This window comes from Felis catus, chromosome D1 (assembly GCF_018350175.1).
Source record: "Felis catus isolate Fca126 chromosome D1, F.catus_Fca126_mat1.0, whole genome shotgun sequence".
NCBI classification, from domain to species: domain Eukaryota; kingdom Metazoa; phylum Chordata; class Mammalia; order Carnivora; family Felidae; genus Felis; species Felis catus.
This window is the reverse complement of record NC_058377.1, coordinates 77,932,318-78,220,675: the sequence shown is the minus strand read 5'-3', so window position 1 is coordinate 78,220,675 and position 288,358 is coordinate 77,932,318. Positions and strand designations below refer to the sequence as shown.

At 37.5% G+C, this 288,358-nt stretch overlaps 4 protein-coding genes and 1 long non-coding RNA gene across 12 annotated transcripts; 4 read left to right on the top strand and 1 right to left on the bottom strand.

Annotated features, from left to right (window-relative positions):
* The first annotated feature begins 46,678 nt into the window (after positions 1–46,678).
* Positions 46,679–62,653, top strand: CCDC179 (coiled-coil domain containing 179). Its single transcript, XM_045038096.1, has 4 exons — positions 46,679–46,713; positions 52,657–52,864; positions 53,632–53,676; positions 62,231–62,653. The coding sequence occupies exons 1-4, from the start codon at positions 46,679–46,681 to the stop codon at positions 62,237–62,239; spliced, it is 297 nt and encodes a 98-aa protein (XP_044894031.1). The 3' UTR covers positions 62,240–62,653.
* A 6,314-nt stretch (positions 62,654–68,967) lies between these two features.
* LOC105260979 (small VCP interacting protein) lies at positions 68,968–77,371 on the top strand. Its single transcript, XM_011286748.4, has 4 exons — positions 68,968–69,128; positions 71,185–71,235; positions 71,948–72,061; positions 76,674–77,371. Exons 1-4 carry the CDS (start codon positions 69,075–69,077, stop codon positions 76,686–76,688), a joined length of 234 nt encoding a protein of 77 aa, XP_011285050.1. The 5' UTR covers positions 68,968–69,074; the 3' UTR covers positions 76,689–77,371.
* Positions 77,372–82,424: 5,053 nt separating this feature from the next.
* On the bottom strand, positions 82,425–213,822 carry GAS2 (growth arrest specific 2). Of its 5 annotated transcripts, none has more exons than XM_019812192.3 (8): positions 213,695–213,822; positions 205,129–205,293; positions 192,473–192,594; positions 162,445–162,586; positions 149,842–149,905; positions 139,827–139,968; positions 132,673–132,780; positions 82,425–83,635 (listed from the first exon to the last, which is right to left on the bottom strand). In XM_019812192.3, exons 2-8 carry the CDS (start codon positions 205,274–205,276, stop codon positions 83,417–83,419), a joined length of 945 nt encoding a protein of 314 aa, XP_019667751.1. In that variant the 5' UTR covers positions 205,277–205,293; positions 213,695–213,822; the 3' UTR covers positions 82,425–83,416. The 5 variants fall into 5 exon arrangements, with proteins under 5 accessions (XP_019667751.1, XP_023095420.1, XP_019667753.1 ...); XM_023239652.2 differs by lacking the exon at positions 213,695–213,822 and adding an exon at positions 213,406–213,540; XM_019812194.3 differs by lacking the exon at positions 213,695–213,822 and adding an exon at positions 211,858–212,333.
* Positions 213,823–237,942: 24,120 nt separating this feature from the next.
* Positions 237,943–239,292, top strand: FANCF (FA complementation group F). Its single transcript, XM_004001521.6, has one exon. The coding sequence runs from the start codon at positions 238,002–238,004 to the stop codon at positions 239,079–239,081; it is 1,080 nt and encodes a 359-aa protein (XP_004001570.4). The 5' UTR covers positions 237,943–238,001; the 3' UTR covers positions 239,082–239,292.
* A 4,396-nt stretch (positions 239,293–243,688) lies between these two features.
* Positions 243,689–287,522, top strand: LOC123380544. Of its 4 annotated transcripts, none has more exons than XR_006586452.1 (7): positions 243,689–243,736; positions 251,708–251,750; positions 269,714–269,813; positions 270,482–270,579; positions 270,810–270,895; positions 277,786–277,836; positions 286,785–287,522. It is a non-coding gene; the product is annotated as an uncharacterized LOC123380544 (long non-coding RNA). The 4 variants fall into 4 exon arrangements; XR_006586450.1 differs by having other exon boundaries at positions 285,968–287,522; XR_006586453.1 differs by lacking the exon at positions 270,810–270,895.
* The last annotated feature ends 836 nt before the right edge of the window (positions 287,523–288,358 follow it).

Sequence of the window (288,358 nt, the reverse complement as noted above, 5' to 3'; positions counted from 1 at the left end):
ACATTAAATCCAAACTATGAATTTAAACATTTATTTTAGAAATTTCTGACATTGTTAAATTATTCAAACAATACTAAAGTTAAAATAAAAAATTTTCAAGATACCTTTTAAATATCAGCACTGGGCTCTAGACCCCTCCCCCCTATATTTTTATACCCAGTAGCATAAAAAAATCCAAGTAATTGTTTGAAATCAATTGGATAAAAAACTTAAAGCAAAAGCATGTTTATAGGAGAATCATAGGTCAGGAAGAGACCCAGGAAATCATCTTTTCTTAGTATAGTTTTGCTCAGATTGTCTTATAATAGTTTCTAGTGAAGGCTGGTCCATGTTATTTAAAGTCATCATAAGTCACCTAACAGTGACACTGAAATAGTTGAGCACTAACACTCATATATAGCCATTAAGGTACTTAATCATTCTATGGTTCCTCAACAGGAGGTATAATCTGATTTGAAAAACAGAGGTTCTTTCTTTGATGGATTCATAATCCCCTATCTGACATTCTCGAGGGCACATTGTTCTGGAGTCCGGAACTTTATGATTTTGGAAAAGCAGTAAAGTGCATAATCTGGGTATTACATTCTACCCCAGACGGGTCTAAGGCAGGATCGTCCACCAAACACATTAATATTACTGCAGTGAGATGTGTGACCATTCATACAAGTGGGAAAAGTAAAGACCATTAATAGATTCAGACCAAATCATTTCATGTTTTGCCACGAAATCTTACAATTTTCTGATACTTTTCAAAATGGTAGAGATGGGGCTGTGAAGGCATACCACCTTGCAACAGAATACTTAATCAGCTGACCACAAAACACAGAACACTTAGTTAAACAGACATAGGAAATTTCGGGGTCCTATAAAAAGAAAATGAAGTCGCTCTCCCATAATAAGTAATGATTTGCTCATTGAAAGTAACTTAAACCTCTTGTGAATAAAACTATAAAAGATAATTTCTCTTCCTAAAGAGAATCCTAAGCAAATTGCACAGAATGCCCTAGGACTAACATAGCAAGGGACACACACAAGACAATAAGCAAAATCGAGAAAACTGACGGAAAAAATAATTTTCTTAACCACTTTAGTGAATGAATGGATTCCATCAATTTTTCAGGGCAGAAGAATGAATCGGAATTAAAATTATTACCCTATTGTATATGTTATAGTTCTGAATGCCTGAATATTTATAAGTTAACTCTCTAGGAACCAACGTAGTGTCTTCAGTCTAGAGTGGGAGTTAAGCCAATCATTAGGAAAGCCTGAACTGAAGAATCTTTACATTTACGTGGATCATGCAGAATCCCTCTCAATTCTGCAGCTAAACGTTTAATGCCAAAAAAGGCAGATCTGGGGGGTATAATTCTGAAATGGGTGCTGCCTACCGTCCTGCCAGATTTCCTGTGTGCATGTGTCTCTTATTTCATGAGCATGAAGGTGTAAAACAACACGCAGAATTAGATAATTCATTAGCAATAAAGTGATTTTTATCCTTTCCAATTCCAAGAGATTGATGTTCAAGATAAAAGCACAGTTATGGCAGACCTAAGCAATGGATATAAAAAAATAAGGAATATAAAACTGGGGGTGGAAAGATGTGGAGAAAAACAATATTAATTTCTTTTTTTTCTAGGATAAAGTAATTGTGTGCAAAATTTTAACCATAAGCTTCCAAAAATGATGAATATAATCATGTGCTTTCAGGGAAGTGAGGCCAGATGCATCGACAGAGTTTAGAAATTCCCCTTATTTTATAATGAATATTGTGATTTGTTTATATAATACTATTTTGGCATAAGAGTTTTAACTCTATCCTTTAAAATATCTGTGAGTACTACATAGAGGTGTAATAAATTTGGGGAGGTCCATGTAGATTTTAATGATTTCTATTCTGTCTTTATTTTGCCAAAAAATTTCAGAGGTAAGTTTCTTTGTTTTACAATTTTTTTTTAAGTTTAGTTATTTGTTTTTGAGAGAGACAGAGAGAGTGTGAGTTGGGAGGGGCAGAGAGAGAGGGAGAGAGAGAATCCCAAGCAGGTTCCACACTGCTAGCACAGGGCCCAACACAGAGATCAAACTCACGAAACTATGAGATCATGACCTGAGCTGATACCACGAGTCAGACACTTACCCAACTCAGCCACCCTGGGGCCCCAAGTTTCTTTTTTTTAAATAAATCTTGAGATGCAGAATTTGAGATCACTAGTCTAAGTAGAAAGTGAGGCCAATTAGTTAAAATTTTACTGAAATGGAGAACATTCATAAGGCAAGACCATTTCCATGCTCCTTTGAAAAAAGTGTTTCATTTAGTGGTTGCCAAAATTTTGTACGATATGAAAAATGAAAAGCACTGCAACACATACTTTCTGTGATTCTTTTACATCAAGGTAATTTTAACAAAAGTACTTTTCTCAATATGATGAATTAATGAAGGAAAGACCACTTCAAATTGACTTATATCATTGAATAGCCTTCATATTTCCATGTTCCCACTGCCTGAGTTTCTCAAGCTAGTGTCCAAACACCCCACAAGACACAGGATACACGAAGCAAAAACAAAACCATGAAATATACCTGAAGAATACATTCTTCTGGAAAATTTCAGGACAGTTAATTTTATATTAAAACAAGATATATTTTAAAGGAAAATGAAAAATCTACATAATCTTCTAAAATAGAATTCTAGACTTCAAAGGACAACTGCGGCGTGGATGGGGCAACTCAAATCACATCCCAGAGAATGGTAGCCTAGAGCAATGACACAGGAGGACTTGAGATCTTTCCACAATGGCATAATGTCTCTTTCTGCCACTGCCAAACAGAGAAAATAAAAACAATGTTCCTATTTAGGAAAGATTATATATTAAAGATGAAAGGAAAACTGCTGTTTTCAGTGTCTTTAACATGCAGTTGAAGTAAAAACGAGAAGTATCTTCTAAACTTGTTCCAACTAAGAGTGTTTCTCTAAGCCCCCCATTTATAGACATTATGGAGAAGTCCCTGCTCCCAGGAGTCCTGAGATTACACATATACTTTTCTCTACAAAAAAAAAAAATTTTTTTTTGGACAGAACATTTAAGATACATGACCTTAGATTACATGATCTTCAAGGATAAGGAATCTGATTTCTCTGTATGTTCCCAGAGCCCACATGGTGTCTGAGCTCAACAAATGTTTAATTACAGTGAATTTTCTTCACTTCTCTCTATTTAAATATCGCAAAACCCAAAAATACATAAATCCATTTGCAAACTTTTCACAAAAGCTCACACAGAGATCTGGTATTCAAATGATTTTCTTTCTTACTGGCTTTTTCTAAATGTTTTATTTATTTTTGAGGGAGAGTAAGAGAGCAAGCAAGGGGCAGAGAGAGAGTGGGAAGGGTTGGGGGCAGAAGATCTGAAGTGGGCTCTATACTGACAACAGAGAGCCTGATATGGGGCTCGAACTCATGAATGGTGAGATCATGCATGACCTGAGCCGAAGTCCAATGCTCAACTGACTGAGCCACCCAGGCACCCCTCTTATTGGCTTATTGGCTTTTTCAAAACTGAATGTTCTTCAAAACTTTGCCCCTTTGCGAAGCAGCTACAGTGGCCTGAAGTAGTTGAGGGTTTCTTGATGGCCCCAGAATTTCCTTGTCAGAGAGGCTCTGGGGTGGCAATCAGGTGACACAGGAAATGCAAAACTTAGAAGAGCAAGCCCTTCATTCTATTCTGTTTCTTTGGACGATTCCACTATAAATGTAAATTTTTAGTACTTTAGTATGTAGCAATACTGAAGACTTTTTCTAATAATTAACTACAAAAGCTGGGAATTTAGAAGAAAATCACTATGAAGAAGGAAGCCTTAGAATAAAAACTTATTTTTTCTGAAATATTCAAACTATTAAAATCAAAATAACACACTAATTATAATTAGTAACATTAACACTTCAAATAAAAACTAAGTAAGGTAAAATATTTTTCTTTTAATTTAAAGTAAACCTTACTAAATAGTTTTTAAAAATAAAACTATTCACAATTATAGCATTCATTTTCTTGTTGCCAATGTAACGAATACACATATGTGATTGCATGTGCATTGTTTCTATATATATATATATATATATATATATGCAAATTTAAGAGTGATGCGAACTCCTTAGTACTGTAAAATGATCCTTAGTTTCCATGTACAATGGTTTTCAATACTGTGCTAGGTTGTAAGTAATCATAAATTGGAATACAAACAGAAGCAAAAGAAAAATGGACATTCAGCACTACCATGAAACTGTACTTATGCATGCAAGAATTGTCTACATTCATCCTATCTTAGAAAAGTAATATGACATATTAATTAATTTGTCTTTTCTCTTAAACAAGCATTTCTGCACCTCAAATCATCCTTGCCCTCCAAAACAATGTGTTCTTAATGGAAGCAGTGGCATGAGGTATGTATCTACACAGTAGGAATGCTATTATCTTATTCCAAGGACATAAGGCAACTGATTTTTTAAAAATTCCATAGGATCTGGATAAGGTTATTCACAAGTGTCTGGCATATGAACACCTCTTGCAATACTCTAAGGGTGTCTGTAAATTTTCTTTCACTGGATATTGGAGTCCTGCTGAACAGAATGATATTCTTTTTTAACCAGGTCTTCCTTCACATTGAAGACTTTCTAGAATTCCTAAAACCTACCAACTCAATGACAGAGGCATCTCCAATCATTTGTGCAACCATATAGACTCCCACAGATTTCCTAAAGACTCCCACACTTGGTTTTACAGTCTGCATTGAGAAACACTATCTCCTACAGTGAGTCAAGTTAGAGCTAAGAACTATCAAAATTTAGACACTACCATCGAGTGACTTAACTGAAACTGAAGCCAGTAGACAAAGTATTTAAGTTATAACTCAATGAATGTCAGAAATAGGTAATGCTTTTGCACAGTAAAGGAGATACCAGCGATCAGTGGTGGACATGATTCCCTCTGACCAAGCAGAACTTCATTTTCAGGGGGATTACAAAGCACCAACGGTTCATTAATCATTATTAGTATTGTTGCTTTCACTCATTAATAGATGTTGACTACCGTGAAGTCATGTAGATCCAGGAAGGCAAGCACATGGAATCTATATACCACAACTCTCCCATGGGACATGTGACAAACTATTTAGTCCACATGTTAAGTCTTCAACGCCTTTACAAGAAACACTACCTCAGGTCTAGGCATTCTGGAATCACTACAATGTGAATGAAGAGCAACAGCACCACGGGCTTTATTCCCTGGCAGAAAGAGACTGACTGCAACGTATCTGACAGGTATGAATTTAATTACCCAGTCTACTCTAAGGACCTATTTCGGAAAGGTTATTTACATCAAAATTACTGAGGTAACATGTGCTCCTACTCCAAGTAAAGTGGAGTAAGCACGCCCCATCGTATCACTCACACTGACTGTAATTATAAAGTGTGTACAGAATGGATGGAGCAGCTCTTTGAGGACTCTGAAAAGGAAATGGTAGCAGGAGGACCGAGAAAGGTCAGCATTTAAAGGGCGATTGAACCATGAGGCGGTTTACCATTTTTTTCCCTCTTTGGTATATCCTCAACCTAGACTCAACAGAGCCTTAAACATGGACATGGGCAACGATATGGGTAGTGAGAGCTCCATAAGGAACCCTCTGTGAGCTGGAACAGGGTTTCTTCATGCTGGTGGGAAAGGGGGTATACAGGTGGAGGTGGGGTGGGGGTGAGGATCCCATATTTGTTTGTTTATTTTCTCATCTTCTAGGGTCTCCCAACTCCCAAGCAATCCTGAAGTAATCTTGGTGGCAACAGGGCCCACAAGACTAAATCTTTAAGGAAAGGGGAATTTTCTCTCTGACTGGAGGTCCTAAGGGGATGGGACAAGCCCCCATTCCTATCTTCCTGCTGTTTGGTCCTGAACGAGGGCATAGCCATGGAAAGTGTATAGCGTGAGTAAGGTAAATAAAGCCCAGATTTCTAGCCAGAGGACAGAGAAAGGAAGCCCAGAGAAACAGAAAGGACTGGAGAGATCACTGAGAGGGAGGAGTTCAGGAAAGCACCTCATAGAGCTGTGAGATGTGCATGCATGAATTGGATACTAAATAGCATGCCAAAGATGTTAAGAGTTGAATTACAGGATAGATCACTACCAAGATCCCAACTAGTTGCTGGATGGTGCATACATGAGACAGATCACAATAATATTGTTGCAGGATTTTTTTTTTTTTACATCAGTACCTGGGGTTGGTTGTCTCACCACTTTGAAGAATGAAGAGGGGGACACAAAATAAAATGAGCAGCAGGCAAAAGCTTATTAGAGTATAAGATCAGAAAGTAAGAGTAGTATGAAAGCTCTCTTTACAGAGAGGGGGTATTCGAAAGTGAATACCCCCAACAATAGGCAAAGGACTTTGTTTTATAGGGTTTTGGTCGCCTGCTCCCTTCCCCCTTGTTCCTTCTCAGGTTCTATTCTTACTGGCTTGATAGCTCTAGGTGCTGGGTTGTCCTGATTGGCTCGATTCCATTGTGTGAGGGATCACACTAAGGTCATACTGTCCTTCGTATAACATAAGTTTTATGCTTTCTCTATTTTAGTTAGGTATTGTGATGGTCAACCTCCGGAGGGAAACCTGAGGGGGAGTGGGTGGTGACTGTTACATTCCTAAGAGGAACCTTATGCCGGAGGAAGTTTGCTCAAATGCTCCCGACATTGTTTTAAAATATGTGGTTTTCAGGGCTCCTGGAGAGGATCAGTTGGTTGAGCTTCCAAGTTTGGCTCAGGTCATAATGTCACAGTTCATGGGTTGGAGCCCCTCGACGGGCTCTGCCCTGACAGCTCAGAGCCTGGAGCCTGCTTCAGATTCTGTATCTACCTCTCTCTCTTTCTCTCTCTCTCTCTCTTTCTCTGCCTGCACCCAGCTTGTGCTCTCTCTCTCTCTCTCTCTCTCTCTCAAAAATAAATAAACACTTAAAAAAATATGTGTTTTTCCCCATTCAGGGACCTCAGGTCCTAACCTTTTCCCCTCTGCCTATTTTATCCTACCTTTCCCTATCATAGTATTACTAAAGCTTTGAAAATATAAACGACATTGACTCACAGAAAGCTGATTAGAACTTGTAGCCTTAATCCAACTGGGTCAATTACCTGCTAAAACAAAAATATCCACATTGCTCATAGGATATAAACATAAACCTGAGTTCCATATACATATATTTAAAATGTCCAAGATACAACTCAAAATCACTTGCCATACCAAGAGCAATGGAAATGACATTTCACATGGAAAAGACAATAGACACCAATGTCTTGATGACAGCAATATTGAAATTACTACAGAGACTTTAAAGTCGCTTTTATTAAAAAATTCTCTAAGAAGTAAAGGTAAAGGTCTTGAAATAGAAAAGAAAGAGAAAATAGAAAATACCAGCAATAAAAATTGGGTGTAAAAAGCCAAATGAAGGGCACCCAGGTGGTTCAGTTGGTTGGTCGACTGACTTCAGCTCAGGTCATGATCCCACGGTCCCTGAGTTCCAGCCCCACATCTGGCTTACTGCTTCAGATCCTCTGTCCCTCTCCCCCTTCTCTCTCTGCCCCACCCCCACTCTGGCGTGCTCTCTGTATCTCTTTTTCAAAAATAAATATTTTTTAATAACACCAAATAAAAATTTTAGAATACTAAATACAATAACTGAAATTAAAAAAAAAAACTCATTCAGTAGTCTCAGTAGCAGAATGGAGATTACAGAGGAAACAGTGAGCTTGAAGATAGATAAATGGAAATTGTGCAATCTGAACACCAAGGCGAAAAAAAAACAGTGAAAAAAATTTTAAAAGACTCAGGAACCTGTGAGAAAGTAACAGAAGATTTAACATCCATGTTATTGGAGTCCCAGGAGACTACAGAGTGTAGAAAAACAGACTTTAGATTTTAAGGAATAATTTGTGAAAACTGCCCAAATTTGGCCATAGACAAGAAAAAAAAAAAAAAAGCTCAGCAAATCCAAACAGGGAAGGCAAAAACAAAACTCCATGTCCAGACACACAGCAATCAAACTGCTAAAAACCAAAGACAGAGAAAAAAAAGTGTTTTAAAGTCACCAGATGAGGGGCGCCTGGGTGGCGCAGTCGGTTAAGCGTCCGACTTCAGCCAGGTCATGATCTCGAGGTCCGGGAGTTCGAGCCCCGCGTCGGGCTCTGGGCTGATGGCTCAGAGCCTGGAGCCTGTTTCCCATTCTGTGTCTCCCTCTCTCTCTCTGCCCCTCCCCCGTTCATGCTCTGTCTCTCTCTGTCCCAAAAATAAATAAACGTTGAAAAAAAAATATTTAAAGTCACCAGATGAATGACATACTATGTAAAGAGCAGTGGTGATTTTTTCCCCACAGGGTACATTTGGCAAAGTCTAGAGCCAGGTTTAGTCACGACAGTGGGAGAGGTGCTACTGACATCTAGTGGGTAAAGGCAAGGTATGCTACTAAACTCCTTGCAATACACAGGACTGTCTCCCAAAACAAAGAAGAGTTGGGCCCCAAATATCAATAATACTAAAGTTGAGAAACGCTGCTTACCGGGGAAAACCTATTCAAATGACTCAGAATTTCTTATCAGAGTCCATGGAGGCCAGAAGGGAGTAGAACAATTTTAAATGCAAAGAACTGTCAACCTAGAATCTATATACAGTGAAACATCCACCATAAGTGAAGATGAAATAAAGATATTCCCAAATGAAAAAATAATAAGACTTGTTCCCAGCAGACCTGCTCTTAAAAAGCTGTGTTGAAATATGTATCAAATATACTAATGACAAATTTAAATGTGATATTCAAGATGTTCAAATTGGAAGACAGAAGGAAAGGAAGGAAGGAAGGAAGGAAGGAAGGAAGGAAGGAAGGAAGGAAAAAGGAAGGAAGGAAGGAAGGAAGGAAGGAAGGAAGGAAGGAAGGAAGGAAAAGAGATATGGAGGAAAGAAGGAAGGAAGGAAGGAAGGAAGGAAGGAAGGAAGGAAGGAAGGGGATATAGACAAATGAAATAGGGAAAAAACAGGAAATCTAATGCTGACTAAAAGAAGTCAGTCTCAAAGGTTACATATCATATAATTACATTTTTATTATATTCTTGAGCTAACAAAACTCTGCCAGAGAGCACCTCGGTCATGGTCTAGAGTTAAAGTTTGCAGGCAAGTGCATAGCACAAGGACATTTGGAAAGGAGATGGCATTTTCCTGTATCCTGATAGTGGTTGTAGTTATACAAATCTATATATGTAGTGAAATTTCGAGAACTATACACCCCAAAAGATCACTTTTACTGTATATAAATTTCTAAAAATATAAAATTTAAAACTCTTGAAAAAGAAGATAATATAATCTATAGTAATGTATTGAAAGCACATCTTTTTAGTCAGGAGAAATTTTTGTTCCAAATTTGTGAATCAGTCCACAGAGATATTGCCTAACTACTGCAAATGCCTCCAGGGCTTAAATCTTTTTTTTTAAACTGTTACAATTAACAATAAAATAACATTAATATTAACAACATGAATATGGAAACAAATGAAAATGAAAACAGGACAGTCCAAACCTTCTGAGATATAGCAAAGGCAGTCCTAAGAAGAAAATACATTGCAATCCAGGCCGATCTTAAGAAACAAGAAAAAGCCCAAATACAAAATCTAATAGCACACCTACAGGAACTAGAAGCAGAACAGCAAAGACACCCCAAGGCCAGCAAAAGAAGAGAAATAATAAAGATTAGAGCATAAATAAACAATATAGAATAAAAAAAAAACAGTAGAACAGATAAATGAAACTAAGAGATGGTTTTTGAAAAACTAAACACAATTGATAAATCCCTGGCCAGACTTCTCAAAAAGAAAAGAGAGAGGACCCAAATAGATTAAATCACAAATGAAATTGGACTTATCACAACCAATCCCTCAGAAATACAAACAACTATCAGAAAATACTATGAAAAATTATATGCCAACAAACTGGACAACCTGGAAGAAATGGACAAATTCCTAGACACCCACACATTACCAAAACTCAAACAGGAAAAAATAGAAAATTTTAACAGACCCATAACTAGTGAAGAAATTGAATCAGTTATCAAAAATCTCCCAACAAATGAGAGTCCTGGGCCAGATGACTTCCCAGGAGAATTCTACTAGACATTTAAAGCAGAGTTAATACCTATCCTTCTCAAGCTGTTCCAAAAAATAGAAATGGAAGGAAAGCTTCCAGACTCATTCTATGAAGCCAGCATTACCTTGATTCCCAAACCAGACAGAGACCTCATTAAAAAGGAGAATTACAGGCCAATATCCCTGATGAACATGGGTGCAAAAATTCTCAACAAGATACTAGCAAATCAAATTCAACAGCATATAAAAATAATTATTCACCATGATCAAGTGGGATTCATCCCTGAGCTGAAGGGCTGCTTCAATATTTGAAAATCAATCAATGTGATATATCACATTAATAAAAGAAAGGATAAGAACCATATGATCCTGTCAATACATACAGAAGAAGCATTTGACAAAATACAGCATCCTTTCTTAATAAAAGCCCTTAAGAAAGCTGGGAGAGAAGGAACATTACTAAACATCATAAAAGTCATACATGAAAAGCCCACAGCTAATATCATCCTCAATGCGGAAAAGCTGAGAGCTTTCCCCCTGAGCTCAGGAACACAACAGGGATGTCCACTCTCACCACTGTTGTTTAACATAGTGTTGGAAGTCCTTGCAACAGCAATCAGACAACAAAATGAAATAAAAGGCATCAAAATTGGCAAAGAAGAAGTCAAATTTTCACTTTTCGCAGACAACGTGATCATCTACATGGAAAACCTGAAAGACTCCACCAAAAGGCTGCTAGAACTGATACATGAATTAAGCGAAGTTGCAGCATACAAAATCAATGTACAGAAATCCGTTGCATTTCTATACAGCAATAATGAAGCAACAGAAAGAGAAATCAATAAATTGATCCCATTTATAATTGCACCAAGAACCATAAAATACATAAGAATAAACCTAACCAAAGATATAAAAGATCTGTATGTTGAAAACTATAGAAAACGTATGAAGTAAATTGAAGAAGACACAAAGAAATGGAAAAACCTTCCATGCTCATGGGTTGGAAGAATAAATATTGTTAAAATGTTAATACTACCCGAAGCAATCTACACATTCAATGCAATCCCAATCAAAACTGCACCGGCATCCTCAAAGCTAGAACAAGCAATCCTAAATTTGTATGGAACCACAAAAGACCCTGAATAGCCAAAGTAATATTGAAAAAGAGGGGTGCCTGAGTGGCTCAGTTGATTAAGTGTCCGACTTCGGCTCAGGTCATGATCTCATGGTTCGTAAGTTCAAGCTCTGAATCAGGCTCTGGGCTGAGAGCTCAGAGCCTGGAGCCTACTTCAGATTCTGTGTCTCCCTCTGTCTGCCCCTCCACTGCTTGCACTTTGTCTCTTGCATTGTCTCAAAAATAAATAAATATTTTTTAAAAATTTTTTTTAAAGAAAAAGAAAACCAAAGTGGGATGCATCACAATCCCAGACTTTAGCTTCTACTACAAAGTTGTAATCATCAAGACAGTATGGTATTGGCACAAAAACAGACACACAGACCAATGATATAGAATAGAGAACCCAGAATTGGACCCACAAATGTAAGTCCAACTAATCTTTGACAAAGCAGGAAAGAATATCCAATGGAAAAAAGACAGTCTTGTTAACAAATGGTGCTGGGACAGAAACATTCAGAAGAATGAAACTAGACCACTTTCTTACACCATTCACAAAAATAGACTCAAAATGGATGAAGGACCTGAATGTGAGAAAGGAAACCATCACAACCCTAGAGGAGAAAGCAGGAAAAAAACCTCTCTGACCTCAGCTGCAGTAATTTCTTGCTCAACACATCTCCAAAGGCAAAGGAATTAAAAGCCAAAATGAACTGTTGGAATCTCATCAAGATAAAAAGCTTCTGCACTGCAAAGGAAACAATCAACAAAACTAAAAAGCAACCAACAGAATGGGAAAAGATATTTGCAAATGACATATCAGATAAAGGGTTAGTATCCAAAATCTATAAAGAACTTACCAAACTCAACACCTGATAAACAACTAATCCAGTGAAGAAATGGGCAGAAAACAAGAATAGACACTTTTCCAAAGAAGACACCCAGATGGCCAACAGACACATGAGAGAATGCTCAATGTCACTCCTTATCAGGGAAATACAAATCAAAGCCACACTGAGATACCACCTCATATCAGTCAGAGTGGCTAAAATGAACAAATCAGGAGACTACAGATGCTGGAGAGGATGTGGAGAAACGGGAACCCTCTTGCACTGTTGGTGGGAATGCAAATTGGTACAGCCTCTCTAGACAACAGTGTGGAGGTTCCTCAAAAAATTAAAAATAGAACTACCCTATGGCCCAGCAATAGCACTACTAGGAATATATCTAAGGGATACAGGAGTGCTGATGCATAGGAGCAAGTGTACCCAATGTTTATAGCAGTGCTTTCAACAATAGCCAAATTATGGAAAGAGCCTAAATGCCTATCAATTGATAAATGGATAAAGAGGTTTTCATATGTTTTCACTCATACATGGAACTTGAGAAACTTAACAGAAGACCATGGGGGAAGAGAAGGAAAAAAAATAGTTACAAACAGAGAGGGAGGGAGGCAAACAAGAAGAGACTCTTGAATACAGAGAACAAACTGAGGGTTGATGAGGAGGGGGGAGAGGGAAAAATGGGTAATGGGCATTGATCAGGGCACTTGTTGGGATGAGCACTGGGCGTTATATGTAAAGCAATAAACCACTGGAATCTACCCCCAAAACAAAGAGTACACTATACACACTGTAAGTTAGCCAATTTGACAATAAATTATATTTTAAAAAAGAATAAAAATTGTTGTAGCATTGACGTGGATGACCAGCACTTTGTGAGTTTCTTATTTGCTGACATGTGAGCCAAACTAGCACATTAGACATGAAAACTATGACTATTTTTGTATATTCACTGGACTCTCCAAACTTAAAAGTTTTTCAAAAGCACTATTCCTAGTTTAGAAAAAAAATATTGCAAAACACAGAAAGAACCATGTAGGCATTCAAACTCTTTGATGCTATAAATCTACTCATAAGATTTCTTCATAAGGTGCCATATATAGACTAAATGTGTTCCCTCCCCAAATTCATATATTGAAATTGAATCCCCAAGTGATGGTATTTGGAGGTGGGGCCTTTCAGGGGGTTATTAGGTCATGAGGGTGGAGCCCTCAAGAATGGGATCATGGCCCTATAACAAAAGCCCCAGAGAGCTCTCTCAATCCCTTCTGCCATGTGAGGACACAGCAACAAGGCAGCTGCCTATGAACCAAGAAGCAGGTTCTCAAAAGACACTGAATCTGCCAATGCCTTGATCTTGGACTTCCCAGCCTCCATAACTGTGAGAAAGAAATTTCTGTTGTTTATAACCCTCCCAGTCTATGGTATTTTTTGAAAGCACTGTATGTATTAATTGATTAACTGACAGAAGGAAGGGGAGAGGGAGGGAGGAAAGAAAACAAAAAGACACATAAATATCCCATAAAAAAGTAAAAGTTGATATGCTAAGTCAACAGAGTGTAATATAACATAATCTTTCATAATTATCAAGTCTCTTAAGACACAGGAGAAAGTTTATTAAAATTTCAAAATCAGAAATGCTGTCAACATAATGACTACAACTATTTAAAATATGCACATGTATGTTGAATACAAATCAAATTTCTTCTGTGAAAGTGAGACTGTCATCAGGAGAGCAAAATTATGGAAGCTTTTTTCTTCTTTTTGAAAATATTATTCAATTTTCTATACTTCTAACTGCAATGATAAAGGAAAGCACTTCAGTTTAGAGTATATATGGCTAACTAATTTATAAACTTGCATACACAAAGATATTTTCTTTGCTGATTAAAATAGTTTACTTTAAAATAAATCTTTGGGGTGCCTGGGTGGATCAGCTGGGTAAGCACCGACTTCGGTTCAGGTCATGATCTCTCAGTTCTGGGTTTGAGCCCCATGTCAGGCTCTGTACTGACAGTTCAGAGCCTGGAGCCTGCCTAGGATTCTGTGTCTCCCTCTCTCTCTGGCCCTCCCTGCTCATGCTCGGTCTCTCTCTCAAAAATAAATAAACGTAAGTTTTTAAAAATAAATCCTTAAAAACAAGTGCCTTAGTAGTATACAAATAGGCAGAAGAGTCGTTTTTAGTAAAAAGAAAATAAATTTAAATAGTATAAGTTATATATAATTGACTTAGTTTAAAAAACATTTGCCCATGATAGGTTACAGTCAACAGCATGTTTGACAGCAAGATAAAGTAGGCAGTAAAAAGCTAGCTAGCCTTAATAAATGAATAACATTCAAGTTTAGCTACTTTTACTCAAGATCTATCTCAATAGACTATAAATGTATAGAAAAATCAAAGAATATGCATTTCTAAGGTTTTGGGAAGTGACTTTTATACATGTGAAAGTAGAAAGTGATATATACAGATTAGCCAAACTTTGTGATATAAAAAGATTAAAATATACAGCAGACAAGACTGCAATTAAATATATGTGTATTCATGAAGAAGGAACATGAGAACTCAATGGAAACTCAGAATCCTCTCTATATATCCAGTTATACTCAATCTCTCTACTTCTCTCCCTCCCCCCCATGCTCTCTCTCTCTCTCTCTCTCTCTCTCTCTCTCTCTCTCTTGTTATTATGTGTTAATCATGTGTATTGCCAGAAGCTGTATTAGTCATGCAAACCAAAAAGTGGTAAAGCTTTAAGGCCTAAAATAGAAACAGCCTCACAGTCTGAACCTGATTATACACAGCCCAGTGACACAGCTGAACACTGGGGCACTTCAGGTCACCTAGAATACACCCCCTCCGTAGTTGAGGAAGCTGAAACCAAAGGAGGGGTTTAAAAAATCATTTTTTTATTTAAAAAATATCAATTTTATAACAAACACTCTGAGATATTATATTCTCCATTTCTCAAATGAGGATAGTGAGGCTCAATTTATCACGATTCCCAAGATCACTTGCTCATAAGAGAATGAAACTGGCTCTCTTCCTCCTAATTATTTCATTGTTCTTTCCCTCTTTCTCTTTCTTTGTCTCAGTCTCCTTCTCCCCCTTTTGGTTCTCCTGCTTTACATAAAAATGACGAAGATATGAAAAACCAAATCCATTTAAAGGAATAAAATAATATTGCCATTCAAGCTTCAATTTCCATCAGGTATTTGTTACCAGAATCCCCCAAAATACCAGAATGTGATGCCTGGGTTTCTACTGGACAAAACCAAAAAGGCAGCCGTATATTACAACTATGGTAAACAATGGAGCAGTGAAAATGGCAAGGAGCCATAGGATGTAGGCCACAACATAGTCATTCTGTAGAAAAAACCTACCCAACTGTGCAACATACTCATATTTGGAGATAGGAGGCAAAATGAAAGGTATAAACTATACTTAAAGTCAAAGAGAATCATTTCTATTCCCATATTCCCTTCTATCTTGGCAGCTGCGTGAAGCTGCTGAATGTGCAACATATCCTGGCTGTACACGATTGAGACCTCTATAGCAGGTGCAGCACGGATCTGCTATTCATTATCTGTTCATTATTTTGTTTAATGCTCATTTATTTATTTTGAGAGAGAGAGAAAGCACACGAGCTGGGGAGGGGCAAAAAGATAAGGAGAAAGAGAATCTCAATTAGGCTCCATGCTGAGGCTCAATCCCACAACCGAGAGATCATGACCTGTGCTGAAATCAAGAGTCAGATGCATAACCGACTGAGCCACCCAGATGCTGCCTTATCTGTTCATTATTGAACAAAATGTAAATAAAAGATGGAGAAATAATTTTAAATACACTAATGATCAAAATATTCTAATCATTTATTTTATCCTTAACATACTGTTTGGGAAATGGTGCCTTTGTTGTTGGCACAGGTCAATAAAATGTCATAATTAAATTATGTACTCCAATATCTGATTAATTAAAACCAAAGCACTCAAATGACCAGAGAGTCCAACCAGTTGTAGTCCGTCATTTTATTATGTACCACAATGGCCAGATGCATAATGCATTGATACCCAAAATAGCAACCTTCAAATCAATGATGAATATTAGACTTTTTTCCTTTTTAGATTTTTGTCTCTCAATCCCCATATGCCTAGGGATTATGTCTCTATTCACTTCCTTATCAAGGATGTGTTTCTTGGGTGCTTCTAACTTTGTTTTGGTAAACTTTACAGTTAAATTTATTATCATTTTATTCATTCATAAGGGGGTACATATCAATGAAATTTCCAAAATATGCCTTTGTAAAGATTTTTAGTGTGGTCTTTTATCAGTTGAGAGAGTTTGAGATATCTTTAATACCAAAAAACCCCCCAAAACTTCGATAAGAATTGTCAATTACATTGATACTTATCAATGAAATATTTTTTTTTAGTTAGTAGAAGTGACCATTTTGGGTGCACAATCATCTTTATGTGACTTTTTAAGGTAAAGAACAAGAGATCTTCAGAGTCTCATGGAAAATTAAGAATTTATTTACCTATAGAAAACTGAAAATTTAACAAATAATGACTTAACATAACAGGTGTTTGATCTCAAACTTCCAGCCTCAAAAACTGTGAGAAAGGCATTTTTGTCATAGTTAACTTCTCACTATTGTTTCTGAGCTACCCAGTCTAGGGTATTTTGTTATATCAGCCAAAATAGACTAAGAATGCTGGTCCTGAGAAGTTGGGGTGGTTTTGTAAGGTTCTTCCTCTCTGAACTTCCCTGATAGATCACCTCCTCTGGGTTAAATGGTTCCTTTCCTGTTTCTGACCAGATATAGTGCTACTGGTTTTAATGAGCAGAGTTATGTCCTTGAGGGACTGGAGCCAGGCGAGATGTCCATAATACCTAAGAGCTGGGAGTCTGAGATGGAAGGCAGAGCAGAGAATTCTTCTTGGTTCAGTATCCCTCCAAGAGTTAACTACAGAGGGCCTGGTTTCAGGGGAATGGATACCTTAACCTTTACAGCCACCTCAAAAAACAAATTCCCTGACACCCTAAATTCAGTGGCAAAGTTCTCTCATAATTTATTTAACAAGTTAACATGCACATCCATTAATGACCATTTTGAAAACTCAAAAATGTTGAAAGCTTCAGGGACAGTAAAGTTGAATTCACTGAAATGATGTAACTTCTGAAACTTAGACCCCTTTAGCAGGAACCTTGAAAATCTCCTTTAATGCAAACCCGCAGCTATATATACATGATATCCAGAAAGAAACACATTTTTTTCTCAGCCTTAGGGACCATGTGCTTGAATTCCCTTGGAAGTGCACTTAAATTAGCTGGACTACTCATGATAAGAATATATCATGGTTCACTATACAGCTAGACCTACTGTAGATCACTAAAGTTAATATGTAGAATAAACATGTATCCAATCTATGCAACAGGTATGGGTTGGTCTGAAAAGCATCCATGCTGAAGGACTAAAGGGATAATATATTTCTGATCATTTGCTCCAGTACCTATGACTGACAACTTTAATTATACTATTACAAAAATTGTCTCTTGGGGGACTAATGAGATTTTTGTTCTGCAGTTTCATCTGATACAAGTATTTGCAAATTTTGAGAAGTAAATTAGCTTACTTTTCAATTTTTCTAGCTGGCTGATTTAGAGTTATAACAAAGTGCAATGAAATACAAGAAACTTTTTGCCAAGGCCAGCTCCACTGATAATAAAAAATTCCGTCATTATAGCCAAGGAGTGAATTTTGCACCCTAACTGGCATGAAGTGGATTTTCATTAAGTGTGTATTTCTGTGTGTGTATGTGCACGTGCACACATTTCTTCATTCATTCTACTTTTTACCCATCTTCTTCTTGATTGCTGCCTTCAGAGGCTGACTTGCATGAGCTACATCAACAGCTTTTAGTACCTTCTGGCTTCCACTTGGATTTACCCAAAGGGTACTCCTGAGCAGTTTTCAAAGAGTAAGATGATGGTACTGCTTCCACTAGCTAGCTCCTTTCAAGTAATTTGTGTATCTTAATGAAAGATCTTTTCTCCAATCACAATGAACATCTTATTTGACTCTGTCCATGGTCCTGCAACAATTTCTTCCAATTGTCCCTTTAGGCCTGGGTCAGGGAGATAGTAAACAGTCATACACTTTGTGATCTTTATGATGCAGTAAATCTGGACATTTCTTTCCTGCCACCTAAGTAGCAGCAGGAAGGAGGAACAAAGGAAAAACAGTGCCTTCTCCTGACAAGTTTCCAGATATCAGTGGGAAATAGAACACAAGATGGCAGCACCTAAGAATAAAAAAGTTGCTTCCTGCTGAAGGATTCATTATAGAAAGGCGATAAATGATTATCAAGAGGACTACCAGGAAAACATCTACTCTGAGCAGGAGATTGCCCATCACTAGATATCATAAAGGTTCTGGCTGTCAGACAAGTAGAAATTTCTCCACATAGGAGTTTCCAGTAGCTTTTTATGAATTTTATGATTCTGAACATTGACCCAAAGAAATAAGCATCAATATTTTGCCCTTCTAAACTAATCTGAGCGTTTTATTGCTTCTTTGTTAATCAGCTATCTTTTTATAATTATGCATAGTATTTGTTTCACTTCCATACCTAATAGTTATACTCATCCCAGTGAATTCAGCTTCTTTGGATTCATATCTCACATAATTTAATACAGTAGAGATTCCCAAATTCATATAAAAAAGTGTTCTCCTAATTGATTCCTGGGTAATACCCAGGAGTCCAACCAATATTTCATCACTGCAAGAAGCAAGAATGGCCCAATTCATCTATAATTGTGTTAAAACCAGGCACCTGATCCACAAGGGTAGGCAGCACAATGAGTTGGTTAAGAATATTTGATTCATAGCCATCAGGCAGATTTGGCTCCAGTCTTGACTTTGACAGTTGCTGGATATGTGACTCCTTGCAAGTTATTAACATTCAAAAAGCCTCAGTCTCATCACCTATAAATAAGTAAATCTGTATATGGAGACAATACCTACTTCACAGGGTCATTGTACTTATCACATGAAAAAAATGCAAGCCAACTGAGCACAGAACCTGGTACAGGGTAAAAGTTTGACAAATCTGAACTATTGTCATCTACCAGCGATGCCTTAAAGGAAACCTGAGACTGAGTGAAATGAGGACTCCCATCTTACTTACCAAAGCAGCTCTGGTATTATTCAGTTTCCATTCATTTCTGGCTTTCCGTTAAGATTCCATCTGAAGTGAGATTTTCACTATGAAAAAAAAAATGAAAATCAGTACTTCAAGAAAGTAATAATAATCAACACTCTTTGAGTTTTTATCACATTCTAGGCACTATTCTGAGTGCTTCCTGTGCATTAATTAATTTAATTTTCACAGCAAAACTCTGTGAGAAGTACATTTATCTATACTTTATAGATGCGCAAAATGAGACACAAAGATGGGCAATTTGATCAAATCTACCCCCTTAATCACCTGAAGAGCCAGGATTAGAAACCAAGAATACTAACACCAGAGCCTGCACAATTACCAGGCTCTATTCTTTCTTTCTGAGTATAAGCCATTCTCTAGCAGCCCCACATGCTTCTTTTTTCCCAGTGTTTTAAAGGGAACAATTACATCATTCACTTTATTACCTAGAACAGGATATGGACTGGCAATTAAAGATTTGAAAATTCAGCAATCCAGGAATAAACTACGGCGGCCAAAATATTTCCAGCAGCCTATATACATGTAAAATACTATGAACTATTCCAGTGAGTAGTCATAAACTTTAAAGTCAGGCAGACTTGGTTCAAATCCAAGGTGTGGCCACAGTAGCTGCATATCCTCTAATAGAACTCTTAAAGTGACCAGCACTCAGCTATTTACTGGCATAAGAATTTAGAGATTGACTGGAAAAAATACCAGAGGCTTTAGAAGCCAAAGCATAAACAATAAAAAGTGTCTACAGACATGGCTAAATGCCTCCCCAAATCACTGGTTTAGCAAACCCCTACCTAATGAGACAAATCCCATTTTCTATTATAAAAGAAGAATATTCCAAATGCTTGTTTTCCTGGTCTTTCTTCCAACTGAAGCTCAGGGATATAGTCCAGTCTCTGGTCTCCTCTAATCACATATACATCCTAGCTTTTGAATCTTATGTTTATAGTGCAAAAACCAGTAACTACATAGAGTCTATTCTGCAAAGGGTGCCATCAGTAGAAGGGTTCCATCCCTGGTAAGCCACACTGCATATCTAAAGATAGTGCCATGGATCAGTTTTGATGGTGTCTGAAGAGTAAACTGTGGTAACTATGACCAAGTCACTGCTGTGGCATCTAGACCAGTTCTTCAGTGTCATTTGGGGAATTGTTATTGGCTACATAGTTTTTAACCTTGGTTTTGTACCATTTAGAGATTCTGACAGCTGGCAATAAGCTTTTGATATGTCTTCTGCTTGGAGTAATTATTACCGTTGCTTGTACTTAATAATGCTGACTGATATAGCACTTAATGCTGAATTCAGATGTTTCAGGAAGATTTGACAAATGATTATGAAATACATATAATTTGTTTCCAGGTGGGTGTTCTTGCTCTGTTCTCTACAGAGGCTGGCCAACCCCTTATTGATGTCTACTTATTGGAAGAGAAACATCATAGATAGGTATTTCATGTTGTATTAGAGAAACAGATTCTACTGATTCTGATAGATAAAGATTGTCTTTAAAGAGAAAAACTAACTTGATAGAAAAAGAAATTGTGCTCTTTGCTATATTTTGTTGTGAATTTTATAAGGTTCCTGTACAATATGGCACTGTTATTCCTGAAAGATGGTAACTAGTCCAGTGCCAAACTCATAAAAGGCTCTGGGGAAAGGCTTCTTAATTTGACTATATGAAGCACAGTATATGAACATTCCCTAAGCATATTTTTACCACTTTCTGAGCAGAATGTTGCTTTGGCTGGTGATTTTAGAATAGGAGCTATTCTGTAGAAAATCACAGAGCATAACTTTTCATTCAGAAACCTACAAATCCGCTTCTTACCACAAGATGCCTTCTGTGGTTCAGAGCTTAGGGAAAGGGGAATGTAAAAGATACTAGGATGTTAGAAAGAAGACTCATTTATCTCTCTGAAGTTGTGCTTTTAAGCCAGGATCACACACTCCTTAGGGGGCAAGAGAGCATCCAATAACTATCAGCCTTGGGCATCCTATCTTTTTCATGGAAATAACACTTAATTATCTCACTTGACCCATACTCTTACTTCTGCTGTCCCACCCAGGGAATTGTGATCTTTTGTGTTTTATGTTTTATTATCAGCTTTGGGTATACTTGGACGTTAGGATTTTCCTTGGCTTTGAATCTCTAAGCTTCTTGGAAATTGATTTGCACTAGTGTGAAGACTTTTTCCTCATCTGGATGCTTCAGATGCCCATCCCTCCTGACTCCATTTTATTCCACTACATCCTGGCACAAATTCAGGGAAAGGATGACTCAGCCTGCTCCAAAAATCAAAAAGGACATCAAGTACCATGCTCATCAATGAGAAAGCCTGCCACTGAAAGAACAAAATCTCCAATTAAAACCAGTTAAAACAACACTGGCACTTTCTATCATACCAAATCAGAAGTTTAGAGGTAGGACATGCTAGTGTTGGAGAAGCCTTTCAACATTGTTATCGAAGATCCAAACTCTTTCTGAATTTTCCCTCTGCCATCCCTGTGCTGGCAATGAATCCCAACATGACAGGGAGATTGCTGCCACAGCTTGGGGCACAACAGCTTTTCAAGCAGAAAAAAAGGAAGCATGGGTGAATTGGTGGCAGGGAAGATGATGGAGTAGGAGGACCCTAAGCCCACACCATCCCAAGGATACAACTAGATAACACACACATCAGTGTAAATAACCCAGAAAACAACCCAAAGGATAGCAGAACAAACTCCACAACTAAATTTAGAGGCCACATGAAAGAGGATAGGAAGGGAAGAGACACAGTGGAGAGTTAAACAGACCATGGGACTGTCTGCTGGATGGAGGGACCCACAGGCACAGAGAAGGGAGAGAAAAAGAGGATCACACTGGGGAGCCCACACAAGGAAGATTAATCTCCATAGCATTTGGCTTTGAAAACTAGAGGGGCTGAATTTTGAATTCTGTGAGTTCTTTCAACATTCTTAAAGCTTAGAATGTTAAAAATCAGTGGACTCAGTTCTGGAAGAGCAGGAAGGGCATAGGAAGCTAAGTCCCCACCCTTAAAGAGACAACACAACAAATAGTCTGTGGCGATACAGCATAGAAGAAGCAGTTTGAAAATGTTTGGGGCATATAGGAGGGAGAGTTATTTACTAATCTCAGAGAATGTCCTAGAGGGACAGAGATCCCTGGGAGACTCTTCCAGGAAAAAAGGAGCTGGCTGGCACCATTTACCTCCCCCATCCTCCAACATAAACACCTGAAAACCCAGCCTGGTGCTGACACTCACTACCTAACTTGCTACGAGTACTGCACTCACCGCCCCTGCCTCAGTAAATTTTCCCTTTCCACTCATACTTGCCTCAGTCTCAGCTCTATGAGCCCCCTCCCTCTGAAGACCTGCATAACCATTGTGAACAACATAACTTCTGACCCACACACTTTTTGAAGCTTCATTCTGGCTGCTGTGGCAGTTGTTGCTGCTGCGGTGGATCCCCTCCCATGGAGGACAGGCATGCACCTTGTTAAAATTGCATGCCTTGCCCATGCACATTTTATGGATCCAGTCAGCTGGCCCTGGTCTCAGCAATGGTGGCACATCCCCTCTCAGTAGTGCACAAACTTTGCAGGCACTATGTGACCCATCCCCCCAGCACATTTGGATCTGTCCCCTCCAATATACCCTTGGCCAGAGTCCATTCAAACCAGGATCACAAGCCTGGCAGTATGCAAGTAGTGCCAACAGGGGCCAGCACCACCAGTCTAAAGTGACTCCTGTTATGGGGAGAAAAAAAGATAACCATTATACACCAGTTAGATTGTGGCCTCAGCAGTGGGGTGGGGCAGACAGTTTTTCTGATTATAGGCCCTGCCCACCAATAAAGGGGACAACACAAGGGAAGTGTCCTGCAGTTTGGTGCTACTGCATGTCTGGTAAATGACTCATCTGACTCAACTCAAGACCAAGGCAGCCCCAGATTGATCCACTAACAATTCAGGGACGAAACAGTTATCACAACAGGCACTGCAGATGACGGCAAAGACAGCTCAGCCTTTGTGCACACAACACTCATAGGAGACACCCATGAAGTGCTAAGTTTTGGTAAGAAAGAACAGGACAAAACCATAGCAAGAGACTTAAATCAAACAGAGATTAGTAATATGGCTGATAGAAAATTAAAAGTAATGATCATAAAGACATTCCTTGAACTTGAGAAAAGAGTGGAGAACATCAGTAAAGTCCTTAAAAAAGAAACAGAAAAAGAATCAATCAGAGATGAACAACACAATAAATGAAATTAAAAATACACTAGATGGAATAAAGAGCAGACCAGAGGAAGTAGAAGAACAAATCAGCAACCTGAGGACAGAGTAATGGAAAGTAATCAAGCTGAGCAGGTGAGAGAAAAAAATTATTCAAAATGAGAATAGACTTAGGGAACTCACCAAATCCATCAAGCATAATAATATTTGCATAATAGGGATCATAGAAGAAGAGAGAGAAAAGGGAACAGAAAATTTATTGAAAGAAATAAAAGCTGAAAACTTCCCAAATCTAGGAAAGGAAGCAGATATTCAGATTGTGTCAGGAGACACAAACGTCCCCAAACAAAATCAGGAGGTCCACACCAAGATACATAGTAATTAAAATGGCAAGAAGTAGTGATAATGAGGGAATTGTAAAAGAAGAAATAGAAAAGAAGACAGTTACATAAAAGGGAAAACTCATAAGGCTATAAGGAGACTTTTTAACAGAAACTTCAAGGCCAGAAGGGAGTGGCATGATATATTCAAAGTGCTGAAAGGGAAAAAAAAAAAAAGTGCAACCAAGAATACTGTATCCATCAAGGCTATCACTCAGAATAGAAGGAGCGATAGTTTCCCAGACAAACAAAGCTAAAGGAATTCATGACCATTAAACCAGCCCTACAAGAAATATTACAGGACTCTCTCAGTGGGGAGCAAAGACCATAAGTAAGAATAAGAAAAGAAACTAAAAGCAGTAAAAACAAGTATATCTTTAAAAATTAGTCAAGAATTAGGAAGAGAAAATGGCGGCTTAGGAGGACGCTGGGCTCACCACACGTCCTGCTGATCACTTAGATTCCACCTACACCTGCCTAAATAACCCAGAAAACTGCCAGAGGATTAGCAGAACGGAGTCGCCGGAGCCAAACGCAGACGAGAGGCCCACGGAACAGGGTAGGAAGGGCGGCGAGGCGGTGCGCACTCCACGGACTGGCGGGAGGGAGCCGGGGCGGAGGGGCGGCTCGCCGGCCAAGCAGAGCCCCCGAGTCTGGCTTGCAAAAGCAGAGGGGCCTGACGGACTGTGTTCCGACAACAAGCACGACTTAGCGTCTGGGAGGTCATAAGTTAACAGCTCTGCTCGGAAAGCGGGAAGGCTAGAGGACAAAGGGAGGGAGAGCTGCTGAGCCCCCTGACGACAGAGCTCAGTTTGGTGGGGAACAAAGGCGCTAGCCAGCGCCATCTCCCCCGCCCATCCCCCAGCCAAAATCCCAAAGAGAACCAGTTCCTGCCAGGGAACTTGATCGCTCCGCGCAAACACCCAACTCTGCGCTTCTGCGGAGCCAAACCTCTGGCAGCGGATCTGACTCCCTCCCGCTGCCACAGGGCCCCTCCTGAAGTGGATCACCTAAGGAGAAGCAATCTAAGCCTGCCCCTCCTGCCCCCGTGCACCTTGCCTACCCACCCCAGCTAATACGCCAGATCCCCAGCATCACAAACCTGGCACTGTGCAAGTAGCCCAGACGGGCCACACCACCCCACAGTGAATCCCGCCCCTAGGAGAGGGGAAGAGAAGGCACACACCAGTCTGACTGTGGCCCCAGTGCTGGGCTGGGGGCAGACATCAGGTCTGACTGCGGCCCCGCCCACCAACTCCAGTTATACACCACAGCACAGGGGAAGTGCCCTGCAGGTCCTCACCACGCCAGGGACTATCCAAAATGACCAAGCGGAAGAATTCCCCTCAGAAGAATCTCCAGGAAATAACAACAGCAAATGAGCTGATCAAAAAGGATTTAAATAATATAACAGAAAGTGAATTTAGAATAATAGTCATAAAATTAATCGCTGGGCTTGAAAACAGTATACAGGACAGCAGAGAATCTCTTGCTACAGAGATCAAGGCACTAAGGAACAGTCACGAGGAGCTGAAAAACGCTTTAAACGAAATGCATAACAAAATGGAAACCGCCACGGCTGGGCTTGAAGAGGCAGAGGAGAGAATAGATGAACTAGAAGATAAAGTTATGGAAAAAGAGGAAGCTGAGAAAAAGAGAGATAAAAAAATCCAGGAGTATGAGGGGAAAATTAGAGAACTAAGTGATACACTAAAAAGAAATAATATACGCATAATTGGTATCCCAGAGGAGGAAGAGAGAGGGAAAGGTGCTGAAGGGGTACTTGAAGAAATAATAGCTGAGAACTTCCCTGAACTGGGGAAGGAAAAAGGCATTGAAATCCAAGAGGCACAGAGAACTCCCTTCAGACGTAACTTGAATCGATCTTCTGCACGACATATCATAGTGAAACTGGCAAAATACAAGGATAAAGAGAAAATTCTGAAAGCAGCAAGGGGTAAAGGTGCCCTCACATATAAAGGGAGACCTATAAGACTCGTGACTGATCTCTCTTTTGAAACTTGGCAGGCCAGAAAGAATTGGCACGAGATTTTCAGGGTGCTAGACAGAAAAAAATATGCAGCCGAGAATCCTTTACCCAGCAAGTCTGTCATTTAGAGTAGAAGGAGAGATAAAGGTCTTCACAAACAAACAAAAACTGAAGGAATTTGTCACCACTAAACCAGCCCTACAAGAGATCCTAAGGGGGACCCTATGAGACAAAGTACCAGAGGCATCACTACAAGCATAAAACATACAGACATCACAATGACTCTAAACCCGTATCTTTCTATAATAACACTGAATGTAAATGGATTAAATGCACCAACCAAAAGACATAGGGTATCAGAATGGATAAAAAAACAAGACCCATCTATTTCCTGTCTACAAGAGACTCATTTTAGACCTGAGGACACCTTTAGATTGAGAGTGCAGGGATGGAGAACTATTTATCATGCGACTGGAAGCCAAAAGAAAGCTGGAGTAGCCATACTTATATCAGACAAACTAGACTTTAAAGTAAAGGCTGTAACAAGAGATGAAGAAGGACATTATATAATAGTTACAGGGTCTATCCATCAGGAAGAGCTAACAATTATAAATGTCTATGCGCCGAATACCGGAGCCCCCAAATATATAAAACAATTACTCATAAACATAAGCAACCTTATTGATAAGAATGTGGTAATTGCAGGGGACTTTAACACCCCACTTACAGAAATGGACAGATCATCTAGACACACGGTCAATAAAGAAACAAGGGCCCTGAATGAGACATTGGATCAGATGGACTTGACAGATATATTTAGAACACTGCATCCCAAAGCAACAGAATATACTTTCTTCTCGAGTGCACATGGAACATTCTCCAAGATAGATCATATACTGGGTCACAAAACAGCCCTTCATAAGTTTACAAGAATTGAAATTATACCATGCATACTTTCAGACCACAATGCTATGAAGCTTGAAATCAACCACAGAAAAAAGTCTGGAAAACCTCCAAAGGCATGGAGGTTAAAGAACACCCTACTAACGAATGAGTGGGTCAACCAGGCAATTAGAGAAGAAATTAAAAAATATATGGAAACAAACGAAAATGAAAATACAACAATCCAAACGCTTTGGGATGCAGCGAAGGCAGTCCTGAGAGGAAAATACATTGCAATCCAGGCCTATCTCAAGAAACAAGAAAAATCCCAAATACAAAATCTAACAGCACACCTAAAGGAACTAGAAGCAGAACAGCAAAGGCAGCCTAAACCCAGCAGAAGAAGAGAAATCATAAAGATCAGAGCAGAAATAAACAATATAGAATCTAAAAAAACTGTAGAGCAGATCAACAAAACCAAGAGTTGGTTTTTTGAAAAAATAAACAAAATTGAAAACCTCTAGCCAGGCTTCTCAAAAAGAAAAGGGAAATGACCCAAATAGATAAAATCATGAATGAAAATGGAATTATTACAACCAATCCCTCAGAGATACAAACAATTATCAGGGAATACTATGAAAAATTATATGCCAACAAATTGGACAACCTGGAAGAAATGGACAAATTCCTGAACACCCACACTCTTCCAAAACTCAATCAGGAGGAAATAGAAAGCTTGAACAGACCCATAACCAGCGAAGAAATTGAATCGGTTATCAAAAATCTCCCAACAAATAAGAGGCCAGGACCAGATGGCTTCCCAGGGGAGTTCTACCAGACGTTTAAAGCAGAGATAATACCTATCCTTCTCAAGCTATTCCAAGAAATAGAAAGGGAAGGAAAACTTCCAGACTCATTCTATGAAGCCAGTATTACTTTGATTCCTAAACCAGACAGAGACCCAGTAAAAAAAGAGAACTACAGGCCAATATCCCTGATGAATATGGATGCAAAAATTCTCAATAAGATACTAGCAAATCGAATTCAATGGCATATAAAAAGAATTCTTCACCATGATCAAGTGGGATTCATTCCTGGGATGCAGGGCTGGTTCAACATTTGCAAATCAATCAACGTGATACATCACATTAACAAAAAAAAAGAGAAGAACCATATGATCCTGTCAATCAATGCAGAAAAGGCCTTTGACAAAATCCAGCACCCTTTCTTAATAAAAACCCTTGAGAAAGTCGGGATAGAAGGAACATACTTAAAGATCATAAAAGCCATTTATGAAAAGCCCACAGCTAACATCATCCTCAACGGGGAAAAACTGAGAGCTTTTTCCCTGAGATCAGGAACACGACAGGGATGCCCACTCTCACCGCTGCTGTTTAACATAGTGCTGGAAGTTCTAGCATCAGCGATCAGACAACAAAAGGAAATCAAAGGCATCAAAATTGGCAAAGATGAAGTCAAGCTTTCGCTTTTTGCAGATGACATGATATTATACATGGAAAATCCGATAGACTCCACCAAAAGTCTGCTAGAACTGATACAGGAATTCAGCAAAGTTGCAGGATACAAAATCAATGTACAGAAATCAGTTGCATTCTTATACACTAACAATGAAGCAACAGAAAGACAAATAAAGAAACTGATCCCATTCACAATTGCACCAAGAAGCATAAAATACCTAGGAATAAATCTAACCAAAGATGTAAAGGATCTGTATGCTGAAAACTATAGAAAGCTTATGAAGGAAATTGAAGAAGATTTAAAGAAATGGAAAGACATTCCCTGCTCATGGATTGGAAAAATAAATATTTTCAAAATGTCAATACTACCCAAAGCTATCTACACATTCAATGCAATCCCAATCAAAATTGCACCAGCATTCTTCTCAAAACTAGAACAAGCAATCCTAAAATTCATTTGGAACCACAAAAGGCCCCGAATAGCCAAAGGAATTTTGAAGAAGAAGACCAAAGCGGGAGGCATCACAATCCCAGACTTTAGCCTCTACTACAAAGCTGTCATCATCAAGACAGCATGGTATTGGCACAAAAACAGACACATAGACCAATGGAATAGAATAGAAACCCCAGAACTAGACCCACAAACGTATGGCCAACTCATCTTTGACAAAGCAGGAAAGAACATCCAATGGAAAAAAGACAGCCTCGTTAACAAATGGTGCTGGGAGAACTGGACAGCAACATGCAGAAGGTTGAAACTAGACCACTTTCTCACACCATTCACAAAAATAAACTCAAAATGGATAAAGGACCTGAATGTGAGACAGGAAACCATCAAAACCTTAGAGGAGAAAGCAGGAAAAGACCTCTCTGACCTCAGCCGTAGCAATCTCTTACTCGACACATCCCCAAAGGCAAGGGAATTAAAAGCAAAAGTGAATTACTGGGACCTTATGAAGATAAAAAGCTTCTGCACAGCAAAGGAAACAACCAACAAAACTAAAAGGCAACCAACGGAATGGGAAAAGATATTCGCAAATGACATATCGGACAAAGGGCTAGTATCCAAAATCTATAAAGAGCTCACCAAACTCCACACCCGAAAAACAAATAACCCAGTGAAGAAATGGGCAGAAAACATGAATAGACACTTCTCTAAAGAAGACATCCGGATGGCCAACAGGCACATGAAAAGATGTTCAGCGTCGCTCCTTATCAGGGAAATACAAATCAAAACCACACTCAGGTATCACCTCACGCCAGTCAGAGTGGCCAAAATGAACAAATCAGGAGACTATAGATGCTGGAGAGGATGTGGAGAAACGGGAACCCTCTTGCACTGTTGGTGGGAATGCAAATTGGTGCAGCCGCTCTGGAAAGCAGTGTGGAGGTTCCTCAGAAAATTAAAAATAGACCTACCCTATGACCCAGCAATAGCACTGCTAGGAATTTATCCAAGGGATACAGGATTACTGATGCATAGGGCCACTTGTACCCCAATGTTCATAGCAGCACTCTCAACAATAGCCAAATTATGGAAGGAGCCTAAATGTCCATCAACTGATGAATGGATAAAGAAATTGTGGTTTATATACACAATGGAATACTATGTGGCAATGAGAAAAAATGAAATAGGGCCTTTTGTAGCAACGTGGATGGAACTGGAGAGTGTGATGCTAAGTGAAATAAGCCATACAGAGAAAGACAGATACCATATGGTTTCACTCTTAAGTGGATCCTAAGAAACTTAACAGGAACCCATGGGGGAGGGGAAGGAAAAAAAAAAAGAGGTTAGAGTGGGAGAGAGCCAAAGCATAAGAGACTGTTAAAAACTGAGAACAAACTGAGGGTTGATGGGGGGTGGGAGGGAGGAGAGGGTGGGTGATGGGTATTGAGGAGGGCACCTTTTGGGATGAGCACTGGGTGTTGTATGGAAACCAATTTGTCAATAAATTTCATATATAAAAAAAAATTAGTCAAGGGACTCACAAAATAAAATGATATAAAGTATGACACCATATACCTAAAATGTGGCAAGGAGAGGAGTAAGCAACCATCAACTCCAGGTAGACTGCTATATAGAGAAGATGTTACATACAAACTTAATGTTAACCACAAATCAAAATCCAGTAATAGATATGCAAAAAAATAAAGAGAAAAAAAAATGCAACTATATCACTAAAGGAAGCCAATGTATCATGGGAGAAGAGAGCAAGGGAAGAAAGTAACAGAACTACAAACACAACACAAAACGGGTAACAAAATGGCAATAAATACATACCTGTCAATGGTTACTTTGAATATCAATGGACTAAATGCTCCAATTAAAAGACAAAGGGTGATGGAATGGATTAAAAAAAACAAGAACCATCTAAATGCTGCCTATAAGAGACTCACACCTAAAGACCCATGTAGATTGAAAGTGATGAGATGGAAAAACATTTATTTTGCAGACAGATATCAAAAGAAAGCCAGAATAGCAATACTTATATCACACAAAATAGACTTTAATACAAAGACTGGGATCAGAGATAAAGGACACTATATAATAATAAAGGGGACAATCCAACAAGAAGATATAAAAATTATGAATATTTATGCACCCAATGTGAGACCACCCAAATACATAAAACAGAATAAAAAACATAAAGGAACTAACCAATAGTAATACAATAACTGTAGGGGACTTTAACACCCCACTTACATCAATGGACAGATCATTCAAATAGAAAATCAACAAGGAAACAGTGGCTTTGAATGACACACTGGACCAGATGGATTTCACAGATATGTTCAGAACATTCCATCCTAATGCAGAAGAATACAATTTCTTTTCAAGTGTACATGAAACAGTCTCCAGAATATACCACATATTATACCACAAAACAAGTCTCAACAAATTCAAAAAGACTGAAAACATATCATAATTTTTTTTCTGACAACAGTGCTGTGAAACTAGAAATCAACCACAAGAAAAAAAATATGGAAAAGGCACAAATACATGGAGATTAAATAACATGCTACTAAACAATGAATTGGTCATTCAACAACTCAAAGAACAAGTTAAAAAATATATGGAAACAAATGCAAATGAAAACACAACAGTCCAAGAACTTCAGGATATGGCAACAATAATTCTAAGAGAGAAATTTATAGCAACACAGTCCTACCTCAAGAAGCAAGAAAAATCTCAAATAAACAACCTAACCTTACCTAAAGCAGCTAGGAAAAGAGGACAAACAAAACCCCAAAACAGTAGAAATAAATGATATAGGAACTAAAAACATAGCTACAACAACAACAACAACAACAACAACAATAGCAACAACAAACCAGTACAACACATCAATGAAACCAGGAACTGGTTCTTTAAAAAGATCAACAATATTGATAAACCTGTAGCCAGACTCATAAAAGAGGCAGAGGACTCAAATAAACAAAATTAGAAATGAAAGAGGAGAAATAACAACCAACACCACAGAAATGCAAACAATTGTTAAAGAATATTATGAAAGATTATTTGCCAAAAATTTGAACAACCTAGAAGAAATGGAAAATACCTAGAAACATATATCCTACCAAAACTGAAGCAGGAATAGAAAATTTGAACAGACTGAAATCAGCAATGAAATTGAATCAGAAATCAACAAACTCACAACAAACAAAAGTCTAGCACAAGATGGCTTCATAGGCGAATTCTACCAAATATTTAAAGAAGAGTTAATAACTATTCTTCTCAAACTTTTTTGAAAAATAAAAGAGGAAACAAAACTTCCAAAGTTATTTTATGAGACCAGCACTAACTTGATACCAAGACCAGATAAAGACACCACATACAAAGAGAACTACAGGGGCACCTGGGTGGCCCAGTACGTTAAGCTCCCAACTCTTGATCTCAGTTCAGGTCCTGATCTCACAGTTTGTGAGAATGAGCCCCGAATCAGGCTCTGCACTGACAGCAGGGACCCTGCTTGGGATTCTCCCTCTCCCTCTCTCTGCCCTTTCCTTGCTCACACACGCTCTCTCTCTCACTCAAAATAAATATATAAACTTAAAAATATAAAAAATAAAAAACAGAGAACTACAGGGCCACATCTCTGATAAACATAGATGCAAAAATTCCCAACAAAGTATTAGCAAACCAAATCCAACAATACATTAAAAAAAATCATTCACAGTGATCAAGTGGGATTTATTCTTGAGAAGCAAGAGTAATTCAATATTTGCAAAGCAATCAACATGAGACATCACATCAATAAGAGAAAGGATAAAAGCCATATCATCATTTCAAAAGATAACAGAAAAAGCATTTGACAGAGTATAAATCTATTCATGATAAAAATCCTCAATAAAGTATGTTTAGAAGAAACAGCTGTGTGTAATGCCTTCATGAAAAACTCACAACTAACATCAGACACCATGAGAAAAATGACAGCTTTTCCTGCAAAGTCAGGAACAAGGCACGGATGTCCACTCTCACCACTTTTATTCAACATAGCACTGGAAATCTTAGCCATGGCAATCAGACAAGACAAAGGAACAAAAGTCATCCAAATTGGTAAACAAGTAAAACTTTTACTATTTGTAGATGACATAACACTATATGTAGAAAACCCTCAAGACTCCACCAAAAAACTACTAGAACTGATAAATGAATTCAGTAAGGTCACAGGATACAGAATCAATGTACAGAAATCTGTTGTATTTCTATACACTAAAAATGAAGCAACAAAAAGTGAAATTAAGAAAACAATCCCATTTAGGGGCACCTGGGTGGCTCAGTTGGTTACGCATCCAAGTTTAGCTCAGGTCATGAGCTCACATTCCGTGAGTTTGAGCCCCATGTTGGGCTCTGTGCTGACAGCTCAGTGCCTGGAGCCTGCTTCAGATTCTGTGTCTCCCTCTTTCTGCCCCTCCCCTGTTTGCACTCTGTCTCTCTTTCTCTCAAAAATAATAAATAAAGATTTTTTTAATTAAAAAAAGAAAACAATCCCATTTACAAAAATCCCATTGCACCAAAAAGAATAAAACACAGACATAAACTTAATCAAGGAGGTGAACTTGTACTTTGAAAACTATAAAACACTGATGAAAGAAATTGAAGACAACACAAAGAAATGGAAAGATTTACCATGCTAATGGATTAGAAGAACAAATATTGGTAAAATGTCTATACTATCCAAAGCAATCTACATATTTAATGCAATCCCTATCAAAATACCAACAACATTTTCACAGAACAGGAATAAACAATCCTAAAATTTGTATGGAACCAATAAAGACCCAGAATAACGAACATAATCTTGAAAAACAAAAACAAAACTGGAGGTATCACAATTCCAGACTTCAAGTTATATTACAAATCTGTAGTAATCAAAACCATATAGTACTGACACAAAAAGAGACACATATATCAGTGGAACAGAGTAGAAAGCCCAGAAATAAACCCACAATATATGGCCAACTAATCTTCAACAAAGGAGAAAAGAAAATTCAATGAGAAAAAGACAGTCTCTTCAACAAATGGGTTGGGATAACTGGACAACTACACGCAAAAGAGTGAAATACCACTTTTTTACACTATACACAAAAATAAACTGAAAATGGATTGAGGACCTAAATGTGAGACCCAAAACCATAAAAATCCTAGAAGAGAGCACAGGCAGGCATTTCTCTGACATTGGTCATAACAACATCTTTCTAGATAATGTTTCCTGAGGCAAGAGAAACAAAAGGAAAAAAATAAACTATTGGGACTACATCAAAATAAAAAGCTTCTGCACAGCAAAGGAAAAACCAACACAACTAAAAGGAAACCTAAGAAATGGGAGAAGATATTTGCAAATGACATATCAGATAAAGGGTTAGTATCCAAAATATATAAAGAACTTATAAAACGCAATACCCAAAACCTCAAATAATCCCATTTAAAAAATAGGGAAATGAACAAACATTTCTCCAAAGAAGACATACAGATGGCCAAAAGACACATGAAACATCACTCAACATCATTCATCGTCAGGGAAGTGCAAATCAAAACCACTATGATATACCACCTCACACCTGTCAGAATAGCTAAAATCAAAAACCTATGAAATGAAGTGTTGGTGAGGATGTGGAGAAAAAAGAACCCCCGTTCACTGTTTGGGAATGTAAACTGGTAAAGTCACTTGGAAAACAGGGTGGAGTTTCCTCAAAAAGTTAAAAATAGAACTACCCTAAGATCCAGTAATTGCACTACTGAGTATTTACCCAAAGAATACAAAAACACAAATTCGAAGGGATATGTGTAACCCTATGTTTATTGGAGCTTTATTTGCTATAGCCAAATTATGGAAACAGCCCAAGTACCCATCGATAGATGAATGGATAAAGAAGAGGTGATATATGTGGTACATGGGTACACACACACACACACACACACACACACACACACACACACACACTGGAATATTATTCAACCATAAAAAGCAATAAAATCTTGCCATGTTTGCAATTGCATGGATTGACTTACAGTATATAATTCTAAGTGAAATAAGCAGTCAAAGAAAGATAAACACTACATGATTTCACTCTTCTGTGGAATTTAAGACACAAAACAAATGAACAATGGAAAAAAAGAGAGACAAACCAAAAAATAAACTCTTAGCTATAGCAAACAGGTTACCAGGGGGCAGGTGGCTATGGGAAATGGTTGAAATAGGTGAAGGAGATGAAGAGTACACTTAGCTTGATGAGCACTAAGTAACATACAGAATTGTTGAAATACTGTATTGTACTAATATATCAATGCTAGTTATCTACATTGTTAATTAAAATTAATTAAAAAAAACATATTTCGACACTGACATAAAAAGAAGAAAGAAGCATGGACAAAACAGGTTTCCGCTTACATGCTTTTCCCAGGAAGGCAAATTATTTCTAGGATATCCCCCACTGGGATTGCCTTACATCTCATTGGCCTCCAACTCCCAGACAAAAAAATATCACGATACTGGGCACCCTACAGACCCATTTGGAATCCCTTTAGCAAGAAAGGAAGAGACACATTTGGATGTGCAACCACCCTAGCCCTGAGCAGGAGTAGAGAAAAACATGGTGGTGTATGCGCTATCCTTGTTCTTTCCACCCTTTTCTCAAAAAGTAACCAGGAAAAAAAGTCAGAAGTTTGGAAACAGAATTCAAGTTTTATTCAAAAGGGTTAGTTAGTATTCATTCCTTTGCAAAGTGCAGTATGCAGTCTAAAATTGCAATCTGCTGCTTACAGGAGGAGCCCTTTGGTTACTCTCCCCTGAGAAATCATCTTCAGGTACTATAAGCAACATCTCTGCTCTTGTTTCCTCTCATCATTCTTGGGCTGCAATGTAAGGCAGGGGTGACAAAGCAGCTGAGACATCCACAGGAAGGAGATGAATCACACCAGCGCTTTTTCTGCAGGATGCTGGAGCACAGCGCAGCCCATTATGGGGTGAATGCTGCATGTGGAGAGAAATGAGCCAAAGGCGGATGTAAACCTTGTTTCGTATGGGCTGCACAACCCCGAGGAACCCACAGTGATAAATGTTAAAGAAGAAAGAGGGACTCAGCTGAAAACTATTCTGACTGCACCACAAGAAAAAAAAAAATGCTGCTGACTTGCTGGGATCTCTGCTAAAATAGAAGGCTTTAGGATAGACATCTAAAACAGAATTTATCGCAGCACACACAGTCCTCAGTCAATAGCCGTGCCCACATAACACACTTTGCCATTGTCTCTGTGAATAGAATAGGTCGGGCTGAAATCATCACCACACAATAGAAACTTCTCTGTGAAGCTTTACTTTTCTTGGTATCATCTACTCCAGAAAACAATCCTCAACCTGAATCACCAGCCTTATTTCATCTCAAATAACTACGTTTTATAAATCTTTATTTAAAAAAACAGCTCAGCATTGTGACAGCAATTGCTTAAGATGGAAAATAGTAATAGTATAACAATGTACAGGAAAAGCTTTCATTATTGTTTTATTCATCAGACTGCAGAAAATGGGTACTAATCATATTGACAATTTGTCTTCGTAATGTTAATTTCCTATGTGCTAAACACCTTGCTTTTATATATTATCTCTGTAAAAATCCTTACAAATAACAAAATAAAGTTCAAAGAGATTTTCCCAGGATTAGGCAACTAATAACAGATGGAGCTGGACTTCAAACCCAAGTTTGTCTGATGCTAAAGCTTTTTTAATTGCTATCTTCTAATATACTGTTTCATATGTGCTAGTAATTCCCATAAAACCAATGATACTTCAGGCCATCAAAAATGCCAAACAGGAGGAAGACAGAAAGAGGACAAAGCCACAAAAAAGAGGACAAAAATCTTGTCCTGTGAGGAGCACGGAAAGGGGCAGGAGTAAAAGACTGTTAAAAAGTCCCTATAACATGAGGACTGACTGTTGAGAAATGCTTCTTTAAATAGTGGGGGAAAGTACATAAGAAAATGAAAACAACATGTGATCTTAATAGTGGCAATATTCATCAAGCAATTCATATCATTACCTTGAAGTTCTAGATTTTCGTCAGTCCAATAACTAATAGGAATATCTCAACAATATTTCCAGATGTGTCTATGAGGGTGTTTTCAGATGAAGGCAGCACTTGAATAAGGGGACTCAGTCAAGTAGATCAGGCTCTTCAGTGAGGATGGGCATCATCCAATCTATTGAAGGACTGGATAGAACAAAAAGTGAAGGAAGAAGGAATTGACCCCTTTTTGTTTCCTGCTGCCTGCTTGAGTTTGGGATATCTCATTTCATCTTTGCTGGTCCTCAGACTGGGATTTAAACCATTGGCCCCTAGTTCTTAGGCCTTCAGACTAGGACTGAATTATACCACCAACTCTTCTGAGTCTATAGCTTACAGATCACAGATCTAGGAAATTCTCAGTTTCCATAATCACATGAGCCAATTCTTCGTAGTATACCCTTCTCTCTCTCCCCACTCCTTTCTCTCTCTTTCTTCTCTCTCTCTCTCTCTCTCTCTCTCTCTCTCTCTCTCTCTCTTGCTCCATATTTATACATGAAAAACACAGGTTGCAAAGTATGTCCTATTCTATGATACACAAACACACATCACATTATCAGGAGTTGTCACATATCAGATACCACTGACAAAAACTGAGGTGAATAATGATTAGGGAAAAAAGGAACTTTTTGGTTCCTATAACCTATAAGTTAGACTTCAGGGTACTAGGGTTGGAGGTGATAAGGTTTGTTGGCCAGAAAAACGTGAATGGATTGAGGTACCGAAGAAGGGTAGGAAGGTCTGCTCAACAAGCTTCCAATTGGAAATACTTCCAATTGGAAATAACTACTTCCAATTGAATAGATGAAATAGATATTTGGTTAGAGAGATAAGTAGATGGACTAACACAGATGGAAAAAATAATAGATATGTAACTGAATATTAGCAGCTATTTTATCTGGATGGTGATACTATCAGTGAGAGTCTTCTACCTGGAAGTTCTCTATGTATGGAGGATACTTTGCCTGTCAACCCCCATTCTACTCTTCTTTGATTCGTAGGGTCTGGAAAGCTATCATCTAGATCTCCCAATATTCTTGCAGCTAGCATTCTGGATGCAGATTATGTGCCACCAGTACTTGAGAGAGATTTGGAAGGCAGAATGCAGAGGTGACCGTTTCCCTACCTCTCTTGGCTGTTGTTGCTGGTGATATAGAAATGTGAGACTTTCCTGCAGCTGCGCTCATGCCCTTGCTCCACTACTGTGGGCATGAAAACACCAAGTGACTTCCTAGTCTAACTTCCTAACATCTGGATCACAGCTTCAGCTGCTCTTTCTCCAGGGTGGGAGGCAGTTGTGACAGCATGTAGCAGTGTGGCTGCTTCAGAGATAAGAGCTTCCCTTGTGGATCAGCTCTGAATTATTCCAGAAACCAGTCCAGAAAGTCTGGCCCAGAAACTGTTCTTTCAGCCCTTCCAACAACTGTGAAAGTACTTAATATCTTGTATTAAATTCCTTTCCACTGAATATACTTAATTTCTGTTTGCTGCACACAACCCTACCGAGTCACCTATATTTCACTTGATTGTGACTGTAAGCATAGCTACCTTGTATAACAGAACTATTTCTTTTACATCTCATTCCATTCCTTTCCAACACAAATTTCTCACTTAAGTTGGCCTTTTTACCACTCCTAGAAATGCCCTTTGTTCGTTCTTCTGTGTATGCATTTGTACTGTCTGTGTCTCCCTTTTGCCTGCTCAAGCCTGAGAGAAACCAGGACACATAGTAAAGAGTTCTCACATTCCTGCCACAGCCCCCCACGCCCGGCAAAGCAACAGCAATCTGTGTAGAGAAAATGCAGTGGGCTAAATGACAGGACAAAAACATGGTGAGATGGTGTGCTAGGAAATCCCCGAGCCCATAAAAATGTTAGGTGGATGGGGCTCCTGGATGGCTCGGTCAGTTCAGTGTCTGACTCCTGATTTTGGCTCAGGTCATGATCTCCCAGTTCGTGGGATCAAGCCCCACGCTGGGCTCTGCGCTTACAGCACAGAGCCTTCTTGGGATTCTCTCCCTCTCTCTCTCTGCCCCTCACCTGCTCATTCTCTCTCTCTCTCTCTCTCTCTCTCTCTCTCTCTCTCTCTCCGAATAAATAAATAAACTTAAAAAAAATAAACTTTAGTTTAATATTTATTTAAATAACTTTAAATATTATTTAAATAAACTTTAGTTTATTTATTTAATAAGTAAATAAACTTTAAAAAAAGATTTTCAAAAAGTTTAGGTGGAAAGAGACTTTTCAGAAGTCTAGAACTTCTTCTTGAGCTGGCAGACACAAGAGCAAGGATGATTCAGAAGTGTATGTTTGTATAGTCTGATCTCTATGTATGATTTCATTATTATTCTTCTCCCAACACAACTCTGAATTTGAACAGTGCACACTGGAAATGAAAATCTTCTATGTCTCTTTGGCTATGATTCATTTCCTCCTCTTTGTTCTTATAGAAGAAAGCTAACATTAGATTGTATTATTTTGCATCCTTCTTAGTTTTTTTTTTTTTTAAGGTAAATGCATGTGGGAAAAATACGATCCACCTTACAAAGTATATCAAACATGTAAAAACAAAGGAGCGTCTGAATGGCTCAGTTGGTTAAGCTTCTGACTCTTGATTTCAGCTCAGGTCATGATCTCATGGTTTATGGGATTGAGCCCTACATCAGGTTCCATGCTGATAGCTGGAGCCTACTTGTGATTCTCTCTATCACCCTCTCTCTCTGCCACTCCCCTGCTTATTCTCTCTCTCTCTCTCTCTCTCTCTCTCTCTCTCTCTCTCTCTCTCTCTCTCTCAAAATAAATAAAAGGTACTTTTAAAAAAAAAAATATATATATATAAAGGGAGTTTCTGACCTCTTATCTTTTTGGCCATCCCAGTATGCAATCCCTCTGCCCAGGGATAACCACTGTTGCCAATTGGGACAAAACCTTTGTGACCTCTTTTGATGCATTTACATACATTACTTTTTTTTTTTTAGTATGCCCACACTGTACATACTCTCTGCTACTTGATATTTTCTCCTCACAATATATCATGGACATATTTCCATATCAGTACTTATTACACTACCTCATTCTTTTAAAAGGCCTCATGTGGCCCACTTTATGTAGTTTATTTAACCTTTATCCTATTAATCAACTTTGAGATTGCTTCCTCATTTTGATTAAACAATGAGGTAATGTGTGTCTTAGTACAGCTGGAGTTCACTTGACTGAAAAAACTATATAAATGCAGGTTTCATGTGCCATCTACCAAAAAAAAATGTTAAGAACTACTTAATTTATGTATTATGAGGCTTGAGGATGAATTAATATTTTTGTTTGTAGTTTGATCTAAAATCTGGGTAGGCAGCAAAGTGATGATTTAGTATATTAAGTGTAAAGATCTTGAACCTTTTTCCTCCAGTAGACTAAAAATAGATTCATGGTACAAAGAGCTCATTAACTACTTATGTTCACAGATGAAATTAAGAAGATTAATGTACTTGAAGTACAGAATGTGTCCCACCCCCTGAAAGCAAATATTATCAGTGATTCAGTAAAAAGATCAAAAATGTAGTTTGAAATAGATGATTTCAGTTATCAGAGAAAGTAGTACATCGGAAACAAGTTCTAGGTATATCCTGTTTCAAGTGTATCCCAAGAAGGGGTTGGAAATAAGAGTTTAAGCTGAAATTAATGGTACAGATCATGCTAGGCAATCACCATTCTTTAAAGTCCTAAACATAATGAAACTTAATCCCCAAAACTCTAAGGAGAACTCTAATCCCCACCTCATTCATCATTGGCCTCAGAATGCAACCAGCATGGGAAAGAAAGACAGATCTTTTTTTTTTTTTATAACAAATCATACTTCCATAGAATCCCAAAGCTCAAAGAGACTTCAAAAGCCACCTAACTGCCCTGTTGGTCTTGTAATTCCCTTTTCTTCTCCCCACCAAGAAACTACGAACTTAGGATGCAGGCAGTTCCTTACCTACTACAGAAATTTACTCTATTTTCAGATACTGTGTTTTTAAAATCTTGGATTTAATTTCTCCTGTAAGCTGTTGGTTTTAGATCAGCTCTTTGGAGCCCCTCCTCCACATGACAGCCTTGTAGATATCTGATGACAGCTATCACCAGCATCCTGACATTCTCTTAAGGGTAAACATCTCACCAATGGAAAATACTCTGGACTTTTCAGAAGCCTCTGATTTTTATCGTTGATCATTCACTCTATCAATCTACTAAAATTGATAGAGAGCTTCCCACATGTCAAGCGTGACACTCTTACTCTGGAAATACAATAGTGAGAAAAGCAAACACTCCTCTGTCTTCATGAGGCTTATGTGAGTTAGGGCAAAAAAAGACATTGATTGATATGTCCGCCATAAATCATGTCCAGTTACAGAGGGGAGTGCCATTAAGGAGAGGCACTCAGTGCTGTGTGAGCACATAGTATAGAGCCTTGATCTAAACCTCGGTGATAGATCGGGCTTCCTGGAAAAGGTGATGTTTGAGTTCGATCCGAAGAACACGTATGAGACACAGAGGTGGAGACATGGGAGAACAGCTTTCCTGACTGAAAGAAGACTTGTACCAGACTTCTAGGAGGAGGGAGCAGAGAGTCTGAGGAAGGTGGTGTAGCAAGTGTGTAGAAAATGATTAGAAAGAATGGTATGAGTACACCTGGAGAAGTGCTTTTTGGGTGTGGTTAAGGTTTGTTTGGGTATTTAGAAGCCATGGGAGGTTATTGAGGGGTTTTAAGAACAGGAATGAAATAACCAAATTTGCACTTATAAAATATGGCTCTGATCCTGCGAGAGAAAACACATGGAGGGAAAGCAAGAAGGAAGGAAAGTCAACTATTGGCAGGCTACCGTGATGGTCCAGTAGCGAAGACTAGATGATGAAGGAGATGGGGTGGCTGGTGAGAAAGAAATAGATGCTTTAGGAGATATTTAACTGGGAAGTGTTTGGAATGCCAAATCAACCTGCAACAATTTTTAGAAAATAATTTTTGCTAATACAATTTTGCTTGGTTTTATAAAACAAAGTTACAAAGCAGTTTAATTTTAATTTCCTATTATTTTGCAAGATGAAAGGCTTGAATACTGAATGTACAAAGATACTAAAACTAAACAGTAGTTTTTGAAAGTCCACAAAGCACAATAAATAAATAAATAAATAAATAAATAAATAAATAAATATTTTTAAGTCCACAAAGTACAGCAAAAGAAGCGTTTCAACACATTTCTTTTTTCTTTTTTTCAAAAGTTTTTTGATGTTTAGTTTTGAGAGAGAGAGCGCGGGGAGAGTGGGGGAGGGGCGAAGAGAGAGGGAGAGAGGGAGACACAGAATCTGAAGCGGGCTCCAGGCTCTGAGCTATCAACACAGAGCCCAACAAGGGGCTCAAACTCAGGAACCAGGAGATCATGACCTGAGCTGAAGTCAGACGCCCAACCGACTGAGCCACCAAAGCGCCCCTACACATTTCTTTTTTCTTATTTGGATACATCAGAAACTGTATCTGTGGGTTTCTAGATGTTAATTTAATATCTCATCTTCTTGAAAGAATCTTAGAGAAAGAATAAAAGGAAAGGAGCAAGGAATTTGAGGTGAGTAGTGCTTATATATTTTTTAGAAGTATAATCATGAAACATATGAGGATAGAGGGACAGCAAAATAAAACATTTTAAATATAATCTTTCTTTGTAAAGGCTGTGAGTGATAAAAAGTACAGGCAGAAAGCATTTCTTTCTTTCATGTGCTGGTCAGATTCTTTTACTGTACAAGCAATACACTGGAAGTTTAAATTTAAAGCTCCTGAAGTTACTGAAGAATCCCAAACAATGGTGTCAACAATACCCTTATTATAAATTCTGAGGTTCGGTAAAATTGAAGTTGCCTATTTGAAATGCAGACGTTGTTTTTTAAAGACTGGTCATCTAGCACCATCTTCTGGCTATGTGATAATTTTCTGTTTTCTTTCTCACTTCAAATCGTTACTGTGTAAATATTATGATGGAGGCGCCACCTGCTGGATTTTTTTGTCTAAAAACAAACACCCTGAAGAGCTGCTGAGACATTAGATGATTATCTGCAAGGGCAAGACTTCTACTTGCCCTAGAAAAAAAAAATGGTATTTGCAAAACAGCTAGACCTCCTGATTCTAAGAATTATTCCAAAGTACCCACACATAATATTCTAATAATCCAAAGAGTTATTATGTATTTTACTTATTCTTATGGAGAAAGAAGCTATATATTCCTTTGGCAACCCATTCTCAGCTCTTTTGTTATCCACATGAAACCTTTAGACACATGAGAAATTACCCACCCATTAAAGAGGAAAATAAAATAATACTGGAGCATACTTGAATACATTATTCCTTAAATTTTACAACTCTAAGAAATAGTATTATCCCTATTAGCCCCACTGGAAAACTGAAATGTAGTTTGGCTGCATAAAATACCTTATATCAAAATGGAACACAGAATTTTGAACCAAGGTATTTTTAGAAGAAGCCTCTTCTTCTACCCTGTTTTCATTGCTAATTAATAAGATTTAGGTAAATGTAGACTCTCTATAAATATGATTATTTAAAGCCTATTAAAGGATTTTCTTAATGTTTATTTATTTTTGAGAGAGATACAGACAGAGTGCAAGCGAGGGAGGGGCAGAGAGAGAGGGAGACACAGAATCCAAAGCAGGCTCCAAGCTGTCAGCACAGAGCCCGACACAGGGCTCAAACTCACGAACTGTGAGATCATGACCTGAGCTGAAATCGGACGCTCAACCAACTGAGCCACCCAGGCGCCCCTAAAGCCTATTAAAGGATTTTCTAATCTCAATGGATATGTTTCCTTGTCAGAACTTTCTAGCTTTCGGTCAACATCATTTTATACCCTTTATTAACTTTTTTACAGGTTGAATTCCACACTTTGTATTTGTCATCCTGGGCTTCTTTCTGCTTTGATATCTTTAAAAACAACGATGAATTTACATCTTCCATATTGGTATCTGGACAAAAAAGACCAAAGAAGGAAAAAATAATTTGTCACTTTTTCTAAAGTGTTGATTAGATTCAACTTAAAATAAGAATGCTAAAATTTCTGAGTTAAAAAAAAAAGAGATGCTCCGTTAATTTGCAACACTAGTCATATTTAATGTGATTCCACTTGAGTTTTTTAATTATGCATTTTATATGTCCGCTTAACTGGTAATATGTGCCAATCAGAGTCCTCCCCAAAAGCTGTGAGTGAGGACTTTCTCCCAGGTTGTGGGTCAAACTGTAAAGGATGATAGTTTATTAGCAGGATAGAGGAGGTGCTAGAGTTCCCCATTAGCTACAGAAAAATCTATTTTCAGCAAGACAAAGGCCAACCTGAAGAGTGAAGCATAGCTCACAGAAATGAGTAATTATTATTTGACTGAATGAAATTTCCTCCTGTATTTCCTACTCATGCAAACCGAAAAAGAATCCCTTTCAGTTTGTCACTTCCTCAATGTTTCTGTTCTCGCCACTGAAAGAATACTACCTAATACAAAACTCCAGAAATATTGATTGACTTAAGAAATGTTGAATGGGATGACCTTCATTAGTTCTCCTAAGTTCTCCGAGCTTCCTCTTTTTAAATTCCATTATAAAATCCATGGATTCATACTTTACTACCCTCCCAAGGTTTACGGAGTTCAGATGAAATGAACACCACATGAAATGAAAGATTTCTCATTATAAAATTTGGAAACTTATTATAAATGTGCCATATAAATATAAACCTATCATACTGTTGAAGAAATCAATCCATGCGCCCAGCAGAGCGCTTTTTAAATATGGTATATGTTCAATAAAGTTTAATCTGTACGCTGTCAGGTCTAACACATGAAGATAGGAATGGGGAGCTTTCCAAAGGACTTATTATTTAATACAGCACTGTCACTCAATGTTATGACAAAGAAAGTTGATTAAGTTAGTGTATCAGTATAATGATCACTGACATCTGTATTTGACATACAGTAGGCACTTGAAAGAAAATGCTTCCTAAGAAACAACATTGCATTTACATTTTTTTTCTCTTTTGTAGCAAAGTCAAGTCATTGTGTCTGGCACTGCAAAGTGAGGATCATTTCCCACACTGATTTTTCAGTTCCTGCTAACTGGACAACATCTTCTATGAAATATTGATTCAACCTTTAATGTTCTTGTGATTGTATGAAAAGAATTACCAAAACAATTCATATTTATTTCTATGTTGTTAAGTACCCAAGGCAGTCTTGGTAGACTAATTAAAGATCGAAGATAAGATGGAATCAGATATCTTAAAAGAATTACTTCTTCAAGTAAAGATGAGCATAACTTAAATAAGGTTATATATTTCTTGCTTAACAAATAGGTCTGTGTTCTATGTGAATCTCCAATTCTGTACTATGTATATTCATGTGTTCTCAAAATAGCAGCTTAGGGCAGAAAATTGCATGATAGCCAAAACTAGAGAATGTATGAAGAAGAGATTTGTGATCCCTGTGAACCTGAATATATCTTACAGAGGACAACAGTTTTAGCATATTTACCTCTCTCATCCAACTTTCTCCATCAAATGAAATTTTAAGACTTTTATATACTGTTAGAGGAGCTCTCTCCATCACTACAGCTTAACTCTTAAATCTTTTCTCTGAAAATAGTTTGTGGTTTTTTATTCAACAAGTATAAACTAAATAATCCAAAGTCTCAAAAAAACAAATTGAATAAGAAAAGTTTTCAAATGAGTCTTTTATTTTTTGTCCCCATAAATTCAAATAGAACAGTGTGAACATAGAGGAAAATGGAGAGTAAAGGGAAGCTAGGACTTACTATAACTGACCATGAGTCTTGAACATTACTGACTCTAATATCAAGTTACTTTTAATAGACAATTCCTAGAAATGCATTCTGTCTAATAAAGATACATCCAGTATAGCCATTTAAGGCATGCCCTACCCAGATTTAAAGCTAAATAGGGGCGCCTGGGTAGCTCAGTCGGTTAAGCGTCCAACTTCAGCTCAGGTGTCAGGTTCTCCCAGTTTGTGGGTTTGAGCTCCTTGTCAGGCTCTGTGCTGACTGCTCAGAGCCTAGAGTCTGCTTCAGATTCTGTGTCTCCCTCTCTCTCTGTCCCTACCTCTCTCGTGCTCTGTCTCTTAAAAATGAATAAACATTAAAAACATATAAAGTTAAATACTCAACAATTATGAAGTGTGACTATAAATCATTCATTTCATCTTTGCTTTGATTACCTAAAAATTAATGTAAGATTCTTAAATTTGGGGTTGTTTTTCCCAACAGAGAATTAATTGCCAATGCAGATGAGTAACTTATTAATACGTCATCTTTAGATTCATAACATTTCCAAGAGGAATCATGAAGCTATCAGCACTTTTGGAAGATTTCTCCAGATAGAAATTAGGCCACAAGGGGTTTTTCTTCCCCTTTCTTAAGTTCACCCCTTGTGGGGAAAAGATCATTTAAATTTGGCTGTGAAAGCTGATCATCATTAGCAGAACAAGTCTTTTTTGTGTTGTTGATACCCCGTTCAGAAAACACTGAAGATCCAGCCTACCCTTCAGTGTAAAGATCTGCCTTTCAGGGTAATGGAGGCAAGGACTAAGGATCATATAACCTAGACTTCCCCAAACCAGAGCACAGATGACAAACCAAGAAGAGGGGGCTCCTACATTTTTCTCCAGGCTGACTGTATGTCACGAAAGGTAAGTCTGCTCATACACTTGAGGGATGCGAAAACGTTACGCTCTGTTAAATTAATTAAACAAGGAAGCCATGAGCCTGATGTGGCTCTCATGCCATGGCGGTCTATATAAGCAAACCAAAATCTAAACCGTAAATGCCTCAAGGTTACAAAGTTAAGACTCTTAAAGACAACCAATCACAAACCGCCAACTAAGCTCTAAGCTATAACCAAACAAATGATTTCCTTTCTTTGCTTCTGCATTTTCTCTAGAAAAGTCTTTCCTCTTTGCTCCTGTGAGCTGGCAATCCTACTAACCACTTCCTAACCACTGTCCCATTTGAATTGATTCTTGCTCAAATGAAGTTTAAACAATTTTAATATGCCTCAGTTTCTTTTAACAACAGCATTATTTGGAGAGAGAGAGAGAGAGAGAGACAGAAAGAGAGAGGGAGAGGGAGAGAGAGAATGTGTGTGTGTGCGTGTGTGTGTGTGTGTGTGTGTGTGTGTGTGTCTGATGATCAATAGTTAAGACTGGGTTCTTTCTGATAAGAAATTGTGCTTACAGTCTTTTTCAAACATTTTGAATTATAATATAGGATTGATAAAAAATTAAACTATTTCAATTAAGAGAAAGAGACATTTTAGAAGGGCAAATAAACCCAAGTTGTTTGTTTTGGTCAACTTGACCATTTAAACTTTTAGAGATGTAGCTATAATAGCCAAATGTCTACTTGTAATATTTAATTTAATTTTTTTACACATCCACGTTTGAAACCACATTACATAAACAATATATTAGTTTTAAAATATTGTTTATTTCTGTCCCCACATTTCATTAGACAGTTTTATTCAACCTCTTTGCATGCGTTTTTAACGTCACTGTCTTAATTGTTGCCAAAGCCACTTTTTGAGCAGTTTTTAAAGATATTAACTTTTCATTCCCATCTCAGTGCCTTGAAATACAGCCCTTTCTAAATTCTAGTTTTGTCCTATTACATATTACTGGAAATTTATCCAAAGCCTAAGTACTCTTTCACGTAACATTAGAAGTTGTTTGTTCTGTTCATTTGTGCTGTAAGTGTATATTAAAGATCTCCAAAATACAGCCACTTATTTATTCAATTGATCTTTAAAGTGATCTTTAAAAGACTTGCTTACAATGACTTTTAAAAGAGAAAATTACTAAATTACTTTGTTTTGCCAATTCATATAGGGGACCTTGATAAGTATCCAAAGCTGGCATTCAAGTCCATTCCCAACCAGTACATTTTTCTGAAGAACTCTGTTTTTTCAAACTAAAGGGGTCTGAAATACAGAGACTTCATAAAGATTCTGGCATAAAGCAACTTACTCTTTTCTGAGGAATATTTTTTTTAATTCTTTTATCTTGGACTCAATTTGGGGATATATATATATATATATATTTTTTTTTAAGCTTATTCATTTTTCAGAGAGAGAAAAAGAGAGTGTGAGCGGGGGAGGGGCAGAGAGAGAGGGAGACACAGAATCTGAAGCAGGCTCCAGGCTCCAAGCTATCAGCACAGTGCCCGACGCAGGGCTCAAACTCAGGAGCCCAGCCGTGAGATCATGACCTGAGCCTAAGCTGGATTCTTAACCAACTGAGCCACCGGGGCACCCCTGTGAGGAATAATTTCCAGGACAGATCTGGCTTTATATTGGGGCAGTCATGATAGGTGCAGAGTCAGCAAAGGTAAGGAGGCTGAAATGCAGACCAAATGTAAAACTACTTAGGAGAAAGTTTAATTGAATGGCAGCAAGGTTCATGGCATAAGACATGAAGGTGTGCTATAGAAAAGAAAAAAAAAACTGTTCTTGACAGGTTGGAAAAAGTTGAATCTAAAAAGATGTAACTTACTATATGGACAAACTTAAAGTCTATAACCTAGATTTCACAATATAATTGCCTAGGTACAGAAAAAAAAGAAAATCTGTTATAAACTCAGTACAGACAGGCAGAAAGATAGACAATTTCTCACAAACTTCGGAGGCTAGGTTTAAGACCATTTAGCGCAATTTGCAGGTCGTAGTGCCAAAGAAAAATGCAGGGCTGCTTAAAAATTAAGCATTTTAAGACAGCAAGAACAGAGCATTAATCTTTTAAGCATGACTCCCTGGGTGACTGCATAGACCCTGCAACCGTGAAGTTGGCCCTGCACTGGCTATTATTTTAAAGAGGACTTATTCAGAGAGGACTCCTATCTACCTGCTCAGCACAAAAACTTCAGCACAAGCACAGAGCCTGGAACAAAAGAGCACTCAGTGGGTACAGATATCTGTTGAATGAAAGAACAGTCCAGAAGAAAGAGTGGTGAGCCTGTACACATCTCCTTACTAAATAAAAAATAGCACTCTGTCATCAAAAGAGAACAGACTTTAATCGTAAGACATATTTTCAGTATTTAAAGAATATTATGACTTGAAGAGGATCTACTCCCTCAAACTTTATTTTAAAAAATAAAGTCATTAGAAAACCCTAAATACCCAAATTAGGCAAAGTTCTTCCATTTACTTTGTAAAATGGTTTCACATCAAAAGGTAAACAGTTGCATTGAAATCAAAGTAAATAATTAAAGTTTCTTAATGCCCCAAAATAGATTCCATGACCCACTGTAAACCCAGAAAACGAACAAAACTGAAAATCTGTGAATAATGGTACAAATTAGATCAATGTTGATATTCTATCTATATTTCTGCACAAGTTGTTTCATTTATGTGGAAAAGCCTACAAGTTAATTCTTTAAGAACTTGCTCTGGTTTTGTACAAATTTACAAAAAATAAAACCTAACTATGGAAACATCAAATAAACAGGATGAGCTGTTTTTTAAGACGTGAATGAAATATTTACATCTTTCCATAAATTCTGTTTTATGGAAACACTATAACAGTGAATCTTACTTGCATTAAGAAACTGCATTTAAAATCTAAAACAAAAATCAGCAAATGTTCCTTAGGAAGAAAATGAGGAAAATAATTGGAACGTGAAAAAATTGTGATTTAAATATGGATACCCAGGGTTGTCAGTTTGTGACATAATTAATATGTCATGCTTGAAGTAATATAAAATAATACTTAGTTATTCAGAAATAACTACTATCTTTAATATAGAATCTTCAATTATGAATGGCACACTAAAAAAGAGGGTCTGGTCCCACAAGTAAATAAGTTGGAGAAACATTGTATACTATACCTTTGTATAGTATATTCATAATTACTTCAGCATATTACCAGTTCTGAGTGGCCCTGCAGTAAAGTTAGGTGTTTACCTTTGTTTAACCTTTGTTAGAATGTCCCAAACTTATTTGAACTTGGTACCTATTTTTATGTAAGGGGAAAGGGTGGCTTATTTACTTGTTTTATTTTTCACATAAAATTATAAACACTTTGAAACGGTAGTTTCTGGAGTTTACTTTGAGAATTGTAGCTCTATACCGATCAAACATGAACAAACAGGAATATTGACTGTGCTTGCATTTAGTATTCAGGAGTTTTCATAATTTATTTTACAGTTAAATTGTATCCATTTCTGCAAAGGTAATGTTTATGCAAATGTACTGCCTGAACTTGGGAAGTTAATGCTCTTGCCCTTCTGGCTCTGCCTTATACCACACTTTGAGTTTTGTGTCTGGTGCAGGACATTGGCTGACTGTAGTGTAATACAAGTTATCAACCTGGATAATGGGGAGGCTTGAAACTGTTCTCGAAGGTGTATAATCCAAGGACTGCAGGTGATGTGGGGCACGATGGTCGCTGTGCCACATTAACCTGTTGTCTTTCGGTTCCAAACCTGCCCTTCCATATCCTACCTTGTAAATAAAGCCTGGGCTGGGACTCTGCATATTTTATTTCTCTTTAGAAATAAAAAGTTGGAGATCTGGCCAGCTGGAGTCCTGGTAGGTTTAGCCAATCAGGGGGTGAGGATGCTGGAGGGAGATAGGAAGGTGAGTGGAGTGGAGAAGGATCTCACTTGTGCCTGTTTTCTTGCCCTCAGTTGTCACCCCAGCAGTGACACTTCACCTGGCAGTAGCCTTTGTCTCCAGCAACAGTTGTTTCCAGTTTCTATCTTTTCTATACAATCAGAGTTGGTCTTACAGCACCTGCCAGATAGTGCCTCCTAAGAGATCTCTGATCCCCAGCTCTGAAGGATCCCCCCGCCAAACCAACATCCAGGGGTACCAGTTCAGCCTGTCGATATTCCCCTCCTCAGAGGTCTGATTCCCAATTTGTGGGCTCCCTCCTCAAAGCCTTAGAGTCTGACAACCTCAGCCTCTTCGCCAACCTTATCATCATGTAGAGGAGAATGAGTTTATTTTATGAGGCCCATGAGGACAGACCTAGAAATAGTGGATTGAAGTAAGAGGTTACAATAATTAGAGGCGCCAAAAACCTGAAGGGACTGCACTGAATTCCCTATCCATTAATCACAAGGATTTGCCACAAAATTAACATATTAACGGAACATGTGTTCTTATTACTACTCCCAACACACTGTTTTACTTTTTTATTGTTGCTAGTTTGTCGACTTTCCTTGAGGGCAGCGAATGACTTTATCTTTGTATTCCCAGGACCTAGTGAGATCTGTAATAGTAAGTACCCAAAACATATGTTCTTGAGGCAACATGGCATATTAGAAAAATCACAGGATTTCCAATCAGTTTCTGGAGCGTGATCATGAGCAAGATCACACAATTTTTCTAAGTTGTATTCTTCCCAGAGAGGAGAGTTGCAGGAAGGAAGTGGCCAATGGTTTTCAGCACCCTGGGTGAGTAAGATTATTTAATTTTCCCAAGCCTAACTCTTCCAAGAGAAATCTCTGCAGCTTCTAACACGAAGCAAATGTCATGTAATAGAAAATGCCCACTGGATTCCGTAGGAAGATCACCAGAGACCTACTTTGAAACAAGTACCAATGGGGGTTGGAGGTTGCAGTAAGCCAAATATTGCATTAGGCATAAAGAGGAACGGGAATCCGATCTCATCCAGCAGCTTTTAGGATTATTTATTGTAAATAGAGGGGATGGGCAATAGTTACAATTAGCTGTTGTTCAAAGGGCTTTGGTTTATTACCTTAAATAGGGGATGAGTTGAGCATCTTGCATTTAATTGTTTAAAGAAAACAGGCAAGATACAGATGTTAGCAAGGGGAGGGAATAATCTAGGGCAAGGTCTCTGAGGAGGCTTCTAAGAGGAAAATGGCATGGGAACAAAAATGAACAGACTTGTTCGAGACAAAAACAGAAGGGCAACAACTTTTTCAATTTAATGGGGTTACAGGGAAAAAAGAATAATGTGGATACAGACAATGTTACAGACTTACAGGTGGGAAGGGACTGAGGTAGCCCCAGTCTGGGCTTTTAAAAGCGATTGGCGGCTCAGCACCATGATCAAACAGCACAGGTCCCGTTAGCAGACTCTGTGTATTTAAGTCCCAGTGCCTAACCTCGGGCAAGTTGTTTAACCTACTAATGCCTTCTTTTCCCAGATGACAATAACCATGCTCTTGTTCTCTCGGGTTGTTGCAAGAAGTTGATGATTTAAATATATATGCACTCATCTTACAGTGCTGAGCATAAGCTCTACTGAAGCTTTAGCCACTCTCGGTGTGTGAAGCAAGAGTTGTCCTACCTCTGCTGAAAGTGTCTGGAGGACAGTGGGCTCAGAGATTTCAACAGAGGAGAGACAGTTTGAAGGAACACTGCCGAGTGAAAAAAAGAAAAAGCAAGGCAAACATAAAAGAGGTGGGAAGCAGTGGTGAAGACCCAGTTTAAGTTGGAGATGATGTCTAGGCAATTGTGACAATTCTCAAATTTCCCCCTCTTTAGCCCGGTGATTGACAGGGATGAGGCAGATAGCTGGATAGACCCAACTGGAAGTCATGACGGAAGAACAAGCAGGAGATGGAACTGAGAACCCGATGACAGGCTGAAGTGAAGGACCATGGAACTAAGTTAGAGGTCCACAGAAAGAGGGCAGAGTTGAGGACTAAACTCTGTTTATTGTATCATGTGCTTGTCTGATCAAGAGTACTGGCAGAACAGGCAATTGTGGTAACCCAGCAGCCCTGATCCCACAGTGGCACTGGGGGGTGGGGGGAGGGGGCCGCAGGGGAGGACAAAGAGAATTGTGACGCGGCCGGGCGGGGCTCCGGGGTGTCGCGTGGTGTACCCCTCAGTGACTTGGTCCTGGTCAGGACCAGGGGCGCTTGCCGAGCGGGGGATGCTCCAAGGCTCAGCAGCATGTGTCTGTGCTGTAGGGGGGACGAAGCCATCCAAGTGAACCCCGTGAGTTCTCCAAGACCCCAAACCCAACTTGTCTGCCCCTTTCCCGGGCCATGTGCCTGGGACACTTGCGATTACTGATCACTGGCGATTACGGCCAGTGTGGGCGCTTTGGTGCTGGGGGCTGGGAATCCCAGGTGAGGTAGACAGGCTAGATCCTGAGCCGGTTCCTGAAGGAGGAAAAGGCTCCCTCTGTGCCCACTAGAAACCAGGCACCCTCAGTCGTTTGTCCCGGAGGTGGGATGGGGCTTACAGAAGTGGGGGTGGGGCAGAATAAGTTTCTCAATATTCAGATGGGGAGGAGATTGCTTTTGGGTCTTTGGGCTAAACAACTGGAGCAAAATGAGGAGAGCGGAAGGTATTTAAAGCACAATTTAGAAATTAGTGGAAGGTGTGGGAACCCCAGAAAGTAAAGCCAAGCTCCCTGTGTCTCAGAAAACCATACTACTTGCTGGGGTTCCTTAATCATCCTGAGGAACATAATTTTCTGATTGCTCATACCTGTCTTTCCTTCCATGATAAATCGCAGTATGCTACGTGGTCTTTGTAATATGATTCAGAGCTGACTCTTTTTTCTCATGATATTATTGCCATCTTCCCCTCTGATTTTCATCTTCATGTTCTTATTCTGATCTTGCCTTTTGCAAATTGAGATAATAAGCATATATTACATAAATAAAAAACAGTAGCATAGGCTTCCCATTATAATAACTGAATAGTTGTTTGCTCATGATTTTTATGGTTTTGTTTTAATTTTACATATTATGTAGGAAGGGCCAAGACAGCAACACCCTTCAGATGTCACCGCACGGCAGGTAATGTTTAAATAAATAACTCTGGGGACATTGGGTGGCTCGGTTTGTTGAGTGTCCAGCTTCAGCTCAGGTCATGGTCTCACAGTTCCTGAGATCGAGCCCCACAGCAGGCTCACTGCTGTCAGTGCAGAGCCCGCTTCAGATCCTCTGTCTCCCTCTCTCTCTGTGCCTTCCCCACTCATGCTGTCACTCTGAAAAATAAAAAATAAATAATTCTGGGTACTTCAAGATTGTGACTTTATCTTGTTCCTTTATGTGCAGGGGTCTTGCACATGATATGTGCTTGTACTAGCTAGATACTTCTGTTATCTTTCACAGGACTGTGACTACTATTAGAATGAGTCTTCATGAGAATAACCTAAATGCTTTGTATTCTTGGTTTTTTTAACATAATAGGAATAGAATGGCTGGATAATAGGACAAGACAATGTTTCATTGTTATAAAGTAATACCATGTAGGTTTCAAAGCAATTATACCAATTGCACTCCCACTGGAAGTGGATAAAATTTTTAGTACGCATATACTCTGCATCCTAATACTCTTCCTCATCTTCAAAGTGTTCTAGTTTGATCCCTTAACATCTCTGTTACTTAAACATGGCATAAAATGGGAACATAAAAATTTCTGCTTGGCATATGCAGTGTTTAAGGTAACTAAAGAATGTGCATAAATTTTGTTTTCTTATTTCTATAAAGGAAATTCCTTTGGGGGTTTTAATGACATTATTTTCATTTTATTGTTTTTAAGTTTTTTTGTTTGTTTTGAGAGAAAGAGAGAGACAGAAGCAGAGAGAGAGGGTGAGAGAGAATCCTAAGAGTTGGGCACTTAACCCAACTGACTGAACCAACCTGACTGAACCAGCCCCATGCCCCAAATGAACATCACTTCAAAATAAAACACACACACACACACATATGTGTATATATATATATATATATATATATATATATATACATATATATGTGTGTGTATATATATATATATATATATATATATATATATATATATATGAGTCTGGGGTCCCATAGTTGGTGGAATGGGAATCGAGAGTAAATAGTCTCGGGCCCCTGGGGGACTCAGTCAGTGAGCACTCGACTCTTGATTTCAGTTCAGGTCATGATCTCACAGTTTGTGAGAGAGAGCTCCACGTGAGGCTCCATGCTGACAGAGCAAGGCCTGCTTGGGATTCTCTCTCTCTCTCTCTCTCTCTCTCTCTCTCTCTCTCTCTTTCTCTCTCTGCCCCTCCTCCATTCTTCCTCTCAAAATAAATAAACTTTAAAAAAGAGAGAGAAAGAGAGCGAGAGAGACGAAACAGGCTCATTTGGAAACTCTAGGGATGCTCTAGGGTGTTTTCTTCATCTAGGAACCACACATTTGAAAAAGGATTTTTTTCCTACTTTTACATAGCTATGTACTGGTTGTATTTATATTTTTTACTGACATTAAAAATATACAATCAGCATGTTAACTTTTTGTTATAAAAAGTATTATTTCTTTTCCTTCCTTTTAATTTTCCAAAAGTTCAGAGATAAACGTATTGAGAATATGCAAAACCTAAGGAAACAGAAGAGGAAACTTAGTAAATGGTTTACAAGACCTGCTCCTATTCCAGAACCAGGACTCCTAGTAAGTACAACATAGAGACTTCACTGAAATCAACAGCTCCTTAAATGCAAAACACATCCTTATTTTTAATTTATGCAGTACTCTAAATTTTGTGTTTCCCCTTTCCTTTGAGAAATGTGTAATAGTAGTCTGGGAAGTCACCTTAAAACTCCTCTAATCAAATTCTCATCTATTATTTAAATCTCTCTCTCTCTCTCTCTCTCTCTCTCTCTCTCTCTCTGGCTGGGTAAAGTGTATTTTATTGATGGTACATGACAAGGTAGGGCTCTTTAAGCCCCTCTCCTTCTTCAGGGGCTCTACGATGCATTTCAGCCCAGGAGATTTTCAGTGTGTTGGCGGATGAGTTGGGGCAAGGACTCCCCGGCAGCTGAGGGCTTCTCTCTTCCTCTTGTCCTCTCCCTGGGTCTGGGGGTTCTCATTCTTTGGAGGACATGTGGACCATAAGGTCTACCACCCAGATGCTGTAGCTGAGTTCTTTGTTGTACCAGGAAATGAGCTTGACAAAGTGGTCCCTGAGAGCAATGCCAGCCCCAGCATCAAAGGTGGAAGAGTGGCTGTCACTATTAAAGTTGCAGGAGACAACCAGGTCACTGTAGCCCACCTTCTTGATGTCATCATATTTGACAGCTTTCCCCAGGCAGATCAGATTCATGACTGACACACTGGGGGTGTGGACATGGATCATGCCAGTGAGCTTCCCATTCAGCTCAAGGATGACCTTGCACATAGTCTTGGTGATGCCAATAGAAGCTCCTCAGCCATCATGCCACAGCTTCCCAGAGGTCCAAAGTCTTTTGGATGGCAGTTATGGCATGGACTGTGGTCATAAGTCCTCCATGACATGAAACTTGTCATGGATGACATTGGCCCAAGGGGCCCAGCAGCTGGTGATGCAGGAGGCATTGCCAATAACCTTGAAGGAGTTGTCATACTTCTCATGGTTCACACCCATCATAAACATGGAGGCATTAGCAGAAGAGACAGATATGATGACCTTCTTGGCTCCACCCTTCAAGCACGCCCCAGCCTTCTCCATGGTAGTGAAGACACCAGTGAACTCCACAACATATTCAGCAAGAGCGTCACCCCATTTGATGTTGGTGGGATCTTGCTCCTGCAAGATGGAGATGGGCTTTCCATCAATAACACATTTCAGTTCTCAGCCTTGACTGTGCCATTGCATTTGCCAGGGTAGAATCATCATACTGGAACATGTAGAACATGTAGTTGAGATCAATGAAGCAGTAATAGATGGTGATGATATCTGGTTTTTCAGAGTTAAAAGCAGCACTGATGACCAGGACCCCATTATGTCCAAATACATTTATTTTAACCTTCACCATTATATCTTAGGGACCTAGCTGGCACTTCACAAAAAGAAGTAGCTCTCTGTCCAATGGAGAGAAGTAGAGAGCCTATTTAAATCTCCTTTGCAGATTGTTTCCTGGAGATGATGGGGTTTACTGAAAAGACTAAAATCTTATATACCACATCACTCTGGTTTTCAGTTTTTGCTTTACCATATATGACCTTGACTTCCCCAAATCATTACTTAAATCTTCTGGATTGTATTATTTAGAAAATAAATTACAGAATCTTCTGCCAAATAGTTATTCAGCCTAGGCTCGATCACTTGCAACATCAGAACAATCTACACCATTAACAGCTTATTCCATTTTTGCATATATTTGACATGATTTATTTATTTATTTATTTATTTATTTATTTATTTACTTACATATTTATATATATTTTTTAGTTTTTTTTAAGTTTACTTTACTTATTTTGAGAGAGAGAGCATGGGAGGGGCAGAGAGAGAGGGAGAGAGAATTCCAAGTAGGCTCCACACTGTCAGCGTGGAGCCTGGTGTGGAGCACAAACTCACAAGATCATGACCTGAGCTGAAATCAAGAGTTGGATGCTTAACTGACTGAGCCCCTATTCTTGACAAGAATTCAAAAGTGCTTCCACATAACATGTCATAATGCCTCCATGAGCCTTTTACATGTAGTATTAATTATATTTCTTGTACCCAGACATGAATCCAATTGCCCTCCATTTTAAAGCCCTTCAGATACTTGAGGACAACTGTTACCTTCCTTCATATTTAGGCTTTTTTTCAGGGTGAAAATCCCCATTTTCCTCATACATTCGTCTTTCAACTTAGTAGTGAGCCCTGGCCTTATTCAGGCAATCTCCAGGATTAGGAATATATTATATTTTATTATAGAAAAATTTGGGAAAAATGTTATTTCCAATAATTATGATTTTTTTCCTGTTGGTTTTCTTTTTGAAAGAAAATATTTTACAAGCACAACTAATGAATAATTATGTAAAATAGGAATTGCTAACTTTAGCTCTTTATAACAGAAACTCAACTTCAGTGGTTTAATCATATTAGAGTATATGTTGTCTCCAAAGAAGAACTCCTGACCTAGGCAGTCTACAACTGACATGTTGGCTCCAAAAATCACCAAAGAAGTCCCAGGTTCCCTCTGTCTTTAAGATCCTTCAAACTTCTCATATGATTCTTATTCTCATGGTCTCAAAAAGGCTTCCACAATGGTAGACACAGTGTCTACATTCCAAGAGAAAAAATTATAGGACAGAGGACAAAAAGCTCATACCAGCAGTTGAGTCAACTATAATACATTTTATCAATAAAATGAAATTACTAAATTCTAAAATAGAAAGCACCAGGCTCAGATAGGTTCCCTGGTGAACTCTACCAGACATTTAAAAGGGAAATTACACGAGTTCTCTACAATCTCTTGTAGAAATAGAAGCACAGAGAAAACTTCCTCACTTATTATGTGAGGCCAGCATTACTTACTCTAATACCTAAACCAAAGACATTACAAGAAAAGAAATGACAGACTACTGTCTCTCAAAGCACAGATACAAAAATCTTCAATAAAATATTAATAACTTATATATATTGTTGGATTTAATTTGTTTTTATAGTTTTTAATTGTCCCACAGTTCTTAGGTATTCTATTCCCTTTTTTTTCCTCTCATCCTTTTTTCTTTTTTCTTTTTAGTTTGGATAGGTTTTTTTAACATAGTGTCAAGCTCCAGTTCTTTTCTCTACTGTGTCAGTCTACTGATGAGAGCCCATCAATGGCATTCTTAATGTATGCCAGTGTTTTAGATTTATAGCATTTGCTTTTAATTCTCTCTTAACATTTTCTTTTTTTTTTTCCTTACATTACTCATCTGTTTTTGCATCTTGTCCATTTTGCCAGTAGAGTCCTTAGTGTATTGATCATTTTTATTTCATTTTTAAATTCTTTTTAATGTTTATTTTTGAGAGACAGCAAGTGGAGGAGGGTAAGAGAGAGGGGGAGGGACAGAGAATCCCAAGCAGGCTACGCTGTTACAGAGCCCGATGTGGGCTCACATGAACTGTGAGATCATGGCTTAAGCTGAAATCAAGAGTTGGATGCTTAACTGAGCCACTCAGGCAACCCTGGTCATAATCAAACCTGATCATTCCAAAATCTCTACCATATCTGAGTCTGGATCTGATGCTTGCTTTATCTCTTCAGGCTGTTTTTTGTTTGTTTTTGTTTTTACTTTTTGGCATGTCTTCTATTTTGTTGTTGTTGTTAAGGGCCAGACACGATACATTGAGTAAGTTAGAAACTGAGATAGACAAACCTTTAGTGTGAGATTTTGTGTTTATCTGGCTAGGATTTAGGCTATGTTTTCTGTGTGCTGTACCTGTAGTGTCAGAGGTGAAAATTTACTCTGGTGTCCTTATTTTTGTGTCTCCTCTTGTATTTGAGTTCCCCTGGAGACTCTTTCTAAGCAGGAACTGAGGCTTGCAGCACTTTACGTTGGACTTTTCTGATACTGTATAGGAGCCTTACTAATGTGGTGGTAAACTGTGGGGGAAAGAGAAGCCTATTACGGCCTATGATTAGGTCTCAGGCTTTTAGTGAGTCTGTGTCCTTAGAACTATTGAGGTACATTTACCCTTAAGTGAAACAGGGAGTCTATAGGGAACTGGAGTTGGGTATTTCTCTCTGCCATGTAGAAGAGTCTGGATTCAGCTATTCCCCTTCCCCAGGTCAGTGAGGGTTTAGTAAAGCCAAAATTGTTTAGGTTCTGATAAAATAGTCTCCCTTGAGGGCCCTATTAAGGAGAAGAAAGAGCCCTGGAGAATTTCAAAATAGTTGCTTTTCCCCTCCTACTGCTGGATGCGAAAGGAGGTTTTCCCCTGATTATCACAGTAAGACCTGGTGGGGCACCTGGAGGTAAAACTCAAGGAAATATGGGGGCCTCCCTAAGACTGGCCCCCCACCTTGAGTTTTTAACTTTGAAGCTTATCCATACTGAGGTGCAGCAATTCATCCATTAAAGTTTGAGTGTTCCTATTGGGACAGTGTTGGCTCCAGGAGCATCATTGGTCTCTCCAGGTTCCAGGACAGCAGTGTGTCCCATGACCTCAATTCTCTGATGGATGTAGAAGAGTTGTTGATTTTCAGTTGGTTCAACTTTTTTCTAATGAGGATGGGACTGATGATTTCCAAGTTCTTTTACATGTCAGTCTGGAAACCCCCACTTATATTTCTTTTGTCCAAATGGAGTCACTGGCCACCCCTAGCTGCAAGTATGTTTAGAGTGGTGAAAAATTCAACTGGCTTCTTTGCTGCTCTGAAGAGAATCAAGACTCCATTAGCGTGGAGGAAAGTGCCTTCCTTTTTCAGGCTGTGATGGTCTTCGTTCTAAAATTCACCCTCCTCTTTAGTTTTGGACTAACTACAAATTATTAGTAACAGTTTAACCCTTCAGCATCCCCCGCCCCTTCATTTGTCTTTGCATAGTCAAAGGAGCTTTCGGTTTGCCACCTACAAATCCAGGATCCTCAACCTTACAGAGTCACTGCACTGTCTTAAATATCCACACAGCTCTTTCCTTGCTGATAGGCTAGTGTTTGTAATACCGCCACATAATCATGGCCTCTTAGATATGCATTGAAATACGCTCGCACAACATATTTTACATCGGAACAGTTATGCCTTGGGAAAGTATAATAATAAGGGATGTGAGGGAGAAGGCAGCAGTGATTCTTGCAACCACCTTTCTAGAGGGTATGGCAATTGCCACTATTTCTGAGCCTTTTAACTTTTAATTTATGTACACACATTAGTTTGGTTAATTTTTCCAACCTCATTGCCAGTTCAGATATCTCCTGCCAGGAATCTTCTCTCCTTGTGACTTGCCCCTCAACAACACACCGTTTAGGATTTCTCCATTAAAAAACTCCTTTTTTTTTCCTTGAGCTGCCAGATTTTTTTTATAGAAGCATCTACAAAATTGTTCTATATCAATTATCCAACCGACTTACTTGAGCTTTCAGAGACAACTAAAATGTCTCCAAGTAAATAAAAATATAGAATATAAAATGTATGACATATGAGAAGCCTGAGTTCAATCTAGTACTTAATTCTCCTTACTACAAGGATTCTGGAATTGTCTTCAAAGAATCTAGATATTTTCCTTCGGCAGTATTAGGTAGTCATGAGAGCTCTTATATCCTGTAAGAGAGAAAATGCACCCTTCTACCAAGAAAGAACATCAGGGGCCTCAAAGCCCCAAAGTACACCCTAGGCTAAAGGGCCTCTCCCCACTCCCCACAGGGTAATAATAGCAGGGAGGTACTGTGAAAACCTTGTTCTAGTGTTTCTTCTATATGTTGACCAAGAGGTTTACTGTATCATATTAAGGCTTGAACTCTCAGTGCTTCTCAAATGTGGTCAGGCCCAATTTTGTCTGATTTGGTTTGGTTTCGTCTAATTTTCAAATCATTGTGGACACGTGATCATTTTGTAACACACGGTCAAAATGTCACAGCATTTTCAAATTGTTTCAAGTGAACGTAAATGTTTACTCTCAATTTGTCTAACTGATCTTGTTGCAAAGCTGTAATGAAGATAAGCAAACCAGACCACACAGGGTAACACGGCACTCAACTGTACTGATCCTTGCACCTTTTCTTCTCTTACATCTTCTGCAAATTGTCGGGTTGTCAACAGCATCCCTACTAATACCCTCTCCTCTTTTTTCTTTATTCTTAAATTGGCCTTTGGCTTCAGGAAAATATATAACAACAGTATTTGTACAACTTAAATGGTTTGGGATGAAAATAAAAACCTGAGTCCATACAGGTAAGTATTTTCAACATATGGGGTGTGCCCAGGTGAAGAGAGGATATGCCTGATAAGGCTAGAGCACCAAGATGTAAAAAGTTTGAAAGGTGTTTTTGTTTTGGTTTTTGTCTGTCTAAAGTCTCTATAACAAAATTATCTCTTAATTATATCATTACTAATCATAATCATGGATATTAAAATAATCCTGAAATAGTATTTGATGGTTAAATTCCTGCCAATACTGGTGTATGAACTCTTTCTATTTTCACTTATTTGTCCCTGTTGTTCACTGTAAGTCATTTCAAGACTTAAAACACTCTCAACAGATACCTATAATATGCTTTCACAACCACAAGCCATAAGACTGGAAAAGAAAAAAGAAAACCCCTATGCTTAACATCTCTATCATATCCATTATGTTTAGAAATGACTTTAACCCTTCCTCCAAACTGTTATTTTTCATTTCTACAAATTCTTCCTGTTTATAGTTAGTGTTTGTTACCTGACTCATAGGGGAAAAAAATCTTTATATCATATTCATTCCCTGTAATGAGTTATTTGATAACAGTGCCTTTCATATTTGGTTATTATCTGAATGTGACATTGCTATAATTTAGAATAGCATTTCCAGTTCTTTATAAAATTCTTTTTGTATAAGAAAGTATACTCCCTCTGGAGGCCTTTCCCAAATAATTTATAGCTTTATATAAAATTTTCTTTGTATACATTTTAATTGAATCTATTTTTCTTTATGTATTTTAATTTCTTCTAGTGGTCATAAAGCTGGAATCTGTACAGAAGAAATCATGCCAGACCATAACATGCAGATTTATAACATCAAGTGGCATCTCATAATTTGACTTCATTTGAAACATAAAGGCAATACTCTGTCATTTCAGCAAAATAAATGCAGTGCAACCATGTAACATCCAAACCACAGGGTCTAGAATTTTATTAAATACATAATTCATTATCACCATTTTTTTCCTGTGGTAAATTTGGGATTTTCTGCTTTTTCAACGAATAATAAAATATACAGGTCCTTAAAAATTATATACTCCTGTTTAAATTTCTGCATGGAAATATATCACCTATCTAAAGATTTAGAATTATGCTTTAACAAAAGGGGAAAAGATATTTTCTCTGCTGTATATTTATAACGACTTGTGTTTAAATAAAACGTTTAAAATCTTTACACAGTCCCTAAGTTTATTTATTTTGAGAAAGAGAGAGTAGAGGAGGGGTAGAGAGAGGAGAGAGAGGCTCCCAACCAGACTCCACACTGCGAGGGCAGATCCCGATGTGGGGCCTGAACCCATGAACTGTGAGATCATGACCTGAGCTGAAACCACGAGTTGGATGCTTAACTGACTGAGCCACTCAGACTCCCCAGAAAGAGTTTTAATATAACTAAAGCCTATACTATATCTCCATACTGCAAATGAGCTATCATGTGATTAAAATTTTCATTTAAGGTAAAATTTAAATACTGAATTAAATTTTACTTTTATGTATAAATAATAATCACATCTATCTTTGTAAAATGCTGTCTTAATTTCATAAGTAATTTCTAACATGCAAATAGAATTATCACAATTATTTTATAAACAAAGTACTTACTGCTGAATTAATAAAAACATTATATTTGATAACTGATTTGCAGTTTCCAAAATAAAATTTAAAGTAAAGTACAGGGATGGGTCCCCTGGGTGGCTCAGTCAGTTGAGTGTCTGACCTCAGCTCAGGTCATGATCTCGCAGTTCAAAGGTTCCAGCCCCACATCAGGGCTGATGTGTGTGTGTGTGTGTGTGTGTGTGTGTGTCTCAGATTCCATGTGTGTGTGTGTGTGTGTGTGTGTGTGTGTGTGTCTCAAAAATAAATAAACATTTAAAAAAATAAATACATAAAGTACAGGGAATTCTTATTCTGGGTTAAAGGAAGTTATTGGAATTATGCTTTCACACTAACAACTAGAAAACAGGACAAAATACTAAAAACAAAATTTCAGAAATTAGGCAAAAGTCAAAAAGGGCTGTGATCTCTAAGAGAGCAGAAACAAAATGAATCCCATTTACTGCCTAGAGAAGTGTTCCAGATCTTGATGCAGAGAAGAGGACCATAAGCAGAGCACAGTAGTTTTCCTGAGGTAAAGATGAACTCTGAGGAACAAAGATAAGAATTCAGGAATCTTGGGGTAACTGGAAGTTGTAGGGCCAAATTCCAGAAAGTAAGGAACTACTCAAAGTACTTTGTAGATCTGCAATGGCTTGTATTGAGTCTTTGTTGAATGCTAAACTGCATATGCATACGGTGAAACTCAAAAAGATCATACCTGTTTACTCTCTGTCTACTATCAGTGTCCAATGTCTATTATCCAATCAAAATTTCTAGGCATGCCAAGAAGCAGGAAATTGTAACACATAATCAAAAGGAAATCAGGCCATTGGAAACAGACACAAAATGAAAAGAGATGACAAAATTAGAAGAATTAAACATCTATTATAAATATGTTGGCTGTGCTCAGCAATTTAAAGAAAAACATGAATATAACAAGAATGAAATGAAAGATATTATATTATATTATATTATATTTTACTATTTTATTTTATTTTATTTTATTTTATTTTATTTTATTGAGAGAAAGACATAGCACAAGCAGGGGAAGAGCAGAGACAGAGGGAGGCACAGAATCTGAAGCAGACTCCAGGCTCCAAGCTCTCAGCATGGAGCCCAACATGGGGCTTGAACTCACAAATGGTGAGATCATGACCCAAGCCAAAGTCAGATGCCCAAATGACTGACCTACCCAGGCGCTCCAAATGAAAGATATTATAAAGAACTAAATAAAACTTTCATAACTGAGAAATATCTGAAATTTTAAAATTCACTGAGTGATATTAACAGTATATTAGATGTAAAAAAGAAGTCACTGAAATTGAAGATATAGCAGATATAGCAATAGCTATAGGGAAAAAAAAAACTAGGAAAATGATTAGCTCCTTGTTGAACTTTGAGACAATTTCAAGTGGTCTAACATATGAATAACTGGGAAGGTCTGAATGCGGGATGATGGGAGTGAAAAAATTCCCAAAAAGTTTCCAAATTTGATGAAAATGAATTTCATGGATCCAAAAAGTTTAATAAAAACCAAGATAAAAACCAAGAATTACCAAATTACCTGATATAATCAAACTGCTGAAAAGCATTGAAAAGAGAAAGGAAAGCATCAGGGGGGACTGGGGCACATTAAATATGGAGAAACAAGTTTAAGAAAACCACAAACCTAATTAGAAACCAGGTAAATCAAAAGGATATCTTTAAAGGGAAAAAAAAAGTCAACTTCAAGTTTTATATGGAACAAAAATATCCTTTAAAACTGAAAGCAAAAGTACAGAATATTTTCTCCAGAAAAGAAGAGGCAAAAAAAAAAATTATTACCCACAGATGCAGGAGACAGTTCTTCAGGTAGAAGAAAAATTATATCAGATAAATTTTTGGATCTTCACAAAACAATGAAGAGCTCTGGGAATGATACATACATGAGTAAGTATAAGAGAAATTTATTCTAATTTTTAATTAAAAAATAATTGTTTTAAGCAAAATTAATGTATTGTGATATTAATAACATGCAGGGATAAGATGTATGACAATAACAAAGGGTGGGAGAGGATTGATGGAAAAACAATTCAATGAAAGCTTCTTATATTTTACACAAATAAGTACATTGTTTGAAGGGAGACTCCGATGTGTTAAGGAAATGTATTGTAAATACTAGAGAAACTACACACACACAAAGACATATAGCCATTAGTGAAGATAAAAATGGAATGCTGAAAATCCATCCAAAGAAGATAGAAAAATAAGCAAAAAAGAAAAAAGAACAGATTTGAAAATAAACAAATGGCAAGATTATCAATCCCAAATTGATTATTAGCTACATTAAATGTAAATGGTCTAAGGATTCCAACTAAAAGAAAGTAGCAAGAACTGTGAAGGATTTGAGACTTTATTTTCATAAGATAAGAGGTCAGACTGTCATACCTTCAAAGATGTTGCAGGAAACAAAGGACTTTGTTACCTCAAGTACATGCTTACATTGGTTTCCCTTGGTAAGAGGTATGCCCAGGTGAATGCTGTGCACACAGTGGGTTTGTGTCACAGCTAAAGTAACCCCAATCTTATATAAAGAGTTACTAGCAAATCTATCCAACTTTTGTTCTGGAGGGAGACATCATCTCTATTATATCGGAAAGTAAACAAATCTGCTCTAGAGGAGACTATATCTTCCAAGTTGGCTTACTATACAAACATCCTTGAAAAGATAGTCTAGGACAAATTATATTAAAATCTTTGCTTAGAAAACAGATACATGAAAGACCCATGGAGAATTTTCTTCCAATAGACAGAGATTATCAAACTGAGTTTTTAAAATGCAAGAACAACTACAAACTATTAGAAACACACTATGTATATAAATATTAAAAGGTTTAAAAATTAAATATATACAATGAAAACAAAAATCTTAAGAAAACTCGAATGACTATATTAACATAAATTGGTTGTCAGAACAAATAATATTATCAGTCCATAGATGAACATTTTATAATGATAAAACGTTCACACAAAGACATAATCATCATAAACATATGCACCCAATATCAGAGTATCAAAATATGTTAAGCAAAAACTGGAAGAATTCAAAGAATAGACAAATCCACAATTATAACTGAAATAGAAACATTCGTCGCTTAGGCAAATGATGTGACAAATAGAAAATCAGCAAAGACATAGAAGACTTAAATCACACTACCAGCCAATAATCTTACTGATATTCATAGAATATTCCACAAACATAAACAGAACACATATTCTTTCAAGTACACCATAGAACACTAAAATAGACCATCTGCTGGGCCATAAAGTAACTCTTAGTGGATTTCATAGGATTGAAGTGATAAAGAATATGTTCTTTGACCAGAAAATTAAAAAAACAAAAAAACCTTTACAATTAAATTATAGAATATAAACATACCATAATACGGACAAAAGATTTGAACTATTTCTAAAAAGATACACAAATAGCCAAGTTGTACATGAAAAGGTGAGAAATGCAAACTAATACCACTCTACACACCCGTTTGAATTGGTAAAATTTTAAAAGCTGACTGTACCAACTTTGGCTAGGATAAGAAACAACTGGTATTTTCTTATACCATTGCTATGAACGTAAATGGAACAAGCACTGTAAAATTCCTAACAGTTTTCCATACATGTGAAATATGACCCAGTTATCCCACCCACATGTTCACTAAAGAGAAATAAACATGTTCACACAAGGAATTGCACAGGAATATTTATAGAGCTTTGTTCATGACAGCCTCAAAATGTACATAGCCCATTAAGTCCATGGATAGGAAAACTGATTGCTAAAATGTGGTATATCTACTTATCTTGATGAGCACTGAGTAATGTACAGAATTGTTGAATCACTTCATGGTACACTTGAAACTATTACACTATGTTAACTAAACTGGATATAAATGGAATGAAATGGAATGAAATGAAATGAAATGAAATGAAATGAAATGAAATGAAATGAAATGAAAAAGATATGTCTACAACACTGGAATATTATTGAAAGAACTTACACACACATAACATTGATGAGCTTTAAAAACTTTATCTGAATGGAAAGAAGTTAAAGCACATATGATATTCCATTTATCTGGAACTCTAGAAAATATAGTTAACCTATAGGGAGAGAAAGCAGTGTTTACCGCAGACATAAATGGGAGAATATCCCATGTTCATAGATCAGAATTAATACTGTTAACATGTCCATACTACCAAAAGCAATCTACAGATCCAATGCAATCCCTATCAAAATTCCAATGTCATTTTTCACAGAAATAGAAAAAAAAATCTTAAAAATTTGAATGAAACCACAAAGAACCTGAATTGTCAAAGCAATCTTGAGAAAGAACAAGGCTAGAGTCATCATATTTCCTGATTTCAAACTATATTACAAAGCTATTGCAATCAAAACAGCATGGTTTGTCATAAAAATAGATGTAAAGATCAAGGGAGCAGAATAGAAAGCCCCAAAATAAACCCACATACATACTATCAGTTAATTTTTGACAAATGACCCAATAACATATAAAGGATAGTCTCTTTAAGCTTTTTTTTTCTTCTTTCAGAGAGAACGAGAGCATGGCAGGGCGGGGGAGAGGAGCTCAAGGCAAGAGAGAGAATGAATCCCAAGCAGGCTCCACACACAGCTCGGAGCCCCATGGGGGACTCAGTCCAAGAAACCTGGGATCATGACCCGAGCAGAAATCAAGAGTTGGCCATTCAACTGAGCCAACTAGGCACCCCAAGGATAGTCTTTAATAAATGGTGTTTGGAAAACTGCACAGCTACATGCAAAAGAACAAAAATGGGCTTTTTAACACCACACACAAATATGAAGTCAAAATGGATTAAAGACTTGAACATAAGACCTGAAACCATAAAACTCCTTAAAATAAAAAACATAAGCAGTAAGCTCCCTGACTTTGGTCTTGGTGATATTTTAGATTTGACACCAAAAGCAAGGGCAACAAAAGCAAAAATAAATGTAACTACATCAAACTAAAAAGCCACCTGCACAGCAAAGGAAACTACAAACAAAATGAAAAGGCAAGCTATGGAATGGGGGAAATATTTGCAAATTACATATCTGATAATGAGTTAGTATCTAAAATACACAAGTTAAGTCCAACTCAACAGCAAAAAGCAAATGACCCAATTAAAAAAAGGTCAAAGAACCTAAAAGGACATTTTCCCCACAACATACAAATGGCCAACAGGTCCATGAAATGGTGCTCAACTCACTAATTATCAGGGAAATGCAAATTAAAACCACAATGAGGTATGAACTCACACCTGCTACTATATCTATTTCCAAAAAGACAAGTTATAATTGCTGGCAAGGATGTGGAGAAAAGGGAACCCTTGTATGCTGTTGCTGGGATTGTCAACCGGTAGAGTAACCAAGGAAAACATGATGGAAATTCTTTGGAAATTAAAATTAAAATTACCATATATATGATACAGGAATCCCACTTTTGGATCTATAGACTACAGAAACCAAAGCATCGTCTGGAAGAGGAATCTGTAACCCCATGTTCATTGCAGTAGTACTCACAATAGCAACGTATGGAAACAACTTAACCTGTCCATTGACAAGTGAGTAAAGAAAAGGTAGTTTTTCTATTTTTCTCTCTCCCTCTAGCTGCCCAAACTCAGCAAGCTTTTCCTGGCGTGGAGGCCTTGCCTGCTTGCCTGCCACCCCTGGCACTCGCCAGGAGGAGCTGTGCTGAGCGCGGTGGGGAATTGCCTCTAGAGGGCGGTAGGGAGAGGCGGGGTGGTGGAGTGACAGGCGGGGGGGGGGGGCGTTGTAGCGGAGGAGGGGTGGGGCGGGGCGTTGCCGCAGAGGGGCGGGGCGGAGCCGAGGCGCCGGGCAGGGGTGGGGGCGGGGCGAGCGCCGCGAACCTGGGAAGCGGATCTGACCGCGCAGTTCGCACTGTCAGGTCTGGGCGGGCCCAGAGAGGGACCCCCTAGCCGCTCTCCCCATGGGGATGTGTTTTCCCTGTCCGGGGGAGTCCGCGCCTCCCTCGCCGGACCTGGTGAGTAAGGCCGCGTCCCCGCGTCCCCGGGTTCCCGTGTCCGCCGACCCGCGCCGCGCGCACCTGTTCTCCGGAGGTGCGCGTCGGAGGCCGCGAGCTGGGGGCTCCCGGGCTGGCCGTTGGGCGCGGAGGCGCGGACCGGACAGCTCGCCGGTGGGTCTCTGCTGGCGAAGACGTGTGGACACGCTCCGAGGGACCTTGGGTCTGGCCGCGGGACCACAGCCGCCGCCTCCGTGTCGGTCTCTCCACTTCCGTTACAAAAAATTGCCCAAAGGCGGCTCCGGAGTCTGTTTACCTTTCGCAGACTTGGGGGAAATTGGGAGTTCTTAAGGACGCAGGCGTACGCAGACGGTGCGGTGTGTGGGCCATTCTTGGCGATGCGGTGGATGAAGTCAGGGTGCAACTGAAGTTCTTAATCTAGGCGATGTGCGTTTTCTTGTGTCTGTACCAACTGTATAAAGAAGGTGCTTAATAAAATCTCTTACGCTCCTGTGCCCTGTTGGATATTATAATAATCAGCTATTTCCCATTACCATTTTATCTTTTTATTAATTTCTTCTTTTTAAACAATAAGGATTTTACGTAGTACGGAATGTAGAGTTTGTAACTTTGCCACATCTAGTAAATAGAAATACAGAAGGCCCAGTTAAATTTGAATTTGTAGATCAAAAAAATATATATTTTAAGAATAGGTGTATCTCATGCAATATTTGGGACATATACGAGAAATTATTCATTGTTTAGCTGAAATTCGTATTTAAGTGGTTTGTGGTACAAGTCATTTATACCTTTCGTAGCTTTCTATTTATAACAGTATCTTTACATTAATAGTCCTTACAGGTTGTTGATAATAGAAAACCTAAATTACTCTCTTCTTCTACCTAAAAATTCGTTGAAGGAAGTAAGGTGTTTGGGGAAGTACATTAACTCTTCAGCCATTTGATTATAGGTACTAAAAATGATCTGGAAGTTGATATGGGAAAATTTACCTTGTCTTTCTTGCTAATGTTGCTTTTAAATGTTGTTAATTTTGTTTATTTGGCTGTTGGTAAAATACCAATATGCCAGCATTTGTTAAGCCCTCCCCACTATCCCCACAGATAAACACATGGTTCACTACTGGAATGTCACTTTATCTTTGGGGTTTATCCAGGACCTCCCAAAGTAAAATAGATCTCCCACTACACCGCCCACCCACCCTTCCAATTCTTAATCACCATACTCTTCTTTGTATTTTCTCAAAGCACAACTATTTAACAGACATGTTAAACAGACTTGATTATATTTAACTGTGTGCCTTCACTGGAATGTAAGTTCCATGTGGTTGGAAACATTTGTCAGGTTTTTTTACCACTGCATCCTCAGCACCTAGAAAAGTTCCTGGGGGATGATGGTTGCTCAATAAATATTTGTCCAGTGAATGAATGAATATATGTATTGTGGTAGGGTAAACAAAGAAATTATTAACACAGCTGCCAAGGGAATGCTGCTTACTGTCTTATATATTTAATGAATTTATAATTTATAATTAATAATAGTAATACATGATATAAAAAGTAATGTTCAGTGTGTCCCAACATGGAGCAGTACCTCTTAAAATTTCCTTCAGGGCTTCATGTCCTACACAATAAGATTAGCCCACTTCATTCATGACTGTTTCCTGAAAATATCACCTACTTTGAACCACATGTTTCCTTTCTTGTCTTATTAAATGCCATTTGTTTTATTATTATACTGACTAGCTTGTAAGCCTTAAAAAAAATAAGCAAATATATTATTTTATAGCACAACCTGAATATATATAATATATATGCGTTTATAATACATGTTACGTATATGTGTCTTATGTGCTTATTTGAGGGTATATCGGTTTGGAGAATGAATTTCAGGAAGTTAAGTATTTCATAAATATTGTAAATAGTGGCAGTCTTGGACATTTTGAATGAGTACTAAATATTTTTGTAAATTGGTTTTATATATATTGGTTTATAATATATAAATTATCCATGATGCTTGGTTTTATTTTACAACATATTTTTACACACAATTTCTTTAGGAAGAGAAAAGAGCAAAGCTTGCAGAGGCTGCAGAGAGAAGACAGAAGGAGGTAAGAGTAGAAATAAAATTCTGCCCACATAGGGGTGCTGGGGTGGCTCAGTCATTTAAGCATATGAGTTCGGTTCAGGTCTTGATCTAACGGTTTGTGAGTTCAAGCCCTGCATTGGATTCTGTGCTAACACCTGAGAGCTTGGAGCCTGCTCTGGATTCTGTGTCTCCCTCTCTCCCTGCCCCTCCCCTGCTTATGCTCTGTCTCTCAAAAAATAAATAGTAAAAAAAATTTTTTAATAAAATTCTGCCCACATAGATAATTGTGTTCTTTATTCTCAATAGATGTTTATTACTAGTATTCTGTAATGAAAATTGTGTCTGATATCCTATAAATTTATATATAATCATTTTTTAAATGATTTCTGTATTTCTATAACATACATTAATGCATTTATATCATTTAATGCATGAAAATTACTGTACAGATGTCTTCTGTAATGTGAGATGCCCCTTTAATAAAACCTTCTTCTTTGGGATAAAGTGACCATACTTTATAAAGCACTGACAGATGTCAAGTTAAGTTTAGGGGAAAAATACCCAGTGAAGAAATGATGCTTTATGCAAAGCTTCTATAGAAGTAGTCTAATTCTTTGTTACCACAAATAAAACTCTCTTCCAAAGAAAAACCTAAAAAGCAACAAACAAATACCTTTTGACACTGGATGCTAATTTTTGTTGTTCTTCTAAACCATTTACTACATTTTCTAAAGGCTGCATCTCGGGGCATTTTGGATGTTCGGTCTGTGGAAGAAAAGAGAAAGAAAAAGGAAAAAATAGAAAAACAAATTGCTACATCTGGGCCCCCACCAGAAGGTGGACTTAGGGTAAGTATTAAAATTTACTTACAGTTTAATTTATTTGGAATGTTAAAAAATGTCAGTAGCAATCTATTCAATAGTTTCTTCTTGAAATGGATTATCAGCAAATTTTAAATTAATTTAAAAGCATAAATAAATAGATTGGAAGAAGTGCCAATTTATGTGGACATTCCGGCATTTCCAAAAATGAAAATAGATTGTTTTTCCTGATTACCTTAGCACTATATTTTAATATTTTGTATTTATATGATTAATAACAATATATAGGAAACTTAATATGGAAGAGTATAAAGAAGAACATAAAATTCACCCCAATTCAGTGTCATTTTGACAGACCTCATTTCTAATCTCCATTTGTACATCAATCTTAATTGAATTGGATTACACTATAGATTCCTTTTTTTTTTTTTAAATAACCTACATTTTTTTCACTGAGTGATTTGAGGATTTTGAGCTTTTCATGGTCACTCATTATCATAGTTCAGTAAATGTCAGTTTGGACAATAGACTATACGGGGTGAGTGTGACATACACACCTCCCACATCCCAACCTAGCAATTGCAGCTCTTGACATGGAAATACAATGATGGACAAGTTAAACAGGACCCTGAACTTGAGGATCTTTACAGTTTTCTAGAAAGGTTTTCTAGAAAGGTTTTATTTTACATGTTAAAGCACAAGAAAATATTGTTCAGATACTAAGATTTTATTCTTGGGGCACCTTGGTGGCTCAGTCGGTTGAGCATCCGACTTCAGCTCAGGTCATGATCTCACAGTGTGTGGGTTCGAGCCCCGTGTCAGGCTCTGTGCTGACAGCTCAGAGCCTGGAGCCTGTTTCCAAACCTGTGTCTCCCTCTCTCTCTGCCCCTCCCCCAAGTCTCACTTTGTCTCACTCTGTCTCTCAAAAATAAATAAATATTTTAAAAAATTAAAAAAAAAAAGATTTTATTCTTTGGTCCATTTTTAAAGGAAATAAATTTTTCAAGTAAGTGTTTTTGTCACAAGGACAATGTCCTGAATTTCAGTCATTTATATCTAACTTGTCAATGATTTATTAGCACTTATTTAGCTGATTTACTGTCTTTGCAATTCAGTTTTTTTGATTTTTAATTTTTTTTAAGTCTAGTTAATATAGTGTTAATTAGTTTCAGGTGTACAACATAGCGATTCAACATCTCTATACATTTTGCTGTGCTCATCACAAGTGTAGATACCATCTGTCACCATACAATGTTATTACAATAGCACTGACTTTTTTGGGGGAGCTCTTAAAACTATATATAAATACATACATGTATATATCCTCCTATCCCGTGGGGCCGGCAGTTTAGAAGCATCCTGAGAAGAGGTGCTTCTGGCTCAGGAATATCATGCAGAAGTAAGATTTATCTGTGTGTATTTTACCATTGTATATTAATTCATCTAGTTTTGTTTAGTCAATGAAAGTAAAAGAAAATATGATTTTATCAACTTTTAACAGTGTATAGAATAATTGGTTTCAATCTTAAGGTAAATAGCTGTGACTGTTGTGCTTATGTTTTTTATATACCTGCACAATAGAAGAGAATAAATTTTCTGGTAAGTGAAACAGTTGGTTGATACAAAGTCAGGATATTTATCAGAAGTATAGATGTTTGCATTCATTACTGAGATATAGGTGTATGCCACCAGGTTTATTTCATAGAAGTTTCTCAAAAACAATAACAAAAATTGTGAAAATTAAAGTGTGTGGCCAGAAATTATGCTGAATTTCAGTGTTTCATAATAGAAGAAATGAGGGTATTGAGTGACAATCAAAATCACATATAATGTTATAAGAAAAAGATACTTTATATATAGTCAGAGTTAAGAAGGTATTTATTTGACATATTCTAATCTAATAAATTTAGCATCAGATTTTAAACTCTAAGAAAGAAAGTAGCTTTCTTAATTAAATCTGAAGCCTAGCCTGAAGCCTATACTTTAGAAATAAATTAGGCCATGTACTGCTTTTGGTCCCTTCAGCAGTGTTCAGAATTAAAATCATCCCAATTTTAAGTTTTTTGCCTGTTTTTCTTTGTGTACTGTTCTTACAAGAAAGCTCTCTGGTTCCATTAATAAAAATCACCCTCAAGGCCATCAAGATGGACAGTGGCTCATTGTGATAAGCCACTCCTGCTGTACTCTGGGTCATTTTCCCTTGGAATATTCCTAATCACTTCTACCATTGACACACTAGCTTTAAGAGACATGCTCCTTTCCCCTCCACCACCTGTGTAGATCATTGAGAGCATACAGTGAAGTTCAAAATAAGTTTTTAGAGATTCAGTGCTAATAGAAGGGGAAACAGAAGGCAGAGAGTAACTTTAATCTTCAAACCCGTTGGCCTAAGGTCCTTTAAGGGCTGCTGCCAGGCCTGTTCTGCAGGCTGGCCTGGTGTGGCCTCTACCGTGTAGCTAGGTTTTTCCTCACCAGACTTCACAGTATGAGGAAAACATGGCCTCTCTCTGTCTTCATGTACCCCACATATTCATCTCCTGACCAGCTCTGCCTCTTCCCGGGATGATTGGCATTGGCAATGCTCATTATCTTCTGGGAAGGCAACCTCATTTTTTTTTCTTTTTAATTTCTTTTCATTGTCACATAATTTTACGTTAGTTTAGTTTCAAGTGTAGAGCATAGCGATTCCACAAGTCTATACATTATGCTATGCTCACTAGAACCACCATCTGTCACCGTACAACCCTATTGCAATACCCTTGACTGTATTTTCTATGCTGTACCTTTTTTCCCTCTGACTTACTCATTCCATAACTGGAAGCCTGTATCTCCCACTCTCCTTAACCCATTTTGACCATCCTCCCGCCCGTCTCCCCACTAGCAACCATCAGTTTGTTCTCTGTATTTATGACCCTGTTTCTGTTTTTTAAAATTTGTTTTGTTTTGTCTGTTTTTACATATAAGTGAAATCATATGGTATTTGTCTTTCTCTGTCTGACTTATTTCACTCAGCATAAAACCCTCTAGGTCCATCCATGTTGTTGCAAATGGCAAGATCTCATCTTTTTTATGGCTAAGTGATATTTGTGTGTGCGTGTGTGTGTGTGTGTGTGTGTGTGTGTGTGTGTGTGTATACATCACATATTCTTTATCTATTTATCTATCAATGGATACTTGGACTGCTTCCCTAACTTGGTTATTGTAAATAATGTTGCAATAAACATACTGGTGCATGTATCTTTTCAAATTAGTGTTTTCATTTTCTTTGGGTAAATACCCAATAGTGGAATTACTGGATCATGTAAATGATTTAATTTTTTGAGGACCCCCCCCCCACTCTCTTCTAGAGTGGCAAGGGAGCTTTATTTTAAGAGCTCAGTGTGATGATGACATGGTACAAACTAATATCAGTACAGGATATGACAGTACAGGAGTAGTGGCAGACCTCTAATGCAGTGGCTCGGAACCCTGGCTACATGTTAGAATCTCATGAGGAGCTTTCAAAAAAGGCTGACCCCGGGGGCGCCTGGGTGGCTCAGTCGGTTAAGCTGCCGACTTCAGCTCAGGTCATGATCTCACGGTCCGTGAGTTCGGGCCCCGCGTCGGGCTCTGTGCTGACAGCTCAGAGCCTGGAGCCTGTTTCAGATTCTGTGTCTCCCTCTCTCTGAACCTCCCCCGTTCATGCTCTGTCTCTCTCTGTCTCAAAAATAAATAAACGTTAAAAAAAAAAATTAAAAAAAAAAAAAGGCTGACCCTTGGCTCCCACCTCATGCTAATCAGAATCTCTGAGAGTGGAGTTTAGTCATCAGGACTTTCTTAAGCTCCTCGAGATAGCCTAATGCGCCAAACCAGATTGAGAATCACTGCTCTGGTCTTTTTAACACTAATCTTCAAAGATATATTGTGGGAAATAGAGTCCCGTGGTAAAAAATAAAATATTTTAAATTCCTGGACATGATATTGTATACTGAATCCCTTTCTTAGAGATTCAAAAGTGCACAGTGTTCCAAGTCTCTACGAAGTCCTAAAATGAAAGCAAATTTACTTGGATTAACCCTTAATTTTCAAAACTGAAATACAGATTTAAAAAATATATATAACACCCAATAATATTGCTTGGATGTACATGAAAACCACTACTCAAGAGACTGGTAAGTACCTGGTACTATCCCAGTGACTTTTTCAGAATTTACTCCTGCAGATGTAGTAGACTTGATTGAACAGAACAACAAAGTTTCTCAAGTCAAGCAAGAAAAAGACTTTGCCAAACCATTACTTAACAATTTCTGCCATTCTGTGGCTCCCTGCCTCAAACAAGAATTCCTGTATTTTTATTTTACAGTTTCATTGTTTTTATTTTGTGGTACTTTCTTTTGGTTTTCCTGAGCTAATTATTGGTTATTTGGGATTTAGCTACCCATTAATCTGCCCAGGTATTTTGTTTTACTTCTTTATGTCTTTAACAATCGTTTGTCTTATTTCAGAAGTTGACCATCATGTAAAATTATACTAATCACTGCTATGCACAGAAATCACTTCACATTTGTATAGCCCATACTTCTATTTTTGTTCACTAGGATATTTTTACATTGACTTTAAATAAAATTTACTTGTCTCCATGTGTTTTTATCTTTTCTAGTGGACAGTTTCATAAGCGTAACGTGAGTAGAAAAGTCTACTGCCAGTAACTAATATCTGCAATCAAGTGGACGTCCGCAGCCTAATGTCTTCTCTTTGAATAAATAAAATAATTTATTGTAATTGTAGTGCCATTAAATGCAGTCAGTGCTTTTCCAGTATTGATAGACCGAAACTGTTTTTGATGTTCAAACTTAGAAAATGGCCAGACCCTTCAGCAAATACTTATTTTCTTACATTTGCTCTTGTGCAGGTAGTGGGTGATTTGCCATTTTTTAGTAATTAAAACATGGACCTAAATAGTGAATATATATATATATATATATATGTCGCATGCAAAAAGTCTGCATACACCTCAGACGTTAAAGTTTGCCATTGTATTTTCTCTCCTTTATACGATGACCTAGCAATCTATATTTTTCTGCTTAGCCTTGTATCTGTTTTTATTTATTATCTATGAAGGCTTTTGCTTAAAATTATGGACTTTGTGCCTTTAAACTGATCATCAGGGAAAATGTTGAAAATCATTTGAAGGGCTTATGTGAAGGGACACTAAATTTTTGTATCTTACCAATGAATGAGTAATGAAAATTTGTAGAAACTGTTGAATTTCTCCTAATTTATTTTCTATTTCTGTGGCTTATAAAATTAACATGTAGGGTTTTACATTGCAATAAAAGTGTTTTTTTGCTTGCTGAATTTAAAATTATATATTAATAGTACCATCAGAGGGCAGTGATCTATTACACGATGTCAGACTCAGCTCTAAAGATATTTGTAGTAACTGAATGAGTTAAACTAAGAATCTGATGGGCTATACTGAGTGATAATAGATTTGTCCAAATTTCATAGGTGTTTTTATTCTTTTGTATTTATTAAAGAATGATCTCAAGATTTATACACATGCGAAATTGCCAAGGCAAATGTGAATGTATGAAATAGAAACATGTAGGTACTGTATTTAAAAGGTCTACTTTAAACAAACATACTATGAGGTAACTCTATGTGATGCATAGTCATAAACTTTTCTAGTTTTTGTTCATTAGTAACATGAGCATTAGTAACATTATAGCATTTTTGTTTTTTGAATTTTCCTTTTTAGTATATAATAAGCTAAAATAGGAGAATTCCTATATCTTTTAATTTGGTTGCTAACTCTTTTGGATGACAAGGCCACAATCTGAGCCCTAAATTAGAATTTGTAAGACAGTTAAGTGCCAATGGAGACTATAAATTAGACCAGCTTATTTGATTTACAAAAAGAAAACTGAGCCATCATTGTGCTCATCCCTCCCACAAGACCTGTATTACATAGCAGTATATCATATATGATAATTTTAGAGTTTGAACTATATTATAGGTCTCTTGACTCTTCATTGGAAAAATTATTTTTTCTATTATGGCATAAAATAGTTTATGAATATCCAGGCAAGACACATATTTAGACAGGCTCAGTTTTTCTTCATCCTTTAGAAGGTCAGTGGTATTTTTGTTGATAAAGGATAGTGAAATCATTGAATTTTATTTTAGAAATAAAATTTTTGACTTTATGAACATGATTAATTTCTCCAAGGCAGAAAGGAAGAAAAACATCATCAGTAGGTGAATAGATATAAAGCCAGAATGTACTAACCTTGAACTGTGTAAATCCTTCCTTCTGCTTTAATATAAAAAGAACAATTTTATCTGTACTACGTCTTAAGAATTACAACTTGAGTTGGTGTAAACAAAGGTTTACATCCAGGGGATAATGCCCTGTTTCTAATAGAGTTTATATCCAGAGACCATGTGTATTTACCGTTGAACCATGAATGATATGCTGGTGTATTGCTTTCTGGGAACAATGGGATATCCTGCTCCAGCCAATCATGCATGGCCTGCTTCCATAGGTATAATCAGCTTTCTGCAAAAAGATATGGGTTGCATGGGCTAAGGGGTGATACTCAAATGTTAAGAATAGTTTTAGGAAGGGGAAGGGAAAAGAGGAGACTAGATGCCTGATAGGAAACCATTAAGTGACTACTAAAAAAAAGCACATATATATCCAACCTCTCTCTCATCAAGTTATGAATCAGTTCCTGATGAAAACTTAACTTGGAGCCAATTTCCCATAAATCATAATTCAAGTAGGAAAACATGGTAATGCTTAATATGTCACCCAAACCCTCCAACAAATGACTAAAATATAACTGAAACAGTGAAATACTTTTATATAACTATCATATTAAGATGTAAAATGCTAAAACCACTGCTTCTTAATTTTAATCATCAGACAATATGACTGGTAACAAGAAGTTGTATATTATCATATAGCCCCTTTGTTAACATGCTGCATGTTTTTTAAAACATCTATATGTGATACTATGGTTCACCAATTGTATTTGGAATGTAATTAATAGTTTTCACATACATAGTTTGTTATAAATTCTGTATTGCCTTATGGGGACATAATATACATTTTTCTTATATAAAAATTGAGTTTGGCCATCTCTTTAACAAAATTGTATCTTCACGGCGTATTGAATAATTAGAACTTGGGTGAATGGTTAGGGAAACCATGACGCTCTTATCTCTGGCATGAATGAGAACAACAGAGCTAAAGGCTATTTGGTACGTTCATACAATCCCTGAATTTACAGATAGGCATGTTTCTTTTTCTATACTCTAAAGGAGAAATGGTAATAGTCTCCTGTTGCCTTAGAGAAATACAATAATGTAAAAGTTCTAGCTATCATCCTTTGTACCCCAGGAGAACTGACATAAGCTTTGAGGTTTTTTTTCCAACAGTCCGATTTGTAAATCTTCACTAGGAATTATAGTACACCCTTAGAAGAAAAACTTGTCAGTTTTAGGTTTGAATAATATCTGCATAAATAGGTTAGTAAGAGAGAGGTAGGTAGGCACACCTATCTGCGTTGACATTTAAGGTGTGTGTGGTTATTTTGTTTTGTTTTTAACACTTTCAAACAAGCATCTCAAATTCCCCTACTACATGTGCTCTAAGCTGATTCAACTGTGACACCATAGCCATTTTCTTTGATTTTCTCAAAAGCCACTAGGAAGGCATCTGTGTATTTCATAGATTTTGAACAAGTTTTGGTTTGATTCAGAGAAGTTTGTTTTGAAAACTCAGTTAAAATTTCTCATATGACATGGCTTTTTGTTTTTCTATTCTTCCAGATATGTTTCATCTTGCAAATATTACCTCTAAATATGACTATTATGGTCTGACCTGAACATGATACTTTTATTATAGCCCAGATTGCATTGCCTATTTTTTTTTAAGTTTATTTATTTTGAGGTGGGGTCCAAGGGAGACATGCACGAGTTGGAGAGGTACAGAGAGAGATAGGGAGAGAGAGAATCCCAAGCAGGTTCCACACTGTCAGCACGGAACCTGCTGCAGGGCTCGAATTCATGAACCGTGAGATCATGACCTGAGCTGATGTCATGATTCACCCAGGCTCCATGCATTGCCTATTTTTATAGCACCATACTTGGTTTGGGTTTCAAATCAATGTCCTCTAGTCACAGGTTTGAGCCAACTTTTGCAAGTACTTCAAACTTAACCTCAAATGGAACTAAGTAGTTTTGCATACAAACCCTTTCTAGGCTATTTCTCTGAAATCTGTTTTTCTTACATCAGTCAGAAGTCAAGGAGTTATCCTAAACTTCCTATTCTACCTAATTCCTAGGGTGCCCTTTTCTCATCCTACATTTCTCAGGTAGGTTATTAGTAACAGACATACTTAAAGTAGGTTAAAAAAAATACCAAGTGTCTCGTGTAGATAATTCTTAAGTATCTACACACAAATTTGTAGAACTAATGAGTTTAGCAATGCTGCAGCATACCAAGTCCATATATGAAAATGTCAATGCTATTTCTACAGGCAAGTAATAAGTAATCTGAAAATTAAGAAAATTCAATTACAGCATCATCACATAGAATAAGATACTTAGGAAAAAATAAAAGAAGTAAAAGATCTGAACTAAAAGCTACAAGACATAGTTGAGAAGTTAAAAAAAAAAAAACAAACCCTAAATGTTTGGGACCATTGCATGTTCATGGTTTAGAAGACTCAGTATTGTCAAAATTGCATTCTGAAATTGATCAATAAATTCAGTGCAAAATCCAAGCAAACTTTTTCAGACAAAATGACCCTAAAATTTACATGGAAATGCAAGATTTATAATAGTGAAAACAATTTAGGAAAAAGAACATAGTAATTTTCACTAAGGAGTCAATGAGTAAGAGCAATCTACATTTGGTCATTTCCTTCTGAATGTAGTCTCGTTTTTCCATATCCTTGTTGAATTCCATTCGGCTAGCAGCTAGACCTCAAGGTCAATTGTGACCACGTTCTTAGCAACACCTAAGAGACCATCATAGATATTGTATAAGCAGAAAGAATGATGCCACCCTACCCCAAATATGTTCACATACTAATCACTGGACCCTGGAAATAAGTTGCGTTACATGGCAAAAGGTATTTTGCAGATGTGATTCATCTAATGACCTTAAAATGGAGAGATTGCATTATGTTATCTAGGTGGACCCATTCTGATCACATGGATTATTTTTTTAATTATGTTTTTTAATGTTTGTTTTTGAGAGAGAGCAAGCAAGGGAGGGGCAGGGAGAGGGAGACACAGAATCTGAAGCAGGCCCCAGGCTCTGAGCTGTCAGCACAGAGCCCAACGTGGGGCTTGAACTCATGAACCCTGAGATCATGACCTGAGCCAAACGACTTTGGCCAAACGCTTAACCAACTGAGCCACCCCAGCGCCCCTCGCATGGGTTCTCTGTGGTCAGAGAGAAGTAAAGAAAGAAGTCTCGTTGAGATACTCTATTGCTGGCTTTGAAGATAGAGGAAAGAGAACATGAGCAAAGGAAATCAGCCTCTAGAACGTGGAAAAAGCAGGGAAACGAATTCTCTCCTAGACTCCTCAGAAGAAGCACAGCCCTGCTGACATCTTTATGTTAGCCCAGTGAGACCATCTCAAATTTCTGGCCCATAGAACAATAACATAATAAATTTGTGTTGTTTAAGCCACTACGCTTCTGGTAATTTAGTACATTAGCACAGAACATCCAATAAAATAGATGAAGGGATTAATATGATTTTTGTTTACCTATACATATTTTAACTAAATGAAATTAATTTTTAAGGATATAGATACGTTTGTGGGAAGAAATTAAGCACAGGAGAAAGTTTTGAGGAAAATACTATTGCCAATTACTATATAGAGAAATTCAGTGCTAACGTTAGTTTAGTAACATAAAAGTCAAATCACTCAATGTCTGTATTTTAAAAGATAGTACAATTATTACTGTTCCAAGGTGATTTTATCTCTGATAAAACTTTAATTTTAATTGTTTTTTCCCAGCATAATTACAACCCCATTTCTAGTACCACTAAACTTCACAATGAACAGGTTGTGTGTACTTTGACTAAATCAGTCATGTGACAAATTGAGATATTTCCTGACTTTCTGGAGCAGGAGAGGTGGATTTTTTTTTATCGTAGAAGAATGAGGGAATGACAAATTAACTCTGCCTATACTTATTAAACTCAAGGTGGCAGTTAAGGGATTACCTATGATAATATTTTATTTTTCTGCTAAGGGGAGCAAACAATGCTAACACTCAAAAGTGAAGAAGCACTAGGGAACCCTAATGTGACTCTTTCTAGAACTCTGAGGGAAAGTTGCCATTTGAAGATTATTTTTATTTCAGAATGAAGCACTAATATAGAGACATAATTTTTTTTTAATTTATCTTTTTAATTCTTGAATCAGTGAGGACAATAGTTTGCTGTTTATGGGTACACAACAGCCCTGTCCTAGGTATACAAGGGTATACATACGTCTGTAACATCAGCTACAGTGAATTTACTTTACTAGACAGCATAGCAAAGTAGGATTAACTAAAGGTATATTTTCATAAGAAAATGCTTTAAAATAACATGAAGTCAATGAACATTGGACTGTACAATTTATTCTGTCAAAATATAAACGTATGTCAGCTTATGTGTGTGAAATACACTAAGTCGGTCTCAACACAGCCATGTGCTTAGGAATGTGTGAAACACTTCATAAGCAATTCTCTAAGGGGTGTACTGAAAACTTCCAAAAGTACCCCAGATATTTGGTCATAGATAAGGAATAAACTTTAAGGCAATCTTCCAAGTGAATGTAAACTTTTCTGAAGTGGCCTTTCTAGTAAAGTGTTACGGTTATGAACACTCTGTACTTATTTGTAGTGCTGTTGAATATTTTTAGTAGCACGTTATCACACTAATTGTCACTTTTTAAAAATTAGCTTAAAAATCCTGCAATTATAAAAATGTCTGGGGTGCTTTTACTTTGTAGACATAAAGCAGGCACTTTCTGTTGACTTATCTATAAATCCTAAGTATTTTCTTCTAATAGTTTTTATCTCTAGCTAGAATTGTACTTCTAGTACTGTGTACTAAATCCTGTGTTCACATATCAAGAAATAATAATTTGCCTACAATTTTTCTAGTTTAAATCTGAGCCTAGAATTTCTTTTAATTGGTCATGTTCTACAGAAGCATCAAAATAAATAGTGCTACTCTTTGAACATTTTTCAATAATAATGACATTTTTCTGGCTGTTACGCCTTTTTCCAAAGTAATTGTCAGAGCATGTGAACTAAACTAACTACACTGGAGAAATGGGTACAGGCCATTAGGAGAGTCCCCTTGTAGTGACCAACTAGTTTTACTTAATCTCCTTCTTAGCCTTATAATTGGCAGAGACGACCAGGTAATTATCTGGATTCATGTCCTTAAGAGTTGGAGATTTGCTCTGGATGGGGGATGTTTTGCCATCCACACGGGAGATCTGCAGCATCCGGCAGGGGTCGTGTTTCAACAAATACCCTGCAAAAGTTTCCCATCCTCCTCCCACACGGACCATGACATGTTTGTTGTGCAGCATCTGAAATGAAAGAAGAGCAAAAGGATTAAATTCTGAGAATTCTTACAGTATCTTAAACCAACTTTCATTTTTAGCACTGTTACTGTTTTCTGTCTTGTTTTTTTATGCCCCATTGTTTTCCTACTTGGTGCACAGTGCCTGAGTTAGCATACAGTATATGAAAGAAGCTTTGTTTTTCCCATGCAAGTGGATCATGGGTACACATCCCCAGGACCCAGCTTTGCCCTGCTATGGGAATCCGGGTTTATGTATAATCCCTTGTTTGGTTGGATGTGTATAGAGGCTTCTGTCTGACATCTGATGTTCCATTACAGCCTCATCACTTCCCCCGTTTTCTGCCCACTGTCTCAGATAAGTGCTTCATTCTTCCCACCAAGTTATTCCCCTCTGAACGAGGACTCAAAAGACCATGGAAATGTCTCTCTTGAAAATAATTGTTAATAATCACACAAATGCTCAATGCGAAATGGAAAGGAAATGCACTCAAAAACTGAAGTCTTCTCCAGTCACTGAGCCCTTCAAGGCAAGATGTTGTTGAATGGCCAAACATTTATATTTTCCTTTACTCTTATTCTTTCTAATTACTTTAGAATACATCTTAAAAAAAAAAACTTACCTTCAGGCCTATGTCACATCTAGATTTCCAGGTAACAGGCTACATATTGAAAAAGTGAAGAATGTATGGTTCTTTTTATCACTAAAAACATGTCAGAACTGTAGACGTCTGGCATGAAGAGCCAAAGACGTTTATCTTGGCTTTTTTCAAATATCAGAAAATGTAAGATAAAGGGGAGATGTTGCTCCATAATCAGAGATCCTGCTGACTCTGTTCCATGCCCGTGATGTTAAGAACACATACTGGCAGTGTAGTCTTGGGAAGGACAGATAGTTGGGTGAGGAGATTTGGGGAGTCACTTACATTGCAGAGCCTGTAAAATCTATTTGAATTCCTCTTGCTGTGTCAGTTTGAGATCTGGAGTTTTTTGACTCCCATCAAGTGGAAGATGACATATACTTACTGCTTTCATTCACCTGTTGAGAATCTGATGGAAATTCTGGACTCTCTTTTCAGATGTCTGTATCCACAAAATTTTGCATGTGTGTTTAGGGGGTTCACAGACTCCCAGAAATCCACCCGTGGACTCCAGCTAAGAAATCCTGATTCATGTGGTTGACATGAAGCAGTTTCAAATATTGTGGAAAGTAACAAAAATGTGCTGGATATCCATAGAAACCATAAGACTCATAAGAAAATGAAGTTAAATGTAACTCGACTGGTTATTCTCATTTAGAGAATTAGAATTATAATTAAGAATAGAATTAGAATAGAAAGGACCTTCAGAAACATCTAGCTAGAAGTTTTAAACCTATTTTAGCATCAGAATCTATTCATTAAAACCTCAATGGGAATCCCTGTAACCTAAAGCAGACAAAAGGAGTCAGGATTCAGCTGTAACCATTTTGCCTTCCCTGGTCCTGCCAGTGGTACCGTGTTCTTGTTTTTCTGATGAAGATCCTGAGGCCCAGATCTTTGGTGTGATTTGCTTAGACTAGAATCTGGATTTCCTGACTCCAGTCTAATACTTGTCCCACCAACAGTTCTTTGTAAAGCAAAATCCATCAAGGCTTTTATAATTTGACTGACCTAGTTCCATTCCCACAAACTCCTGTGTGTGCCTCTACTGCCTGCTTCCAAAACTTGGAGTTGCTGGGACAAAAATTACAAAGGCGGGCATCAAAACAGTACTCTGACCCTTTCTCCCACTGTTCTAGAGAACAGCTTGGCATATTGTTGAAGTTCTGGCATACTCCGCCCCCCAGCCCTACAAATTACATTTAAGAGTTTTCCTCTAAACATCCTTGGTATGAATGCCTGGCAGAATGCCCAAATTCACTTGACTGTGAGCTGACTATTTCAACCAGAAAGAGCTACCAGTCAGTATAGTTTTTAAACAATTAGCTAACACTGGAAAACAGTGAAAGAAATGTTTTTCCGCCTGGCATATAAGGTCATTTAGGTACAAACCCTTCTTGCAGATTCTTTAATAAATCCACGCATGCGTAGTGGATCCAACATGAAGCACAGTTATACTGAATGTGACTAACATAGGGATTAAATTTCTGCCCACCCCCTCCCTCATCTCATTTCAATAACTAATCAGCAAGCTGTAATTCTCCAAGGCCAGTGGTCAAACTGAACAACAGTTTCAGGCATGGGGTTAAGATTCCATGGCCATAAGTGTTTACATCCTTGATTATAGAGATTTAAATTCCATGCCTTACCTTAGTTTGTGCTAAGTCTCAAGAAAAAAAAAAAAAAAGGAAAGAAAACACCCATCCCCATCTCCATAAACCAAACCCCTACTGTTTAACCTAAAAGCAAATTAACCTGCTATAAACCAAACTACTCTCAGCTCCTCCCTCCCTCCCCACCCAGTGCTTGCCCTACAAAACCCCAGCCTTGGTTGAAGTGTATAATCTTCCTTCAGAATCAGGGCAGAGCCACTGAGCTCCTTCTGGAAGAACTCTTTTCATCTCAGGAATGGGTGACATTAGGTCAGTTGCAGTCAATTGATCCTTTTGCCTTTTGGTTTTGGTCAGCGGCATTTCCTGTTCCTCCTAATATTATCAAACGCGCCACTCATCTCTGTCCTCATCATTCTATGGATGGCATCTAGCATGTCATCAGACATGGTTTTCTCTCTCAGCACCTCCACCGGCTTATTTACTCCAGCCTATATTTACCCTTTTCTCCACTTTCCTCATCACAGAAAGAAGTCCCTCTGTCCAAAGTCAACTCCTCCCCATATATCCTAATTCCCGTTACCACTATGCAGAAGCTCCTATCAGACATCACATCACTCACCTCTCTCTCCAACTTATTGTATAATGGTCCTTATCCCCAAGCCTCTCCCACTCTCATACAAAGCAAAACTCTGCTCCTTCCATCCTAGGCTACTTTGTTCTCCTATCTTTGCCTTACCTCTGAGCTTTCTGGTAAGTTTACACGTGATGTCTTCATTTCCAACTTCCTAGTCACTGTCTGACCCACTACACGTTGCTTCTGCCCCCACCTCTTAACTGACTGCACAGTGAAGAGAATCATGGCTTCTGGGATTGTTGAATCCAATGGATGGTCCTTAATCCTTATCTGTCTTGATCTTATCAGATACTGAGGTATCTAATAGTATTGACCATTCCTTCCAGGAAACTCCCTACTCCTTTATTCTCTGTGACAAGACTCTTTACTGGACCTCCTGTTACCTCTCTCGTACTTTCTCTGCCTCTTTTCAGGGTTCTGTTTTCTTCTGCCTACTTTTAAGCTTTGCTGCGTGCAGAGGATCTCACTGCCTCTAGCCTTGGGGGAGTCTGATCCATTTAGTAAGTCCATTCCCACCAAAGGGACTTCCATAAATGCCTGTCTGATTGTCTTCTGCCTAAATGCCTTCACTAGCTCCCTCTCTCCTACAGGCTAATATTCAATTCCCTTTGTTTGCATACATTATTCACCAAGACCACTCCTGTCAGCCTCACCTGTCCTTCCCTGAGCTCTGGGACTCGTGAATTATTTTAGTTCTATGTTCCCAGACAACACAGCCTCTCTTCCATGCTTTTGCATATTTGCCCCTAAATATGGAGTGTCTTTTCTGTCTTGCCCTCCCTACTTACCTGGACTGCAAACATCAATTCAAACGTCACCTCCACCTGAAAAATTTCCAACAATCATCCACCTTACCAGATAAGTGAATGCTTCCTTGCTGTATGCTGTTTAGATGACACATGATTTCAATTGTTTTAGTCTACTTTAATTGCTAATTTACCTGTGTGCTTCTTTTAATAACATGCGAGCTCTCCAAAAAGAGTGATGATGTGCTTCTCATTTTTTTTAATCTCCCATATGTAAGCTCAGAACAGTATCAATATTGTGATATTAATACTCTTTTTCATATATACTTCCACAGGCTCTACTTAACTTTGCCTAACTGATGATGTCATTTTCAGCATTACTCCATTTTACAGATGGCAACACTGATGCTCTGAGAAGTGCTGCTCTTAAACCACCTGGGCAAGATCACAGCACAAATCTGGGACAAGACCCATTTTCCCATTCTGCCACACCCACTGACTCCGTTAAGCTCTTTAAAGTGGATTTTTATACCTGCTTAGTTACTTACAAGTGAAATTTAGCACAAACAAGGAATTATCAGTGTCAGAAATAGTAATAAGCAGCTTAAGCAAATCAAATGCTCGCATAAAATGATTTATGGGGCTATGTTCTAATAAACCCTATATAAACACAAATTTAATTTCAGAAGATTATACTGTAGTGGCCCTAATTACTTTAGAAATAAACATGTGTCCAGTGCAGGTAATAGGATAGAATACACTTATAGCCAGGCATCTGTCGGCATAAGTAGGACTAGACTTTGATTCTCTGTTCGGTTACAGCTCCTTTACTTATGATGCTTCACAATGTTGAACAATTTTGTGTTCTCCGTTCCAAAAGATAACTCCTCTTGACTGGTAGCATCACAAGTGAACTGAGTATTTAATAGTGGTTATCCATGCTGCTGTTTGTGGCCTTTCTTCTCAAGCAAAGAAAAAGAATTGCTACAAATCTCCAATACTATATGTTGCAAAGCCGTATGTTGCCCCATCAGGCCTATTCTGGCTCTTCCTAGTTTTTACAACCTGCCTCATTCCTCACGGTGCCTATGATCCTACCAAAAGTGAAGAAGGTGAAGAAGATTCATCACCAACGTAGCACAACTTAGCAACACCTCTCAATGCTGAAGGGGGCGGGGGGAAAGACCCCAAAACAGTAACAAAAATCTGTCTCAACATTTCTCCCAGTGGCCTTCATGAAGTTTAAGCAGATCTGGACTGTTGCAGATACTGTAAATATTTTTTTTATTTATTTATTTTTTAAATGTTTGTTTATTTTTGAGAGAGAGGGTGGGGGAGGGGCAGAGAAAGAGGGAGACACAGAATCCAAAGCAAGCTCCAGGCTTCGAGCTCTGACCTGTCAGCACAGAGCCCAATGCAGGGCTCAAACTCACAAAATGAGATCATGACCTGAGCCGAAGTCAGACCCTTAACTGACTGAGCCACCCAGGTGGCCTGAATATTTTCTTCTTTGATGTCTATGAGTGACATACATTCCTTGCCCAAGAAAAGAGCCAGAATGCCTCAAAGGTATGTTTTTGTTTTTGTTTTTAATAATTTGGTAATGGGAGAAAACATTTCCATTCGTGTCAAGGGCATTTTGCTTTATGCCTTTTCCCATCATAATGCTTAATTATGTGTTGTTTTCTAATGCCAGCAAAAGGGAACTTTTTCTCCTTAGATGACACAGTCATAATAGTAGAGCACCCACTGTGTGCCAGCTAATCTACAGATATGCCTTGTTAAAATAAGAAAGATAAAAAGAAACACTGAGGTCACTGGCAATGCTCTCATTTCACAGGCAGACAGAGGCTCGCCCAGGAGGCTCCCCAGGGCCACACTAGAAATCACTTCTTTATTCCCCATCTCGTACACAGCCTGACAGTTGGAGAGCTATACTCCTCCCCAAACTATTACTCTAAAGATGACTCCTATATTTAAAGGTGGGTGAACCACTTAACATATTGACCCAGCAGTGGTTCGTGACACGTCAGGTAAGTCCTCGCTTTGTTTTTTCGGATGCAATGCACGTTTTGTTAGATTACAATATGCAGCCTAAAGCCTGCTTTCTAGCACCACCTTTCAATCTTACTTTCCTAACACTGTAGGGAAAAAAAAAAATCATAACCAAAAAGTTCTGTGGTTCGTCCACATACTAATTCAAAGGAAAAAAATGGGTTGAAAGGAAACACATTAATTCTCCCATATTAAGTTAGATCACAATGGAAAATTTTAAAGTTGTAGAAATGATTAATCAACCGCTCCCTACAAACGCTGTGATCACTGCGGTATAAGGGGTCCAGTGCTTTGGCTCTTATGATGTAATAGGATTTCAGAAAGGAGATTTTCTTTTCCCTAATCTTATAGCTTGGAGAGACATTCTGGAATCACATCATGTATAGGTCTCAAGGAGCTTAAAGCAAGAAAAGTATGCTTTTCTTCCTGCGGACACTAGTCTTTCGAAACAGAAATATATCAACTCACGTTTTGCGGATAAGGCACAGCTGATATCTATGTAAATCACAGAAAATCATACGTTTGACTAAATGAAAAAGAAATGGCCATGTAACAGAGCCAGAAAATAAAATGGATTTATTGGTGATGCATTTGTTGTCAAGATGGCCAAGCTATCTATAGCTATATTATATAAATCATAAACAAAAATAAACAAGAGCAGGACATGTCTTTTAATAAACATAATTTAAAGTTAAATGCTTCTGGGGCGCCTGGGTGGCTCAGTCGGTTGAGCATCCGACTTCAGCTTAGGTCATGATCTCACCATCCATGAGTTCGAGCCCCGCATCAGGCTCTGTGCTGACAGCTCAGAGTCTGGAGCCTGCTTCGGATTCTGTGTCTCCCTGTCTCTCTGCCTTCCCCCTGCTCATGCTCTGTCTCTCTCTGTCCCAAAAATAAATTTAAAACACATTTAAAAATTTTAAATAAATAAATAAAGGTAAATGCTTCATATTCATATTTGGTAGCTGGATTTCATCAATTCCCCAGCACAGATCTGCGTGAATGTTCACATCTGCCCTAAATCATAATTCCTAGGAAAAGTTTCAGGCGTCTCCACCTTCTCAGCAAAACACTGACAAATCTCTTTCATTCAGATTTGAATCTTGTGTTTGTGACCTTGAAAACTGGGGGAGAGGAATATATGTCATATTCTCTGTATACCAAGGTCATCAGCCCCTGAGGATGTGAAAGCTTCCCAGCAGGATGCCCTCATCCTCTCTCACACTTCACCAATCTAGCCTTTACTTCAGGGCCAGAGTGGCCATTCCAAAGGGAAAATCTGATCATGCTACGGCCTTGCTTAAGAACCTGTGCATGGGTCTCCATTGTCTGGAGTGTTTCTCAGCCATTTTTAGCTCCAGCTCACCTGAAGAATATGACTCATTCTCATGAGCACAAGAAGTCTGTGGCAAAGATTCTGAAAGAGCAGTGGTGTGAATGCAGGTGTGTGTGTGTACAGGTGTGTGGGACCAGGGCAGAATCTGCATCTTGAGGGTGGGCAGAAGCATACATAATTTGAAGAAACCATTTGTCAGCAATTCTGATACCCCCTGTCCTACCTCTGCCCCTCCCCATCCCGCTATGAGAACAACTAGCCTGACACACAAAGCACTTCATGGTTCAGCTACTGTTCCTTCCCCACCTTCTTTCTCATTCCACCTTAAAGACCACATACCGTTGTGTAGGTTGTGCATTGCACAATGATGCAGCTACTGTGTGGCCCTACTTGTCTGTGCCCATACCTACACTCCAGATTGCATAACCCGCAAAATTTCTGGACTCCTTGGAAACCCCTAAAGATTTCATGCCTTTCTACATCCACATTCACCAGGTGAATTAAAGTGAGTCCCTTCCTATGGTCATTCAATAAATATGTGTTGAGTGCCCGGCAAGGTTATTCCTTACTAAATTCATGCCCTGAGGGCTGAGTACAGTGCCAACAACACAATGGGCACTCAATAAATGTTTGTTTAATGAATGCATAAGCAATGTTAATGCCTACTAATGCTCCACCCGGGCATCACTGCCTTTATGGAATATTTTTGTACTCTCTAACCTTTAGATTACTTCTTTTGGACCTTGAGATTTTCCTTCACAAACTTCAAGCATAGAACCTGTCATATTTTGTTGCCTATTTTCTTGTCCATATTTCTCTAATTCCCTGTGGCCTCTCTAAAAGGTCACATCCTATTCAGCTTTGTACACCGGACAACAATTGTAGTGTGTGATATGTAGAACACATTACTTATTTACAGAAAAGAAAAAAAGGAAAAGATGAAAATGATTGGTCTTTATGAGGGAGAGTCTGAAAAACACCAGGATGTGAATGATAATCCACCTTAACCACTGCTTAGAGAATTCCTTTGAGAGAAAGATACATTTTGGGTCAAAGACCCAAAGTAACAGGAATCATACAGGAGAGAGAGAGGGTGAAGTGAGAATCAGAGCAATGGAAGGAGAGAGAGAAAGGAGAAGGGGAATGGAGGAGAGAAGAAGAAAATCTCCCAAATGATTCCAAAATCAAGTATACCATTGTCTTCATTATCGCCCTTCACAAGTTCTCATTACATTTGGAATGCATATTTTAGAAATATCACTCACTATAGTAACAAATTACTCACTACAAATTGCAGCCCCTCCTTTTTCTCTATTCATGTTTGAGTGTTAAAATGCTTGGGTCTCTCTGCATAACTCCAGCTCTCATTAAGCCCTTCCCCACGTAACTGACCACAATGGCTCCTATCTCTACCCAATCTGTCAACTGCTCTTCTCCACCACAGCCATCCCTTTAAGAGACAACCATCTCTGACACTGACTGCCTAGAGGAGTAAGCCACCTAAATTCAAATCAGTTCAGCCTCCTGGGATATCATATGCTTCCTAATACCTCCTTGTCAACCCCGTTCACTGTGTGTTTTTACAAGCCATCATAACTTGAGTGAAAATATTGTGTTTAGAACGCAGTCATCTGCTCTCCAGAGAAAGAGTGTTAAATTAATTTATAGGACAACAGACTCTGTCATCGACTGGTATTATCCTGAAATGGCATATGCTCAAAATTGGGCGACTGGGAATTCAGCTGGCTGCCTAAGGTACATGGACACATGGAGGAGAAAAGTGGCAGGTGTTCAGTCACTAGTCCGCCATGTTGAAAGCCTGCTACCTGCATCTTCAAGGTAAGTGATAAGGTCACGTCGTAATAGGGCGAGTGAGGCTCTGTTTACCACAGATGCCCTATGTAGACTTCTTTGTCAAAGGTTGGGGATTCATCTCAACCTCTCTAGCTATTTGAAATTATAAATGGTTAAATACTCCTCAAATAGACAAGCTTCTGGAATTACCACTTTGTTGTTCACAACACATTTTTCATAGGTGTTATCTCACTTCTATCTTCCTAATAATCTTTTATGCCTTTTTCTTAGATTAAGCTTCAGAGAGATGTGGTCACCACCAACTATATGTATAACTCTAAGATACTATTTAATCTCTCTGTGCTTCCCTTACTCATCTGTAGAATGTTTCTAATATAGAGTTTTTTGGATAAATACATGTTAGCATGTAGCAACATCGCCTGGCACATGATATTCAATAGTAGCCTGCCATTGCTTTTGTTATTAAAATTATTATTAAAATAATAATAATGTTATTGCAATGATGATGGTGAACTTCTTACAGGCTTCATTTCAGTTAATTCCTGCAACAGCTCTAAGTGGTTTGCATTACTATCCACACCTACAGATGAGAAAATGGCAGTTCCAGAAAGGTTAAGTAAATCTCCCAAAGTCACCTAGCTAGGAGTTGACAAAGTTTAGATTGGAACCTGAGTCTCTTTGACCTCAAAGATAATACACATTACCACTTAACTATATGCCCTAAAGGGGCTTTGCCAGGGGTCATGACTGTCTGGCTTCTTATCTAGACTATTTCCATGGACAACACTTCTTTTTTCTAAGAATATGTGTTATGGTGTCTCCATTGATGATCATATCGCTCAACTCTAAATGTACCTGGCACCAGAAAAGAGAAGGTGTTTTAATATGTGGTTAGGAGAATTTATTTGCATTTGAACCTGATGTTTCACCCATACAAAAATGTTGAAATTAGGTACACCAGAGTGCTTGGCTGTTGGTTCCACACTGTAAAAGGAAACTCTATGGGAGAGACCCCTGACAGTCTGCAAAGTACTTTCTCTTAAGTTATTTCATTTTATCACACCTGCCCAGTTGTTCTGCAGGCTAGTATTACTGTTCCCATTGCTAGTATTACTGTTCTGCAGGCTAGTATTACTGTTCCCATTGCACAAATGGAACCTCAGAGAGGTTAGGTAGGTGGCTCACAGACACACAGCAAGAACACAGCCCGAGTCTTTAGATTCCCAGTTTTGTGATCTGTTGTCTTCAGTAACAAAATCATACATTAAGGAGAATACAATCCTCAAACCCTCATTTGAAGGCTAAACCACTCAGTGACAATGGTGACAAACCATCCTCCAACATGAACGGGGCCTTGAGTCTGGCTATTGGGGCTGGCCAGAAAAAAATTCTTGGCTTGCTTTTGTTGTTTCCCTCTGGGAGAAGGAAAGTGAATAGTTCACTTCCCAGGCTCGTTGTAGACAAATGAGACTCAGTAGCTTCTTTCTGGAAGCAAACACGAGAAGAGCAGCTTGCAGATGAATGTAACGATCGACTGGCAGAATGTTCCATTTGCATCTGCTTGGAAATATGTGTAGGAGTACTTACTGCCAACTGCCTGTCAGTTCTTATCGACTTGTTATGTAAGGTCTCCATTTTCCCAGATCTGCACCAAATGAAATTAAGAAGGCTTAGCTGCAATCTAATTACCAGTCTACAGCACCATTTCAGACAGGAAAGGCAAAGTTATGATAAATATTTTATGGAACACTCAGCACAATGAAAGCAACGAGGCAAAAATGCTGGTGGTGGAAAGGAAAGAGCTGGCTAGAGGAAGGATTCATAGCTGGTATGTGCCCAACTGAAACTAGACTTCATCCACCCCAAAGACGCAACACCTTCGGCAAGGGGAGCTGGGCTCCAAGGGGCAATGAAAACCCATTCCTTCCACTGATCAAACGGGTTCAAGTCTGTCTGATTCAATCTGAGTTCTCATTCTTTCATCGAAACACTGATACCAAAACCCAACAGCACCAAGACAGCCAAAGACAGCACAGTCTTTCTTGTGACAATGATACACTTCAGTGGTTCCCAACCCGGTGTCCTCCTGGGTCCTGAAAGGCAACAACAGCGTCTGTAATGCAGACACTGGAAAAACTATTACTTTGCTACTGTTTTTAATGGATCTTTAGTATATTGGTAGAAAAATGGAAAACAAAGTATTAATAAATACAGTTAGATCTTTTATATCGACAAAATATTTGAAAACATGAGTCTCTTTCTTCTCAAAGCCCCATTCAAATGAAAGGCAAGGAATAAAAATGTGCTAAAGTCACAGGACAAAGGGAAATTGAGAGGATATTACAGTAGAGAAGAAAGGCCAACACATTTTTAGAGGATGGAAAACAGAGGGATGAATTGTAACCAACTAAGAGTGGAGAGAGTTGAAACTCAAAGCCTGAAATGACAGCTTGCCCAAAAGAAGCAAGTCAAACCATGCCTTGAAAGTATAGGAAATTCAGGTTTTAGAATCACCAGGTACTTCCATCAGGTCAGGAGAGATGTGCAGCTGAAAAAAGGAGAATTGGTTGAACGCCAGTCTAAGGACTGGTTAGATTTACTGCACCCCACCTCAGATTTGCTATGCCTGTGACAGTATCCCATAGTGTAAATGACTGTGTCATCTCAGCAGGACACTGAAGGTTTATCTTTGCGGAAATTGAATCAGAGATGCTCCAGGCTAGGGAATGTTACAGGAACCAAATGGAGAGATGGGTAAATACATGATAAAGCAAAGGCAGCAAAGTGCTCATTATAGAACCCAGATGGTCGTTCTGTGGGTATTCTATGTATGTTTGAAATTTCTCACAATATAATGTTAGAGGAAAACTTCATCCTGAACCCAACTGTTCTCCCCATCTCCATTCCTAAATCCAAATTTCCTCCATCTTACCTGGATTACTGTAATAACCCTCCAACTGCTCCTCCTGCTTCTGCCCTTACCCCTCAGTACGTTCTCAACAGAGAAATTAGAGGCATCTTGTTAAAACAGAAGTTACTGTATGTTACAACTCCACTCAAAACGCTGTGTGGCTCCCCATTTCACTGGGCGTAAACTCCAGAGTGCTTCCAATGCCGTCTACGTTCCCATGTGATTTGGACTCCTGTTATCTCTCTGACTTCATGTCCTCCCACAGGCCGCTCCCATGCTCTGTCACAGCCTATTGGCCTCCTTGCTATTTCTCAAACACTAGAAGGCCACTTCAGGCATGCTCTTGACTTGGTGTTCCTTCTGTTCAGAAGACATTTTGCCCAGATAACTGCAAAGCTAACCCCTCACCTCCTTCACGCCCTCGACACTGTCTCACCTCCTCAAAGAGGCTTACCCTAACCACCCTTTTAACATTGTAGTCTCTGCTCCTGGCATCCTCAATCTGCCTTATCCTGCCCTACTCTTCCTTCCCCACCGGAGCATGGCACTAATCACTTTCTAGCAAGCTCTATAACTTACATATTTATTATGTTTATTGTCTATAAATTATTATCTATACAATATAAAGATTCCCAATCAAAGTTGCCAGATTTGTGATATAAAAATACAACAAACCCAGTTAAATTTGAGAGTCAGATAAACAACAAACATTTTCTAGGTATAAATATGTCCCTTACAATATTTGGAAAATAATATATTAAAAAATATTTGTTGTTTGCCTGATATTAAGTAGATTATCTGTATTTAATCTGGCAACCCTAAACTTCCCCCAACCACACACACACAAGCACTCACAGAGTAACATAAAGGTCTTCGAGGGAGTCAGGGTTCATCTGTGTTTTTCTCTGATATATCTTTAGCTCTTTGAATAGTGCTTATTTCATAATATATGTTCAATAAATATATATGTTCAATCAATATGTGAATGACTATACATTTTCTCATGATGACCCCTAAGAAAATAAGGGAGTAATCCACAAAAGACATGTGATCCAGGAAACAGGGAATCCAACATAAGAGCAAATTAAAATCTCAGACGACACTGTGAGGTCAACGTGGGGCAGGAGCGAAACGTAACCCCTAGCTTAGCCAGTATATCTGCCTATGACACCATTGTGACAGGTTTTACAATTCTCTAAGGGGATCTGGTAAGGGCTCCTTAGTCCTACTTAGGAAAAGAGAAATGGTTAAGTAAAAAAGAAAAGGAAAAGTAATCACAGCACACTACAATATTTACATGATTATTGTTTCGTTTTATTTTGAGAGAGAGAGAGAGTGAGAGAGCACATGTGAGTGGGGGAGAGGGGCAGAGAGAGAGAGAGAGAGAGAGAGAGAGAGAGAGAGAGAGAATCTTAAGTAGGCTCAGGTGGAGCCTAACATGGGGCTCAATCTCATGACCTGGGATCATGACCTGAGCCGAAATCAAGAGTCAGATGTTCAATCAGCTGAGCCACCCAGACACCCCCATGATTGTTATAAAGTAAATACTGAATACTGATTTGACCAATATTGGTATCATTGATGATGCCTGGCAAACAAGAGGAAGGGGAGTCCATATGTGTGTCGTGGGGTGAGGGGAAGGCATGCGACTACTAAATCATCATCTTCCTACTCTTGCTTTGCTGGGTTTGTGAGTAGTCCATAGAAAAATGCTGACAGTGTAAAAACTAAGACAGACCAGCATAATTTTATAATTTAGAAACTTGGAGATAAATAAAAGAAGAAACAGCTAGAAAGGGTGAAACAAGTTGCCTCTGGGAGAACTCAGGAGAAAAAATGAGTGGAAAGAGGGGACACGGGAAGGGGCAGGCTTGCAATTTGGGATCATAAATCTTACAGCACCATTTTGTTGCCTATATACCTGTATTTCTTTATAAAAATGAAAATTCAACTTAAAATATTCAGTTCTGGTACTCAAGAAAACAAAAGCAAAAAGAAAAAAAATTCCAAAGCATAGGAAAAAATATATCCTTAAGCATCCAGAAAATTATTTTATTGCTATGAAAACCTTCTTCTTTGCAAAATAGCTGGCAGGCTCTCATATACGTCCTGATATAAGGATGTAATTTGAGCTGAAATCACTGCAAAATGAATGATTACATTTTTTTCTGAACATTCAGACCTTAGGCACAAACTGGCTACCTGATCTCAAATATGTTTTCTAACATTTTTTTTTCAACGTTTATTTATTTTTTTGGGGACAGAGAGAGACAGAGCATGAACGGGGGAGGGGCAGAGAGAGAGGGAGACACAGAATCGGAAACAGGCTCCAGGCTCTGAGCCATCAGCCCAGAGCCTGACGCAGGGCTCGAACTCACGGACCGCGAGATTGTGACCTGGCTGAAGTCGGACGCTTAACCTACTGCGCCACCCAGGCGCCCCATGTTTTCTAACATTTTAATAGTCCTTTGTAGTTTACAAAATCCTTTCCAACATCATTTCATTTTATCCTCTAAAGTCACTGTTCAAATTATTTTCATATCATGCATATCTGGATCTCTCCCAACATCACATAAAATCATCACAATATCCTCAGATAAGACCATGACATGATCTTAGGAGTGCAAAGCTCTGCTATTTGCTTTGTTTTCTTTTAGTTTGTTTTATCCTCTCCTTTCCCATATTTCTGAGTCTTGAACAATTATAAATCTCAGCATTTCTCTTCCAGAAACTTTCATTCCAAGATCATGACTGTTTGTTCTTCCTATTTCTCGCTACACTCTAATAAAATGCCAGACACTTTCTATAGCTTAATCGCTGAATTCTCTATAATCCTAATTGGCTCCCAAAATCTTCTCTAAGGCACAGAAATGTTCCTCTTCCTCTAAGTCAGTTTCTTATGCTATTTAAACAGTTCAAGAATACAGAAGAATAATATAAACCAATCCCACTTATCAATATATACATAAAAATTACTTTTGTAGGGGCGCCTGAGTGGCTCAGTTAAGTGTCCAACTTCAGCTCAGGTCACGATCTCATGGTTTGTGAGTTCAAGCCCCGCGTTGGGCCCTCTGCCTACAGCTTGGAGCCCAGAGCCTGCTTCAGATTCTGTCTCCCTTGCTCTCTGCTCCTCCCCCGCTCACGATCTGTCTCTCTCTGTCTCAAAAATAAATGAACATTAAAATAAAATTTAAAAAAAATTACTTTTGTATATGGCATTTATCTTTATTTTTTAAATACAATTTATTGTCAAGTTAGTTGACATACAGTATATACAGTGTGCTCTTGGCTTCGGGGCTAGATTCCCGTGATTCATCGCTTACATACAATACCCAGTGCTCATCCCAACAAGCGCCCTCCTCAATTCCCATCACCCATTTCCCCCTCTCCTCGACCCTCCTATCAACCCTCAGTTTGCTCTCTGTACTTAAAAGTCTCTTAAAGAGTCTCTCTGTTTGAAACTGGTTTTTCTCCTTCCCTCCCTCCATGGTCCTCTGTTAAGTTTCTCAAGTTCTACATATGAGTGAAAACATATGACATCTGTCTTTCGCTGACTGACTTATTTCACTCAAAATAATACCCTCCAGTTCCATCCACGTTGTTGCAAATGGCAGGATTTCATCTTTTCTCATTACCAAGTAGTATATGGCTTAAAAAACAAAACAAAACAACTTTGTCTTTATCTTTCACACAGCCATACTCTTTGCACATCTTTCAAATAGATGGTGCTTTTTCTGATCCAAAAATCTTTCTTTGCTGAATATTCTATTTCTTTCTTTCATTTTCCACAACGAGTAGGTGAAGTTTGGAGGTCACTTCCGATTATCCAGTCTCCTTAAATAAGTCCAGAAAAATGAAACAATTCATCACAGACTGTCTACCCATTCCTGCTTCAGGGACAGGTCACATGTTCCCTTGCAAATGAGTCTGTTGTTCCAAGGGGCGACCCAGAGGTCCCAGTAGGGAGGATGGCACAAAACTCTTTTGATAAAAGCCACACATAACTAATGCCTTAAAAATTATCACCAGAAACTGCTAGCTCAATTCACCATTTTCAAACATGAATTCCTCAAATTTCCACATTGACCTTCTTTGCTTTTAAATTTACTTTCATCTCCAAGAAAGTTGGTTCCCTTCATGTGAAAGTTTACACTAAAATTTTCACCAGTTCATCTTCTACTTTTATGTTTCTATAATTTTATATCCCTGTTTTCTCATTTCTGCAATTTTGCTTTTTAAAGTCTTTCATAAGTGCCCATTATGGGGAAGTGGGTGTGTTATGTACACATAAATAGAGAAATAATTTACATCAGTGTATTCCATCTCATATAAATATATACACATCTATTCCCATTTTCCCATGTATTTATTTCCCTCAACTCTTACTAGAGGGATATCATTTGCCTAATGAGGGCCTGGCTGCCACAATGGAGTAACTATCTTTTTGTATAGTCCTACTCTAAGAATGTGAATTTTCTCATGACAGAGTTCACAGAACACATCTTCAGCCATGTGGGTCCCTCGGCCACATCCTTTTCTCTCTTCAACCACCCAATGCACGTGATGTGATGATATGTTCCTGTTTGTACAAACATCTTCATATATTTCAGGAACTTTCCAGCATCTATATATCTCTGCATGTCAACAAGAAACCATGCTTTTTTGGATACGCACTTTCCTGTGTCCCTTATACTCTAACTTCAATGATAGAGGAGCAACAGTATCTATTCCTCACTGACAAGTAGAATCTACACTTCCTGATACTCTGATTCAAATTCAGCTAAATCTCCAGTGTGCTTGTTTACGTCAGGGCCTTGCATGCAGACTCCACTCCTACTTGCTAACAACAGATGTCACCGGGTTGACAGCCTGAAGCCATTCCCTTATCTGACGTATGGGTCCTCTGCAGGCAAGCTGACAGTAGTGTAACTGGCCCTGATTCTGCTCCTTCCTTCTTTTGTCTTCAGTGTCCTCTTTTGCTGCTTCCGATATCTTTTGAGGCCACCCAAAGCTCTTTCCTGTCCTTTCTGATTCGTGCTCCCTAGCGTCTAACAAACTTCTATGGCAAGATAAAAACGAAAATTTTGAAATTAATATTAAAGTGATATTAGCGGCCTCGAGATTTTAGATCTCCCCTCTCTCCTTTGGCACGTGATTAATACAAATCATTTAATGGAGGTGTATACTCATATTTTGCCCATTAGCTTCTAAAGTACTTATTAGAAGCATGACCATCTGACGTCTTGAAGCCTCAGCACGGGGTCTTCCAGCTGAGGTGTACTATCCATCAACACCAAACTGGCAGTGATCTTGGAAGAGCAACATCGCACCTAAAACCCTCGCCTCTTCCCTCCTTGCCTCGTTCATTTAGTGAATGCTCCTTCTCCATTTTTTCTAGCCCTTTGCACAGCTGCACAAAACTCCATTACCCAGCCTCTCTGACCTTCACCATCTCAAACCATTCTTCACCTTCCCCATTCTTAAATCTCAAACCTTCCCTTTTGCTTCTGTGTCTCTCCGAAATTGGTAAGAGGTCTTCAGGAAGGGGGTTTAATCTCACCTGATCTGTCTTTGCTTTTCATTCAGAGACTATGTGACCTCTGATGGAAGCTATTTCTGTTAGGATGTCGTCTCACCTTTGTTGCAGCCTTGTTGTTGTCTAGGTTCCCATGTTATTTTTACTCCTCCCTTGGGGTACATTTGTAGAGGCTGTTTTATTTCTGTGTTCTTTGACACTCTGGAGCAAAAACAAGTCTCCTCTGTGTGTACCATGTCTTATCTTAAATTTCTTTTATTCTAACACAATTTCAATCATCTCCCACATACCTTTCTCAAGCTTGCTCTGGTAAAGGTTTCTAAAGGATGCTATGAACACCTACTGGAAATACCTTCAGCCTAGTCTTTGAGGGGCAAGTGTTCTTGTGAATATTTCTTGGAGAAGTAATCTGAGTCTCAAAGAGCACTCTCTTGAGATTTTTCTAGATAAAGAAGGGATAGAAGGACCTCCCAGGTGTCAGGAAGAGCAATGCAAAGGGACAGAAACGTAAAGCAGCATGATCTGTATATAACACTGAGTAGTTCACAACTCCCATAGCTGAGTGTGAGAGAGATGAGAAAGAGACTGCTAGGAGATACAGCCAGTGAGGTAAGAAGTGACCAAGGGTAAGAGGAACCGGAATCCCTCTCTATGCACATGAGATAACAAAGGTCACTGACAGGTTCTAAGCAAGGGATTGGCATGACAAGATTTTTACTGCAAAACCATTCCTGGGGAAAACACACACACACACACACACACACACACACACACACACACACACACACATATTAATCATTTAATTACACACTCAACCTCAGCCATAATTTCTTGTTTCTCCTGACACTTAGGCTCTCTTTTTACTGCTGCTTTTACTCACATGAGATTAATATGCAAGGCACACAAAACAGTATTTACTGTAGGAATAATACAGGACATAATAGTGGTGGCAACATTAATTTTTCCTGCAGGGAAGCAACCCCTTGTTAAAATGCAGAATTGAGGCAACATAAACCCTTTCATATTGTAGAGGCACTCTGACACTTTAAAGACAGACAAATCACATGACCAGCAAGAAGTCTGTAACCCATTCCGCTTGGGCCAGCAGCTCTTCACAATTACATACTTAAAAAGGGAAGGGGAACAACTAAATCCCCACAGACACATCTCAACATTATTTAACATCTGTTTCAAAATGACTAGCAAGGAACCAAACTGTTTTCGAATCTCAAATACCAATGAAACAAGTAGCAAAAATTGCAGTTATGGAATCTGGACACTAGGTGGCAGCAGCATATAAGCACATGATCATCCCACATTAAAATTTTAGTGCTGCATTGCTTAAATCTATTGGAACAACAGGGTAAACATGTTTTCTCCCAATGTTTCTCACCATTGCCTTTTTTTTTCACTTATTGGGCTTAAAATTATGAAATTGCTTTTTTTCTAATAAATCTACTTTTCACTCTAGAATATTTGTTTCTCTATGTGATAGTAACAAATGTTAGGTGTACATGTGGACATTCCATATACATACACTATATACATATTGTTATATTGTATGTACATAAGTTGCATTTATTGCATATTATTGCATGAGTGATATACGTGCAGTTTATAATAGCGATAGTAGACATGCAAAAATGCCAGTCATTTTCTATTGAGCACTTTATCTCATTTAATACTTTTAACAACCTTGTGGGAAGGTATTAGCTTTCTCCCTTTGCAGTTTAACTGTCAAGGATCAGAGAGGTTGGACAACTTGGCCAGACTCACACAGTGTAATAAGCTATGGAAGTGGGATTCATGTTATATATTTCAGAGAGCTCAAAGTCTGTGAGTTTTTTGACATGAGGAATCTCATCTTAATTTCTATTCTCTCTCACCAAAGACAGATATGTGCTACAAATATATTCTATAAATTGTAAGAATAGCTTATGCTCATTTGATGGTGCTAAGTAAATATAATTCATGTGGGAAAATGAAAGCAATTACCTTGATGCATTAAAGTGCAGATTACTAAGCACGGTCCCTATTTAAACCAGAATTTCTTACAAGAGTAGTTTTCTTTCTTTCCTTAAAATTTAAACTTTAGTTAGTTAACATACAGTGTAATATTGGTTTCAGGGGTAAAATTCAGTGATTCATCACTTACATACAACACCCAGTACTCATCATAACAAGTGCCCTCCTTAGAACCCATTACCCATCTAGCCTACCTCCCAATCCACCTCCCTCCATCAATCCTTAATTTGTTCTCTGTTGTTAAGGGTCTCATGTGGTTTGTTTCCCTCTCTTCTCTTCCCCCACCTTCCTATATGTTCATCTGTTTTGTTTCTTAAATTCCACATATGAATGAAATCATATAGTATTTGTCTTCCTCTGACTGACCTATTTAGTTTAGCAAAATACATTCTAGCTCTATCCACATCATTGCAAATGGCAAGATTTCATTATTTTTGATGGCTGAGTAATATTCCATATATATATATACCACATCTTTTTTTTTTTTAACCTTTATCTATTTTTGGGACAGAGAGAGACAAAGCATGAACGGGGGAGGGGCAGAGAGAGAGGGAGACACAGAATCAGAAGCAGGCTCCAGGCTCCGAGCCATCAGCCCACAGCCCGATGCGGGGCTCGAACTCACGGACCACGAGATCGTGACCTGAGCTGAAGTCGGACGCTCAACCGACTGAGCCACCCAGGTGCCCCTATACCACATCTTTTTTATCTATTCACCAATCAATGGATATTTGGGCTCTCCCCACAGTTTGGCTATTAGTTGATAGTGCTGCTATAAACATCAGGATGCATGTATCCCTTCAAATCTGAATTTTTGTATCCTTTGGGCAAATACCTAATGTGCAATTGCTGGATCATAGGGTAGTTCTATTTTTAGTTTCTTGAGGAACCTCCATACTGTTCTCCATAGTGGCTGCACCAGTTTGCATCCACACCAACAGTGCAAGAGAGCTCCCCTTTCTCTACATCCTCAACAACTGTTGTTTCTTGTGTTGTTAGTAATTTTAGCCATTCTGACAGGCGTCAGGTGGTATCTCATTGTGGTTTTGATTTGTAATTCTCTGATGATGAGTGATGTTAAACATCTTTTCATGTGTCTATTAGCCATCTAGATGTCTTCTTTGGAAAAGTATCTGTTCACGTCTTCTGCCCATTTCTTAACTGGGTTCTTTTTTGGGGGGGTGTTGAGTTTGATAAGTTCTTTATAGATTTTGGATGTTAACCCTTTATCAGATATGACATTTGCAAATATCTTCCCCCATTCCTTAGCTGCCTTTTACTTTTGTTGATTGCTTCCTTTGCTGTGCAGATTTTTATCTTGATGAAGTCTCAATAGTTCATGTTTGCTTTTGTTTCCCTTTCCTTTGGTGACCTATCTAGTAAAAAGTCAAGTCTCTCTGGCCAAGGTCAAAGAGGTTGCTGCCTGTGTTCTCCTCTAGGATTTTTATGGCTTCCTGGGTCACATTTAGATCTTTCACCCACTTTGAATTTATTTTTGTGTATGGTGTGAGAAAGTGGTCCAGTTTCATTCTTCTGCATGTCACTGTCCAGTTTTCCCAACACCATTTGTTGAAGAGAGGGTCTTTTTTCCATCGGATATTCTTCCCTGCTTTGTTGAGGATTAGTTGACCATATAGTTGTCGGGCCATTTCTGAATTTTCTATTCTGTTCCATTGATCTAGAGACTAATTTCTTAAAGGTCCCCAGGTGATTCTAATATTCAGCTATAGTTGAGAATCTGTAGGGTCATGACTATGAGAATAAAGTTTTGAGTAGTTTTAGAAGACTTTTCTCACTTCTTTTCGATAAGCACTCAAAGATAGAATGGAAAATGCCAAAGAGCTATGGAGAAGGCTATTCAATGATGTCTGGCACTAAAGGCGATACAAGTTTGCAGCCTACCAACCCTGAGAACACATTTGTGTTCTATTATGTGATCAATTTTGTGACTTCAGTGAGAAAGGTGGGAATCTATTTTTGTCTATTTTCATGAACAATATTTCCATGCAAAGCCAATATTCATAGAAATTAGTGGTACATACAGTTAGAATCATCATTGTCCTATATTACTGATTATCTTCTAGCACCTCAGCAAGATGTTCAAGATATATCTAGAGATGTGATTATTATTAACACCAACTCTAAATTACTCTTATTGAACACAGATCCTTTCACATAATAGACAAGTGATAACCTACTGCTATATGAGTACACAGAGAAATGGACATACCGTGACTTATTAAGTGATGAGATCTATGGCCAGTCTTCTTGGTTAATCTTCAAAACCCAGTTCAAAACCCAGTAATCTTTACCAGTATTTCTATCCAGCAAATTATTTAAAAAATAATAAAGATTGATGGGGACACCTCAGATAAAATTCTCCTTTTCACATTTTTTTAAACCAACTGATTTAAACGCAATTGGTTTTCAGAAATGAGGTTCTGGCAAGACAATGTGATTGTCTTAACATAACTATGAGACATAATCAGGAATACTTTATGCTATTTTGAGATGGCCACAGCAACAGTGGGTTTGTTGTTTGGTTGGTTGTTGGTTTGCTTTGCTTTAGTTTTTAACCAACACTTTCATGGAAAATTAAGTCCTTTTGCAGGACTTACCTGAGAGGAGGTTTGCCTTGTTATGTATTGTACTTTTTATGTGCAGAATCAACTCAACATCACTTCATATAACTCATAGCATAACAGCAACCCCCAGATGTGCTAGCATGTTGACATCTTCCAGAACTATAATGCCAATTCTTCCTTAAAAGTAAAATCATCTATGTTGATAGCTTGTTTGTTTTTGTAGTTATGTTCCTATAGACTCCATCCTGAAGAGCAGCACTCGGCACTCGGGAGGCTAACAACCCTTCCAGTGAAAGTGACACATCATCCAGTACTTTGAATGGTGGAAAGCTCAGAGCTAAAACTCCCAAGTTCCGCAGGTATAGTAGCAAAAGTAAAGGTGGAGACACAGCAGCAAACAGTCCCCAGAGAAGCTGTAATCCATACAAATTGTCAAGGCACAGCTGTGGAGGTGACTGGGGCATTCCCTGATTCCCAAGACATTAGCAAAGTCCTTTAATCAGCACGTACATTGTTCTGCTCTGTATATAATATTGTTCTCGAATATTAAGCAGCTGGTGATTCAGTACCATCTGGCACTTTCTGGTGATGCACAGACCTGATACAGTGTGAATGTGTCGGGCGTACGGGAAAATAGTTTCCAATGAGGATAATGTGTCAGAATGAGTCAGGGAAGCTAGGTGAGAGTCTAAAAGAAGGTGGAAGATCCACCCACTCAGGATGAAGGGAAAGAGAGGAGATGGTAGAGTTCCAAATGCTTTGTGCCACTGACCTTCTTTGTTCATGCAGCCCATGAGGATGTACTTTCTGCATGCTGTGGGTTTTTTTTGTTTTGCTTTGTTTTTTCCCTCAGCAATGGTGTTGTGAATCACGAACCTATGATACATGGAGTAGGTTGGACTCAGATAACAATACAGCAGTGGCTCACACAGGTCAAACAAGCTGTCCTTGGCATTCAAAATTCATGGAGATGAAGCATTTGGAGTGTGGTAGAGAAACTTTGGAGTTTTCACTACTTTTCCCCCTTTTTGTTCTCTAAGAGTGAGGATGTCTTTGCAATGGAAGCGTGGGCTTTTGCCTGTTATGTCAGGTTTACAGAGCTTTCTGTGGCCGTGCCGGAAGACACAAACTGGTCTACAAATGAATCTAACCCATGACCTCAGACCTTACAGAGCCAACAACTAGGTGAGAAAACCAGGTAGAAAGACTATCAAGAGAGAGGTGTCAGAAATGAAGGTTAAAGGTCCTTCCATAAGAGTAGAGATCGAAGATAGGCAGAGAATCTAGGCCACTTATGAGAACATGTGTGCAGGACTGGTTTGCTTTCCAAGCCATAGAGGAAGGATATGGGACAATGTGCCATGTACCCAGAGAGTATGACCAGGATGGTGAAGAACCCAGAACACCTTGCGTGTAGTGTAGGAAGAGTTGAATGGACTGCTTTGAGCTGCCATTGAGTCTAAACAATTTTTCTTATATGCCAGGCACTTTCCGTATACTCCGGAAAGCAGGTATTTCTATATCCATTTTATAGACAAGGAAATAGACAAGACCGGTGTCATGACAGACGACACTATTTGTGTATACATGTATGTTCATGCATGTTCATATATGGCAGGGGAAGTCTCGACTGGGTGGTAAGCAATAGAAACTATCTAACCTAGAGAGTGTCTTAGAGATGAGCAATCCAGTGCTTTCCCCTTTGTTTCACAGACGAGTCAGGAGCTCTGAAATGATGTCATGGTTTGCCCAAGCTGGCTTGACCCAGATTGACCGAGTCTTGACTTTGTTGAGCTTTCAAACAGAGGCTACTGTATGCTAGTTACTGGGCCAGGTGCGCTCTTTAGTTCTCCCAACAAATCTGTCACAGATGTCACTGATCCCCTTTGTACAGACAAGAAAAGTCATTCTCACAGTACTTGCATGGCTTACTCAAAATGACATAACGGTACCAGGGCTACATTGCGTATATTATTCTAAAATCAACATCCTTTTACATCTCGTGCTGAGAAAGTCTGTCTTCAAACTTCACTCATTAAGAAATAACTTCATTCCATTCTAGTTAATCAAAAACAAAGCTGTTCTACTTAGGACATGAACTGGTTAGTATAAAGAAACAGGGGCACCTGGTTGGCTCAGTCGGTTGAGCGTCCGACTTCAGGTGGGGTCACCATCTTGCAGTCTGTGAGTTTGAGCCCTGTGTCGGGCTCTGTGCTGACAGCTCAGAGCCTGGAGCCTGGAGCCTGCTTCAGATTCGGTGTCTCCCTCTCTCTCTGCCCCTCCCCTGTTCACGCTGTGTGTGTGTGTGTGTGTGTGTGTGTGTGTGTGTGTCAAAATAATAAACGTTGAAAAAATAGTTTAAAAACAAAAAACAGAAACAATTATTATACTAATTTGACCTGAGGCCTGATAATTTGGTAAGCCCATGTGCCCCTGCTATTGGGGGAGATATATAACTGAAATTAGCCTATGAACCCCCATTTCTACAAGCAAAGACCTGGGGATCTAGACATCTCAAGGTAGTAACTACTTTGTTACATTATTTTATAAAATAATTCCCGACATTATATTTTATAATATATGACACTGAGTTAAATAGTAAACCTCAGGGACTTTACCCACACATCTTTAATTAAAAGCACAGACCAACAAGTATGATTTCCTTTCCATTAATGCTCCCAGTGAAAATCTATGAATTGTTAAAGGGGTTATGCATCTCTTCCTATAGAAACATGGGCAGTATAAACACACAAGAGGTAATGAGCACTACGCTTTTCTCTCTGAGAGAGAAAAATTACAAAAGAGAAATGATAGATGGTGCTCGCTAGAAATTTTAATTAAACCTGTGAGTGAAAAATTCTGAATCAGGCCAAGTGGCAGCTGCACTCATACGTGACCTGCTGCGACAGCAGAGGCGGGACACACGTCAGGAAATGGATATCCCGTGAGAACAGCCATAATATCCTCGAATTTCATTTAATCTAGCTCTCCATAAGGTCCAGCTCTGAAGGGCCTTCTGGGAGCACACCCCCCCCCCCAGCTCGGTGAATAACTCCGAATACAAAGAAATCTGCTCTCGTTGCTTAGTGACAGCAGAGTGTAGACCACAGCATCTTTCCTGTGCGTGTGCTGTCCCTTGTTTGTCGAGAGACCGTAGACCCTGGCAGTCTGCTGCCTCTGCTGGCTCTGCTGCAGTAATTAAGTAATGAAAAGCCCTCACCATGGAAGATTCCATAAAAGATTTCTCTAAGAACTATGATCAAAGAATAACAGCTATAAACATCGTAATGTATGCTCCCCTCCTATGGCCTGCTTTACCAAAAAGGCACTTAGGAGGTGTATCTTTTCTTACCCATACTCCAACGTGCTCCCTCACCCAGTATGACAAGTCTTTGGGGACAGGAGAAAGTACTTGGACTTGCTGTGACATGGGCATAGTCCAGTCTTAACTCCATCTCTTAAAAGTTGCCTGACACTGGCTTGGTTTGTTAATTTCTCAGGTTCTTATCCATAAATCTGTCTGGCTTTGGGGGCTGCTATGAGGTCAAATATCCCTAACTCAAAGTGTTTTGTCAATAGTCATGCATTAAATAAACACAAAGTAGTGAGAATATTTTTCTCCTTTATTTCCCAACTTATTCTCCTTTATCTTACTTTTTGAAAGTTAGAGACTCACATGGCTGACTGAATTTAACCTTGAACCCACGTTAGAATTAAACTGCTTGCCAGTCAACCGATTTCATGAGAAAAGCATGCTGTTTCTTCTTAAAAACGTTCCTTGATGGGGCGCCTGGGTGGCTCAGTCGGTTAAGCGTCCGACATCAGCTCAGGTCATGATCTCACAACTCGTGAGTTCGAGCCCTGCGTCAGGCTCTGTGCTGAGAGCTCAGAGCCTGGAACCTGCTTAGGATTCTGTGTCTCCCTCTCTCTATCCCTCCTCCACTCATGCTCTCTCTCTCAATTATAAATAAACATTAAAAAAAATTTTTTTAAAGCATTCCTTGATGTTCACATCTCCTGTACAGATGACAGTGAAACAAACACATAAGCGACTACTCAAAATACATCCTTTACTATCAGTAACTCTTGTCTTGTGCCTTTAATTTTTGTTATAAGTTATGGAATCAAAGTTTTAAATCCAAGGCCACAATTAATTCTTGACTATATGCCACATGGTCATTCAGCTTATACCTGTTCTCTGTGATGTTTATTCAGATCTCCTGGGGAAGATATAGTCCATCTGTAGTACCTTGTGTCTTCCTTCAGAGTAGTCGAAATGTAACTGGGCACACACATGTTTACCCATTATAAAGGCTGCCTACCTAGTCTCCGCTGCAGGGAGATGAGTCAAGTGCATCGGGAGCTTTCCTTAAATGGTACAGGCTCTTTGTCTTTTCTCTCCTCTATGTGTCTGCCTGAGGCACGGAGACATCTTAGACCATGTGTCCGAGACCCACCACTAGTAATGGCAGAGTGTCGAGCTAGAGAAACCCTGTGTCCCTGAGGACTCGGAGGAGCAGAGCCACCAAACCAGCCCCAGACATTTATGGTAGACAGACACACATCCATCTTCAAGTTACTGATGTTTTGTTTGTTCCTATTACTCACGGCCAACTAATGAAATTACTTTTCCACATCCTTGTTTTCAGAGTCCCTCAACTTTCCAGAATTCTGCATTATGTCTCAACAATATCTGTTTATTTCAGTGCAATACAGTTGAGAATATTATGCAACTCTCATATGCAAGGCGGAGTACTGGAGAGTATGTTGTACTGAGAGAAATCAATGAACAACTACAACACGAGTCATACCCCCAAGGTCCTTTGTAGTAAAGAGAGAGAGAAGGATAGGGTGCTTGGGATCCATGCACCTTAACCGAGAAACCTAATTTAACAGGGGCCCAACGTGGGGAGGAAGGAAGTTCTGCTGGACAACAGGCCGTTAGGAGTAATGACTAAACATGAGGCGTTAGGCAATGGACTGAGAGAGGAGGTGCATCCAGAACAAAGAACAGTATTTCCAAAGACCTTTAAGGAAACAACACAATGTGTCGTAAGAAGAGAAGTCCAATGTGGCTGGAGCAGAGCAAGAAAGACACCAGATGTAAGTGTAGAGGAAGTCAGGGTCCAAAACCTTTTACGTTATTCTCTATGGTCTCCCCATTACCTTCTAAACCAGGTGGCGCCGGGGGTGGGACCAAAAAAAAAAATGAGAAAGAGGACAAGAGTTCATGAAGAAGAAAAATTCTATGGCCCATTTTTCTGAATTTTCTTGTGGGTGAGGAGTTAGAATTTACACCCACACCACAGAATCAAAATATTCCCTGATTCTAGTTTTATCCCCCGCCCAAAAGGAAAAACATTGATGTGAGAAAAGACAGCGCTTAATGGGATCATTGTTTTGCCCTAGTTTATATAAGAATGAACAGACCAGACCAAAATATGCAAGTTGTCCCTCTCAACAGAACACTTCTTGTTCCCCTCTGTCTCCAACCCTTCTCATTTGCAAAAATAAATAAATAAATATAAATCTGCTCTTTGACAGAATCTGGCTTCTCAGAATTTTTTTTCCCTTTGTTTCCTGCATACATTAATGCATTTCACGGAACCATTGAACGCATACCCACTTGTAACAGCCTCCATAGTACTGACAAGAGGTGGGGAAAAACCTATTAATGGATTAAATAACCCAGGGAGGACACTAGAGGGCAGGTGTCTCCTTTAAATCTGCTGCAATTTCCACCCACTACACAACCACCACACCGCTAGGATTGTCGGTACGCACGCTTAAATTGGTCTCATTTTCCAGAATTGTTCAAATAGAAGGCAAAAAAAAAAAAAAATCTGCTACACTGCTCCTCAAATAAGCTGTGCTTTGTACTTGCTGTCTGTCATCTTTGCCTGCTGTTTTTGAGCCCGGCTCCTTCTCACCGTTTAGGTCTTACTTCAAAGATCACCTCCCTGGAGAGGCCATCCTTTAGAACTTTACCTAAGTAACCCCTTCTGACTTCCATTATTCTTTATTACATAAAATGTTTCCGTTTAACATTTGCCAGAACCCCAAATTACCTTGTATATTTGCCTACTTGAAAATAATCTATCTGTACTACAAAGCATACTCCTTAAAGGCAGTAAATGGCTTTGTCTTATTTGACTACCCTACTCTCAGGAGCTAGAAAATAATTTGTGTCACATCTGTTGAATGAATGAATGAATGAATGAATGCTCAGTTCTTTAAAATGAGTATTATTATAATTCACATTGCAGATGGATCACAGAGACGTTAAATAACTTGATCAAGGTTACACAGCAAGTTGATGATGGCAGAATCAATCACATTGACCTCAGAGATTCTTGTAAGCTATAATGTTTGTTCTTATGAATTTTTCGGGAAAAAGGTAATGTCTCGTATGAAAATCACCATTTTCAAATTCTAGTTTCTTCTTTGCCTCCTTCCTCTATTCTATTAATATCCAAACAAGCCTACCCTCAAAATACTATTCATATTTTTCTTTCCATTCTTTCTGCCACCATTTTAATTAATACTCCTATATTATGAATAACTGGAATAGCCTCTTACTTATAAGTCTCTCCCTGCTCCAATTGATAATTCTATATCTAAGCCTCTCCCAAATTTATTGCCTTACATTTCAATTTATCATGCTGTTGATCAACACCTTCAGTGGCTGTCTAACACCTTCAGGTCAAAATGGACATTTTTTGGCTTTATTTTCAGGGACCTCCACAGTTGTCCCTAGCATCCTTTATTACATTATTCCCTACTTAAACTCTCTACATGATCTCCAGGTAACCTGGCCCATTCACTTTAAACATCTCTTGAGTTCTTCCTCTTCTTCCACCATGCTGACCCATTATCCTCCCCAAATGCTCTCCCACATCCAAATCCTATTCATTTCTCAAAACCCTGGTGAATTTCCATCTTCTCTTTGAAAGCTTTCCAGATAAATCCAATGCACATGGATCCACCTGTTCCTAAACTCATCAGTGCCTAGAATAGTGTTTAGCTCACTGTTTGTGCTCAGCAAATTTTTGTCAAAGGAATTGCTGAATCTGTAATTGAAATCATGTCCTCTCTTTTGGCAACCTTTATCTTGTCTTTTTAAATTTTATTTGTGTTATTAATTCTTGGATCCCTTCCCAACTGGATCTTCGAGGTCTGAGGTCATAATTTTTATTCAGCTCCTTAGACACAGGATGTAATACCTGTTGTTTAAAAGATTACTCCACATGCTTTAACCACAAATAAAATTATTGGTAAGCTCGTGCTCTCTGATTTCTTGTATGGCTCAGAATTTAACAATAACTTCACCCAAAACAATAAGACCTGCAGACCTTATCAGAGAGACCACTTGAGATTCAAAAGTATATTCTTCCTTTTCCTTCAGTTAATGTTTTAACATCATTGATATGCTGTGAAAGCAAATTCAAGTGTAGCCATTTTTCGTTGGAATCCTAGCTGCACTCTTTTTTAACTTTTCTGATCTTCATGATATGATAACCCAATAGCTATCACGTGTCAACAACATAAGGACACCAAACTAGGCACTTTGGATAGAAACTAGTATAAAACAGGGCCCATACACTTCAGGGTAGCAAAAGGTAACTAACATACACAAAAGACATACTACTGACCAATGCCGTATTTTCTCAATGCTAAGTGAGTATCGTCATTTAATAAATGCCATGGAAATTCAGAGGAAATGTGAATCAGTGATGACCGAGACATTATGGGAAGATAATCTCAAACTCTCTTCAAGAAGAGTGCAACAATTATGAAGTCCTTATACATGTCAGGCTGTTCTATATGGTCCCTACCTTCTATAACTTTGTGATCTTTCACTTAGCTTTAATAGCTTTATGCATATTTTAAGTGAAAGACAGATGATATTAACAACTTTCTCTTTAATCCTTTGGACACTGATTTAGTCCAATCACAAAGAAGTCTTCTAACTGCTGATGCCAAAGCAGACACATCCATTACCTTGCTTCTATATGATTCTGTTCTGTCCTCTTTCATATCAGTACATGAGAACAGCCTGCTCAGTTCTTGATATATGTTGGGGTCAGCAAAATATGGCCCATAGGACAAATCTAGCACTCATTCTTTTTTTATAAATAAAGTTTTACTGGAACAAAGCCATGTGCTCATTCATCCTACATTGTCTAAGACTGCTTTTGTGCTAAAACAATAGAGTTGAGTAGCTGTGACAGAAACCATATGGCCCACAAAGCCTAAAATACTTATATCTGGCCTTTTACTATCTGACCCGTGCCCTGCTTATTGTCTGTCTCCTCACAATCAGAATATGAAGGGAGACAGTTCTGTTCACTGTTCTAACCATGAAACTTGTATTTGGGACATTGTAGGTGCTTAATATCTGCTGCTGACCACTCGTAGACTTAACAGGAGAGGATAAGTTGCATTAACAGGTACCTCTGAAGGCTCGGAACTTGGCCACACATCTGGAATCACTGCTTTCTGGGTATATATGTAATGAACTCATGTAAAGAAATTTGTAAGTGGCCAAAGAATACTCGGGGGAGGATTCTTGGCCCAAAGAACAGTTTTCATTGAAAATGCCTTGGTCTCGCCATGGAGCTTATTGGGGGCAGAGCACTGTATTTTTTATAGCCCTGCTATGCTAAATGAAATATGTACTAAATCACCAGGCAGATCTGGAACTGAGAAACTGGGTAACATCTGGAAAATAAGAGCTTAGGGTAACAAATTTCTAAAAACCTGTTGATAGGAGCACTAACCTGTGCCTTTTTATTAATTTATTTGACTCCTGTCAATTGACATTACCCAGAGGTTTAAAATAAAAAAAAAAAAAAACACCACTGTTGTAAAATATAAAAACACCATTTCCCACCATTCTTTTTTAGTTTCTATGAGTAACTTACAATTTTATCATATGTAAAATTCTCACCAAAGAAACTCCTTATTAACAAGCAGAAATTCTGACCTACTGAAACCCAGCCAATTCCTCTATGCCAGGCAGATGTGTCAGAACAAGCCAAAATCAACATGTTGGTTTTTACATATTCTGTTTAAGGGACAAACAGTGTTTCAATTCTGAATAAACTATATGCCAAGATAGCCTCACCCAGTAGATCATAATATGTGTTATATTTCAGATTTTTATCAGACAACGCTCCAGGCTGGGCTGCCACTGTCATGACCCACCTACTTCCCAAGCCAACACGGTTGAAAGGTATTCCTCCAGGGCTCTACCTTTTCTATTCATTCTCTGTACTACAGCCTGAGTGAGTTAAAATGCAATCTATTCATATGTCTCCGCTTCTGAAAATGCTTCAAATCTCTGTACTGCCTTCAGGAGAAAGCCAAAGCTCTTATAGCACAGGAAGATCTTCAGGAGTTGACTCATGTACCTGCCTACCTCACATCTCCCCTTGCCTCACACCTCTCTTCACCCTCTCCTCCCCTTGAGCCTTCTGGTCTGATGGCTGCACTTCTAGGAGTTTTGACAATGCCTTATTCTGTCTTTCCCCTTTATGCCCCTTTCTCTTTCTTCTTTTTTCTCCCCTCTGGTGCTCTGAGCCTTTGTGCACGTTGTTTCCTTCCTGATTCTGCTTGAAACACTCTTCCTTCTAATCTTGGCTGGCTAACCTCAGCTTATTCCCTGAGTCTCATCTCAGACTTCTCTTTCCCTTGATAGCCTTTCTTGACTCCTGAGACCCAGATTAACAGGAAAACCCTAGGATAGGTAACACTCTTTTGGGAACTCTAACCCCCAACTAACGCCAAGAAATGTATCACATGAAAGATTAGTGAAAGATAGAGCTCTAATTTGATTTTAATGTTTCCCCCAACATGGCCTAAATTCTTAAAGTCAATGTACAAGCTCTGCCTCAAGCACTTTCCCAAGGCAATTCAACTATGGGTCTCTTAGATAAATATTCCAATGTTTTGCTATCAAACAAACAAAAAGTCCAGGAATTGTTCTTCTAAAATATGGTAAAAATGTTCTGTTCAAAATGGCATACCAAATATACTTTAAGCAAAGACATAACTCTTGGTTTGAAACCCTTCACTTTAAAGAAATCAGAGAGAGAATGTGGATGAAGATGAGCCACTTACAGTAGCTCCAACACCTGGTAATACAAGAAAGCACTGGGTTATTCTGGGGAGATACTTGTTACACAGTAAATAGGTTTGAAGATCATTGACTATGAAATTGCACATAGGGGCACCTGGTTGGCTCAGTTGATTAAGCATCCAACTCTTGGTTTCAGCTCAGGTCTTGATCATGTGGTTTGTGCATTTGAGCCCCGCATCGGGCTCTGCAATGACAGCATGTAGCTTGCTTGGGATTCTCTCTCTCCCTCTCTCTCTGTCTCTCCTCCACTCACAATCCCTCTCTCTCTCTCTCAAAAATAAATTTATTTTTTTTCAATATATGAAGTTTATTGTCAAATTGGTTTCCATACAACACCCAGTGCTCATCCCAAAAGGTGCCCTCCTCAATACCCATCTCCCACCCCCCATCAACCTTCAGTTTGTTCTCAGTTTTTAAGAGTCTCTCATGCTTTGGCTCTCTTCCACTCTAACCTCTTTCAAAAATAAATTTAAAACATTGCATGTAAATGGAACTTTGATGTATTTAACTAGTAATGTCCAGGCAGCAAACACTGGGTGGAGGCATTTAAAGTACCTCAACACCTCCTGCACCAGCCACTGGTTATGTAGAAACTGCTGTAATCTAAATGGTTAAAATGGTGCGTGCCATCTTTTTTATAACCTGCTGTGGCAAGTGACATATTGGGGATAAAAAGAATTGATCTAACGGGTGTCAACAACAGCAGGCAGAAAAGGTAATCTTGCTTCAGAGAGAACAACGGTTCATACCAACAAATCCCAAGGCAACCAACAAATCCCAAGGCAGGTGGCCAATTCTAGGCCTATACAGGTCTGGCAAGATCTGAAGGTGGTCTAAACTGGGGAGACTAGGATTGTGGTGTGGCCTTGGATATAGAGTAAAGAGGGGTAGGGCATAAGTCCCACCTGTGGAAAGGTGTATGAAATGACGCAGGGAAAACTGAAAACTGGGTACAGACATGGATAATGAAACTCACGGATGAAGATAGCTTGACAGTCTCTCCAGCAGAAGTCAGAAAGGCCACAGGCCTGAGCTTCCTGTAGGGAAAGGTGTGAGAGCAGGGTGGAATCACAGGAGGCAGACTGCAGCCTCCAGGAGGAGAAAGAATGAGGGCACTGGCCTCTGCTGGCCCCCAGGTAGGTTGACTCACGGGTCCAAGCTGTGAGAAATCTTCCTAAATCATGTCTGCCACTGTCTAGGAAACTCTTGGTACTTTCCCAGAAGCTCCTGAGTTCAAGAGTAAAAGGAGAAATAACTCCTGAAAGGACCATACCTACCGAACAATAAAACTTAGCTCCAGGAACTCTTTCTCTAGGCATTAGGGGGTCTCCAAGCAATGCCCCCCAGGAAGCAAGCCTAGATGTTGATTTTGGTGCATTTGACTCCAGTTAGGACAATGCCAGTGTTGTCGTTCTATGTCCATACTTAGAGCACACATGCTTTGAAAGAAAGAACAACAACCAGGAAAGGGATGTCACCTTAAAAAACTTGGCGACGTATACTCCCTTCCTCTAAACTTCTCTGGGGAAAGAGGAGAAGGCAGAGAAAAAGGGAGAAGAGAACTCTGCACAGTTTTGGGCCTCCCCAAAGGGAGATGTGTACTACCCGCAAAGAACTGGCACACCAGCTTCGTTACAAAGCTCCCCTCTAAGATCCACAATACTTACAGGGATCACACTAACATCAAAGACTTTCTACAGAGACTCACCCTTACAATATGAAGAACAGTGATAAGGGTCATTAGGTAGCCACCTGCCTGACATTCTAGTGCAACAATGCATGCCCTCTTTAAAAATCTTTGACGTTAGTGTGATTGCAATAGGCATCATGGATTTTTAAACTTTAAGAACAAATAATTTTCAGGAAAGCAGGGAGAGGTGTGGTCATCTTGGTAGTGAAAAGAACATAGCCACTTATATACTTTAGACAAGGAAAACCTGTAGGGCAGCCTCTTCTTCTTTAACCAAGTGACACCTAAACAGTGACAAGGGAAACTGCACACCCAGACAGCAGGAGTGGTTCAGTCAGCTCTGGTGACACATGGGGGTCAAGGCGGTCACAGCCAGAGTAGACCAACTGATTGAGATTTCACCTTCATTTAATAATCACTTGCTTCCCAAGACCACACAATGTCTTTCAACAGGTCCAAGCAAAGTTACGCCCAGTGTTTCTGCCACCCGAGTCAGTCATGCACTCTGATAGTCTATGACATTCTCAGGTTCATTGAGAAGATTTTAGAAGTGAATTTAAGGGCACTCATCTCTCTTTCCTGCTTGCCAATTTTTCATATGGATAACCAATGACATCATATTTCATTGTCAGAATTATCAGCAGTGTATGACCCATTATCTACATTGCTAAGCACAATCTTTATAAAGAAACAGAGCTTACTGAGAAACTGTATCCTCAGGCTTTCTGGTAGCTCTCTGCACACAGTATACACTCATGTATTTGCCAAATGAATAACAGAGCAGATTATGGATAAAGAAATAAATGTAACAATACTTTAGAAATCTAAACGAATTCTCATAATTAGCTTCAAGATACAGTCATCCTGTTTAAAGGAGAATTTACACAATGGGGCTTTTCTAACAACCATTTTGTACTTATGTGGAATAGATAAGACTTACTCGAGTAGGCTACTTTTTTCTAAATCATAACTATTAATATTTAAAAACAAAAGAAAATGATCCAATGTTTCTACTTACACTGGCAACCTCAAGGCCTCAAATTCAGGTCCTATTCCATTCTCAACCTCTTTAACTTTTATTGTACTAAAGTGGTAAGTCACATGTGTTAGTTAAAGCACTGCTGATACATTGAGAGGTTAGGTGTGGTGTCAGAAGCAGAAATTTGGCAGGGGTTCATGAGGTTCCATGTGTTAAACCACAAAGGCAATTTGTGCAATGGGAACGATATGGAGATATTGTGAAATTATATCGTGTTTCATTTTTATTCCACAAGGGTATTGTTTTTAAATATTTTAAAGCAAAGACTAAGCTGATACTGCATACAGAAGCCAAAAGCAGGTTTATACTTCCAAATAATTCTAATAACAAGCTCAGGGAAGGAACACACGAGGAACATGGAAATTGTACTAAGAAAAGACAGAAATCACTAGGTTACTGCCTGCCACACACACACTGTAAGCCCCACCTTGCTGTTTTTACAAAGAATTATGGGAAAACCAAAGAAGAAACAGCATTTTAATACCTCGCTGAAATTTTTAAAACAGGTACAATATTCACGTTTAGGTGCCCAACTTTCCTCATTTGACTGGAGGCCAAGGTTCCACAGTGAAAGCAAAGTGGAGAGGTTTTCCCCTTAATTATCTAAGTAATTACCTTAAATGTCTGCTTTGCTTTGGCTGTGGAGACATAGTCACAACCATGAAGACCCTACTGAAACAAGAAGATAGGAAGTTCATAAAATGTTCTTCGTAGCCATTGCAGAGAGGTACACGAACATCACCTGAAAATGCAAATTGTGATCTCTTGCGATAAGATTAGAGAAAACTTTGTCAAGTTGCAGTAAGAACTGTTCCCATATTCCTTTTTATCCGATAGTGATAACTGTATCTTACAGTGATCCTAAGTGATAACTGAGGTGTACACAGACTGAGAATTGTAGACAGTGTTGGCCGTTGACATTTTAAAACACAAATGTTGGAACTACCTATTTTCCGGGGTCCTTTGGTCTTCTGCTCCTTGCTCAGAGCTTTTATCATAAACATGAGATATGGAAGAAAGTAATTTTACCAGGGAAAGAGACATCAGGTCTGTGTCTCGATTCCACAAGAAAAACAAACCACACTCTAGAGAATGTCTAATGAAATCCTGGAGAAAATTGTTAAGTTAAACAAAGTGTTTATTTTCTGTATGACATTTCCTGTTTTAGGGGAAAATCCTGCCATCTTGTTCTAACTTTGCTGATGCCTATTCTGCTCATTCATTTTGGCCCTTTGCTCTTTACTCAAGGTCCTACCATTATATTCACCCTCAGAAAGTTGTGTGACACACAAGATACTCCACCATTTCCTTCTGTTGTCAGTTAAAATGTATGCAGAATCCTAATCTCACAATTGTCACATACTCACAAGGAGACACCTAGATTATTGGAAAAGAGATTTATTGTAAATTCTTTAATCAGAACTGAGGGATGTGTCCCAGATTCTCTGCCTGAGCATCAGAGTTCCAAAGTAAAGTCATTCTTAGGAAACATTTCTTTCCCTTCCCATGATTAGATACTATCAGGGCTGTAATTTTTTTTTTTTTTTTTTTTAGTCAAAGAGGAAACTCTCATGCTAAGAATATTCCATCCTTATCTTTCCTCAAGTTGATATATGTCAAAGTGTTATCCATCAGATATATGAATGCTGTATATGAAGAAAGATCCTATTCAATCTTTGGTGCCAAGGTGTCACTTGAAATCCAGGTTTCTCTGGAATTCTTTCAGTGCTCAATGGAAATTTCCTTTTTGTTGTAAGATACTGAGTAAATACAGGAGATAGATAAGATTCTCAAGGTTGATTATGAGAGACATTCTTCTCTTTGCCTCTGAAAACCACTTCCAGTTCTTTGTCATGTTGGCTGCAGATAGTTAGGGAAATAGAGGAGGTAGAAAGGTATTTTGTAGACATCATGATGGGAGAGGAATTTGGTGACATATACTTTGTGGTCCAAAGTGCCTCTTTGTGCAAGGTTGAAGGCCACCTTAGCCTTAGTCCTATCAGATGGGCAGGGAATGAGACTTTAACAATACTCCTAATGTTCTCTGTGCCATATGAGCTCCCATAATTTTTCTATTAACCCAGGACTTCAAAACACCATGATTATTTTTTTAAAAATCCCAGACTGGATAACATTATAATGACTAACACACTGGTAGATGATGACAAATGAATCTGTTACTATTTGGATATTGCTGTTTGAGAATGTGACCCTTGGAGACTTTATGCCTAATGCCAAGGTTAGAAGACAGATTTGAAATCAGCCCTGCCCTTTACCTGCCTTCAAATGAGGCTTCAGACAATTTAATTATCTCTGCCCCACATACTCTATGAGGCTGGATTTCAAGAAAAAGAAGACAAATGGAATGTTCAGAGTAAAAGAGACTGTTAACCAAGGGAAAATGAAGAGTCAAACATTGGGATGGGTTGGTTTAAAAACAAAAGGTTAAAAAGCCCTTTACATGGTGAGAGCTCAAGAAATTATAATCTTTTTTTCCCATGGAATTTCCAGGCCCTTCAAATTTGTCTGTAACACACAGTAGATTAGAAAAACTCTGGGGTAAAAACAAGGCATTTCTTTATAATAGCCAAGAACGTTAGAACAGTGTGTGAGTGTAGTGAAGTGAATGTGTGTAAGAAATGAAAATGTGAAAAGAAAGCTACAACTAGAAGACTAATGTAATGTAATGATTTTTTTCTGGTGTTCCTTTTAGGGAAACAGGGAGAATGTCACCAAATAACTCACTGGGATTGGGATTTTTTTTGTAACATCAATATTTTTACTATAAAGCAATTTGAGTATATATCCTAAGGCTAACATGAAATCAAATATGATTAGTTATGCCTTGTTCCTCCCAAAATCTACACAAAGATTTCCTTAAGATCTTAGTATGCTTCTAACAAGATGGCAGGAATTGGCAGAATATACTCTGAAACAACACACAACCCAGCTTCAAATGAAAATGTTAATACTAATAAAATTTTGAACACACCATTCTAGTGAACTAAAATTTGATGTGAATCAGTAAGGCTCTTGCAACGAAAGGCTGGGCAGTTAGGTGACGGTGGCACTTACTGGGTCCAGGACTGAGAGTCCATGTTTTTACTGAGGAACTGAAATTCAAAATGCCAAGTATTAGAGGGAAATGCAAGGCAAAGTCTAAATTGACCAAGTCATGCAAACACTTAACCAACTGATTTTAATAAACAAGTCCTAAATTGCTATAATCAATGCTGTAATGATAAAACTTCCACCGTTTTGACTACATTCATACAAACCCAGGATGGCCACATTTGCAAAGTGTGTTTCTTCATGAATCTTGCTACAATCTGTTTATGCAACTTGAGCCCCTGGGATAATTATGATTATTTATTTATTTACTTTTAGGTAGGCTCCACGCCCAAAGTGGGGCTTGAACTCACAACCATGAGGTTAAGAGTTGCATGCTCTACTCACCAAGCTAGCCAGGTACCCCTAATTATGTACAATTTACAATGACAGATATTTCACTGGTTTGCTCTTTGGCTTCTAGAAGACTCATCAATAATTCAAGAACATGACACATTGTGCATAATTGTTTCTTTCCCTTTTGCAAAATAAATCACTGATATTTTAATCGCTAAAAGTGACTCACATTTATATCAGCATAGGACATATAAACCCAGAAATGTTCTTGTTGGGATGATGACAAATGGAAGGAAGATAAAAATCTTGTAAACTTTACAATCTCATTACTGTGAAATATCTACTTTGCAAGCAAGGCCAATGATCCTTAATCAAAAACACAGTGAACAACTAAGGGTTTTCATTTATGTTAAGGTAAAAAAACAAAAAGACAAAAACCTTCAAAGGGAAATTTTATTGCGTGAAACTTAAAATATGTGGAATTTAATATATAAAAAACCATAATATGATTTAAACCTAGATCAAGCACTTGCTAGTTGGATTACCTTGGGAAAGTTGTTAAATCTCTATTATCTGCAGTTTTCTCATCAGTAAAATGTGTAAATTAACAATCACACTGCTTTTTCTCACAGAGTAGTAATGAAAATAAAATGAGTTCATGTATAAGTGAATGTATTTTACAAATCAGATAAAACTAAGATATACTTTACCACCATGAAGTACCAGCAGAAAAACAGTTAAGAAAACAATGTTATTTAAAATTACTTGACATCCGTTTTTAGGGAACTGGCTTTCAAAAGCATCAATTGCTATGCCAAAAGCGTTCAGGTTGCATTTTGTCCTAAGTCTAATTTAGACCCTTTCATAAAAGTATAAAAAGGTCTAAAAGACAATGTCACCTCCCTACTGTAACCATAGCATGTACAGAAAATCCTTTCACATATAATCAGATTAAAGAGATTTAATCTTAACTGCACAAAAGCAAATTGGAAATAGGTAATTACAGTAACTGTAATTACAGTAGCTTGAAAATATTCCTTAGATTCCAGAGTAAACTTTTACCTCTGGAAGACTTTTCAAATCTGGTCAATATATTGAAAAGAAAAATCAATGAATATATTGAACACTGTGAATGCCATTCTGGCTGGTTTTTCTGATTTTTTTTTTTTTAATGGGGGTGGGGAGTGCTATTGTTTTACAAGATTCTTTGTTTCCTGGGTACTCTTCTTGTCTGACACCCCAACAGGGATTAGCCATTCAATTCCATTTGTCAGAACCAACAAAGGCCTAGGCAAATTAGGAGCTACACTTTAAGTATGGATCACTTCTTTATGGATGCTGAAAGGTTGAACAGTAAGACTCACAACATGACCCGCCAAAAGACTAGACGGTCTGAAATAGAAGGAATAATGTATAGTTAAAACCCTATCCCTGAAATCGGATATGTTGATTTCAAAGAGGGTTGACTCTTCCAGCTTTATGACTTTTGGCAAGTAATTAACTCACTAATGTTTGGTTTCCTTACTTTTAAAGCAGAGATAATAACAGTGCCTATCTCAAACAGTGGTGAGGGCTAAATAAAAGAATCCAAGGAAGTTCTTAGAAAAGCATCTGACACACAAAAACATTTGGCAAGTGTTATATAGTATATGTAAAGAAATACAGACATAATAGAAGGGTTTTTTTTTGTTTTGTTTTTTTGACAAAATCCTTGACTAGAGATTTTAGGCACAGATTAATCAACTTGAGAATTTTCTGACAACTGAAATGCCCAATCATTGAACTAATTTTACTCTAATATTGTACCTTTTCATTACATATACATATACATATATGTATGTGTATACACACACATACACACACATATTACTATATAAGATATGCACACACACATGCAAATTTATCTTAATGGCAGGAAGGTTGTAGCAATGGAGAAATTGGAAATGCAGATCATAGGACCTGTGCTTTTCTTCAGTGAAGCCATTTAATTTCTCAATGCTTCTGTAAGTTAAATAATTTTGATTTGTGGCTATTGAAAAAAAATCGTCCATTTATTTAGATGCAGTGCAATGGCAAAAGAAAATGATTGAAGGTGAAATAGAGTCAGATATGTATTGTACAATATGGTAGGTAAATCCTGCTAATCCAGTTAGAGATGGATAAAAATGCTTCTCAGGTCAGCTGAAAATAGATAGAATTCTTGAAAATCTTCTCAATGCTAAGTGGTCAATAGTGACAAATTCTCAGGGAAAAGGGATGTTTGGTTTTGAGTTTTCATTTATTCATTGTTCTTCACACTTGATACATTTGTTAACAATTCAATGGAAGACGAAGTGAATTCTCCAATAAGAACATAAAGAACTGTCCTGATATATTAGCTAATCTTTCCATTCTTTTAAGAGATATCAAACTGCATTTTTTCCCTTGCTTTCAAAAGTGGTGTCAGGTGAAGTAGTGGGTACAAAGTCAACTTTCAGTTTCTCCCTGGTTAAAGGTTTTCAGACTCAAGAGATGAATCTATCGGAAAGATAGTACTTCATCAGCTAAAATTTTACAGCAATGGTTAATCACTATTTTGCATTCATCCAAGATCTATGCCTTTCTCAGAAAAAAAAAAAGGTGAAGAGGACTTATTAACATTTGCAAAGTCCTTTGAGAGATGTATTACCAAATTGTAAATTATATCCATGTTATTAGCCCAGCCTCACTGAACATGAATAAGTTACAAACAAATGAAAGTGTTTTTAATGGAGCAAAACTATTATAAAAAAATCATTTAAAATCTGAAATTAAAGTGTTTGGATACATTTTTAATGCCGTTGCTTGCTTTTCCCGAATTAGCATTCAGTTTTGAGGCAGTTGGGCAAAGAAAGGGATCCAATTTTAAAACATTCACATTCTAATAACAGCCATGTTTCTCTCACCATGGATTAAAGCACTATGAATGCTGCCTGAGATTTTACATCTATCAGAGGCAAAAATGGCCATATTTTTTCATAGAAGTGAATATAAGCCATTAGATAGTTTTGAAATCATAACCACTGCTCCCATAAATTGCTAAATGAGATGAAGGGTTTATATTCGTGTTACTCAAAACATGAATTTTTAACATTCAGCTGCTGAGTAATGGCTGTTTGTGCAATGTTTCCACTAAGATAAATGAAAGTTTTATTTTCCCTGCCAGTTGTTTAAAACTCCTTTGCATTTTTACACAACAGCCCATTTTTCATTACCAGGAAAGGTATGCAATTGGAACCATGCTACTTTTTACTCACAGTAAATCAATATATGTCATAAGAGCAGAAAAGAAACTAATATCCCTCGCTATCATTGGACCTTCCCTTAGAGCTAGTCCCAGAAGATACTGCCAGGTTGGGTTGCTATAGTAACAGAGCTCTTGTGCCTCTCTTGCTTGGTTTGTTACAGTGAATTGATCTTTATCACACAGGTATAAACCTGAAGAATTTTTATGGTAAATAAGAAATTACAAAGAATCAATAACAAGGTGTTTGACCTTTCCATTGATCTGAGATGATTTAATTCAAAAGTAGTATTAAGAAGGTAACCCCCTAAGATTTCAAATTCCTTTGCTGACTTCCAATTAAATTATTCATTGTCTTTTCTTTAGACTCCTTAAGCAGTCCCATTTCTTAAAATGTAGGGGAAAAATACCTTGACCCATTAGAGTGTTAGCATGGAACCTCATACGATTTTACCCAGCTGTGAAGGTCTGGTATAAAAATGTCTTGAAATGATATTAATCTACTTTAAAAATATCTACAATTAGCAAGAAGATTCAACAACACCCTACTGGCAATACAGAAGAATTAAATTCTGACTTCTATAAAAAAGATCACAGTGCAGAAAATATAATTTGTAATACATAGAGTTCTACTTTGTTTTGCCTAATCAACAAGATAGGCTATATAAAGCATTTAGAACAGCATCTGGCATACAAGTAAACACCTAATCCTAATAAATATTATTATAATTTTTATCACTATCATAATACAGTCAAACACATTATATCCCTTTCTATACAGTAGGCACTACTGATTATGCAACTGTAATGACCTTTTCAATCCAAATATTTTTAAAGTAAAGATGATATAAGGAATACACTACTACGTGGTTGAGCCTTAAATATATTATAAAAAGCTGCAGGTCCTTTTTAGAGGACCAGCCTTGTGGAATAGCATACTTGTATTTGATGGACATGCCCTAGGGAGACAGCTTCGAGAGGAGTGTAGTATTATGTGTTTGGGAGCTGGGACTTCAAATTGTTTATCATACTACCTACTTGAGACCTTAAACTCCCTAAGACTTTGTATTTTCATCTGTAACAAAAAGATAAAAGCAATTTCAAAACCAGCTGTGAGATGGAGAGAATCTAGTGAGGCAATATATACAAGGTACCTGCTGAAATGGCTGCTATAAATGATACTTGTTACATTTTAGCCCTCTTTCCTTTAAAGATTTTCCAGTCATTCCTTATGTCATAATTTCCAAATGGAACTTGAAAGTAAAAATGAGCATAAATTCAGTATTTCTTAGCAGTACTTCAATATATATGGGTTGCAACTCTGGCAAATGGTAGAAAACTTTCATTTCAATAGAATTCTATGTTACAAATTATTTTTCTTAATTTGCTTCAGTTGATAATGTCTTCCCTGAAGTATATTTTCATGACCTCCTATCCCAGGATGATGCGATGCTGGGAGTGGGGGGCGGGGAAGTGGAGGGGAATGCAGGGGACGGGGTGAGAGGGGAAGGGCTAGAGAGAGAAACTTTCCATGGTGGGATACATTTTAGAAAATGTTAAATAGTGCATCTCACTGTAGGAATTAATAGATCATATGAGTATATTCAACCCTTGGAGAAATCCCAGATAATCTCAGATAAAAAAAAAATTAGTATTGCTTTGTGGTAAAGAGTGTAAATTTGGGAGTTAGGCCTGTGAATGCCACTTTTATCTCTCATGAGCTTATCAGTCTGAGAAGTTATTCAACCTCCATGTTTCAGTTTCCTCATCTGTAAAGTAAGAATGGCAACAGTATGTTCCATCAGGAGGAGAGGTTGAAATGAGATCTACCATGTGAGCAGACAGAGGCCAATAGAGTCAGTTCAATAAAAGGAGTCCTGTTTAAACTCTTTAGCATGATAACTGTTCTTTACAAATAATATCTTTGAACATCTTCTGGAGCTGTTTTTCCTTGGAACACTCTTTGAACAATGCTAAAGTACGATGTTAAGAGTAGTGACAAAGTGTAATTAAGTAAAAGACTATTCAGCATATTAGTGCCCAAATCAAGTAGCACACACAAAAAAAGTCAACTACCTCACAACACATGATTCCGCTGGCTTGTATTTTTTGCCAGAGATTCCTACAACCAGGACATTAGAGCAACTATGTGGTGTAAAGATCTTACCCCAGGGATGTTCTACTCATTAGAGCCATTTACGCCTATTTCATGCATTGGCAGAGATCAGTTTATCATATTGGACCATTTGCATGTCACTGAAAGTTGAGCCTTAAAAGGAAAGGGGTATCAAATGATTAAAGCTTTAATGACTAAGACAGAGAAAACTGAGTGTATGGCTCACTGATGGCATCTGCAACGAGAAGGGACATTATTCAGATGTTTGCATGTTTGCTAGTGCTAACCCAAAACAATCTGAGCTGGTTTTCCAAATGGAGATATAAAACAGAAAAGGAAGTGAATAAAAGGTGAGAGCTTCATCCAAGGAAACAATATGCTGCAAGTATACAGCAAAATGTAAAGTCCTCCCTCATCTAAATAACACCACGATTCCAATAAACCTCTGTACCCTTTTTCAGAAGATGGGAAGCTTAGCCAGTGACCAGAAAAATGAGCAGTCAGCTAATTAACCTGATGCCTTTTACAAGTCTCTTTAGTTATTCTCAAATTTGCAACGGTATCAGGTTGCTGATTTTTCTTTTTCTAAAGAGTTCATATTTTTAATGTCATCATCAGAAATAAATGCAGAACAACAACAAAGAAGCTCACTCATAATTCTATGCCCTCAACAATTAAAAACTTTTGAATTATTTCTCTTCTCTTCAAGACTTAATCAGAATTATATATAATTTCTATATTATGTATATAATATATAAATATTTATATAATATATAAGTATTTCAGAGAGATATTTTATATGTGAGTACGGTTTCAAAATCTGGATTTTTTTTCTACTTAACATTGTATCTTCAGTATTTCCCCTCAATGATACACAAAAGTTTCCAAAATGATCATTTCTAGTATCTGAATGGTTATATTTTTCCATCATCAGACATGCAAATTATTTCTAATTGTGTTGTTGTACAACAAGTCTCTTCCTTCACGTAGTGGTTTCTTTCCTTTAGATTAGAGGTTTCAAGTTTCAGCACACATCAGAATTACCCAGAGGGCTTGTTAAAACAGATGGCTAGCTGCCACCCCAGGTGAGGCCCAAGAATTTGCGATTCCACCAACTTTCTAGATGATGCCAATGCTGCTTATCTGGGACATCACTTCTTTTTTTTTTTTTTTTTTTTTTTTTTTTTTTTTAGTGTAGTCTTCCTTTTTTTAAAAAAAAGCAAGCTCTATGCTCAACATGGGGCTTGAACTCATGACTCCAAGATCAAGAGTTGCATGCTCTACTGACTGAGTCAACCATGCACCCCGCAGGGAGATCACTTTAAAAGTTACTATCATTTATATAGAATATTATCATCATTGAATTGGGACTGACAAATTGAATAGTACATTTTCATGGCATCTAAGAAATATTTCGGAAAACCCTTCCTACAAGCTTATACAGATTTATATTGGCACCTGACTTCTTGATACTGGAAGCCTGTGTAGAAACCAAGTAACTGAATGAACGAAAACACTGGAAAATGTGCACATTTCTCATCCTCAAAATCACAACTTTAGGCCTCAGATCCATGTATTTATATTCCAGAGATACATAGCATGGCCAAATGGTAACATCCAAACATCTGCCACCACAGAAGTCAACAAGGAGCTTTTTGGCATCATTGTCCAATTTCAAGTCAGTGAAACATAACTGAAATACCTCAGAGGAGAGAAAGCACTTAGCTTGCTTGTCCACCAGATAGTTCAAAAACAATGTCACCCACTGAAAGATGTAAGGCAAAAATCTGGCTTCAAGAAATTGTTTTTACATTTAGAAACAAGAGCATCGTGACTTTGTCAAGGGACTACTTGCATGCTTGCCTAAAAGACACAGTCAAAAATCTCAGACATTCTTTATATTTGGGTAGAAATTAGTCTCTCAACCTTAAATGAAGATATATATGTGTATAAACAAACATGCCCACATAAGCATACAGATGTGTGTGTGTACATAAGTACACATGCATAGCCAGATATGCAAAGTAGTCATACCTTGCTTTCTAGAAACTCACAGATAAGACATATGCTTAGCAAAGACAACATCTGCCAAAAATGTCTTCTAGGCTCTTTCTCTCTAATCTGCAAACATTCTTGTATTTTTCATTCTGATTTTTTCTTATTATATCTTTTTGAATGTATAAGGAGAAGTTGTGTTCATATACATAATAATCATAAAACCATACATAGGTAAGGTGATTGGGTGTTGTCAACAAACCTTGAAATCAGTTAGCAATGAACTTGTTAACTCTGGCTTATGTTGAGAAGTGTAGATCAAGAGTAAATGTACAAGGTACAGACTTATTCAGAGAATCTTGTATTTATGACTTTCTAAGGGGTAGAAAGTCTGTGTTTTGGCAATTGTATTACCTTTAAGTAAATGCTAAGCCAACAGTCTTAACAGACCTAAATGACTCTAAATTGCTCTTTGGATGGACAAGTTCACTATGGCCATATGAAAATACTGCTGTTCTCAGGATGGACAGAACACTAGGGGATAAATGATAATATACCATGTATATTTCACCATTTGTACATGTTACATAATAATATGCATAAATGTATTGACTTATAATGTAGTAAATATGACCATACCTTGCAGCCTCAAAAGAGATACAGCAAAGTTTAAAATATGCCCATGTTAAAAGTGCAAAAATAAAAACCACAGAACTGCAATTCAGGGACAGGGAGGAAATCCCCCCTAGTGTGTTTGAGATTTTGACTCTAGGCACTTAGTACTTAATCCTGGTGTTCAGAGCAACTTAAAGTTAAGATGTTAGCAGCAACAACCAATTGATCATTTGAAATCCAATACCCTAGGCATTTTGAGTAGTAACTGTCAGCTCCTTACAATAAGTGAGTGCAAAATGACAATCAATTAAATATGGTCTGCGCCACAAATCAAAAAGTATTAGCCAAAGTGCATACACATCAATGAGACTTTTTTAGCTCGTGAATTCAGTGTAGAAGAAGAAATAGGGAGACAGCATATAATGAAAGGTGGATATAGTCTTCATGTGAAATTTCAGCTCCTAGACGCAACAGAATGGGAGGTAAAGGGAAAGCAGAGACAAGGAGAGGGGTGTTTTTAAAATCAACTTACTCCATGGTGGGGGTGGGGTGGAGAATAGACTCCTAGCAAGCTGAGGGATAAGAATTTCAACGAATACGTATTAATATAATTTCATTTTTTGGCAAACAGTTTTAGTTTCCAATTTATGCAATGATAGTAAGTTTCCTTTTAAAAGGATTTGAAAAAAAAATGGACCAATTTTAAAGTGAAACCTGTTGTAAAAAAAAAAAAACAGTATAAATTACCTGTGGACGTTGCAAAAAGAGAAAGGGGAGGACTACGGGTCATTATAACACTGTTCTACAGCACTTGTCATAGCTGAGTGATGCCCTAACTTGCGGGGCCAGTCAGGGAATGACCATATCCCAGTTAACCCTCTTAGTGAGCTTGGAACATCAAAATCATGAAACTGAATGTGTGCGATATGTTCTGCTTTGTTAACTGACATTAAATTCAAACACTATCACTCAGGACTTGGAGGCAACTGTTTTCAGTAAAGCAAATCTCAATACCTCTAGAAACAAGCCATGAAAAGATTTCACTTGAAAGGAAACCATTTTCTGAACACAAAAACAGAGCATCAAAAAATACCTTATCTGTCCAATATGATATAAATTCAGGTTATTTATAAACGTGGGTATTAAATTCTCAGACCACTGACTCAATATGGAAGACCAGACAGAAATAGACATATGTGATATATATTTTTGCCTAAAGATATTGGGTTACATTATAGGGAAATGCATCTAATTTACTGATCATGTGTTTGTTAACATTTCTAAATAAATGAAGCCCTATGTTTTGATTCCAGGCACTAAGGCCTAATGTTCTCAAGAAGCATGAGTTTCAATTGAGAAAGATCAACCTAGTCAAATGTAAACACATTTGCTAAATCCTTATTTTTTAATGTACTAAAGCAAAAGAAGGCAGCTTGGCAAAAATAAACATGTATGTAATCTTTGTAATAAGGAATTCGAGAACAATAAGCAATTACTAAGGCAACTGTCTATCTGGGCGAGGACATTCTTGCAGATTTGTTCTCAAACCTCTAATGGTCACATATCATTATATTTTTTTCATTGCCATTACAAAGCAAAATAGCAATTATTAGCTGGAAGTTTTTTAAAAAATCAATAACATGGCTCTAAAATTAGATTAAAATACAAAATGATTGACATTATTTTTGAGGACGAATTATGATTAAATTTTTCTTCTAATTATATGCTGTAGAGCCTTAAAAAATTCTCACGTGAATAATTTTCAGTCAAAAGTTGAAATTAAGAAAACTTTACAGTGACAAAATTGCTACTGGGTCATCACTGACTTTGAGTATTGTTAGGCATTTTCATTGATGGTACTTGATGTACACATTCATTCTGCTCTACAAAACAGAATAACAAGCAAGATACTTCAGCTTATTCATATGAGAGAATACAGTTCCTCTGAATCATAACCTCTGTTCTTTAGGAAATGACTAAAAAATATGGTAGAAAAATACTTATGAATTGCAGATTTCTAGGTATAGGTCAGTACTATATTTTCATCTTCTCGTTTTTGAAAAGAAGAATCTTGGTCTTAGGAAAAGTCACAAACTTATTTTGAGATTAAATGATTTTGATTATTAACAAAACAGATCAAGTGAAAGGCATGAAATGTTACTTTGAGCCCCTAGTAACAGCCTAAAACCTCTTGTGGTATCTAGTCAGATTTTTCATTAGTAAAATGGACATTAATGATTGTAAATGATTGTAAAACGGACAGAGACCACCAGAACATTCATTGGCACACATCCACGTTTCTTTATTCTAACCCAGAACACTAAGTGAGAAATGGCGGTCACTATTTAACCATGCCATTGGAATGAGCTTTCATTCTTCTCGCTCTGGTTCATTACCCAAACTTCTGAACCCAAATCATGTTCAAATCATTTGAAAGTTACCAGAACCAATAGGATGATCATGTTCTAAACTTGGAATATGGAAAACTAGGACAGAACACTATTTCTGTTTCCCATGGGGATGGGAGGCGGAGGTCGGTGGATAGTGGTGGTGGTGGGGGTTAGTTCCTTTGAAACTAAATGTGTAAACAGAAAAGGAATTTGATTTTTCTTTTTCTCATTCTACTCGATCTCTATGATTTGTTTGGTGTGTGTGTTTGTATCTATGTAAAAAGAGAAAGATAGTTCTATTTATTTAGCCCTCAGTAGTAATTATGTATAATACATTTAAAAACATGTTCATACCTGGTATCTTCCAATCCAACTGTAAACACCATAAGGGAAGTTCTTGCTTAGTTACAGGTCATATTTCCCCTATAACCACCAACTCCAGCCCTGAATATTCTCATAAAGGACAAGATACCAAGTAAAAAGTAAAACTTTACCCTAATGAAGAGGATCTTTTCTCCCACTCGGTATCTTCCTTGGGAGAGCCTCTCCACACAGAATTTGTTCGGGCATTTGCAAGGAGGATCTTCAGAAATTCGCTTCACCTGAAAGAGAAAAGCAAGCAAGTTCATTTTCCTTAATCAGGTTCCATTTAGATTGATTTTTTCCATGGGTTCAAAGGCCCTGGACCATTAATGTTTTCAAATTTGTTCTATATTAAACTATGGACATGATATGAGCACAGAAATATCACATTACACCCTAACTATGTAAAAGTCAGGCCCTGAAGGCATTTTCTGAAGGCCAAATAACTGCACTAAGGCATAAGTTGGATGATGACAATAATAATGATGCTGGAGGATAATGATGAGCAAATCCCTTGGCAGTGGAGGAATAATGAGTAAGGTTCTCACTGGGGAGAATTAAAAAGATAGTGTACATCCGGTTGCCAAGATAAATAGATTGAAAGCTAGAACAGAATGTATGCTAACAGAGTAAAATTTCCTTACTATAATTGTGATGATATTAATTTTACCATTTTAAAAATAAATGAGAATTAAATTATTATTTTTTAAAAATGAACCCATTGTTTCATATTATTTTGAACTCTAAGATTTCCTTTAGGAAGTTGTCTCTATTTCACCCAGAGTCACCCAGAAATTCACTCCACCTCAGTAAACCTCACCTACCAAAACCTATTTGTGTGGCAGTATCTTACAATCTACATGTTATAGAATTCATGTCTGAATATCGGAGTCCATCTCTATTTTCTCTATCTCGCTACTCTTTAAAAAATACATAATCTAAGTGTTATGCACACAACACTTATAAACAGTTGTGGCTCTTAGATGATAATGGATAATCCATGATTTTAAAAAAATTTTTTTTAATGTTTATTTTTGAGAGAGAGAGACAGACAGAGCATGAGCAGGGGAGGGGCAGAGAGAGAGGAAGACACACAATGTGAAGCAGGCTTCAGGCTCTGAGCTGTCTGCACAGAGCCCAATGCGGGGCTCGAACTCACGAACTGTCAGATCATCACCTGAGCCAAAGCCGGATGCTTAACCAACTGAGCCACGCAGGTGCCCCTGGATAGTCCAAGATTTTAGGAACAAGTTTATACTTACGTTTTCCTTGACTGGGAAGATGCCATGCTGTATCTCATAACTGTCCTCTCTCCAACTAACCAACCGAACAAACAAACCAGAACAATAATTTCCTGTGTTTTGAGCCAAAGTCACCATGGAAGAAAGAAAAGAAAGGCTACCATGTGCCGCCTGCATTTGAGAAGCTAGATAGAACAAATTTAGATTCTAAAAGAATTCACTTGGGCTCTCCTCACCCAAATTCTTTCTACCACAAAGATATGGTTCCTGGAGCTTTGTCATTTTGCATTTATTTATTTTGAGAGAGAAAGAGTACACGCAAGGGAGGGTGAGAGAGAGGGAGAGAGAGAAAATCCCAAGCAGGCTCCGCACTGACAGTACAGAGCCCAATGCAAGGGTTGAACTCAAGAACTATGAGATCATGACCTGAGCCAAAACCAAGAGTCAGACACCTAACCGACTGAGCCACAGAGGTGCCCCAGGAGTTTTTTTCATTAAAGAAACTCAAATAGTCCCTCAAGTCAATGTCTGACTTTAATCAGCCTTCCACTAGGTAAAAACCACGGGAAGAGTGACACACGAACACACGTGCATGTTGGTGTGAAGGACTCAAACAGCTTGGTTTCCCTAGAATAAGAGAGGTTTTAGAAAGAATGGAAGCATAAGACACTAGAAGGAAAACTAGAAAGGGTGGAGGAATCCTGAAGCAAAACTTACCTTAAGAACTATACAATATGCCTCAGTGAAGACCTATAAAGAATTAACACTATTGCTGAGGGAAAGAGAATCAACCTCAGGATGTATGTTTTCATCAGCCCCCTCCAGAATCCCTGATGTTACCAACATAAAAACCTATAACTCTTGGTACTTATTTTTACCATAGCAAATTGTGTCTCAGTTATTGGTTAACCTTAATGTCTCTTTGCTTGATTGTGAGTTACATTGGGTTAAGATAATATCTCACTACAGTTTTAACTTCTTGAAATAAAGCATGATGCCTTAATGGAATATGTGTTCAATAAATGCATATTGAATAATAAATGAATGGTAAATAAGACATGTACCTATATAGGACACAGGGGGAAATTAATGCAATAAATCAAGACTGGATTCAAAGAATAGTAGAAATGGTTTTCACCAAAAAATGAGGAAGCTACCTAACAATCATTAAGTTAGTGATTGGGCCCATGTCTTTGAGTAATGAATTTTTTGTACTGTATAAAACTTGGCTCACAGCTATATACACCCCCCCACCCCAGTATTAAGAGAATTCTGCCCCTAGGGATTTTTTTGAAGGGATATTCTTGAACAAGATGGAAATTATCGAACAAGAAGTACAAAAATTGGGTAATACAAGTGTCATTCCCTTCCATTATGAGGAACCACATTCTGGGGTATGGAGGCGTCAATGAACATAGGCTGTTTTCAGAGTCCCTCTATGTGTATCTCTTTCTATACATGTTTCTTAAAATGTCTTTAAAATATAGATGTATACATAGTACAACTATATATAAATTATGTTGAATTTATACCACTGCTAATTTATACCACAACTTTTCACCCCAATAAGGGCTTCCGTAAGAAAGGAAGGAAGGAAAGAAGGGACAGATGAAAAGAAGGGAGGGAGGGAGAAGGACTTTGGCCATCCAGAAGAAAATCAGGCAGTAAGCATTGTAAAAACACATGGCCCAAACTTTAGGAGAGCCATACTTGGCACAGCTTCACTGCCACATAGTAACTGGACAAAACAGTAGACTGGTGTCCAAGTGGTTCCTCTGCTAAGACAATACAATCACAATTATATATGGAAAGTATTTCCGCCTTGAAATGTTCTTATACAAAACAAAGAAACTATTGGGATGAAATGAAGTAAAACACAAGGAACATTTTCTCAAGTGACCTGCCCTTCTCCAGTGCCTTCCTAGCTTTGAAAATGGACTTGTTTTTTTAAAACCAAGGGCTTTTTTGTAGTTGTGTGAGGGGTGGAGGCAGAAATGGAAGAGACAAGGCCAGACTGTGGGTAGTGGAAATATATTGTTAAGTCAACAGTTACTGATGACATCTGTGCTTCTAATATTACCTTGGGATAAGTCAGTCTGGCAGGTGTTCTGTTTTTGGCCAGGAACCCAGCCAATTTTCTGCTGAAATAGGATTTCAAGAGGAGCCTGATTACTCAGAATTATACTATCTCTCATCCCCAGACTGAGGAAGTTGATGGAGAAGAGGAAGAAAGTAAGAATGGTTTCTTAGAACTGTATTCAATTCACTGTGTGGGAATGCGCTCACCATGAGGGAAGGCAAACAGAGAACTCAACCTAACCCCACTGTTTTATCACAGCTGATTCCCTCTATCAGGACATCTGGAGAATATATTCATCTGAATGGACTCCACTGTGTTTCTCTGATGATATCTTGATTAAAGAAGGTGGCACAGATTATCTGCATAAAGGTCACCAATTTTTTTTTTCAATTTTCCACAATTTCTCAAAAGAAATGTGAGGAAACATTGGAAGTTTCAAACTGGCAGTTATTGCTGGAACTGTTCATTGGAATATGATATCTTAGCACAGGTCAGCTTCTCTTTCTTTTTCTTTACTCTTTTCTCTTCCCTCTCCCCCCTTTTTTCTTCTTTTGCTCCCCGTCTTTCTTCTCCTTCCTTTCCTTTTTTTTTTTAGTAAAATAATAACTTTTCCAGAGTAAAAATAGCCAATATTATTAAATAAACACAGGGACTTTGCAAGCAATTTCTATCTTATACCTTATTCTATAGTGCATTCTGCAGTTCATACTTTCAACTCCCCAATGGCTATATATGCCTTACATACAGTGAAGCAGTTGCCATAGGAACTCTATCTGACATATGAAGCTCGGATTTAAACCATTAGTGAATCTCAGATTATTTTTTGTCTTTGTTCCACTGTCCCTGAAATAAAATACGCCAATGAGAAACTATCACTTAAGCAGAATGTGAATATTTCAATGCAGTTTCCCCAATGTAGCATGAAGGAGACTGTAAGAGACTCCTGTGGCCAAATAAGTCTGGAAAATTCCAGATTAAACAAGACCGTATTATAGAACTCACTAGTGCCTTTGACATGCCAAAGAGCACTGCCAAACTCCAGATAGGGACTGTAGTAAGCTGCATTTCTCAAACTAACATAACCATAGAATTGTTTTCCCCATGGGGCATCTGGCAGTGTGTTTGATTAAACATTATTTGAGAAAGGCTGGTTTAAAGACTTTTAAAACATAGTATTCTAGCTGGCAACAATACAGAAATATCCACTTTACACATTTCCTACATTCAGTTAAAACCCCTTAACTAAATAGATGGTTATGTTCCCAAACTCCATTTGGTAAATGTGAAAGGGTGTTTAAAGCTCTTCTGAAATCCCCTTCTTTGTTTGCAGTGGAGTGAGCAGAGCCTGGAGTAGAGAGAACCACCACAGAGTGACAATCTGGCCATCTTAAAGACAGTGCCCATCTCATTCTACTCAGCTGGAATATTGGCAAAACTTTTCAAAAGTCCCTTTCATACTTATTGCACCACCTTCTCCCTCCTGTCATTGTTCTCCTCTACTCAAGATGAGGATGATCACACACTGGACAAGCTGGTGAAAAAAATGGACCCTTTCTGGCTGCTTCTCCCAGGTTCATGTAAATGGCTTCAAGTGGCAATGTCTCCACCCTCTGCAAAGCTACAGCACGGTTGAGTAGTACACATATCCCCAGAACACATGGCTTTTCTTCATAAATAGAAAAAAGGCAGAAGCTTTTTTAAACGTTTTTTACCTACGTTGTTAATTTATCCAGTGTGATAGAGTTGAATAAAATATGGTCCTGTCCCTGAGAACGAGAATTACACCCAGAGAAGAATGGGCATTTATGCCCAATAAGGCACATCCCTCATGAAATATACACAAAACTTTGGGGGCATCAAGGACTAATTTGTCCATTTTGCCTGGGATAAGAGATGCCAACAAAGTTTACAGGAGGCTGTGCAAACTGAATTTTAAAAGATGAAAGAGTACTTAAATGAACATTCAAAGGGTGAGTGAGCAGAATTCTGGTGAGGAAAGCAAGTGAGGAAAAACACAGAATGTAAAATTTCCTTAGAAATTTGGGATTAGCAGACATGCTTACAATGGATATATCAGAATGCAAGAATAAGTCCAGAGGATAAAAAGTCAAGGAAAGACAAAATGGGCCAGAACATGGAGGGCTCACGTAGCATATAAATGAGTTTGGGCATTACCTTGGAATGTCACAGGGAACCCCTATATAATTTTAATCAAGTCTGAGTTGCATTTTTTGCTAATCATTCTGGTAGCAATAATGTTCAGGGGAGAAAATTATAAGAACAGAAAACAGTACCAAACACCAGAAAGTGGTCTCATAATTTGAGAACTAAAAAAAAATTCATTTGGTTCAGAAATTTACTCATTAAAAGTCTAAGCATTGACTTGGCCAGAACTCTACATATAACGCACTGGAGAAAGTCAACAGAGGTCACAGCTAAGACAAAAAGGGAAAAAAAAATCAAGTGCAATAGCCCCAGAGAAACACTTTATAAGAAAGACTAAAGGAACATCTTATTCTAAAATAAGTTGAATCCAAGAAGTATAGCTAGGAAAGGAAAAAAAGATGTTCTCATCATTTTATAAATAACACACCATTATCTACTATTAATACGATATTTTATTTAATTTCCTTTATTTCTAATAAAAATGATAATTATGAGAAGCAAGCAAGGCATGTGACCAAACCTAAAAACAGTCCTGTGGTTATAAAATCCTTTTAGATGGCATTGTATTAACATGCCCTGCTTAGTCTTTAATTCCTGAGTGGATTGAACAAAAGAAAACTCAATTAAATTGGTATTGGCTAAGATACCCTGACAAGCTAAGGTGAAGCTTGTCGCCCTTAGAAATGGAAATTCTCAATCTGTCAAACTGTTGCACTTCTGCTTATCTGAATCTGCAATATAGGCCATTGTGTCACATGGGGAAAGCAAAAGATGAGGCAATGTGTCTGCAGCCTATAGTGTCAGTCAGCCATTTCCCCAGCTCTTTGTAGCTCAGACCCTAGAGAAGGAAACCAAGCTATGGGCCAGCACTGCTTTGCAGTCCTGCCTAGCCCACATAACTGGTGTTATGGTTGTTGCTAGTTTCTAAGGACTTTGCCCATGTCGGAGACATACTTCAGTCTCACATCCCTAACGTAACCAGTTTTTTGAAAAGTTGCATCAGTACTTTTTAGATTTGCACTCAAATTAGATGTGCTGGGAGATGAATGCTTGCACATCATCAAACACGCTTCCTATAACCAAAAGCTACTTTTAACAGACAACAGAGGTAGCCAGAGCATTTTAATTCATCCAGTTTGCTGTTACTCCCAGAATCTGTTTTATGTGATTATGAGGGTATAATGAAACTATTCCCTAATCTGCCAAAGACTGTGACTCTGGGACTTTGCTAAGTAGAAGGGTGGGGACCCCAGACAGTTCACAAAGCCAGGTTGGGATCTAAGCTCCTCTCCCCGCAGCAGATGATTCAACCCCAAAGTTTCAGCTTCTTCAACAAGAAACGCATCCTCTGATAACAACAGCACTTGAAAAACAATGATGGATCCTGACCCTTAGCAGGCAGGCACCAAAGGGCCATTATGTTCCCTGTGGTATGTTTGTGTTCTCTTCTTTAACAAACCTCAAGATCTCATGCCTCAGGCTCCTTATCTGTGAAATGAAGAACCGTGAACCAAAACTATCAAGGTTGAACTGTTTGTAAAGGTAACTTTTAGGAAGCCAACTTAATTAGCCTAAAATTTTAGATACTGCTCAGTAGAATTAAGTGATACTTTATTGCAAATGACTGGCTCAGTTTTGAATCACAGATTAGCTACTTCAACTGTTGTAGCACTACAAACTTTTTCATAGGATTTCAAAATGAATTTCAAAGGTTAGACTGATAAGAAATTATACAGAATGAGTTCTGAAGTTCAAAAAAGACAAAGTGCTGGTAAGAAGTCCAACCAATTCTACTTACTGCATCATCCAGTAAGTTCCCCGTACTCTTTTTTCCAGAAGACTTTGATGAAGGAGAAGGTGAAGGAGAAGGGGCAGAAAGTGTTTCTTCTTGTTCAATCTCTTTTTCCAATTTTATCAAACCAGGAGGTTCCACACCATACCTTTTAAAAGACACCAGATCAATACACATGCATAACTTATAAAGATAGACTTGCCATATGTTACGTTTGATCATGAACTGCATAGGACCAAATTGCTGACTTTAAAACTAACTTTCTCTGGCATTGAAATGGTAAGTTCTTAAATTGGCATCCTTTAAAGCAGGAAAAAACACATATATCTGATTTAGATATATGTATCTATAGATGTGTGTTTTGAAGATATGGGTCTGTAAATAAAGATACACACACATACACACTTATGTTTAGATGTGTATACACACACAGTAATAGACATCTGACATATTAAGAATAAAAATACCCCATGTAATATATTGAGGCAATAACATGAATTAGCTAGCATGTAAAGTTTAGTCTTCAGCTTTTAGATTTACTAGCTTTGAGATTAATGTTATAACTGAATTTCTATTTTGAACACAAACTTGTTAAAGACAAAAATAGCAATCCCCAAGGTAAACATCCTTATTCGCTGCTAATTGTACAACTCCTATGAGCCCAGAACAATGTACTATGGGTTATACTGTGTCATATGTGATACTCTTAAAAACAACACAAGGAGGAGCACTTGGGTGGCTCATTTGGTTAAGCGTCTGACTTCGGCTCAGGTCATAATCTCGTGGTTCATGAGTTCGAGCCCAGTATCGGACTCTGTGCTGACAGCTCAGAGCCTGGAGCCTGCTTCACATTCTGTGTCTCCCTCTCTCTGCCCCTCCCCCGCTCATGCTCTGTCTCTCTGGCTCGCTCTCTCTCAAAAATAAAACAAAGTAATATTTAATAAAATTTAAAAAACAAGGGCACCTGGGGGGCTCAGTCAGCTAAGCGTCTGACTCTTGGTTTTGGCTCAGGTCATGATCTCACAGGCATGGGATGGAGCCCTGTATCAGGCTCTGTGCTAACAGTGTGGAGCCTGCTTGGGATTCTCTGTCTCCCTCTCTCCCTGCCCCTCCCTCACTTGTGCTGTCTCTCAAAATAAATGTCTCTCAAAATAAATAAATAAGCAAAAAAATTAAAAACAACATAATGAAGGCATATATAGGGGTATGGTGAAAGAAAATGAATAGGGAGGAAATAGAGTAGCAATTTAGAATAATAATATATTAAAAATTCTGTGTTATAAATTATCAGTGCCATAGGAGTTCAAGGAAAACAGAGATGTAGTTGTTATCAGCATTCTTATCTCCCATAATTATATTTTTCTTAGGCTAAATTTAAAATTGGTTTGGTTTCTTAGATGCATATCAGTTTATTTAGGTGGAGAAGACCAAAGATAATTCCAGAATTTGGGAGTTGTGAAGGACCTTTGAGATCATCTAGTTATACTCTTACATTTTTACAGAATAACAATCCAGACAGGGTACAGAACTAGCTAGGAGCAAGACAAGAAAATCCAAATTTTTTGAGTGCAGGGCTGAGCCTCTTTTTCTCTGAGATTTTAATCAGGTGATTACATGGAGAGGAAAGGAGAGGGGGAAAAAAGGAGAGAAAAAAAGAAAGAAAGAAGAGGAAAAAGTCCCTTGGAAATATTAAAAAATTGGTTACTAATAACCTACAAAGTAAATAATCTATATAGAGAGACTATGTAGAAGGTATGTCTACTACTTTAGTATGAATAGTATATTAAAAAGATCATTAAATCCAAAAGCTTAGATTATTGTCCTGTTCTAACAGCTTGTTACCTTAACTAACATCATCACATGTGTTCAGTACATACTTGTAAAGGAAGCAATTTCTCCACTCTTGATGTTTTGTTCTGTTGAGGGTGTTCAGTTAGTTTAATTCCTGGCCTCTCTCTTTCATTACTCACTCTTCTCCATCAAGATGAAGGAATTTATCAAATTGTAAAATCTAAGAATCAACTGAGCATGCTTGACTCAGTTCCCCCTTCTTCTAGGGAAGAGGCTGCCTTCAAAAAGGCCCCATTGGAAAACTCCACCTTGGGGCACTTGGGTGGCTCAGTCGGTAAGTGTCTGACTTCAGCTCAGGTCATGATCTTTAGATTCATGAGTTCGAACCCCATGTCGGGTTCTGTGCTGACAGCTCGGAGCCTGGAGCCTGCTTCGGATTCTGTGTCTCCCTCTCTCTCTGCTCCTCCCCCACTCACACTCTGTCTCTCTCCCAAAAATAAATAAACATTAAAAAAAATTTTTTTAAAGAAAACTCCACCCTGACTCATCTTTGTAATTAGGTAGTTAAACTGGCCAACTTCTGGAGGTCAGTTAAAGATGCTGAGCATGCCTGTCAACATGGATCTTATCAGTAATAAAGGTGCTATTTGATGTTCCATTTGCAACGCTCTTATTTCAATTTCTGATTTTTTTCAGAATTTAGAGGCTGAGGATGTATGATGTGTCAGAGGCTCTTTGAAAGCTGAAAACCTGGAATTTAGTACAAAACAGTTTAAGCTGCCACAACTCAACCGAACAATAGCCGTTTGGGGAAATGTCTCTAATGAACATAACCATTTTTAGTTACATAAATCATTAGCTAAAAGACCTAGGCACCATTTACTGCATTTTTAATGTTTTACATATATTATTCAGTTCATGGGACATAAGGACAGCATGCACTAGCCTGCAAATCTGTAACAGTGGAGCCCACAGTCTGATTCACAGCATCCCCAGGAGCTGGCATAGATCTTGGCACACAGCAGGTACTCAATGGCTACTATGTGAATGGAAAATACAAACCTCATAGTGTCATATAACAATGATTGGGGTTCCAAATATGAATGTGGTTTCATTATTCTGGATCTTTAATTGCCTATCATTGTAATAAAACATGTCAATAGTAAGTGCATAGAAATGATTTACCAAAAGTTTTTCCAGATTTAAAACCCCGTCCAAAACCAACCCAAATACATCTTTTGTTTTTCCTTTCTGCTACTTCATTAATTACACTGAACCCAACCCAGCATCTCATTACTGTTGACAAGTACCAACAACACTCACGTGGAGATTTGTGTATCATTTTTCCCTGAGGTAGACTTGAGCTAACTGTGCCATTGACCTATTCTTTAAATTTAGCAAGTCACTTAACCTCTGGAAGTCTGTTTTCTATCAGGAAAGTAGAAATGAAAATGGCCTGCCCTAGAGGTCCTATGGAACAGTGCAGGGAGGGAGGGAGAATGCTGGAAAAACAACTACTGCTGACCATCTTTAATGTATCCAGCACATTTGGGCATCTTGACGTACATTATTTCTGAGGCTCCTTTTAAGTTCAATGGAAAATAGAAATTCTGACTCCTGCGTTTTAATAATGTTAGAAGGAATTTTAAAGGAGTATCCATTATATGCTCGGTACAGGGTCTAATACATGGCATAGCCTCTGAAAATGTGTTGGTAATTGACATATCAAAGGTTGTACCACTAGGAAACTGCAGCACTAAGGTACTTTGGGCAAAGCTTTTGAAAAATATATTACACCACCAGATGAAATAATGTAACGGCCTGAATACTAAGATGTGAAGTAGTATTATCACTACTGTTTATATTATTACTATTGTTTGTATCCTTTACAAAAGAACTTATTACAGGCTTTCTTTATACCAGTTTCAACAGCAGAAAATATCTCAGTGCTGGAGTGTCACACAGTAAGTTACAAATTCAGCTTTGCTACTACCTCACCCTTTTTAATCTCCCTGGATTTCTTTGAATTCTTAGTCCATCAAGGCATAAAATTGTGTTATGTTTTAATGTTCTTAAGAGAATAACACAAACTGGGCAGTGAAGCTAGAGGAATTTAACACACTAGAATTCGCAGCCAATTAAAAGTCAGTCATAAGTAAAAGCATCATATTTCAAAGTACAAATTAAGCCAATTGGAAAATATGATTTCATTTGTAATTGTTGGTGGAATCAGGCCACCTTTCAGGAATAGGCTGCATAATTTCTTTTTCTTTCTTTCTTTCTTTCTTTCTTTCTTTCTTTCTTTCTTTCTTTCTTTCCTTTTTCTTTCTCTTTCTCTCTTTCTTCCTTTCTTCCTCCCTTCCTCTTTTCCCTTTTTTCCTTTCCTCCCTCCCTCCCTCCCTCCCTCCCTCCCTCCCTCTCTCTCTCTCTCTCTCTTTTTTCAAAGAAAAATAATAAAAAATATGTTACTAGAGTAACAACAGCCTTCACCATATCCAATACAAAGTAGACTTAGTTTGAATGAAGTTGGTAACAAAGTCTTATGCAGAAAACCTTGCCCTGGAGGCTTTTCTTTATCTGGGAATGTTGAAAATTAGCTCTGCCACTGAACATAGAAAATCAACACTAAGCTCCAAATCTCTGCTTATATTGGCTTTTAAATACTTCAAGCTGCCTAAGGTAGAGTCAGCTAGTCCCAAAATGCACACTTAAATACGGTTCATTGGCTTCCTGTCTGTCTGGAGATGTCAACAGGCTGTAAATCATGACATTCCCCTGGGGCTGGGGGCCCGCACCTGCAAGCCAACTTAGTCACCAAATAGGTCTTTTTTTTTTTTTTTCTACTCTCCAAAAGGCTGCTCCTTTCTGGTTTCCATGATTAATTCTATACCACTTCACATTTCTACTTTGCGAGGCTTTCACAAATCTATACTCTTCTGTATTCCTTTTTGGCTATAAGATTTTAGGGTTTTGGAAAAGAGAGTTTGTTGCTTTCCCACTGAATAAGGGTCAAACTAAAGACAGAAAGAAGGTTGAAGGCACAAAAATCTTCTGTATACTCCAGTTATAGAAGACTAGAGTGAGTAATGAAAGGGCAATGAATTTGGTTTTGTCTCATTGAAAAAACAATGCAAAGGGCTAGGAGAAGGCTCTTCTGGTTAAGGATTTTATCAAGCGGTTCTAGGAATGGTGTTTTTATTTTTCTGGCACATGACACAATTTTTGAGATTAGTCTAGATGACATGGTTTAGCTTCCAAACTGAGCCCTGAATGAGAGAATTCATTCAAACTATTAACTAGACTAGAATTTTCAAACAAAAGACATCCGGGGCCTATTTCACTAGAGTTAGGGGGAGACATTTAAAAAACTCCCCCTTTTTAGGGCAGATAAGTTTAGAGATAAATGAATAAGTTTATAGTTAACAGATAGTTTATAGGTTCTTGCAGTTTTGCCCATTTTTATTCTGTTTTGAAGTAATTTAAAGATAGATTTACATTTGGAAGGAAATTTCACCTACATGAACACATGTGATGGTCTTAGTAGTCAGAGTCAAGTGCTTTAATTAGGATGCATTAATTAATAAATTTTGTATAAGAGTATATTTACTTTAAGCAACATTTAATTAGGCCACGGATTGAAATAGGAGACTAATGAAAATATTCACCAAGTATGTTTCTTTCAAAAGGTCATAAATTTTGTTCAAAATTAAGGAAGTACTCAAAAATAAAAATATAAAAGGCTCCACTAAGATATTAATTATTGATTATGGCCCCAAACCAAAATATAAAAAAAAAGTGTTAGCATAAAGCTAATCTTAACTCTGCAGTCTGTAAGAGGGTGAATTTATAAGAACATTTTTCAGCAATGAATATCAAAGCATTGTCATTAAAAAGATCTTTCAGGGGCGCCTGGGTGGCGCAGTCGGTTAAGCGTCCGACTTCAGCCAGGTCACGATCTCGCGGTCCGTGAGTTCGAGCCCCGCGTCGGGCTCTGGGCTGATGGCTCAGAGCCTGGAGCCTGCTTTCAATTCTGTGTCTCCCTCTCTCTCTGCCCCTCCCCCGTTCATGCTCTGTCTCTCTCTGTCCCAAAAATAAATAAAAAACGTTGAAAAAAAATTTAAAAAAAAAAAGATCTCTCAAGTGTTTATTGACCTGTTTTTGCTGAGTGTTTTACTTTTCAAAAGAAAAACATGCATATTTTACACTCAGAAACTGACTTGGTTTCTGAAATATTAGCAGTGGGATTTCACTCTCCAGTGATGATAGCTCTATTTAGCTGAAAATAAAAGGAAATTTTACCCATGAGAACAAAAATAAGTGGTCTCATTCTCCCATCTCAGAACTCAGAGAAGCCCAGCTCCAATGGGGCTTAGCTGAGTGTTCCCAGGCAAAAGAACATGGCAGAGAATCAGAAGCATCCTGAGAATCATATCTGAAGTGATGTTGATGCTTTTAAGATAACATCTGTGTAATTTTAAGATGTAAGTGTTCACAATCAAATATAAAAAAAAGCATAATCTATCAGTGATTTTTTTAAATGCACACAAACTCACAAGATTGTACTAGAGACTTTGTTAGAGTCACAACTCATCTACTGTGTGTGCAAATTCATGTATTGACTTTTAAGAGCAAAACTGCCAGTTTTGGCTAAATCTGCCTTAACTCAATAATGTATGTAATCCTCTGGAGAAGTGGGGAGAGGAGGAAGCACAAAATAAAGATGTAGACATGGGTTTTAATACGTCTACAGAAAAATTTAGGAGTAAAATTAGATCACGTAGATGAATTTTCCTTTTTTTTTCCTTTAACTAATATGCTCCAACTTAGGGCTTAGGTAATGAGATTTGGGTTTATTGGGTTGTTGACTGTAAAACACAACTGACCTTCTATTAAAATAAAAATAAAAAGGTCTTCAAATGCGTGCAGATAAAATGTGCATACATTTATATTTATTTTTTTTATTTTTTTAATGTTTGTATTTATTTTTGAGAGAGAGAGACAGACAGACAGACAGAGCACAAGCAAGGGAAGGGTAGAGAGAGAGAGGAAGACACAGAATATGTAGCAGGCTCCAGGCTCTGAGCTGTCAGCACAGAGCCCGACGTGGGGCTCGAACTCACAAACCGGAGATCATGACCTGTGCGGAAGTCAGATGCTTAATCGACTGAGCCACCCAGGCTCCCTGTTTATACATTTATATTTTAATGTTCAATCTATCCAGTTGGCATTCGACTGTTTTACCTTATCCTGCACACAACAAAAGTAACACCCTGAATAACCCCAACACATTTCTGGTTTTCAGTGTAGGTGTGCAATACTTCACATCACCTAAATAGGTGAATAAAATAGCAATGTTTATAAATCAAGCATTGTAACATAAAGGTTATCTTAATCCTTAGATAATTCCTTTGTGAAAGTAGTAATATTTTTTTTTGTAATGCGAATAATTACTGCTTTCACCAGCTCACATGGTCATAGTGTGATGAGAAATTCAGCCACCCATTTCTATCACAGATGCTGCTGCTGCTGATGGCAGGATGAAAATTTGGGGGGTGATGGTTAGATTTATGGCATAGACTGCAGGGAGGCTTCAAAGATGTATACTTATCTCTAAACTCATCAACTTGTATACATTAAATATATACAGCTTTTTCTTTGCCAATCGTATGCAATAAAGTGCTTAAAAAAAAAAAAAGGAAAGAAAGAAATGGAGCAACCCAAAATCTCAATTTTGAAAGATTTGGGGAAAAAAACCCATAACACTTGACATGATCCTTCATCATGAAATTCACCATGCCATTATGATCCTCTTTCATTAAAATTAAAATTTTAATTTGTTTTATATACCATGGCAAGGGGCAATTTACACCAGATATGGAGATTTCTAAAGGGATTTTGTCATTGGGAAGCATGTCTTCTCCTTTGATGACTCAGTCATAGAAAGTTTACTTCAGCAGGATTCCTAATCAGAGTGTTCTGGTCATAAAAAGTGTAATTACAAAAAATAAAACAAACCCAAAACACAGGCAACTAATACAAATTAAAGAGGAAAATGACAACTCACAGCTAATTCTGCAGGTGGTGCAACTCCTTCTCTTTACCTCCATATCACAGCTTTCAGAACCATGATGCTTATTTCATTCATATATTTAGATTATGAAAGCAACAAAATGGAATCTGGCATTGTAGAATATTCTAGCAGTATAATTAAAATAAACAACTGAAGGACGCCTGGGTGGCTCCGCCAATTAGGTGTCCAACTTCGGCTCAGGTCATGATCTCACAGCTCGTGGGTTCGGGCCCCAAGTCAGGCTCTGTGCTGACAGCTCGGAGCCGGGAGCCTGCTTCACATTCTGTGTCTCCGTCTCACTCTGCCCCTCCCCGACTGTGCTGTATCTCTCTCTCTCTCTCTCTCTCTCTCTCTCTCTCTCAAATAAATAAACTTAAAAAAATTTTTAAATAAATAACTGAACAAAAAGTGTTCTGCCTACCCTTCTATTAAGCAGGAATTCTAGACCATCCATGTTTCTCTCACTTTACCATTTCAGGGACAGTTGCTCATTTACTGAGATTTTACTTGGTGTATTTTCCTCCTGCCTGAGTATTTAACTTCCCCCCTTTTAGGGGACATCTGTAGAGTCCTTGGTAGCCCTTTGACTCAAGGTTGTTTGCCCTACAGGTCAGAAGCCCCAAGACTGGTGGAGGAGTAGTTTAGCAGAGTCCTAGAAGCAACTGATAGCTTGGTCTTACTCCTTCATAGAAACCAAGAAGGTGACAGTGCTGTAGGGGAGTGGGGTTCCAGGAAACAGCTGGACACTACAAGCTCAAACTAAGCCCTAGTGGTAGAGAGATAGAGGCCTAGGGGACCCTCTCCCAAGGCCTTCACACAGTATCTGGGAACAGAGTGGGAAAGAATAGGAAAACCTCCAAATGTCTCAAATCGACTTTTTCACTTTGAGTGGAGCCTCAGTCAGATTTACTTTGAATTCTTTAAAAATAAAAAAGGGGCGCCTGGGTGGCTCAGTCGGTTAAGCGGCCGACTTCGGCTCAGGTCATGATCTCGTGGCCTGTGAGTTCGAGCCCCACGTCAGGCTCTGGGCTGATGGCTCAGAGCCTGGAGCCTATTTCAGATTCTGTGTCTCCCTCTCTCTGACCCTCCCCCATTCATGCTTTGTCTCTCTCTGTCTCAAAACCAAATAAACATTAAAAAAAATTTTTTTTAAATAAAAAAGAAAAAATCTTTCTCATACCCACTTATTGCGGTAAAGCAAAATTCACAGCTGATGTCCAACTGTTTGAGATTATGTTGCTATCACATTTTACAGAACTTGGAGTTATTTCTGATTGCAGGTTAGTTTCCCATCGGATCAAAACAAAACAAAACAAAACAAAACAAAACATAGGTCTATTCACTGCAGCAAGCTTCCTACCCACTGCTGTAGTCTGATGTGCACACCTTGTATTTTCTTTACCTTGATTTTCTTTATAAATTTCTTTGAGAATTTTCACCCAGAGCCAGCTCTCACTTTATTGGTTCATCTGATCTCTGTCTTAAAAGTATACCCAGATCTAGATGAAAACAGCATCTTCCAATCAATTCCTAAGTTTTATTTTGAATCAAGACTTCTTCAACCACTTGTATCCTCATTTCTAATTCTTTGGGTTTCATAGAACTGTCAGAGGTTCCATTTGGTCATTTGCCAGATAATAAAAGAGAAGACGTGAAACCAAAGCAGATTAGCTGAGGTAATGAAGTCCCTTTCTCTGCCTACTTAGCTAGGATTATGACTTTTACAATTACTCCTTTTTTCCTAGAAGAAAAGGATTCCAAACATCTCTCCCCTTATGAAGGATAATATTCTAGGACTGTCTCTAACCAAAATATGGAGAATAATTTAAAAACTATCCCCCTACTCAGAAGTAGAAGCTAAAAGAGCTGACAGGTGCCCGGGTGGCTCAGTCAGTTGAGAGAAAATGTATTGGATGGGAGGATATGCTTTTAGTAAATGCTTATCAGACATAGTGGCTTCGACAAGATCATGGTGCTAAGAATATTAGTGGCATGCTTCATTTTGAACAACTGCTCTTGAGCTGTTCGGACGGATTATATTGGAAAAAGTAGCTTCTCAAAACCCAGGTTAAATTAGCAACGAAAAACCAGCAAGCTTCTCAATCGCTTCGATGCTGAGGATGGTCCATGTCTTGACATAGTGGCAGCAGTTTGACCTACCTGGCTGCAATCCGGCCAAGCTCTAGCAAACAGAGACACACTTCTCTGGGTTGCTTGTGGAGGACTGAAAGACAAGACAGAGGTGGACACCTTTACAATAGAAGGGATTGTAAAGCAGCTCAATAGCGAACAGGCTTGCCAATGACCTCTCTTCCCTCATGCTTCCAGTAAATGAGCTAGTCTTCATTCTGACATTCACAGAAACCATCCTATCCCACGATACACTTAGCTCTACTAAAGTCTTAAAGCCCTTTCAAAACTCTGCCCAATATCCCTCCTCCAAGCCATGAGTCTCAGGAAATCTCATCCTGAGTAAATCTCCCCCGGAAAATGCTTTATTAGTTAATATTAGCAAGTCAATATTGGAAACACAAGTAGCTGTATTATGATATAAATAGTTGATATTTTAAAATACATAGTACATGAGGCAACTGGGTGGCTCAGGAGGTTAAGCATCCAAATCTTGATTTCAGCTCAGGTCATGATCTTACGGTTCATGAGATCAAGCCCTGCATTGGGCTCTTCACTGATAGCGCAAAGCCTGCCTGGGATTCTCTCTCTCTGTCTCTCTCTCTCTCTCTTTCCCTCTCTCAAAATAAATAAATAAATAAACTTTACAGGGGGACCTGGGTGGCTCAGTCGATTAAGTGTCCGACATCAGCTCAGGTCACGATCTCATGGTTCATGAGTTCAAGACCTGTGTTGGGCTCTGTGCTGACAGCTCAGAGCCTGGATCCTGCTTCAGATTCTGTGTTTCCCTTTCTCTCTGCCTCTCCCCTTCTTGCTCTCTCTCTCTCTCAAATATAAACATTTTAAATAATTAAAAAAGAAATAAATAAACGTTACAAAAATGATTTAATTTTTTTTTCCCCTAAAACACACAGTACACAGAAGACAGTGGAGCAAAGACTAGACTTTGCAAAATCCTGAGTCTATCTTCACCAGTGATTTGGGCAGAAATAATGCAATGAATAAGGAGAAAAATTATATAAGAAAAATTATCCTTTGTTATCTGCCAAGCAATAACATCAAGTGAGATTCTGAAATTTGATGTCCTTCCTGATCAAGTCTGGTTAAATGGTACTTTAAAATGATATACTTTCAAATGAATGGATTTGCAAATACATATATATATATATATATACATATATATGTACATATATATGTATATATATACTATCAGCTAGCTTTGCCCATAAAATGAGAAAATTAGAAGACTGTTCTTTGTTTGGATCAAATTCTAATATAATCTCATGTTTTAATAAAATTTGCTTTACTAATTGCTTTGGACACATTCAGTAATGCTGTCCAATCACGCTTGCATTTGTTGAGTCTACCAAAAGAGTATTTCCTGCTTGTATTGCTTTCTTTTAAACAAAGATTAGATAATTTTAAAAATATTATTATATATATCACCTAATAAAGTCAACAGATACTGAAAAAGATATATTGACTTAGAGAATGGTCTTTACATAGACAATATCCTGATAAAAGAACATACTGGCTTATTGATAGTTTATTGATCTATTTTAAGAAAGTAATCTTGCTTTAATTCTTAAACATAGAATTTTATAATTCCATTTCCCAGCATTATTCTATTCCTTTAATTTAAATATCTAATTCTTTCTCTCCACAGATTATGGTAGGGGCAACATTTGGTTCACTGATGCCAGAGTGGAATTTGTTTGTGATGAGTATAAAACGAACATTTACTTGGATTGTAAACGTATATAATTTCACTTGGCTTTAGACGGACACAATTTTGTCATCTTGTCATAAAATGTCACCTTTAAAGCTTTTAAATTAAATTCTATTCCCACCAACAATGCTCCTTAAGACAGAATTATGGAAAAATCTCAATTATAGACTATTTCAATTCTTGGTCATATAAGTTTTAGCTGACCATCAGTGAATTCCCCTAATCAAGAAACCTAAAATTATTTCTAATTAAAAGATCTTAAAATAAGGATATTTACTACTTCCAATTTCAAATGCACTACTGTTTGACCCTGGCTGGAATGATACAAACATCACAACTTTTGACATATTAAATCGACTTCAGTGCAATATAACATATGGACTGTAATATCACATAGGCATCAATTTCAAAAAGAGAACAATAACAAACATTGGAAAGCAGAATCTAACAAATAAATCAATCTTCCTGTCTAGATAATCAATTCTTTCTGATTCAGTCTTTAATAATAAACAGGAGTTTTGAGTGGAAAAAGGAATATACAAAAACTGAGGAGAGGAAGATTTTCAAGGCTCTGTTAATACCCTCATCTTCGGTGAAAGCTGTGTGAAGCAAGTGGCTACGCACCAGGAGATGTGGATAAAATCTCATGCGTTTCTTAACGGAAATGGTGTCAAAATATATAAATTACTAGTGAACTGACCAAATTGTGTCAATGTGCAGTCAACACCCAGATATAAAAAGTAATACCTGACCCAACTATACTGATTCCTTAACCAACTCATTATACATATTTTGAGGACTATGTAAGCACTGGGATAGATACACTTTATGGAAAATAAAATTCATCCTGAAAAGAACAATCATGTGCTAGTAAAGGAAAGACAGTGTGATATATAAGACACTTTTCAAGGGCACCTGGCTGGCTCAGTCGGTTAAGCGTCCGACTTTGGCTCAGGTCGTGATCTCACACTTGGTGACTTCAAGCCCCACATCGGGCTCTGTGCTCATAGCTCGGACCCTGGAGCCTGCTTCGGATTCTGTGTCTCCCTTTCTCTCTGCCCCTCCCACTCTCTCTCTCTGTCTCTCTCTCTCTCTCAAAAATAAACAATAAAAAAAAAAAAAATTAAAGGAAAGACACATTACTGTTGTGTACTTCTTTGCTTCCTCAACAGAGCTAATCAATTTAAAACAGGTTTAGCATGCCCAAACTCAGATGTTGAATCTACCATGGACTCATCAGAAAATTAATTTTGGCAAACTAAAAAGTGACTGCATGATTCTTCATATCCTTAACAGATTCAGCCTATACAATTTAAGACAAATGAACCTCTTCTTCAGCATCATTTCTTAGGAAAAACTAGTAGAATGATAATATTTTACTGCCCAGTTTTCTTGGAAATATATTTTATAAAGGAAAACATTGCTTCAAAACCACACTTGTGCTATTGTCTCACATATTAATGGCTTTTTTAATTGGCATATTATAACTGGCTCATAATGGCCAACCGCCCCCCCCCCTCAAAAAAAAAACAGTATCTGATGACTAATAAGCAATGAATGAGATGAAGCTGTACAGGTGCAAAATTTAACACAAAACAGTAATGACTCAATAAATAATATATCTCAAAACTCAAGGATGATGACAATCATCTGGTGATGATAGTGGTTTTGACAGTGAACTAAATAAAGACTAAAACTTTACCTGGTGTCTTGAGAAAATGCAAATTATGGCAATGTTTGTTTAATTGTAAAAGCAAATATTCTTCCCCTATTGCTATAAAATTAAATTCAAGAGTCTTTAAATAGTATCTAAATTTTCCAAAGAGGTGACTTTATTTGGTTTTTGCACTGAAACAAGTTCTAAACTAAGTTAATAGAAAGAGATTCAAATCACAAAGATCTGAGTGTGAGTGTTCATGCTTACTGGCTGTATTCTCTTGGGCAGTTATTCTGTAAAATCTCATTTTGGGAAACACAACAGTTTACACCTTGCAATATTTTTGTGAGGATTAAGCCAAATAATATTTATTGTTATTCTTAGCATAGTGTTTGGCACATAGGAAAGATTTTCCCGAGGTTAGTTTTATTATTTTTTAAATTTTTGTTATAAATTCTTTGTTTAAAGATTCACTTCATTTAGCTTAGCCAACAATAATTCACTCATTTTTTCCCTAAAAACATGTTTTTGTGTGTACACCAGTCAGATATTAGTCACTACACTAAGCACTATAAAAACTCTGGGATAGGGGTGCCTGGGTGGCTCAGTTGGTTAAGCGTCGGACTTCAGCAGATCATGAGCACATGGCTCGTGGGTTCGAACCCCGCATCAGGATCTACGCTGACAGCTCAGAGCCTGGAGCTGCTTCAGATTCCATGTCTCCCTCTCTCTCTCTGCCCTCCCCCACTCACACTCCGTCTCTCTCTCTCTCTCTCTCTCTCTCTCTCTCTCTCAAAAATAAATAAACATTAAAAAAAACTTTGGAATAAAAAATTACTAGTGGCAAAATGTGTATAATTTAAAGTGGTCCCATTATAAGGAGTGTATTTTGAATATTTTATCATTTATTTTATATCAGAAATAATTAAAAATCAATCAATCTAAATCAAATGCCAAGTTAATTAGGTCAATTTGGTCAGCATATAAAGAAATTTAAAGCAGATATCCTATACCTATTACAAGTTTGTGCTCAATACAGAGCTTAAGTAACAATTGTATTAAAATACGTGATTTTGTGAAACAGCAAACACTTTACATTAATTTTCCTGTATCTGTGAATGAAATAATTTAGATGAGTCCATGTTTAGTAAATTACCTAAGTTGATTATGTATTACTGAAGGCATGTCTTTGTCGCAATGATTAAAAATATGGCTTTTAGTATATCGTATTTGAACTAAAGACTTTGTATTGAGTCCTAAGTATATTTATGTTAAATCACTTTACTGATTCATCTTTTCAAAAAAACCAAGAAAACTTCTACTTATGCTGAAGTTTAGAGTAGAAAACATTTTTTTTCAGTCTGTCATCGAAACATTTACATGGTCTTTTCCTTTAAGTTAGAAGAGGGGATCACTACTTTTTTCTGTCCTCTAAAAAATTCTTTTTAAAACAAATCAAAAGCTCTCTGGTCAATGGTCATTATTATGCCAAAGGTTTTATCATTGAGGTTTTTCTTTTAATAATCAAAACCATCTCAAAGAAAAGCAGAATGCAGAACACCTCTGGGGAAAGTAACACAGATCCCTATTCAAAAATATGTGGCAAGAGACTCAGTCTTATAACCTAGATTCTATAAAAATCTCATGGGCATCAAATGTCAAATGGAGTGCTGCTAGCTCCAGGAATAGAAATGAGGCCTTCCCCTAAAGCAAAGGGTAGAGTTTCAATGTCACAGAATCTGCAAGTATAAAATGCATTCAACCATAAATGTATAGTTTAGCTAAATGTATTAAGTTTCAACACATGGGCAAAGAAACGAAAGCATGAAAAATTGTGTTGTCTATTTGGTGTCTGTACATTAGAGACTACAATATTTACACATTGGCTTTGAGGGAAACTGGTTTTTAGATTTATATTTAGGAAGGAAATTTGAAATACAATTATGTTTTTGACAGAATATTGTTTAGTCGTGAAAATATCATAAATTAATAGCTGTCCACCTTCCCAGAATAGGGAAGGCTCTAATACTCAGAAAAGTGGTATAATAGGAAATACAGTTAACTAGAAGTCAGAAGGATGAAGTTCTAGCCAGGCTGTATAATTTTTTCATCTCTCAAACAGGCATTTTGCCTTCTACTTGTTCTTTCTGATGAGGTGAAGGGCACTTGGTACACATAGCAAGTACTCAATAAATGTGACTCCCTTGCTACTTGATTGGGGTCCACAAACCAGAAGCATTGGCATCAGCTGGGAGCTGAATAAAACTACAAATTATTGGGCCCCACCCCAAACTTACTGATCAGAATCTACAATTAAACAAGTTCTCTGGGGGATGAGTAAGCACTTTAAGGTTGGAAAAGCACTGTATTAGCCAATGCTGTGATTATTATAATAAACATCAGTCAGGGGTTCCTAGGTGGCTCAGTAGGTTGAGCATCTGACTTCAGCTCAGGTCATGATCTCACAGTTCATGAGTTCCAGCCCCACATCAGGCTCTGTGCTGACAGCTCAGAGCCTGGAGCCTGCTTCAGATTCTGTGTCTCCCTCTCTCTCTGCCCTTCCCCTGCTCACTCTGTCTATCTCTCTCTCTCTCTCTCTCAAAAATAAACATTAAACATCAGTTATAATTCCTCTATTTTGTTAAAAAGATTCCAATGTGCTTTGCTATATATAATATGCTCTACAAATGTTTCAGATAGCAGTGATGATGATGATGAATGGAGGGAAAGTAATTCATGCATTGAATTAGCCCTTAATGTGTACTATGGGCATTTCTCTCCTGCCAGGATTAATAAAGTACTAAAAAGGTTTTTCTAGAAATTCTAGAAATTTAAGGGCTAGTCACAAACTGCTCCCTGTATGTCACTCCTGGTAAGACCCATGCAGAAACCTTTCAGCTTAAAGGTAGGGGGCAATTAGGGATAGCACAGCAATTTAGGTGCCTTGAAACTGATCTCAAGAAAGCTAAAGAAAAAGCAAAGAATCTCACCTACTCATAAACGCTAGGTGTGCGTGTACCCAGATTTCTCAGAATCATGATTCACATTTAGAAAGGCTATGACATCCACATAATTCACAGAAACAAGAATATTTCATTCATAATCTCATCAGTTATGGAATATGTATAGAATGAAATGTAGTTAAGTGCCTTTGCCACTGAGTCAAGAAATGTCCTGCACCAAGTGATGTCCTTCCTTTCTTTAGTACTGGACTTCATGTGAAATTAATGGGTTAAGTCACTAACACTCAGAACAGCAATTAGAGGCAAGAATCTTTTCTAATTTGGTTTGTAGTTACACTTTATTTTTCCTCTTTAAATAATCATATGAACTTCTAAAATTAACTCAGAGCATAACTTTCTATAACACAGGGGCATGATCTTTGGAGGTAAATGGAGCCGAATTCAAATTCCACCTGGGCCATTGAGAAGGTGTGTACATTGGGCAAGTTATTTAATTCTCTGGGCCCCAGGATCTCATTTATAAAATGAAGGTTGTTGGAGAAGTAGATATGGTAAGATGTGCACTGCCTAGCTACCATTATTGAGCATATAGTTATTAGTATTGGATATTGTACAGCAAAAATTTGATCCTGGAAAAGCTAGAAAGCTGTTCATTTCCCTAATTTAACCTTGACTTTGCTGAGTCTTGATGTAATTATCATTCTAGGGAGACGTTTAGTTCTCTCAATCAGATTCTGTACTGTTTTCTCATACCTTTGCCCTGGCATATGGCAAATAGCTAAATTTGGAAAGAATTTCTGAGTTCAAAAGTAAAAATGTGAACTGAGATGCTAATAAATTAAAATAAAAAAAACAAAAGTCTAACATAATTGTCTCTGGGAAAGAAACTGAATATAAATAACCCAAATGCTGAATGGATGTCTTGAAACTGTCATCCTAACAAAAGGATATTTTATTTTATACTAATAAAACTAATATAACTTTTTTCCATAGAAATGTTCTTAGAGTCCATAATAACAAGATAATAACAAGAGATGATTTATCAAACACTGGAAGGTAGGCATAGATTCCTTTTCTGATGTTAACAAGTGACTTTAAACTATAAAATGGACAACAATATTTAAAAGTCCACACGTAATCCTTTTTAGTTTTCTGCAGCAACATCAAACCAATACTGTGAATAGAACAGTGCTTGACCAAGGTTCAGTAAAAGAAAGGGTTTTGTAAAACTACTCATTGGGGTCATGCATCCACAGAAGACAACGCCACACAGCCAACACAAACACAGAAAATAAAAATAAAGAACAAATCACACACATTTGCATGCTAGCACAACAGATAGCAAACCCTTTTCTTGCTGAGTAGATTCTTTCTCTGAGAAATAGATGAAGGATAGTCACTGGCTTCCAAATCCTATAATCATCCAATGACATAATGATATAGACACAATTACTGCAAACACAACATTATGCATTTTTAAAGTATTCCCCACCCCATCCTCCCCCCCCCCCCATCTCATAGCTCCCTGGAATGTATACATATTGAGCAACGTAAATAAGGCTCTGGGAAAAATAATTACACTTGAAAATTTCTAAATTAGTATAGTAAAATAAATTACAAATAATAAATCCCCTATACAAGAACATTGCTAATGAATGAAAAAATTTCTTACTTAAAATATCTTAGAGAAATTCATATAAGAGCATCAATATTGGGAATTCATAACTTAAAACTTTTTAAGACTGAGAGTATATCATAGATTTTTGGTCTTAATTTAAATGATAAAAAATGAACCATATCAAAATATCCAGCACTGGGTTACAAAAGGTTGTTAAAATATTTAACCTTTGAAAATTATTATATTTATTATTAGGGAGAATATTAATACATTCTATTAACTTCTATAGACTGAAAACCAAAATGCTTTCACACCTAGAATCTTCTAAACATTTTTTCTTTACTCCACCATTAAAAGAAAAGTTCATTTCTTTTAAAATAATTATTGGCGGGAGTATTTCGTCTTTAGAATGATAAACTACATACTATTAAATTTAAGGAAGCATTCATGTTCATCTTTTGAATCTAAAGCACAATCCTAAATATTTTTAAAGAATCCAATGAAACCAATTGTGAGACATGAAAAAAAAACAAAAAAAAAACCAAATCTCCTCTAGCCACTGACCTATATGTCAGCGTGGTTTGAACAGTGGGGGTTGTAGCTGAGCATTATATGCAGACCTGTAAGGGTAAAGCCTGCCCCGCAGAGCACACAAAGATCCACGTGGTCTATTCTTAGAGCAGTATAAAATTCGCCAAACACTTGAAATGTCACTTTAACTTCGACAATGGGAAATAGCCCTTACAATTCTCAGTGTGTACAATTCTAGGCCAACAAATAATTCTCTATGCAAATTGGTTCCAATGATATCTTAATATAAATAACATTAACTGCTCATACTTCAGATGGCATGCCACCTCTATTGACTGATGTTTGTTAACAGACAAGAAGAAGAAAATAATATCGTTTATAACCTGATTTCTGTTTGTCTTTCTTTCAAATTCTGAAAATACTTTAATGGTCATTTACTATATATGTGTGACCTCATGTTCATAGCAGATTGTAGGTTTTCTATATCCTTAAATAGTCTCAGCAATATTTTTGGTTCATATCTACAGATGCCTCTAGTTTGTTTAAGACATCACTAAATGTCATAGAGTCAGTTCATTTCCCTTTGTTTTACTATTATTTAAAAAAAAAAGCATTTCAGTGGACATTCTGGTGCTTACTTCTACTTATTTCCTTTGGATAAACTTTTAGAAGTAGAACAATTTGCTGAAAATAAATAAATAAATACACACTTGTGAGGTCTTTAATACATAAGGCCAAATTGCCCTCTAAAGAAGGCATGCCTATTTCCAATTTTCTTCAACAATGTATAGAAGATCCTATTTTCCCACATACTCAACCTAAATATGTAATTTTCTTCTATTTTGCTAATTTTCCGTAGCTCTTATTTGCATTTACCTTATTGCTAAGGTTTTGTATCTTTATTAGATTTTTTTATGTCTGCTATGACGAGGCTGTTCGTGACTTTGTCCGTTTTTCTATTGCCTCATTTCTGAAACACTATTTAGGATAGAGTGAATTTATGATCTGAGAGTTGACATTTCACAGAGGAATAATTATCAAGAATTTCATAGGAGATAAACTGCAGGTTATAACCTGTATGTGATTATATCGGGTGGCATAAAAAGCTATCTGCCAAGAATCAAAAAGACAAGAAGCATGAGAGAAGCATATGGAGTCAGCCGCTATCCATACACCCCAGTTCATCCCTGGCATACCTTCCCCACCACTGAGATTTCTTGTCATTAGCTGTTGTGGAAAGAGAACAGATTGAGTGAGTTGGGAATCTAGATCCCCTTGCAAATAACTGTACAAAGAAACACTGCAACAGAGGGTAGCATATCAGTTGCCACAAAGATAAGAATGCTTTATGCAGGCAAAGACCTTTGAACAGCTAAAGACAGAAGCCTCTTGATACACACTCAGGACAGTGATCTACTTTATCATTCATTCAAACAGATTTTTCCCCTTCATCAGGGCATCTTTTCATTTATTTGCTGTTCAAAACACCAGGACACAAAGGATGCACTTCATCTTGTGTGTCACTGAAATGAAATCTTGAGGTAGGAAAAAAGAAAAACGCTTGCCCTAAATTCTCTTTCAAAAGTGAAGTGTGAAAAGACATCAAGCAGAGTACACAGCGTTATTGTTGCAAGAAAGTCAATTCTGCAATCCGGAGTCCAAGGCCATCGGCAGTGACTCAATCGCTTCCTTACCCACAGTGAATAATAAGAAAAATCTAAGAAGAAAGGGTTCCACTTGGGGAAATGGAATTTCTCATTGTCCTTCTCTTGATTATCATTAGCATCTATGGGCACAGCTGTTTCCTTTCTCTGAATAATCCTAAAGTCAACGCTATAATATTGGCTCCCTTCTGTCTCCACAGGGTCTATTATACCTCACCTCATGTCCTATTCTAAGCAGAAATTTCAGATTTGTCTTTCATTGAGCAACAAACCAGAAAGCCCAACTATCTGATTTAGTTTGCTACCGAGAGGCTTAAAAATTACTCGAAAACTTGGTGTCATTAAACTTTCTTAGATACATAAATACATTTTAATTGCAAGTTATAATATAGAAGATATTCAAAATGAAAGAGGTTTCAATAAAATACTCAGTAGCTATTATGCATAAATTATCTTGGATTTTCTTTTTATAAAGTCAGCGTTTTTTTTTTTCTTTTTCAAGCAGAGTGAAGAACTAAGTCATCGCAAAATTCAACTTGACATAATTTTATATGCTGCAGAGTATGTATTTATATACCAGGACCTTTATTATACAGTTGCTTTAGGCTTTATTGTTTCAAGATAAAATGTATTACTTCTTATCTGAATGGGGTTTTAAAAAGCCATCCAAGCTTCTTGGCTTCCAACCAAAAGTTTTATTACTTCAATTAACAAAAGGAACTCAGAGGCAGTGAGAAAACTGAGACAAGATCACACTCCCATTCCCAGCTCCTCCTCATCCTAGGGTAGTCACTGAAAAAGATGTTTCTTAAATGAAAACCAGTACAACAAACAAATGCTCAAGTAAGAGAGGAGTTTCCCCACGTGGTAGTTCCTTTCATAACGCAGGGGCACTGCAGAATTTTAAATCGTGATGTTGTTTGTCCACATAGGAAGAGTATACTCCTTGTGACTAAGGTCTGAATTTTTTAACTTATCGTTCATTCATTTGCTCTTTCAAACATTTGTGTGTGTGTGTGTGTGTGTGAACAATTCCACCACGATCCCCTCCTATAATTCCTCACTCATATAGTTTCCCATAAACATGAAAGTTAAAATCTATTTGTAAAATTAGCAGAAGACTGAAGAAGAGTGATATACGTACACACATCTTCCACCAAGGTTGGTTTACTTTAATGTGCGGAAACAGTAGTCAAAGCCCATTTATATAACAATCATTCAAGAAGCACATGATTGTGTATGGTAGGCTACTGTGCAATTCTTCCAGTTTATTTTTTCTTTCAGGTATAGTATAAAATATTCTCCTGATCTAAATTCATATAATTTTCCTCTCTGCTGAGAGAATTCTCAGAAATTTGATGGCAATCTTTTCCACATCACCTTCCCTCCTCTTAGTACAAACACAAATTTCCATAAGCATATAAAATGAGTAAGATTTTAGCTGTTAACCATCAATTTTCCTGGGTTCAGCAGGGAAATGTTTTGTGAGGCTTCAGGGCAAAAGGTTATTCTCACCGTTTGGAAGGCAATTTGTATACCTGTTCTCTCTAAAGGATGCTCCGCTTACTCTGATGCTAATATTTGGTATTATGTGATTTTGTGAATTGATTTTTAAAGCCTCAGGCAAAAGAACCAAAGCTCCCATCCTTCCCCCACAGATGTCTCCATTCCTCACTCAGTTCTATTTCATTATAATGGGACTTTAATTCCGATACTTTACGTGCGAGAGCTATACTGGGCAGAGCTGACACAGGAGGGTTCAACATTTAACAGTAGCATATCAAGTGATGTCAAAACACTGAACCATTCAATGTATGTTTCCTCCCAAGGAAATACAAAAGCTTGCTCTATGGTCTGGAAGTGGATTTGCCAAAATTCATTTATAAAGTAAAACAAGTCAAAAACCCCATAATTATCTGGGTAGGTTTAGACACTAAAGTATCTTTTATTTCATCATCTTCAATTATCCCAATCTCCTGCTTGCTTACCTGATTTTTAACTCACTAAAAATAGATACATAAATAAACTTCCATTTCAACAAAGATAGAGTTTACAGGAAATGGTGTTTCATCCTTTTGTAGAGGTGAAAAGACAATGGTGCCTTTATGGCTGTAGCAGACATACAGAGCTACTGTTCTAGTCCAGGTTAGAGCCTGGTGGTAAAATTGAAGCCTACATTTTCCAAATACCCGAATTTTGCATTGTATATACATGATTTTAGCTTGGAAAGAATGGCACTATTCATATTCCTATCTTTTCATGCATAAAGTGACAAACAGTAAAAGGGCATGCATATTTTTCTACCTTCAAAGATTCAAGTTTACAGCAAAACTACAAGTTTACATGAAGTTTTTCAATTAACCTGTGAAATGACCACACAAACAAGTTTTGATAGCTATACAAAGTCTTTGATAGTTATGACAAAGATACATAATAATCTTATCAGCTAAAATTCTGAAGGAAATACATACCCAAACCTTCAGATTCAAACAGACAGGTTTCATCTACCCCTAAATCTCGGCACCAGGATAAGAAATTTGCTGTGTTGTCTCTGGCAAAAAAGGAGCCTGAGGGCGCAGAGGCTTTGCATGGAATCTTCTTCAAAGGCAGACGCTGAAAAAAAACAAAAAAAATCTCACTCTGGTGGAAGGTCTGGCAAAGTCATCACAGCAGCACATTAATTAAACATTTATGTTTTCAACAAAATGTTTTAGAATAACCTCATGTCAACAAATAGGTTAGTGAAGAGCTATAGAAAAAGAAGTGAAATGCACATGACATTTAGATGCCATTAAGAAACTATAGGGGTGCCTGGGTGGCTCAGTTGGTTAAGCGTCCTACTCTTAATTTCAACTCAGGTATAATCTCACGGTTTGTGAGTCCAAGCCCTGCATCAGGCTCTACACTGACAGTGCAGGGCCCTCTTGGCATTCACAGATCTCTCTCTCTCCTTCTGCCCCTCTCCTCCACTCACTCTCTCTCTCTCTCTCAAAATAAACTTAAAAAAAAAATTCTAAAAAACTGTCCATATAAACAAATCCTTGCCTTTTCTACTATCTAGTAGAAATACATATAAGTCCCTTCCCTGGCTCAGATTGCCTCTTTTCTTTCTCTTGTATTAAATTTTTTTTTGGCTTTATCTTTCATCCAAGACTCTATCATTACTTCTCACAAATTATTTATAAATGTATTTTCCATTTGTGAAAGAATGAAACACAAATATACTATATGAAGATAGATAATATGTAATACACAAACCTGCATTCTTATGTGCCTACATACATACACATATATCAATATATTATATTATTAATATTTTACATTATAATATAAAAACAATTCTGGTTGGATTTCTGCTATCTGACCCTGAAACATATTGACATTCTTCTGGGATAAGAAAATTCTTAAGATAAAGGGAGGGTGTGAACCTGGACAGACTTTTTTATTAACAGTCTGTCATAAAATTTTAGCCAGGAAATCTCCACTGGTACCATAACAAGTGTTATAAAGAACTGTGTGGGCTTTCTTTCTTTAATAGAACATAACCAATTTCCATGGCATTCCAGGAAGTCACAGAATGCAATTCTATGTGATGGGAAAGAGTGAACAATGCATTTGCATGGTGGAGGCTACATAGAGCTTTGCCTCAAGGAGAGAAATTCACTTTGTGATTTAAATTCATAAATAAATGTTTCCTCCATTCACTGTAAACGAAAAAATAGAAGCAAAATGTTGTTGATTGTTGAGTTCATTTGCAGGAACAGCTATAAAAAAATGAGATAGTGGCCTTAGTAGATTGGTGAAGTCCTGCTAACATCATACTAGAGTTCTTCCTGTCCAAAGATTTTATAGCCACATACCTAAAACATTCAGTTACTACCTCACTTAAAGTCTGTGTCTGTCCAATCACAAAGGTCTATCTTTTTCTTGCCGACTGAATTTAACTTAGAGGAGACATGATCAAGACTTTTTCACACAAATATGTCTATAGTTATATATTTTAGGCATTACTGCCATATACATAAATCATGTATGGGGTTACTTATGTAGCAATAACCCCTTAATGATTTTGGGTAAGTAATGGCTTTGAAATAAATGATTTTCTTTTTTTTTTTAAGTTTATTTATTGATTTTGAGAGACAGAGAGAGAGAGAGAGAGCAGACAGGTGCATGTGCACAGGGTGGGGAAGGGGCAGAGAGAGTGGGAGAGAATCTCAAGTACAGAGCCTGACATGGGACTCAATCTCACAAACCATGAGATCGTGATGTGAGTGGAAATCAAAAGTCAGATGCTTAACCAACTGAGCCACCCAGGCATCCCAAAGAAATGATTTTCTATATGAATTGTAAAAATAATCAGAAATAATAGTTTAATATTTCCTCTAAAAAATATTCACAACCATCAATCACTACTTATTAAAGTTAAAATATATATATATCCTTAAATCTAGCAATTCACTTCGAAGTATATATCCTAAAGATATAATAGCATTTGGGCTTAAAAATATATATACAAGTATATGTTGAACAGAAAATATAGAAACAAGAATATGTCAAAAGAGGGTTGGTTGGTGGAATAATACATAGTATACATACAATGGAATGCAAAGCAATTATTTTTAAAAAGTAAGGAAAAAATGTATGTATATTGAACTATACAGATATTCAGTATGTACTTGAAAATAATTTGCCAACAGATATGTATACCACAGTTTCATTTTATGATTGTGTGTACATGTGTGTATACATACACACACTATATATGGAGAGATACAGATGGCCATATATAAGGTTAAGTTGCATATAAATATGTTGTATGATAAATATGAATATCATACTAACTTAAATAATGTTAGTTTAGGGAAAATTAAAGAATGACATGCATTACATTGATCATAATTACCACTGAGGAAGGTGATTGATGCATATAGTTTCATTTACTTCATTACATATTTCCAAACTGAGTAGGATGATTTTAAATGACTTTAACTATTTTATCAATATTTTCAGATTAAATTGTCAAAATCAGCCAATTGTATCATTCAAAGATAAAAGAGGATTTTCTGGGAAAAAAAATCTCTAAGAGATGACTATAAAATTTTTTATGATGTGACTAAGGCAAAGATCATCTCTAAAGAAAGAACATCAACAGATTCAAACACAGCCACATTAAGATTTACCACCTCTATCCCTGGGTGGGGAAAGAAATAACACGTAAAGCTATTTAAAACATAGGAATGAGTTTTCATATAGGAAGTATAACCTAGAAATTATAAACTATTTGACACAGTTAAGGGCACATTAAGGACATAACGGCTCACAGCTTGTATAGCAGAAAGGAATACAATATCCATATTGCACTCGAGAAGCTAGAGATTGATTTGACACTTAATCTACCAAGGGACACATTTTGAGAGAATACTCACAAGAAACAAGCCCTCAAATATCATTCAGCCTACTCTTGAAGAACTTACAAGGACAAGCACTGAGCACAGAAATGAAAATAGCATTTTTCCCCTATAAGCTTGTAACCTTACAAAGTCATTTACATAACATATACCTGAATGTAAGTTTTATTTAAAATTCATTCATATTTGAAGACATGAAAGTTATTGTAGGCTAAATAAAATGAAAGCTGGCTACTGATACTCCATAACTTGGGAATTTCCAGTGCAAGGAATTCAATAGTAATAGCAATCTAACAAGGTGTTATTTAAGTGATTTATAGGGTGTTTGTTTCTGTTCTGGAGCTGTCAGATTTAGTGCTTCCGTATCACCTGAAGACTTAGGAAACTTCCAATCTCCATCCAGATGAAATGTTTTATTTGGTAAAATTTGAAAAAGTCATCCTCATTGGTCCAAATGGCTAACTAATTGAGCCCTCACACACAGTACCTATAAAGGTCATAACACATAACCAGGAATAAGGATCTCTGTGCACTGGCTAAGAGAAGTAGCACACTTACAGAATCTAATATTCTTCCTGGTTGAATACCACCCCCAAATCAAAGGTCTTTCCAGGGTTACTGTGTCATTTATAATTAAGAGTCCTAGGGCAGAAGTTTGATTTCATTTGAATTACAGAACAAATGATTTAATAATATCAGCCCTCAATCCTTTTGAACTTAAAATTGTTTTTGACATATTTTATACCAAAGTATTTATAAAGTTCTAAATACCTTGGCAATTATATCTCTTCCAGTTCTGTGATTTTCTTTTTTTTTTTTTTTAATGTTTATTCATTTTTGAGATAGACAGAGAAAGAGGGACAGGGTGCAAGTGGGACAGGGGCAGAGACAGAGGGAGACACAGAATCCAAAGCAGGCTCCAGGCTCTGAGCTGTCAGCACAGAGCCCATTGCGTGGCTCCAACTCACAAACCACAAGATCATGACATGGGCTGAAGTCAGATGCTCAACGGACTGAGCCACCCAGGTTCTCCCTGTTATTTTCTTAATTGTTAATTTCTTTAGGTTTGCATGAAAATCCTGGGGTGGGGGGTGGGGAACCAACTCTGGATCTCTTCTTTAATATCAGTAAACAAAATAAAAAACTAATAAATTGGATAAAATCGAACTATTTCCTGGCCTAGAAAATCTTGAAGAAGAGTTTTATTACAGAGAACTGCTATAAGTAATCATGGATGTGTACACTTGAAAAGCTGAAAATGAACTATAGATATGGAGAGAAATACTTCTGCCCTAAAGAACTGGAGATTTGAAAGGGAACCTCCCCACATGGCTCATCATATCGTCCATATTAATTTTCCCTTTACTGCTCACCTCTTCAAACAACTCCTACAACATTTAAATTATAGACCATCTCAATTATTTACTGATGTAAGTTTTTCCAGGCAGTGATGTTACTCATTATGTCCCCAAAACCTGACTGATGAATGGTAAGACTTGCATGAATGCTAAGACTTGACCCCTCAAACTATATTGGAATCAATGTAGGGCAGGAGCAAAGTTTTACATCGGAGTTTTTTCATTCCCAGGGGGCACATTTCCAGGGCCTTTAAAATTCATTAAATTCATAGGATAACTTATACATTACATTATTTCTGTAAACTAAGAAATGTATAACTGAAAAATCAAAGTAACACTTTTGAACTGTTTTTGAAAGTTACTGAATATAGAAGGGTGAGTACAGAATAATCACCCCGCTGAACCGAGACTGGGTCAAAATTTAGGCTCACTGACTCACTAGCAAGAGTCATGCTACTGTATCCCAGGCTCCATAGCATGAGATTCGATATTTTGTGTTAGCAAAATGAGAAGTGACTCTCCATCACTGGGATCACATGCAAGTAGTCAACGGGGTGCACATTAATTTTTCTAGTATCGAGTTAAATGTTTATATTTTTTTCTTTCAGTGGGATTAACTCAGGATATGTACTCATGGCCCCCAAAATACTTACAGACTGGATGATTAATATACAAAAGAATGGTTTCAATTCCAAAGTGTCTTCCCATTCCCTTCTGGCAACAAACAAGTTAGGTTGCAATAAAAAGAATTTAAATTTACTTCTAAAGGCTTTTAATTTTTTCCATTATCTGCTAGGGCTTTAGAGGCCAAAGTCAGTTATCTCACCTTCTTGGGATGCTCTGGGCAAATAACTTAATGTTTCAGTGCCTCAGCCTCCTGTTCAAATGCACATAGAAGACAATGCATCTCATCGGATATACGTGTGTGAATGTGAGTTAAATAATATAATTCGAGTGCAGAAGCAAGTGTTTCATAAAGTTTACTCCACTACCATGGGAGTACCCACTAGTGACATGGGGCTAGTAAACACTTTGAACTGTGGTGCAACTAGAGAACTAATTTGTCAATTTTACTTCATTTTAATCTCCGTGAGATGGTGGATGTTAGCTGAACCTATGATGGATTCATTTTATAACATATGTAAATCAAACCATAACGCTGCATGTCTTAAACATAAACACTGATGTATGTCAAGTATTTCTCAATAAAACTGGGAAAATCCATTTAAATTTCAAAAGTCACATGTGGCTTATGGCTATCCTATTAGCACATTCATAATAGAGAAAGGACAGCTGCTTTTGGGGTTTGAGGGTCCAATATTTGGCCACTTGACAAGTTTCCTTTGAACTAATACCATTTTCATTTCTTTCAACTACCCTCAAAACCAATAGTTCCCCTGGATATAGTTACATGAGACACACAATTATATTGGTCACCTACAAAGAGTTAACTTATATGCTGCAGAGCTCAACTTGTGTATGTCCTAGTTAAGGTTGTGAGTGTTGTAGCTTCAAAAGGGCAGCGTGATTACATATAGTACTTATAGATCTATTTATAATTCTTACAATAGCCTACACCTAGAGAACCAGAATCTTACTTAGTGCCTTACTTACAAGCAGTACTGACTTATTTATTTTGGTCTGAATCATATGGTGGGTGGCAAAAGAGAGGATTAAAACTGTGAGTGACAACCATGCTTCAGGCACACAAAACTTACTTTCATATAGATTATCCTATTTCATTCTTAAAAAAAAAAAAATGATGCCTTGAATTAGGTAGGTAATAGTTTCTACATTTTCCAAGATGAAAAAATTGAGCTCATACATAGTTTAAATCAAATTATTCAATCTCTTATACCCATATGCTGCTAAGTGTTCTATAATAGCTCACCAATGCTTGGAATTTAATATATTTCAGCAGTTGATTTATTTTCCCATTTTTTGGCCAGGTAACATTAAAATGAAGAATATGTATTCTCTCTCCCCTGTCAAACTAAAAAGAGAATAGAGAGAATAGCATCTCTGGTCCTCTGCACGCAGAGAACTGAAAATTTAATACTAGTAGTTTAAATAATCCATTCTTCACCAAAGTTTGATTGCATCTAGTAGACATTTCAGATATAAAACAGAAGACATACATAAAAGAAGATGTGGAAATTGCCAAGAACTAATATCTTTCCTTTTCCAAAGAGTATATAGAATGTACTGTTCAAACACACAGGCAATAAAGTCACTCTTTCCATGATGGAATTAATGTCTCCACTTGTATCCCCTTGTTGCTTTTAGTTTCACTGATATATTTTATGGAAGAAAACCTCTCAATAAAATTATTTGAACATTCACAGTATCAAGGTATCTAAACAGAACTACCAAGTGGCTTTGGAAAGGATGAAATTGTATCCTTTAAGATCACAATTATTAAAATGAAAAATAGGAGAAACTTCTTTCTGGTGCCACCAACCTCTCCTGGGAATTCTGCAATAGGACTTTATGCCTCAGACAGAGTGAGCTATGATTTAATACAGTCACAACTGAACTCACTGGATTTAACTCAAAATGAACCTCTTCTCTCCTTTCCTTCTCCAGATATATTCTACCCTAGAGAGAACAGGTCTTAGAGCAAAATTTGGTGTAATCTCCATGCTGTATGGCATACAAATATTCACACAAATTTTTAAAATATTTTTTAAAAGGTTTCTCACATCAGAATTCTGGTATACCCAGTAAATCATGAGGAAATCACTTAAATAAATGTAGAAAACATGTTAAGATTTTGAATCATCTGAAATTGAATCATCAGAAATATACTTCTGGCATAACGTAAACTGATGCTGGCAATGAAGTCCAAGCCTAGTGCTCAAACTTCAGGCTGAAAGGATGAGATGGATAATGGAAAGTTAAGATGGAAATGAGTTGAAAACTTGCATCCATACAAAAACCTGCACATGGATATTTATAGCAGTTTTGCTTTATTCATAAATGCCCAAACTTGGAGGCAACCAAGATGCCCTTCAATAGGTGAATGGAACTGCTCTACAAACATCCAGACAATGGAATATTATTCAGTACTAAGAAGACATAAGCTATTGGGATGTCTGGGTAGCTCCGTGGATTAAGCATCCGACTTCAGCTCAGGTCATGATCTCACGACTCATGGGGTTGAGCCCCATGTCGGGCTCTGTGCTGACAGCTCAGACCATGGAGCCTGCTTCAGATTCTGTGTCTCCCTCTTTCTCTGCCCCTCCCCTGCTCATGCTCTCTCTCTCTCTCTCAAAAATAAATAATAAAAACATTAAAAAAGTTTAAAAAAAAAAAAAAGACATGAGCTATCCAGCCTTAAAAGACATGTTGGAGCCTTAACTGTATATTACTAAGCAAAAGAAGCCAATGTGAAAAGGCTACGTATCGCATGATTCTAATTATATACAAAAGGTAAAACTATGGAAACAGTAAAATAATTAAAGGATAGGGAAAAGGGAAGGATGCATAGGTGATTCACCATGAGATTCATCACATGGGATTTTTAAGACGTGAAACTAACTTTAAAAAAAATGTTTTTTGAGTTTATTTATTTTGAGGGAGAGAGAAAGGGCAAGCATGAGCAGAGGAGGGGCAGAGAGAGGGAGAGAGAGAATACCAAGCAGGCTCTGCACTGTCAGTGCAGAGCTTGATATGGGCCTTGAACCCACAAACCATGAGATCATGACCTGAGCAGAAATCAAGAGTCAGATACTTGAACAACTGAAACTATTCTGTAAGATACTATAATGGTGGATATACATCATCACACATGTGCGAAAACCCACAGAATTCACAACCAGGAGACTGAATCCTATTATAACCATGGACTTTGAGTGATATTGACGTGTCAATATAGGTTCATTATTTGTAACAAATGTACCATCCAGTTGTATGTCCTGCTCAAGTATGCCTTGAATCTAAAAATGCTCTAAAAATTAAAGTATATAAAAAAGTTATTATGTTATTGATAGGTGTTTAAAAGCACCAAATGTTTCACAAAGGAGAAAAAAAACCTTGGTGTTAAACAAAAAAATGCATTGTTTCCATTGTTATGTACATTGTGCCTAATTTTACATATACACCCACATGGGAATCATTATATAAATGCTATGCTACTATGAAAAGCTTCTGTTCTCCCAAATAATTATTTACATATGACCAGACGGAGATTAGCTTCTTAAAAATTTCAAAAGTCTAGTCCTACCCTTTAAAATTCAGTTAACTGGCACAGCTACTAATTCTGAATAGAGATAATTTAATCTGAATCAACTCAAGCAATCATTATTAAATCATAGCTCCACATCAGTTGTAACGGTTGGCACTGCAGACAGAAATACAAAAAAGATAAAGCTGAGGCTGCTTTTCAGAGACCCTCAGTGACTTTGAGAAAAAGACTTTAAAATCATCATTTCTTGTGGCACCTGGGTGGCTCAGTCGGCTAAATGTCCAACATCAACCCAGGTCATGATCTCGGGGTCTGTGAGTTCGAGCCCCACGTCGGGCTCTGTGCTGACAGCTCAGAGTCTGGAGCCTCCTTTGGATTCTGTGTCTCCCTCTCTCTCTCTCTCTCTCTGCACCGCCCCCCCCCCAACCCTGCTCATGTTCTGTCTCTGTCTCTCTCAAAAATAAACATTAAAAAATCATCATAAATAAATAAATAAATAAATAAATAAATAAATAAAATCATCACTTCTTATGATAAGAAATACAATAGAAGTTTAAGTATTTAAATAGAAGTTAAAATTTAGCTCTTTGGGAAATTTCAACCTGAATGGGGAGGGGCTGATTGAACACCACGAAAGCAAAGCCTCAGAAAGGGTCAGTAATTTACACAATTGAAGGATCTCAAGTGCTCAACAGGCATTTAAGGACAGTACTGTCCAGAAAGTGAAACATTGGACAAAGCCTGAACCAGGATGGCTGCTATGGGTGAGCATAAAATGCACGTAGAAGAGAAAATGAGACCGGAAAAGTCAACTGGGTTTGAGTCACAAAAGGTATAATAATACCTTTCGAGAATTGCCAATATTATAATCTCAACCAGGGTTACAAACTCAAAGGCCCAGAAGTGGCCAGGCAGATCAAATAAAAGAATGAAGCCGCTAGTTCCCAGAGATTATAAGGAGTGGTGGGGATTGTGGAAATCTGAAGAACTCATACCAGTCCAGGAGGGGCCGACATATTTATTTAAGTCTAAGACATCACCATAAAAAATACAGTCTCAATGTTGTTAGACATTTCAATTTTTTAGAAGAATTTGGAAATCTAGACATTTTGATGTGCAAACTCCTTGACTCTGAACAATTGAATCTATAGACAGATGCATGTGTTTGCCTGCAGGAAACGATTTTAACATATAAACTAATAAGTAATCCAACTACACATATCCTCTGGAAAAATAATTATGTTATTTGTTGTCAACAGTGACTTAAAGGACTGAATAAAAAAAAAATAGATAATTCTATGGAAGTAAAAAATAACTGATTTCTTTTTCTTCTGCCATCTCCATCTTCACAGCTAGAGTACCAAGACTTCACGAGTCGGGCATCAATCAGAAGAGAAACTTACTCTGTGAACCGGAAAGATTTCACAGAGAAAAAAAAGGGCTGTTGGATACTAGGCAGAGCAGTCCTTCAGATTTCTTAATTATTAATTAATTATAGGAGCTCAAACAAATTGATGATAGTTTCAAACATGTTCTTGAGAATGTATGTTAGTTTTCTGTGTCCCTTCTAAAATTAAGGAATTATATTAAGGAAACAAGCAAGAAGTCTTATCAGATGTATCTTGTGACGAAGTTTAGGGATGATTTGGGGTTCATGGGGTTTGGAGCTGACGGCCAAAAAAGAATTCTTGAAGATGTCTTTGGTGCAAAAAGGTGATGTTGATAAAGCACAGAGACAGGACCCATGGGCAGGAAGAGGTGCACTGGGGTTGTGGGAGGGGTGACCATTTAATGGAGTCAGGGAGAAAGGGTTTCCAAAAAAGCTTTCATATGCTAAAGACTTACTGGAGGCCTAGCTATTGTCAAGCTGAGGTTGTTTTTCCCTCTAGCAAAGCATTAACATTAAGACAGTAGGAAGTTCCTGGACTTTAGGCTATGATGGGATTGCTTTTTCTGGTAAATTGGTGGAGACTCTTATCTGTTTAACCAGTTGTATTTTGCTTTGTTTTGTTTTGTTTTGTTTTGTTTTTGTTTTTGTCCTTTCCTGTTTTTGGATAGCCTGGAGTATTCAAGGAGTATCATACGCATCCCATGGGGGGTGGGTGGGTGCTGTTAGCCTGAACTTTGCCCTCAGCTTACCCCCTACCCTCAGCCTCTTGAATTTTTCATTTCCCACTAACATTTTGTACATTTTAAGACATAATAATTTAAAATGATTGGCAGCAAATTTTGAGTTCACAGAGTCACTGATGCTAATATTTTAGCTAAAACTACTTTTTGGTAGGCATCTCTAAAATATCCAACAAAGAAAAGCATTGTCAAAAGTCCAAGGATTGTTTCCTGAATGGATTCCAGAAAACCCAATTTATTTTAGTGGCTAACATACTTTCAAACACTTTTTGAGCAAAGACTCTCTCTCTCTCTCTCTCTCTCTCTCTCTCTCTCTCACTTTGTTTTGGTAACTTCACTGCACTACAGATTTTAGGCACACTACCAGTGTTCACCAATAGGGATAGCTCCCTAGACTTTCAGTAAATTTGAATGATGGAAATGTTAAACTTTTAGTAAATCAAAGAGAAAAGGTTTAAGCCTTGAAACTACAACTCATCAGCAATCAGACTGAGGCATCAAGAAGTTAGTTAATCTATTTAACCTTTTGGAACTTCAGATCTATCATTTGTAACATGTTTTGAGAATTAAATAAGATGTTTTGGAAAGTGTCTATCCTACACCACAGCTTATCTTTGATTAATGTTTTTTTTTTTTTCAAATATGTGTCTACTTTCAGTTCTTTTTACAAAGAATGCCCTGAGGAGAAGTGAAAAATAGTTCCGTCGTCACATCTGTAATTAGGGGAAAAAATTTAAAGCAGACGCTCTACATTAGTATGGTGATTTAATCACAATTTGTTTTTATCCATCTTCTAATTTCTTTTCATTATTATGTTGTGCATTCATATCTGTTCTCCACATTCCAATTAGAGTAGACTTTTAAAAAGGCAAATTTAGCGTCCCAGTGCTTTTAGGATAAAGCAAAGCTCCTTCTAGTACAGCTTCCACGATTTGTATTAGCCCCACTCCTACCTGCAGACCTAGCAGAGGACCTCAATGCTCCCTACAGGCTCACCAGCCTCTACTCCCACTCTTGATGCTCCCCATGCTCCCTCCCACCACACAGCCCTGACACAAGGGTTCTCTCTGTCCTTCCCTTACCTCTTTGCCCAAGTAAGTTTGCCAACTCATTTGCTTATATCTTTTCTTGAGCAGAAAAGTAAAGAGTGGTGTGAGATGAGCCCACAGGGCTCATAACTCTTGGATACCCATGAGGGTATATGGCACAGACACCCATGATTTTTCCCCAAACTTTTCTTCCCTTGCTTTTTCAATTGTAAAATAAAGCACCGCCATCCATTTCTTCACATATGAAACCCAATCTCCCTCACCTTTTGGCATATTATTTTGAATTAGAGATACTTGAGAAACAGCCAGAGCAAGAAAGGCGCTCTGACCTTACTTGGTCTCTCAACAAGCATGGGATAAATCTCCCATGTGAAAGGTACCAGGAGGGAAGACAGCATCCTTATCACCAGAGAATGGGAATTTAGGGCCAAGAAGTCTACGTAAACAAGCTTTATGCTTCTTCTTCTTCACTAATTTACTACTCCAAGTCCAAACCCCTTTGTCTTGTCAATTCTTCACAAATGTATTGTTTCTTTGTCTACAAGCTATAAGAGCTTCCTGCTTTGGTCACTTCTTTGGGTCATGTATTTTTATGGGACTCACAAACATATGAAATTAAATTTGTTTTCTGTCTGTTAATCTGTCTTGGGTCAGTTTAATTATTAGACTAGCCAAAGACCCTAGAAAGGAAGACGGGAAACATTTTCCATCCCTGTCCCACCAAGTTTCAATAGATCTCAAAACCACGTGCTTCTTTCCAGTACCACTGCTAGCACCTCAGGTTGATGGTCATTATCTCTCTCCTAAGCAGGGCAATAGCTTCCTATGAGAGGTCCTTACTTCCATATTCACCTCTCCCTTCCAACCCATTCACCACACTGCAAATGTCATCTTTTTAAAAGATTTTATCAAGCCCCTGTTTAAAATACTTCAATGGCATAATGTTCTTTTTTTTTTTTTAACATTTATTTATTTTTGAGAGAGAGAGAGAGAGAGAGAGAGAGAGAGAGAGAGAGAGTTAGAGTGAGTGGGGTAGGGAAAGAGAGAGAAGGAGACACAGAATCCGAAGCAGGCTCCAGGCTCTGAGCTGTCAGCACAGAGCTTGACATGGGGCTCAAACCCATGAACAGTGAGATCACTACCTGAGTCAAAGTGGGAAGCTTATTTGTTGTTCTTAATATACGGGCCAACATTCAACAAATTTGGCTCTGGTCTCATTCTGGACACTAATAATACATGCTAGTATCCAAACACTTGCTTGACTTTTAGTTTCTTAAAGTCATCATGCACCTCCACAACTGAGGGCTTTTCCCATGAGCTATTTTCCATATTTGGAACATTCTAGATCCCCTTTCTGTCTGGCTAATTCCCATTCCTGCTTCAAAATAATATAAAAGTCCTTTCGACAAGACTGCCCTTTCTACAACGTTGCCCTTTTAAAGTTACCATATACTTGTATTTTCCCATACTTACACATCACACAGTTGTAATTCACTGTTAGCTTAACTATTTGCTTAATGTTATTCTTCCTAACAACCTGCTACTCTACAAGGTAGCATATTTTAGGTGTTCAATAAATGTTTTTTGAATAATTGATTGAATGGCATCAATATAATGGATGGCATGGTGATACAAACTGCTGATATATGTCATTTATTGAACATTTATTTATATCTGTATTCTTACATGTTCGTATTTTATTAACTTAACTAGAATCTAAGCCCTTTGAGAGGGGACAGGAATGTTTTACACTTTTTTTTATTTATCAGTATCTTGAATACAGCACTCAAAACATATCTGTCAATTGAAAATTCTAGATCATCTGTGAAAGACTTTATATAGGGAAGTCAGAGAAGGCATCAGCCAAAAGACAACATTTGAACACAGACCTAAAGGGAGTGAGGAGCGAGTCATATATATTTCTGAAGAAAAAATATTCTGAGAAGATAGAAGAGCAATTGAAAAGGCCCTGTGGTAGTTGGGACCTGTTTGTTGGGTTCAAAGACAAGGAGGTCATTATGACTGCAGCAAAGCAGAGTTTGGGGAAAGTCACATGAAACGAGATCAGATAGTTAGCTAGGAAATTGAGTATGTAGGGCCTTGTATGTAATCATAAAGATTTAGGCTTTTAGTTGAAGTGAGTCATGATGCCATTAGAGAATTGTCAGCTAAGAAATAGCATGATATAAGTTTTAAATTATTTGATGATTTAATCTATGTTAAAAGTTTACTCTGACAAAGAATAAGTACTTAGTAAAAGCTTACTTTATTATCATATCTCATGGTATTCAGTAAGTCTGAAAAAAAGATCAGATAGCCACTTCTCAAACTTTAAAAAATATTTAAACATAGCAAATATGATAACATAGAACAAAATATGGGGTGGTTCCTCATTTATGATTTTCAATACATACACATGTTTTTTATACATTTGTACATGCATTTATCATATACATACAAATATAGAGATTAATCTTTCCTGTCTTAATGTTCCCACTGTACCTGTGTAAAATATGTTTATTCTGAGTTTTGTATGTCTATAACACTATTCTTCACTAGATTGTGATCATCCAGAATAAGTTCTTGGTCCGGGAAGACCATGAACTTGAGGTGAGCAAAATATTATGTTTATTTTTACTCTCCTCTAATTTTTTTTTTTTTTGAGAAAGAGAGAGAGTGTGAGAGTGGGGGAGAGGGACAGAGTAAGAGAGAATCTTAAGCAGGCTCCACACTCAGTGCAGAGCCCAATGGAAGGCTTGATCCCATGACCATGAGATCATGACTTAAGCCAAAATTCAGAGTCAGATGCTCAACTGACTGAGCCACCCAGGCTGCCCTCTCCTCTGATTTTCAATATACTTTTATTATGAATGTAATGTCTAGAATGTATACCTGAAATACTAAGTTTACTTTCTCTTATACTTTAAAACTACAGTATTTTTCAGAACCCTTGTTCACTGTTGGTGGGAATGCAAACTGGTGTAACCACTATGGAACACAGAATGGAAGCTCCTCAAAAAATTAAAAATATAAGTACCCCTCTGATCTAATGATTTTCAATGTCAATTCAAAAACACAAGAAACAATAAATGTTGTTAAGGATGTGGAGAAAAAGGAACCTTTATGCACTGTTTGGGAATGCAAACTGGTGCAGCCACTGAGGACCAGTATGGAGTTTCCTCAAAAAGTTAAAAATAGAACTCCCCTTAGATCCAGTAATTGCACTACTAGGTATTTACCCAAAGAATACAAAAACAGTAATTTGAAAAGATATATGAACTCCTGTGTTTATTGCAGCATTATTTACAATACCCAAATTATGGAGGCAGCCTCAGTGTCCACTGATAGATAAATAGATGAAACAATGTGGGGTGTGAAACATTGTTTCACTGATAGATAAATAGATGAAACAATGTGGGGTGTGATAGATAAATAGATGAAACAATGTATATATATACATATATATATATATATATATATATATACACACACACACACACAATGGAATCTTATTACTCAGCCATAAAAGGAATGAAATCTTGTCATTTGCAACAACACAGATGGATCTAGAAGATATAATGGTAAGTGAAATACGCTAGTCAGAGAAAGATAGATACCATATAATTTCACTCATATATGAAATTTAAGAAACAAAATAAATGAACAAAGGGGGGAAAAAGAGGCAACCCAAAAACAAGACTCTTAACTAGAGTGAACCAACTGATGGTTAACAGAGGGGAGGTGGGGGGTAGGGGATGGGTGAAATAGTGAAAGGGATTAAATAGTACACTTGTCATGGTGAGAACTGAGTAATGGATGGAACTGTTGAATCACTACATGGTACACCTGAAACTAATATAACAGTGTATGTTAACTACAATAGAATTGAAATACATTTTTTAAAAAAACTACAGTATTTTCAAAACCAATGCCAGATTAATAAAAATAAGCAAACACATTGCTCATTTTTTTAACTTGTGCTTTAATATTTATTTTTAATAATGTAGTAACCATATTTCAAAAAATGTTGATACCCTCTATTTTGTGTTTTATAATCCTTAATGTCATGCATTTAAAAACATCATCATGATAAAGGATCGGCAGGCCTCACCCAATGGTTAAAGAAGGCAGGATACAAAAATAATTGTCTCTGATCTAGAAGGCAGAGTCGGTGACTTATTGGCCTTTATAACACCTAGTACAAAACTGCCTCTCAAGAAATTCCCTAGACTTATTCAGAATTTAGTTCACTCCCATTTTAAGATTCCCTTCTTGGGGCGCATGGGTGGCTCAGGCGGTTAAGCTGCCGACTTCAGCTCAGGTCATGATCTCGCAGTCCGTGAGTTCGAGCCCCGCGTCAGGCTCTGTGCTGACAGCTCAGAGCCTGGAGCCTGCTTCAGATTCTGTGTCTCCCTCTCTCTGACCCTCCCCTGTTCATGCTCTGTCTCTCCCTGTCTCAAAAATAAATAAAACGTTAAAAAAAAAAAATTAAAAAAAAAAAAAAGATTCCCTTCTTGGGCCACCTGGGGGGCTCAGTCGTTTAAGCGTCCAACTTCAGCTCAGGTCATGATCTTGTGGTTTGTTGAGTTCAAGCCCTGTGTCAGGTTCTGTGATGACAGTTCAGAGCCTGGAGCCTGCTTTGGTTCTGTGTCTCCCTCTCTCTCTCCCCTCCCCTACTCACACTCTGTCTCTCTCAATCTTCCTCTCTCTTTCAAAATTAAATAAACCTTTAAAAAAAAAAAAGATTCCTGGGGCGCCTGGGTGGCTCAGTCAGTTAAGTGTCCGACTTCTGCTCAGGTCGTGATCTCAAAGTTTGTGAGTTCGAGCCCCGCGCTGGGCTCTGTGCTGACAGCTGGGAGCCTGGAGCCTGCTTTGGATTCTGTGCCTCCTCTCTCTGCCCCTCCCCCACTTGTGCTCTGTATCTCTCTACCAAAAATAAATAAATGTAAAAAGAAAAAAAAGATTCGTTTCTTCCTTTTTACTTCAGAGGTTTCATTCTTTTTAACAATTGTAGATAGAGCTAAGTTCTTTGTTTTGTTTCTATTTTAGTTTTGGCTTCAAGATACAGGAATTGCTGCATTATGACTTCTTACAGGGAGCATCCATTAGACAAATAGCCTGTGGGAAATCAGACATGACCAGCAAAGCGGTATAAACACAAAACACATACGAGACAGCTCCATGCATGATATGTAATGCATTTTCAAACTGCTAAGCAAAACAATAGCAGGTATTCATGTAGGCAGCTCCTAAAAGCTTATACAGTTGGAGAGCTCTACATACTATAAACTCAATTACCTCATCTAGAAAACATTATGCCATTACTCTGCAATGCACCAGTACCACATACCTTGGACCACACACACACATATGGTGAGTACTTACATTTTAAATCATCTAGCAATCCTCAGACATTTTCAAATTAAAAAGGAACATTTTTCCTCGAATTTACAGCCCCTTAAAAATGTTCTTGTTATAAAACCTGTAAATGGTCTGCTTTAAGAAATGGCATGCATATTCATTATTGATTTGTTTAAATGACCAGAATTTCTCCAAAGCATTTAGCAACAGCTCATTTTAAAGTAATTAATTTTCTATTTTCCATATGGTGAGAGTGACTTTTCCTGACATAGTATTCTATATCCACAGTGCTTTGAAACAGCAGTGGCCACAGTCAGTGCTATCAAATATCAGAAAAACAGTTCCCCAGTTACACGCCTTGCCCATGTGCCTGCATGCGGTTAAATGTAGGATGTGAGCCTATAAGTGGAAAAGATGATGTCACTGTGGAAAAATTCGATCAGGTTTACTTTTACACTCGGGGGCAATGTTCTGCTGATGTTATGAAATTATGTAGATGAAAAATGTGTGTGTGTGTGTGTGTGTGTGTGTGTGTGTGTGTGTGTACTCCTTCCTCTAAGCCAGATCTGTTTTGTTTTGTTTTGTTTTTTTCATGCTTTTGGAACTTCAATTCGACATGTTTTATTTTTAGTCTTATGCTTCGTATGCTTTTAATGCAACCATTATTTACACTACCAAACAATAGCTTACAGTTTTAACTTTTGAGAGGAAAGAACCGCTGAGCAGTTTTGAAGGAGAGCGATTTATCAGCAGATTCACATAAACATACAGCTACTGAAACGTGGCAAATTTCTAAGTTCAGTGCTGCCACCTTGTCTTTCTCTTCTCCCCCTCACTCTGGAATGTGGAGATTCTTGGCAGGGTACTGAATAGGGCTAGAAATACCCCTTCACATCTCTTAGCTCATCAGAAGCAAACTCCAATAAGAAAAGAAGCTTAGGATTTGGGAAAATGACTCACTCTTGCTCATTAAGAGGTTGGCAACTACTGGTTTAGAACAAACAAGTAGGGAGCCAAATATGATAATGGTAGGGTATATTTTACTCTCTTGTAATTTGAGGGAAATTCTAAAATAATTCTGATTCTTTTCATTTGCTTCTTTGTACATAAAAAGAAAACCATCTCAAACATGAGTGTTGTCACAAAGGTTAATTCCATGCTTTGCACCTGGTTATATTCCATTTAGCGAGCCCTGTATGCTTGTCCAAATAAGTTTAAGTATGTAAACCCATAATATTGTTCCACTTCTAATTTCATCATACAGACAACTCAACAAACTTTATACTGTTTCAGGTAATTCCCAAAAAACTTCAGCCCACCTGGCTTAGACATTGGCTGTCTTTGCCACCCACCAAAGGAGTTATATATATATAAGGGAAAGTGGCAATTTCTTCTATGATTTACTGAGGACAACCAAATGAGAATAGTTTAGAATTTGACTCTGTGATAATAAAAGAGGAAAAAGCTGTAATAATAATGTATGGGTAGTAGGAACAATCAAATTGATATACTGAAATCTACTTAAAATCATTGCTGTAGGCTTAAGCACAACAGCCATTCTATTTTATAAAGCAGATATGGTTTTTAATTGGTATACCTTTTGATTTAGAAAGCAGATGAGACACACTCAAAATAAAAATTTTAAACAACTATGTGCATGAAAACTTTTCAATGTATACTACTATATGCTTTAAGTTCTGTTCTAAATTCAGTCACATGATAAATATTGCCTTTCTTTTATTTAAACTGTGGCTGCTTAAAATTAATTCGTTTTCAAATCATTTTGTGAGCTTGATCTTATTCTTATTGCATCTTATTTCTCCCTAATACGTAGTAAATTCCTTGAGAAGACTGTCTACCTTTACATCACAACCATTATTACCAATGACACATATGCACAGAAATATTCACAGTAAATAATGTCATCTCTTGTTTCTAACAAGAGCTCTTATACTCATCGATCATATATCAACTTTTAAAATAACATATATAAATAGGGGCGCCCGGGTGGCTCAGTCAGTTAGGGGTCTAACTTTGGCTCAGGTCATGATCTGGTCAGTGAGTTGGAGCCCCATGTTGGGCTCTGTGCTGACAGCTCAGAGCCTGAAGCCTGCTTCGGATTCTGTGTCTCCCTCTCTCTCTCTGCCCCTCCCTTGCTCACACTCTGTCTCTCTCTCTCTCTGTCTCTGTCTCTCTCTCTCTCTCTCTCTCTCTCACTGTCTCAAAGATAAATAAACATTAAAAAAGAAAAAGAAAAAAAGAAATAGGACTCAGTTATTGTAAAATATTTGTAGTTCATACTATTCTCTATTATTTAAGGTTGTTAAAATGATGAACTTGCTCTGCTCCATGGTCATTTTTATCTCCTTTTTGAGTTAACCCTTAGTTAATAAAATAACACATTTTTTTGGAAAGCTGACAGCAGCGTTTATTGCTCGTTGTTCTTACGCACTGGAATTCTCTGACTCCCTCCTGCAGTTTTACAGAAACTGTATTTTTACCTTGGTTGTTACAGAGTGTTTTGGTAGATGGCTAATTAGGGCTCTGAAAAGAAACAATGGTTCTTATATTCCCATTTCACTCACCAACTATTTTATTGGACAAAAGGGGCAGTTATTGAGAAAAAGATGCAAAAAAAAAAAAAAACCCGCCTCCACAGGGATTATATCTTTACAGCTCCTCAGTCATTGAAAGACACAACCCTTAATTACTCTAGTAGTACCTTATTTCAGGTCAAAAGTACCCCTTGAGAACTTAGTCCATGAAAGATCCTAAAATTATTCTTTTTCTTAATTATCAATGATAAGCAAGTTCATAAAGCCATTAGTTATCACTCATCTGATCCTTTTATTATCCTTTTATATTTTATACTTTATTCGAACCACAGCAAACACTATAAACAGGTCTTGAAAAGTAATCCTTCAATGGAATAAAACATTGGGATATTAATATGCTCATTTGTGTCATCATTTTTACCTTTAGATAATGTTCTGAACTCAAATAATATAACATAGTGTGTGACTACATAATCTCATTTGCAATTAACTTAAATGACCCATCTCCTCCAGAACTTCCTTACTAACTTAGACCTCCATGGTCTATTACTTCACCAATATCTTGTCAGCACTTTTAATGTCCTCAGATCCTTTTTCTTTCCCTGAACCACCCCAAAACTCTCCGATTCTCTGTTTTCCCCATTACTTAAAACGTCAGCTTTGTGCCTTATGATTTTGAACATCAAAGTGTTTGAGTGAAGCAAAACCAGCAGAGGGAGGAATTTCAAACGTGGTGACAAAAGTCTTCGGGTTAAAAATCGAGAATTGCTAAAACCCACTGGCAACAGCATTCTGGATCTACAAGTAAATATCTACATTGGCCCATTCATTCATTTATTCATTCATCTAAAAACAGATCTACTGAAGACCTATATGCCAGATTTTATGATAGACCTACATACAAATAAGACATTAACCAAGTTCTCAAGGATCTTAGGGTCTAGTAAAGGGATAAAGGCAAGCAAAAAACTAAGTATAACAATATAGTACAGGTACTCCGACAGATGGGGAAACCATAAATATTAAAAACATCTCTACTTTTCCAAGATCCCTCTACCTTTTCTTTAGGAAATATTCCCTATCTCATTTTATTCAGTCTGAGAACACATCAATCAAGGTGAAGCCATGACCTGGTCAGACAGCTGACTGTTCATCACACTAAACAAACTCCCTCTTGCTAACATTTGAAACTTGACAGAAATGATAAATGGATTTAATAGTTTAATGTTACTGAGCACCCATGTATACTAGATATTACTCAGTGCTTACGTGTATTAAATTTAGCCTCCATAACAACTGATACATTAGGTACTATTATTAGCTACATGGTTACAAATGAGGATGTTAGGGCACAGAGAAATTAAGTAGTTTTCCCAAGCTAATTAACAGTGGAGTTAGGATTTAAACCCAGAAAGTGTGCCTGTTGAGTCCACACAATTACCCACTCTATTTAGCTGAGCTCTCTAAAAGTGTTTAAAATGATTCATTCTAATAATGGTACTCTGAAGTGAATGCCCATGTATCCTTCAGAGTTGGTATAAATCCTAGGTCCTCCAAAGCCATCGGTTTTTATTTCTTTAGTCTCAGAGAGTAAAGTTCAGGCATTTGGCATTAGAAAACTATGGGATATTTGGAATTGGTGTTGAGGCTAATACTGGAACGGAAAACTAGCATTCTCTTTATGGAGAATAAACTGTTTTTGTGGGCTTTTAAGCTTACACTATTTTGGCATCCTCTTAATGACAAAGAATACAGGGTTATGAACAAAAACTTAGATAGGGAATTAGATGTTTAGTTCGGATAATAAAATAAGGCCCAACAAACAAACAACTTTTAAAGAGGATAAACACTGGAACCATCAAAGAAAAAGAATATAATATCTTAATCAATTAACTGCCTGACAGAACACTATTTTACTTTTCCTTATAGATTTTGGCTTTATTTATACTTTCTGGTTGCTCCTTCACAAACAGTAACTTGGAAATCTTTTCATAGAATAGAAAGATAACCCGGTCTTTCTTTTAGCATGATTAAGCAAAACGAAACCTTTTTTAACAGTTTAGAATAATCTTTCAGTCTCATAACTCATTATTAATAAATGCCATAAATTTTGAAATCTACTAAAATTCTGTTGTCCCACTTAGGAAATTTATCAAGTTTCTTTTACATGTGAGCTTTTGCATGCAGAATAATTTTCCACAGGATAGTTGTGATAGAAATAATTCACGTAATATGACTTGCATTTGGTATTGGCTCTTGTCCTTTGCTTAATTCCTGTCCCCTGACCAGTTTTCTGTTTCCAAATGGGACACAGCTAGACATTCTTATCTTGGGAAAGTGGCAGAGACATAAAGAGTGGGGGTAAGCTGGGATGAAACAGCAAGCACTCCTTCTCAGGAACTGGGGAAGGTACATGGTGGATTCCCCTACCTCTGGGATTCTCCTGGACCAGGCTAAGAAAGGACTACGAATTAACCTGGACATTCCTAGTACCATTGCTCTGTTCTTCGAATCTCAGCTAGCCATAGTCAGAGCTGATGATCTCTATCAGGTATCAAAATACTGCAGTCTGGATCAGGATGGAGTTAGATCCCTCTCACAGCATAACTCCTAGCCAAGGGAATCCCTGGCCAACTGGTTATGTATCTCAACATACATTTAAAATCTTGAGTGCCACTAAGTGTATTATGGCAGGGTTTTTCTTTATTAATGTAATAGACTTGGAGTGTTAGTCTGAGGAGAACAGGATGTAAATTGAGATTTGGCAGAATTAATGCACTTTAACTGCACTAAATAGAATTCGGTGTGCTAACGTGGACAGCCACAGATGATCCCGTTAATAGTCTGCTAGATTTGCTGACACAAACGTAGATGTGATGCTAGCCCACACTAAATGACAATAAAAGGCCAGAAATCACTTAGTAAAATACAGGGGAAGGAATTCAAACCTTGGAAAAGAAATGCAGCATGCAATTTGTAATGTGGACCTCATCGAAGCAAACTTTTTACAGTGTCACTCAGTGGGGCCCAAAGATGCTCTATTTTTCGCTAAGATATGAAGAACAGGTTGGTGAGGAGAGTTCCCTAATTTCCTAACGTGATTTTTCGCTTCAGAGAGAGGATGCTGGTGACAGGAGCTTTCTCTTATTAATGTGAATGGGGATTCTCAGGGTGGCAGAAATACATGGTAGCACTTTCATAGGCAAGGTGGATATGGTTGCTAGCATACAAAGTAGGCCAATCAAATCTCTTAGAATAACCTGCCCCACAGGAGATCTGAATGTGGTTTATTAATCATGAGGCCTTTAGCTGAAAATTGAAAGGCAACTTCCTAAGTTCTTGCATTGTATAACAGAAACAGCAACAGCAACACAATAAGAGAATCTTTCTGATGGCCTAGTTCTTAGACTACAGCCAATTTATAGACCCAGGGCCCATTGAATGAAAGGAGTAATGATCTCAAGTCTTTCCTATAAAGCTTCCTTCTAATCTTTAAAGGGACCTGAAGAGTTTGCTATGCATTAGGGAAAGGGAAATACCTTATGGGGATCAAGTGACGATGGATTTTGACCTAAGCCTAAGTTACACTATGACTATTATGCCTTTGAACATATAGAAGCTATTTTTACATTTTTCCATGAATATATAATTGGCAAGGATATTCTCAGCAACTTTCATAATTTTTGTTCCCTAACATATGGGATAAAATGTCACAACTTGGAAAAAGTCAGAGATTCATGCTACTATCAGTGACCTGAACATTGCCAGAAAAGTGATTTCTATCACACCTCCATTCAATTCAAGCCAATATGAAAGATGGATGGGACATGGGGAACAGCAGGGATATTACAATGAATGAATAGTGTCAATCGAGTTGCTGTTCCAGATTTGGTCTTTCCATTGAAGTATACATATTAGAAAATATCCTAGTACTTAGCATGCATCTCTTGGTCTGGAAATGCAATTTTCTTAATCCTGAAACATAGAAAATTCCAGAAGCTGTTTGCATACACTTGACAAAAATAACAGAAGTGTTTTACTATCCTGTACATCGGCTCAGGCTCTGAAACATAAACTATAGGAACATTTCAACATCACACAACACATTCTTCTACTAGGTCCACGGTATTTGGCTGACTTGACGTTACAGAGCAGGAATAGCAGGCAAACTAGATGGCTTCATAAAATACATGCGCTCTAGGGGATAAATTACGTGACAATTCAGGATGGGGTTTTGTTAACTAAATGAAGTTAGTTCATTTAGTTACTGGATCCAGCAGTAGGGGCCATGTCGGAACACTGCCTTCTATGTAAAGGATACTATGCACATGTTCCTAACTTGCTATTGTTATCTTATGCAGGTCGAATCTCCATCTTGGGACACCAGGGACCATAGAACTTGAAATGTTTACTATGAACTTAGTGCCAGATAATCAACTTGGCCACATTTTCGGTGGTGCCCACCAATATTCTATCACTTACAGATATTCTCTCACATATGGCATTCGTTCAATTAGGCCTTAAGATACAGGTAAATTCCATAAGTACATCATTCACTCCCAATTATACCCATTCTTTCATATTGCTGCTTTTGTTCTCCTTAGTCCATACATACAGCAACCCAGATCAAGTTGAGTATCAAGTCTCTTATGACTATTTGACTATGGGTAGAAAAAAAAAGTTGAGCTTCTTTTCCTAACATTCTATATGATTCATCAACACTTACTGCTATGGCAGTGAAACCGGACTTAGACATAACCCTGTAAGATGGTCTAGAACAGAAATACCCCCAATGAGAAAAAAAAAAAAAAAACTCAGCAAGATATTTCATGGCCTCTGATTACGATTTTCCTGGTGATCAAGGACTTAGAAAATTGGTGACAAGGAATTAATTTTATATTGGTAAATAATTCACCTTTATATTTAAAATTTGAAGATATTTGTATTTTTTTTTAAATCCTGAGTAATTGGATTTTATCCCTGACTTTTTTTTTCCTTTTCCTCTCAGTCCCAGACAGCAAAATAACTCAAAAGAAAAAAAAACATTTATGTCCACATCATTACACCTTTAGTCCCTCCATTTATCATGACTCACTCTGTTGGTTTAGTCCTAGTCCTAGCATTACATTTGTATTTAAAAACCATGAATTTCTTAAGAAATACACAATTATTTTAGTTGTACAGCCAGATATAGATGACTCTAGATTAATCACAGCTGAGATTTTTTTTTTCAAGAAAAATCTTTGATCATTTCTATCATACTTCCTTGTTCTGTCAGAGGCTTCAGCAGTAAACACACTTTTCTGGATTTCTCTGAAATCAATCTTGATAAGTAAGATGTTCTCCAAACAAAACATGCTATCGATTTTGAGGGGAAAAACTCAAATCTCTATGTTTTATCTAATTCCTTGATGGTTAGACATCCTGAGGTAGTGTTATCTTACAGCTCAGAGAACTAGATATTCTTCTTTTTTTTTAATGTTTATTCATTTTTGAGAGACAGAGACAGAGTGCGAGCAGGGGAGGGGGCAGAGAGAGTCAGAGACACAGAACTCAAAGCAGGCTCCAGGCTCTGAGCTGTAAGCACAGAGCCCGACGTGGGGCTTGGACTCACAAACTGTGAGATCATGACCTGAGCTGAAGTCAGACGCTTAACCAACTGAGCCACCCAGGCGCCCTGAGAACTAGATATTCTTGATGGGCAAATGTACTATGGACATTCTATCTGACTAGGATGTTCTTTCCTTCAAACAAGGCCTGGATTCTACATTTAGATGGTGAATGTTCAGTTCCTTCCTTGGAGCATAATGTAGCATTCTACTAGCTAACAGAACTGCTTTTTTTTTTTTTTTTTTCTTTTCTTTTCTTTTCCCTTCTTGTGCTTCAAAACTGATCTAACCATTTAGGGCTCTTTGAAGTCAAAGAAAGCTCTTAACCCAGGAAAACTCTGATGCCTGGGGCAGAGACTGTCAAGATAAATGAGACAAATGGAAAGGAATGTTAGGAGAAAAAGAGAGGTTGAACCCTTTGAATGATTTGCACCATGTTGATGCCCCAGTCCTTGAGAATCTTGTATACAAATCAGCAAGTATACAAGATGGCTGGTGTTAAAAGAAAAGTAAATACACAATAAGAAGGGGTTCCTACAGTTGAATACTATCCGGACCAGGAAGCGAAAGTTCATATATCAAGGTAACAATTATTCTGTCCTGATTGGAGATGCTAACTTTGAGTCAGGTAACTAAGGATCAAAAAACATAAAATATGACCTTGGACTTATCGCTTATTTTGGTTTTCTTACCCCGATATGATATTGGAAAGATTTATTTTGGTTAGATTTTTGCCTTTTAGGGTCCTCAGCTCCAGGAATATTAACATTTATAGTTAGACTTAATTAATCATATTGTGGTATATATGAGTTAATCAAAACCAAATTATACATTAAACTGATGCACGTGAGTCTCTAATACTTCTACCTACCTATTGCTTAATTCTATGAAATTTCTGCATTGCTTCCATGCAAAGTGAAAAAATGCAAAGGCTAGGACTTACTACTTATAGCTAACAAACAGAGAGAGGCTACTTTTATTGATCTATTATTGATGCCTAGAAAGAAAGAATCATAGGATATCATTTACTTTCATTGAGATATGTTATCAGGCCAGAATAGGATATAACTCATGGATTTATAACTCAAATATTAAAGATGTAAACTGTCTAACATATTTATTAAATAGGCTTGCAAGTATTAGGATTGTTTAAGTCACTCTTAACACAGACATACTTCACATGTACCAAGTATAACTTACTCATCTGAATGTGTTTACATGGCTATAAAATCTCCAAATTAAATGTCAATTAGGAAAAGTAAAAATATTGCTATGAGAACGAACATGTGAGATTTAAGTGCTAGGAGAAAATTACAAAGGACTTCCTGTGACATGACTTAAGAAGGGATCAAGTTTGTGGTTGATTTTTTTAAAAGTAATTATGTTTTAATATCTCCCTACATGTAACAGTTTCACTAATTCAGCAAAGGTATTAACCAACTTATCAGTCTTTACCACTATTGTTTTTCCTAGATTCTAAAGTGCCAAGGTGGAAAATAATTACACACACATACAATCAGGTAATATTGTAACCCATAGATTATTTATATGCAATTTGAAAGCCTCCTTGTTTTTCTATGGGAAATATTCAATGTCAACCTAACTACCTGGGTCTTAGTGAATTTACTCTTGTTTAAATTTAAATTTAATAACAGCAAAATACTGTACAATTTCATATAACATCTATTCCTGTTTTAGACAAAAGATGGATTGAAAACAAAATTATATTTGATTTATGAAAGTGCTCATATCAAACTTGGATAGATTGACAAAATTATATTTATGAACAGTAATAGCAATGAAGTATTAGCCATGTGGTTTCTCATCTTTTGAAAAATATTTCATAAAATGTAAAAAAGGAAAACTAACCTTCTTTGCACTTTTTTCATATAGTAAGACACATGCTATTTTGATTTAAGCTGCATATTGTTGGAAGTAAGTTGTAAAATATATAAATTCTGCCAAGGACACAGAAGGTAATTCAGTCAAGAGTAATTGTGTCGACTTCTAACTCAAATTAAATTTGATTTTTTGAGCACTGAAAGTGAGATCATAAAGGGTATTTTTAAATCTACACTTGTTCAATTACCAGTTGAGTTTTTATACTAAAATATATTTATTATAATCAGAGTAAATTTGAACTTTATATTTAATTAAACAAATTGCTTAGAGTCAAGGAAGTATTTCAAGTTTAATAAGACCTTGCTTTATTTTTACTCACTTTGAAAGGAAAACTTAATTTGTTTCTTTTTTATGTTTTATAGTTGTATTATAAAAATGATATAATTTGAAATGAATATTTCAAAGGAGAAACAGCTATCAAAATCCTGATCCATAACTATTCTATTACATATTCTCATGGAGATTTACAGAAAAGATACACCTATTTGTATATATCGTGTTAATTATGAGTAGTTATATTTACAAAGTATTCATCTTTTTCTTCTAGTTTCTTCTAGCAAATCAAAAATTCTCATCAGGATCTCTTAACTCTTTCACATAGGGAAGGGAAATAATATTTATCTAAAGTCTTTTTTGTGCAATGTTTTCTGGAACGTATATATGCATAATTATTACTCCTACTTTACAGGTAAGGAAATCAAAGATAGACATGTCCAATTAATAAATAACAAAACTAAAACCCAAGCAAAATGTGCCCAAGAACAAAGCCTTTAAATTATAGGTTAATGCTTTGGGGGTTCTCTTACAGCTGATGGCCGTACAATTCTATTTGGAGATCTCAGCTTCTGTTTTATAAAACATAAGCTTACAAAACAAAACAAGAAAACCTTACACCAGCCTTTGTAGAGTTGTTTATTCTTTGTTACTATGAAGGGCTCAAGACCTTAGCATTGAAGTAACGGTCTCTCTTCTCAACAACAAGCAATATAAATAGAAGTTTCAGGACCAATGCAATATTAACATAATGATCTCAAAACAATCTTGCACCCAGCAGTTCTTTCCTCTTTGTTAATTATTTCACAGTGAACCTTCTATACAAATTGTCCTCCTATTAGGCATTATGTTTTCTGCTCGGTCAGCTGAAGTAGAGTCTCATTACAATGGAAAGCACGGCAAAAGAATTATTGGTTTCCTAACGTCCTCACACTAAGTGTGACATAAGCATGTTCATAAATGATCTATCTCTTCATGTCTATACTACACACAGTGCGCTAAAATGAGAGGCTTAGAAAAAGAAGGTCCACAGCAAATTCTTGCTCTGTCGCTTACTAGCCTGGTGATCTTCCACAGATCACTTAGCATCTATCCGATAGAGAAAAAAAAAAGATGAACACAGTGGTTCCCAAATTTTGCTGCCCATGAGAATCACCTGCAGAACTTTTGAGACATCCCAATCCCCAGGTTGCACCCCACAGAAATTAAATTAAGATGTTCAGGCACAGGAGCCCAGTCTGAATCATTTTTAAAGACACTCAGGTGATTCCAATGTGCAGCAAGGTTTGGGAACCACTGCGTTAACTAACACTTTCAAAGAGCTGCTTTTTTTTTTTTTTCAACGTTTTTTATTTATTTTTGGGACAGAGAGAGACAGAGCATGAACGGGGGAGGGCCAGAGAGAGAGGGAGACACAGAATCGGAAACAGGCTCCAGGCTCCGAGCCATCAGCCCAGAGCCCGACGCGGGGCTCGAACTCACGGACCGCGAGATCGTGACCTGGCTGAAGTCGGACGCTTAACCGCCTGCGCCACCCAGGCGCCCCTAAGATGGAAAATATAATGGAGGGGCTTTGTATATAGCATACAGTACTTCACAGAGTGATGTAAAATATTATCTCCAAAGTAAGTACAGAGCTGTAAAAAAAATGCATTATTTTAGGGAGCTTGAGTTTTGTTTGAATTTTAGTTCAGTAATCATAAAGAAACTATACATGAGTAATCAGATTTACTTTTTTTTTTGCCACAGTTGCAGAAAATTTAACAATTTTTAAGTTTTTATGTTAAGCTATTTTCAACATTATTTTAAACTTATTTTTTCTTATGCTTTTTCTTTCTCTTTTAAAAATTAAAAAGTGTCATCTATCTTGTTTCTTCCAAAAAATACCAAGCATCAGGGGCACATGGGTGTCTCAGTCGGTTGGATGTCCAACCTCTGCTCAGGTCATTCTCTCACAGTTCGTGGGTTTGAGCCCTGCGTGGGGCTCTGTGATGACAGCTCAGAGCCTGGAGCCTGCTTCAGATTCTGGATCTCCTTCTCTCTCTGCCTCTCCCCTGCTCATTCTTTTTCCCTCACTCTCTCAAACATAAATAAATAAAACAATGTAAAAATTTTTAAAAAGATAACAAGCATCATACTCTCATTATGAACTCATAATAATCTTAAAAGAATATGTGCACAAAGGAAATCTGAGCAGTCAGAAAGAAGTAATTTGTCTAAAGTTACTTAGTTCAATGCTACTACTTGCAAAAAAATTACACACTCCAGATACTTTATTCCAATGATCTATTATAATAATCTATGTGGAAACAAAGACCTATTCAGTAAATCTTTCTTGACCAGATTTTGTTCATCACCTGATTACATAAATTATTTCTGTGCTAAATTTGTAATCAATACATCAGATTCAACCAGCTTATACACAGTACTTGTTTTGTATTAATACCATCAATTTTCATAACCTTCTAGTTAATTAGACTTACTGAAAGGATTATGTAATTTATGTACAGTGCAAATTACATGTTGCCTGATTAAAATGCGTCCTCTGTGTTTTGTTAATAGACATATTAATGCACCATTGACAACAAAATACTAAAATTAACCTCTGTTCATAAGCAACTACAAATGTAATCCGCCTCCTGAATGATTTTGCCTGGGGATCTCCTACCTTTGTAGGCTTGTTAGCATCCATGCCCTCTTTGAATTTCTCCTGCATGGTTTCTGCAAGTTGACAGAGCAAGGCACCATTATCCAATTTTTCCATAAAAGTTTCTGCCGTAATCTCCTTCCCTGCAATAACAAAAAGGAGAATTATAAAAGCATAAGCATTCCCCAATGCAAATATGACATTCATGCCAACATATCTGACACACAGCTTTTATCACCAAAACTTCTTTTCCAGCTGGGTTGCATATCTGGGATGGGAACACAGGAAAAGAATGTTTCTCTGGAATTTTATGTTTTCCTCTGGTGGCAAGAATCTCAACATTTTAGATGTTCATGACATAATTTCAACTGCATAAAAGTTTTATTTCACATTCAAAATGGCAAAGAGATATCCTATGTGAGAGTCCCTCCACTTGGCAATCCAGAGGAATAAAAACCAACCAGTCAACGAAATTCAAAATGTTTTTCCCATGATTGCAGTTTGACCTCTGAGATGCACTCAACTTACCCTCAGGAGCCCATTTGATTACTCTGGCCCACAAGGTGAAGGCAGAAGGCAGAGCCTGCATCCTGTGTTTTGTTTATGTCTTTGACTACAAGAACACCATAAGCTCTCTTTTCTTTAATTTGAAATAGAGTCACAGTGCATTGAAAAGTCAACCACCATTGGCAACTGTAGTGGCACGGCCAATGTGTAAACCACATCTCTAAGTTCTATTGAGTTTGTTTTCCTGATTAAGATGATGAGGTGAAACTAATGCAACCCTGAAAGAAACACTACCCCCTCTAACCATTCCTCTTCCTACCACCATCCTCGAACTGAGGATTATTGGGTTCAGTTTCTGCTTTTCTCTCTCCTCAAAACCACTCGGCTTCTTCTACTGCTCTTATGACCATCATTTACCATTGTTCATCCCTAGCAGTTAACCAGTTAAAGGTTGTTTGTCTTCATTCTTCTATTCTCCCCAAACAGATTTTGTTTCTTCATTTTCCTTTTATTTCATAATGGCTTCATTGTGATATAATTCGCATACCTTACAATTCACCCATGTAAGTGTATAATTCAGTGGCTTTTAGTAGACTTGTGCAATCATCACCATGAACAATTTCAGAATATTTTATCACCCCAAAACGAAACCCTATACCCTAAACCTGTTACTCCTGATTCCTTCTTTCTTTCAGTGTTATAAACCACTATTTTTTTCTTATATGCAACCCAAATTAACCTCTCCCCTTTTCATGTACTCTAAGTCTCTAAGTTTCAACATATTTTATTTTCCTGCCTTAATTTCCTATAACTTATGAGTCACAGCTCCTATAGATCCATACTTCCTTTTATTTCTGGTACCATAATATTAATAAAAATTTTGGGGGTGCATGGGTGGCTCAGTGGGTTGAGCATGTGACTCTTGATTTCAGCTCAGGTCATGATCCCAGGGTCATGGGATTGAGTCCTGTGTCAGGCTCCATGCTGAGTGTGGAGCCTGCTTAAGATTCTTTCTCTCTCTCTGTCTCTCTCTGTCTCTCTCTCTGCCCCTCTCCCTCACTGTCTCTATCTAAAATAAATAAAATGGAAAAAAAATTCTTTTTTGATTTTCATGATTTGATATTTAAACCTCTAGCAACAAAAACAATGGCTATTCCTTGTATCCTCAACTTCCTTCTCCAATACATATCACACTCATTGCTAAAATTATTGTTGCTAAACACTACCCTTCCTGGGTCATTATTCTTCTTTATTGCATAGTCCCTAATCTTCTGTGCTACCCAAAATATGAAATATATCCACTTTAACATATCCAAAGGATGAGCCTTATGCCTCTAATCCACTTTTCTAGCCTAGCATCTTTATAGTCTCCTTGATTCTTGGTCTACACAGTGCCTTCACTGTTTCTCTAGCAAGACCTTCCCATTCCTACCACCAAGCCTTTCTTCCTGGTGGGCCCCTGTCTACAATATCCTCCTACCTTATATCTGCCTGACCAAGTTCTATCTTTCCTTAATCAGAAATCCACAAAGAGATTCTCCCAGTGTACACTGCTCTCTTTTCTACATGGCCACACTCAAAGGCATCACTCATTTTGGTAACTTTCCAAACTTCTTCTACTGCTAGTAATATGCTTTGTGTAAAGTTCTTGTCTTCCTCAAACTTTTTTTTTCCTTTTTTCTTTAATTTTATTTTTTAAAATTTACATCCAAATTAGTTAGCATATAGTGAAACAATGATTTCAGGGGTAGATTCCTTAGTGCCCCTTACCCATTTAGCCCATCCCCCCTTCAACAACCCCTCCAGCAACCCTCAGTTTATTCTTCATATTTATGAGTCTCATCTGTTTTGTGCCCCTCCCTGTTTTTATATTATTTTTGTTTCCCTTCCCTTATGTTCATCTGTATTGTCTCTTAAATTCCTCATATGAGTGAAGTCATATGATTTTTGTCTTTCTCTGACTAATTTCACTTAGCATGATACCCTCCAGTTCCATCCTCGTAGTTGCAAATGGCAAGATTTCATTCTTTTTGATTGCTGAGTAATACTCCATTGTATATATATACCACATCTTCTTTATCCATTCATCCATCGATGGACATCTGGGCTCTTTCCATACTTTGGCTATTGTTGATAATGCTGCTATAAACATGGGGGTGCATGTGTCCCTTCGAAACAGCACACTTGTATCCCATGGCTAAATGCCTAGGAGTACAATTGCTGGGTCGTAGGGTCGTTCTATTTTTAGTTTTTTGAGGAACCTCCATCCTGTTTTCCAGAGTGGCTGCACCAGATTGCATTGCCACCAACAATGCAAAAGAGATCCTCTTTCTCCGCATCCTCACCAACATCTGTTGGTGCCTGAGTTGTTCATGTTAGCCATTCTGACAGGTGTAAGGTGGTATCTCATTGTAAACCTCTTGTTTTAATGTTTATTTATTTTTGAGAGAGAGAGAGAGAAAGCAGAGGAGGGGCAGAGAGAGAGGGAGACACAGAATCAGAAGCAGGCTGCAGGCTCCAAGCTGTCCACACAGAGCCCCGCATGGGGCTGAAACTTGTGAACCATGAGATCATGACCTGAGCCAGTCAAATGCTCAACCGTTCAACCGACTGAGCCACCCAGGTGCTCCAAAAGCACCTATTGTCTTCCTCAAACCTCTTGGGGCAATATTGTGTGTGTGTGTGTGTGTGTGTGTGTGTGTGTGTGTGGTCCTACAGAGGGAAGTATAATGATATTACCATAGTAGGCACCTAGATAATGTGTTCAGTGAGCACATAAATTAACAAATAAAGAAACAAACTGCTGGAAAATTTGGAGAAAATGCTGGGTATTATTTCTGTAAAGAGTGGTTAAGTTAAAGCCAAAAAAAAAAAAAAAAAGGAAAAAAGGAGTGCTTTAAAGTTTTGTACTGAGACTCTCTTAGGAGCAGCTTTTATCGTAAGGGCAACGCATGCAGCTCAGTTCCATGAACACCTAAAAATAACCCAACTGGAACAACAGATAAAGTCCTGGCTTAAAGTTCAACTCACAACATAGAATATATTTGGATTTCAAGAAACATCTGTTTGGAATTCTTTTTTGTTTGTTTGATTTGGTTTGGGGGGAAGGGCAGGTAAAGAAGGAAAGACAATTAACTTTTTAAAAATGTTCTTTCTTCCCTACTGGATGCTTCGCATTTTAGCCCCCAGATAGGATGATGACTTCTGCAGGTGGCAAAACATCAGAAGCCCTAACTACTCACCACAGAGGTAGCCTACACAACACTACTATTATTTCAAAATTGTATGCAGCTGAACTTCATTCAGGAATGAAAGTAATATTCTGGAGATACAAAAGGCCGGTCCAGCAAAATTTGTGTTATGCAGTCACCATGTTGGCCTGCATTGTCTAGTAAGAAAGTAATTCTGGAAATAAGTAGGAAAAATAAGTACTAGAAATATTTTCAAAATTACCTAATTTACATTTTGACGTAGAGAAGGTAAATTTTACTCCAAATTGTTGAAGGATCCCTTTATAAATTACTTATAAGATTATCTTCATTTAAAAGAGCTCTTTAGGGGGCGCCTGGGTGGCACAGTCGGTTAAGCGTCCGACTTCAGCCAGGTCACGATCTCGCGGTCCGTGAGTTCGAGCCCCGCGTTAGGCTCTGGGCTGATGGCTCAGAGCCTGGAGCTTGTTTCCGATTCTGTGTCTCCCTCTCTCTCTGGCCCTCCCCCGTTCATGCTCTGTCTCTCTCTGTCCCAAAAATAAATAAATGTTGAAAAAAAAATTAAAAAAAAATAATAAATAAAAAAATAAAAGAGCTCTTTATGTATTTGTCTTTCATGAAGTTCCATGGCAATGTAAAGATTCTATTCATAATGGTAAGTGGCAAGATGATTACAGTTAATTTAAAAGAACTTGTCAATTATAAAAAGAAAAATGTCTCTCATTAAAAAGTTATTAGCAATTTACCAAAAGGTATGATTTTTACTTTTTATACATTATACCTGAAAAATTTTCATTAGCCTGATTTTGCTGAATACTTAAAGAATGAGTTTACATTAAACATCTGTATCTAATGAAAAATATATTAGGTGTCAGCTTTCAATTCTGTGTATTTTATAGCTTCAAAAGGTGGATTTTTTTTTTGCTAAAACAGACACTGTTACATACTTTATAGTTGAAATATACTGCCTCGGATGAAGGAAAAAATGCAAGATGGAGAAGTTTTTTTTTAATCTTCATGTGTAATATATTTTCCACACAAAGAATCATAAAATATATTTTTAAACATACTTTATAATTATAAGAAATCAATATAAACTTTAGATGGAATGATACATATTATCTTATTACATTAATATTACCAGTTTTTTATACCAGTATATGAAGTTAACTCAATTTAACCATGACAAGTCCATTAGAACAAGGTATGAAATACTAATTCCAATTCTGAAGTAAACATTATAAAAAATGAAATATCTCTGCTAGGCAAAATCAGATCTTCTTTAATCTGAATTGGGTAACTGTTTTGAGACATTAGATTATAAATACTAGATGCAGTAAGATTCTAGAAGAATAGAATCACTTCTTCCCCAGCTCTGTCCTCCCAGGTTATGGTATGCTTAGGAAAAAAATAGGGTGAGTGCCTGGGTGGCTCAGTCAGTTGAGTGTCCAACTCTTGATTTTGGCTCGGGTCATGATCTCACACCTTGTGAGTTCAAGTCCCAAATCGTGCTCTGCATGGAGCCTGCTTGGGATTCCCTCTCTCCCTCTCTCTCTCTGTCCCTCCCCCACTCATGTGTACACACATGTGTGCACTCTTTCTCTCTCAAAATAAATAAACTTTGAAAAAGAAAAGATAGGACGATGTATAATCAAATCATCTTGGAGTACCAACTGACCCACAGTAGGATGTAAAGACCGTTGACTTGAAGGTTAATCTAAAACAGTCTTGTCTAGAAGTAATTATCTTTAATTCTTGCGTTCATAATTGCGGACTTTGATCGTCATACCACCAATTCAGTCATGACTGACAGCTTGCCAATAGACAAAGATCAGGGAGTTTGAGTAAAGATTGTAGTTAATTCACTTCCTCATAAAATGTTAGGGCACAATCATATAAAATGCAGATCTGCCTGAAATTTTTTGTCAAGTAACTAAATCAGCACACACGCTTTTAAACATCGGTGTATTTCTCCCAGAAATATGCCTTGTCATAATTTCCATAAAGATTAAGTATCAACCTGTGGTGTTTTGGACTAGAGCCACGTGGAAAAAGAATCCCTTTTAACTTCTACCTTGCGAAGAAAGAAAGCTTTCCTCCCAGTCAGTTAGCAGATATGATAACATCTAATAATGGTATTTAACATTTGAAACCTAACTATATGTCAGGCACTTTACAGGTATTCATGTTTTTTAATCATCTCACCAAACTGTGAAGTTTGGCTATTATTGTATTCACTTTATAGATGATAAAACTGAGGTTTTAGATTAAGCAATTTGCTTAAAATTACTCAGTGAATCTGGATTTTTAACCCCTGATGTCTACGCCTACAGTCCAATGCTCCTAGCTAGCCACTGTGCTTGGCTACTTAAATAAATATTTGCTGAATACACAAATGACTAGTTTCTATAATAAAGCATTCTCCCTAATTCTTGTTGTCTTTTTCTCTGTAGAAACTCCACCAAAAGCCTTTCAGGAAAAAACAAAAACAAAAACAAACAAACAAAAAGAAAAAACAGAAACAGCTTGGGGATGAAGACAGTGGTGCTAAAAACTGAATAGCAGTCCACTGTGTAGATCAGAGAATAGCTGAGAATGTCATTTAGGCATGTTCTGATGTGAGGCCTGATTCATTGCAGAGAAAACTGATGTATGTTTTCTCTAGAGCTGATCCAGGCAGAACCAAACTCTACTCCAAGCTCAATGCACCGCTCATTCCCAGCATATTTCACTAATTGGAGAACTCAAAGAAACTCATCTGCTATCTTAACTCGGGTTAGCCAGTGTTTTGAGATTGAAATTTGAAGGTTGGGAGATAGGAAAGGACTCATTATATCCAGAAAACCTAGATCAGCATCTGGTCCCCTCTGATTCACAGTATCTACCCTGCATGTATATCAAGAAACTACAAAGCTGTTTCTGTTGGAAAAAATGGGTTAAAAAAAATGAGGCAGTATCTTCTCTGAAAGGTGTTAACTCGTGAACATGAATTTGATTCTCTAAACTTTTGAACTAGCATAAGATACCACCTCTCCTAAGGAATTTTTATTGACTATGTCAAGAATATGAAAACTTTGCAGGATACGGATCTGATAAAAGGGTTTTAAGAAAAAAGAAAAGAAAGTTGTTCCAAACTCATTATACAGCAGTTGTATTTGACAGAAGCAGCTTCAATAAACAGGTGCTTAATTTTTTAATGTTGAAATATGGTTAATTTTAGAAATAACTGAAAATTTTAAAATATTTTATATTGATCATATTAAGCATATAATAACTGGATTTTCTTTCCTGTGCATGTAGGAAAGTCAGGCAAAGGGTAAATCACCATACTATCAATTACTATAATGCATTTTTAAATTTAAGTGAAACAATTCAGCATAATGTAATTTGTAATATATCTTATGATTTACTCAAAGTCCCTGCATATATCCAAATACTTATACACTTACATCCTAAAGATCTACAATCTTTAAAAACAATGTCAATTTCTTGGATGCTTAACAACTAAAATCTTTTCTCAAAAATATATTACCATATGGTTCATACAATGTTATCAACCAAATACTAATTGAAGGTAAAGGTAGACCATTATTTTTAAATGATTAAAGAAACACAAGTGAAATAAACAACTTGAGAACATTTACATTAGTATATTCATTTCAAAGTTAAGCCAACAGCAATATTCAATACTCCATCAGCAATCATGAAATTCATAGACTCTGCCTCATCTATTTCAAGGAGGGGTGGGTGCTATAATCTGGGACTGTTAATTTAATAACATGCTGTTTATTCAAAGTGATAATTGTTTCCCCAAGATTTATTTGTATAATCACTTGAAGTTCAAATATGTCCTAAGGACACAGTTAAATAACAAATGGGCAATAACTAGTTCATGAAAAAAAGTAACAAAACAGAAGGCCTAAAATAAAGATGAAATGTATATATTTAATGTGTAACAGGACACAATGGCCAAAGAAATGTTTTATAGGGAAGAATAAAGGGGTCTTTGGGGTTCTTCTGCTGTCTTTTCTGAATGTTGCTCATAAAACGTTCCATGGTGCCAGGTACTAGAAACATACTTGGACTACAAAGACTATTTTCAATAAGATGGGTAGATATTTCCAAGAATGTGTGAGTAGTCAATAAACATTACACGATGATCTTTTCATGAATCAAGTTGGTATGCTATCTCATAAACAAATCCCAACTACTATAACTATTCACCATAACTAGTTAATTTGTCATAAGATAGCTGGCATTTAATATTCTAATATATAAATTTCCATATAAAAATTCACTATTGTTGCTTTAATTTTATGCCTAAGAATGTAAAGTCCTATTTATTATTGTTACCAATTAATAAGTACCTATTAAGTACCTGGAAATTACGGTATTATACAACCCCATATATAGCATGAATGTGAATATTGGTCTCTGAACCAATAAAGTAATTATTTTCTCTAACAAATATTTTTATCTACCAAAAAATCTGAATATATATTGAGTGTTCTTTAAGAAACTATATCTTATATTTTACATTTTATATATAGGAGCAGAAATATATGAATTTAAACAACCATTAATACTCCTTTTGAAAGACAAAAAAAGTCATATTTTAATCAATATTACTTAAAAGAAGCAGAAAGCCTTTCCACAAGTAAGGTCCACATCACAATGGCACCATCTAATTGAAAGGTTTAATTTAGTATATAAATTTCTACATTGCCAAAAAATGCAGAAACTTTATATGGAGACAGTATCAACTTTGAAACTACTTTCAAAACATTTCTAACTTTCAAGTAGATGAAAAACAAGAATTGAAAGAGAACTACACAATATAAATTTGCAAATATCTGAGGTGACAAAATGGTCAGTAATAAATAATTTTAAAATTTAATTTAAGGACTCCATTTCCAAAATATGTGAATTCTAAATGTATCTATTATGTGTAATAAAAATACCCTCTTTTTTAAAATTTTTTAAATGTTTATTTATTTTTGAGAGAGACAGAGACAGAACGCAAGTGGGTTAGGGGCAGAGAGAGAGGGAGACACAGAATCCAAAGCAAGCTCCAGGCTCTGAGCTCAGTACAGAGTCCGACATGGGGCTCGAACTCACGAGCTGTGAGATCATGACCTGAGCTGAAGTCGGATGCTCAACCGACCCAAGGCACCCCATAAAAGTATCTTCTAACATAGCCATACATTTTCTTCTCCCCTCTTCATTACCATTCTAGTACATAATGCATTTTCTTAACTCCAAATGCTTCACCACTTTAAAATAATCTCAAGTTATGAGTTTACTTTCTAAGTTACCATGTGAATATTCACTTGAAAGCTATTATCTCTCTACTTCTACGAATATAAGTCAATGCGAGGTGGTACGTTATTGTACCTTGAGATTAAGATTCCTTTTCTGAGAAAATTTCACAAACCATCAGTTGCATGTTTGTTACCAAATACTAGCATTAAAAAAATTATTCTTATTCTGTAAAAGAAAGATTATTCATTTATGTAAATTGTTTTCACTTTGTTTATGCATATTGATGATCTCAAACTGGGTCTCAAGAGATGGATTTCTTGGAAACCTAGACTTTTGGAACTGGAAAGGACATTAGAGATCATCCACTCCAAGCCCTTCATTTTATGGTTGAGGACACTGAGCCCAGAACAGATAGCTGAGTGACTTTGGAAAAATTTCCTACCGAGTGGCAGAGCCAGAATCAGAAGCCAGGTCTCCTGACACCCAGTTAGGAGCCAGGTCTCCTGACTTTTAATCCAAAGATCTTTCCATTACACACACAGTGAGTCTCTATTCTTTGAGGATGTCTTGGGCTGCTCACCCTGATCAATCTGCTTTGTAAATGATCACATTCACCAAATAAAATGTCTTTGATGACAAGTCACCGGACCTTGGAACATGCTTATACAAACAGGCTATACTCTAATCATTATCTTTCCCTGACTTTTCCTTCACCCTACAAAAAATTATAAAGCCCCTTAACACGGTCTTCAAAGCAGTATGCGATCCAGCCCCAACAAGTCACATGAACCTCTCTCCTTCTTGGTCTGTGCCACTGATGCCAGCCTTCATTGAGTTCTTGCAAGGTACCAAATTCCTTCCTGTCTCAGCCTATGCCATTCCGTCCACTCAGGTTATTCTCCCATGCTTTCTCCGGCTAGCTGTTAACTATTCTTCAGTTTTCAGTTTAAATATAAGAACTTTAAAAACATTTTTTTTATGTTTATTTATTTTTGAGACAGAGACAGAGACAGAGACAGAGAGACAGAGAGACAGAACACAAGCAGGGAAGGGACAGAGAGAGAGAGGGAGACACAGAATCCGAAGCAGGCTCCAGGCTCTGAACTGTCAGAACAGAGCCCGACGTGGGACCCGAACTCATTAACTGAGAGATCATGACCTGAGCTGAAATCAGATGCTTAACCAACTGAGCCACTCAGGCGCCCCAAATATAAGACCTTTCAAAGAGGATCCCCCCTACAAGCCCCCTGAGCTTTGCCCATTCACACTTCCTTCTTTTTACATTCTTATTGCAACCTGTATCTTTTAGTGTTTACAACAAGCTCAGTGAATGAATTATTTATTCACTTACTTCTTTAAAATGTTTCTTTTTCAATTCACTCCAAGCTCTTATAAGAGCCGGTACTCTATTCCTAATCACTATTCTATCCTCCAGACTTAGCAGACTGTGTCTAAAACACAGTTAACTACAAGAATTAGTATTTCCTAGCTAGTTGATTACTATGTGCCAGATCTATTTCTAAAGCTGGTGATGTCATTCTAATTTCCAACAATCTTATGAGGTTGGTATTGATATTATACTTATTTTATAGATGAGAAAACTGAGGCACATTGCATTAAGACACTTGCCTAGTATCACAGGGCTGGTAACTCATGGAATTGAGATTTGAATTCAAGCACTCTGATTCCAGAGTTCATTTTTTAAACTCATATATATTATGCATATAATATATATTTTTTTAGATTTATTTCTTTATTTTGAGAGGGACAGAGATGGTATGAGTGGGAGAGGGGCAGATAGAGAGGGAGACAGAGAATCCCAAGCAGGCTCTGCACTGTCATTGTGGAGCCAGATGTGGGGCTCAAACTCACAAAACCATGAGATCATGACCTGAGCCGAAATCAAGACTCAGAAGCTTAACCAACAGAGCTACCCAGGGGCCCCTAAACTGATATATGATTCTGTAGCACACTCAAATATTTGTTGAATGTATTAACTTATCCACAAAATCAAATTAACACTATCACCAAACTATATAAATGGAATAACAATGACAAACCATATAGCATTTAGAAGATGCCTAGTACTAATTAGCATATGTATTTTCATCATTTACTCCCACAGCAACCCTGTGGAATAACACTACTATTATTACCACTTTATAGATGAAGAAACTGAGAGACAGACAGCATAAGTAACTTGCCCAAGATCACATTGCTAGTTAAGTGGCTGATCTGGGGTTCAAGCACAATAGGCAGTCTACTTCAAATCTGTGCTCTTAATTTCTCTTCTATGCTGCTACACTTGCAATAGCCTGTGTATCTGAGGACAGCTCAAAGTTAATGATAAAGTACTAATGTAACAATCATTAGTAAACCCTTGAAGGATGAGAGAGAGAGAAAGAGAGAGGGAAATCCATCTGCCTAGACAAACTTGACTCCCTGTATGTGATGGTGATAAAACCTCTACCTTTGTATGGATGTCTTACTAAAAGGGGACAGCCCCTTCCTTCCAGGGGATATAGTGTCATAGCGTAATAAAGGGTCTTCCTGGGAATGCCTTTGGTATTCCTGTCCTTACCCTGTGGCTGGGCACGCTGAAAACCGACACGCAGCCCTGCTACACCACATAGAGTCATATGTACACACTGAGAAAAAGGGGACATCTCACCTTAGGATAAAGGCTTAAAAAACGTAAAAGCCCTGCAAAACTCCAGAGCCATGGTGAGCAAAAGGAAACGTTTGCGAAAATGTGCTAAAATCTTGCCAAACCCTGCCAAAACCTTGCTACGTTTTTAGATAAACAGGGCACTCTCACTAAGCTCCTCATTTTCATCAGCTGGAAAATGAAGATAAAAAATATGCCTTGACGGATCCTTTAAATAAGAAAATAATGTTGTGAAATCCCTTCTGCAAATGATAAAGCACCACATGCTTTCTATGTTTACTCTGTATTCAACTCTTCTATCATATATCTATAAAGGTCCTTTCTTCAGGTTTTAATTCTATCCTCTGTGAAAAGCTACTGGTGAAAACATGATGATCCTTTAAATGCACGATTCCATTGTGCACATGGTTGAAATTTTATCCTATGAATATGCTGGCAGAACAGAAAAAAAAAAGGCAGCCTTAGCATGAGGTAGCGTTTTTCTCAGAGACAAATTTTGGAAGAGCACTTACAAACAAAAATGAAATGCAAAGAAAACTTTAGTTCAAGGTTGGACGACTCCAGCCTGCTCATTTAGACAAAGGATAGACAATTTTGTTCTAGAGTCTGGGTATTCAGCAGTTTTGGAAGGTGTGCTACAAAAGTAGGACGAAGAAATCTAGTTTTAGAAGTCAGATTTTCACAGACTGTGGCCCATGTGCAGTATCAAAAGAACAGGTCAAATTGGTCAGCTGCATGAAAGAAAAGTAAAAAATAAATCAGACCGGCCTATAGACAAAACCAGAGATTTGACCACACATTTCCACATTTCAATGCATGATACTGGTATTACTAAGCACAGTTCATGTGAGAGATATTGAGAAACTCATTTAAAATTTCCACCTGCCTCAGGTTTCCCAGATGCAAAATCCAAATAATGAAATCTTTCTTCCCAAGGTGCCCTCACATGCTTAGGTGAAGGACACTACATGAGGGGGGGAGAAAAAACAGCCTGTTACCTTGGCTCACAAAATAAGACCTTATAACCTTACCTAATAGATTGGTTAACCACAAGGCCAGATCTTCTTTCATCGGTAGCAAATTCGCTTCATGTCTGCTGGCCAGCCATTGGCTATACTGATGCATATCAGAAAGGCCAGGTCCACTGCGTACCTTTGGGCTCAGAGCAGTGCACATCATTTATCCACTTGTAATACCTGTTTTGAAAACAAAAAAAAAGAGGAGTTGCTTTTTATATAGACTTGTCTCGTGAAAATCTTTCTGCCAATGACACAGTAAGGAACCAGATCCATGGACGTTTTGATGACGGGTGAGGTTTTTAATTATTAAACCCCACAAAACACTACTTGCTTTATCTGCACTGGCCCTATCACTTTTGACCAATCACTTGGTAGGAAACAGCAGCAATCTGAGGTCAAATAGAAAAATCAAACACTAAGCTCTAAGCTCATGTGAAACACCATACTAGAAAAAGTCAGCGTCTAAGGCAAGAAATTCTACTATGCAAAAGCAATGAAAAGGGCTTGATTAAAATTTTAGAATCTCAATTGTACACTCCCAATGTTTGGGTTCATATTTGAAACCACAGATTTCCACAAAATTTTAGAACTGAGTGCAAGCAATGACATAATTTGCACAATTTATTGTAAACATGGTCAGCTCTCTCAAAACTTTTACCTATACAATTAAGTATAGCACTTGGCTCTTTCAGCTGGGTAAGTTAATATGAACTCACAGTTTAGATAATTGGTGGGGAGACAGGGTAGAAGGTGCTTTCAAAGACACCCTACCACACTTTTCTCATTTTACAGTTAATGAAAAAAAAAAAAAAGGCAAAACAAAAACGAAAAACAAAAACCAGAGAGGATAAGTGACTCAACCAAGATCATATATACAAGATCATGGCAGAGTCAGGCTTGAACCTAGGTCTTCATACTCTAAGACCATTATTCTTGCCAGAATGATACATTTTTACAAAATAGATTCATCGAGAACCCATACTATAACCCAAGAATTGAACAGAATTCTAATAAATACTACCATAGGGTTTTCTTTTAACTTACTTTGTATCTTCCCACTTTATATATTTTACATACTAGGTTTTGCTTGTGATCATTTTTAGAGAAGTAATTAAATGTCTTAGGTCTATAAAATAAAAGATGATTTCATTACCCCAGTCCCTTATGGGCTTATGAGCAGCCCAGTCCCCTGAATGGGCTGTAGAAGAGATGTTTGAATATATACTTGGCCTTGAATGTAGCACTTTGTATGCATTATTTATAGGACCTAAGACTATAGAAGTAATATTGAAGTAGCTAGAGTAAATAAACTCATCACTTCAACAACGTGCAGGACTCTATTCTGTACACAAATAGTGCATATGAAATAACCAAGTATGGTATGACTAATGAAAATGAAAATATTTGCAGCTGGCAAGAAGTATGATAAGATATAATAGGGTTTTCAGCTATATTTCATTATTTACGGTATTTTAAATTTACCAATATAAGTTGTATACACTTTTGTTGGTTCTATTCTTTGAAACTTTACGTAATAATCCTTTCTACTTAATGTCCAACTCTAATTCTCTTATCATAGGCTAATTTTTTGCCTTTTAAAGACTGCTTTTGAAAGAAAAACAAGACAACACTGGTGTTTAGAAAATTCTAAAACATGACTGCTTCCAAACATTCTGCCATAGTATTAGAAAAAACTGCTAATGTGAATAAACACCTAAAAAGTGTCATAGATGCATAATTTAAAAACACAGACAATTGCATTTCCAAAGCAATTATGCTTTGGAATAACTTTTTGCAAAAAAAAAAAAAATTCCCATAAATTGTCTTTGAAAACATTTTTTTATAAATCTCTATATATCTAATTATCTAAAGTGAACCAGTGCAAATGTGAAATAATTTTAATACATTTGTCCTATGTTTCTAAATTATCATTACAGGAGCCAGAATATCATTATTGCCTTTTTTTTTTTTTTTTTTTTTTTGCGGTTAATCATCGTACTATTCATACAATGTCCTGGAGCTTTCTCCAAACCCTGTGATTAAATATCAGAAACCTAAAAGAGTTTTGCTCCACTTCTTTTAAAAATAGGTCCAGTCCCAGGAAAACAAAACATCTACCTGTGGCTGGTTAGGATTGGTAAAGGCTAGCTAGCCTCAGAAACAAACATTTAAGTAATAATACATTTAAGCACATGATTGATACATTTAAATAACTCATTGAAATCTTAAAAGGGTTACCTCTAAAATGCCTTTCTTCTCAAGACACAATCTCTCCCACTACTTTCCTGAAAGTGAGATGTTGTACTTCAGTAACTTTACCTACATCCTATTATGTGCTGTGCAACTTCCATTTAAGCATCAGAAGCCTACTTTGCTCGGTAAAAGGAAGAAGACACCTCAGATTCTTAAGCTCATTGTTCAGCAAAGAATTCATCAAGGGATAGTTTACAGTAAGCCTAAAGGCATGTAACAGTTTCAATGAGCCAAAGGGACACAATCCTTCCCCTCAATCCTTCCAAACAGTGAAGTTTTTATTTTCCTTGACAGTGGCACATTTATTTCTCATGTAGTCTGTCCTGTATTTTGCCAGAAATGTAATTCAAACTATCTTCTAATATTTATAGATGATCATTAAGTAAAAATAAGAAGAGTAACTAAGCAATTTTTGTTATGCTGCTTCAGGTATAATCAAAATTATATACAAAGGGGGAAAAAAAGCAGTAATAGGATTATATTTCCCCAGGAAGCAAAAGGGGGGAGAAAGATGGCTTAGTGGGTAATTAGCATATAACGGAAATTAATTAAACATGTATCAAATACATAGACACCTAAGGTCACTGTCATAGACAAGGGCTCCTCTGTTTATGTGCCTTGGGAAAAAAATCGTGATTTCAATCCATGTTCTCCTGATCCATTTTTCATATTTCAAATCACCATCAAACCTAGCATGCCTTTGTGGTTTAGTTGAAAGTACACGGAAGTCTAGGATTTAAATATGGCAGAGACATGAATAGGAAACATGGAAATGAATTCAGCTAGGATCGAAATTTGGAATGTGGAAGAATTACTGCATCGTGAAGTAGTTTCTAATTGAAATGATTAAACTGGTGTAGGTAACAACCAAATGAATTTATATCACTCAGATAAAAAGATCACTGCAGGATTGTAATCTTTTTATATTTTCAACTTTAACCAAGTGGGTGAGTTGAATTATATCACAAAGAACAAATTATAACAAAAAGATAATTTCTGATCCTTTGAATCCATTCAAAAGTTTTCAAAAACCAAAAAAGATGCCAAGGAGTAGCTTTTAAAGATGGGAAATAAAATGATTAATGGTCCATTAGACTTGAAGCAAAAAGTTAGGTTTGGGGGAAAGAAAAATGTTTTGTATCAGGTATGTAAGCACTGAAAGATGTTACCATGAAAATTCATGTAATCTAAATATTTTAAAAGCTTGATAAGTGACTTTGGTAAGTACTAGGCAAAGCCAATCGCCTTGGAAACACAAGTAAGGATTCAAATGCTTCCATGACTCTCTGAGCTATGGCTTCTTCAAGCTGTATGGGTCTATCTAAAAATGGATAATGCAACCCTCAGGATTTGGAATTCAGAAAAATAAAACTTAAAGGGAAAAACATGCAGAAACTTAATACAGAATTCTTCAAAGAATGTGTGTGTGTATTATTTTTTCTTTCTTTCCATAGTAGAACTGATTCTGGAATAACCATTATGAATATGATGAGACTGAACTAGCCCAGGGGAAGAAGAAAAAATTAATGACTCCATAAGTAAAATCTCACATGTTTAAAGACTGTTTAGTCTGTTGCTCCAAAATCCCAGTTGAAGACATCATAGTTTTGACTCTGAAAAAAAGTATTCTTTCACGCCACCTAGAGGTGTGCTTTGATTATGACCAAGATGGTTTCCAGACTATCTCTAGAAGTTGCTGACATGTTATTAAAAATGTATTGCATAGAAAATAAAGTGGAAGGAAAGAAAAATAAGAATAAAATGATAAACATTATATCACTACTGTCTGCTATGAGATCCACTAAGAAGCTTACTTAATGGATTAGAATATTAGAATTGGAATCAGAAGTGCTGGGGTCAAATACTGGTTCCACTACCTCGACACTGAATAGCTATTCTTCTCCGGTTAGATGACTTTTTCTCTTTGTACTGGAGCTCCCCAGTGTATACAATGGAGACAAAGACCTCAAAGATAGTTCTGAAGATTAAATATTTGTGCCAGTTTGAGGTATATACTTTATATCCAATAAATACTAGCGAAGCCTAAATCACCCTCATAAAAAATGTGCCAAAATAAAACTCCTGTAAGACAATAGATTTTATAGAACTAAATCACAAAGAAAAGCCAAAAAAAAGGAGAAATGAAAACAAAGTATTGATGGAATAAAGCCATAAATAATGGAAAATCCAAAGTTTTCTTATTGACAGGGATAAAACCCCAAGGTGAAGAATGACATGTTAAGTTCTAAAATGAGAAGTTTACAAGTATTTTTAAAAACAAATTTTGGTAACAAATTATACTTCATTTTTGGCACCAGTTGAAGACTCAGAAGCTATTAATTAAGATGGGGGGAATGCTATACCTCCCAAAATAAATGAGGAAAGATCTCACAACACACCCCCACCCCAACACATCACACCACACACACACACACACACACACACACACACACACACACACACACACACTCCTTAACTGTGGCCATTTAAAACAGTGCTAATGAACCCACAGTTAAGGGCTCCCATCCCTAAAGGCCAATTTTGTTCTGATCTAACAGCACTGACCTCACCTCTTTTCAATTTTGTGTGTTATGAGTGTGAAGCATTGCAGAAACAAAGTTTATAGGCCAACAGCACTATTTTTTTTAATTTTTTTTTAATGTTTATTTATTTTTGAGACAGAGAGAGGCAGAGCATGAACGGGAGAAGGTCAGAGAGAGAGGGAGACACAGAATCCGAAGCAGGCTCCAGGCTCCGAGCCGTCAGCACAGAGCCCGACGCGGGGCTCAAACTCATGGACCGTGAGATCATGACCTGAGCCAAAGTCAGACACCCAACCGACTGAGCCACCCAGGCACCCAGCACTATTTTTTTTAATTAAGCAAACAAAAAACACCCCACACCAAACACCCTTTCAAAATTTGGAAGGAGAAACTGCTATCTTCCAACTGAGATTCGAAGAACTAATGACCAAGGACCACTCTAGATGTGCTGTTCCATCATTCTGAGTTCTTTCCTCCTATGTGATCCATTTTGGCTAACCAACAGTATCTCTACAAAGCTACACCTTCCCAACCAAGTCATGAATGCTAAACTGTAACCTAAGGGTCTAATTAGAAAATAAAAGTCCAAAATTTAATCAGAAATGTCACTGTAGATCTTAGAAATGGACGCACATTTCGGCTAAGAAGCACAACTTGTCCACACACACACACACACACACCAAGAGTAAAGGCAAAATGACACTCATTATTAATTTTTCTAATTATGTAACAAAATCTTTAAACTCAAAGGACCATAGAAGATGTAACAGTCAAATTCCTGGTTTTTAATAAGAGACTGGAGACCTAAGATACTTTGGCCAAAGCAACAAAGCTATTTAGTCACAGAATCATTAAAAATATCCTACTCAGCTCTCCTGGCCTCCAATTTCAAGTAATGCTAACTTTTTTCCCAGGAATCTCTTTCTCTTCTTGCAGCCCCATGATGATTTGTCCTGAACTAAATGATGGTATACCTGTAATAATAATTCTTTCTCAAATCATGACCCAAAAAATAACAGAGTAGACACCGATTCTTGTATTTTCATGGCACTTGAACATTTTTTTTCAAGTTTTTAAAAGTCCTATTAATCCATTTTTCCAAACAACTTAGCACAGGTTTTTGGACCCCTACCAGCTTAACTTAAAACATAATTTGAATAGAAAACCATCTGAAAGTAATTAATCAATTAGACTAAAGACTTACCTCAAAACTTCATCTAAGTTGAGTAAGTAAACCTTAATTCATGAAGACACTTTGGGGCTTTGGATGTTGTCTGTGATGCAAAGATTGCTATAATGTAATTGAGGGCTAGCAGAGTTCTACACTCCATTGAACACATACATCTGTTGTGCAGAATAGTTTCATATAAGGGGAAAACAGTAGTAAAAACTCCACTGACCCTGAAAACACTTAGGTCAGAAAGATTACACAAGCATTACTCATTTTGACAAGGGATATTTTGTATCTTCTCTCCAGTTCTTTTCTCTAGTCCAAAAACACTGAGTGGAAAATCTTGATTGTTGCTCAGGAGAAATGAAAAGAAATAGTGCCATCCTGTTTGTGCCCCAACATCAAAACCACAAAGCTATCAAAACAGCCTTAACATCAACTGCAGTTTTAACAAAACTCGGCAAACAAATTGCCAGCACCTCACTATTTGCTTTCAACCAAGGTAACTTTGGCCTTCCAAAGGCTCCAAAAGTCTAGAATACAGACTTGCAGCCTTGAATCAAAATTCTAAAATTCTACATAACACACTTGGATTAATGCAAGACCCACCATTTCACCACACCTGCAAGTTTAAGTAAGATTTCTTACCAAGATACTAGAAATAAATTGTGCCATATGACTTTATATCCCAGTAAAGCGCAGTCCACATCACAAAAAGTAGGGTGAAGAAACAAGCCCAAAGTTTAGTAACACACAGGCTGAAATTCAAGCTACCTTTCCATTCCAGAGCCATTCAGGGGGCCATGTGTGAAGGCTTCAGTGTGCATTGCAAAGGCCGCCTGCCCCACGCCTCAGACATCTGCCCCTTACCTTCTCTTAGGCAGTCAGAACCAGGACGCCCATGTTGGAGAAGACCACCACAGCCACCCCCCTCTCCTCCGCAGTTAAGGGGGAGCATTCCTCGAGAGGGAACTCATTGATCAATTTCAAAGGCTGGGCAAACTAGACCCCAGCTGCAGCTAATCAGTGTCCACCCCGGGAAGAGGTTGGGGGCAGGAATCAATAACCGACACGGGCTTGTTTCCAGCCCTGCGGCGGTGAACCTCAGGGCTCGGTGAGGGGGAAAGGTGGACTTCTCTGCCTGGTTGGCACATCCGACCTGTCTGCACCTTTATTTTAACACTAGGAGGCCAAATGGGTGTTCCTGTGCACACGCAGATCTTATTTCCCCCACAAAAGATCTCCCCTACACAGCTGATTTAGCTTTGTTGGAGAGGCTTCTTGGGGGGAGGGAGGAGTTTACAAGAGGGACGGTAAAGTTTTGCAAACTCTTAACTAGAAGTGGATGGAAGTGAAGGAGGTGTGAGAATGAAGACGAGGAAGGTGGGGAAGCGAAGGCTTTGATTTCCGGAGGGAAGTACTGAAAAACCCACCCCCCACCCCCCACCCCTTACCCCAATTGTACTGGAATGCAGAAAACAGAATCTGTTAACCCCTGCTTTTGCTCCCTCTCTATTCAAGGCCGTGGAAACTTCGGGTGTCTGGGCCGGGTTAATGACAATTTACCCTACTGGGCTGATAGAATTTAATTTTGCCGGAATAACTAATGCCTCCAAAGCAAAGTTGGCTCCTCTGCTCCTCAAACAATTGCGGATTCCAAAGCTCCGCTCTTTGGATGAAAAGAACAATACTACTATGCAAAATCTCCCCAAAGGGGTTGGTTCATAGGCTAGCGTTTTTGTTATTCACGTAAAAGAACTCAACTCTGTGAAACCCATCAGTTGAAAACAAGGAGTATCTCCCCAAATCACAAGTGTCGTCCCTTTTCCTCCCATCCCCGCCTCCCCCACTCAAGTGAAACACCCAACATCAATGCATGAAGACCGCCCTCGCTCCGCTCGCCTCTTCCCGGGAACCGACCACGCTGAGCTTGCATCACAGAGACCCCTGTGCACGCATGCAGAAGTGTGCGTGTATAATCGATGTGCTGATTAGAAACCCTCACTTCCGTCCCTGGTTGGCTGAGCCGCCCCAGCGGGCTCTCGTTGACGCGGTCATCTGGGCTGCTCCACAATAGGGATGGTTGCGTCCAGGGAACCCGAGTCACCCACTGCAGTGCCCACCCACCCAGCGCCAGAGCCGGTCCGCCTGGCCGCGGCTCTTCGCCCTTCCCGGCCGCGCCCCCGAGGTCACCGTCAGGCGCGCCCCTCCCCCGCCGCCCCGCGCGCACCGGCGGGCAGGGCCCCCCAGCGACCCGGCTGCAGAGCGCGCGCTGCTGCTGCGGCGGCGCCGGCGGGAAGCCGGCCGGCCCGCCTTGCTCACCCCGCGTCCGGAGCTGGCTGCTGGCGGCTCTCAGGGGCGCCGGGGCTCCCGGCTGGGCTCCCGCAGCGTCTCGGGGCCGGCCCCCTGCCGGCGCAGGTCCTGCAGCAGCCGCGCTCCGCACCCCAGCAGCCCGGCGGCAGCGGCAGCAGCTACAGCCGCACTGCCCCTCTTCATACTTCTCTGATGGCTCCTCTCGGTGCTGTTTGGGAAAACGATTTTCCCCCCTGCCAGAAACAGATTTCCTACATTTCATCAGTCCACATAGACCGAGCGGAAGTAAAATGCTTACTTTTTCTGGTGGACGGCAAACCCAATTGACACTGATTTACCCTTCAAATGGGGAGAGATTGTATTACAAGCCCTTGGCAGCAATTCCGAGGTTGGGGCCAAGCTCCAGCCCCCTTGTCCCCCAAACACGAACCTAAGAGAGAAAGGGCGGGGGTGCAGTGGGGAGGGGATCCTAGTTAACTCCAGGGTTTTAACAGAGTCAATGGCGTTAGCACAATATTCAAATTGGGTGTTGGAAAAGTTTTGCTCTCCTGGCCAGCGGTTTTGCAGACTCAGAGGCATGAGCTTTCCAGTAACTTCAGCCACTCTTCGTCCCAAATTGAACAATTTGATTTCTTACAATTCTTTTTTAAATATCAGATTTTAGAAGAGGCCGCGCTCAACGGCTGTTTTCGCTTTGCAAAGGGAAATACAATTCCACCCTTCCTTCTCTCAGTTAAAGCTCAGCTTCATGTTGAATGTCGTGGACAATTTTCTCCAACTGTTGTTTATTAGTACGTGTATTCTGAGATGAAAAGCCTTCCCATGAAGCGGACAGATGTTCAAGCGTCTGCTTCACCTCTACTATACATGTGATTCTTGCTGAGTGTCCTCATAGCGGCAGGTTACTCCTCTCCACGGAGGGTAGATGAAAACCATCACACTTTTGTGTTGTGATTGTGTTTACATGCTCATCAGTGGCCTGTACAGCTCCATCCCATGCATGTGGTTGCAGGACACAGGTATTCTGATCTTCTGTTGAACATCATATTCTTACCTGGTGAGTAACTTAGACCACCTGCCCCCGCTCCCGGTAGTAACTACCTGTAGGTCCACATAGCTAAGTGATGTGCATAACTTTAGATATAATGGGAAAAAAGGCATTTTGCGTGTATTATTGCTTTCATCTGGAAGTGGTTATTTGCTCTACAACATCTAGAAACTGCATCAGTTATTTGCTTGTTGTAGCAGTACAAAGAATGAAGAAAGATTGGAAAGCTGGACGTCATTGAACTCCAAGGTTTTTATTTTAATTCGGCTTGATGTCGCAGCTCTCAGCTCCATAGTCCTTGGCTTCCCACAAGAAGGGGAAAAGAGCCATTCCTCATTTCAAGGAGAAATAGCATTATAAAAAGCTTATATTATTGCTTAGACACACATAAACAACAAAACATACCGAGCAGCTTACTGATGAATTTGAGTGAATGATGCTGAATAATAAAAATTGCTCAGAATGTAACCAGATCTGGGTATTCCAAGAGCCCCAATAAAGTATCTGGAGTTTCTGAATCTGTACAATTTAAGTAGAAGATCAAACATCCTTGATACTTTTTTTGTGATCAAAATATCATCAGCCAATAGATGTTAATTTAAGTATCATCAGGGTATATAATAGGAGTTCAAAGAATCTAATACCATGCATTTTGAAAATCTTTTATCCTATTTCTCTCCAGATACCAATATTCTTGTCATATTGTTCAATATTGATAATATAAAAAGCAAAGCTTAAGGCAGTATTATTGTTGATTCAAGAGCAATGCTCAACCCAATCTGGGACAATAAAGAAGCTTACAGAGGCATTGGGAAAGCATAGTCATTCAAATTACTCCCTCCAAGGCCTTTCCATCCAGGTATTTTTAGTTTTAATATCTGCATTATAGCACATCCTCTGTCCTTTTAGCAAGAGCCAAAAGGAAAATGCTAGGAGAAATATGCATTTTCTCCCTTCACGTCTGAGCATTGTGCTAAATATTCTTTTAGTGACAAAAGAGAAATAATACAAAAGAGCTCTGATGAGGCATCAAAATGTTTTCATTTAACAATTTTTCAGCATTTCTAACAACTCCTGTTTGCTTTTTATTTTGTGACTTTCAAAATCAAACTTGTTTATGTATTCTGATTGGCCACTGATACATTTGTCAGACGCTCTTTTCACCCAAGAATTTTCTTGACTTGGTCTCAACCTAAATGTGTTCATCTTAGAAAACCATGGCCCAACAGACCCAACTATAACCTCCCCAACGTGACGGTGCAGGAAACAAGTGCCTCATCTAATGAGGTAAAAAACAATGTCTAAATACATTCCTGAAGCTTGACAGCATAAAAAAGGAAAAGTCAAGCCAGATTTAAAGAAAGCATAGTTTAGTTTTCCTTTTCAAGTTATCACAATTTAGAGGATCTCCATATTGAAAGTTTTGGGGTTAATATGTGTTTCAGGCATTCTAAACCTTCGATATCATCTCGTGTATGAACTGTGCCTTTTCTTTTTTTTTTTTTAATTTTTTTTAACGTTTATTTATTTTTGAGACAGAGAGAGACAGAGCATGAACGGGGGAGGGGCAGAGAGAGAGGGAGACACAGAATCGGAAGCAGGCTCCAGGCTCTGAGCCATCAGCCCAGAGGCCGACGCGGGGCTCGAACTCAAGGACCGCGAGATCGTGACCTGAGTTGAAGTCGGAGGCTTAACCGACTGAGCCACCCAGGCACCCCTGTGTGCCTTTTCTTTTAATATATACATAGAGAAAATGAGCAATAAATTCTTTACTTTTTCCTCATCTATAGGCCAGCCTCTCCTCCTTCCCATTCCCCTCTCTCTCTTCTCCCTCATTTCTCTCCCTCATGGAAATAATCAATACTCACTTATTCTGCAAAGTGGGGCAAACCTTCACTAGATGATGGGGATCAGACAGCGTGTTGGAATACATTAAATAACATGGAAAGACATACTGGGTAAGATAAATGTGCAAAGGTAACGAAGAACTCTTATATTGCCAAATAACTTCAAAAAGGCACTTAAAATTACATTTTATTGAAATACTTTATCCGTGATGTAAAACATGTTTATATTTCCCTACCTAGCATCTTGGCCCATGGTGCAGGCCTTCAACTGATATATATTGAAATAAATGTTTTCTAAATATCATAAGGCAAACAAAAGTCCTGTCGTGGTAATTACAAATACTGTTAGGGATAAAAAGTGGAGGCTGTGACTTTTCATCACCATTCATGTATAAAACTACAAAGAATAAATGAGAGAAGTTTCATGGGAAAAGCTCAAGGTTTACTCAGTTTGACATGTAACTTAAAAAAAAATCTATTGCCTTTACTCTCAATGGAGAACTTTAAACTTTATAAGCACAGCACAACAGTAGCAGAGATGTTCATTCCCTACTGTTCAAGACTCATATTTTTGCAAAATGTGTGCTATATATAAGCCTATGTCTTCTCACTTTTACACAGGGGATAGATTAAAATCATTTCATGAAATATGCCATTTTTCTCATCTAGTTTTAAATACCCTATACAGGGGCGCCTGGGTGGCGCAGTCGGTTAAGCGTCCGACTTCAGCCAGGTCACGATCTCGCGGTCAGTGAGTTCGAGCCCCGCGTCGGGCTCTGGGCTGATGGCTCAGAGCCTGGAGCCTGTTTCCGATTCTGTGTCTCCCTCTCTCTCTGCCCCTCCCCCATTCATGCTCTGTCTCTCTCTGTCCCAAAAATAAATAAATAAATAAAAAAAACATTGAAAAAAAAATAAATACCCTATACAATGTAGACTGTTGTGTGATTTTCCTTGTCTAGGTTGGAGGTGGGTTTTTTTAACTTGTCTTTCATTAAACTTTTTTGTGGTTTGTTTCTAAACCTTTTGTTAAACTATCATGGCGTCCTAATTGCAAGAAGCTCAAATTTAATGAGTGCTTAATATAAATTATTTTTATTTCAATACCCTTGTCTTTCTTTTACACCACTGTTATCTCCAGCATTTAGAATGCCAATGGGTATATAGTAGGCACTCAATAAATGTTGAATGAATAAATGACTATTACAGTAAAAGCCAGTCTCTTAGGAAACTTACTACTAATTGGTTAGATTTTTATATATTGTCTTTAATTTAGTAGTTTGGAACTCAGAATAGAAAACTAATGTTAAAATAACATTGTAAATGATGGTTTCATTCCCAAGCTAGAATCGTTTCATCTGGTAAAATGTAACTAGCGTTCAGTAAAACAGATGCTTGCCTGCGTGCCAGGCTTATAAATGAGGTCAGTCTGTGTCACTTGTCACTTCATTAAAAACCAAGGTTGATTTGGACTCAAGGTTTAATCATAACCAATATAATATGATTGCAGTGAAAAGTAATAGAAAAAATTACTACTTCAGTGGCTTTCAAACTTTTTTTATTGTGACCCATGATAAAAAATACATTATGGACCAGACCCATAGACACACACTCAGACACCCAGGACCAAACCAGGTTTCACATAACAGTACTTACCTTCCTCCATTAGTGCACTCTGATATTTAAAAAAAAAAAAATTTTGTGATATTTTTCTATTTGGCTTTTTTCTAGTCTTCCTATGCCACTCATTTGAAAAGAAATGCTGTTGAAGAACTGCTAAATACATTTCACAACCCACAGTTTGAAAAAAAAAATGTGACCTAGAAACTAAACTAAGGAGGGAATCAGTCAAAATGAAGATAGGGTATCAGTGAACAGATGGTTTCATTATAAACTACAAAACAGATGTTCCTATATATTGTTAGCGGTAGACTTGACATGATGTAATGTCACAATATTCCAAACACTGTACACCATCACACCTCCATGCCTTTGCTCATGCTGACTAGAATGATCTTTTACCTTTTACTTTCTCCCTCAGAAGAAATCAGATTCATTCTTCTAGGAGTGGCTTCATCTTCTTTGTGGTTCTCTTGCTCTCTCTGGCAGAAATACTGCTGTGTCTCTCTGTCTGGTGCTCTGAGAATTTTTCCATCTCTTGTGTATCTTATTTATAATGTAACATCACAGTGATTTTCTTATGCATCTATATCTCCACCACACCACCCCACCCCACCCCCACTAAACTGTGAGTCCCTTGAGAACAGGGACTAGGTTATACATCTTTGCATAGCTAGTCCTCAGCATGGTACCAAACCGAAGGTTGTTGAATGAATGAATAAATAGTGATGGAACTGATACAAGAAGGGAAGAACTGTGTGCATCAAAAAAGAACTAAATGGAAATTCTTCTGCAAAGATGGCACCAGCTGCTGATTTTGCATCATTGTGGGTAGAACAATTTACATTATAAGTGACATTCTACTGTCACATTTCTTGGGACTCAAGGCAGACCGTGGTCCATCTGTCCATTACATTTTAAGAACACTGATAATGACAAACTTAGGATTACTTTGTTGAAGAATGAGAAAACTTGCTGAAACTTCCATTATTGTAACTATAACCTAGTTTATAATCAGGGAAACTTTGCCGACCGCTGATTTACATGAAACGTTTAGAGAAATAGCTCTTCATCAAAGGGCTTTTCTAGACCAGGCAACTTGCCACGAAATGTGGCACACTTGGCCCAAAGTGAGAGAGCGATACAGGAAGTGACCAGGGGCTTCCTTTGGCAGAGAAAAGTACAGCTGCTTTCACAGTAGCCACTCAGACTCGAGATTTGCAAAGAGATGTCACCAGCCATTGTTCCCACTGAAGCTGTCAAAGAATAAACATACTAAATTGTAAAAAATAATAGTCATTACAGTTAGCATAATGATTAAGAATCCAGATTTGGAGAAAGACAAACCCAAGGTCAAGTTCTAGTTTCTTCACTTAGTTGCTAAAAATTACGTGTAAATTACTTAACCTTTCCAGCTATCCATTTCCACAGCTGTGAAGTGAAATTAACAAATGTCTCCTCTCTCATAGGCATGACTTGAGTGCTATATAATATAATACCTGTAAATATTTAGTTTACTCTCTGTCAGATAGCAAGTGTGAAATGAATATTAGGTATTTTATTACTAATTGAGCACCTCAATCATCTCATTGTCTCATTACAGTAATTCCTCATCCCAACCTCAGGGATAAGGACATTACCATCATTAAATGTACAAAAGATCAGCGAATTTTATTCATCTTTTCTCTGAATTTTCTCTCCTCCCCACTTTATGGCATTCCATTTTATACCCTTTTACATCAATGGCTTCATGATTCATTCATTCATTCATTCATTTATTCATTCATTCTCCAGCCTTGTCTGTGTACTTATTATATAAAAGTGAGGCCATATGCCCTGCTCTCTGGGAGCTCACAATATAATAGGAAAAATGGTCTGTTGAATGGCACAGAGGTGGGATTCAGACTCATATTTTCTTTCCTTCCTTCCTCACTTCCTTCCTTCCTTTCTCCCTTCCTTGCTTCCTTCCTTCCTTCCTTCCTTCCTTCTGACTTTGCTTTCTTTTTACTTTCTTTTTAAGCATAGGGAAGAGCCTATACATTAACAGTTTTTACTTCTGAGATAAAACTAAAATGAATTTATGTTCAAAGTTTAAAATATGGTAATGCAATACTCTGAGAGAAAAATAATAGAATCATTTTGAAAAGAGAAGACCATTTGTGTCAGGTATCCTCACTCAAGGCCTGATGCACTGCCCCAGGTACCAAGGGCTCCATGTCATGTAGAATTAATCAAATGCCTTATAGCGCTATGAAAAAAGAGCTCACAGAAAGAAACACAGCAGAAGGTTTGATGACAGATTTTCTGACCAAGAAAAGTCAAGAGAAGGTTTCAAACTCTACTTAGAAATAGTTTCCTTCCTTTTGGGTTTGGCTGCAGGAAAGGCTAGTTGGGAGTCAGGAAAGGCTTCTTGTTAATTAGTTCCCACTGCATAAGCAGGCCAAATAGCCCAGAAACCAAAAGAGATTATTATAAGAAATTGGCTCTTGTGTTTAGCAAGTCCCAAGATCTGCAGGGTGAGTTGACAAGCTGAAGACTCAGGAGAGCTGATGTAGTTCCAGTCTGAAGGCCAGAAGGCTTAAGACGGAGGAAGGGCCAGTGTTTCAGTCTGAGCCTGAAGGTGGGAAAAAAGGCCATGTTCTGGTTCAAAATTAGTCAAGCATTGCCTCTCACTCAACGGAGAGTCAGTCTTTTTAGCCTACCAGGCCTTCAACTGATTAGATGAGGCCCACCCACACTAGGGAAGTCAGTAGACCAATATTTGTGCCTAGTCAGGCTGATACATAAACTTAAGCACCACAGGAGAAAGAGGTGACAAGGAGCTATTTACCCACAATCACTCTAATTTTCCTGAAGCCAGGTATCAACAACTGGGGGAGCCCCTTTGCCCTACGTCTGCAAAGCTATTCAAATGATTCAGTCCACAGGGAACTCGAAAAACTGTGTAAACCCACTGAGCTTGCCATATAAAAGCTGTCCCCTACAGCTCCTGTTTGCTGTTACCCCGTTCCAGGATGCAATACTTTACATGACTCTGCCTGGCACCCTTCTCTCATCTGGAGCTGTAACAAAGAGTTCTGACTTTCAACTCCTAGGGTCACTATGTTTTGATGTGTCCTGCCATGAAAAGAATCTTTAAATTTATAAAATAAGAAGGAAGAGATGGAGAACTCTGTTTTTATCCTACTGCCCTTTCTTCACCTTATTCACATTTCCAGAGTTCTTCCCCTCTTACAGGGTCACTGGATTCTTCCTGCTTCATTGTTCTTCTCTCTGAGAATATTCCTTCCTTCCCACTATCTCCTTGCTATAGAAATAGAGTAGTCATTCTTCCCTGTGCTCATAAATTTTTGAAAGTTATCTCAAAATACTATGTGAAAGAGAAAACTAAAGAAGAGTGAAAAATATTAAAATTTTAAGAGAGTAAAAATGAAAATATCCAGCACAGAGTACAAACATAGGTGTTATAAGTGACATACACACAGTCATGACAGACACGACCAGTGGGAAAGTAATAAGCAATACTTCTGTGTGATATCCACCGCAACTTGAACTACCTTTGACTATTTCCACTGTCAGCAATTTTCTTTAGCTCATATATCTTGTAGCTTGTGAATAAAGTATGGGGATGATTTTCATTTGTTCATATTGCTTTACCACTTGGTTGTGGATTCGTTGAAGCATAGGATTTACTTCTCAGTGATTTTGTTTTTATTTTTTAATTTCCCATAATTCTTTAGAGTTTACCTGGATTACACATTGTTTTTCTTCTCCAACACATGGACATACTCTTCGCATTCATTCAATTTCTCCTTTACCCAGTCCTGTTCTATTTTTTTTTTCTTTTTCTTAGATCATCCTCTTTGCTTCATCAGATACTTATTTTCAACGTTCTGTGCCTAAGGCAGATCTCCCTAATTGATGGTTGGTGTCTGTCATGTGCTGAATTAAGAACAAGAGCAGGGAGGTTACCCAACTCCCTTCATTAATGACATATGTTGCTGTAACTCATAAGGAGACTAGGGAAAGCTTCAAGTTTCAGGAAATGTGGCCAAGTTGAAGACCGGAATTCTAAGGCAAGAATCAGAAGACACATCAACAAACGAGGATACGCTCTGGTGTAAGGTTTGTAGAAATTATGATTGTGATTGAAATAAGAAATTTCCAATTCGTTTAGAAATACTTTTTGTTCCTTGTTCATGAATAATGTTGGTCTGCAGTTTTAGTCAGACAATATGACGCCATGTAAAGATATTTTTACTTTTTATTAAATAATATTTCTATGAAATAACAGGGATAAAGTACGATCCAAGAGGCACAGAAAATACAAAAACATACTATCAACAAAAAACTTTATTTAACACTCTTCCTCAGAATTATTAAATAACTTTAAAAATCTCATATACTCACCCTTATTCATTGCACTAATCTTGCTAATTAAAATTTAATATTTAACCCTAAATATTTGTGCTACGCACATAGAAGGTAAGGGAATAAAGCTAAGCTCTGTATCAAGAAAGAATACTACTTACATTTTATGCTTTGGTTTAATTTGTTTTTTTCCAGCAGATGAGGCATGTATGAGGCCTGCCAAACCATACATTAATTTTTTTCATTGAGACAGAGTTTATAAGTAGAACTAAATTATGTATGGGAATTATACAGACAGATGTCTTCATCAATAGAGACACTAATTTTTTCCAAAACAAACTGGCAATTTCTACTATTTGGAATTTATGATTTCAACAAAGTACAGGAATTTTTTGTTGCTCTTGTTTTTCAAGTTCTTTGAACAAATTTTGGAATTAAAGAATAGATGGAGACCCTGATAGTGTTTTTGGAATGCTTCTTGCCATGTTGCACACTCACCTCAGAGTGTGTTCTGTATTTTTTTTTATCATTTAGGAAATCTTTATTAAGTACCGAAGATAGATCCTGTGGGAATATAAAGATGAATTAGACACAGTCTTTCCCTTGAAATATCTTCCATTGGTGGAGGAAACAGGCATGAAGAATTAGCCTAACGCAAAATGAGATAAATGTTAAATATCAGTACAAAAGGCCATCCACAGAAGAACAAAGTGATGCAGAGTCAGCATGTCCCTGAGAATCAGGGCAGGTGGCAAGGTGGGGTGACCCTTCCTTAGATGGTACCTTAGGGGAGGTGAGCCCAGGAGCGGAGGTGTGAACATGTCCAGTCTTCAGGGAATGAGAGGCAGTCTGGAGAGCCTAGGCATTCAGATCATAGAGGCTAGTACAGGGGATGAGGCTCTGACCAGATTTTAGATAGTGTTGGATACAATATTAAGAAGTTTGGACCCTTGGGGTGCCTGAGTGACTCAGTCGGTTAAGTGTCTGACTCTTGGTTTCGGCTCAGGTCATGGTCTCATGGTTGGTGAGTTCAAGCCCCACATCAGGTTCTGTGCTGGTGGCACAGAGCCTGCTTGGGATACTCTCTCTCCCTTTCTCTCTGCCCCTCCCTGACTCTCTCTCTCTCTCTCTCTCAAAATAAATAAACTTAAAAAACAGAAGTTTGGACCCTTAAGAGTATAACTCAAGCTTTCAATTAATTTTCTAACAGAGTTGGTTATCAATTCAGATGTAAGCATCACACAGTATATTTTTTTCTCTAATGAAAATTGTGTTTCTAACCATGAGCAATAGTATAGTTAACCATTTAACTCTTTATGGTCTTTTAGTTTCGTAATAAAGATCCAGGTAGACACTACACAATAGGAAGGAATGTCTCTTTTTATCAGGAAAAAAGCGGTAAGTTTTATATTATTTATTATTTATTTCCCATCACTTGGACCTATGAGTTACTTTACAAGTTATTTTACACTTACCTAGGAAGAAAAGTATTTAAATAATTCCGACTGGAGGAATTTAAAAATAGTAGCGAACCATTAAGTGATAATGACCTCATAGTCTTTCACTTCGTTTTTGAATTCAGCACCTTCACCCAGGTATCCCCTCGTGCTCTAGTTTCTACTGCTGTGCAACAAAGCACCCCAGATTTAGCAATGGAAAACAGCTACCACATAGTTTTGCTTACAAACTCTACGGGAAATAGCAAACAGAGCAGTGCAGGACGGCTTATCTCTGTCACAAAACATCTCAGGTGGGAAACTCAGTTAGGAACTGGAATAATCTGCAGACTTTGCCACTCACACATCTGGTGTCTGGGCTTGGATAACAGAAGGCTTCTTCATGTGAATTGGCCTTCTCACAGCAGGGTGGCCAGATTCCTAGAGAGAGTGTTGCTGGAGGAATGTCCTGAGAGCAGGCAGTCTGAGAGAACCATGGAAGCCGCAGGCCCTTTTCGGATCTAGCCTCAGGAGTCCTGTAGCATGCCTTCTGTTGTGCAATGTTAGTCTATCCTTTCAATAGGAGGAGTGTCAACTATTTCTGTTACCCTGTTTATTTATTTATTTATTTATTTATTTATTTACTTATTTTAATTTATTTTTTAACGTTTATGTATTACTGAGAGACAGAGAGACACGGAGCATGAGCAGGGGAGGGGCTGGCAGATGGAGAGACACAGAATCCGGAGCAGGTTCCAGGCTCCGAGCTGTCAGCACAGAGCCCGACTCGGGGCTCGAACTCACAAACGGCGATATCATGACAGGAGCCGAAGTGGGACGCTTAACCTACTGAGCCACCCAGGCGCCCCAATTTTTATTATTATTTTTTAAATGTTTATTTCTTTATTTCAACAGAGAGAGAGAAAGAGTGCGAGCAGAGGAAGGGCAGAAAGAGAGGGAGAGGGAAAATCCCAAACAGGTTCAGTGCTGTCAGAGCACAGCCTGATGCGGGGCTAAAACTCACAAACCTTGAGATCTGACCTGAGCCAGAATCAAGAATCAGGCACTTAACCAACTGAGTCACCCTGGCACCCCGCTAGGACCCTATTTAAAACTGCCAGACCCAGTAACCCAATCACAACTATGACTGTTGACTATTTGAAGTTTTCTTCTCTCTTAGACTGGGTCTGCTGATGCAGGCTCTATTGTATTCATTAGCATATCTCTAGCACATAATAGAGTACGTGATACGGAATCAAAAAGTATTAGTTGAAAAAATGAATAAACTATTTTTCAGATGCATCTTGCTCACCTGATTTTTTCATATTGCCAGTCCTCGTAGCTAGAATACCCTTCTCAATCTCCTGTCTGCCAATTAACATCTCTATTGTCTATCTATCCTTAATGAGAAAAAGAACTCTCTAATATGAATTGTACATGATGATGTACTAGTAACTGTGCTACATGCCTTGCAAACATGATTTCACGGAGTCTTCACAACAAATATTATTATGTCTTCTTTATGGATGAAGGAACAGGCTCAGAAAAGTTAAGTAAGTTGTCCAAGGTAAAACTTAAAAGCAACACTGGTATTAATCCCAGGTCTGTCTGATTCCAAGCTTTGGTTGAGCTCAACACTTACTAACCACCAACTATGTAACAGTGATTATTCGAAGAACCGAAAGTTCAAAGCCTTAGTCCCTCCCCTCTAGAAGTTCAACGTCTGTTGAAAAGAAGTCTTACCATCTAAGAAGACAAATATCCTTTCCAGTCCATCATCTTGCATTCCTGTATCCTGTAAGTTACTGTAAAAAGTATTGTGGACTTTAAAAATACCCTTAAGAACACAGCCATCCCATTAAAAAATGTGAAGTCAGACCTAAGATGCACATATCCACTTGAAAATGTAATTAACTTGTGTATTCTTGCCATTTTTATGGAGGAGAGACCCTGCACAATGAACCTGGACTATTGGATCTCATAGTAGCAATATACCTAGCTTGGTGACGGATCCAGTAGGTTCATGTCATTAAACTATTATGCTGTGTGCGTCATAAAAAGAACCTAACTTGTAGTAAAAGGCAGTAAATAGTAAATGACAAATTAACAGTCCAGCCACAAGCGTTATTGGAATCTGGACGTGAAACAGATTACTTTCAGCTGGGGTTATCAGGAAAGACTCATAAAAAAGGTAAGACTTGACTTAGGTTTTGTAGCGTGGAAGTAAGAGACTCATGTAAAGCAGAAGGGAAGACAATGGTTCCAGATGCAAGAATCATTAGTCCCAACATGGTTGAGAAAAGAAAAAACAAGACTGTTCTGGAATAGAAATGAAACTACTTTAGTCAGATTAGAGGTAAGGTGCATATTTTTAAAGAAAACATCATAAAATAAAGCCTGCATATATTTCTTGCTACTTTTTCAGCTGTTATACGCACAAAATAATATTAGCTCCCTTCTTCTTAGGGCTTTGTATCCTGCAAAGCTGTTGAGTCTTATTCTGACCATATATATTTAAAAAAAAAAAAAAAGGAGTGAACAGAAAGACAAAAAAAAAACAAAAAACAAAAAAGAAAGATAAAAAGAATGGAAGGAAGGAAGGAAGAAAGGGAGGGAGGGAGGAGGAAGAAGGGAGGGAGGAAAGTTCAGAAATAGAAAACAAACTTGGCAGTGTGCTAATTCTACTTCATTAAGCCGCTGACATGACTGGTGTGTGAAGGAGGTTTTTGATTTCTGGATTACCTTCTAAAAAACAAGCCATATAAAAACAATTTATTATAGTCAAAGGTCTTATGATTCTGTTTCCAAAACACTCCACCTTTCTCAAAATAGAGTTTTATTTTGTAGTTCCAGTGGTCCATTTCCTTTAACGATGGGCGCGGGGTGTCCTTCCAATTTCCTGTCATTTAGTTGTCAGATTAATATTCATAGATCATGCTCCTTGCCTATATACCTAATGAGATTACAAAATTCAAGAACACATAGATGGATTTAAAGTTGAAAATGCAGGGCGCCTGGGTGGCTCAGTTGGTTGAGCCTCTGACTTCCACTCAGGTCGATCTCATGGTTGAGCCCCGCCTATGGTTCTGTGCTGACAACTCAGAGCCTGGAGCCTACTTCGGATTCTGTGTCTGCCTCTCTCTGCCTCTCCCCTGCTCATGCTCTCTCTCTATGTCTCTCAAATAATAAACATTAAAAAAATTTTTGTTTTAAGTTGAAAATGCTTGAACTGCTGGAACTTGAGCGCTAGCTTCAGTGTACTTTAAGTTTGAAAAATCAGAGGAAAGTAAGGGAAAATCTGGCAGCTAATATAGGCAATGAAAGGTAAATTCATCATAATCCACACTGTAGAGATATTCAGTCATCTTGTTTAAAGTAAGTTATTTTTTCCTTTTTACTAAAATCTGTAAAAAAAAAAAGAGAGAGAGAGAAAAAGAAAACTAATTAAAATTTCCACATTGCAAACCTAGAGGAGAACAGTGTTCACTTTAATCATTTTTCATTATACACAATTGCAGATATTAATTGATATTCTCCTGGTTGGGCAGAGGATAAAAATACGAAATTGTTTTTTTCTCAGTTAAATGAATAAAACCAAACGCATTTTATATTTTTACAACCAAGAACCCCAAGAGCAGAAAATTCTATTTGAACTAGGAAAAGTTAGGAACGTTACACTGGTGAAAGGATTTCAATCTACAACAGAACCCAGGAAATAGGAAATAGAGAATCTCATGAATGCACCCTCAGAAGAACCGAACTTAAGATCTGGAGAAACTGATTTCCCATAAACACCTGGTTTACAGAAGAGAGAGATACATCTCTTAACCAGCTAACATCTGCTAAGAATCCCTCTCCATCCTCAAGCCCATGAGCTTGCAGCTTGGATTGGGGGTGAACTCCTCACTCTTTGCACTTCTGGACCATAAACGCAGCCCACCCCAAACCCTCAATGGACTCACTCATATGTAGCTTGCTACAGTATGCATTTCTCAAATTGCTATTCCCAAATAGACTCAATTTCTGGTAATTTGACATTGCCTCAGTTTACCTCTTTATTTAGGTTGACATACTTAAAAAAATACATTTTTTAATACACAAAGCTTCTTACTATAAAATCTGACATTTTCAAATTTGCTTAAAATTATATTGTTGATTGTAATATCCCTAACTTTGTAATATCTCAATAACATCATTTGGCACATATCTCTCTGAAAAACAATTTTCTCAGTGTTTCCCATTATACAGTCAAATTTAACTTGCTACATACCTTTTTAAAATCTTGCCTTTATTATTATAACTGCTTTTTTTCCTTCTACCTTACAATTCCCTCAATAATTTTTTCTTGTTCTGAACTCTTGGCATCTTCTGAGATGTCCAAGGAAAACTGAAATGTTTTTAAATGGATCCAGGTACTATGAACATCCTGGAAAAAGAGATATTGCTCAGTTGTATGTATCTCCTCCTCATGTCCAGCATCAATAAAACAGATGAATACCAAAATATATCAACTAGAGGAAGGTGAAGACTCATCATATTCTAAGATAACAAGAAATAGGGGCTTTTACTCGCTAGGTCAGCTAAAGTAAAGACACACAAACTGGTAGGTAGAAAGTTACAACTTTCATTATCCCACTCAAAAGAATAAAGGAAAAAGAAATATTAACTATGGCACTTTTGCTTCAAACATCTCTCCCTCCCCTCAAATGCAGTGTTTCCCTCACATCTGACAGTGAAATATTCCCTTTAAAGCCTCCCTTTATATTTAAAATTCTGTAACTTACTGATAAAAACATTACCAGAAAGAATTTTTACATTCCAATAAAATGTCTCTGTGATACCGTGAATTTTGTTTTAATCACTTATTTGGCTTATTTCGGTCCGTTTATTTTGCAATGTTAGGAATCTTTGGGGAAAACACTTCTTGACATTAATGATATTAACAGACTAGCCCAATCTAAGAACTAAGATTAGGTCTGGAAGTTATTAAAAACAAGAAAGCTTCTCGAGAACTTTTCTACCATATTTGCTATTTTGTAAGAGAATATTAATAAGGAAAATTAGATTCATCTATTGCTTTTTCAAGGAAAATTTGAAATGAATTGACGTATCTATATACATGTATTATACATGCATACTTTGCTTTCCATTTCCTTAGTTTTATTTTTTTATATATTAATTCTCTCAGGACATTTCAGGTTATATGTCTGGAAACTTCAGCCATCCAGAAAAAAAAGAAGGTTGGGAAATAATGAAAAAAATGTGCTGAAAGAATTCACATAAAAGTTTTTGGAGACTTGAAAATGGGAACAACAGACACTTAAAAAGTTATTGAACCAGAAAAAAAAAAAAAGCCCTTCCTGGCAGGTAGTTATATAGCAATATACTGATAACTGTGGGATAAAAATAAAGGCATCCAGACATTATTACAGAGCTCTCCTCCATGGAAATCAAACTCCTAATTCAAAGGTAAAGAGAGAAACTGATTCATCTTATTTTTTTCTTTCTGGTATGAACGTTAGGAAAAAAGAAAAAAAAAACACCAACTGTGAAAGAAAAATGAAATCTTAAAAATAAGTGTAGTTCAATTATTTAGTTCCAGTGTCTTATCAGAAATTTCATGTCATTTACTTCTGTACAAATACACACATATAAATAGAGAAAGGTGTTAATCTGTGCATTGATATATAGTGATAAAACTATATATAATATATTCTATTAATGTCAACATGAATTTCATCATTGTCCTTTTTATATAGAATTAAAAAAAAAAAAACATGTGCCAAGCAGTGGAAAATACATAAAAATGATAAAAGTCAGAACAGCTTCTTCAAGTGTGATTAATTCAAGTATTTAAATAGTTTCTGAAAATCAGCAATCCAAGAGGTATCAATTTAAATGCTCAGATTCTGGGAATTGAATCTGAGATTATTTAAGGAACTGGAGAGATTCTTGCTTAAATTCTTCCCTTTGCATAATTCAATCCATATTTTTAATAACTCAATCCTCATGCAGGCAAGATGTCTTCTCAAGTTAGCATACGATCCACAAATTATTTGTTCTACTATCTAACATGCTAATCCAGAGGACCCTAAAGAGGGTAAGGGATGACAGTAGTCTGGGATTAAACAAATTCATTAAAATGTCTACTTAGCCATGTTTCGCTATGAGCTTTTTTTTTTCTTTTTCCCAAATACTGCTATGAATCAAAATCAATACCAATCCAAGCATTCCATTCCAAAGGTAAAGAGACTTCACCAGGGGCGCCTGGGTGGCTCAGGTGGTGAAACAACCTACTTCGCTTGGGTTGTGACAGCTCTGAGCCTAGAGCCTGCTTCGGATTCTGTGTCTCCTTCTCTCCCTGCCCCTCCCCCACTTGCACTCTGTGTCTCTTTCTCTCTCTTTCAAAAATAAATAAACATTAAAAAAAATTAAAAACAAAGAGATTTCACCAATCACTTAAAGAGAATATGCTAGGTAATTTTGATTCTCCTCTCCATTAAGATATTGATTCTCATTCACAAAGAATTTTCCTATCAATTTACCACAACTTCTACCCACCCGTCCTTAATGTTTCCTCTGCTACTCCCTTAATGAAACTGTCATTTTATGCACTTCAACTATTGCAATATTTTCCTACTGGACCTCCATTCTAGCCATTTTCCCCAGCTGGCTACAACCAATTCTCTACATTGCATTCTAGTAATCTAGTAATCTAGTAATCATGTCATTCTTGTGCTCCAGAGTTGTCAGTAGGATTTGACTGCCAATTGAGCACAGACCCTGTTAGTACAATCTTCCAAGGACTTCATAAACACTTCTACAGTAGACAGGAGATTTTCAGAGTTGTGGATTTCATAGATTTATAAGCTATCTATATATCTAGATAGAAACATATATCTATACACACACATATATATTCTTTTTTTACACTGATTTATTTATTTAGAGAGAGACAGTGAGTGTGCAAGTGGGGTACGGGCAGAGAGAGAGAGAGAGAGAGAGAGAGAGAATCCCAAGCAGACTCCACACTGTCAGTACAGAGCCCTATCCAGGGCTCGAACCCACGAACCGAGAGATCATGACCTGAGCTGAAGTCAGACACTTAACCGACTGAGCCACCCAGGCGCCCCAAACACATAGGTATTTTAAAGCAGGCATCTAAGATAATACTTGCAGACTCTCATTTTTCCAAATAATGAAAACACAAAATTACCATTTAATATCACCATGGCTTTATAAAGAAATGCTTTTTTCCCTTTGCTTAAATTAATTATGTTTATGAAAACATTTCACATTGTGCTGTCGTCTATCTTTCATGTATCACTGTAATAATGATGACTTTGTAATAGATTGGCAGCAGTGTATGGCAGTGAAAGGTATTTGGGAATCATTGTACTAGACTACCCAGCATTCCCTAAACATATACTGATTGATAATATTATGACTCACAGACTTGTGTTAATTATAGGAATGGCTGAGAATTCAAATAACTGTGTCAAGGTCTTGGCAGGAAATAGGCTCAGTCAGCAGGGATTTTGAAAATAATTTAGCAGAGCAATATTTACAGAGGTATGGCCAAGGTTAAGGAAATCAATAGGTGTGTTAAGGTATCCAGGGTTAGCAACAGCAGGAAGTCCCCAGGACTGCAGGGAGTAATAGTTGCTATCAAAAGCTCAAGGGGGCCTGATAGAACTTTTAGAGGAAGGAACAAGAATCCTGAGGTCTTAGCTGAGAGCAGAGAAAGAAAAACCCTACAACTCTCTCCTCCTTCTGATTGCTTGCTAATGCCTCTGGCTGGTTAATTCAGCAGCATGCAAGAGGGTAAGAGAAGAGATGGACACAGTCAAGGATGAGGCCAGTCCTCTGTGCAGAGCAGGGGAGAGAAGGGAGAAAATGGTTGGAATAAAATGGGAGGTACAAAAAGAGAATAATTAACCACCTAACTTTCTGCCTCATCATATTTATAAAAACCTCAGGCAGGCTAATTTGAATTGCAATGCCCTTTATTTTTTCCCCTTTCCTTAGCTGTGCTAATGCCTATGTTAGAGCAGTATTTTCCACACTTCTCACATGGTGGTACCTGGCAGTCAACAAAGAGTTGGGAACCATGGTGAAAAAAACTTTTTTTTTTGCACTTTCCTGTTATGCTAGTATGAATAGAGATGAATCTACATATTATATTTATAATCAACTTCTTAACGACATTTGAAACGCTGAGATTTTTTAGAGGGAAATTCTTGAGTCCATGATTTTTTATAGATACTAGTTTTATGTTTGGTATGGTCCATCACAATTCTTGATCATCATTGAGAGTCACCATTGACTAGAAATATTGTTAATAAAACAGATACAACCATTTTTGTGCCAATTAAAATTTACAAGAAATGAGATTATATTTAAATTTTTTTAACATTTATTCATTTTTGAGAATGAGAGAGACAGAGCATGAGCAGGGGAGGGGCACAGAGAGAAGGAGACACAGAATCCAAAGCAGGCTCCAGGCTCCAAGCTGTCAGCACAGGGCCCGACGCGGGGCAGGGCTCGAAACACACAGAGCGCTAGATCATGACCTGAGCTGAAGTCAGACGTCTAACCGACTGAGCCACCCAGGTGCCCCAAGAAATGAGATTATATTTAAAAGAAAAGCTCTTCTTTCCTTATAAAGGCAACATAATGTTAAACCTTATCAATAATGTTGCAAATGAATTTTGAATCCAAAAATTTCTAATACCAAGAATTTAAAAGTTTTCGTGAAAGCTCTGATTTTCAGAATATATGTGCATTGTTAGAGCAGCCTTTCTGCTACTAAAAGACCACTTAAAGCCACATATAGTTGCAAATGGAAAGGAGTGTCTCAAATTTGTAAAAACAGAGATTTGGGGTGGACATCTACACCTGTGCCTACATGGAGAGTCTCACCTTTAATCCCTTCTTCCCCTATGCCCTGTCCTTCTTGGACATCTGGAACTCTTCCACTAACTTCCTGGGCCCCTTTCCCATGACGAGTTTCTCAGAAAGATAGATTGCATTGTTGCAAAAAACAAAAAAAAATCCGAAAGTGTCTGCAAAGTTTTTATGAGAAATCTGTCTTCAAAAGTTGTGCCAACTTGACAGATGGTAACTATACTTATTGTGGTGAGCGCTGCTTAATGTACGGAATTGTCAGATCTCTATGCTGCACATCTGAAACTAATATAACTTATATGTCAACTATATTTCAATAATAAAATTCTTTAAAAGGTGTACCAGCTTGTTATTCATTGTTGTTACTGAAGAATACAGACAGACCTATTCTTACCCCTGTTTTGAATGAGGTAATGGAGTCAGGATCCGGTGTTATCATTGCCCATAATATTTGCTCTCAGAGGGACTATAAAAAAGTCAAAACACTTTCCTTTCACGAAGGCATTCCTGGATGAAAGGAAAACCCTCTGTGTCCACCTTGCCTGAAGATGGGGAGTCCAGGTCTGCTTGTTCATATAGAAAGATATTATTTCAACAACCAGGTAGCTGAAATTAATGTAGTGATATGTGACTATGACATTGTTCAGAGTAGAATAAAGGGATACCAGCATGTTTTGTTTCCGGTGGTCTCTCAGATGGATAGTGTCCTATAATTTCCGGCTGATTGTATATCTTAAAATAATCAGAAATTTAGACCTAACCTAGAGAATAAAATCAATTTGATTTCTCTAGTCTTTATAGTCCATTGAACAAGAGTGTATTAGAAAACTCGCAGGACCATGAGTAAATACTTCAGCAGCAAGCTGCATCTTTCTTCAATAAAATTTTCTTCACCATCACCCATAACGATGTTGGTGGCTGCTCTTTTATATTTGGGAGGAGTGGAATTTAGAGCAGATGTGAGAAAATGTACGCTTTGGAGGCTTATATAATAACAACAACAACAACAACAGCCAATGCTTATTGTTTACAAGTGCCGTACAGTGCTCTAAAGGGCTTGTACTAGTCGGGTGCATTTAGCTGAAAGTGACAAAAATGAAACTGAAACTGGCATACACACGCAAGAAAACCCACTATCAGCCAAACAAATAAGACACACACCCACCACAACTGGGAATATATCGGGCCATAATCCTAAACAGGGTTAGTTTGAGGGTTGTCTTAATTCAATGGATTCTTTGTGATTCTGAGATTCTCTTGGCTCTGGGGAAGGAGATGGCTGCGGCAGCTGTGGACTTCATATAAACGTATAACAATATCAAGAGGAAGACAGAAACTAGCTCTTAAGCATGACTGATACTCCGCTTGTGTACCCACTTAGGGCTCCACGCTGACAGTTCAGTGCCTGCTTCAGATTCTGTCTCCCTCTCTCTCTGCCCCTGCCCCACTCGTGCTGTGTCTGTCTGTCTCTTTCAAAAACAAAAACAAAAACACTTAAAAAAATAAATAAAAGACTGGGTTCCTAAATTAATTACTGAATTAAGAGCGGGGTGGATTAAAATGGTTCGCTCAAAATTCCCAGGTACTATCCCTTGGGCTGAGCTGAGTCAGTATCCCCAATTGCATTGTTATCTTTCAAAGTGGGTGGGACTGATGACAGCATGGTTATTGAAAGACAGTCACAATATCAAGTATGGCATTTTACATTTATTATCTCATTTGTTCTTCATCAGGACCCTATGAGGTATGTATTTTGTAAAAGCCTTTTTTTTTTGGAAAAGCCTTAACCTTTGCTTAACAGCCATGGTTTGAATAATTATCATATTTTAACAAAAATCTCCTGAAATTTGGCCTTCCGTTCACTTTTTTTTTAATTTTCTAATGTTTATTTGTTTATTATTATTTAAAAAAATTTTTTTTTCAACGTTTATTTTATTTTTGGGACAGAGAGAGACAGAGCATGAACAGGGGAGGGGCAGAGAGAGAGGGAGACACAGAATCAGAAACAGGCTCCAGGCTCTGAGCCATCAGCCCAGAGCCTGACTCGGGGCTCGAACACACGGACCACGAGATCGTGACCTGGCTGAAGTCGGACGCTTAACCGACTGCGCCACCCAGGCGCCCCTAATGTTTATTTATTTTTGAGAGACAGACATGAGCGGGGGAGGGGCAGAGAGCAAGGGAGACACAGGCTCCAGGCTCTGAGCTGTCAGCCTTCCATTCACTGTCTTAATTTACTGTCTCCCAGGAATTTAGGGATCATAACCAAGAAATGGGAGATTGCTCCTGGTACGTGTAGTCCATATGGTACATGGGACTGTCACGTCATTATATGTTTTACTGTGTTATTCCTCTCGTTTCAATCTTCCTTTATTCCCTGATTGCTCAGTTTAAGGCCTAAATAAAGTACTTGTCCTTTATAAAGCTCCTGTAGAACTCTCCAGATTACAGCTGGTCTCTCATAGAATCATTCTTACAGTTTTTAAAACATATAACAACCAATTTGCATTACAGTTAAGTATTTTTGTGCCCCTCCCCACCCCTGCTTCAAGATTGTTAGACACCTTTTTTTAAAGCTTATTTATTTATTTTTGAGAGAGAGGTGAGGGTCAAGGGACAGAGAGAGAGAGAGAAGCCTCAGAAGGCTCCAATGCGGGGCTCAAACTCACAAACTGTGAGATCATGACCTGAGCCAAAATCAAGAGTCAGATGCTTAACTGAGTGAGCCACCCAGGTGCCCCAAGATTGCAGATTTCTTGATGTGAAAGCCCTGTCATAATTATCTTTCAATCTCTAACACTTTACATAGAGTAGAAGCTTAATAAATGCTCATTGAATGTTATTGAATTAAATGGAACACTGAGGAGAAGCTCTAAACCCTAGGCTTTTCTTTTTTTTCTTCTAAGGGGGAAAACTTCACAGACATTGTTTAAGGAAAATAGGCTGGGGCACCTGAATGAGTTCCAGCACCGCACTGCACCCTGCCCCCCTCTCCCAGCCATTGGGCTTTGTGCTGACAGCTCAGAGCCTGGAGCCTGCTTTGGATTCTGTGTCTCCCTCTCTCTCTGCCCCTCCTCTGTTCACACTCTGTCTTTCTCTCTCTTAAAAATAAGTAAACATATAAAAAAAAAAGGAAAATGGGCTAATGTGAAATATGCATACATTTATGCATTATAATGCTCAAGTAAGGATTTAAAATAAAATAGCTTTTTAAAAAATGTTTATTTATTTATTTATTTTGAGGGAGAGAGAGAGACAGAGAGAGAGCACATGCACAGGCAGGGAAGGGCAGAGAGAGAAGAAGAGAGAGAATCCCAAGCAGGCTTCACGCTGTCAGTGCAGAGCAGACACGGGGTTCGCATTCATGAACTTATGAGATCATGACCTGAGCCAAGATCAAGTGTTGGAAGCTTAACCAACTGAGCCAACAAGATGCCCCTAAAGTAGCATTTTATAGAGGTAAGTGGAAAGATAGGAAGCTGGAAAAGTTATGAACCATTCTTGCCATAAGGTCTCACCCCATCCTGAGTAGAAGATGTCTCACCTTCTTGAATGGATTGACTTTCTCATCTCAGGTATCTGCAACTTAACTGTTCCCTTGGTCATGAAAACTTTTCTCAACACTCATCTTTGAACTTCCCAGGGAAAAGCCAGTTTCTTTAAAAAAAAATTTTTAATGTTTATTTTTCCTTGAGAGAGAGACAGAGCACGAGCAGGGGAGGGGCAGAGAGAGAGGGGGAGACACAGAATTGGAAGCAGGCTCCAGGCTCCAGCTCCAAGCTGTCAGCACAGAGCCCAATGTGGGGCTCCAACTCACCAACTGTGAGATCATGACCTGAGCTAAAGTCGACACCTAACGTAACCTAACCGACTGAGCCATCCAGGCGCCCTGGAAAAGTCAGTTTCTTAAAGAGGCCTCCTTATCACCTAAGTCTTGCTGACCTATCTTCATTATATCTTCCTTACCACATTTGAGGCTATTTGTTTAATGTCACTCTCAAAAGTGAGGAGATGAACTCCTCCACCAGGACAAGGGTCACATTTATTTTCTTTAGCACTAAATCCTTAGTATCTTACAGGATGTGATGTAATAAGTACTCTTCATAAAAGCATGAATAAATGAGTGAATTAGTGAAGTCTGTACGTTTTCTAAAGGCAGACTGCACACTGGGCTCAAAGTTTCTAGTAGCCAATCCAAAGAATTTCAGGATACGGTATCCTTGGCATAAAATCAAATAATACTTCAAGACCAAAAGAATGTGGGCTAAAAAATATCAAAAAAATAAAACTGAATTAACAGCATAAGCACCACTGCTTTATTTATTCATTAAAAAAAAAGTGTGGGAATGCTCATCTTAATAAAACATGACTCTTCCCCCTCTTAAATTTCTCTTCCCCTTTTTGTTAAAACAAAAGAAAAGGAAACATCAGTTCTGCCTACTTAAATTAAAAGTGTTGGCTAGTGTCTTTAGGACTGTAAAGAAATTCAGCTTAAATGAATTATGTCACCAACATCAGTAAGTTAGAAACTGTCATATTTAGACAATGCAACCTCTAGAAGTTGGCAAGTATTTTTTGAATGCATAAATGAGTGAATAATCCAGATGACATTCCAGAATTGAATCCTTCTTCCTCTCCCCTCTCTTCCCACAATCTTAGTCAAATATATTTCTGTCATAGTGTCTTAACTGTCATTTTGCTCAGTTATTTGTGTGAAATGAAAGTCAACTAAGCTATTTTGCCATGGGAATAACGAAAACAAAAAAAAAGTGCAATTTTCTAATAAAAATTTAAATTCCTTTAAAAAATCTAAAAGTACTAGTATTGAAGTTTTTTGTTTGCTTCAGTTAATCTGGGCTTCAGCTCTAATAGCAAAATAACAATGTGAAGGCCCAGAATTTAAGAATGTGCCTGGCATTAATTAATTGGTGGTCAGTACATTTTTTACTAAGCTGAATTGAACTAAAGATTTCATTTAATATTTAACAGCATTACCTAATTGGCATTACCCAATAAACGTCAGCACAGACCATCTCAGGCCAAGCTCAAGAAATTTCTACTTGGGCTTATTTCCAAAGTGAAAGAAGCATGGAGACTCTCGCGACTAACACTATCTCGCACGTGACGCAGAGAACTCTGTTTTGAACACCCCACATTTGCCCCCCCTCCCTCCTTAACTTTAGTGGCAAAAGTAAAACCGCGGGGCCTTTTCTCCAGTTTAAATTTCCCAGGGTCAAAGTACCCGGATGAACGTCCTTGTCATAGCGACAGGGACTTTATCCAATAGCATTGTAGAGAGGCGTATCCTTACACAGACGCCCCAATCGGCACGCAGAGAGTCGGCGTCTCCAAGGTGAACGCGGAAGTAAGCACGCCCCCATGGAATCGCTCCTGCAGCACTTTGAGCGCTTCTCCGAGGTGCTGGCGGTCTCCCGCACGACCCACGTCAGGACCTGGGACCCCGCGACAGTGCGCAGGGCCTTGCAGTGGGCTCGCTACCTGCGCCACGTCCATAGGCGCTTTGGACGCCATGCCTGCATTCGCATGGCTCTGGAACGGCGGTTGCAAAACCAGTGGAGACTGGAGGGCGGCTCTGGGTCCTCTCCAGTCCCCGGGTTGACGAACTTCCAGGCCTTGGAGCGCTGTGACCTCCTGCTGTCTTTGCGCCTGCTAGAGAACCGGGCCCTGGGGGATGCCGCCTATCACTACCTGCTGCAGGAGCTCTTTCCGGGCCCTGGCGTCCCGGACGCCGACCCGGAGACGCTCCAAGGCAGCCTGGCCCGCCTCGCCCGCCGCCGATCCGCTGTCCACTTGCTGCGCCTCAGCGGCTACGGAGAGAACTCGGTGCTTGAGGAGGACTCAGTGCTGAAGACCCAGGCGGAGCTGCTGCTGGCGCGTCTGCGAGAGGTGCCGAAGGCCGAAGCCGAGGGCCCTAGCCGGTTTCTCAGCATCCTGTGGGAGCACTTGCCTCAGAACAACTTTCTGAAGGTGATAGCGGCCGCGCTGTTGCTCCCCCCGTCGTCTCCCCGGCCCCAAGAAGAGGAGCTGGAACCGGGAACCCCCAAAACACTCGCAGACGGGGATCAGGAGCTGGTCCGTTGGCTTTTGACGAAGTCGGATGCCATGGCCGCCTTTTGCCGTAACCTCCCAGCCGGGCTTTTAACTTTGGTGGCAGGCCGCCACCCAGAGCTCTCCCGGGTCTATCTGGGTCTGCTCGCAGACTGGGCCCGACATCTGCACTACGACCTTAAGAAAGGCATTTGGATTGGAACTGAGTCCCAACATGTGCCCTGGGAGGAGTTGTATGGCAAATTTCAAAGCCTCTGTCAGGCCCCCCCACCTCTGAAAGATGACGTTCTAGCTGCCCTGGAGTCCTGTAAGGCGAAGGATGGAGATTTTCAAGTCCGTGGTCTCAGCATCTGGACAGACCTGTTGTTAGCTCTTGGGTGTGGGTCATGATACTGCACTTAGGAAAAAAGAAGTTTTAGGTCTCAGACCGGGCCCCAGTTCACTTTGGGCCATGTTTTGTTATTACTTGAATGTATGGTTTACCAAATTAAAATTCCAGTGCTTGCACCAGATCTGTACTTTCACGTGTCCAAAATAGTATTTTAGGTGCTAATTTGTAATAGACGGAATTATAATTTACAATTACAATTGTGCAAAGTAACTGCCTCGTGTTGTCATGGATTTTGTGGATAGAGGAGTGACATTGCAAGTACCTTAAAGCCATAAGGTTAACAATAGTTTGCATATTAGAAGGCTCACTTCTGGGACGCCTGGGTGGCTCAGTCTGTTAAGCCTCCGACTTGAGCTCAGGTGATGACCTTGCTGTCTGAGTTCGAGCCCCTCCTCGTGCTCTGTGCTAACAGCTCAGAGCCTGGAGCCCACTTCCACTTCTGTGTCTCTCTCTGTGCTCTCATGCTCTCTCTCTCAAAAATAAGCATTAAAAAAAAAGTTTTATTAAAGGCTCATTTCTACGAATGCTGAAAAGATAATGTAGTTTTCAAAGTGACAAAACACTTTTTTTTCTATCAGTATAACTTACTTTTTTAGGTTCCCCTGCCCCCCAAGTAGTTAAAAGCTTTCTTTAATCTTTAACCAACAACATGTGTTGGTGTGTGTGTGTGTGTGTGTGTGTGTGTGTGTGTGTATGTATGTATTCATTTTAAAAGCTAACTGGACTATTTGGAGTTTAAACCCTGGACTTTGGCCTTTTTAACTTAATATTCTAACCAATTAATCAGCCTCAACCTGTACTGAAATTGTGTTGTTCAAGTTTGTTTCTCATTTCTGCAAATCACTACTCCCTGAAATTCAAAGACCAAACAGTACTTTAAAGCGCTGACTTCAGGATGAGGAAAAACTTTGCTAAAAGTATAGTAAATACGAATATATGCCCATGGGTTTAATATAGCATTTGATGGTAAAAGAATCAAACAAAACATGAATTAGAAGACCCAGATTTTAGAGCAGCTTCTGTCACCAACTAGATTAATAAATCACAACTTTGGTGTTACAGTTGCCTCATGTTAAATGAAGTGCTTAAAATAGTTAAACTTCCTCATTTTTCCCTTGGTGGCAGCCCTTTGGTGACAGTTTAGAATATTTGTCTAGTGTTTGTAGGAACCTAATTTCATGAGTTTACCCAGATGCTCCACAGCTGGCACAGTGGTTCCCAGTCACTCAGTTTAAGAGCAATTTGTTAATTTTTGTTAGGGGGATATAACTTTGCATTCATCAAGAAATTTTTGTCCCTATCCAAGTTAGTTGGTAGCAACATTTTCTTGGAAAACATATGAAGCTTCAGAAAGTTAATTTCTAATTTCAGAAATGGAATTAGAATGAGGAGTTGTGTAATCTTGTAGAATTTTTAATTCTATAGTAGAATCTGGAGTAAACTACTGTTCCCCTACCATGTACACTTTTTTTTTTTAATTATCTGAGTTAACAGTATCCAGTTTTTATTTCCTGTGGTCCGATTCCTTTTTCTAGCTCTCATCCATATAGCACATCTTTTAGATTGCTTGCCATAGAAAGGCAATTCCTTTTATCAGTTACGCGAAAGTCTTGTTTCAGGAAACAACCCTGAGAAGTTTTACGGGGGTAGTTCCTAATTGTGACCCATAACCCTAAGTTCCATAGTTCTGAGCTTTAGAGAATGACAGTTTGTAAACTTATTTCCCTAGTTCTACAGCTACATTGAAAGCTCTTATTTAAAATGATAAAAATGGACATAGACCTAAGTAAAGAAAATTTTAAAATCCATTTTTATACTTCCCATACCTTATTTTAGGCTCTCTGTTATGTTCATTACACAGATAATCTTGTTTAATTTTCGCACCAAGACTGTATTCTTTAAATCAATGTATAGGCTGAAAGAGATCAGGTAGAATACTCAAGGGCACACAAAATAAGCGACAGGAGGGGCGCCTGGGTGGCGCAGTTGGTTAAGCGTCCAACTTCAGCCAGGTCATGATCTCGCAGTCCATGAGTTCGAGCCCCGCGTCAGGCTCTGGGCTGATGGCTCCGAGCCTGGAGCCTGTTTCCGATTCTGTGTCTCCCTCTCTCTCTGCCCTTCCCCCGTTCATGCTGTGTCTCTCTCCCAAAAATAAATAAACGTTGAAAAAAAAATATTAAAAAAAAAATAAAAACAAAATAAGCGACATGGGAGCAGAAGCCCTATCTTGCTTTTTTTCTATTTCCCCCAGAGCCTAGCACAGTGCCTGGCATGTGGTAGGTACTCCAAATGTTTCAATAAATGAAGCTAAGATTAGAACCTTAATCTGTATTTTTTATCTTATTTTAAGCAACATTAAATACTTGAAAATATGCTATTGAATATAGCAATCTTATTCCTCTAGGGGTCTATAAGAAAAAGTGAGAGGAAAGAATGGGAAATGGAGTAAATAGCTTCAAGCTTCTCATGAGTCAGCAAATAAAACAACTTCATGTCTGTTGTGTTGCTGTTAGTATTATTTAACGACATCTATCTCAATGTTCTCTTAGAACTTCTATTGGGCTAGTTGTACATTTATTGAGTATATTAAAATATTTCAAATTTAAATACTGTTGTCTATATGCTGGCTACTTGTAACATTTTAATGGAAAACGTATAAGGTTTGGCTTTTGGAGAATAAATAAGGCATATGTATGGTGTCCTATGTATGGTGTCTTATAGTTCACAAAGTTCTACAATTAAATCATCTAGCAGAACCTCTGTAAAACAAGGCAATGTCCTATGAGCTTCCAATTTTATTGAGACTCAGGAATTGAGGCTCAGGGTAGCGATTTGTCCAACACCGCATGGCTCTTAGGTGGTAAAGTCAACATAGATCTGGATCTTTTCTAACTTGAATCGCTCCACATATCTTTTAGGTAATCTTAGGTGACTGGTAACTTGAAAACCGATGTTCAATTAAAAGGTCTGTATCATCATTGTATACTTCAAATTGACACAGGGTCTGGCACAGGGGAAGCATTACATTTTTTCAATATTCTTTACGTTTGGGTTGTCACCTGCTATAACTTTTACCAAGTTATTTTACTCTCTGAGAGTTTATTCATCTTAAAATGGAAAAATGCCACTTTGTCTGCTAATTAGCATAATTAAAAGATAAAATGATAATGCCTATGAAAATGATGTCACAAGTTATAAATAGGCAGATTCACTTATTTTCTCTTCTTTAAGCTGATAAATATAAGTACATGTTTGTAAATTATGATCTACACTTAATCCTTTAGTATTAGTATGAAAAGCAACCATACAGACAAGTATAATGAGAACTAAGAATGAAACTTATTTAGATTTGACCATTAAAATAAATATAAAAATAAAATAAATTTAAAAATAAAATAGTTTAATATCTTAAACACATTTCTGTTGTATAAATAATGTAATGACAATATTAAAGGGATAGCCTGTCACCTTGGCACTATTTACATGTCTGTGTATTCCTTCCCATTTTTTGGTCATAAGTCTATTATTTCCATAGCTATAATAAATGTACATACCATTCCTAAATTTTATAAAGTTATCAAATGTTTTCATATTTAGTCTCTAAAATTAGGAAAACCTGCACTGATTATAGACTAAGCCCTAAATAAATTTTAGTTGAATGCTTTCCTACATTTAATGAGATGAAAATGTTGAGGTATTTTTCCACCTTTATTATGTTAACTTTTCTAATGATAATTTGTCATTGCATTTCTGGGATACTCAACTTGGTCAAATGTATAAACTTTTTAATATTCTGTTCAATTTCATGTATATTTTGCTTAGATTTTTGATTCTCAATTCTTGAGTGAAATTAGCCTATAATTTTTTATTCTTATTTTTGTATGAAATTAAGATTATATTGTCCATACAGTTTGAATTACGGACTATTTCTGTTTTTCTTACCATATGGAAGAATTTTATAAAATTGGAATGATCGATTCCTTGATAGCTCAGAGAATTATTCTCTAATACAATATGAGCTTGATGGTTTTTAATTGAATTGCTTAACTAAAATTCAAATTTTGTTAGTGGTTACAAGAGCTATTCACACTTTCTATTTCTTCTTAAGTCAGTTTTGGTAAGTTACACTTATCTAAAAATTTATTTCATCTAACTTTTCAAATTTATTGGAACAAAGTAGTTTCTTAACTTTTTTAATCAGTAGTATCTTCTCAGCTTTTTCATCATTAGTTATCTGTAGTTCTGTCTCTTTTTTTTTCTTACATAGCCTGTCTTTTCTTTCTTTTCAGTTAGTCTCTTCAGATGTTAAATATTACATAATTTTTACCAGCAAACTAACACTTTATCATACATTTTTTTTCCTTTTCAAAAGTTCATTTTTTTTTGCTTTATTCTGTTCTTTCCTTCTTGAACAAAGACATTTAGCTTATTTGTAACTCTTCTTTTTATGTTTATTTTTTTTTAATGTTTGTTTATTTTTGAGAGTCAGAGACAGTTCCAGCAGGGGAGGAACAGAGAGAGGGGGAGACACAGAATCTAAAGCAGGTTCCAGGCTCTGAGCTGTCGTCACAAAGCCTGATGTGGGCTTGAACTCACTAACTGGGAGATCATGACCGGAGTCTAAGTTGAAGGCTTAACTGAGTAAGCCACCCAGGTACCCTCTTTTTGTATTATTATATAACATTTAAAGTGACTTCTGAATTCTTCTTTCACTGAAAGTCTTGTGTTTTGATGTACTACATATCTTTTTTGATATATAAAACTATCTCACCCCCACATTTCAGCTAGAAATGGCCACCCAGTTAGTAAATATCCAATTTTCTTTTGCAGTTGGGTATGGTCCTCACACTAGGTTTTGACCAGTTACATATAAGCAGAATTGATAGGAACAGCTTAGGACTCACACTCTAGGATCATGAAATTATTTTTCCTTATGCCCTTTCTCCCTTCAAATGTATTGGAATGTTAGTATGGTGCTAGTGAGCTACTTTGAATCATATCGCTGAAGTCAGCTGGAACTCCTGTAGCCCCAAACATGAAGCCACACGTTTGCATGCTACTCACATCTCCCTGCCTTTGGACATATATGTTTGGCAGGGGGTGGAGGGGTAGGGTGGTGAAGTGTGAGAGGGGCGGCTAGGAAATTTCCTTTATTTCCTAAAATTCCAATGAAGCATTAAAAGTATGTTTTGTTGAGAATTGAAATGTTTGTAGCAGTTGAGCCCTATGGGACATACAGTTATAGCTTCGCCAGAGTGGAAGTCCTCATTTTCCCTTTAACCCACACCAATTTAACTTCTGCCCTCAATACCTGATGCCAAATTCAAAAGATAGCTTTCTGATGTCAAGTTATTTGTCCTCTCCATAGCATTAGACATACTGGCATGATAAGTAGTTGATAACTATTTATGAGTGTGTGGGAATGGACTCAAGAAAAAATAGGAGTGTCACCTATTCATTAGAGTGTCACCTTTTGGGTCATATCTTTAAGAAACACAAGTCATTTTCCTAGTAGGTCCAAGGAATACAAATCCAAACAAAGAGAGTGGAGCCCTCAATATGTGGTAGCTATTTCAAACTGTAAGCCAACAATCTGAAAAACCTTCTAAAGCTTATTTGTTGTGTTTGATATGGATCCACCTTCATCAATGTCAAGATTTAGTTGCTGTCATTAAATTGCTTAATTTCATTTGGTTTTATAGCTCTTTTACACATTTTTGGAGCTCTGAAACAATGCTCTAAAGTTATAAATTCCTGGGCCAGTTATAAATAGAATGGCCCATCTTCCCTAGATAATTGTGAATATAGAAATTTATATTAACATAAATTAGTTAACATAAATGCTCTAGGAAGGAAGCATTGATTTCTCTCAGGAATTAATTGGAAATGATCAATCACTATCTTAGAAGTGTGGCAGTAGCATCATTTATCAGGTACTAATTGTCCTGGTGGGCTAAGAATGCCCTTTCAGCTTAGAAATCTGGTGGCCCTAAGGGAAAGCAGCTTGAATAATTACAATAATTAATGTGTATACAACTGTCTTTTGAAGCTTCATTACTCTTAATATTGGGGTAAAGGTTTGGGTTCAAAAGAGCTTACAGTGTTTTAAAGTCTCATTGTGGTTTTATCTTTTTATCTCATGAATGATCAGGACTTAAATCTTAGAAAATTTGTTATGCAGTAATTCAGAAGTATAAGCATAGGGTTATAAAATGTGAATAATCAGTGTACATTTCACATTTATGCATATATTACAGGTAGCATTATCAAGTTCTGAATAAGGTCTATTATAATCTTAATGTTAGGGACATATTTGAAATTTGTACTGAAATATTTAAAATAAATATTTAAAATATATATCGCATAAATATTTAAAATAAATTTATTCTAAAGACAAATTTATTTGTTTCTCACCACGAGTAAAGCCTCCTCACTATAACCTTTCAGTTTCATATTTGTGTTGCAAATGTTTACTCATTTATTCAAATAGCACTTGATCACCTACTTATACACCAGTCTGTGATTTAATACACTAAAACTTATTACAAACCAATTTATTTAGTGTATATATTTTTATGTTATGAACCAATTTTTTTATTTCTTAAAAGTACATCTGGAAAGCAATATATAAAATATAGATATGTGTGTAAATCAGTATTGGATATTTTACCTTCTATAATTGTTCAAAACTCTATGGGATAGCTGTTGAAATATTCATTATTATACCAACCATCTGACATATTATCAATACTTATTTTGTAAGATATTCTGTTTGAGGCTATGCATACATTTATGAGCATTGACAATATGCCAGAATGGAACAAGAAAATAGCACACTGTTAGCTTCCACTGAATATAGATGCAGCCATGGACAAGAATGGGTAAAAGGTTTTTGCTAACCTTAGACACATTAGGTACCTTAAAAATATTCCCTGAATTTGAATCCACAGTGGATGTTAAGATAAAATTTCAAAAAATCTATTACTGATAAAGACTATCAGAATGCAGAATGGGGAAAACAATGCAGACTAAGTTATTTTACAGTCTCTTTTAGAGATTCTCATATGCTATGCAATCTCATAGTTTTGCAATATTCTGTCCAAAAGGAAGTATGTTTTCTGTCTTGTATTAAAAAAAATATGTTCACGATGATTTGATTATCTTCAAAAATATTCGGTAGTTTGCATGAATATTGATAGCCAATAGTGGGGATGAGGTTGAGGGTGCACATTCTCTGGTCTGTTTTTTCCAATAATTGCAAAAACATGTGTTCCTGACAATGCTGGTTTAAAATTGTTGTTGGAAACATAAAATAAATTGCAAGTGACTAACAAGAGCAATTTACAAAAGATACACGATCTAGTTCACTAGTCAGCAGGCATAGGTTGCATATGGAATTACTATAGTAACCGAAACTAATCGAGAGCAGGCGCCATTTTCTAATTATAGCTGGAAGCACTGGACCTTGTGCGCTGCACCAGTAAATTGGCCCCAGTAGATTCAAAATAATTTCACTGTTTGTCATTATAGACGTTAGCTAAGGCAGGATATTTGAAGAACATAGTTTCTGTAATTTGTTAAAGGTATTATACCCATTTTTATAGTCTAGTTATATGAATGGAATATTACACCTTATATTACAATTAAAAGGCATTTATAATTCCATTAAAGAGTTTTAAAAGATTAAAGAAAACAATCACTTTTTATGGTGGAGGAAGTAAAGTGTAACTAAGGACCCAAAAAGGAGGAAATAAAACATGTTAAATAGCTTTTTCTTTATGACTGATTTTTATCATAAAACACTATCTCTGGACAACTTTGAATAATGTTTTTCATAGCTTTAAGCTTCCAACTTTTCCTTTATATAATTTGGATAAGAATACTAACTACACCTTTCTTCAGTGAAACAATCAAGTGCATGAATATTCAGGAACTTCTTTTAGGCATTCTTTTAGGGTAGGTGTATTGGCCATACATTCTCTTCATTTTCCTTTATCTGAGAATGTCTTGATTTCCCCCTTAACTTCTGAAGGATAATTGAAGCCAGATATAGAATTTGGGGCTGACATGTCTTTTCTTTCAGCATTTGAAAACGTGCCATTTCCTTCTGGTATCTGGTTTATGATGACAAATCTGTCATTTGAAGTTTTACCTCTAGTGGGAAAATGTCATTTCTCTGTTTCTGCTTTAAGATTTTTTTCTTTGTCTATAGTTTATGGAAGTTTGATTATGGTATATCTTTGTGGATTTCTTTGGCTTTACCCCATTTGGAATTTACTCAGCTTCTTTTAAAAAAAAATATTGGAGTATAGTTGACACACAATATTACATCAGTTCTAGGTGTAGAATATAATGATTCTACTTTCTATACATTATGCTATGCTCACACAAGTATAGCTACCATCTGTCACCATACAACACTATTACAATATCATTAACTATACTCCTTATGCTGTGCATTTTATTTTCAACACTTGCTCATTCCATAACTGGAAGCCTATATCTCCTACCCACTTTCACCCATTTCATCCATCCCCCAAACCCTTCCCTCTGGCAACTATCAGTTCTCTGTATTTATAGATCTGATTCTGCTTGTTGTTTATTCATTCATTTGTTTTGTTTTTTAGATTCCACATGTGAGTGAAATCATGATGTTTGCTTTTCTCAGTCTGATTTATTTCACTTGGCATAATTCCCTCAAGGCCCATCCACGTTTGAATCTATAGGCTTATGTCTTTTGCCAAATATGGAAACACTTCAGCCATTAGGTCTTAGAATATTTTTCAGTCCCACTCTTTTTCTCCTCTCTTTCCTTGAGTCCAATGACATGATGTTAACTATTTTGTTTTACTTAAATAAGTCACTGAGCTCTGCTCATAATTTCCCCCCCTGCAATTTATTTTTTCTTTTGTTCATGTTGGATAATACCTAGAATTCTATATTTGAGTTCACTAATTCTTTTTCTGCCCTCCTCCACCCCCTGCATTCTGTTGTTGAGCTCTTCCTTTGAATTTCTATTTCTATTGAATTTTGTAGTTCTAAGATATTCACATGGTTCTTCTTTATATTTTTTTATTTCTTTATTGGGGCCTTTCCTTTGTTTTTATTTTTTCCTATTTATTTCAAGTGCTTGTAATTGTTTATTGAATCATTTGTATGATTGTTGTTTTAAAACCCTTGTCAGACAATTCCAACATTCATGTCATTTTAGTGTTACTATCTACTGATGGTTTTTCTCATTCTTCAATAATATGTTTTGATGAAACAGATTTATTTTTTCTATCTAAGAGAAAGAAAAATCTAGCTTGAAAATTAAGTGCCTCAGCAGAAGATATTATTTGCAATGTTAACATCAGGGACTGTTAGCATAGGGTCCATCAATTTTTAGTGTTAAATCCAATTTTTGTAATGTTATTTTCTGTAATGTTATATTGTATGTCAGTTAAAATTCAATAAAAGTCACTTAATAAACATATTTACTTTCTTATACCTACATACTTCTCTACTACATAGTAGATACTATCTATTTATCTGCTTGTGTATTTACTATCTACTTACCTGAATCCCTAGACAGATGTGGATATGGATCCAGCTATCAACATGGATATAGACATAGATCTATGCATAGAAAAGTATCTGGCAGTTCAGCTGAATTTGATGATTGTTATTGCTAAATAGAATAAAGAAAGATTTTCCTACATTTTTATTGGTACTTTTGTTGAATTATTGTAGTAAGCATATAGAATTTTTATAGACAATAAAAGTGCCAAATATTTTTCTTAAAATGATCTTTATGAAGGCTATTAAGGAAGTATGTCAACATAGCCACCATCTAATTGATTTGGTAACCACTGCCAAGCTGACCAGACATGTAAACTTTATACTCATCAGTGGGCCATGGATTTGATAAATTTTAAATGTGTATCTGTAGACCCTGTGGAACTGATTTATATCTTTTTTGAGAGCAGTTGCGCAGCAATCAGATACATTTTCTCCCTGAACTACTAATATATGTGATAACAACAGAAGGCACAAAGATGAAAGAAGCCAGAGAAAAGAGGCAATTGTCTAACTGATAAAACAAAATGTGTGTGTGTTACTATAAACAATTATACATACTTCACAACCAAATGTATTTATTTATTTATTTATTTATTTATTTATTTATTATTTTACTTATTTTGCTAGAAGTTGTTTTTCTTTTTATAAAGGAAGAATAACATACTTTGTTTATAACTAGATCTGTTCATTGAAAATGATTTGTCTGGGGGCACCTGGGTGGCTCAGTCGGTTGAGCATCCGACTTTGACTCAGGTCATGATTTCACAGTTCGTGGGTTCGAGCCCCACATCGGGCTGTGTGCTGACAGCTCAGAGCCTGGAACCTGCTTTGGATTCTGTGTCTCCCTGTCTCCCTGCCCCTCCCTCACTTGCCCTCTGTCTCTCAAAAATGAATAAACATTAAAAACAATAAAAAAACAAAAAACACAAAAGAAAGTGATTTGTTTGTAACTTTGAGATGGAAGTATGAAATCAGTGCTTTTCAGAATTTCTTTTGAGTCAGAAAAGATTGGTAGAAAGGTAGAAATGATTATGACCCTTCTGTTGCAGACTATTGGCATGTCTTAAAAGATAACATATTGGTTAACAATGTTTATTAGTTATCAAGCAAATCTCTACCTTTTTTGATATCCTAATTATGAAAAAATACATAAAGATACACAGTGTTAAGATTAGAAGAAGGGGGGTGGGGTGCCTGTGTGGCTCAGTCAGTTGAGCATCCAGCTCTTGATTTCAGCTCAGGTCATGATCTCAAGGTCATGATCTCACAGTTGTGAGATTGAGTCCTGTTCCGTGACCAGCGAGGAGACTGCTTAAGTTTCTCTCTCTTTCCCTCTGCCCCCCTCCTCTGCTTGCACAGTCTCTCTCTCTCAAATTAAAAAAAGATGTTTAAATTTTTTTAAAAAAAATTAGAAGAAAGAAAAGAGAGAGTACAATAATTATGCGAGTGCCTTATTTTATATTAATTGAATTAATAGAAATTCGTTTATCATGCTTCAAATATTCTATTCTGAAATTCTGCTGTCAGTAAAAATATTTGCTTTACAATGGCGCCTTGGAGATATAATTATGCATGGTGAATAATTTAAATGATAACTCAGTTTAGAATAACTTTCAAGAAAATGGGCTCATATAACTGTTTGAAGACAGGATATTATTTGAGTGTTTGTCACCATAATGGTTTCTTCATTTTATTCCAAAGGACAGATGTTGCTAAGCTTTAATAGAGGTCAGAAATTGCTAAGAAGGGATTTTTTTTTAAATCACTGACAATCGTGTCATTTATTCAGTTCATAGCCAGCCATCACTCATTTAGATTCTTTTTGTTTTTAATTTGCAACCCATGTTATGTCATAGAGAAATTAATAACTAAAATGGGTGACTTCAAATTGACAAACACTCTCTCTTCAGCTAACTTTAGTTAGGCTCTCCTGAAACTTCTTTTCAACCAACCGTCAAATTTGGCCCCTATCCAGTTCTGTCTTTGGCCTGCTCAGTCCAGTTTTAGCAAATAATCCTAAGTAGTCCCACCCTTGATATTTGATCACCCTTGATATCTGATAAAGTTCTTCAACTCCTACTTTAAATGTTAGGTCCTTGGTCTCTCTTTAGCAAGAATCCTGTAAGGCCAGTTTAGCAAGAATCCCCCTGTGTTTGATGTCTCTTCTTAGTAATTTTCCACCCACTACCCCCTCAACCTGCTGGTTGTCTACAGATCCTTGTTTGTCTTTGTCTTTTCTTTCTCTAACAGAGTCACAATATTGAGATAAATCAAATTTAAAGATATAGCTTTCTAGGGTTTTCTATATAATCTGCTCACTGGTGAAAAAACAAACAAACATAGAAACAAGCATTATGCTGTTTACTTTAAAATTCATAACCAATTACTGAACAGATGATTTGGTGAGCACCGACAAAAGCAGAAAGTAACTGGAGGCAGCCAGCAAGGAATTCACTAAGAACAAGTCATGAAAGCAAAAATTATTGAATTTATGTGAAATTTACTAGGCTGCTATTCTTGGAAATGCCATAGACAAAACTTATCACAATTTGAGCAAGATATTTGACAAAATATTTCATGATATCTGTGTGTGCCAGATGGAAGAATAGGAGCTGGGTAGTTTATTTTTTTTTTAATTTTTTTTTAATGTTTATGTATTTTTGACAGGGAGAGACAGAGAATGAGCGGCGGAGAGGCAGACAGAGAGGGAGACACAGAATCCGAAGCAGGCTCCAGGCTCTGAGCTGTCAACACAGAGGCCGATGCGGGGCTCAAACTCACAGACCACAAGATCATGACCTGAGCCTAAGTCAGATGTTCAAGCGACTGAACCACCCAGGCGCCCCTAAGTTGGGTAGTTGTTAGTTGGATACATTGATTGTATGAAGTAACCCTCCCTCCCCCACCACCCTTTACGTGCTTGATTTACTCTATTACATAAGTCTGTTTTATTTTTATCATAGCACTTACTCTGCTTGGGATTACTTGTTCATTTATTTGATTAGTCATTTATTTCTTTACAGCACCATGTAAAGTAAGTGACCTTATCCTCTTCATTTTACAGTTAAGGAAACTGAAGAATAGAAAGTTAAACAACTCAGTCAAAGGTATGTATCTATGACTGCTGCAAGATACCATCTTCCTTAGCAGGGTTTGAAGATACTAAGTTTTTATGGGCATATGGGTGGATGTTCATGACTCAAAAAGGTATAGCAGATACTACTGGGTTTATGACCGCGAAAATCTCTTCTAAGCTCTGCCCCATGGTGAGGATTGGCTGGGGAAGTGAGCAAAGTGGAGTATGCTATTTAGATGTATTCAGTTCTGGAGATCAGAGTGACTGGGGGAAATCTAAGGCTAATATATTTTTTTTAATTTTTAAATGTTTTTACTTATTTTTGAGAGAAAGGGAGAGATAGTGCGTGTGCAAGCAGGGGAGGGGCAGAGAGAGAACACAGAATCTGAAGCAGGCTCCAGGCTCCAAGCTATCAGCACAGAGCCTGATGCGGGTCTCGAACCTACAAACCATGAGATCATGACCTGAGCAGAAGTTGGATGCTTAACCGACTGAGCCACCCAGGCACCTCCTAAGACTAATATCAATTAAGCAATCATCATTCCATTATATTTAAGGGGCAATTTCAGTGATCCAGGCAAAAATCCTAAAATAATTTAAATAGTTGGCAGGATTTAGTGGCCTAATTGTTCTAATACAGAAATAGAGATGTTCCAAAGGATGGCCAATTAAGATACATTTTATAAATAAGCTGGAAAGGCTAGTGGCCTGCAGATAGCTGCAAATATGAAATTAGAATTTAAAGAGTTAGAAATTGGTATGCATCATTTGACATAAATAGCACTGAGTAATTATGGCCACAAGACTTGATTAGCTCTCTAAGAAAGTTGGCATAAATGTTCTGTCCTTGGCCTTGTTTTTTTTTTTTTTTTTTTTTTTGTCTTTGGCATTTATGGCTTATACGCTAAGGAAGTCATCCAGGGTTCTGACACAAAAGGAGAAAGAACAATCTTTGGAGCTGACATACAGGAAGAAGAGAGGAGAGCAAGAGGAACATGGTGTCACAAAAACTGAAGAACATTTTTTGTTTGCTTTATTTTGAGAAAGAGAGAGCTGGAGCAAGGGAGGGGCAAAGAGAGAAGGAGAGAGAGAATCCCAAGCAGGCTCTGAGCTGTCAGTGCAGAGCCCAACATGGGGCTTGATTCCGTGACCCTGGGATCATGACCTGAGCCAAAATCAAGAGCTGGACGCTCAACCAACTGAACTACCCAGGTGCCTCAAAACTGAAGAACATTTTGATAAAAGGATGGTTCATGGTGTTATCTGGAAACAGAAGTCTGAGAAAGAAATTGCCTTGCATTTGACTAAGAGAAAATTTTTGATAAACTGAGATTTAGTAGTGTCTCAGGGCTTGAAAGAAACAGAAGACCATTTTTAGAAGACTAAAGAAAATTATGAATGTAATAAAAACATACAAAACAGACCACAGACTCCTTACTTGAAAAACTCATTGCAAATAGAAATATTCCAGCATATTTGCTTAGAATCCAGTATTTGGAACCAGGAAGATGCAAGTTGGACCCTATTGAGCAACAGACTTGGTTTCTTCATTTGAAAGAAATGAGGATCATAATAGCACCTACCAACAACGTACTTGTAGAAATAAATAATATAGCGTATGAAAATATTTAGAACAGTGTTTGCATATAACACTCAATGTTCAATGAATGCCCAATGAATAATATATATTATTATGGAGTGATAATTGTAGGAGGCCAATGATATAATATTTTAGGGGGTGCATTTGTGTGTACATGTGAATATAAAGTGGTTTTGTGTATGTTTGAAAGGGAAGTATAATGCAGATTTGCAGTTCATGCATTCTAGCATGCAGTGTCTCTTCAAGTGACAACACCCTGCTCTTGCTTTAGGAAAACTACTCTGTCCCTTTGTATACAGGCAGGTGGCACTCTGGTTAAGGTGCTCTGCTCTCTCCTAGGCCAAAATGTGAGAAAAATGGTTAGAGTTGATCCACCTTAATCGTGGTGTCTTGCCTGACTTGAGCTCATCGTCTGGATCCTTAGAGCTCCTCTGGTTTCTGGCCCTTTCCTGTTTTTTCCAACTCTTCCTGTAAGTCTGTGAGGAATTTATGTGCTTCCAATAAATTTTCTTTTTCATAGTTGGCCAGGGATAATCTCTGTTGTTTGTGACCATATAATCCTATGCAATATAAAGAGGAACCAGGAAGGAGTTAGAGATTTAAGACATTACAGAAAGACAAGAGCGGGTAGAATTTAAAGGCAATGGATGGAAAAGTTTTTTTGGAACAGAAGATAGGCTCTCTTTCCCAGAAGATTACAACATCAGGGAAGGGAGAGAACAGAGATGTAGACAAGAGTGTGGAAGCAAAAAGTATGAGAGAACTTACATGTAAAAGCACAGGTAGGTAGCCTTGATCGCAAGACTACGCTGTATGCTAACTCCAATTTAAATTAAAAAAAAAAAAGAAAATATTACATAGTCACTTGCTCTAAGTGAGGATGAAGGGAAGTAAATGGAACCTTAAGAAGAAAGAAGATATGAAATAGCTATAATGAAGGGTCTTTTGGAAAGAAAGAACTCATAAAACTAGAAGGAATTTTCAGGCCTTGATGAGAAAACTTTATATTAAATTATAGGGGAGACAGCACTGAGTATGCTATCTTTTTTTTTTCTCCTGATAAAGTCATCCAGTATCAGTAAGCCTCAACTAATCCAGGATCTTTGGCAGCAAAATGATGGTGAAGAATAATTACTTTACATCAACTAAACTGAAAAACTAGATTTTTCGGCCACAGTAAAATGTTTGAGTGCAAAAAGGAATGAAATTCTGGGAATTAGTAGCATAGTACCATGGGGAACTCCAAGTGTGACGTGCCCTCAAGAAACAGAAAAATAATCACATCCATGTCACATCTGTGAGAAAGGTGAAGGAAACATTACTTACTGGCTGCCTGTGTCACTGAAATATGGAGGATATTAAAAGGGAAATCTTGAATTATTTATATGCAAGACTATGACTTCAGAAAAAATACCTTCTAGTTTCTTACAGCTGATTTGATCTCACCTCACCAGACCAGAGCTGAACAATAGAACTTTCCTGATAATGAAATGTTATAATGGCAAAAATAACTTTAACCTATAATCTGTGCAGTCCAATATGGCAGCCACAAGTGTCTATTGAGTACTTGAAGTATGCTAATGTAACTGAAGAACTGAATTTTTAATTTTGTTAAAGTTAATTTTAATTAAATTACATTTAAATAGTCATACGTGACCAGTGGCTACTGTATTGGACAGAACACCTCTAGATCATATTTGTTTGTTCATCTAGTGATATTTTAAAATTATATATGCAATCTCCAAGATAATCCAAATAGATGGTGTAGATAATAATCTAAGAACAGGTAAAATAGGATTTGATTAAAATTTCAATTTGTTTGCAAAGGTGCACTTATTTTTGTTACATATACTAATGCTATCATATATTTCCAGTTTAAATTAAAATGATAAATCTCTGAGGGGCGCCTAGGTGGCTCAGTCTGACTTCAGCTCAGGTCACAATCTAGTGGTTCGTGAGTTTGCTCCCCACAACGGGCTCTGTGCTGACAGCTCAAAGCCTGCTTCAGAATCTGTGACTCCCTCTCTCTCTGCCCCTCTCCCACTCACACTATGTTTCTCTCTGTCTCTCAAAAAATACACAAATGTTAAAACATTTTTTTAAATGATAAATCTCTGATTTAAAGTAGACAACTATTTGAAGGAAAAAAAAAAAAGAGGTTAGAGTGGGAGAGAGCCAAAGCATGGGAGACTGTTAAAAACTGAGAACAAACTGAGGGTTGATGGGGGGTGGGAGGGAGAGGAGGGTGGGTGATGGGTATTGAGGAGGGCACCTTTTGGGATGAGCACTGGGTGTTGTATGGAAACCAATTTGACAATAAATTTCATATATTGAAAAAAAAAAGATAAAGTATGACATACTTAAAGATACATTTAAAAAAAATAGACAACTATTATTAAAACCATTACAATCACAAGAGATAACTTAGCACATGTATAATATTTTTTTAATTGTGTGGCGTATATTGATGTTTAAGAAATAGCTTCAGTGTAAGATATGAGAGATTTGGGGAGAGTGAGGGTCAGAGAAAAAATATTCAGATATTTCTATCCTGGTACATATACCTATCAATGCAACTATAATGTTTGAGATTTTCTTGCTTCTAGAAACACCTAATCAAATGAGCAAAATAGTATAAGAAATTTTAAGGAAACATAGTAAAAGGCATATAAGAAAGTAAGGAGGAAGAGAAGATTAATTTGAGACATCCTGATAAAATGTTAGGTGGTGAACAGAAAGATATATTCCTGATCCATGTAGATATTATACAAATTATCATGATCGAATTATAAACATGGAAAGATAAGAATTCATATCTGCTGAGACTCTTATGTAGAAGGAAATATAGTAGTCCATTAACTTCCATTGTCTTCCACTCATGCAAAAAGAATCAAAGATGTAGTTTCTGATATGAAACTTTATAATGGACAAATAAGCCTTAATTTTTATTGAGATACAAAGTATACATTTTCTGCATTTCTATAATATTTTTCATGCAAATAGAAAAGAATATATTACAGAGAATTTTCATATTGAATTTTTCTTAACTTACACTTAATGATTTGGGGGGAAGTGATTCTTATCTTTGGAGGATTTACTGATTTGACTGACATACCCATTGAATAGATTTTGATGAAACATTGAAACTATTCACAATAGCTGTGCATTATCTTTCAGAATTTTACTCCTGGAATTTTACTTTAAACAGTACAAATAAATACATCTTTTACTAATAGTAGTTTTGGCTAGAAAATAGAAAAATGTGTAAAAGACACTGCAGGTTTGAAAAAATTAAAATGCAAAAGATTACATCTATTATGATGTATATATATTTTCATATATAATTGCATGCATAATGTATTTAAAATGGCTTTCTCTCAAAGTCTAGAATATTGAGACTATGGCTGAATCTACATAAAAATAAATTTTTCATTTTTTTTTGCACTGCAGATTAGCTTTATTTATTTATTTCTTAAATATAATTTATTGTCAAGTTAGCTAACATACAGTGTATACAGTGTGCTCGTGGCTTTGGAAGTAGATTCCCATGATTCATCGCTTACATACAACACCCAGTGCTTGTCCAAGCAAGTGTCCTCCTCAATGCCCATCACCCATTTCCCCCTCTCCCCACCCATCCCATCAACCCTCAGTTTGTTCTCTGTATTTAAGAGTTTCTTATAGTTTGTCCCCCTCTCTGACACTATTTTTCCCTTTTTCTTCCCCCATCATCCTCTGTTAAGTTTCTCATATTCCACATATGAACGAAAACATATGGTATCTGTCTTTCTCTGAGTGACTTATTTAACTTAGCATAATACCCCCAGTTCCATCCATGTTGTTGCAAATGGCAAGATTTCATTCTTTCTCATTGCCAAATAGTATTCCATCGTATATATAAATCACATCTTCTTTATCCATTCATCAGTTAATGGACATTTGGGATCTTTCCATAATTTGGCTATTGTTGATAGCACTGCTATAAACATTGGGGTACATGCACCCTTATAAATCAGCACTCCTGTATCCTTTGGATAAATTCCTAGTAGTGCTATTGCTGGGTCGTAGGGTAATTCTATTTTTAATTTTTTGAGGAACTCCACACCATTGAAGAGTGTAACTAACTTTCAGTCAATAATATGGATGTGTTAACTTTTTAAAAAATGTTTCTGTATTTATTTTGAGAGTGAGACAGAGAGAGAAAGAGAGTGAGGGAGGGGCAAAGAGACAGGGAGAGAGACAATCTCAAGCAGGCTCCTCACTGTCAGCACAGAGCCCAATGGGAGGCTCAGTCTCAAACCATGGGATCATGACCTGAGCTGCAATCAAGAGTCAGACGTTCAACCAACTGAGCCATCCAAGCACCCCAATGTATTAATTTTATATAAGAAAGTTATTATCGTATCTACATATCAGTTATCATATTGATGCTACTAATATTATAGGAAAGCGCAACCTAAAGCATTACTTTAGGTTAACATATGCATGGGAAAAATATACAAGTAAAGATAGTATTAAGGCAGTATCTTGCTCATGTTACATAGCATTGTGTATGGGATTCAAATAACTAAAAACCAAGTTCAATCCTTGGAATATAGTAATCATAGGTAGCAAAACTTGCTTAATGTCCAAATAGTTTACAAAATGAGTTCTGCCTTAAACATATGTTTCAACTTGGATACCTATCCTCATAGCCATTTTTTTCTTGTCTTATCTTTATATTTATTTTGACTACATTACATGCCAGAATTGGAAAGCTACAATTAGCCTAGCATTTCAGTTTCCCAAAATGAATTTTTCTGTTGCAAAACAGAAATTTAAAAATTAAATAGTTTCCATTACTGAAGAGTCACTTAAAACTTCTAAAATTTTTTTTATGTTTATTTATTTTTGAGAGAGAAAGAGAGCACAAGCGGGGGAGGAGCAGAGAGAGAGGGAGGCACAGAATCCGAAACAGGCTCCAGGCTCTGAGCTGTCAGCACAGAGCCCAATTCGGGGCTCAAACTCACAAACTGTGAGATCATGACCTGAGCTGAAGCCAGAGGGAAGCTCAACCGACTGAGCCACCCAGGCGCCCCAAAACTTCTAATATTCTAGTACACATCATTAATTTCCAACTGAGAGACATTTTAATGTTATTGTAATTTTAAAAAAAATCTGAGGGCATACTCTTTGTCATGTTAAGGACAAAAATTATTCATGGCACTTGTTAAAGGCAGTAAGGCAGACTTTCATCAGGGCCATCACAGTAGGTGTTAAGAACCACTGCAAAGGACTTTTGTAGTAGGGAAAGAGACTGGAGAGAGCTCCTACTTACAACAAAGAAGAGTGAAGATTTTATTTCAGAGCCAAGGTGCAGGTGCAGATGCGGATGCAGGGAGTGGGGGTGGGGGGGGTGGGGCGCGGTCAGTGGATGGAAAACCACTAAGAGGAAACATCAGGACGGAGGAGGACTCTGGCTTAACCAACCAGTAACCAGGCTTCCTACTGAAGGCAGGCCAGGGCAATCAGACATCTCCTGAGGGGTGGTTGGAAGATGAGCAACCAGATCAGATTTGAGTGTGATCAGATATTGATAGAGAATGGGGGATGCTGGTTAAACTGACTTCGCAGGATTCTTGCTAAAATTGGACTCTGCAGAGTCCAAACAAAGAAGCCTGAGTCAGGGTCTAGTTGAGAAAAAAATTCAGAGGAGTCTGACTAAAACTTGGTCAAGTAGAGAGTCTTTGTCATTTAGGCTGGACATAATAACCGTGAGTCCCACTGTCATGGAATTTGTCGACTAATGGGGAAGACAGATTGAAATAAGCATGCAAACACACACGTACATGTAGGCAAACATTGATAGAAGTAAAAGATTCTCAGAGAAAATGTGGTATTTCTCCCAAGACTACATGACGCTTTTTTGCTCAGAGCATTTCCTGGTAATAGTAGTATTAGGGACATCTTGGGTAGACTTTAATTATGAATTTCTTAATCTGGTCATTTTCCTTTATGTGATTCAGACTATTTGTCTTTTGTAACTGATAAGTAACATCTTCTCAGATGTAACTTTTACTTTTTAGGGCAATGATTTTTGTGTTCCGATTCCTCTGATATTCTTATGGTCCTTTCGTGGGAACAACTGTGGTAAAGAATTGAGAATTTTGAAATATAGGGTTTTTCCCTTTTTGACTTACAAGTCTTATGAAATAGCATTTCACTGAAGTCATTCATTTAAATTCCAGCAATAAAATAATGCAGTATTTTGTGTAATTTTGTTAAAATATACTGACATGTATTATGTATATTTTATTATATGGAATATGTACAATATAATCAACATATTAACTCAATAATAATTGAATCAAATTATGTTTCCATAGGTCATATGCAAAAGAAGTAATGAGTAATACTTCAATGCCCCTTTGAGGATATACATTTAGTAATTAAAACAAGACTGCTGTGTTTTTGTTCATCTTAATATGATAAATATCCTTGATTACATATGAAGTACATTTTTGTAGATTGATGAATTATCTCTTACATTTTACCTTTTATAACATTTTTACTTAAATCAATGGCAGTAAATTTCCACTGCAGTGGTTTCCTTGTGCTCCTAATGTGCCTATCAGTCTGGAAAAGATTACCAAGCCATTTTAACACTGTAAATGATAACATTTAAAATGAAGCTTGAGGGCTTATTAAACTGTATCCAACATAATAGATCATTTGGATATATATCCTTATTTTTAAAGAAATAATTAAGAAAACTTGTTTTTCTATTCCATACATATTTTGGTTTCGAGTTGGTTTTCTGGTTAATCTGTTTTTATAGGAAAGAACAATGATTACATGAGAGATGATATGTTTCTACTGAGCATATATGACTAATACACAATGTAGAATATGAAAAAACTTTTTGGACCCAAATTTCTAGTGATATATGCCACTCGTCAAATTTCTTCATGTTTTAACTGCTGGAACAGCTCTTTGGTACAGCCATGCAGACCATTCATCACTATAATTCAATGTTGAGTGTGAGTGTTGTTTACACATAATTCTGGCCACATCTTTATGTTTCTAAGATAAAGAGGTGGCTAAAGAGGAGTATGTTGAAGTATTATAAGTTAGAGACAGGTTGTATAGCTCATCTATTTCCTGACCTACATAAGCCATTAATTGAAAGGTTCACCATCACATTACACATGGGAAACATGTACTTTAAATCAAGGAAGTACAGTTAGCACTTCCCAGAATTTATTTATAATTAACTGTATTTATAGTATTTATTTCACTAATAAGATGGTTAAGTTTCTCTAAACTGCTGAGTGTCTGTCTTGGCAACAAAGGAGAGGTACAACTCCATCAATGCACACTGAGTACACACAATACATTTTATATTATATGCATGATATGCGTAATCTTCCTTTAAGTTAAGTGACTATCAATGTTTACCTCAATACATAGCATCTGTTTATCAAAAGAACCAGATCTTCTTTATTTATTTTCTAATTCACGCATTTAGTTCTTCATTCAGTCGGTTAACACCTTACCATAACTCCCATAAAGTAAGGCTCTGATCATGGTAAGAAATGTGCAAACACATAAGATAAACACTTCCGTTGTATAGTTTGAGACTGGTTCACTTACAAAAGCTATGTTAACACTTAAATCACCCTAAATTGCAACATGGATACAAAATTATGAAAGTTAGAGTTGCTTGTGACAACAAGTGATAAAAAGCCATTTCATCCACTTCTGACCTTCTTAAAACTAACCCTTTGTTGGCTTGCACCGTGCAAACACCCAATGCTGTGCTTCTGCGGATCCATCCCTCCGTCGGGTCTGACTCCCTCCCAGTGCCGCAGGATCCCTCTGGAAGCGGATCTCCGAAGGAAAAGCGAGCTGAGACTGCCCCTCCCGCCCCTATGCACCTTGCCGATCCACCCCAGCTAATACGCCAGATCCCCAGCACCACAAGTCTGGCAGTGTGCAAGTAGCCCAGATGGGCCACGCCACCCCACAGTAAATCCCGTCCCTAGGAGAGGGGAAGAGAAGGCACACACCAGTCTGACTGTGGCCCCAGCGGTGGGCTGGGGGCAGACATCAGGTCTGACTGTGGCCCTGCCCACCAACGCAAGTTATTCAAGACAGCACAGGGGAAGTGCCTGGCAGTTCCTCACCACTCCAGGGACTATCCAAAATGACTGAACGGAAGAATTCCCCTCAAAAAAACCTCCAGGAAATAATGACAGCTAACGAACTGATCAAAAATGATTTAAACAATATAACAGAAAGTGAATTTAGAGTAATAGTCATAAAATTAATTGCTGGGCTTGAAAACAGTGTAAAGGACAGCAGAGAATCTATTGCTACAGAGATCAAGGGACTAAGGAACACCCAGGAGGAGCTAAAAAAAAATGCTATTAATGAGCTGCAAAATAAAATGGAGACGACCATGTCTCGGATGGAAGAGGCAGAGGAGAGAATAGGTGAACTAGAAGATAAAATTATGGAAAAAGAAGAAGCTGAGAAAAAGAGAGAGAAAAAAATCCAGGAGTATGAGGGGAAAATTAGAGAACTAAGTGATGCACTAAAGAGAAATAATCTACGCATAATTGGTATTCCAGAGAAGGAAGAGAGAGGGAAAGGTGCTGAAGGTGTATTTGAAGAAATAATAGCTGAGAACTTCCCTGATCTAGGGAAGGAAAAAGGCATTGAAATCCAAGAGGCACAGAGAACTCCCTTCAGATGTAACTTGAATCAATCTTCTGCAGGACATATCATAGTGAAACTGGCAAAATACAAGGATAAAAAAAAACCTAACCCTTTGTTAACTAAGCTTAACAGAATTTAATAAATAATTAGTTTTTACAATGGAAATGTAACTAGGACTCTAAGTTTTAAATTAGCTAAGCTTAAGTGTTACATAAATAAGGTCTTACTTATTTGATCTATTCCTTTTCTTAAAATTTGACTTAACATATTTATTATTGCATAAGTAATAAATAGAATGCACTGAAACCTTTATCATTATTTTTTCTATTCAGAAATACTGAGAATGAAGGAACCATAAGCATACATACTACTATAAGAGCAAAGAAAAAAGAATGAAAGAATGGGGGCACCTAAGGGCCGGCTCTGAAATGATAAAATCTAGAAGTTGAAGCTGCATATTAAACTTTGCCTTTTGTACTGAGGTATTCACAAATAATGTTTCCCTGTCAAGAGCCTTGGAAAGCAGATGATATTCCATGCTAAATATTTACTAATGATCCATTTCAGTATAGTGAGGGAGAGACTGATCTTTCCGGCTTTGTAAGTATAAATAAAAAAATTTTTTTTAAAGAAATTAACTTAAAAGAAATTTCTTGAAAGAAATTAGTGGGTTTTTTTTCTTTTCCAATGTAGAGTACTAAAAAATATGGGGTAAATCATTAAATTCTTAACATTCTACTTGATAGAGTAGGTGTAAGGACAAAATCCTATGAGAATTATGATGAACATATTTCCTTATTGAATCAGATCTTTTTTTTTTTACATTTATTTATTTTTGAGCAACAGAGAGAGACAGATAGCGAGCAGGGTAGGGGTGGAGAAAGAAGGAGACACAGAAGCCAAAGCAGACTCCAGGCTCTGAGCTGTGAGCACAGATCCTGATGAGGGGCTTGAACCCACGAACTGTGTGGGATCATGACCTGAACCGAAGTTGGAGGCTTAACTGACTGAGCCACCCATGTGCCCCCAATCAGATACTCTTATTACCCGCATAAACTATCACAATTATCACAAGTATTAAACTATCAAAATCAACAGCAGAACCAAATATCTTAACCAACAAGAGAGAAAGATTCAAATGGAAAACTGAAAATTTTCAACTTTCACCTGGATTGGTGATAATTCTGGTTGATTGATGATGACAGCATTTGCTGATTACCTTCTCCTCACCCCACTGGGATGGGGAATAGGGACTTTTACACCAGGTCTTTATCATGGGCTGTATCCGACTTTTCAGTAAGAATATTTCTGTGTGTGGCTTCTCAGGTGATGGAATCAGGAACAGAAAGTCCCTCCACTTAGCTGTTCCCCTGATTCACATCCTAAGTAAAGATTACTGTATGTCATTATGTAAAATGGATGGTTGGGTTCAGCTGTTTACTGTGACTGAGCAAGGACAGAGGTTCAGACACAGCATTGGTGGATTTGATCATTTTCCTTTCTACGTGGCATATGGTTCTTTTATTGAGGGAAAGAAGTCCCTCCTGCTGATTTAGTTATTTTTTTTTCATGTTTATAAGGTGTAGTATAGGCTCATATGGTAGATTCATATAAAGCAGTCAGTTGCAAATAACTTGTAAAACATGATTTATTTATATTAGTTCCACATTTTCCTTTTTACACAAAATGTATTATATATATATATATATATATATATATATATATAGCCAAGGTTACCACATTTCATCATTTAAAGATTGCAAAGATTGTGGCTATGTTTTCTTTGTTTTTTAGTTTAACATGAGATTTATGACTTCGAGCTGAAAATGTACTTTTAAAATGGGAATACCACATGTACCGGCAAAGGTAGTCAGCCTTCCTGCCTGTGCTGGTGTTGGCTAGCTGTCATCCTTGTGGATTTACCTTTTTATCTGTTGCAGTCTGTAACCTCCACCTTAGGATCTCGGAGTCTGCCACGCAAAGGACTTTAGAGCTGACTTTTCCTAGAGAGTTCACCCATGCCCCTGCCTCTCACAACTCAGGTAGCGCTCTTAACATTTTCATTTTGTAATTTAAAAACTGATTCAATTCCAGACATACAGCAAAAATAATGAAATTCCTCTTCACATTGTCCCATCCCCTCTATTCTGTGTCTCTTCATTTTTTTCAGAGACCATCACTTTTAACAACTTGGTGTGTATCCTTTCAGACACAAGAGATATTAAAACAACAACAACAACAAATCATATGATACATATTGTTCAGTCACTTGCTTTTTCACTTAATTAAATACCTCTTGGAGATATTTTCATCTTTGTTCATATGGACCTAACTCATTTTTTCTAATAGCTGCATGTTATTTTGGGAGGTGAAGACATCATTATATGTTTTATAAATATACAAAACCATTCCCATAGTAGGGACATTTAGATTTCCAGTTTATTGCGATCCTTGCAGAGAACGTTTTTTTAACGTGAAAAGTGCTTTTACTCAGGATAGGCTCCAAATTTCCTCCTCAAAAGGCTGCACTTATTTACAGATGCACAGATATTATTTGACCCACAATTATACTCCTAGGAATTTATCCTGCATGTATATTCACATCTATGTGATACAATTTATGTGTAGTGTTTTTTTATTGTAGCACTGTAATCAACCTATCTATCCATTAATTATGTCATATCTGTACAATGGAATACTATAAAGCCATAAAAAAGAATGAGAAAGCTCTTTGTATGCTTATGTGAAAATTAAAGTGCAAGTATTGTGTATTGGCTTATATGCATACAATATTTTTGTAAAAATACATAGAAAATTAATTAAATTAATTGCCTGTAAGAGATAAACTGCTGGCAGGGAACTGGGTAGGAAGGAGATTTTTATTATATAGTATTTGTACTTGTGCATTTGGGCCCACAGGAAATATTACCTATTCAAATATTAATTAAAAATATACAATATGCCCTACCAAGTTTTGTATGAATGTATTCTTATCTTACATGCTAGCTTCCCATTTTATAATGTATTTGCCTGATTATCAGTGACATTGAGTATCTTTTATATGGTAATTGGCCATTGGTGTTTCTTCTTTAGTGAAATATCTGTTTACCTATAGGTTTTTAGCCTCCTTATATATTTGAGACATTGGTATTTTATGTTAAAAATGTTACAAATACTCTCTCTCTGAACTGACCCTTATATTTTAACTGTTTTTACAGCATCTTTAATCATTATGATGTTTTAAGTGTTTAAAAGACCCTTCTGATTTTTTTTTTTTTTTGTCTCTGATTTGCTTGCTTAGGAGAGTTCCCCTACGTTAATATTACCAAAGCCATCTCCTTCTATTTTCTTTTAAAATTTTATAGTTTTTGGTTTTTCTGTTTCTCATGTGTACTTTTTGTTTATATTTAATTCATTTAAAGTTGATCTCTAGTCCATATGGAATTTATTTTTGCCTTTAGTAGATACAAATGGAGATCCCATTATCCAAACACCACATAGTTTTTAAAAAAAAATTTTTAGGGGCACCTGGGTGGCGCAGTCGGTTAAGCGTCCGACTTCAGCCAGGTCACGATCTCACGTCCGTGAGTTCGAGCCCCGCGTGGGGCTCTGGGCTGATGGCTCAGAGCCTGGAGCCTGTTTCTGATTCTGTGTCTCCCTCTCTCTCTGCCCCTCCCCCGTTCATGCTCTGTCTCTCTCTGTCCCAAAAATAAATAAACGTTGAAAAAAAAATTAAAAAAAAATTTTTTTTTAATGTTTATTCATTTTTTAGAGAGAGAGAGAGACAGAGCGTGAGCAGGGGAGGGGCAAGAAGACAGGGAGGCACAGAATCCAAAGTAGGCTCCAGGCTCTGAGCTGTCAGCACAGAGCCTGACGTGGGGCTCGCAATCACGAACTGTGAGATCGTGACCCAAGCTGAAGTTGGACACTTAACTGACTGAACCACCCAGGCACCACATCCAAACACCACTTATCAAGTAGCATATATTTTTCCCACTGATTTGCAATGTTAACTTTTTAATACTAAAATCCCTATGCAAATACTTATAGATTCTCTATTCTGTTTGACTGATCTATCTTTTCACTTACAACAATCCTGTTTTAATTTCTGTATCTTTATAGATTTGAGATCTGATTAATTTGCTTCCATTATTTTTACCAAGAATATCTCCATTATTCTGTCACATTTTCCACTTCAGGTGAACTTTAGAATTACCATGCCAAATTCCATCTGAAAATTTAATGACTTTCTCGTGAGATTATATAGAATTTACATATTATTTGGGCTGACAATCTCTATAATTTTTGAGTCTTACCATCTGGGAAAATTGTATGTTTCTTATTTGGGGTTTTTACTTGTATTTTTTTCATCTGTATTGTTTAATTTGCTCTTCATAGGTCTTGGAAGTTTCTTATTAAGTTTCTTCCTGGGTATTTGATAGTTTTTGTTGTTCTTTTGAAATATGTTTTGTTTCTAAAGTACTTGAAAGGGGGCTCCTGGGTGGCTCAGTCAGTTGAGCATCTGACTTCGGCTCAGGTCATGATCTAGTGGTTGGTGAGTTCAAGCCTTGCCTCCGGTTCTGTGCTGACAGCTTGGAGCCTGAAGCCTGCTTCAGATTCTGTGTCCCCCCCATCCCTTCTCTCTCTGCCGCACCCCACCCCTGCTTATGCTCTGTCTCCCTCTGTCTTTCAAAAATGAATAAACATAAAAAAATTTTTTAAATAAAAAAATAAATAAAGTACTTGAAAGGACCCTAGATACTTTGCTAGTCTATTCTTATAACGAATATTTTAATTCAATAACTATATGTAAAATAATTTACTTGAGAAATATGATTTATATATATGTATGTACAACAAATATATATATATTATACATACACACACATATACGCACATACTTGTGTTTGTTGTTCTCTTAAACTTCAGTTATTTGAGCGTTAACCTAAAGCTTGCCTTATCTAACGGAACTCTCAAATTTTAGAAGAAAATATTCTAAATTTCTTGTCTTTGGATAAAAGCAATTCCTCTTTTTCTTCCAGTTTCAGTATTTTTGGTAGCAAGTGCAAAAAAAACATTCAAGTATTTTTAGTTTTCACCTCATATTCAGTTTGTGTGCAATGGGATATATGGGACTAGATTGGAGTGAATATATATATTGGAGTGAATGAACCGAACATTTCAGTTTATTTTTACCCTAAGACACTTCATTCTATGTTCAACTTCTAAGTTTCTGCCAGTCAATTAATGAAATTTAAAATTGCACAGCTATTTTGGACATCATTCATTATATCATTGATTCAGCCCTATAGTTTTAATGATAGTTTATTCATCTCAGAAAGTGAGACAAACATAAGAGGGAAACAAATTTTAAAGTCATATAGATTAATGGCATTTTTGGTGCCATAGTTTGTTTCCTTGTAGCATATAATTTTTGGACATTTTTCTTTCTGATCTACAACACTAGGTTTTAAGCAACTTGACTATAGCTAATCTTCAATCTAAATTTTATAAGTGATATATATATTTATCCCAATTTCCTTTTTTATAAATGTTTATTTATTTATTTGGAGAGAGAGGGACCCAGAGAGGTCACACGATTGGGGGGGGGGGGTGCAGACAGAGAGAGAGGGAGAGAGAATCCCAAGCAGGTACCTTGCTGTCAGTGCAGAGCCCAACTGGAGGCTCAATCATGACCTGAGTCAAAATCAAGAGTCTGACATTTAACCGACCGAGACACCTAGGCATCCCTTCCTAATTTCTATATACGACAGTGCTTACTAACATTCCCTTCATCTTGCTTATTTTCACTGGTTCTGGTACTGAAGAGTGAGTTTTTTAAAACAATGAAACAAACAATAAAACAAGACAAGAACTCACATTGAAAAATCAACCTGACTTGCAGGGAACATTGGCATTTCTCTTTAATGTCTCACAATCCGAAGCCGTAGGCACTGAAAGAATCACAGAGATAAATAACTACTTTCATTGTTTGCAGTTGTCCTGGGAAGGTATAAACAATAATGTTTCCTTTGTAATTTAATTTTCAGTAGTCTGGCATCTATCATTTTGTGTCTTCTCCCTTCTTTCTGTAGGGATTGTCTTCTCACCTCAAGGCCCTGTGGCTCTTTATTGAAAGACTCCTTCAGGCACTGGGGCCTGCTTTGCTTTGTGGAGAATAAAAAGTGTGTGGAGACTTAACTTTATGTCTCTCCCACTTCTCTGGGGTAGCTTGAAACCAATGAATAAAACACCAGCTCTCTTTCCTCAAGTCAAGACATCTTGGAGGCAAATTTACACTCCAGGGATTCCCCCAAAGGTCTGGCTGAAGCTTCGTTGTGAGACTTTGCCTGAGAGCCAGTCCACCTCTGTTGAGTGTTCTCTCTTTCCCTCGTCAGCTTCCCACACTCTTACTGGTTTTCCTTGAGAAAACTTCCAAACTAAACCACTTACCATGAATCCTTGCTTCACCATCTTTCTGGTGGGCAACCTGACATAAGACATAGAAAATAAAAACATTCTGAATGACATTTTTGTATTTTGTACACATTTTCCATTTTTCCTGTGAAAAAAGGTCGTCTCTCTACATATTCTTCTTTAACCCCCCTTTCCTTCTTTTTTTTTTTAATTTTTTAAAAGTTTGTTTATTTTTGAGAGAGAGAGAGAGAGAGAGAGAGAGAGAGAACACTAGTGGGGGAGGGGCAGAAAGAGAGAGAGACACACAGTATCTGAAACAGGCTCCAGGCTCTGAGCTGTCAGCACAGAACCCAACATGGGGCTCGAACTCAGCAACAACGAGTTCATGACCTAAGACGAAGTCAGACACTTAACTGACTGAGCCACCTAGCCGCCCCTCCTTTATTTCACTATAAAAACTCTGCTTTTTCAGTAACTATCTCCACATTACTATCTGATGTCTCTAAGTCTCTGCTTTTCATTAGTCTTGCCTCTGACTCAGACCTACCTTGCAACCCTGGGCCTCTTGCATTTCCTATCAATTTCTGCAGCAGGTCAAGGGAATCAAATTTGGCAAGACTGGCTTGAGGTTTAACCTCATGTAGCCTACAAAGACATTTTTTGAATGTCTCAGTCACAGGCAGGGAGAAAAATTATAGAATGCATAGCTCCACTTACTGAGTGCTTGCCATATGCTAGGTATTCTGCTAAATATTTTCAGTCATTATTTCATTAAACATCATGATACCCACAATATCTGATACATTTGTCCAATTTTTATATATAAGGAAATTAAAGCATGGGGAGATTAATAATTTTCCTAGTCACTCAGTTAGTAAGTATAGGAGCAAAATCTGAGTCATGTCTCTCTGGCGCCATTTCATGATTTTAGCCACTGTGCGGCATTGCCCCACAGAAATAAGACCTTTTTGGAGGGAGTTAGATCCCCGTTTCTGAAAGTGTGGGCAGAAGAACAGAAGCATCTAAGTAGCTTGGGAGCTTCTCAGAAGTGCAGAATCTCTAGATCTCCTCAATCTAGAATCTAAATTGTAACAAAATTCAGATAACCATTCACGTTTGTTTTGAGAAGCACTTGGTAGAGCTCTTGGTGCCATCAACCGACGTGAAATCCAACGTGCAAATGGCTAATTCATTCCACCAACTTTCACTGAAATTTTGCCGGGGGTGAACAGAGCTTTGTATTTGTTAGAGTGCTAAAATTGATCCCTGTCTTTCAGGTGTTTATAGCTGAGTTGGGATTCAGATGCGTTAACCAATGAAATAGATCAAGATTCTCAGCCAGTGTGCAAAGCACTGTAAACTATGGAGTCAGTCACGGTGAGTGGAGAAGTCTACCATCTAGAGAAGTTTAAACCTGATTTTCATTAGTCTCGCTTTCTTATTCAGAGCTGCCTCTCAATCCTGGGCCTCCTGCATTTGCTATCAACTTCTGCAGGGGGTTGGTGAAATCTAACTTAGCAAGGTTAGGCTCAAGATTTAGCCTCACTTCATCTCTCTCTCTCTCTCTCTCTCTCTCTCTCTCTCTCTACTATCTATACAATATTTTAAAGCAGCTAATGAATTATATATCTGACCTTGGATTTTAGACCAAATTACTCATGTTTTAAAGGGCTTTAGCATTTTGGCATTTGTTTACAGTTGACAAAATGTACTTGGCTGATTAGTTATGTACCATAGTTAAACAGTGGGGGATCTTGTTTTTACCTTGAAGTGCCCACTTAAAAGGGAAATGCAGTATCTATTTTAGAGGAAGAATAGCATTCAACATAATGAGAACTCGATCAAACAGTACTTTTTCCAAGAAGTGATGCAGCCTTGGTTATTTCTGTACTTGCTTTTACTAACTCCCTTGTGGTTTAAGTAGAATACCTGACAGTTCTAAAACCATCTTTACCCAAGTAGGTCAAGGATTTATGCAAATATAATCTTGTTAGGTGTGAATATTTATTTTGGACACCACTAAACTATTTCTTTCCATTTTATAGTTTTAAGGCTTGGGTTGCCAGATGTTCACAAAAATACTAGACTACCAAAAGAGCAATGAAAAAAACTCTACTCCCCACTCCTAAGTCCAGGACTGAAGGTGAGGTTTTTGATATGATCACCATCAACTCAGGAATAACTGACTATTGCCTTATTCATGAGCCAAGATGTCTCACAGAAACCTCCACATTCAAATCCCAGCAGAATAGGTATTGTTTTTTATTAACTTGTCAAGGGCCTGGTATCACATAATGTAAGATACTGATAAAGTTAAGTTGGAACATCAGTTTAGATTCAAAATCGAAACAGAGTTTTTATCTTTTGTCTTAGTTCAGTTGGAAACTTACCCCAGCTGGTCTTGGAGTCAGAAGAAATGACAGTACTGCTGCATTTAGGGAAGAAAAGAGGAGCAAAAAGTGAGACGGTTTAATCTGCTACGAAAAACTAAGACTCTGTTTACCTACCCCTCAGCATATTATGCATATGGGTGCACTTAACTCTGCCAGTAGCCAATCAAGTAGTCAACGAGGCCCAATTAGTCTCTGTGACCCATCTATTTTCGTTTGTGTCTATGTCTATGCCTGTATCTTTATCTATATCTGTATCTGTATATAAAACATTGCTTTGGAAAGAGCAAAGAGGTTTTGTTGGCATGGAAGACAGCTGAGAATTCCCTCCCCATTCAAGGATCACAGCAACCTTTTTCCAGTAGAGTTTTCGACATCTCTATCTGAAGTACTTTCATTTGATCAACTCCACCAAAATCAGGAGCTGAATCAAAGATATTGAGTAGGAACTTAACCATGAAGTTTATGAATCGATCTCTCCCACAATTAAAACAATGGTAGTAATACTAATAAATAATTACATAAAGAGAAAAATATCTTCTTCTACTCTTAAAGTCATCAACATTTACCAATTTTAAGACTGAATCTCTGCTTTCATCCTTAAAAAGTTCAGGAATATGGAATTCAATTTGCACTAACAGACTTAAACAGAGCTTCCGTCTTTCATATTAGTCTAAATTGAAAATTTACCCCTATCTGATCTCTGAGCAGAAGGATATTTGAAATAGTCTCTTAGGTGCTTATAAAATCACTACAAGGGCTAGAGGAGCCAGTTCTAGCCTTTGTCCCCAAGGAAAGAATCCCAGAATAAACTACAAGAATTGCTTATTATGGGAATTGCTATCTCTTCCACAACAAGGAAGCTGAGGAAGCAGGAAATCATGATACCAGCTATTGGCCCTGGTACTACATTAGCTCATCCACAATCGATTCAGTAAGGTGCTACACCTACTACATCATTGTCTGTAGGAAATCATTGCTTAGCAGTGATATGGAGGTCAGGAGGAAACGGCAGGAAAGGTTGGCTTCAGGTACCTGCTCTACCTGCTGACCTGAACCTATAAAATGGTTGCCTCATATCTTGATTCTCTCCTCAGAGTTCACTTTCTTGGCAGAACCAATATCACATTTGGAACCCTAGCTTCAAGGGAGTCTGGGAAATTCCACTTTCACCTTTCCAGACTCTATATACAGCAAAGTGCTGTAAAAGAAGGCTGAAAGAGATGTTGAGTAAAGTCCATCCCCGAATGAATAAATGAATCCTTAGCCAGGTGCTCTTGTTTTCTCTGTGAAAGCTTTATACATACACCTTCATACGCATGAATTATAATATGTCTTTTCCGGGATTATCCTCAGTTAAGCTTCAATGGAAAATTCCATAAGGGCGTTCATTCTAATACCAACTTATATCCTCTGGCTATATTGAATCTACTAAAACCAGTCTATAAAATCTGAAAACTAATAACTTGACACTTCTGGTTAGAGCCAAAGTTGCAAATAAAATATGCCTCATGATTAGATGCTCTGTGAGGGTTTGTGTCACAGCTGTGATTTATTGGATATTGCTAATGAATCAGGTCTTCATATCAAATCACTCTAGGTCCATTTTACAGAACATATATTTATATAGAAAATAATAGTAACATTATAGATCTTGGCATAAGCCTTGGAAAATTCTCTCCCAGGGTTCTACTTTTCTCATAACAGTGATTATTTTTCCTGCATGATGTTTCTGGCCAAAGCAATGAACATTCCATTTTACCCCAATTGATTCTCCATTGTTGAGTTTAGGTTCCACGTCCATGGCTTCCTCTGCCTATCCATCTCCAGAGTTTGTCTTTATTACTCATCTTTTTATTAAATTTCCAATAGAATAGTTATTCTTTCCAAGTTATGAGGTGTTTTCATTGGGTAGATTTTCTTTTTGATAAAAGGTTGCCTTAGAAAATGTGGATATATCATTGAATCTTTGATGATGATGATTTTATAGTGCTGAAGGTCATCACTCTGAACATTAACTCCCATTTAAGGTATCTTAGATGCTAAAGGAAATGACATGAAAACTTTCATGAAAGTATTTTTTTAAATGATACCTCAGAAAAGGGGCAACTGACAGGTTGAATAGTTAATTTCTTAGAATAATAGAAAATAGGAGAAAAATCTGATCAATCGAAATGCTGTTACTTTGTAGTCTAAACTGCTTTTATAAAGCAAATTATTTTACAGATCTGGATTCAATTTGGAGGAAAAAAATTATTCTTAACATTTATTCAAAGTAATTCATATTATTAAAGTATTTTATATAATCTGTAAACATCTTTAAAATTTATTTGTAAAACAGACTATCATTCGTCTCATATTGTGAGAATTAAGAGAATCATAAAGTCCCTATCTGAATACTCAATCTAAAAATTATATATTGCTTGTGCAGGTTCAGTGCAGGCAAGTGAGATAGGTATCTTCTAGGTCTTAGAAAGTTCAGATCTTATAGCAATGTTTTAAGAGCTTAGATTTTTATAGTTGGATCAACATGGCTCCAAACCCTACACTTGATAATCAGATTTTGAACACATTGCTTAACTCTGAGTTTCCTCATTTGTAAAATGAGAAAAACTGTAGTATCTACTTCATAAGGGTGGTAAAGATTAAATGAGAAACTATTAACACAGTAACTGAAACAGAATAAACTTTCTCTTACATTAGCTATTGTTGATATTGGTTTTATAATTCCTTGTACCCAGAAAAAGTTGCTCCTAGACTATCCTCCCTTGTGAAAATGCAATAGCTAAAATCTTTATAATGAGATCTTTATAATAAGATCTGTGGATAAAAGGCTAAATATTTGAACCTTGGGCTAATCTCAGCAGTTTAAGATTGTTAGTATAAACTAGTGACTCATAAATTACCTCTCCCTACAAACTTATTTTGTTTATCTTCTATGTATCCTGAGTCAGTCATTTGTATTACCAAGTAGTCCTAGTCACTCAGGTATATAAAATAAAATATCTGCACTTACAAGCATCTATCTATATACATAGATAGATATAAATATGTGTAATTATACACAATCTAAGAGTATGTTTATATACTTGCATATATACATAGGAGCATATATATGTGTGTGTATATATATATATACTCTTAGAAATTCTAAGCTATGTGCATATATTATTTTTTATTTTAAAAATGTTAACAGAGGTTATGTGGATTTTGTGATGTTATGTTTTTTTTGTTTTGTTTTGTTTTAATTTTCTTTAATAAAAGAAGTTTACAAATAGAAACATTTAAGAAACTTATCTGATTAAAGTTAAGTTCCTCTCTCTTCCTATCTCTTATTTCCTTCTCCTGGAAAGAGTCCATAAATTATGGAATGAAAAGTATGAAAACACTTGTTTCTTATTATCTCAACTCTCATTGGTTTGACAAAGTTCTGCTTATGAAATTGGAGATAAGCAATGCTAATTATAGAATCACATGTTCACTCCTGGTAACCACAGCCAATTGTTAATTTGCCATGGACTTGAGGACACCAGTTTAATTACCGTTTGGGACAAAAGAGAATTTGTGAATGTTAAAACCAACATTCCTCACAGGACACATAACTGATCCTTGGAAGCTTTGTGTTGCATTGATTGAGCATGCCAAAATTTCTCTGATGGAATCTGGCCTGGTGATGGTGGCTGATGATGAAGAAAATACCCAGGGACTCAACCCAGGTCTCATTCATTTGACATAGGAGTTATGGATGGATATACTTTGAAATATATTTACTGATCCAAAAACTGTAATAAATCTACTCCAGAGACCATCTGGAAGAACTTCCAAAGTACAATGTCATTGAAGGTGAAGACATGTATCATTTTAAGCCATTTGACAAGGACAGATTTTCATTGGGGAAGAAACATTGAAGAAGCCTAAGTTGTAACTAGTTTTAACTTCTTTGAGAAGAGTAGTCTGCTGGAGTGTTAGACATATTTCTTTTCTTTGAGGTACACTTTAATATGGGCTATAAATGGACTCGATATCATTTTTTTTAATTTTTAATATTTTTTTTATTTTTCAGAAATAGAGACAGACAGAGTGAGTGGGGGAGGGGCAGACAGAGAGGGAGACACAGAATCCGAGGCAGGCTCTAGGCTCTGAGCTGTCAGCACGGAGCCCGACACGGGGCTTAAACTCACAAACTGTGAGATCATGACCTGAGGCCAAGTCGGCCGCTCAACTGACGGAGCCACCCAGGTGCTCCTCAATATCATTTCTTAAATTATACCATAAATGTATTTTAGAGCTCTATTTGGTACAGGAAACTATTTGGGAAGCATTTATCTAATGGGAAGGGAAGAAGAACTTTGGTTTTTTTACTTATGCAGAAGTGAGCCAGGTAAATTGTTAAGGTAACATAATAGCCTATTGCCCTCATAGCAGTGCATCTCTTGGGATTGTATTGAGTTTTTCTTTGGTCCAGGTAATATGCTACATATTCAATATATCGTACCATATTTAATGTCCTTAAAAACTCTGTGAAGCAGGCATTATTAATATCTTCATTTCACACACACACATGCATGTGTATAGTTGAGATTCAGAGAGGTTAAGCAACTTACTGTGAAGCTTATAAGTGGCCAACTGGAATTTGAAGCCAGGAAGTCAAATTTCGTAACACGTGATCTTAATCAGAAAACTATACTGACTTTAACAAATTCAGCGTCTTTAGCTGAAGGATATATTATATACTTTGACAGACCTTTTGAAATGCCTAATAACCTGCAAATAACCTGTAGTGATTTATATAGACCTCAAATTAAGACCACTACAGGTGGATTACCTGGGATTCCCAAATTTTCTTTGAAATGATCACCCTCATGTTTTCTAAAAGACTTTGATCACTCTAAAAAGAATAAAAGGTAAAACACTTGCATGTGGAGGGGCAATTGAGGGGAAATATGCACTTCTTTGAATCATGGGAAGATTCCCTTTAGTAATGGCTGCCACTTGTAGAGTATCTGGGACTAACTTTAGATCCTGTCCTCGTTACAGATTTGAATGGTAGGTATGATTTTATGGATGAGGATTTGAAGTTGAGACTGAGTAAACAACCTTCACAGAGTCACACAAGACTCTGATCATTTGTCTCTTGTGGTTTTTTCCCCCTCTGTACGATAATGACTATTTATGACCAATCAGGTAAGATTTAGTGATTAAAGAGCTTCTAAGGCATCTTAATTGGCCTTTCCAGGAACTGTCAGCCTTTGAACATCCTAGATATACAAGGAGAAGTGGAAAATTGCTGTACAGTCTAAGAAGATTGTCAATATGATCCAAAACAAACAGGAAATAATTGAGACCAATAAATAAGCACTGCTTATTTATTCCAGCCTATGCTGGAGAACTCATGACCCTAAGGAATGGAAGAATAACCACAAATCAAACACATGAAAGCCCTAGAGTAATATATCCCCCTCCTTCATCTTCTTTAATGTGCTCATAAGAGCCACTCTGACCAAAATGATGGCTGGTGCGATATATGTTCCATGCAAATATGGTCCAAGAAAGGCTGGGTAGTGAAAAAGATATAGGTAGATATGACGTTAAAAGTTTAATTTACGTAAATCAGCATAAAAACAAAAAACAGAGGTAAAAATCGTAGTGACTTAGAAGTATTAGCAACAAGATCCAGCAGACAGCTGGTGATATTAATTGGAAATATTCTTTCAGAGAGAGATAAAGCTAAAAGTTCAAAGATCCTGAAGAAATGGAGTTTCTTCCAGCAGAAAGTAATAAACATGAAGACTGAGATAAGAGACAATGCCTGGGTTAAGTCCCCCGTGTCTGTATTGGTTATCTGTGCTGGAATAACACATCCATCCATTAAGTGTCTTAAAGCAATAATAGTCACTTATTATTTTCAGTTTCTGTGGGTGGTATATTTGGGAGTAGCTCAATTGGTCAGTTCTGGCTAAGGGTCTGTCATGGGATTATAGACAGATGTCAGTTGGGGCTGCAGAATCTGAAGATTTTGTAGCTGAGGGTTCACTTCCAAAGTGGATTATTCAATGTCTGGCAAATTAGCAATGCCTGTTGGCAGGAGATCTCACCCTGTATCCTTTGCAGGCATCTCCATAGGACTGCTCTATGTTATAATATGGCAGCAGAGTAGAATTCCAAGAAACCAAGGCAGAAGCTATACTTTTTATGACTTAGCTTTGAAAGTCACACACTGTGACACTTGTCATATTCTATCAATCACACATACCAGCTCTGATTTATGCGGAAGAAAACCACAGAAGGATACGAACATGAGGAGGGGCACCTGGGTGGCTCAGTCGGTTGAGCGGCTGACTTCGACTCAGGTCATGATCTCACAGCTCATGAGTTTGAGCCCCGTGTCAGGTTCTGTGCTGACAGCTCGGAGCCTGGAGCCTGCTTCGGATTCTGTGTCTCCCTCCCTCTCTCTCTCCCCCTCCCCTGCCCATGCTCTGTCTCTCTCTCTCTCAAAAATAAAAGTAAACATTAAAAGAAAAAACATTTTTAAAAAGCTATGAACATGAGGAAGTAAGAATCACTAGAGGCATAAAAGTCTAGCTATCCTAATTTCTAACCTTCCTACAACTTTGAAAAGTGGCTTGTTATCTATTGTTGACTACTAATGTAAGCCAAATACAGAGTTATAAAAATGTAGTGTAAGAGATCTGTAATTGGTTACATGGATCTTATGTATATATTCAGCAAATCTTGTTATTATTTTATCCACATTGTGATAAAATGAGACAACATTATTTTCATTTAACAATTTTTCATTATTAAGAAGCTTATTCTATTTCATTAAACATATCTGAATAATGATATTTACCAGGTGTACCATTTACTGAGCTCTTAACTATGTACCAGTCATATGCCAAGCACTCAGAAGCATTACCTAATTTAGTTCTCACAATAATTATGCTATCCTCATTTTGCAGGTAAACAGCCAGAAGCAGAAGAATTTCAGGAAGCTATATAAGGCACTAGAAGTAAGATTTGAATTTAGATTGATCTGAATCTAAAAGTAGTTCTATTAACATCTGGACTATCCTTCTAGGTTCCTGCAATACTCGGATCGTCAAATTTGCGCCCTATCATTAGCATGGAAAAAGGTTATAAAATTAATATCAAAAGAGAGATAGTGGGACACCTGGGTGGCTCAGTCAATTGAATGTCTGACTCTGGATTTCAGATCAGGTCATGATCCCAAGGTCGTGGGATCCAGCCTAGTCAGGCTCCACATTGACCATAGAGCCTGCTTACGATTCTCTCTCTTTCCCTCTGCCCCTTTCCCCTGCTCACTCTCTCTCTCTCTCTCTCTCTCTCTCTCAAATAACAATAATAATAATAAAAAAGAGGAATAGTCACCAGTTACCAGTTATAAGCAATAAAAAGGAAGATTGAGGTGTACTAGAGTTATTGGAAGAAATGTAATAGAGCTAGAGAGAGTGCAAGCAGGGTTGGAGGCATCAAGGTAGATATGTAGCAAAGGAAAGCATGGTAAGTATAACGATCAGGTCCACAGGCCCTTGAAACATCTGGACAGAAATAAAAGTGAATATCTAGGGGGCGCCTGAATGGCTCAGTCGGTTGAGCATTTGACTCTTGATTTTGTTTCAGGTCTTGATCTCATGGTTAGTGGTTTCGAGCCTGCATCTGGCTCCACGCTGATGGTGTGGAGTCTGCTTGGGATTCTCTCTCCCTCTCTCTGCCATCCCCCTCTCAAAAGTAAATAAATAAACTTTAAAAGTAAAAAAAAATATTAAAAAAGTGAATATTTAGGAATATCTAGGCTGCTAAGGAGATAGTGCAGATAGCAGAGTGCAATAGAAAAAGCAGACATGCACTTAATATTCAGACTGACCAAGGTTCAGATCTTCACTGCACTAGTACAAATTTCTTGGTGATCTGAGACCAGTTACTTGAACTCTGAGCCCTGGTGTTCTGGTCTTCAAAATGGGAATTATAGTGATAATAGTTACCTTATTGGGTAGTTGTAAGGACTAAACAAATGGCCTTTGTTAATGTACCTAGGAGAACACGTGGCACATGGAAGGCCAATGAGAACAACATTTACTGTGGCCCTGGTACCCTGCTAAGTGCTTTATATATGTTATTTTATTTAATCATTAGTATAAGCTTGGGCTGTCCAATTTGTAAGTTCCTAGGGGATGAAGGGGAAGGTATCTATAATGCCAGAACAATTTAAAAATGAGCTTAGTTAAACTAATTGGTAACAGAAAATAACCACAAGAATTTTTTTTCATTAGAAAAGTATAGGAGCATCTGGGTGGCTCAGTCTGTTTAGTGTCCAACTTCAGCTCAGACCATGATCTCATGGTTTAAGAGTTTGAGCCCCACATCAGGCTCTGTGCTGGCAGCTCAGAGCCTGGAGCCTGTTTCAGATTCTGTGTCTCCCTTTCTGTCTGCTCCTCCCCTGCTCACACTCTGTCTCTCTGTCTCTCAAAAATAAATAAGCATTTTAAAAGTTTTTTTTTAAAGGAAAAAAAAATGAGTATAGATAGAAATTCTTGTTTTCTGGATTAAAGACTCTTAAATATACTCCTTTAGCATTGTTATAATTCAAAAATTATAGCACTTAATTTTCTATTTGATAAATATTTGTTGACTAATCCATATTCCTTTAGCTTCCCTCACTGACTCATAAACTTTGTGAAGACAGACATTTTTCTTTCTTTATTTTGGTAATTTTTAAAATGTTTATTAACTTTTGAGAGACAGAGTAAATGGGGGAGGGACAGAGAGAGAGAGGGAGATAGAGAATATGAAGCAGGCTCCAGGCTCTGAGCTGTCAGCACAGAGCCTGATGCGGGGCTTCAACTCGTGAACCGCAAGATCATGACCTGAGTCGAAGTCGGACACTTAACCGACTGAGCCACCCAAGCGCCCCTACAGATGTTTTTCTTTCTCTTTGTTTTTGTATCTACAGCACTTGGTATAATACCTGGCAGAGTGAGGCTTCAAATATTTACTTAATTAAATAAAAGAAGTTTAAAGGGTTATGCTGACGAACAGACATGAATTAGCTTTGGAGTTACAAAACAATGCACATAAACAGGGGGTTTCATTACAAGTAATTTTTTGCATTATTATATTCAGGCATCACTTAAGCTTTAATCCAGGCTTATAAGATGGATTTGGGTACTTCTCCAGAGGAGCATTAGGTAAGAGTCAGATGATACATACTATCTTTCATGAATGAAGCCTTTTTTTTTCTTTTTAAAACTAGCATTCTCTTTATTAGAATTTTTCCAGCCTCATTGACATATAATTGACAAATAAAATTGTAAGATATTTAAAGTGTACATTGTGATGATTTGAGATATGCATACTAGCCAATTGTGTTTTATCATCATAGTGATGTTATATTCATTGGAGATATTGCAAGGATGGGAAATTGGTCTTTAAGCCTGATGTATTTTAAGCAAATGTTGGTGGAGCGTGCTGTATCCATGCTAGTCCGTGAGTCCATCCACAAACTAGGAAAAGCAATGGAGTAGTTATTATTTAACTCTCACGAAACCCACCTGTATTAAACACTGTCTAGCCATTGTGCTACACAAAGAGATACAAAGATGAACACACACAGGCCTTGCCTACCCTCGGGAAACTTAAAATCCAGTGCGAGAGAAAGCGTTACTGTAATTCAGCTTAGATCGTGATAAGCAAATGCTATAAGGGCTCATAAGGGGAAGAATACTTTCGCATAAAGGGTTGAAGGCAGCCAACAGAATAACTCCGATTTTGAACACCGGAAAAAAGACAAGGAAGGAACATTTATTTTTATGCTTATTACTTGTTACCCTATTTTAAGTAAAGTAATTCTTAGTGCTGAGCAGTTTATGCTGAGAGTTGATATGGAGAAGACTACCCTCCAGGCTTTTCAGCACTGAGAAGCCATATATGCCTTCAAACCCCTTGAAATAGGATGTGTCATTTTATCTTCCTAGAACAACGTGCTTTAAGGTAGTGTTGGGATATTTATTTTTATGTACAGAAAAATGAACCAGGTTTACATAGCCCAGGTTGGTTGCAAGCTCTTTAACAATTGTTTTTTCAAGATTCACAGCGTGAATGAATTTAAAAAAAAAAATAACATTTGTATTTCTGACTATAAAAGCAGTAAACCCACTTGCTCATGACAGATCTTTCTCCACTTACAATGGGGTTATATCCAGATAAATCCATCGTAAGATGAAAATATTGGAAAATAGACTTGACACACCTAACCTAGGAACCTCATAGTTTAGCCTCACCTTCCTTAAAAGTGCTCAGAACACTTATGTTAGCCCAAGGTTGGGCAGATCTTCTAACACAAAGCCTGCCTTATAATAAAGTGCTGAATATTTCATGTAATTTATTGAACACTGCACTGGAAGTGGAAAACAGAATGGTTGTATGGGTATGGAATGATAGAATGAGTCCATTCTAACAATGGGTATCATTGTTTATCTCTGTGACTGCGTGGCTGATGGGGAGTGGAGCTGCTCTTTCTGCTCTGCCCAGCATCCCGGAGACCGTCCTACCACATACCGCTAGCCCAGGAAAAGATCAAAGTCCAGACTTCAAAGTGAGGTTTCTACTGAATGCGTTTGGCTTTTGCACCATCATAAAGTTGAACAACTGTCAGTTGAATGGCCATAAGTGGGGGACTTGTGTCTGGACTCATTTTTCTGAGGATTTACTATGTCACCTCCACCAGAAGCAGCAATGTAAACACAACCATCAGGAGTGCTCACAGCAGAAAGAAGGGATGTGAAGATCTGGTTCATCAAAGTAAGAAGAGTGGACATCATGGGGTGAAGTATCAAGATAACCATGGACATCCTGGGTTATGAAGGAGTGTGGAAGAGAGACCCTAGACATCCTTTAGGAAATTGTCCTGATGAAGGAATGAGCTTGACTATTTTTCCTTTCCATCATTGGGACCCAGGTTTATCAACTGCAAACTTATTCTGGTATGGCCAGGATAAACTGTGTTCTAACTTGCTTCAGTTGTTTAACTGCGCTTTTATAGTCCTATCCATTTTCTGCTGCTGATTCCATTACATATTCAACAAATAGTCATTAAACCCCTACCATGTATGGGTGGCATGGAAATATAGTGGTAAACAAGAAAAAGTGCCTCTTTCATGGAATTTACAGTGTTACTGAATTTGCAAATAAACATATATTTCTAGTTTGAAACAATGTTTTGGCATGAGAGATTTAAAAGGAAAATATAGACAGTTATGCTGGGTCTACCTAGAACCAGCAATGAGTGAATGTCTTTGACTTGAGTTGAATTCGTTAATCTATAGAACAAACAGGCATTATTATGACTGTTTCTATTAAGGTGATTTTTTTTCCATTGCAGCCCTTGTAAATAAGTTTTCACAGAATATCGTTAAGTAATGATAAAATGATATTTTTCAAACTATTTTTTTCTATCAGCCTTCCTCCTCCTGACAAATGTACATTTGAGGTGGACTTTAAATGCAAACGTTAGACCAACTGCTCAGCATGGATGTAACTCTTATATGCTTGCATTCACATAAAAACTATAGGAGAGTGAGGCATGGAAAGTTATTATAATAAAATGATTTGGTGATGAGAAGAAAATGAAACAGCTGGGACAAGACGAAGCCATGGACTCCAGGGAAAATCAAATTCATGTCCACACTAATGCTCCTACTAGCTGACTCGTTGCAAAAACAAATACAATTTATTAGATAAATTTGCTGTAGTGAATGTTTCTGCAGATCACTGGTGTACCAGTGCTGAATATTATAGCAATGGACAAAATAACAAAGATTTTAATCATGTTGATTACTGATTTTTTTTCCATCCACTTCAGAAGCTGTTAAAAAAGAAGCAATTACTTGTTTCAATTGAACTGATGAAAAAGTGAAATCCAATATATAAAGAATTATGAGTTCATTTTCTTTCTTTTTTTGGTGTAGACTTTCAACACATAATAATTTATAATACATTTCCTTCTAATTAGACTGAACTAAAATTTCAGCTAAAGCAGGCATGAGTCCTCTATTGTTTTATTTAATAATGAGTGGATGGAAACTCAACTTTTCATCCAATGCAGAATGGGAAGCAGGTCTAGAAGGTTGCCATTGAGAAGGACAATGATTTTTTTTATTTAAATGGAAAATAAGCATTTTGTGACCTTGCTGAATATTTTTTTTTGTAATGTGTGCGTGGAATTTTTATTTTTTCACCGGGAGGTGAGACTGTGTGCTCTGGGGTTTTCTCTGGAGGTCTATTCTCCTGGCTGGATGTGTATGACAGGTTTAGACATTAAATGGCTTTAAGCTTGTCAAAGAAAGGTTATTAAAAATGTCCCTGCCTTTCAGGCTCCGTGCTCAGTAGGAGCCAGAATGCAGTCCTATGGGGCTGTCTTTCTATTTAGTCATGTCATTTGGATCTTTGCCTATAGCAAAAAATGAGACACCATCTGTTATTTCTTCACTAATGGCTGTCGGTCCCGTGCTTGCCTGGCTCACTAGGCTTATCCGTTTCCCACCAGCGGCTGGACACAGCTTTGCTAACAGGATTCTATTGAGAAGCGTGCTTTATTATCAAATGAGCTTAGCTACGTGGAATCGCTCATATACTCTGAAACAGTGTTCAATCTAAGGGATTGTCATTATTTTGTTACCACTGTGAAATCTATCTAATTTTTTTCTGAATTAGGGTGATCCAGATTATATGCAGAAATCGCCTTTTTGCTGATAATAATAGTTCATCTTAGTTGAGGATTCTGTGAATCATTCTTTTAATTTTCACAAAACCCTAGACCAAGGCATTGTTACCTCCATGTTACAGTTGAGAAAACAAGAGAAACAAGTTTATGTAACTTGCTCAGTTCCATAGCAATAAAGAGCAGAATCAGGACTCACCCAGTTTAAACCTTCCTCTCAATTGCCATACTATTCCATCTCCAGGTAACATACTGGGCTCTTTGGGGTTATAATCAGAAATTTGAAGCTTAAAAAACACTATACGCTGGAAGCAAATTATTTTCTCTTGGGTAGGATTCAGTGTCTGCATTTATTTACAGGTGCAGAAACACCTTCTGTTTAGCTTCAGGAACCATAGTGGATTTCCAGCTTTGCAGTGAGCTCTGCTCCAAACTCTCCACACTTTAGGAGTGGGGCTTCGGACCAATCACAATCCTGTGATGTCAGCCTATTGTCAGTTTCTCCTAAACAGCACTCACTTAAAGCACACTGGCTGACTCACCACTTGTCACCCGGGCCATGAAGTCTTTTTCATTTCAAAACCTCAACATGGGGCAGCGCTTGGGGGTGGGGGTGGGGCAAACATTTGTTACATAGCAACAGGTAACTATTGTATTTGACTAAAAACTTGGTCTATTTTTTAGCCGGGAAGAATTTTTATTCCCCGAAGTACAATTTTTTTCTTTGCGTGGTTTTAAAAAACCTTATTGGGTGTTAGTTCTGATAGAGGGAACTGCAAATACTGAAATAGCTAAAAGAATAAAACCCAATTTGATTTTCTTTATAAATTAAAATCAAAATTAGTTCCTAAAGACTTTAGCATGACTAATGTGAGGCTCAAAAAATTGGTAACTACTTCGTTGCAATGTCATTTTTGGCAATTTTTGTTGGATATTTACTGATGAGTTGAGCAAACTGTAAATTGTTATGAAGTATAAATTGTTACCCAGAATGCTAGATTTGCAGTATGTTAATAGAGGTTGAGTAAAAGGTTTCATTGTCAAATGTTTTTTTGAAACATTACCTTGAAAATATATGGGTCTCTTTATTGGAAAAAAAAAAACAACAAAAAACTTTCGTCTTTAATGTATTGATTGTGCATTGTAAATCTCCAATGGCATAAGACTCATGGTATTTTTTAAACCTAATTTTCCATGTAAACTTATTTTTTGAAGTTTTCAACTGCGTGGTTTTCAGTAGATATGCATTGGACAATACTTATCAGATATCTCAAAAGCTGATAGTTATGTTTTGTCACCTCCCCAGATAGAGCCTCTTCTGACAGTTGTCCAGAGGGAAAGCTCATAAGCTTCAGTCATGTCTTATTTTCTTTCATCTCCCACATCAGTTGATTGCCAATTGCTATACATTTTACCTCCTAACAAACCCTTGGAAATGAACTCTCCATGCCATTCCCACTGTACATGGCCCAGCTCATGTCATTATTGTGTCTTGTCTCCATACCAGTGTAAGAGCTTCCAAACTGAGCTCTTTACTTTCCATCTTTAATTAATGGACAGAACAATCTTTCTAAAATATAAATTGGGTTTGGTAAATCAGGTCCTTACATGACTTCACAGGTTCTCCACAATGAACAACAAAAGTCATCCTTGCTGGCATGGCTTTTAAAGTCTTCTGTGACCTGACCCAGGCTTATGTCTCTCACTTTTCCTATTCGTTAGGCATTTTGGGTGTCTTGTAGTTTCCCAAATATAGGGTGAATTTTGTCATAGCTGTGTGCTCTTCCTGCCTAATCTGCCTGGAATATCCACCTTCCTGTCTATCCCACCCACTGATGAAATCATCACTTTGCAAGGCTATGATTAAGCTCATACCTTTTGCAAAAGCTTTTGGGCTTATCCAGGCATATTTGGCCATTAGTATAACATTTCTTAGCCCAGGGTTTATAATATATTTTCTGGAAAGTGGTAATCAACTCTACAGATGGCCCCCAAAGTTCTCTGCGTCCTCATACTCATGCCCTTTTATAGTCTTCTTCCAAATTTTATCAAGATTTGGCTATAGACCAATAGATGGGAGGCCTGGGTGGCTCAGTCAGTTGAGCATCCAACTCTTGATTTCAACTCGGGGCATGATCTGAGGGTTGTGGGATTAAGCCCTACATTGGGCTGTGCACTGAGTGTGGAGCCTGTTTAAGACTCTGTCTCTCTCTCTCTCTGACCCTCTCCCCTACTTGTGTGTTCTCTCTCTAAAAAGAAAACAAAAACGAAAATGAAAAAGAAAAAGATTGGTCTATAGACCAATAGAATGCTATATAAGTGATGGTATGTCACTTCTGATACTAGGTCATAAAAAGCATCAGGGTTTTCTTTTCTTTCTCTTTCATGGATCACTTGCTCTGAAGAAAGCCAGCTACCATGTCATGATCAATCTTGTGAAGAGGCTCATGTGGCTGGGAATGAAGTTTTTCTAACACAGCCTATGGAGGACTCCTTGATGCCTCCTTCCAATGGGCATGTAGAATGAGCCATATTGAAAACAGATCCTCCAGCCCCAGTCAAGGTTTCAGCTGACAGCAACCCCAACAGAAAGCTTGACTGAAATGTCATGAGAGACCCTAAGCCAGAACAATTCAGCTAAGTTACTTCCGAATTCTTGAACTTTAGTACTTGTGTGAGATAATAAATATTATTTTAAGCTGCTAAGCATTCAGACAGAAATGTATTGTATAACAACAGGTAACTGATACAGACCATTATGTTCTCAGAAGGGTCCATGACCCAAAAGAGGAATAAGAACCCTGGTATGCATAATGTTCATATTTCTATTAGCATTTATCACTGTGTATCATTATTTGCTTGTCAGGTTCCCCTCGATATAAGCCACTTCAAAACTACAAAATTGCGTTCATCATTATATCTTCAGCACCTACCACAGAGCTGGAAATATAATAGACAGGTTAAAAAAATATTTTTTTTTACTAAATGAAAGTTTACCTTTTATCTGGAACTTGATGCAAATGCTGGCTTATAGGAAAGATTCAAGTCACTAGACAACCCTCTTAGGGGCTTTAGATGCTGTGGCACATTTACAGAGAAGGACTAGAGAATTCCAAGGTATCTGAGAATTTAAAGTTCTCCTAGTAAAAGAGACATAGAAAAATAATATGTAGATGAAAAACATTGGCATTGAAAGGATGATGGCACTTTCCCTCTCAACAGAATCTGGACCTATGCCTTCTATGATGTGAGAGTGAGAGAAAAACAACCTACAGTCATTTTGAGATGACTGGGTTATCAGTGAAAAAGGACATTGGAAATTAGGTATGTCCTCAGCCTACTCTGTGTGTGTGTGTGTGTGTGTGTGTGTGTGTGTGTGTATTTCAGGTGTGTGTGACTGGGAGACAACTAGAAAGTGTTATGTTTCTGTAAAACTCAACATCTGGCTTGAAGAAATTTTTATGAGAGTCTATAAAGGCACACAGGGCTTTTGCATGTAACCAAAGCATGTATGCATTTAAAAAAGGGTTCTTCATAATTGTCTATAGTCATTGATTAAGATATTTCATATCAATTCTAGTTTATGATAAAAAATAGATGTGCTTTATTATAAAGAATATTTCTTCTTTGCTTTCCTTGTTGTTTTGCAAGTGAAAGAACTCTCTCTCTTGCACAAAAATGACTGAGTGGACCGTCTAGCAAGGGTGACTGTGTAAAGTATACTGTGCACAAAGAAAATTACAGAAATTCCAGATCATTCAAAAATACAAAATTAAAAGAAACTAGAAGAAAAGAATAGGTTTATCAGAAAAGAGCGACCTTACAAGCACCTTTGTCCATCTACAGTTTTTATTCAACAGTTGAATCAAAGTTTACAGTTTTGTAAACAGTCTCGTTTTCTCACACACTTCAGCTGCATACAGGTTATTGACACTAGTCACACACAATCAGCAATAACAAATCAGCATTTTCAACATTTTAATATCTTTGGGTGGGGGGGCGGTGGGGGATAGGTGAGGAAGGGGAAAGCAAGATAAAAAACAGCTTTCTTAAAAGGTAAATGTTGTGTTCCCAGGACGCTACAACTTTAGCCAGGACTGAGATTTCTGAAAATCTTGCCATTATGTTATCAGAAAGAAATCTCCAAGACTTCACTTTGTCCTTGGGGAATTTGTAATAGCAGCCTTTCATCAGAAGTTTGCCCCTGTGGAGGACTAGTTTGTTTTGTTGTTGTTGTTTGTTTTTAATTGAAAGTACGTGATTCACAAAACCTTCTTATCGAGATGGATTTAAATATTCACCAGGCCCAACACCCTTTTATCATCTCTATGAGATTTATCCAAGTCTTGATCTAGCTTACAGTTAAACAGCTCTGAAGACAGAAACTCACCTGCCTTCAAAACATTGACTCAGGAAGTTCTTCCTTATTTTAAACTAAAATGGTTTTCTATAGCTTCCGCCCAGTGGGGCTGTAGCAAGCCAGCTCCCCTTCCAGAGGACAGGTTATCTGGAAAACTCTCACCTCACCAAGCCCACCCCACTTTCCTCTCACCACTGCAATTTGCTCTTTAGATTAAGTGGGAAACTTCCCTGGCTCTACATTTCTTTTACTCCGTGAATGGGCTCCTCCTTCCTGATTCAAGACCTTCGTGCATGCCCTTTCTCAGCCCTGAATGTTCTCTCATCCTTTACCCTGATTATGGTTTTTTTTTTAAATACGAAATTTATTGTCAAATTGGTTTCCATACAACACCCAGTGCTCATCCCAACAGGTGCCCTCCTCAATACCCATCACC

Coding starts and splice junctions, on each gene's coding strand:
- CCDC179 (XM_045038096.1), top strand. CDS start 46,679: ATGGCGGTCTATATAAGCAAACCAAAATCTAAACC. Junction 46,714..52,656: donor AGCAAACCAAAATCTAAACC/GTAAATGCCTCA, acceptor CTGATCCCACAG/TGGCACTGGGGGGTGGGGGG. Junction 52,865..53,631: donor AAGCCATCCAAGTGAACCCC/GTGAGTTCTCCA, acceptor CATATTATGTAG/GAAGGGCCAAGACAGCAACA.
- FANCF (XM_004001521.6), top strand. CDS start 238,002: ATGGAATCGCTCCTGCAGCACTTTGAGCGCTTCTCCGAGGTGCTGGCG.
- GAS2 (XM_019812192.3), bottom strand. CDS start 205,276: ATGATGTGCACTGCTCTGAGCCCAAAGGTACGCAGTGGACCTGGCCTT. Junction 192,595..205,128: donor GTGGTTAACCAATCTATTAG/GTAAGGTTATAA, acceptor TTGTTATTGCAG/GGAAGGAGATTACGGCAGAA. Junction 132,781..139,826: donor GGAACTTACTGGATGATGCA/GTAAGTAGAATT, acceptor TTTCTCTTTCAG/GTGAAGCGAATTTCTGAAGA.
- LOC105260979 (XM_011286748.4), top strand. CDS start 69,075: ATGGGGATGTGTTTTCCCTGTCCGGGGGAGTCCGCGCCTCCCTCGCCG. Junction 69,129..71,184: donor CGCCTCCCTCGCCGGACCTG/GTGAGTAAGGCC, acceptor CAATTTCTTTAG/GAAGAGAAAAGAGCAAAGCT. Junction 71,236..71,947: donor CAGAGAGAAGACAGAAGGAG/GTAAGAGTAGAA, acceptor CATTTTCTAAAG/GCTGCATCTCGGGGCATTTT.